Source organism: Mesoplodon bidens, assembly GCF_964165515.1.
Source record: "Mesoplodon bidens genome assembly, chromosome: 3".
Classification (NCBI taxonomy): domain Eukaryota; kingdom Metazoa; phylum Chordata; class Mammalia; order Artiodactyla; family Ziphiidae; genus Mesoplodon; species Mesoplodon bidens.
The window spans coordinates 166,058,375-166,303,234 of record NC_138178.1 but is presented as its reverse complement, the minus strand read 5'-3'; the positions used below and the strand labels follow the sequence as shown (position 1 = coordinate 166,303,234).

At 38.1% G+C, this 244,860-nt stretch overlaps 2 protein-coding genes across 3 annotated transcripts; both read left to right on the top strand.

Annotated features, from left to right (window-relative positions):
• Nucleotides 1–8,518: 8,518 nt before the first annotated feature.
• CATSPERB (cation channel sperm associated auxiliary subunit beta) lies at nt 8,519–138,985 on the top strand. Its single transcript, XM_081230317.1, has 27 exons — nt 8,519–8,724; nt 9,046–9,124; nt 20,043–20,131; nt 22,237–22,377; nt 26,797–26,857; nt 36,946–37,041; nt 49,887–50,036; nt 55,950–56,045; nt 56,185–56,303; nt 57,617–57,649; nt 62,587–62,653; nt 62,951–62,997; nt 63,405–63,557; nt 64,924–65,076; nt 73,086–73,230; nt 89,473–89,627; nt 91,786–91,940; nt 105,018–105,208; nt 109,497–109,835; nt 116,731–116,870; nt 119,017–119,214; nt 119,948–120,058; nt 123,561–123,671; nt 130,283–130,418; nt 132,903–133,003; nt 133,706–133,780; nt 138,737–138,985. Exons 1-27 carry the CDS (start codon nt 8,653–8,655, stop codon nt 138,896–138,898), a joined length of 3,375 nt encoding a protein of 1,124 aa, XP_081086443.1. The 5' UTR covers nt 8,519–8,652; the 3' UTR covers nt 138,899–138,985.
• A 39,007-nt stretch (nt 138,986–177,992) lies between these two features.
• Nucleotides 177,993–216,024, top strand: PPP4R3A (protein phosphatase 4 regulatory subunit 3A). Of its 2 annotated transcripts, none has more exons than XM_081228389.1 (15): nt 177,993–178,142; nt 190,201–190,256; nt 193,324–193,422; nt 197,364–197,981; nt 201,167–201,244; nt 201,326–201,442; nt 201,889–202,005; nt 204,073–204,204; nt 204,306–204,408; nt 205,713–205,871; nt 211,022–211,191; nt 212,068–212,210; nt 212,888–213,078; nt 213,517–213,743; nt 214,776–216,024. In XM_081228389.1, exons 1-15 carry the CDS (start codon nt 178,001–178,003, stop codon nt 214,884–214,886), a joined length of 2,463 nt encoding a protein of 820 aa, XP_081084515.1. In that variant the 5' UTR covers nt 177,993–178,000; the 3' UTR covers nt 214,887–216,024. The 2 variants fall into 2 exon arrangements, with proteins under 2 accessions (XP_081084515.1, XP_081084514.1); XM_081228388.1 differs by having other exon boundaries at nt 201,889–202,044.
• The last annotated feature ends 28,836 nt before the right edge of the window (nt 216,025–244,860 follow it).

The following is a 244,860-nucleotide window of genomic DNA, read 5'->3' as shown; positions in this document are numbered from 1 at the left end:
CTGTTCCATTGATCCATCTGTCTGTTTTTGTGCGAGTACCACACCATTTTGATTACTATAGCTTTGTAGTGTGGTTTAAAATCAGGGAGCATGATATCTCCAGCTTTGTTCTTCTTTCTCAATATCGTTTTGACTATTTGAGGTCTTTTGTGTTTCTATACAAATTTTAGAATTATTTGTTCTAATTCTGTGGAAAATGCCATTGGTTCTATCTAGGTTTCTTAATTCAAAAGCATCCTCTTCTGTTACTAAAGGGAAGTTGAATTTTTAAGTAGATGGAAACTTTTGGGGGCGGGGTCAGTGTGTTTCCTGATTTTGTGGTTCTCTTTTGTCTCTGTAAGATCTTTAATTTCCATTGTTTGCTTTCTTTTTCCTCTTCACCATCAAACATCTGAGAAATTCCTCCCCATTCAGAGGCTACCTCTTCTTCTGAATGGTGCCTTCCTAAACTGCAAGGAGATTTTCAAGCGAGTGTTCTAACCTACCAGTTCTCAAACCTTTTCTCCATATTTCTTTTCTCAGGTAGAACTCTATTAGAGAGGATTTCACCTGTATCCTACCACTGCTATACTCCTGTGAACCTCTGTTCTTTTCCACACAATCTCTACCGTACTTTGCTCTGGTGTGGACTCTGGATTTGATCCTGCTGGGTTTAGATGTTTATTTTTCTACTTTTATGTAAATTGAAATTCTTAATAATCTCTTTGCAATGGTTGCTCTAGGGTTGTTTTATTAATTCTCCTCTTTATTTATGTGATTTTTTTTGGTGAATATGTGGAGAAATACAGTTTTGAGTAGCCACAATGTATCTTCCATAAAATTTATATATATATATTTATTTTTAAGACTGGCCTAGCTTCCAAATTATGGTTTCTAAATACCATTTCCCAGTAAAAGGAATCAGAATTCCATACAGAAATGACTGATTCCATGTTTGGGACAGAAATGTATAAAGTGAGCCTGGAATATTTTGTCCTAGAAGAAGGGAAGAAAGCAAGCAATCAAAGACTCAAGTAGAGCCATGTCAAAAGGACTCAGGAGCCAACTTTAAGAAGACCATACCTGCCAAAAATTGGACACTTTGAGCATCAATAAGGATAGTAACTGTAACAGATAGAAACACTGAAATATATTTAAACAGAAAACTATGAGTTCATAATGATACTTAAAAACAAATCTCGGGGCTTCCCTGGTGGCGCAGGGGTTGAGAGTCCGCCTGCCGATGCAGGGGACACGGGTTCATGCCCCGGTCCGGGAAGATCCCACATGCCGCGGAGCAGCTGGGCCCGTGAGCCATGGCCACTGAGCCTGCACGTCCAGAGCCTGTGCTCCGCAACAGGAGAGGCCACAACAGTGAGAGGTCCGTGTACGGAAAAAAAAAAACAAAAACAAAAAACAAATCTTATTGGTTGCTTCTATGAGGATGCTAGAAAATCAATTCTAGGAAACTAATGCTAGGGAATCAAAACTGGTAAGTGAAGGAAAAGAATGAAGCATTTATTTTGTCTTTCCTTAGGAAATATACCTCTGGGTAACCAAATAGTTGGTGAAGGAAATTTTATCTTTATAGAAGTATTCCAGTGAAAGAATAAAGAATGAATGATAAAATATCACCATCTTGCAACCTCCAATGAATTTAACAGATCTAGGGAATAAATGATTGCTGGTGTATCATGGAAAAAGAAAACCAGTCATTATGTACCTCCTGTTAGAGGTACTCAACACCACCTGTGAAGTGTCCCTGCCAAAAAAATTAACCTGAATCTGATCAAGCATTTAAATCTACTTAACAATTTACAGGACAAATGAGATAAACTTACAGTGTAAAAGATACCACAATGATGCAATCAGCAAAATCCAGAGGAAAACAGTAAAACAAACTACTTCTTCAACTAATAAGTTGCAAGGAAAAAGAGAGAGAAAATGGGGGTAAAAAGGAGAGTTATCTGTGGATTTAAAAACTTCAAAAATATACCAACCAATTGCCGAGATGAACCCTATTGGATCTTGATTCTTACAAACTATAAAAAATTTAAGAATGGTATACTGAAGAAATGAAAACAGTCACTGGGTGGATATCCAGGAATCATTATTATTTTAAGGCATGATATGGTATTGTGGTTTTTTATTTTTTATTAATTTATTTATTTTTGGCTGCATTGGGTCTTCGTTGCTGCGCACGGGCTTTCTCTAGTTGCATTGAGCAGGGGCTACTCTTCACTGCGATGCATGGCCTTTTCATTGCGATGGCCTCTCGTTGCAGAGCATGGGATCTAGGCACACGGGCTTCAGTAGTTGTAGCACACGGGCTCAGTAGTTATGGTTCATGGGCTCTAGAGTGCAGCCTCAGTAGTTGTGGCGCACAGGCTTAGTTGCTCCGCGGCATGTGGGATCTTCCCAGACCAGGGCTTGAACCCATGTCCCCTGCACTGGCAGGCAGATTCTTAACCACTGCACCACCAGAGAGGTCCAGTATTGTGGTTTTGTTTTATTTTAATAATGTTATTTTTGGACTTCCCTGGTGGTCCAGTGGTAAAGTATCCACCTTACAATGCTGGGGACATGGGTTTGATCCCTGGTCAGGGAACTAAGATCCCACATGCCATGGGGCAACTAAGCCCGTGTGCCACAACTACTGAGCTTGCACGCCTCAACTGGAGAGCCTCTGTGCCTCTAACTACAGAGCCCACGCACTCTGGAACCTGCGCGCCACAACTACAGAACCCACATGTCCTGGAGCCTGCGTGCCACAAGTAGAGAAGAGAAAATCAGCACGCCACAACTAGAGAGAAGCCTGCATGCTGCAATGAAAGATCCCACACGCGTCACTGAAGATCCCGTGTGCCGCAGCTAAGACCTGACACAGCCATAAATGAATGAATAAATAAATAAATAATAAATTTAAAATGTCATTTTCTCTTAGATGTATATACTGAAATATGTATAAATGTCTAGGATATCTTCAAGATTATCCTGAAGGATGATGAATGGGTGTGTGTACTGATGAAACAAGACTGAAGCTCGATGATGGATGCAAAGAGGCTGATTGTACAGTCTTTCTTTTTCTTTTGTTTAGAATCTTTTTCTAATGTTGGAATATTCCATAATAATTTTTTAAAAACTGGTAGTAATGTTAATCTGGGGTGATCAAAATGTCCTTGTTATTTTATTCTTTGAACCTTTTGAGTCTTTAAATTTTTTCTTTAACATCTTTATTGGAGTATAATTGCTTTACAATGTTGTGTTAGTTTCTGCTGTATAACAAAGTGAATCAGCTATATGTATACATATATCCCCATATCCCCTCCCTCTTGCATCTCCCTCCCACCCTCCCTATCCCACCCATCTTGGTGGTCACAAAAAGCAAAACAAAAGTATGTCTCTGGATGGGGGTAGACTTTGAAACTATAAGGCAACAGAAACAAAGGAAAATACTGATAAATTTGATTGCATCAGATTTGAATTACTATGCATCAAAGCCCATTGTAAACAAAATTAAGTGACTAACTGGGTTTAATATTCATTGTAAATATTGCAAGAAATTATTTTACCATTTCACAAGCAAAACACTAAAATTCCAACAGAAAATGGTCAAGAATATGTCCAGATAATTTATAGAAGACAAAATGGCTAACAAGCATATCTTAAATATTAAATTGCACCAATATTTAAAAAAGTAAAACAATGAGATACTTTTTTGCCTATCAAACTATTACAGATTATATCTAATTCTCAACACTGCATTTTTTTTAACCGTATGTCCCACAGGCATTTTTTTTTCTTTTAATTAATTAATTTATTTTTGGCTGTGTTGGGTCTTCGTTGCTGTGCAAAGGCTTTCTGTAGTTGCAGTGAGTGGGGGGCTACTCTTCATTGGGGTGTGAGGGCTTCTCATTGTGGTGGCTTCTCTTGTTGTGGAGCACAGGCTCTAGGGCACGTGGGCTTCAGTAGTTGCAGCTCACGGGCTCAGTAGTTGTGGCTTGCAGGCTCTAGAGTGCAGGCTCGGTAGTTGTGGCGCATGGGCTTAGTTGCTTTGAGGCATGTGGGATCTTCCCAGACCAGGGCTTGAACCCACGTCCCCTGCATTGGCAGGTGGATTCTTAACTGCTTCTCCACCAGGGAAGCCCCAAACACTGCATTTTCTGGAAAGCAATTTTCCAACATATATCAAGAATCTTGAATATATTTATATCCTAAAGGAATATTTTTAAATGCAGGGAAAGATTTTTGTTCAGGATTATTCAGTTATACTATTCATAACAGGAAAACACTGGAAACAACTGAATGACTTATGTTTAAATAAATTGTAGTTATTTTAGATATATAATTGTAAATATTTTTTAAAGTTGAATTACATGAAAAAATGGTCAGAATAACAATGACTGAAAGCTATATACTGAAGCTATATACAGAAGGATCCTACATGAAACACATAAATATGTAGGGAACAGATTGTAGAAATAGATTAAAGTGTTAATAGTGGTTATATCTGATTGTTGGTTTATGGGTAATTAATTTCTCTATACCTGTTTGTATTTTTTAGGTTTTGCACAATGAGAACTTTTATAGTCAGAGAAAAATTACAGAAAAAGTCCAAGTCATCCTTCCAATGAGCCCCTTTCCTTGTCCCCAAATTTCCTAACTAGATGCCCCGTGCCTGTCTTGTTTTCCAGGGAGAAGAACATTTTCATTCCACTGTTACAGATAAAAGCTCTGCTATGGGAGCTTTCCTTCAAATCAAAGTGTAATTCAACAATAACTGACTGAAAGCAGATCCTTACCCTTAATAGGGGAGGAACTGAGTCTTTATTGGGAGAGATATTTTGTTGAGTTTTGCACATTGTTGCAGGTTGAGGAGTAACTTTTTTCTTTCAGTTAAAGTCACCAGAAAAGGTGAGAGAAAGTTTTCCTTACATGGGCTCTTTAGGAATAGATAAAGCAGATTCTACATGGCCATGTGAAGGGACTTCTGAAGGAAAACATGAATGTAAAGCAGGTTTTATTATCATCATTTAAAAAATTATTAGCCTCTGTGACCTTCATGACTAGTTAGGGTGCTAAGTAAGAAAGGTTCAGTCTCAGCCCACTGGTCAACGGCAGCCTGAGTGGGTATAATCAACCCCACCAAGGACATTTACACAAGAATGAACCTGAAGAACAGATTGGCATATCGTTTGGTCTTAACTGATTCCCATGCCCAAGTAGCTCATTCCTATCTTTTTGCTTTGTGTATTTACTTTTCTTGCTTACCCTATCAATAAGGTCTTTATTCTTTTAAGTCCCACTCTTCCTTCAGGACACTGATGTGAACACAGAAAATGATCTTTGGTGCTCTTTGAAGAGGCAGTTAATTGGAAATTCCAACTGCCTGTCCTTTAGATTTTTCTAAGCATGCTTCCGTACTTGGTAGCAGCTGATTGGCTGTTACCAAAGTTAAGTGGACTACTAAACCAGTAAACTGTGAAAACTCAGCTCCCAGTTTTGGGTCTTCTTTCTCAGCCTGTATGGAAGAAAGCTTGGGAAAATATAAAAAAGAAAAGTGCAACTAGTTGGACATCCCACTAAGAAGGATTTACAGTAAGAAATAAGGGCCCTACTATAGTATGAATTTTCAGTGTAATCACTCTTCCATGATAATAGAGTAACTACAAATGAACCGGTAGGTTCCTCCTTTGGGACAATTCCCAATATTTATTTGATGCCAGAGAATAGAAAATACCCAGATATATGACCTATATCTGACCGTTACATGAAACTCATAAGCATGAAATGGGAATAATTAGTGGGGATAATTTGACTGTTAAGGATGCGTAGGAGAGTGTGATGAAGATAAAGAAGTTGCTTCAATGTATAAAGATATGGATTCAGAGCTAATATTTATCAAGTGCTTAGTTTGTGTAAAGTAGCTAGCTGTTAGATGTTTTAGTATATTATTCGTCTAATTCTCATAATAGCCCTGTGAAGTGTTATCCCTATTTTACTGAATAGAAAGTAAACTTGAAGAAGTTAAGTAACTTTCCAAAGATCAAACATCTCAGTGGGCAGAGCTGATCTTAGGCCAAAGTCTGTGCCTTTTCTCTAACCATGAGATAATTGTTGAAAGAAGGTAGTACCAAATTGAGAAAGTCATAATATTGAAGAAGGAGTATAATGAGACTAATGTATGTATGAAGCAGAATTATGGTGAACAAATTTAGCAGTTTTGGTGATAGGTCAAGTCTACTCAAGAATGTAGTGTGGAATAAGTTTTTAAATTTTCATTTTGTGGCATCTTTTTATGCTGACTAGATCAATTCAATCAGGAGACCGTGGTTCTAAGCCCAACTCTGTAACTAGCTAGTAATGGACTTTGGACATGTTACTTAATGTCTCATATGTCAACTCTAAAGTAAAGTACATTTCATCTCTAAATTAAAAAAAAACTTATATATATAATTATATATATAGGCTATAAATATGAATTTATATATATGGGCTGAATTATTAGAGTAAGGGAATGTGCAGCTAGCACAAAGGCATGGAGAGTTCAAAGATCACTCCTTGGCTGTCTTGCCCGTAAATATGCTCTCTGGGGTTTCCTTTCCTTAATGAAAGCATTTAAAAGCCTTTCAAATTGAGTTTTTAGTTCTTGACTCAAAGACAGATACAGTCAAATCCACTTAAATGAAATTAGAGATCTTCTTATATTTACTTGAGAGAACTGAATTGGAACAACTTTGAAGATAGCTTATTAAGAGGTCATCCAAACTGGGGTCCTGGAATATAATACATTTCACACATATTTCAGGGATGAGGAAAGCTTATGGGTTCTAATAATGCTGTTATGTCATTTAATTTAAATGTTTAGCAAAATAATACAAGATTTTCCTGGTAAGGGCACTATTTTCAAAGTTTGTCTCTGGTAACTTCTCCATTTAATGTTAAATTCATTCTTATACCAAAAATAATATTGAGCATAGCACTGTGCAGATGTAATTTTGATGGACCATTTATTTCCTCTTACCTTGTGAAAACAAGTTGTTTTCTTAGATGACTAAAAAATGCACTTAAAAAACAATTCTCCCCTAACCATGTGATAAGGGTGAGGAATTCAAAATCCAACAAATGTTGAGCTTTCTACTGTCAGTTAAATGTATTGAATCAAGCAAATCAATTTTGAGAGAAGAAAAACATCAGTTAAATTTAATTTACTCAGCAGTTGTCAGGAACCCAAAAGGATCTGGATTTTACTCTTCCTGTAGCTGGCGAGTCAGTCTTACTGTTTCTTGGGTGCTGGCAAAAGATACAGACTCCTGGGTCAGAGATGTAGGACTTTATCACCCACAGCAAAAGCATTAGTCACTGTCAACATCATGCTCACTCCAGTTCCCCATGTCCCCTTCCTCCCTCCCTCCTCCCACCCTAGTCCCATGGAGTCTCATGCTGTATTAGTTTACTAGGGCTAACAAGGTACTACACACTGAGTGTCTCACAGCTCTGGAGTTTAGAAATCTGAGATTATCCCGAACCTGGATTTGGGTCGGTTTCCCTGATGTGCAGCAAAGCGTCTGACACCGGGTTGTGGTGAAGGAAAGTAAGTTTATTGCAGGGTGCCAAGAAAGGAGAATATGCAGCTAGTACTCAAAAGACCTGAACTCCCTGATGGCTTTCAGGGAAGGGTTTTTAAAGGCACCATTAGGGATGTGGGTTGCAGGGTGCCTGATCAGTTCGTGGACATTCTTCTGATTGATTAGCAGTGAGGTAACAGGGTGATGTTTCCAGAGTCAATATCATCAACTTTCTGTTCCCAGTTGGTCTGGGGTCTACGCACTTGTGGTCAGCTGTTTCCATCTGGTGGGAGTCTAGTTTCTGTAAAAACAACTTAGGAATGTGCTTCAGACATTATTATCTATGTCCTTCATGGACGAACTAAAGGTCCTGTGACTCTGCTATATGGCTGATCTTTTGTTTAAATTGTTACCAGTTTACTTTCCTGGCCCAACAGTTATTCTTTATTATTATATGTTCACATTTTCCTAATCATTAACTCTTTAGCCAGCCCTTTGAGACTCGGGAGAAACCTGAAGACGTCAGGAGAAACCTCTTTTACTTCAAGAGATGCGGGGCACAGAGAGTCCTGAACGAAGTGAGAGGGTACCAAAGGGTCCTGCTCAGTTTCAACATCAAGATGTTAGCAGAGCTAGTTCCCTCTGAGAGCCATGAGGGAAGGATCTGTTCCAGGCCTTTCTCCTTGGCTTATAAACGGCTGCCTTCTCCCTGTGTCTTCATATCATCTTCTACCTGTACAAGAGTGTGTCCAAATTTTGCCTTCTTATAAAGACACCAATTATACTGGATTAGGGCCTACCCTAATGATTTAATTTTAACTTAATTACTTCTGTAAAGACCCTATCTCCAAATATGACCACATTCTGATATACTGGGGGTTAGGACTTCAGCATATGAATTTGGGAGGGGGGAACAATTCAGCCCATGACGGATGCTTGCTAACACACATAGTGGTGTGCATTACAGGAGAAGAACACGGAGTTGGGAGATTCACCATGGAAACAAGCCTGTGCTTGTCCAGAGTATGTTACCTTATGCCTCAAGGTTGCTTGCTGCAAACACAACTCTGAGAAAAGGGCCTTGCATTCCTGGCACACAACAAGGATGTGCAGGGATGCTCAGGACTCACATGGATTGTCTTTCCCAAGAGCAATGCTGTCACAGTCTAAGATCAAGGTACAACTGTACCATCCTGAGTCTTTATCAAGTCAGGTTGTGTTTTACACAGATGTAGAATTGATCATGCCTTTCTAACAGTTGCAGAAAACCCTGAGCCACAGCTCTTTAGTTTGCAATAATTATATTTATAAATATCTTTGATACCAGTTAAGAAGTAAGTGTAGAGCTTAGTCAATTGTCTGCTTTTGTCACATAATGAGAAATATTTTTAATTCAAAGAAGAGATGATTTCTTTACTATGCCATTGTTTATAGCAAAAGGAACTAAAAAATATCTTCAGAGTAATTGAATGGAAATAATTCTTTTTTCTTCCAACAGATGGAATTGTCACTTTTATATGTTATGATTTTACTTTTGAACATTTTTTATTTTTCATCAGGAATAACATATAATAAAGGTAAGTTTCAGACTCTTTTTACTCTCTAAAATAGAGAATATCTTCTCAAGACTTCCCCTTTATATCCCTTCCTCACTAACAGTTAAAATATTTTTCTTTTAGTACTTCTTCTTTACCTTATATTCCAGTTTTTCCCAGGTATCATCTATTGTACTCTGGTCCAGAGGTTTCTAATAATATCATTGTGTACATCGGGACTTTTCTTTTGTTATAGTATTTCATTACTTATAAGTCATAGAATATTTAAATTTTAAGGAACATTTTATATTTGCAAAACTTGAATTATTTGGATAGATCTTTTTGATTTTTCCTCCATGAATGGTTGCATGTAGGATGAATTGTAAACTGAATTATAGGCTAATAGACTGAGAATTTTCTGAAATTAATACATGGATTAAATTGCCCAATAGGACTTTCATGGTGTAAAACTTTGCAAAAGGAATAAGACAAATCCACCTCCATTTGTGCAGATTGTATAGGCTCTGTAGTATCCTGAACTGGATCTACCAGAACATAGTCGATGGTCAAAAAATTGTTGACTGAGTGGATGGAGAGACTCAGGCTCTCTTCTACACATGGGTGTGTTGCAGAATTGGGTGAGTTCTAGGATGAACCAGTTCTAGTTCCTATATTCCACTAGAGAATATATTACACAAGTATGGACATAACCTAAGATTGGATAGTCACCGGCAAACTTATGAGATTTCAGAGAAGGGAGAATGTACTTCCAACTGGGGCAGGGGATGGAGTGAGTCAGAGAAAACACAGTATGAAAGATATCAATCCGTATTTGTCCCCCAAATGTCTGTACATGCATGGGGAAGAGCATCCTACAAAGACAACATCAGGTAAGTGATGAATAAAGTCGTAGAGGTAGGCAACCACAGAACGTGATGGGAGCAGTAAATAGTTCATTCTGACTTGAATGAAAGAATAGAAGAAGTAAAATATTTTGGAAAGATAGGAAACTGTCTTATATTATAGAGGTACTTGAATGCCAAGCTAAGGAATTTGGGCTTTAGTCAATATTCATTGGAAAGTCATTTAAGATGACTGGGTAGAGGAATAACATCTCAAAGCTACAGTTTAGGAAGATTAATATGGCAGCAATATGTAAAGTAGATTGGTGGAGGGTAAGTTGGGAGGCAGAGAGAACAGACAGAAGACCATGACGGTAGTTTACACCAGACCTTCAGTCATGAAGTCAGTTTTTTGGTCATGCATTGCATCAGTTGAAAAAAAGAAAATGTGTAAGCTTGGTTCTCCAATATTCTCTATTTATTCTTAAATTATGTACTTGTACTACTGTACTAATATATTGTGTACCTTGTAAACCTACACAAAACCCAGAAATTAAAAAGGGATAAAAAAGGATGAAATAATCTTTTAAAATTATTATAAGGTATACTGATCAACATCATAAAATTCTTTGAAATTTTAAGATTTTTGGTGAGAAAATGTGATGTAAATATACTTTTTAAAATCTTGGAGTCAAAGTTTATAGAGATTTGAAGATCTGGCTCTAATTCAATTTATTTTGGTATTTGACTTTAATTAGCTATTATATTAAAAATATATCTCGCAAATTTTTGTATATCTAAATGGGATAAATGCATGTTGGCTTACTGAATAAAATATGATACTCATTTTTCAATCCCATCTATCAACTTTGTAAAGGTTTTTATTGAAAAAATTTTAGTAAGCTTCCAGCTTTCTGTATGTCAATCAACTTTTTTCCATTTTAAGCAAATAGTTCCAAACTTCATTGAAATTCATTTGAAATATTTAAATCAAGTAAAAAAATTTCCATTTTCGGGGCTTCCCTGGTGGCACAGTGGTTGAGAGTCCGCCTGCCGATGCAGGGGACACGGGTTCATGCCCCAGTCCGGGAGGATCCCACATGCCACGGAGCGGCTGGGCCCATGAGCCATGGCCGCTGAGCCTGCGTGTCCGGAGCCTATGCTCCACAACAGGAGAGGCCACAACAGTGAGAGGCCCGCATACTGCGAAAAAAAAAAATTTTCCATTTTCAAGTTTCTAAAGTATTGCAGATATGACAGTTATTATAGATGATATATTTATGAGATATCCAGTAACAAAATCACATACTAATGTAAACATTTCCAGCTGCCTATATTCAAAATGCTTTCTCCACAGCATGCATTTTTTAAGGTATTTAATTTAATGTTCATTGTTCAAATGAACCTTCAGTTTGGAAGGCCAGACTGAGTCCTGATTTACTTTTTGAAACTGTCTCTCAGCATATTCCTGACAGCCATTTGTCATTTCAGAAAGATGAATGGAAATCAAAAGAGCTGGAGTAGAAATTCTCATATCAGAAAAAATAGACTTTAAAATAAAGACTATTACAAGAGACAAAGAAGGACACTACATAATGATCAAGAGATCAATCCAAGAAGAAGATATAACAATTGTAAATATTTATGGACCCAGCATAGGAGCACCTCAATACATAAGGCAAATGCTAACAGGCATAAAAGGGGAAATTGACAGTAACACAATAATAGTAGGGGCCTATAACACCCCACTTTCACCAATGGACAGATCAACCAAAATGAAAATGAATAAGGAAACACAAACTTTAAATGATACATTAAACAAGGTGGACTAAAAACAAACAAACAAAACAAACAAACAAAAAAACCCAAGATGGACTTAATTGATATTTATAGGACAATCCATCCAAAAACAACAGAATACACTTACTTCTGAAGTGCTCATGGAACATTCTCCAGGATAGATCATATATTGGGTGACAAATCAAGCCTTGGTAAATTTAAGAAAAATGAAATCATATCAAGTATCTTTCCCGACCACAATGCTATGAGACTAGATATCAATTACAGGAAAACATCTGTAAAAAATACAGACACATGGAGGCTAAACAATATGCTACCAAATAATCAAGAGATCACTGAAGAAATCAAAGAAGAAATCAAAAGATACCTAGAAACAAATGACAATGAAAACACGACGGCCCAAAACCTATGGGATGAAGCAAAAAAGCACTTCTAAGAGGGAAGTTTAGAGCAATACAATCCTACCTCAAGAAACAAGAAACATCTAAAGTAAACAAACTAACCTTATACCTAAAGCAATTAGAGAAAGAATAACAAAAAACCCCCAAAGTTAGTAGAAGGAAAGAAGTCATAAAGATCAGATCAGAAATAAATGAAAAAGAAATGAAGGAAATGATAGCAAAGATCAGTAAACTAAAAGCTGGTTCTTTGAGAAGATAAACAAAATTGATAATCCATTAGCCAGACTCATCAAGAAAAAAAGGGAGAAGACTCAAATCAACAGAATTAGAAATGACAAAGGAGAAGTAACAACTGACACTGCAGAAATACAAAGGATCATTAGAGATTACTACAAGCAACTGTTTGCTAATAAAATGGACAACCTGGAAGAAATGGACAAATTCTCAGAAAAGCACAACCTTCTGAGAATGAACCAGGAAGAAACAGAAAATATGAACAGACCAATCACAAGCACTGAAATTGAAACTGTGATTAAAAATCTTCCAACAAACAAAAGCCCAGGACCAGATGGATTCACAGGTGAATTCTATCAAACATTTAGAGAAGAGCTAACACCTATACTTCTCAAACTCTTCCAAAATATAGCAGAGGGAGGAACACTCCCAAATTCATTCTACGAGGCCACCATCACCCTGATACCAAAACCAGACAGAGATGTTACAAAAAAAGAAAACGATAGGCCAATATCACGGATGAACATAGATGCAAAACTCTTCAACAAAATACTAGCAAACAGAATCCAACAGCACATTAAAAGAATCATACACCATGATCAAGTGGGGTTTATCCCAGGAATGCAAGGATTCTTCAATATATGCAAATTAATCAATGTGATGCACCATATTAACAAACTGAAGGATCAAAACCGTATGATCATCTCAATAGATGCAGAAAAAGCTTTTGACAAAAGTCAACTCCCATTTATGATAAAAAAAATCTCCAGAAAGTAGGAATAGAGGGAACTTACCTCAATATAATAAAGGCCATAAATGACAAACACACAGCCAACATCGTTCTCAATGGTGAAAAACTGAAACTATTTCCTCTAAGATCAGGCACAGGACAAGGTTGCCAACTCTCACCACTATTATTCAACATAGTTTTGGAAGATTTAGCCACAGCAATCAGAGAAGAAAAAGAAATAGAAGGAATCCAAATCAGAAAAGAAGAAGTAAAAATGTCACTGTTTGCAGATGACATGATACTACACATAGAGAATCCCAAAGATGCCACCAGAAAACTATTAGAGCTAATCAATGAATTTGGTAAAGTAGCAGGATGCAAAATTAATGCACAGAAATCTCTTGCATTCCTATACACTACTAATGAAAAATCTGAAAGAGAAATTAAGGAAACACTCCCATTTACCATTGCAACAAAAAGAATAAAATATCTAGGAATAAACCTACCTAAGGAGACAAAAGACCTGTATGCAGAAAATTATAAGACACTGATGAAAGAAATTAAAGATGATACAAACAGATGGAGAGATATACCATGTTCTTGGATTGGAAGAATCAACATTGTGGAAATGACTGTACTACCCAAAGTAATCTACAGATTCAATGCAATCCCTGTCAAACTACCAATGGCATTTTTCACAAAACTAGAACAAAAAATTTCACAATTTGTATGGAAACACAAAAGACCCCAAATAGCCAAATCAATCCTGAGAAAGAAAGATGGAGCTGGAGGATTCATGCTCCCTGACTTCAGACTATACTACAAAGCTACAGTAATCAAGACAGTATGGTACTGGCACAAAAACAGATACATAGATCAATGGAACAGGATAGAAAGCCCAGAGATACACCCATGCACTTATGGTCACCTTATTTTTGATAAAGGAGGCAAGTATATACAATAGAGAAAAGACAGCCTCTTCAATAAGTGGTGCTGGGAAAACTGGACAGCTACATGTAAAAGAATGAAGTTAGAATACTCCCTAACACCACACACAAAAATAAACTCAAAACTGATTAAAGACCTAAATGTAAGCCCAGACAGTATAAAACTCTTAGAAGAAAACATAGGCAGAACACTCTATGACATAAATCACAGCAAGATCCTTTTTGACCCATCTCCTAGAGAAATGGAAATAAAAACAAAAATAAACAAATGGGACCTAATGAAACTTAAAAGTTTTGGCACAGCAAAGGAAACCGTAAACAAGACCAAAGGACAACCCTCAGAATGGGAGAAAATATTTGCAAATGAAGCAACTGACAAAGGATTAATCTCCAAAATATACAAGCAGCTCATGCAGCTCAATATCCAGAAAACAAACAACCCAATCCAAAAATGGGCAGAAGACCTAAATCGACACTTTTCCAAAGAAGATATGCAGATTGCCAACAAACACATGAAAGGATGTTCAACATCACTAATCATTAGAGAAATACAAATCAAAACTACAATGAGGTATCCCCTCACACCAGTCAGAAGGGCCATCATCAAAAACTCTACAAACAATAAATGCTGGAGTGGGTATGGAGAAAAGGGAACCCTCTTGCACTGTTGGTTGGAACGTAAATTGATACAGCCACTATGGAGAACAGTATGGAGGTTCCTTAAAAAACTAAAAAGAGAAATACCACATGATGTAGCAATCCCACTACTGGGCATATACCCTGAGAAAACCTTAATTCAAGAAGAGTCATGTACCACAATGTTCACTGCAGCTCTATTTACAGTAGCCAGGACATGGAAGCAGCCTAAGTGTCCATTGACAGATGAATGGATAAAGAAGATGTGGCACATATATACAATGGAATATTACTGTCAATGGAATATAGTCTGTCATACAGTGGAGTGAAGGAAGTCAGAAAGAGAAACACAGATACCGTATGCTAACACATATATATGGAATCTAAAAAAAAAAAAAAGTTCTGAAGAACCTAGGGGCAGGACAGGAATAAAGATACAGACGTAGAGGATGTACTTGAGGACATGGGGAGGGGGAAGGGCAAGCTGAGATGAAGTGAGAGAGTGGCATTGACATATATACACTACCAAATGTAAAATAGATAGCTAGTGGGAAGCAGCCGCATAGCACAGGGAGATCAGCTTGGTGCTTTGTGACCAACTAGAGGGCTGGGATAGGGAGGGTGCAAGGGAGATGCAAGAGGGAGGGGATACAGGCATATATGTATAGGTATAGCTGATTCACTTTGTTATACAGCAGCAACTAATGCAACAATGTAAGGCAATTATACTCCAATAAAGATGTTAAAAAAGAAAAGGCAGAAAATTTAAAGCACTTAAAAAAAAGTAATATAGGGCTTCCCTGGTGGCGCAGTGGTTGAGAGTCCACCTGCCGATGCAGGGGACATGGGTTTGTGTCCTGGTCTGGAAGATCCCTCATGCCGCAGAGCAACTAGGCCCGTGAGCCATGGCCACTGAGCCTGTGCGTCCGGAGCCTGTGCTCCGCAACAGGAGAGGCCACAACAGTGAGAGGCCCTCGTACCACAAAAAAAAAAAAAAAAAAAAAAGTAATATAAAAACATCCCTAACTCATCTTTAGACAGTTTTTTAAAAAGTACTTTGCCATTGTTTACCACAAAAACCCATGTTTGTTACAAAAGACGTTTGTAGTCACCCTTCATCTAGCCTTACCTCTGATGTCCTTCAGTACGTTTGCAGCATCTGGCTTCAACTTCATTGTGCCAAAGAAAACCAGTGCTGGACAATATTTAAAGCTGTAAAACTACAATTTATTCAGGGACTACTGCAATTGAGGAAAAAAGATCTCAGTATAGAACTAGTCTCAATTCCAAATACAACATAGGCAAGTGGGAACTTATAGCCGAGGAGCAGGTTCATTGTGGGGGAAATTGTGTCTTTGGATGGAAAATTACTAAGAGGAGACATCAAGAGTAGGGAGGATTCTTGCTCAGCTAACCAAACAGTATTCTTGCTGAGGGCAGGCCAGCATGACCATGTGGGTGGATGGTAGGGGATGAGGAATTTGAGTAGATATTGGGAGTGGTTAGATATCAAGGATGGGGGGGTTTCCCTTGGTGGTGCAGTGGTTAAGAATCTGCCTGCCAATGCAGGGGACACGGGTTCAAGCCCTGGTCTGGGAAGATCCCACATGCTGCGGAGCAGCTAAGCCTGTGCTCCACAACTACTGAGCCTGTGCTCTAGAGCCTGTGAGCCACAACTACTGAAGCCTGCAACAAGAGAAGCCACCACAATGAGAAGCTTGCACACGGCAACGAGGAGTAGCCCCTGCTCACCGCAACTAGAGAAAGCCCGTGTGCAGCAACAAAAGACCCAATGCAGCCACAATAAATAAATAAATATATAAATAAATAAATTTTAAACAAAGGATGGGGGCGTTTCTCTCTAAGGTGACTTAGCAGGATTCTTGTGAAAATAGCTATGCAGGTCTAGCAAGGGATAGGGCCTATCCTCTTCATCAAATCAGGTCCTGCCTTTTTCCAAGAAGGAGTCTGAATTTATACCCCAGATTAGAGGAATACATATGACATTGATGAGTGGTCCCATCACAGCCTCTTTCCTCAAACTCAAGATAAGGAGAAGGGATAGAGGATTCTGGGAAGATGGCAGAGTGAGAAGCACAAGAACTCTGCCTCCCCAACTGGACAACAACTGCACTGGCCGAATCTGTCTGATATAACTTTTTTGGAACTCTGGAGTCTGCTGAAGGCTTACAACTTCTAGGGGAAGGCTTGGACAGTAAGCTGCAGTTAATTTCAGTCATTGTCAACTCTTATCACAGTAGAAACTACCCATCCCCCACCCTCAGCCTCATGGCATGCAGCTGTGCATGTGTTCCTGGAGCAGTCACACACAGCTTGCAGAAGCTAGGGTGGGCAAAAAGGACCCTGTCTTCCAAGTATTGAGGATCTGTACTCTGATTGCTGCTTCTGATCACAGAGGTGCAGACAAAGAGGCAGGCAGCCATTGTTGTTGTACCTCCCCTCATTGTTGCAAACTCCTCTCCCTCAGCTGAACAGATTTTCAAGGGACTTAAAGGGCCAGTGCCCTTTTTTACCCCCTTTTTCATTTTTAATTTTTTTCCTCTTTGGGAGCCAGACATTAAAGACTATCAAACAAAAACAAAAACAAAAAAATCTGCATTTAAGGGGATAAATTACAAAATGACAACACATGCCCAGGGAAAAATGACACAGGCTCATAAAAGACCTAAGAAGACCTTAAATTTACACCTGCAGTTGATCCTTGATACAGAGACAGCCTACAACAATTTTTTAAAAACCCGGAAGACAAAAACAGTAACAAAAAAAAGCAAATCCTGGGGAATGAGGAGAATCTAATTTCCAGAGTTACCACACTATTAGATTCAACTGTCCAGTTTTCAACAGAAAATTATAAGACATACAAAGAAACAGGAAAGTATGGCCCATTAAAGGAAAAAAATAAATCACCAGAAATTATCCTGAAAAAAGATTGGATGGCAGATCTACTAGACAAAGACTTTAAAACAACCATGTTAAAGTTGCTCCCAAAACCAAAGAAGATGTGGAGAAGGTCAAGAAAACAATGTATGAGCAAAATGGAAGTATCAATAGAGAAATAGAAAACCTGAAACGAAACCAAGAAGAAATGCAGGGGCTGAAAAGTACAATAACTGAAATGAAAAACTCACTAGAGGGATTCAAAGGCAGATTTAAGCAGGCAGAAGAAAAAAGTCAGCAACTTGAAGATAAGACAATTGTAATTATCAAGTCTCAGGAACAGAAAGAAAAAAGGTTGAAGAAAAGTGTAGAGTGTAAGAGACCTCTGGGAAACCATCAAGTGGACCAACACACACACTGTGGGAGTAATAACAGAAGAGAGAGAGAAAGGTCAGGGAGACTATTTGAAGAAATAATGGCTAAAAACTTCCTAAATTTGATGAAAGGCATAAATATGTTTAATATATATATATATCCATGAAGCTAAGCAAACTCCAAGTCAGATGAACTGACAGAGACCTACACCAAGACACATTATAATCAAACTTTCAGAAGCCAAAGATAAAGAGAGAATCTTGAAAGCAGCAAGAGAGAGGTGAATAACCACACACAAAGAATCCTCAATTAGATAATAAGCAAATTTCTCATCAGAAACTTTGGAGTCCAGAAGGCAGTAGACTGATATATTCAAATTGATAAAAGAGGGCTTCCCTGGTGGTGCAGTGGTTGAGAGTCCGCCTGCCAATGCAGGGGACATGGGTTCGTGCCCCGGTCCGGGAAGATCCCACATGCCGCGGAGCGGCTGGGCCCATGAGCCATGGCCGCTGAGCCTGCGCGTCCGGAGCCTGCGCTCCGCAATGGGAGAGGCCACAACAGTGAGAGGCCCGCGTACCGCAAAAAAAAAAAAGAAAAAAAATTGCTAAAAGAAAAACCAGTCAGCCAAGAATCCTATATCTGGGAAAACTATCCTCAAGAGTGAGGAAGAAATTAAGGCATTCCCAGATAAACAAAAGCTGAGGGAGTTTGTTACCACTGGATTTGCCATGTAAAAAATGCTCAAGGGAGTCCTGCAAGGGGAAATGAAAGGACACTAGACAGTTACTTGAAGCCATAGGGAGAAATAAAGGTAAATATGTGGGTAATTATATTGTAACAATGGACTGTAACTCCACTTTTTATATTCTACATGATTTAAGAGACTAATACATCTAAAGAAAAAAATTATTAGTGCAAAAGTTACTATCATTGTAATTTTGGTTTGTAACTCCAAATCTTGTTTTCTACATAAATTAAGAGACCAATGCATTCAAAAGAATTATTAGTTCATGTTTTGGGGGCACACAATATTTAAAGGTATAATTTTATGATATCAACAACTGAAAGGGGTGGGGATGGAGCTTTAAAGGAGCAGAGTTTTTCTATGTTACTGGAGTTAAGCTGCTATAAATTCAAATTAGGGTAGTATATCATTAGGATGTTAAATGTAATCCCCATGGTAATCACAAAGGACATAGCTATAAAATATACATGAAAGGAATTTACATGTTTCACTACAAAAAGAAAATCAACTAAATACAAAAGAAGGCAGTAGTGCAGGAATGAAGGACAAAAATGTTATAAGGTATATAGAAAACTAATAGCAAAATGATAGAAGCAAGTCTCTCCTTATCAGTAATCACTTTAACTACAAATGGATTAAATTTCCCAATCAAAACTGGGAGACTGGCAGAATGGGTAAAAACACATGATCAAAACAAAAACAAAAACAAATAATCACACATGATCCAACTCTGTGCTGTCTATGAGAGACTCTGTTTTATTTTATTTTATTTGGCCATGCCACAGCATGCTGGATCTTAGTTCCCTGACCAGGGAGCAAACCCATGCCCCCTGCAGTGGAAGCGCAGAGTCCTAACCACTGGACTGCCAGGGAATTCCCAGAGAGACTCACTTTAGAACAAGATAAGAAGGAGGGATCTTCCTCCCAACAGTCCCACCCTTTGGGGAGAGGAGTCACCTTCATATCAGTAGCTCTCTATCAAAACATAAATTCACTCTCCAATCTCCAACTTCTATCCCTTTTATATGTTCACCAAGGTTGAGGAGTTTAAGAGTGAAGAACTGGTTTTTGGCCACCTCTGAAAATTTGTATCATAGCCTAGCACATGTTACATTTTATTTTAGTGCTCAGTCAAACCTTTCTTTTTAGTGTCCTGATATTGTATCTTTAAAATGAAAAAATAAAGTGGAAGATTTAAACTTTATCTAGAGTGATATGAATTTAAAATATACAATTATAATTCTTATACTTTAAAAAATATTTTCTGTTTAAAAAATATGGTTCTTTTAATGTAAATTCTTCATTAGTGACCTAAAAAAAAATACATATATATATATGTTTGTATTATTTAGGTGATACGGAGAAACGCTTTGCTTGTGCTAGCGAAGGGTTCCCCCAAAAGAATGAAATAATCAAGTTGTATCTTTCCTCTGATGACTTGGTAAGGTCCACTAATAGCATATGCTACAACCCCTCATATTCCTTTTAAGTGCATAGGTGAAACCAGTAGCACTGTACTCTTTTCAAATACCTTCTACTATTTTCAGACTTGGGGAGGTGAAATTTGATATAAATAATCCTTTCTATCCTTTCTATTTCATTCCACTTGGATCAAGTGAAATATTTCATTTAGCCATTGAACACCCTGGGTGGTTTGCTTTTTTTTATGGTTCTGATCTGTCCATCTGAAGTTTGACAGATGTAGCCTGTTAGCGAAAGAACGTTACCTCACAAGACCTTGGGAAAGAATCTTTCCCTTTTATAACAAGTACCACATTGCAGGTTTCATTTTGGGTAGGGGATTATTTGACTCCTTTGATTCAAATAATGACAAACTTTTAAAAAACACAACAAAATAAGATGTACTGTTAAGATAGTCATGCAGCAAATGCTAACAAAAACATAAATTAATAAAAATTGCACAGATTGTCTAAAAATCTATGATAAATATAACAAAATGAAGAACAACACCCCATGAGGACAAATACATTTATCCTAAAGTCTGTTTTGACTTACTTCCCGGTTCCTTCTTAATATGTTAAATGTATATTTAGTTTTTTATTTACAACTATTGTGAAGTGCAAGCCCTTTGAGTCACACGTGTCTTTCCTACTTGTGATTAAATATTATGGAAAAGGAATGGGCTCTAGAGGAAGAGAGACCTACAGAGCTGGGGTCAAATTTTGGTTCTGCCATATATGGTATGTGTGCCCTAGGACAGGTTACCTAACCTCTCTGATCCTCAGTTTTGTCCTTTTGAAAGGGAAGTATAATATACTTTTTGGATAGTTGTGATGCGGTAGTTCTAGAAGAAGTATTAGTAGAAATAATAGCTAGCATTTATAAAGTATTTGTCAGGCATTTTTCAAAATGTTTTATGTTCATTATGACATTTAATCTTCTGTAAGATAAGTACTGTAGGGGAGTACTGAACCTCCCCTCTTAGGTTCAGTGGCTGGAGCCTGTACAACAAACTGACAAAAGACAGATTAAGCAGGAGATAAAAATGAAGTTTGGGAATTCCCTGGCAGTCCAGTGGTTAGGACTCGGCGCTTTCACTGCCGTGACCCAGGTTGAGTCCCTGGTCTGAGAACTAAGATCCTGCAAGCCTCATGGCACAGCCAAAATAAAACCCCTAAAAAACAAAAGCAACCAACCAACAAAACAAAAAAAAGCAGAGTTTATTTACACATGCAATGCACATACCCATGGGAGAACTCAACGATGAGAAACTCAAAGGGATCCTTAGAATTGGGAGCTTATATAATATCTTAACAAAGTGCAATAAATTGTGGAGAAGTTTAAGACAAAGGAAAAGGGTTTGGGTTTATCTTCCTGCTAAGCCCCATTAGAAAATAAGTTCCATTAGGTCAGGGATTTTTGCCTGTTTGGTTCAATTCTGTTTCACCAGCACCTATAACACTGCCTGATTCATGCTAAGGGGTCAGTAAATATCTTTGGAATGAATATGTTTCCCCATTTTATAGATAGGGAAACTGAAATTCAGATAGGTAACTTGCCCAGAGTGATCTTAACGACTAGGAGAACTAAGTGAAATGAAGCTCTTCTTATCCATATTGGTTTTCAGGGAAATCCACCATTTGTGATTGCTACCTTTTCATATACCTTCTCAAAACTGGGAAATATTCAATAAAAATGCAGTAAAATGAGTTTTGCTTTACACATTTGCTGTTTTATTTAGACACAAAATAATGATTTTAATAAATTAGGAATTTCTACATGTGATAGCATGTGACTTTGAGTCTATGTTTGTTAAACATAATAACCCTATGACCATTTCTATGAAAGAAAAGATTATTATAGGATGAATTGAAACCTATGATGACACTAGCATAATAGGCTGATGGGTTCTGAAAGTGTACTTTTCAAAATAGATTTTTTTCCAAGTTAAAGACTGTAATTACTAGAGATAGCAATCTTCAGCAGCATCTACTTTTCATAGATTTCTCCTCACTTTCAAATTAATGTAAAATATGCTTCTCTCCATCAAATTGTCACTACTTGTTTTTTTTCTCTTTCCTAAAGAAAATCCAGTGTTTTTTCCAATCTGAAATTGAGCTTACTTCAAAGGAATTTCTAAGCGTGTTCACATCAGGAGGACTTGCTCCAAGCGTGGGAATCATAAATAGTACATATACGGGCATCTTTCACTTTAATTTAACTTTGGTAATTACATTTTATTTTATTCTGTGTATGTTATTAACAAGAAGAATACTCTTCCTTTTAGCATGTGTTTTTAAAAAAAGCTAGTCCAGTAATATGACATCTGTATGTGGTTTAAACCCAATAATACATTGTTATACTTTTTACTTTAAAGTCATTTTTTAAAGAAATTAAGAGAAGAAAAGAAAAAGATTCATGTGGTTTTTTTTTTTTTTACTTTTTATTCACATAGTTACTATTTCCACTGCTCCTCATTATTTCTGTAGGCATAACTTGCCATCCAGTGTCATATTTCTTCAGCATAAAGAACTTTTAGCATTTCTTACAGTGCAGGTCTGCTGGCAATTAATTCTCGGGAAGATTTTTCCCCTTGAAAATGTCTTTATTTCACCTTTTTGTGTGTGTGGGGGTAACAACTTCATTAAGATATAATTTACATACCATACAATTTGTCTATTTAAAGTGTACAATTAAATGGTTTTTAGTATATTCATAGAGTGCAACCATCACTACTATCTAATTTTAGAACACTTTCATCACTTCCAAAAGACAACCCATACCCATTGACAATCACTCCACATTCTACCTTCTACTCCCCGGTCTTAAGCAACCACTAATCTACTTTCTGTCTCTGTAGATTTGCTTATTCTGAACATTTCATGTAAATGAAGTCATATAATATGCAGTCTTTTGTGACTGGCTTCTTTCAGTTAGAATAATGTTTTTAAGGTTCATCCATGTGATAGCATGTATCAGTACTTCATTTCTTTTTATTGCCAAATAATATCCCACTGTTTTGGTACCATATTTTGTTTATCCGTTCATCAGTTGATGAACATTTGGGTTTTTTCCACTTTCTGGCTATTATGAATAATGCTGCTACGAACTTTTGTGTACAGTTTTTGTGTGGAAATTTTGATTTTTTATTTCTCTTCTGTATATAACTAGAAAATGGAATTGCTAGGTCATAGGGTAACTCATTATTTAACTTTTTGAGGAACTGCCAGACTGTTTTCCACAGTGGTTGGACTCTTTTACATACCCATCATCAGTGTATTTGGGTTCAAATTTCCACATTCTCACCAACACTTGTTATTTTCTGTTTTTTGTTTTGTTTTGTTTTGTTTTGTTATAGCCAGCCCACTGGGTGTGAAGTGATACCTCATTACATTTTGATTTGCATTTCCCTGATGATTAATGATGTTGAGCATCTTTTCGTTGCTCAACAGTGTTTATTGGCCATTTGAATATCTTCTTTGTGAAGATATCTATATAGATTATTAACTGGGTTGTCTTTTTATTGTTGAGTTGTAAAAGTTCTTTATACATTCTCAATATTGTCAAGTCCCTTATCAGACAAATGACTTGCAAATATTTTCTTCCATTCTATGGGTTGATTTTTTATTTTCATGATACTGTCTTTTGATGCACAAAAATGTTTTTGATGAAGTCTTAGGTATCTATTTTTTCTTTTGTTGCTTATTCTTTTGGTGTCATAAATAGGAAACCATTGCCTAATCCAGAGTAATGGAGATTTACCCCTATGTTTTCTTCTGAGAGGTTCATAGTTTTACCTTTTACCTTTAGGTCTTTGATATATTTTGAGTTGAATTTTGTGTGTGGTGTGGGGTAGGGGGGGTCCACATTCATTATTTTGTATGTGGATATCTAGCTATCCTAGCACCATCTGTTGAAAATACTATTACTGTTTCCCTACTGAATTGTTTTGGCACTTTTGCTGAAAATCAATCAACTCTAAATGTGAGGGTTTATTTCTGGATTCTCAAATCTATTGCTTTGATCTATACATCTACCCTTATTCCAGTACCATGTTGTTTTGTTACTGCTGCTTTGTAGTAAGTTTTGAAATTGAGAAGGATGTATCCTCCAACTTTGTTCTTCTTTTACAAGATTGTTTTTGCTAGTCTCCACATAAATTTCACTAGTTTCCATATGAATTTTAGGATAAACTTGTCAATTTTACAAAAAAGCCAGCTGCAATTCTAATAGGGATTGTGTTGCATCTGTAGATCAGTTTTGGGAGTATCACCATTTTAATAATCTTCCAATCCATGAATATGGGTTGTCTTTCCATTTATTTACATTTTCTTGAATTTCTTTCAACAATTTTTTGTAGTTTTCAGAGTATAAGTTTTGCACTTCTTTATTTTATTTTATTTTATTTTATTTTTGTGGTACGTGGGCCTCTCACTGTTGTGGCCTCTCCCATTACAGAGCACAGGCTCCAGACACACAGGCTCAGTGGCCATGGCTCACGGGCCTAGCCGCTCCGCGGCATGTGGGATCCTCTCAGACCGGGGCACAAACCCGTGTCCCCTGCATCGGCAGGCGGACTCTCAACCATTGCGCCACCAGGGAAGCCCTGCACTTCCTTTGGTAAATTTATTTCTAATATTTTATTCTTTTTGATGCTGTTGTAAAGAGAATTGCTTTCTTATTCTCATTTCCAGAGTGTTCTTTGCAAGTGTATACAAAATACAATTAATTTTTGTATATTTATCTTATATTCTGAACTTGCTGAACTCATTTATAAATTCTAGTAGTTTTTTAGTGGTCACCTTAATTTTTGAATGATTATTTTGTCAGATATAGAATTGCTGGGTGACTTCATTTGCTTTCAGCATTTTAAATATGTCATTCTGCATTTTGAATATGTCACCTGATACCATTGTTTCTGAATGAGAAGTCAGCTATTAATTTTATTATTGTCCCCTGTATGTAATGTGTTATTTTTCTCTGGGTGCTTTTAAGATGTTCTCTTTGTATTTACCCTGACTGGTTCTCTTGGCTACTTGGATTGAATTTGGAAACTCTTCAGCCATTATTTCTCCAAAGAAATGTTCTACCCCTTTCTCTGTCTCTTTGCCTGCCTGGGACTCCAATTATGCACATTTTGAAACACGTTTTATTGACCCACAGATCTCTACAGCTCCATTTATTTTTCTTTAATCATTTTCCGCCTTTTTCAAATTGAATAATTTCAATTGTTATATATCTAAGTTCACTTATTCATTCTTTCTTTTTTTAAATAAATTTATTTATTTTATTTATTTATTTTTGGCTGCATTGGGTCTTTGTTGCTGTGTGCGGGCTTTCTCTGGTTGCAGCAAGCAGGGGCTACTCTTCGTTGCGGTGCATGGGCTTCTCACTGTGGTGGCTTCTCTTGTTGCAGAGCATGGGCTCTAGGCACGCAGGCTTCAGTAGTTGTGGCATCCAGGCTCAGTAGTTGTGGCGCATGGGCTCTAGAGCACAGGCTCCGTAGCTGTGGTGCACAGGCTTAGTTGCTCCACGGCATGTGGGATCTTCCCGAACCAGGGCTTGAACCTGTGTCCCCTGCATTGGCAGGCAGATTCTTAACCACTGTGCCACTAGGGAAGCCCTAAGTTCACTTATTCTTTCTTTTGCCATCTCCAATCTATTGAACTCATCTAGTAAATATTTTATTTCAGTTATACTTTTCAGCCTCACTATTTCCATTTGGTTTTATTGTTGTATTTTTCATTTCGGTGCTGGATTTCCTATCCATTCCCTCATTAACACATTTTCCTTAAATCTGTTTACATATTTGTAATAGCTGCCTTGAAGTCTTCATCTGTATCTGAACTCATTCTGAGTCAGTTTATGGTTTATCTTCTTTTCCCGGAATATCAGTTACATGTTCTTGTTTCTTTCCATGTCTTGTCATTTTGGGGAGAAAAGTGGACATTGAAGATAATAAACTGTAACAACTCTGGATTCTGCTATTTTCTTATAAGAATTTGCTGAGGTTTTTGTCGATGGTGGTCTAAAAGGCTATTAATTGCCCTGGCACAAATTGCAAAATGTCTTACCTATGGTTTCAGCAGCTGATATCTCTGCTCAGTTCTACTAACTTCCACTGCTGACTTTTTTTTTTTTTCACATGGCCTTCTGAGGATCTCCCCTGCACTTGTGTTGCCCAAGGATATGGAAAGAGTTTATATTTAACTCTTAGATCATTATTTTTAAAGTTCCCTTGTGCCTGCGATTTTCCTCTTACATTCCTAAATTTTCTGTCAGCAGCAGGTTCTGTCCTCTGACACATCAAGCCAGTAATGCTTCAGCTTTGTGCTGTCTGAGCTTGGCTGTATGATATTCCATTTTGTGGCTATATTCTTACATATAACTGATGAATACTTTAGTTATTTCCAATCTTGTACTATCACAAACAATGATGAAAAATATCCTTGAACACATTTCATTTCACACATATGTGAGTATAATTCAGGATAAATTCCCAAGAGTGAAATTGCTGGGCAAAGGACATATACATTGGATGTCTTTGTTTAATTTTAGTTTTTAAAATATAGGGTAGAATATGCCAAAATAAGTGTTGCTATTAACATTGTAAAACACTGTTTTCTGATGTCTTCTTTGTTCAAGGTCAGTGATCGAGTTTATTGGTTGATTGATATTCCCAGAGAAAACATTACAAAAAATACAGGTAAGAATTATCTGAATTCACTATTTTATACATGGGTCTGGATTGCCAAATTTACCAAATAAAAACCATTTATTATGTTAAAAAATTATGTTATTTCATGTTAATGTCTCCTGTGGTATTTGGGACATATATACTTACTAAAAACTAGTGATTCATCTGAAATTCAAATTTAACTGGGCTTCCTGTATTTTACCTGGCAGTTATATTTTAGATAGATGGCTCTGACATACATAGCATTTATACTATTCTTTAGTTAAAGTAAACTCATTTTCTAGAACTTGAAATTCATAGTATTGAGAAAGTCAGGTACCAATTAATTTTAATGAAATGGAATCATTAATTTTAAAATGTAATATGTAGTGTATTAGTTTACCATTGGGTCTACTATTAAATGCTATGTGGCAGCCTAGTTTATATACTACTGTAAATACCAAGAAGGAAAGAGCAGGAAAGTCAAATTCCAGAAGGAGTGAGTATTGTGCTAGTGGACTGAGCTAGTAGATCTTCAGGCATGAGATACAGACCCATAGTTTAAAAATGATAAAGGGTATATTATTCTAATATGGTAGGTGCAAGAAATAGAAACCATCCTGACCACACTAAAGGAAAAAGACTAAATTTCTTTTTGTTGTAGAACCCAAAGACAAAAATGAAGCCAGATTATAAGAAGGAATTAGAAGTAAGAAATGGAGACCCATCAAGAACCCAGGGAATATTTTCACCCTGTTTCTCTTTTTTTTTTTTTTTGCTGTACGCGGGCCTCTCACTGCTGTGGCCTTTCCCATTGCGGAGCACAGGCTCCGGACACACAGGCTCCGCGGCCATGGCTCGCGGGCCCAGCCGCTCCGCGGCATGTGGGATCTTCCGGGATAGGGGCACGAACCCGTGTCCCCTGCATCGGCAGGCGGACTCTCAACCACTGCGCCACCAGGGAAGCCCCACCCTGTTTCTCTTATCTGTATTTTCTGTACATCTATATTTATTTTTCCTTTTATGCAGACTAGTTTCCTAAAGCTGCCTCACTGCTGTCAAAGTTTTATATATATTTCCTAGGGGCCAGCCCAATTCCAGATTCCCAGGAAAGTATCTTCAATTGGCCTAGAATTGATCCTGCACCCACTTGTGTGCCAACCAAATGTAGCAGATGATGAGGAACTGGGACAGTGAGATGGTGGGATCATACAGGCAAACCCCTCTAAGTATGGGAAAGTTAAAGGACGAACCAAATTGTGTGTCCTACAGAGTAAACGGCAGGGGGAAAGCAAGAATAAGGCAGAATGGATAGAAAAGACTCTATATAAGGAAGCATCAAAGATAAAACTGCAAAAGAAGCCCCAGTATTATAACAGCTAACATGGATTATATCACTATTTTTATCCTTTATTTATCTCAATTTTTTCAAATTAATCTATCAGAACTTTTTGTGATTTTTGCTCAAGGAATTCATCCTGAAAATTGTACTCCTTTAAAAAAAAGGGGGGGAGTACAGTCTAATGATGGATTGTTCTAGCTGCTTGCCTAATATTGACATTAGTTTGACAATCGAGGAAGTGAAGATCACTTGTTATTTTCACTTCTTCTATTTATAAAATTTAGTTTCAGAAATTCATTGATTCTAAGATCACCCAGGCAAGAACAAAGGTGATCTGAAAACTTAAATATTTTATGGCAAGAGACCAAATGATCTCTGCCTATCTTGACACAACTTCTGGATTGAGTAAAAAGAAATATATTTGAGCTTATAATGTAATAGAAAGGAATGGTCTAATGTTAGTAATATGCTAGAAATCATGAAAGAAAATCTTCAGGGGGAAGGAGACCATATTTGCTCATTCACTTTTTACTCCTTAATCATATCTTATTTGCTGCCATGCCATGAATTTGAGTGTTATGTATCTGTAAAATCTTGGGAAGGGTAGTTTACATAACATCAAGAGCAAAGGTAGCAAAATAATCATCATAGTAGTAGTAGAACTTGCCGGTAGCATTTACTGAATTCTTATATTTTCAGCACGACTCTAAACACTTTACCTAACTAAATTCATTTATTACTCCATATGTGTTAGTTAATATTGTTAGCTCCATTTTCGAATGATTTAACTGAGGCCGATGGAGCCATATGGAGATTTGGTGATAGCTAGAAAGTGGTGAAGGCAGTTTGAAGTTTGAACTGCCTAGAACTGTTGAAGGTAAAAAGAGTCCCTCCTTAATTTATACTTCACAATTTGTTCTTTTTTCATTTTAAAATAAGGTATAATTTACATTCAGTAAAATATACCCTTTTTAGTGCCTAGCTCTATAAGTTTTCACAGATGTATACAATTGTGTAATCATGAATCGAGATTTAGAACAATTCCATCATCCAATAAAATTACCCCACCAGTAGTCAACTCTCTGTCTCCTGAGCCCCAGGAACCACGGATCTGTTTTCTGTTCCTATTGTTTTGTTTATTCCAGAGCCATATAAATGGAATCATCAAATATGTAGTCTTTTGAGTCTGGCTACTTTCACTTAGTGTAATTCATTTGAGATTCACTATGTTGTAGTTTTTTCTGTTTTCTTACTCGGTAAGAAAATTACTGGGTAAGAAAGTACATCCATACATCCACTGTATGGATGTACCATAGTTTATTTTGTTGCAGGACGTTTGGATTTTTTCAGTTTTTGGTAATTATGAATAAAGCTGATATAGGCATTCTCATACAGATTCTTGTGGTGAACACACATTTTTGTTGCATTTGGCTAATACCGGATAGTAGGATTACTGTGTCATATGGTAAGTGTAAGTTTAACTGTATTAGAAATTATCAAACTGTTTTCCAAAGTAGCAGTATCATTTTGCATTCTCACCACCAGGTTATCTGCATCCACGCCAGCACTTAGTATATATAAGTGTGTGTGTATGTTTGTATATATGTATACATATACATGTATACATATATGTATATTTATACAATATGTATATATGTATACTTATATATAAATATATTTAAATATGTATAAATATGTATGTATTTAATTTAGCCATTCTAATAGGTGTAGAGTGATATTTAATTATGGTTTTAATTTGCATTTCCCTAATAACTAATGACAATGAACAACCTTTTTTGTGCTTATTTGCCATTTGGTGAATTATCTATTCAAATCTTTTGCAAGTTCATTGTACGTTCTGGATACAACTCCTTTATCAGATATATGATTTATAAATATTTTCTCCCAGTCTATGGCTTGTATTTTTAATCTCTTAAGAATGTCCTTTGTAGATTAGAGTTTTTAATTTTGACGAAGTCTAATTTATCAGTTTTTTATTTTATGGATTGTACTTTTGGCATCATACCTAAGAAATCTTTGCCTAACCACAAAAAATTCTCCTATATTTACTTCTAGAAGTTTATGGTTCTAAGTTTTGTATTTAAGCCTATGACGGAATTTAAGTTAGCTTTTGTACATTATATGGACTGAGGGTAATTTGGGGGAAATATGGATATCTAATTATTCCACCACCTTTGTTGTAAAAGCTATTTTGTGTCCACTGAGTTGCTATTTCTAGGCTCTCTATCCTTTACCAATGTCACACTTGATTACTTTAGCTTTATAAATAATAAGCTTATAATGAGTAATATTAACCCTTCAACTTTGATCTTCTTTTTCTTTTGTTCTTTTAGTTCTTTTGTCTCTCCATGTAAATTTTACAATCCATTTGCTTAGTTCTACAAAAAATTCTGCTGTGATTTTTTTTATCTCAATTAGAATTGCATTGAATCTATAGATTAGTTTAGGGGGAACTGACATCTTAACAACATTGAGTCTTCCAATCCATGGACACTGTATATCTCTCCATTTATTTACATCTCCTCTGATTTATTTCATCAGGGTTTTGTCGTTTTCAGCATAGAGATCTTGCATATACTTTAAGAAATTTATATCTAAGTATTTCATGGGTTTGGTGTTACTTTAAATGGTTATTTTTAATATTTTAATTTCCAGTTGTTCATTAATAATATGTAAATATGTAATTGATTTTTGTAGATTGACCTTATATCTTGCAACTTTGTTAAATTCACTTATTAGTTCTAGTAGTCTTTTGTATATTCTTTGGTATTTTCTACATGGGTAAACATCCATCTAGAAATAGAGATAATTTTATATATTTCTTCCATTCTAATATTCATTTTATTTATTTATATATGTATTTACTTACATACTTACTTGTTTATCTTTGCCTTATTGTGCTGGTGGGATCTCCAGTACAATGTTGAATAGGAATGGTGAGAGAGGACATCTCTGCCTTGTTTCCAACTTTAGGGAGAGAATATTCAGCCTTTCCTCATTAAGTATGATGTTATCTGTAAGTATTTTGCAGATGCCCTTTATCAGGTTAAGGAAGTTCCCTTCTATTCCTAGTTTGCTGAGTTCAAGAGTTGGTGTTGAATTCTGTTAAATGCTCTTTCTGATTATAAGGATTATAAGGATTTTCTTCTTTCATCCCATGATATGAAGAATTCCATTGATTCGTTTTTGAATTCTCAACCAGCCTTGCAAATCCTAGGATAAACAACTCTTAGTTACAATGCATTATCCTTTTTGTGTATTGCTGGACTCATTTGGCTAGTGGGTTCTTGGGGTTATCAGTCTGGAGTTTTATTTTCTTGTAATACCTTTATCTCGTTTCGGTATCTGGTAATGCTGTCTTTATCAAATGAGTTGCTTAGCTGCTGCTGCTGATGAACGCTTTAAGCTGAAAACCAAGGGCGCACAGGGCTTTGGGCAGGAGTTGAGGGAGCCCAGCACAGGTGATACCAGACTTGAGTTCATACTGAGCTTAAGAAACTTTAGAATCTTCATCGCCCTGGGGAACCTTCCATGAGCCCCACAGGATCCTGCTGTTGGCTCTTGAGCCCCAGATATGGAACCCGGAAGACACGCGCTCAGACACCAAGTCTCCATTCCTCTGTTCCCTATGAGTTCAAGAGTGTTTTTGATGGGAAAGCCAAGCCAGTGACCTTATCAGAAAACCCAGGCTCGTCGTGGGTGGGAAAACATTTGCCAAGATGCACATGGTTTTCCAGCCACATCACTGTTTTCCTTTCAAAGGTATTTCCACTTTGATTTCTGAACTGAAATGCTGTCTATAAGGAGTATCAGGAGGGCTTGTGTAGGGGGCTGATAACACTGCATTCTCCATAGACAAAAAAGGACTTATCTAGATCGTTTTTATCGTATTGGAATCCGTCTTCCAACAAGCTTTTACTAGAAAGTTGTTTCTATTTCTTGATTTTCTTTTAAATAATCATCTTTTGGTCTGAAGTACACAGATTTTTAAAAATCGTTTTTATCCAGGAATCTGAGCAGAAAATTTAGCTTCGGAGTTTCATGGTAGCCTCTTTATTGGACAGTGTTTATAAGTAAGGAGCAAGCTCATTGTTTCTGGGTCTGACAGCAGTGTTGGGACCAGCAAGGTGCCCTTTGTCTACATTCCTCCCTGGTGGGATCTGGCTCTGCTTGCCAGGTGGGGTCGTCTCCAGGACTTTAAGAGTGAAGTATTGCTGATTCCCACGGAAAACAGTTGGCAGATGCAGACAGGCGTGTTATGAGAAATTTTGCCTTGCCTTGAAGCCCTCTGTTAAATAAAGGAAATTTTGGGGCTATTAGCTGTACAATTGCTAGAATGAAAGTGACTTATGTGGTGATATTGGGACTGAGTTCTAAAAGCTTGGGTTTCTGGGTCTGTTTTTTAAGTGGGTGAATTCAAGGTGGAAAAACAATGAGCCTCATTCTAGGAAATACGGCGTTTTGCACAGAAGCTTCTTTCAAAGGGAGTCCTGGTTTAACTGCCAAAATGAAACGAAGGTGGGCGCTGCCCAGAATCTCAAAGGTGTTTGATTGCTTGTGGTTTTTGAAATCCTGACTGGTAGGTAAACCTGGTCAGAGGACAAAGTAAGTATGTAGGCTTTTAGATCTAAATTGCATTGAAATAAAGCTCATTTCTAAAAAGGGAAATACATAAATAAATATGAGTTGAGAAGAGTTCCCTCCTATATTATGGAAGAACTTTTGTAGAATTGGTATCATTTTTTTCACTAAATATTTGGTGGGATTCACCAGTGGAGTTTTCTTTGTGGGAAGGATTTTAACTACAAATTCAATTTCCTTAATAGACATGGGAATATTCAAGTTTTCTGTTTTTTTCTGAAGTGAGTTTCAGCAGTTTGTATCTTTCAAGGAACTTGTCCATTTCATCTAAATTGTTGAATTTGTAACTTAGGTGTTTTTGTGATATTCTTTTATTAATCTTAAAGGGTCTATAGTGATGTGCCCTATTTCATCTTATTGATATTTGCATCTTTATTTCCTTCTTGATTCATCTGGCGGAAGTTCATCAACATTATTGATCCTTTCAAAGAAGCACCTTTAGATTTCATTGATTGTGATTATTGTTTTTCTGTTCTTCATTTCATTGATTTCACTGTTTCATCCTTCTACTTCCTTTGGGATTCATTTGCTCCTTTTTTTCTAGTTTCTTATGTTGGGGACCTTTAGATCAGGGAGTGGCAAACTACAGTTTGCAGACCAAATTCGGTCTGCTGCCTGTTTTTGTAAATAAGTTTTATTGGAACACAGCTGTGCTCATTTATTTATGTTTTCTATAGCTGCTGTTGTCTACCATGGCAGAGTTGAAGTGTTGAGACAGAGACCATATGGCCCACAAAACCCCAAATATTTACTATTTGACACTTTATAAGGCCAGTACTATCTTTTAATCCCTGCTTCAGATAATTGATTTGAGATCTTTCTTTTTTAATATAAATATTTTACTACTATATATTTCTCTTTAGCTCTGCTTTATCTGCATCTCATAAATTTTTATGTTTTCATTTTCTTTCAAAATATTTTCTAATTCCCCATGCCACTTTCTCTTTGACCTGTGGTTATTTAGAAATGTGTTGTAAAATGTCCATATATCTAGGGATTTTCCAGATATCTTTCTGTTACTGATTTTTCTAGATTAATTCTATTATGTTCTGAGAACATATTTTATATGATCATTTGTTAAGATGGTTTTTATGGCCTATTTGGTGGATCTTCCCTGTGCACTTGAAAAACACTTACTTTGCTGTTTTTCACTGGAGTGCTCTATAAGTGTTGATTGGGTCAGTTGGTTGATAGTGTTATTCAGCTTTTCTATATCCTCACTCATTACTCAGTTACTTAGAGAGGAGTGTTGAAATATCCAACTATAATTGTTGATTTGTTTATTTCTCCTTTTACTTTTATTAGGTTTTTGTTTGTTTGTTTGTTTGTTTTGGCCATGCTGCACGGCTTGTGAGATCTCATTTCCCCGACCAGGTATTGAACCTGGGCCACTGCAGTGAAAGCCCGGAATTCTAACCGCTAGACTGCCAGGGAAATCCCCAGTTTTTTCAGCTTTTGATTCATGTATTTGGAAGCTCTGTTAGGCGTGTGCACATTTAGGGCTGTCATACCTTTTCAGTGAATTGATCCCTTTATCATATGTATTTTTCCTCTTTATTCTTGATATTACCTTGATCTGAAGTCTCCTTTTTCAGATACTGATATAGCCATTACACTTTTCTTTTAATTAGTGTTTGCATAAGATATATTTTTTCTTTCTTTTACCTTTTTTTCCCCAAGACAACTTTTAGAACACATTAAGCAACAGAATAGAAGTACACAAGTGAAATTTAAAGTAAAATCAGTACATCAATGAGTGCGATCTAACACAAAAGTACAGATGCCTCACAATGGTGGAGGAAGGCATAAATCTAAACCAGAGATTGGAGGAGAGATGCATATAAGGGAGGAAGGACCTTGGCATACTGACTTATCAAGGTAGATTCAACTGATGTCTTTAACTTCCAAATACCTTGGGCCCTAATTGGTAGTCTGAGATAAGCATGATGCTTGGTCACAAAGAGCAACAGTAGGTATCTGCTGTGTCTGGAAAGGGGAAGAAGTTCAGAATCCTGAAGAGACTGTGGACACTCAACTCTGTAATAATGAGGTGGAGGGTATGAGGCTACAAGAACCATAGGGAGACTACGCTCTTCTATGTCAGGCACTAACCACACTGCAGCAAGGTACAATGAAAAATTACTCAAGTTACTAGTTTAATGGAAGAACAGGAGTAGCTGTAGGAAGGACTCCATGGAAAATGTCCAGCTGATATAGAGAAAATAAACATTCGATCAGTGGAATAACTATGGTGCTATTTTTCAGAATAGGTACCATCACCTTAGTCACTGATCTAATGGATGTGTCTTCTTAACCCAAAGTAACAAAGGTTTTAACAGCCAGATATTCCTCTTTTCTGTAACTCTTGGTGCAGTTCTATTGTTGTTCTCACTGAGTTGTTAAATAGCATATGAAACAGATATGAGGTCACATAAACTACCTGAATAGGTTTGCCTGGAGCTTTGGTATTGACCTCTTCAACTTCCAGCTCTGGGTCTACCACTTGACACAGTTCACACAGTCTCTTGGCTGCTTCATATACATCTTTCACTGTATGAGCCACATTACAGGTAGGATTAATATTTCCTGTGTGTTTAGGATGAGCAGGATTAGTATCACCACCAAACAGAAGTGTGTGCCAGTTAATATGCATGTGGAAAGAGATACAGTTGGTATCAAACCAATCCAGAAAATATTGGCTATTACTGCTGATGAAACCCATACTTTCCTTATATTCGATCACTCCATGTACCATTATAGGAACCACATTGTTGTTTCTATTTGTGATTTTTATCAAGACTTGTAGAAAGTTATACAAGACCTGTGGATTCTCAGGGCTCTTATTTTCATGTTTCAGAAGTTCAAGAAAGCTATGCCTATACCAACTTTGAATCAGTCACACTGAAGTCCAGTTGTTACCCATCAGAAGATTGACTTCTCTCATTGTATTGGCCAGTTGTGCAGGAAGCTCCTTTTTGTAGAAACATATAGGATATTTTCTCACACCATTATCTTTCCCCCAATCCAGGAATTGCTTAATAAAGAGCAGTGACAGCACGAAGCATAAATAGCACTTGATCTACTTGTTTAGCTGTTTAAGCAGCCACTAGAAGAGCCATATCCCCTCCAGGGTGGTGCATAGATCCACCTAGAGGCCTGGATGGACATGAGGGCTTGTGCAGCTGAGCTCTTCGGGTCAGGCATCTTCTTCGTGAGCACACCCTGGTTTCAGCTTCGACTTATGGGTACAACTGCTGCAGCACCCAGGCTGAGTTCATCACCTTGGCTTCCCCAGGCCAACCCATTCTTTAACTTTTAACTCAGTTATGCTTTTGTATTTAAAGTGGGTTTCTGAGAGTTAGCATATCTTTCAGTCTTGATTTTCACATCTAATCTGGAAATCTGTCTTTTAATTTGTATTTTTAGGCCACTTACATTTAATGCAATTTTTAGTATGGTTGTACTGAAATCTAGCATTAGGGTTTTTTCTATTCTATCTCTTCTGATTTACTTTTCTTTTTCTTTCTTCATCCATATTAATTATTTTTTATGATTCTGTTTTGTCTCAACTATTGGTTCATTATTCTTTAAAGAAATTTTTTGGTGTTTGCCCTAGGGTTTATACTATTTATTTTATTTTATTTTATTTTATTTATTTTTGGCCATGCCACGCAGTTTGTGGGATCTTAGTTCCCTGACCAGGGATTGAACCTGTGCCCTGGGCAGTGAAAGCGCAGAGTCCTAACCACTGGACCACCAGGGAATTCCTGATATACTAAATATTTTAATTAATCATGGTCTACTTTCAAAAAATATTATACCACTTCACCTGAAGTGTCACAATTTGCTTCTTACCAAGCTACAAGAGCTCTAGAGAAAAATTATGATCTAAAATACTATTGTCTGGGTTCATTGCTGTGTTGGTAAGATCACTTCATAATTCTTTTTTCCTTATATTATCATCAAAATGTTTGCTGGGAAAACATATATAAATGCAATCAAAATGATTAGGAAATAAAAGGTAATTGTGGTTGGTAATGTTCATATAGTCTTAAATTTCACCAACATGACATAGAAAAAAATAGCTGATTGTTTGCCTTTTGTTTTCAAACAGATATTGCAGCTGTAGAAGAATGGTTAGTAAGGATCACTTTGCAACATGGATTAAATATTTATACTACTGAAGGAACACTATTGGATAGTGTTCGAGGTAAATGCCAGTAGATAAAAGTGAAGTGAAAATTTGTAATATTCTTTCAAGAAACCTTGTAAGCTATGATATGCCAGACTCTGTGCTAAGTGCTAGAGACAGATAAATAAGTGATGATCATGACTCTTGAAGGGCTTACAATCTGATGAGGCAAAGAATTAAATACACATGGGTAATTGTTAATAGAGCTCTGTAAAGAGTGCTACAGAAATAAGGAAATACATGTTTTCTATAGCCATATTGGGGGGTCATCATAAACAATGGCCTTATAGAGTTAGTTTTTGCATCTTCTATAAAGATGTTATAGAAGATATTGTTTATTGCATCACAGTCTACTTTATGAGGACCATCAAGCAAAAAGTTTTGCTCAGTCTTAGTAAGAACATTTGTATTTCTTCATAAAAAAATTGGTTGTTTTAAGGTTATGGGCACCGAGGAATATAACTGACTAGGCTTTTCTTTTTCAATTGTCTGATCTATAGCCCAATTTTGGGGTCAGCCATAGTATATAGAAAAAAACCTCCATCGTGGAGGTTGTATTTATTCTCATTTTCCTCAACTTCCCTTATTACTTTTATTCTTTTGCACCCACTTTGATATGGTGCTATCTAGAAGCCAGAGTAAAAATAAATATTTCATCTTATGGAAAGAAACACCTGGGTAGCTTTAAGAAAATAATGATGATCCAGGGCCAAAATGGTGAAGTAGGACGACCTGAGCTCACCTCCTTCCATAGGCACACCAAAATTACAACTATTTACAGAGCAACTATCTATGAAAATGACCAGAAGACTAGCAAGAAAGATTTCCCACAGCTAAGCAAATAAAGAAGGAACCAAAATATGATGAGTGGGAGGGGTAGAGACTGTACAGTCTCTCTTGGCTGTATAGTCAAGACCAAAATCCCCAGGTTGGCAACCCACAAATGAGAGGATAATCACACTTGCAGAGGTCCTCCCTTAGGAGCAAGGGGTCCAAACCTCACATTAGGCGCCCTAGACCAGGGGTCCTGCACTGGGAAGACAAGCCCCCAGAACATCTGGCTTTGATAGCTAGTGGGGCTTGTGTGTGGGAGAGCCAGAGAGCTGTGAGAAACAGAGACTGCTCTGAAAGGGCACACACCAAATCTCACATTCTCTGAGTCTCAGTGCAGAGGCAGTAATTTGAAAAGAGTCTGGGTCAGACTCACTTAAGAGATCATCAACTTAAAATAATCATGTATATTATCATGTAAATAATCATGTACATAGGTTGTTATATATGAACCTCATGGAACCCACAAACCAAAAACCTATGATGGATAAACAAAAAAGAGAAATGAATCCAAACATAATACTAAAGATAGTCATCAGGCACAAGGGAAGAGAGCAAAAGAAGAAGAGAGGAAGAGAAAAAAGAAAAAAAACAAAACTAGAAAACAATGAACAAAATGGTAATAAGTATATACGTATCAATAATTTTGCTTTAAATGCAAATGGACTAAATGCTCCAATAAAAACACAGTGGCTGAATGGATTAAAAAAAACAACACGAGAATTCACATTGTTAAAATGACCATACTGCCCAAAGCAATCTACAGATTCAATGCAATCACTGTCAAAATACTAATGGTGTGGGGGAACTTCAAGACAGAGGAGGAGTAAGATATGGAGATCACCTTCCTCCCTACAAATACATCAAAAATACATCTACATGTGGAACAACTCCTACAGAACATCTACTGAACACTGGCAGAAGACCTCAGACTTCCCAAAAGGCAATAAATTCCCCATGTACCTGAGTAGGGCAGAAAAAAAAAGGAAAAACAGAGACAAAAGAATAAGAATGACACTTGCACCTCTGGGAGGGAACTGTGAAGGAGGAAAAGTTTCCACACACTAGGAAGCCCCTTCACTGGCAGAGACAGGGGATGGGCAGTGGGGAAGCTTCGGAGCCATGGAGGAGAGTACAGCAACAGGGGTGCAGAGGGCAAAGCAGAGAGATTCCCGCACAGAGGCTTGGTGCTGACCAGCACTCACCAGCCCGAGAGGCTTGTCTGCTCACCCGCTGGGGCAGGTAGGGGCTGAGAGCTGAGGCTCGGGCTTCGGAGGTCAGATCCCAGGGAGAGGACTGGGGCTGGCTGAGTGAACACAGCTTGAAGGGGGTTAGTGTGCCACAACTAGCTGACGGGGAGTCTGGGAAAAACTCTGGACCTGTCCAAGAGACAAGAGACCATTGTTTCAGGGTGCATGAGGAGAGGGGATTCAGAGCACCGCCTAAACGAGCTCCAGAGACGGGCACGAGCTGTGACTATCAGTGCAGACACCAGAGACGGGCATGAGATGCTAAGGCTGCTGCTGCAGCCACCAAGAAGCCTGTGTACAAGCACATGTCACTATCCATACCTCCCTTCCCAGGAGCCTGTGCAGCCCGCCACTGCCAGGGTCCCATGTTCCAGGGACAACTTCCCTGGGAGAACGCACGGCACGCCTCAGGCTGTTACAATGTCATGCCAGCCTCTCCCACCACAGAGTCGCCCCACGTTCCATACCTCTCCCTCCCCCAAGCCTGAGTGGGCCGAGCCCCCTAATCAGCTGCTATTTTAACCCTGTCCTATCTGGGTGGGGAACAGATGCCCTCAGACGACCTACAGGCAGAGGTGGGGCCAAATCCAAAGCTGAACCCTGGGAGCTGTGCGAACAAAGAAGACAAAAGGAAATTTCTCCCAGCAGCCACAGGAGCAGCAGATTAAATCTCCACAACTTCATATACCCTGCATCTGTGGAATGCCTGAATAGACAACGAATCATCCCAAAATTGAGGCAGTGGACTTTAGGAGAAACTGTAGACTTGGGGTTTGCTTTCTTCATCTAATTTGTTTCTGGCTTTATGTTTAAATTAGTTTAGTATTTAGAGCTTATTATCATTGGTAGATTTGTGCATTGATTTGGTTGCTCTCTTCCTTTTATATGTATATATATATATATTTTTTTTTTTTTTTTCCTTTTTCTCTTTTTCTGAGTGTGGATGTGTATGCTTCTTTGTGTGACTTTTGTCCGTATGGCTTTGCTTTTACCATTTCTCCGAGGGTTCTCTGTTTTTTGTTGTTGTTGTTGTGTTGTTGTTTGTTTGTTTTTTATAGTTTTTAGCACTTGTTATCACTGGTGGATTAGTTTTTTGGTTTGGTTGCTCTCTTCTTTCTTTCTTTTTTTAATTACTTTTTAATTTTTTTATTTTTAACAATATTTTTTATCCTAATAACTTCATTTTATTTTTCTTTCTTTCTGTCTGTCTCTTTTTTTTCTACCTTTTCTTCTGAGCCATGTGGCTGACAGGGTCTTGGTCCTCCGGCTGAGTGTCAGGCCTGAGCCTCTTAGGTGGGAGAGCCGAGTTCAGGACATTGGTACACCAGAGACCTTGCAGCCCCACAATATCAAACAGCTAAAGCTCTCCCAGAGATTTCCATCTCAATGCTAAGATCCAGCTCTACTCAATAACCAGCAAGCTACAGTGCTGGACACCCTATGGCAAACAACTAGCAACACAGGAACACAACTTCACCCATTAGCATAGAGGCTGCCTAAAATCATAATAAGTTCACAGACACCCCAAATCACATCACTGGACTTGGTCCTGCCCACCAGAAAGACAAGATCCAACCTCATCCACCAGAATACAGGCATCAGTCCCCTCCATGAGAAAGCCTATACAACCACTGAACCAACCTTACCCACCGGGGGCAGACACCAAAAACAACAGGAACTACAAACCTGCAGCCTGCGAAAAGGAGACCCCAAATACAGTAAGTTAAGCAAAATGAGAAGACAGAGAAAGACACAGCAAATGAAGGAGCAAGGTAAAAACCCACCAGACCAAACAAATGAAGAGGAAATAGTCTACCTGGAAAAGAATTCAGAGCAATGATAGTAAAGGTGATCCAAATTCTTGGAAATAGAATGGAGAAAATACAAGACATGTTTAACAAGGACCTAGAAGAACTAAAGAGCAAACAAACTATGAACAGCAGAATAAATGAAATTTAAAATTCTCTAGAAGGAATCAATAGCAGAATAACTGAGACAGAAGAATGGATAAGTGACCTGGAAGATAAAATAGTGGAAATAACTACCACAGAGCAGTATAAAGAAAAAAGAATGAAACGAATTGAGGACAGTCTCAGAGACCTCTAGGACAACATTAAATGTGCCAACATTTGAATTATAGGGGTCCCAGAAGAAGAGAAAAAAAAGGGACTGAGAAAATATTTGAAGAGATTATAGTTGAGAACTTCCCTAATATGGGAAAGGAAATAGTCAATCAAGTCCAGGAGGCACAGAGAATCCCATATAGGATAAATCCAAGGAGAAACACTCCAAGACACATATTAATCAAACTATCGAAAATTAAATACAAAGAAAAAATATTAAAAGCAGCAAGGGAAAACCAACAAATAACATACAAGAGAATCCCCATAACGTTAACAGCTGATCTTTCAGCAGAAATGCTGCAAGTCAAAAGGGAGTGGCAGGACATATTTAAAGTGATGAAAGGGAAAAACCTACAACTAAGATTACTCTACCCAGCAAGGTACTCCTTCAGATTAGATAGAGAAATTAAAACCTTTACAGACAAGCAAAAGCTAAGAATTCAGCATCACCAAACCAGCTTTACAACACATGCTAAAGGAACTTCTCTAGGCAGGAAACACAAGAAAAGGAAAAGACCTACAATGACAAACCCAAAACGATTAAGAAAATGGTAATAAGAATATACATATCGATAACTACCTTAAATGTAAATGGATTAAATGCTCCAACCAAAAGATATAGACTGGCTGAATGCATACAAAAACAAGATGCATATATATGCTGTCTACAAGAGACCCACTTCAGACCTAGGGACACATACAGACTGAAAGTGAGGGGATGGAAAAAGATATTCCATGCAAATGGAAATCAAAAGAAAAACAGAGTAGCAATTCTCTTATCAGACAAAATAGACTTTAAAACAAAGACTATTACAAGAGACAAAGAAGGACACTACATAATGATCAAGAGATCAATCCAAGAAAAAGATATAACAATTGTCAATATTTATGCACCCAACATAGGAGCACCTCAATAAATAAGGCAAATGCTGACAGCCATAAAAGGGGAAATGACAGGAACACAATCATAGAAGGGGACATTAACACCCCACTTTCACCAATGGACAGATCATCCAAAATGAAAATAAATAAGGAAACACAAGCTTTGAATTATACATTAAAAAAGATGGACTTAATTGATATTTGTAGGACATTCTATCCAAAAACAATAGAATACACTTTCTTCTCAAGTGCTCATGGAACATTCTCCAGGATGGATCATATCTTGGGTCAAAAATCAAGCCTTGGTAAATTTAAGAAAATTGAAATCATATCAAATATCTTTTCTGACCACAACACTATGAGAATAGATATCAATTACAGGAAAAAATCTGTAAAAAATACAAACATGTGTAGGCTAAACAGTACACTACTAAATAACCAAGAGATCACTGAAGAAATCAAGGAGGAAATAAAAAAATACCTAGAAACAAATGACAATGACAACCGAAAACCTATGGGAGGCAGCAAAAGCAGTTCTAAGAGGGAAGTTTATAGCAATACAATCCTACCTCAAGAAACAGGGAAAATCTTAAATAAGCAACCTAACCTTACATCTAAAGCAATTAGAGAAAGAACAAAAAAAAAAAAACCCCAAAGTTAGCAAGAGGAAAGAAATCATAAAGATCAGATCAGAAATAAATGAAAAAGAAATGAAGGAAATGATAGCAAAGATCAGTAAAACTAAAATCTGGTTCTTTGAGAAGTTAAACAAAATTCATAAACCATTAGCCAGACTCATCAAGAAAAAACAGAAGACTGAAATCAACAGAATTAGAAATGAAAAAGGAGAAGTAACAACTGACACTGCAGAAATACAAAGGATCATGAGAGATTACTACAAGCAACTGTTTGCTAATAAAATGGACAACCTGGAAGAAATGGACAAATTCTCAGAAAACCACAACCTTCTGAGTCTGAACCTGGAAGAAATAGAAAATATGAACAGACCAATCACAAGCACTGAAATTGAAACTGTGATTAAAAATCTTCCAATAAACAAAAACCCAGGACCAGATGTATTCACAGGTGAATTCTATCAAACATTTACAGAAGAGGTAACACCCATCCTTCTCAAACTCTTCCAAAATATAGCAGAGGAAGGAACACTCCCAAACTCATTCTACGAGGCCACCATCACCCTGATACCAAAACCAGACAAAGATATCACAAAAAAAGAAAACTACAGGCCAATATCACTGATGAACATAGATGCAAAAATCCTCAACAAAATGCTAGCAAACAGAATCCAACAACACATTAAAAGGATCATACACCATGATCAAGTGGGGTTTATCCCCGGAATGCAAGGATTCTTCAGTATATGCAAATCAATCAATGTGATATACCATATTAACAAACTGAAGGATAAAAACCATATGACTATCTCAATAGGTGCAGAAAAAGCTTTTGACAAAATTCAACACCCATTTATGATAAAAGCCCTCCAGAATGTAAGCATAGAGGGAACTTATCTCAACATAATAAAGGCCGTATATGACAAACCCACAGCCAACATTGTTCTCAATGGTGAACAACTGAAACCATTTCCACTAAGATCAGGAATAAGACAAGGTTGCCTACTCTCACCACTCTTATTCAACATAGTTTTGGAAGTTTTAGCCACAGCAATCAGAGAAGAAAAAGAAATAAAAGGCATCCAGATCGGAAAAGAAGAAGCAAAACTGTCACTGTTTGCAGATGACATGATACTATACATGGAGAATCCTAAAGATGCTACCAGAAAACTACTAGAGCTAATCAGTGATTTTCGTAGAGTAGCAGGATACAAAATTAATGCACAGAAATCTCTTGCATTCCTATACACTAATGATGAAAAATCTGTAAGAGAAATTAAGGAAACACTCCCATTTACCACTGCAACAAAAAGAATAAAATATCTAGGAATAAACCTACCTAGGGAGAAAAAAAGACCTGTATGCAGAAAACTATAAGACACTGATGAAAGAAATTAAAGATGATACAAACAGATGGAGAGATATACCATGTTCTTGGATTGGAAGAATCTACACTGTGAAAATGACTATACTACCCAAAGTAATCTACAGATTCAATGCAATCCCTATCAAACTACCAATGGCATTTTCCACAGAACTAGAACAAAAATTTGCACAATTTGTATGGAAACACAAAAGACTCCGAATAGCCGAAGCAACCTTGAGAAAGAAAGACAGAGCTGGAGGATTGTGGCTCCCTGACTTCAGACTATACTACAAAGCTACAGTAATCAAGACAGTATGGTACTGGCATGAAACAGAAATATAGATCAATGGAACAAGATAGAAAGCCCAGAGATAAACCCACCCACCTAAAGTCACCTTATTTTTGATAAAGGAGGCAAGAGTATACAATGGAGAAAAGCCAGTTTCTTCAATAAGTGGTGCTGGGAAAATTGTACAGCTACATGTAAAACAATGAAATTAGAACACTCCCTAACACCATGCACAAAAATAAACTCAAAATTGATTAAAGACCTAAATGTAAGGCCAGACACTATAAAACTCTTCAAGGAAAACATAGGCAGAACACTATGACATAAATCACAGCAAGGTCCTTTTTGACCCACCTCCTAGAGGTATGGAAATAAAAACAAAAATAAACAAATGGGACCTAATGAAACTTAAAATCTTTTGCACAGCAAAGGAAACCATAAACAAGATGAAAAGACAACCCTCAGAATGGGGGAACATATTTGCAAACGAAGCAATGACTAAAGGATTAAACTCCAAAATATACAAGCAGCTAATACAGCTCAATATAAAAAAAAAAAACCCACACAACCCAATCCAAAAATGGGCAGAAGACCTAAATCGACATTTCTCTAGCAAAGATATACAGATTGCCAACAAACACATGAAAGGATGCTCAATATCACTAATCATTAGAGAAATGAAAACTACAGTGAGGTATCACCTCACACCAGTCAGAATGGCCATCATCAAAAAATCTACAAATGATAAATGCTGGAGAGGATGTGGAGAAAAGGGAACCCTCTTGCACTGTTGGTAGGAATGTAAATTGACACAGCCACTATGGAGAACAGTATGGAGGTTCCTTAAAAAACTAAAAACAGAATTACCATATGACCCAGCAATCCCACTCCTGGGTATATACCCTGAGAAAACTATAATTCAAAAAGAGCCATGTCCCACAATGTTCATTGCAGCTCTATTTACAATAGCCAGGACATGGAAGCAGCCTAAGTGTCCATCGACAGAGGAATGGATAAAGAAGATGTGGCACATATATACAATGGAATATTACTCAGCCATAAAAAGAAATGAAATTGAGTTATTTATAGTGAGGTGGTGGACCTAGAATCTGTCATACAGAGTTAAGTAAGTCAGAAAGAGTAAATCAAATACCATATGCTAACACATATATATGGAATCTAAAAAAAAATAGAAAGAAAGAAATGATTCTGAAGAACCTAGGGGCAGGACAAGAATAAAGACACCCATGTAGAGAATGGACTTGAGGACATGGGGAGGGGGAAGGGTAACCTGGGATAAAGTGAGAAGAATGGCATGGACATATATACACTACCAAATGTAAAATAGATAGCTAGTGGGAAGCAGCTGCATTCACAGGGAGAACAGCTTGGTGTTTTGTGACCACCTAGAGAGGTGGGATGGGGAGTGTGGGAGGGAGATGCAAGAGGGAGGAGATATTGGGATATATGTATATGTATAGCTGATTCACTTTGTTTTACAGCAGAAACTAACACACCATTGTAAAGCAATTATACTCCAATAAAGATGTTTAAAAAAAATACTAATGGCATTTTTCACAGAAGTAGAACAAGTAATTTCAAAATATATATGGAAACACAAAAGACCCTGAATAGCCCAAACAATCTTTTTTTTTTAACATCTTTATTGGAGTATAATTGCTTTACAATGTTGTGTTAGTTTCTGCTGTATCACAAAGTGAATCAGCTATATGTATACATATTTCCCCATTAAAACAATCTTGAGAACAATGCTAGAGGTATCACGCTCCTTGATTTTAAATTGTTGTACTGTAAAGTTATAGTAACTAAAACTGTGGTACTGGCTCAAAAATCAGACACATAGATCAATGGAACAGAATCAAGAGTCCAGAAATGAATCCATACTTATGCGTTCAATGCATCTACTGTACAAAAAAGGAGACAAGAATGTACAGTGGGGGAGAAGACAGCTTCTTCAATAATTAGTTTTGGGAAAATTGGAAAGCTACAGGCAAAAGAATCAAACTGGACTAATTTCTCACACCTTATACAAAAATACCTGAAAATGGATGAAAGACGTAAATGTAAGACCTGAAACCATAAAACTCCTAGAGGAAAACGTAGGCAGTACAGTCTTTGACATAAGTTGTAGCAGTATTTTTTTGGATCTTTCTCCTCACACAAGGGAAACCAAAGCCAAGAACAAATGGGACCGCATCAGCTATTGTGAAAGGCTTTTGCACAGCGAAGGAAATTATCAACAAAACCAAAAGCCTACTGAATGGGAGAAGATATTTGCAAATGATATATCTGATAAGGCGTTGACATCAAAAATATGCAAAGAACTCATACAGCTCAACATAAAAAAAAATGAAAAACCTGATTTTAAAAATGGGCAGAAAAACTGAATAGAGATTTTTTTCCAAAGAAGACATGCAGATGGCCAACAGGCACATGAAAAGATGCTCAACCTCACTGATCATCAGGGAAGTGCAACTCAGAACTACAGTGAGCTATCACCTCACACCTGTCCGAATGACTGTTATGGTCGAGTCAAGACGTAACAAGTGTTGGCAAGGCTGTGGAGAAAAGGGACCCTTGTGCACTGTTGATGGGAATGTAAATCGGGTGCGGCCACCGTGGAGAATGAAAAATTCTCAAAGGTTGCAGCTGCAGAGAGGAGGCCAGTGTCGTCGGGGCACAGTAAATGACAAAGTGGTGTGGGGTGAGTGTAGAGAGACTGGCAGAGACCACGGTAAAGTGTGTGGATTTTATTCTAATTATAATGAAAAGCCACTGGAATATTTTAAGCAGGACAGTGATAAATTCCGACTTCTGCTCTGTGAAAAAGATCACTTTGGCTGCTGTGTAGAGAACTGACTGACTGTCGAGGGAGGAGGATAAGAATGGAATAAAGGAAGTTGGTTGGCAGCTGTCACCACAGTCCACGCAGGAGATGGTCTGGGGTACTTGGGCTGTGGGACAAGTAGTGGAGATGGTGAGAAGTCAGAGTCTTCAGGATACAGTTTGGAAGTAGAGCTGATATGACCTCTGGGTGGACTGGGGATGAAGGACACAGATATTAAGGATGAATCCTAGATTTCTTACTTGAGCAATCAAGTGGATTGTGGTATCATTTTCTGAGATGCTGAAGGTGTGAGGAGAAAACATTGGGAAGTGGCAATCAAACATTAAGGTTAGAGTTACAGTTAGGAACCTTTCTTCATTACCTATCTCAAATGAGATGTTGAAAAATATTGTCCCTACTTCCTCATCTCTGATCCAGAGTCCAGACTACTCCACTAAAATTGCTCTTAATACAATCACCAGTCACTTTCACATTGGTCACTTTTCTGTCTCCTTTGTAGCTTCCCAGCAGTCAAGACTTTTGATCACTCCCTCATTCTTAAAACGTTTAAAATAGACCACATGGGTAAAGAGGCATTTTCGATTCAGTGCAATCATGTCCCAGATACAAGCTCAAATCTCCCTGTCCTTTAAGATCTGGTCATTAATTGAACACATATGCTATACCCTGGAAAGTCAACTGCCTTCCCCCAGATTTCTTTGAATTTCAGAGTGAATTAGTTTGGTTATAAATTGTGTCTCTTCTTCTTCTTGGCTATCGCCGTGCTACACTGTGTCAACCCAGATGGAAACTTAACTCCTTTTCTTGCTTTGCACAAAGTGAAGCATATATCACCTAAAGTCTTTGGTTTTGTAGCAGACTTTATTGAAAATTTGATGAGGAGATGGAGGAGAGTCACGATGCAGAAATGTAAACAACTACAGAGTGATTGTGTCTCTATTCTTGAAAGTCCTTTGACTATTTTTGAAATTCGGACAACAGTACTCTGTCAAACTGTCCTTGCTTACTTTTTGTATTCTCTTTTCTCATTTTTTCAGAAAAAAAAATCCTCCCATTTCTCATGCTTTAAAATTTCACTTTATCCAGCTCCAACCCTTTGTATATCTAAGAGTAGATTGCTGCGTTAAAGGGTTGGAGATGTCCTACCTCTGATTGGTTTTTCCTGTTTGTCCCTCTCTAACTCCTTTGTATCTTCCAGAAATCCTTCTAAGTGTCTTGGCCACTGATGACAACTTTCCCTGTTCCCTATTGCTTTTCTAGATTTATTCTTATTTATATATATATATATATATATATATATATATATATATCTCCTGCTCTCTATGGGATTGGGAAAGTGAACAGAAAGTAAATGTGTGGCCTCTCAAAGCAGAAGTTATTCTCTATGCTATAAATGTGCAAACCCTGTGATCCAGCAACTCCATTTCTAGGGATAGATCCTGTGGCCAATTGTATTTTCCAAAGATGTTCAAAGCAGTATCTCCCACCTCACCTGCTCTTCTGCAGTATGACCTTGCCAGGCCCCCTTCAAGGAAATTAGACTTCATTCCTCCTACTCAGGAAAATAAGAATCGACAACCTATTTTTAACTGATGAAAAGTGAGGTAATACACCCATTTTTTGAAACAATGGAACAGTTCCTTTACATAGTGCCTTCAAAACCCATAAAAGAAAGCAGTTATGAATTATCAGAGAAATGCAAATCAAAACTACAATGAGGTACCACCTCATGTGGGTCAGAATGGCCATCATTAAAAAGTCTATGAATAACAAATGCTGGTGAGGGTGTGGAGAAAAGGGAACCCTCCTACACTGTTGGTGGGAATGTAAGTTGGTGCAGCCACTGTGGAAAACAGTATGGGAGTTCCTCAGAAAACTAAAAATAGAACTACCATATGATTCAGCAGTCCCACTCCTGGGCATATATCCAGACAAAACCATAATTCAAAAAGGTACATGCACCCCTGTGTTCACAGAAGCACTATTCACAATAGCCAAGACATGGAAACAACCTAAATGTCTGTTGACAGATGTACGGATAAAGAAGATGTGGTACATATGTACAATGGAATATCACTCAGTCATAAAAAAGAATGAAATAATGCCATTTACAGCAACATGGATGCAACTAGAGATTATTGTACTAAGTGAAGTAAGTCCGACAGAGAAAGACAAATATCATATGATATCACATATGTGGAACCTAAAGTATGACACAAATGAACCTACCTAAGAAACAGAATCATGGACATAGAGAATAGACTGCTGGTTGCCAAGGGGGAGCAGGGTGGGAGAGGGACGGATTGGGAGTTTGGGATTAGCAGATGCAAACTGATATATCTAGAATGAATAAACAACAAGGTCCTACTGTATAGCACAGAGAAATATATTCAAAAGCCTGTGATAAACCATAGTGGAAAAGAATATGAAAAAGAATGTATGTATATGTATAACTTAGTCACTTTGCTGTACAGCAGTAATTAAGACAACATTGTAAATCAACTATATTTCAATTTATAAAATTAAAAAAAAAACTTTTTAAAGACAAAAAGAAAACAGTAGTGGTCTATTTTCAAGAGTGCTGCTACAACTTAAACACCAAAACTTGATTTCCACAGAACCTATTCTTCAGTGGAAACTTGGGACTATAATGACAAAAAACGACATTAGTGAATTATATCCACATGTGGTAGATCTCAAAACGACAAAGTGCCCATGTGCCAATGACGTAGTGTTACTTGGCTTCATTATGAACACAACAGTTGATGGTAAGTTTGCGGCTTTATTCAAATTTGGAGGTGGTGTTTTGTATTTTATTACAGTGATGTTTAACTGGCAGTACAAGTTAAACACATAGGCGTAATGGAGTGAAAATGTCTCCTAAAAACACCTAAGAACTTACTTTTCATCACTTTCCCTTGTCTACTTGCTAGTGTGGTAAACTTTTTTCTCTGTGACTTTTGCCATGTTACTAGTGACTTTAGTGTCTCTCCAAATTTCCTTGATACTCTGCCCTCTGTTAATATGTTCCTCCCTCCCAGAGATTATTCATTGCATTTCTAATCCATCTTCTATGCCTGCCATATGTGAATAGGTAAAGTTGTTCTAAGGTATCACACTATTTTATTTGTTACATATGTGTTTTTCAGTTACTGTTGTAATATTTAATAGCATCCTTACACATTTCAATTACTAATCATCTTGTTCTAGTTTGTTTTTCTTAGGTCATTGATGACCTCCTAGTCCCCAAATCTAATAAATATGAGGGAAAAAAAGAATTAAAAGATAAGAAACAAAATTTTATTACTCATAGATTATATGTGTGTCTATATAAAAATCCAAAAGAATCAACAAACTATCAGAACAAATATGGGAGTGCTATGGAATTGAGGAACATATTAACAATATATAAAAACCACTCCACCAAAGAGTAATTAAAGATTATAATTTTAAAAGTCCTATTCAGAAAGTAATAAACCCCAATAGGGACCTAGAAATAAACAAAAAACGACTTGCAAGGCCTGTTGTATAGAAATTATAAAACTTTAATGAAGGCTATAAAAAAAGACTAAAAAAGATATTTTATGTTCATGAACAGGAACTTCTGGTATAGTAAATATGTTAATTCTCTCCAAGTTTATCAATCAGTTTGATGCAAGTCCAAGAAAAATTGCAGCAGTATTTTGTGTGTGTGGAAATTGATAAGCCAATCCCAAAATTAAGGTGGGAGAATAAAGCAACATGAATAACAAACATAATTTTAAAGAAGAATAAAAAGCACAATAGGTTACCTACCATGACTTATTATAAAGTAATAGATTCAAGCAGTATGCACTGGTATAGGAATAGACAGATAGCCTTGCCCCAGATTTCTTTGAATTCCTAATGTCTTGCAGTCTTTTAGATACCTCTAGCTTGGAGTGCCTGATTGTGCTGAATTAGTTTAGAGAGCCTGTGTCTCTTTTTCCTCTCTCAACCAGATGGAACCTCCTTTTCTACCTTTGTTCCATGGATGCCAGGCTAGGGCCCCCTCCTCCTCTCTGTCCAAACCTGCCTTACTTTTGTGAGTCACAGGAAAAGAGCCAGTCTCTGCATCCTGCCACACCCCTGAGAGTCATAGGAGAGAAGGGGCAGTCTCAACTCCTTGGGGTCTCACTCACCCGATCACTTCAACGTCTCAAGAAAAGAAACAGTTTGGAAACCTGTTTTTAGATGAAACTACATTTTCCCCCAGCTGGCCCCCACTGTGCTGAAGCAGAAAATAAGTTCCCACAGTATCAAGCCTAACTAGCAGTTTCTTTGTGAGGCCCTGGTTTGTCCACCCACCGGGTTTCATCCCACATGGAGTTAATGGTGGGAACAGGTATCCAGGAGCCCCATGTGTTCCAGTTTCGACTAATTACCCACATTTCTCCTCTATGACACTCCTAATGCCATCATGCCTCTCACCCCAGTTCTATGTCACCACCAGAAGCCTAAGCCTCCAGGTCACTTATGGTTACTCTATCCCACATACTGTTCTGGACTTCCTTTAAATTCACCCAAACTTCTGTCCCTCTCCATCTACCCAAATCCATTCATTGGAATTTGTGGTCTGTCATCAGCAAATTCCCCTGTACTACTAATCTTTTCTCAGAATGGTCCCTTAACTTTCTTGCTGTAAAGAATAATCTGGCCACTCCAAGTTAACATTCTTTCCCCTGAGGCCCTCTCACATGTCACATGCCTGAGTCTCAAGGGTCATTGTCCTTGTTCCTTAAGGGCTACTTATTAATAATTACTCCTGTCTTCTCATTCAGAATGCCCAGCTCCTTTGAACTCAGACTTTACTCCCTCTAGCTCTTCTTGGTTGGCAGCCTATGATGACCTTCCCATCACTCACACTCATGGATGAGTTTAGTGTCTGGACCCCTGCCTTCCTCTCCACCTTATTTTTGTCACTATGTTTGGTGATTTCACCACCCATATGGACCCATGCTTTCAAGGCCTCCTCTCCTCCGATGATCTTTCCCCCATCTTACTTCTGTGGTCATTTTCTTGACCTTGTTGTCTGATGTTGTTACTGTCTCCAAAATCTTCACTACAACCATCTCACGCTCTGCCCACTACCTTCTATTCTTTCAGTCTACCCTAGTGCTCACACGCTGACATTTCTTTGATTTCATGGAGACTTCGGTATGTCGTTTCTACCACTTTTTTCACTCCTCAACATCCTTAACTTTTTCACCATAATTTTCATAGTCTCTCCTTATAAATACTTCTGTAACTTCTTTGCCCTTCTCTTTCTTCCTTGCCTGCACAATCCCAACTCTCCTTAAAACCACCTCTATGCCACTGGAATAGCAGAATATTACTAGAAAAAAGTTGCACACCAGTCTCACTTTAAATTTCCACGAAGTGGTCTCACTATAAATTCATGATCACAAGTCCCAAGTGGGTACTCAGCACTGCCCAGAAATCTTATCTCTCTTCCCTGGTATGTTTATTTTCCCACTCTGCAAAATGACCTTGTGACACCTCTTCCCACTCCTCAAACACTCTACTTCACCTCCTTTCCTTCTCCGGTCTCAACTGTGCCTTTAATACTTGATGTAGAAGACTAAGACTGATCGCAAGGCACTCCATCATCGCTCCTGTGCGCGTCTGCCACCCTACTTGCCTTTCTACTTGCGTGCTTTGCCTTCTTGCCTGTTGCATCATGAGAAGTGTCTCTGCTGCTACCAAAGGCCACTCCTCACCCCTCGTGTCCTGCATCCCATTCTCCCCAGTCATCTGGAGAACCTTGCTCCTGCATCTGTCCCGCAGTTCTCACCTTTCTCTCCCGTATCGTCATGCTTTCCCTCTTTACTGGATTAGAGGCATTAGCATACAAACATACCTTAAAATCCCCCATCTTAGCCAAAATCTTCATTTATCTCACTTTACCACTATCCCTCATCCCTCTGTTCTCCTTCAGACAAAGTGTATGGGCAGAATTTATTGTAGGTGGTGCTACATTTTCCACCTCCCATTTTATCTTCATTTCACTGCATATTGGATTGTTGCCATCACTGTTCTGAAACAATTCTTCCCAAGATCGCCCGTGATCTCCATGTTGCTGATTCCAACAGCCAATTCTTTATCCTCATTCTACTTTCCCTCCCAGCAGAATCTGACACAGTTAACCACTTTATTTCTCCTCAAAACACTTTATTCTCTTGGGTTCTTGACACCACCTTCAGTTACATTTATCTTACCTCATTGATCACTCCTTAGTTTTCTAAGCCTGCTCTTTTGTTGTGACCCCTAAAGTGCCGATGAAATGGGGCTTTGTCCTCGACTCTCCTTCCTTATGTAACCAGATTCTCTCTGGGAAACTTAATCCAGTCCTCTGGTAATAATGCCACCTTCAGGCTAATGATCCCTGAATTTGTATTTCTGGTGCTGACCACTTCCTTGAAACTAAATTCCTATATTCAGTTGTCTGTTTTACAATTCCTCTTGATGCATCTCAGCTATAATAAGTCTAAGCCAGAGCTCTTGATTCATCTCCCTCTAAAATCTGTTCTCCTCCAGTATTCTTCATCCCAATTCATATCCAATTACTCAAAAATAAAATCTAGCATACACTCTTGACTGTTCTTACTCTGATGGCATTCCAGGACGATGCCACATCCAGTGTCTATCCTCAGTGTGACCACTTCTCTCCTCTGCTAAAATCTTTGTCAAGTCAGCACTGGTTTTCCACGAGACTAATTCACAGCCTCTTAAGTGGTCTCCCTGTTTCTAAACCCGGTACAACTTACCCTCCGTACAGCCACCACAGTGATCTCAAGTGTAAAACAAATCACATCATTTTCCTGCTTCAGACATTCCAGTGGCTTCCCTTTGCCCATTAGAATAAAATCCAAAATCTTTGCAAAATCTACATCAGCTTCTGTAACCCTGGGATGCAATTGTGGCCAGTGTGTCATAGAGAGTGGCCTATAACTTAATTTCAGGCTAAAATATCAACCAGAATAAAGCATTTATTTTACTGCTTACTTCTCCATTAAATATTTCTAGACTTTGCAGGAATCCAGTCATGTGATATGCTGGATACCTGTAATCATCCCCACTTAGAATATAGTGTAGTGTTATCTGCAGAACTAGATTTCATGCTTAGAAAGGCACAAGCTTGTCTTTAGCTTCCCTCTTTCTGGAAAAAGTGGATGATGATAACATTTCCTTCTACATCTTTCCCTACACAGAAAAGAGCTGGGAGTTAAAACACACACTTCACAATACGAGTGATCCTACATTCATCTTTTGGAAACGAAGCATGTGCATTGGATTATCAACTCTCTTCAGGCTCCCTCTACCCTCCACCGCCCCCATAGTTATGCCTGTTGACTAGACTTCAGATTAATGTTCTGCATTTAAAACACAAAAGACTCGGGACTTCCCTGGCAGTCCTGTGGTTAAGACTCCACGCTTCTACTGTAGGGAACGTGGGTTCGATCCCTGGTGGGGGAACTAAGATCCCACGTGCTGTGTGGGCGGCAGAGCCAAATAAATAAATAAATAAAACCAAAGAACAAATATTAAAAAAAAAACAACTAGATAAGAATTTAAAAAATAAATAAAACACAAAAGACTCTAAGCATTCCTAGCTATGGCCAAGGAAAGGTGAGATCAAGGAGCAAAGAGCTTTCAGTATTTCCAACATACTCAGTCTCCTTTTAATAAGTTCTCATAGGTTTTAATAGGTTTAATATTCTCATATTAACAGTTTTTTTTCTATTTTTAAAATCACAAATATTAAAGTAAATCACTTTATAAGTAAATCAAACATAGTTTCTTCCCTCTTGGGGTTCACATTTTAATTCTCTTCTTTGGAGTTTTTGTACTGTTGACTATAATTATATTCTTGAAATAGGAACATATTTTTGCTTAGAAGGATATTGTCAGGGAGGAAAAGCTCTTCCTGTACCCTCTTAGGTTATGATTGGGGGCCTACAAATTAACCAAGACATTAGCAGGAGAAAAGACATGCAATTTTTATTAATATTTATATTCACAAGAGTTCACAGAAAAGAAATCCAAAGAAGTGGTTAAACTTGGGGACTTATGTACCATCTTAACAAAGGAAAGGGGTCTAGGCCTCAAGGGACAAGAAACTGTGGAGAAGTGACAAGGAAATATGTGGGTGGACTAATGGGAGTTACCAGTTATTTTAGTAAAGTCTGTTTATGCAAACTCATCATGGTGTCAACTCCCTGTCTCTGGTGATAAGATTGCTCTCTCTTCTCTTCCTGATACAGAGTGAGGTGGTTAGAAAATGCCCTGCTTTAGGCAGGCAAGGGGAAGCACAGAACTCTTCCTGCATCAGTTGATTCTCAGTTGCCTCCAGCTCAAAATAATCTTTATGCCAAAGTGCCATATTCTGGGGGTGGCATATTCTGATCCCCTTCAATACAAAACAAAATCCTTAATAATTAGATGGTTGGTTAAACTCATGTGGTGTAACCCAAGTTACTTTATCTTCCAGTGCTGGGGGGAGTGAGATTCAAACTGAGGGAGGGGAGTTGAGGCAGGGGTGGAGAGTGGGCTGGAAGGTGGGGCAGATGCAGGCTCTGCCCACTAAAGACCTAGCACCTTAGGAGTTGGTTACTCACTTTACAAAGTTGTGTTGCCTTAATTTCCCTTTTCTCTCATGGTAGGTGTTTACATAGGCCTCAGCTTTTCTGGATTTTGGAATTATGATGATACCACGTGGTATAACCTGACAGACATGGTCTATTCCCAAGTTGGAGAAGGTAATTCCTCTAACAGTGCCTGCATCCTCAGCATTTCCTTTACATCAACACTTGATGGATATTTATGAAATGTCTTTGCTTTGCTGAGGACGTCACGTTTTCCTTACTTTTTAACCCATGGTATGATTTCTTCCTTTAGAACACACAGAGCTTTCCATGGTGGATATGGTTTTAACAAATCATTTTTTAGTTATCCTCACCTCTTTGGGTCTTTTTATAAGTGGAGATCTTCGGTATCCATCCTCCTCTGTCTTAATGGTAGGTGAATTGCTCTGTAACTAATAACCTTAAATATCTTCTGTGACATAAAGTAGAAATAGTGGATACTTGAGTTATGTGTGGTGTATCTTAGAACTAAAATGCTTCTTCCTTTTAAAAAACGTAAAAGTGTAATATAGTGACTTTTTCCTTTGCCTTATAGTGTTGAATACATCATCTGGAAATGGTGCTAGCTTTATTGCTATACAAATTTATGAGACGTTTCAAATAATTCATATAGAAAATACCCTATATACTTATAAATAGTCATGTATGTTCCCAAAATTCTTTAAGGTACATAAAGCCAGATATAGTATTACAAAATAACATAAAATTATGTCCTTCTGATGAGTTTTTTCTTTTTATTCTTAAATGGCTATATCAAAGCTTCGACACCATGTTTTTTGTTTTAAAGTGCTTCCTCAGCTTCTGCTTTGTCACTTCCATCTGCTCCAAAATAAAACATTGAAAAGAGACATTAATAAATAAATAAATAAAGTAATTAAAAGTAAGTTTTGGGATTGAGAGAAGGGAAATCAGTTCTTAAATATGTTAATAAATAGCTCTCAAAATTACCTCAACAGAAATAAGAACAGTAATAAAGACTTAGGAACAGTAGGAGAAAAGATTGGGGAAGTGTAGAAGGTATGATTGTATTGGTTAAGAAGTAGTTATTTCTTATACATGGTAATTATTACCTTTTTTCAGGTATACGAATATTCACAACCTTCCTTCTTCCTCATTATCTCTAAGAAAGTATCATTTGTTGCTCAGACAACTAATAGACCTGGCCTTTTATGTGCTTATCATGTGGTTGCTAAAGAAGAGAGTTGAAACAGCCAGGAGCAGTGACCTGAGGTCAAAGCACAGAGAGTTAGGTGTGGGCTGTACATCCTGAGGGCCTGGTCTAGGAGCTGCACTGGGCTGGGCAGAAGACAGAGTGGCCATGGAGAAAATAGTGGGATAAGGATGTGCCTTCCTAAACCCCAGTCGGTGGCCGACCTAGTTTCTTCCTATACACTTCTTAACTCCTCCATTTAAATCATTAAAAGTTGGGGTTTTGATCTCAAATCCTTTCTGGAATTAAGTTAAAGTATAAATAAATTAATCAAATGGTGGAACAAGGCAAAGACTGAGGGGGAAATCTCCAAGATACCCTGCAAACTACTTAAGAAGCTGGTTTTAGTGTTTGATACTCCTAACTGCTGGGATGTAAAAAACATCATCTCCTTTAGTATAATTTAAATTGCTGTTTTGTTATGCCTTCTGATTTACAAGCAAAGATTAAAATTCCTTTTTTTTCTTTCTTCTAGTTTTCAAGGGCAGACTTTTGTGGTTTCGAAAGGGTAAGAAGCTTTCAATTTCCAAGGGTTGGTTAAAAGATATGTGTTTCTTTGGTGACCTAAGAGATGAGGTGCAAGACAGGAATTCATAATATAGATTATTATTGCTGATACTATAATATTATTTACAGTTTGAACTAAAAACATGTATTTCCAGTAATCATTAAGCAATGATATCCCCTTCTGTTTCAAAGGAGGAAATGCCCCCTCTTTGTCTCTGAGGTGGTCCCCACCCCATCTTTATATGTTCTGTCCAGGATTGCTGTGGTTGTTCAGTGCATTCTGCACAAGGACACCCAGTTGAAAAGATAGTGAGAGCCGAAATATGGCTAACACTTGACTCCCCAACCCCCGTGTAGGTCTGTGCCTACCTTGTCTTTTTCTTTTTTATAAATTTATTTATTTTATTTATTTATCTTTGGCTGCACTGAGTCTTCGTTGCTGCGCGTGGGCTTTCTCTAGTTGCAGTGAGTGGGGGCTACTCTTTGTTGCGGTGAGCACGGGCTTCTCACGCGGTGGCTTCTCTTGTTGTGGAGCACAGGCTCTAGGCACGTGGACTTCAGTAGTTGTGGCACACGGGCTTAGTTGCTCCGCAGCCGCATGTGGGATCTTCCTGCACCAGGGCTCAGAACCCGTGTCCCCTGCCTTGGCAGGCGGTTTCTTAACCACTGCGCCACCAGGGAAGTCCCAGGACACTCTTTCTAATTTGATACAAGTACCATGTAAACTCTGATTCTACAGCTCTGATTATAGATTTTGTTCCATCAGTTATCTCCCCTCTCTGTTACGAGGTCAAGTTCTGAGATTCAACTAAGTCATTCCCATCAACATCTAAGCATGCTTTAGTTTGGAAAGCACAACAAAATGATGAGCATTTCTAGCCTTTTGCCACGTTTCCTCCCCATTCTGTCCTCATACAGGCCTGTGGGCACACACTCACCTGTGCATACACACGCACACTCACTCACACTGTCTAAAGCAAAGGGGCACTTATTTCTCAGGAAACAAAAGGAACTGACTTCTTGCTGTACTGATTGGAAGAAAAGTGAAGCTGAGAACTGGGAAGGCCAGGTAGGCAAAAGTGATTTACATCAGAAAAAGCAAGGGGGAAAACTGTCAAGAGAGAATTCCAAACCTAGCTAAACTATATCATTCAAGAATGAGGGTGAAGAAAAGAAATTGTCACGGATAAGGCATCAGGAGAGCTTACTATCCAGAGACTCCCGTGAAGGAGTGGGAGACAGACCTAGAAATGTAAGCTGTAAGTGAGACAGGAACCTTGTTTGTGCTTTTTACCAGACCTAAGCCTGCCCTTCTTTTTTTTTTATAGCTGCAAATATTCCATTGTGTGAACTTAACCAGAGTTTACTTATCCTGTCTCCTATTGATGGATACTTGGGTAGTTTTCTAATCTTTTGCTTTTGCATTACAAACAATGCTGCCATTAATAATTTGTACCAAGCAAGTTTGTACATGTCTGGGTATATCAGTACAATACATTCCTGGAACTTGGATTCACACATCAAGGAGTAAATGCTTGTGCAATATTAAAAGATAATCACAAGTTGCCCTTCATAGAGGTTTTTACCGTTTACAAGGATATTAAAATAAATCCTCCTGAGCTAAAATATTTCAGCAAAACTCAGGGGTTTCTGGTAGTGATGAGGGAGAGGGGAACTACAAGTGTCCTAAAGATAGTGAGGTCGTGGGGCAGGGGAAAGAAAGGGGGAAAGTGAACTTGTTCTTAAAAGTATAGGAATTTACCTTTGGAAAAGACGTCTTCTAAAATGATTGAAGGAAGGATAGTAAGAATGGGGTGTATGTTGCTGTCCAGCCAGGAATTTGAAGGAGTTAATACGTGGTGATTTATTCATTCACTTATTCATCTATTCAACAGATGTTTGTTGAGCCAGGCTTATTTAAACAAAGAAGATTCCATAGTGAACAAGACAGATAAAGTCCTGACTCTCCTGTAGCTTCCCATTCTCCTGAGGGAGCTAGACCATGAACAAGTACACAAATATATGCAGAATATGATTGTAGAGAGTAACAAGGGTTTATTGAAATTAAAGCAGGGAAGAACAATAGAGAGTGAAGGGAAGATAATATTGTATTTAAGCATGGTGATTATAGCAGGCCTCTCCAAGGAGGTGAAATTTAAGCAGAAACTCAAATGATCTGAAGAAATGATTTCGACAAAATATGTCCAGACAGAGGTGCAAAGGCCCTAAATTGGGAACTTGGCGTGAGGCAAAATCTGTTATACATCTGTACTCAATGTATACTGAGTGCAATATGTAGTCTCAAACCTCTCAATACCAATTGCTGTCACTTGTCACCCTATTTTATCTGTTGAGCCCTCTGACTAACCTCACCAGACTTTAGGTTTCATGTCAAGAACTATCCTATTTACTATTGTATGCTATTATTAGGCTGCCTTGTAGATAGGCTGTCTCAATAAATATTTTCAGAATCCATGAGTAAAAAAATGTAGATGGACAGGAGTCCAGTCTTGGATGAGCTTAGTAGCCATGCAGCATGGAACTTTGAGCAGTCATATACCTCTCTGGGCCTCAACTTCTTCATTTTAAAATGGGCATGACAATATCTACCTCTTAGAGATGAAGTGATTAAATAACATTACATAAGAAAAACCTCAGCCCGGTTCACGAATCAAAATAGCAACTTAAAAAAAAAAAAAAAAAAAAAGCTGGAGTTTCTCCCCAGACAGATAGTCAGAAACTTCTGAAGGCAAATGACAGAAACCAAACTAAAACTGATTTTAGCAAAGGAGAGGAAGTTGTTGGCTCATGTGAACAGGGAATTCAAGGAGTGAATTAATCCAGCTTCCAGACATGACTGGATTTAGTGCCTAACAGATGTCCGTCCAACCCTGTCTTCTCAGCATTTGAGTCTGCTTTCCTCTACATTAGCTTCATTCTCAGTGGGTTTTCTCCAGTTGTCAGTAAGAATAGCCACCAGGTTTATGTGCCATCAGTTCAGCACTCCCCACAGGAATAAAGTATCTCTTCCCCGGTGGTTCCAGCAAGCCTCAGGGCCGACTCATTAACCTGACTTGGATCGTGTGTTCATTCCTGACCCATCTTTGTGACTCTAAATCAGGCCTGGGGCATGAGCTCATCCTTGGAATGAAGTCAGCCTGATCAGATTAAATTATCCCCAAGGATATTCACTGGACTATTACGAGTTTTATTCCAGGTAGGAAAAAAAAAAAAAAAAAAAAGAAGGGATCTAAAGAGTAAAAAAGGAATCAGGGCCCGATAAAGATTCTATACTAATTGTCCAGATATAATCATAATAATTATGGCACCCTGAAAAACTGAAGATTTATATGAGAACTCAAAAGGCTCATTTGATATAAAACCGTAGGTTGAAATTCAAATAAATTATTGTCCACTCCATTTTAAAAGGCTTTTTTGTTTGTTCAGAGGTTTTATCAATATATAACTCACATAGCATAAAATTCACCCACTTAAAGTGTACAATTCAATGGCCTTTAGTATATTCACAGAGTTGTGCAAGCATCACCACAATCTATTCTAGGACATTTTAAAGGCTTTTAATGCACAGATTATGCAGATTTTATTACTGGTCTTTAAAAATGTAAGAAGGTCTTCCTTTTGTCTCAATAATATGAGAGTCAGAATCTTCCTATGTTGACTAAAAAAAAAAAATACACAGGGCTTCCCTGGTGGAGCAGTGGTTGGGAGTCCGCCTGCCGATGCAGGGGACACGGGTTCGTGCCCTGGTCCGGGAAGATCCCACATGCCGTGGAGCGGCTGGGCCCGTGAGCCACGGCCGCTGAGCCTGCGCGTCCGGAGCCTGTGCTCCGCAGCGGAAGAGGCCACAACGGTGAGAGGCCCGCGTACCGCAAAAACAAACAAACAAAAACACAACCTAGAAGTTGAGTTATGTTTTACTCAGTGGACTAAACTGAGGACATAAGCCTGGGACACAGACTCTCAGATAGCTCTGAGAGACTGCTCCTAAGAACTAAGGGAGGCGGAGGATATTTAGGAGTTTTTGCAACAAAGACCAGGTAGTCGGAACATCAAAAGATTACTGTTAATCAAAGAAAACCAGATATCTCAAGTTAAGGAATTTAGTCCTTTTTCTATGTACGGGAAGATGCAAGAGTCTGGGCTCCTTGAAATCATTCCTTTGATGTGCACCTCAGCTATCTGGGGCCAGTATCCTGTGCTTTGTCATCCTGACTCTCCTCAGGGTGCATCCGTCGGGGGTGGCTGCAGTGACTGAGAGCTTGGCAGTGGGCAGCTCGTTTGTCTCCGTCCTGAGGTTCCTCAGGGCTCACCATCCCGAGTGGCTGCAACATCCTTTGTTTACTGATATGGCAGGCAACATTTTTTCAATGACACCTATTCAATGACAACATTTTTTCAATGACACCGTCTCAAATTCTTGCATATAATTCATATCCAACATATATAATCTCACCTTCTTGGAAGCTTCTCCCGTATGACCAATTTTTCAAAACCTGTATTTTTGTGGCTTTTTTTCTTATTGCTTCTTGCTGCTGTCAGGCCTCTGGGAAGTCTCCTTAAACCTAGCTGCAGCTGAAGAGAATAAAAGATAAGCATGTGGCCCATTTTAACTGTAATGAAAGATCAACAGCTCCTGAGAGCCTTGGAAAGACAGCTCATAGATAGTAGCATCTTCCATTAACATATGCCAATCATGCGAAATTTCTTTTTATTCCTTTTTTGTGTGTTGTTCAAAAAGCATATTCTTGTTTCTTATCCTCATTGTACGAACTTTTATTTTGCTGGCACACAGTTTTTCTTTTTTTATTTGCCTCACATTCCTGAACTATTGAACTTTTAAAATTTCTTATAAGTTTTTCTATTTTTACATCTTAAGGCTACATATTGCCTAAATGACATTTTTGTTTATTTATGTAGGTTGACTACATCAAAGGAAAACTGTGGTATAATGAAAGATGTTTTGCTAACAGAGAACATTTTGAAGGTAAATTTTAGTTAAAGAACTATTAATAAGCTATTTTCAACATAGCTAGCATATATAGATTAGATAAAATGAAATAAAATAAAAATATAATTAAATATAAAGATAGGTTTGTTTTGTATAAGTTAATGGCCTAAAACTGGGGGAAAAATTAGTTTAAGTCTGACACAATAGGCATGCCCTGTTGTAAGTGCAAGAAAATTGTATTGTAAATGATACAATTAAATTGTATCATTTAATTAGTGATACGTTTAAAAATACAGATGCTACTTATAATTTCTGTACCTTTATGTTTTATAGTTGATTATGTTACTATCACCTTTGAGAGAAACAGGACCCTAAGTGAGGTATGGTATTAAATATTTTAAAAAGTAAGAAATGTTATTGTGCATGATTTCATAGGTTGTTATTAATCTAAAAAATGGCAATTCTATAGACTCAAAAGCCTAACAATCACTCTTTGCTCCCAGTGACGCCTGTACTTAGATTTAATGGTAATTACCTAATTATGTTAAATCTAGACCCTCACAGTGGTTCTAGAAAAACAATTCATGCCAGAAAGGGATGCTTTGCAGTGTTTTCTGGATTCATATCCCCCAGAAGAGAAGCACAGGCATGAAAGATATATCACTATTATTTATGGCCAGTCATGACAACACAATTAGTGTTGTTCATTAGTTTACTTGCCTGCAAGAACTAATTAGGACTTTTATAGTTCAAGAATGGCATTAACTTTTCCTTTCTCTTTTTGTAGGCAAGCTCTTGTTTTTATAGTAAAGAACCATTTCTTGAATGGTTACGTTGCTTATCCCCCATTTCAAAAGGAATGAAAACTATTCTTTCAACTGTGGTAACATTTCTTGTTGACCAAGAGCAAAGTTCTGGAGTCTACCTCTTCCATAACCAGGTAGGCCTTATAGCCCAGAGGTGATTGCTCTTGACACCACAGTAGTGAAAATTTACCTTTGCAAAACTTATTTCCAAGTTCTTTTTATCTTTGACAATAGAAGGTGATAAAATTGGCTACAGTGAAATTATTTATGGCTAACAATATAGTTTGATACTTTATAGATGTCTTGTCTCTTATTTGTCATTCAGTTTGATGAAAATGGAAAATACAGAGCCTTTTGTGTAGTAATGCTTCTTTGCTTATTCTTCAGGAGAATGTAAGCTGAGTTTGGTCTATATAAATTTAAGTGTCTGTAAAATGATTAGTTTAAATGAACAAAAAGTGGAACTAGCCCTACCTACACTCATGATTTTAGGGGAGAAAAAAGATAATTTTCCTCTACCCTCTTATGTTCAGTTTTTGGGGCCCTGCAAATTAAACTGACAAAAGACAGATTAACAGGAGAAAAGAAAACAATTTATTTATGCATGCAGTGTACCTACATGCGAGTGAAAGTCAGTGATGAATAATTCAAAAGGTAGTTAAAATTTGGAGGTTATTTGCCATCTTAATAGTTTAAGGGGTTGAGTGAGAAAGGTACTTAAGGGAAAACAAATGAAAAGATATGGTTTATAGGAGAACAAACAGGAGATAAGGAAGTTTGTGATGTTTGTACAGGTATGCGTGGTCTTTCCGTCTCCTTCAGGGCCATAAAACTCCCCTGGAGAAGGGATTTGGGGTAGGTTCACATTCTGCCTTCTGGGAGTAGAGCTGCTCTGAAGAGGAATTAATGGCAGCCTTTTATCCCAGAAGTTGCTGCTTTTAGTCAGATAAGGGAAGGATTTTGTCTGCATCTCTTGAATCTCAAATATCTTCAGCTTAAAATAATCTTTATACCAAAGTGGCATGCCTTGGGGGTGCATATCCTGATCCCCTTCAAAATCATGATCTGACAGAATTGGAGTGTGGCCTAGGCATCCACACTTTTAAAAAGTAGTTTGACATTATAGTTATGAGCATGAGCCTTGGAGTCTGTTGAGTCCAGTAATGATTCTACAATAAATCCCCCCATGACATTTATTATTTAATAATAATAATTAAATTATTAATTAAATTATTATTATTAAATAATAAATGGGCAAATTATTTAATCTTCTTTACTTCATGTTCAACATCTATAAAATGGACATATATGGTGGGGGGAGGCAGAGTAAAGAGATACCAATAGTTGCTAATCCTTCCAATTCTATGCTGTGTTAATGGTTTTGTCCCTATCTTAATCCAAATCCAAGTAACAGGAAACTCTAAAAATTGTAACATAGACTAGTACTATTGGTGGGAAAAGTTCTTATGATTTGCTCCTGCTTTGTTTATCTATTTCTAGAAAAATACCACTGTCTCTGTGAGGATCCTAAAAAACAACAAACCAAGATTAATACAAAAATTTCCACTTTTCTTATTTCCTTCATCATTCTCTTCTCCTGTTGGAATGACATTCCACCCACGAAGCCATTTTCTGTATGCTTATGGTAATCAGGTGTGTATGAAACTTCACACTCTAGTATAGATGTAAATCATTCACTTGCTCTATGTTGAGTGGTTATACATCAAGTAAAGAACAGAGTTGCTCTGATGGTCAGGGAGGTGGAAAGCCTGATGAAGGGAGAATGAGAGGAGAGGAATTAGTGACAGTGAATACAAACAAATCTTTTGCAAAGTTTTGCTGAAAAGTGGAGCAGGGAATTGTGGCAGTGTTTGAAGAAAGAAAGGTCAAAAGAAGAGTTTTTTGTTTTTTGTTTTTTTTTTAATGTTGAGCCTTCTTTTAATTTATTTATTTTTTTTATTTTTGGCTGTGTTGGGTCTTTGTTTCCGTGCAAGGGCTTTCTCTAGTTGTGGCAAGCGGGGGCCACTCTTCATCATGGTGTGTGGGCCTCTCACTGTCGCGGCCTCTCTTGTTGCGGAGCACAGGCTCCAGACACGCAGGCTCAGCGGCCATGGCTCATGGGCCCAGCCGCTCCACGGCATGTGGGATCTTCCCAGACCAGGGCTCGAACCCGTGTCCCCTGCATTAGCAGGCAGATTCTCAACCACTGCACCACCAGGGAAGCCCAAAAGAAGAGTTTTTTTAAAGATAGGAGGAATTACGTTGTGTGCTTATGGGACTTATTTGGTAGAGAGGAAAAGCTGACGATGCAGGAAAGAGAGAAAAGAAATTGCTGGAGTGACATTTCTAAAGAGGTGAGAGGAGATGAGGTCTATGAACTAGTGGAGAGACTGGCCTTAGGAGTACAGACAGTTGTTCTATAGTAACAGGAGGAAGGAAGGGTTTTCGGGTTCAGAAGTTGGTAGGTAGGTCGGTAGCTATGGTAATGGAAGGTATGGGAACTTATCTTCTATTTTCTCAACAAAAATCAAAGTTATTGTTTACTAGTGAGGATGGAGGAGGAATGTTGAAGGGTTGAGGAAAGAGAGAACAGAGTGAAATAGCTGCCTAGGAAGATGGGAGAATGAATTGACTAAGGTAATCCAGTATGACTGCTTGAGCTTTGTGCTCATGAATTCAATATGTGACCAGTTCAGCATTATCAAATGTTCTTTTCCACATTCAACTGTGGAAAAGGCAGGGGGTTGTATTAGCCACAATACAACAGTTTCTTGGAGTTCTACCAAGAAACTATTAAGAAGTGAAAAAGTATACAGAGGGGAATGCAATAAGACAAACAAAAAAAATTAAGAAATCAAAGGCATGAATTTTAAAAAGTAGCAAACAAAATCTATTTACTTGCAGAAGATCTGATTGTCTATATAGAAAATCTAAAAGATACATACAAATTACTAAAACAAGATGGGAGTTAAAGTTAAACTAGGCAGGAGGTAAAGTCAATTTCATTTCTGCACACGATCAACAATAAATTTGAAAACACAATTTTTAAGACACTATTTACAATAGCAGAAACAAAGCAAAACAAAACAGAAATCCACAAACAAAAACTATAAAGTACCTAAGAACAAATCTAAGGAAAGATTTCTAAGACCTATATGTAGAAAATTATAAACTTCACTGAAGGACATTTAAAACTTTATAAAGAAATGAACATAAACATGCTTGTGGACAAGAAAACTTGACTTATAATACCAATTCTTCCTTAAATTAATCTGTAGATCTAATACAACTCTAATCAAAACCCCAAGATGTGTTGTGGAGTTTAAGTTGACTCTAAAATATATATGGTATATGTCAATTATACCTCAATTAAAAATTTTTTAAGTAAAGCAAAAAGAAAAAAAATAATTGTACATGGAAAAACAAAAGACCAAGGGTAACCAAGACACTTCTGAAGAAGAATAAGAAGGAAGGACTTGTATTACCAGATATTAACACTATTTTAAAAGTTGTAATAATTTTGGTAATGCAGTTTGGGGCCAGGAATAGACAAATTGACCAATGGGATAAAATAGCCCACAAGTAGACCCATGCAAATCTGGAATATTGATAGATGCCAAAGTGACATCACAGGGGGAAATAAGAGACTGCTCAAAATGGGATGGGAAGTTTGGTTATACATATGGAAACTGTTGAAATATATCCCCACATTGCAACATACATCAAGCTCAAGTCCTGACAGATTACTAATTTAAATATCAAAACTTTTAGAGGGAAAAAAATGAATATCTTTCTGAACTCAGTGTGGGAAAACACTTTAAAACAAGACTTAAAAAAACAATAACCATAAAAGAAAAAGAGAACTTCACCTTCATTAAAAAGAAGAACTCTGGATCAGCAAGATGGCAGACTAAGAAGCTTCAGGCCATTGCTCTTCCACAGAGACACTGAGTTAGCAACAATATACAGATCAGAGTACCTTTACAAGAACTTTAGAGACCAGTTGAGAAGCTACAGAACCCAGACCAACATAAAACCAAAAAAGGATTCTAACAAAAGGGTGGGAAAATTTGCAGTGTTTGCCCATCTGTCGTACCCCCATTCAATCTAGCATGGCACAACCAGGAAGAAACCTCCCACACCAGGGGTCCTCCCTTGGAATAGAGACAGAAGAGTGGGCCTTGTGTCCAACATTCTGGCTTGTCTGGGGGCTGCTCAAGGGACTGGTTTCTGTCTTGCCTAACTCAGAACACTGATACAACATGCAGCATTGTTTGGGAACTGCTGAAAAGGGGGAGTAATATTGACAAGATGGCAGGCTAGGAAGTTTCAGACCCTCACTTTCCCCCAGAACCACAAAGATAGCAATATACAAACCAGCATACCTTTGCAAGAACTCTACAGGCCTGTTGAGAAGCTACAGCACCGAAACCAAGCTAAAACCAAGAAGGGATTCCAGCAAAAGGGATAGAAAAACTTGCAACATTTTGCACATACATCCATGCCTCTCCTCCTATTTGACTTAGGGCAGCACAACTTGAAGGAAACTTCCCACACCAAGGATCCTCCCTCAGGACAGAAACAAAAGAGCTAACAGTGCCTCCAATGTTCTGGCCAGACCAGGGGCTGCCTGACAGACTGGAATCTGTCTCACTTGACTCAAAGCACTGATGGAACTGGCAGCCTTGTTTGGAAACTGCTGAAAACAGATATGATCACTACAGCACATTAAAATTGCAGTTCTGCAGGCAGATGCCGCCAGCGGCAGCAAGAGCTTATGGGCTTCTGAGAAGAAGCAGGGATAAGCAGTTTAGGGAATTTGAGACAGCTAAAAGCACAGAACAAGCCAGAGAAGACACATCCTCAGAAAGGATTTCAGAGGTCCTAGAATCTCTAACTGGGTAGATTGGTAAAGGTCTGCATAAAACCAGTCCATAAAAACTGGAAATGTGGTTGCTTTATCTGGTGCCCAAGTCTCAAAACAACAACAGCAACATCAGAAGGCATACAAAGAAACAGGCATACATGATCCAATCAAAGGAACAAAATAAAACTCCAGAAAATGACCGTAAAGAAATGCAGATCTATGAGATGCCTGACAAAGAATTGAAAACTACTGTCATAAAGGTGCTCAATGAGTCACACAAGAACACAGATAACTAAGAGAAATCAGGAAAATAATGCATGGACAAAATGAGAATATCAAAAAGAGATAGAAATCATTTTAAAAGGTCAAACAGAAATTCCGGAACTGAAAAATACAATAACTGAACTGAAAAACTCACTAGACAAGTTTAACAGCAGACTAGATCAAGCAGAAGAAAGAATCAGCAAATTGAAGAGAGATTATTTGAAATCATCAAGTCAGAGGAGCAAAAAGAAAAAAGAATGAAGAAAAGTGAAGAGAACCTCAGGAATTTACAGATACTCTCAAATGGGCCTACATATGCAATTATGGGAGTCCCAGAAGGTGAAGAGAGAGAGAGAAAGGGACACAGAGCTTATTTAAAGAAATAATGGTCAAACACTTCTCAAATTTGAGGGGGAAAATGGACATACACATTAAAGAAATTCCAATCAGAATAAGTCCAAAGAGACCAACACTGAGACACATTATAATCAAACTGTCAGAAGTCAAAGACAGAATCTTGTAAGCAGCAAGAGAAAAGTGACTTTGTCACATACAAGGGAACTTTCATAAAATTATCAGTGGATTTCTCAGCAGAAGCAGTGCAAGCCAGAAGGGAGTGGGATGATATATTCAAAGTGCTGAAAGGGAAAAAAAAAAAACTGTCAATGAAGAATACTGTAGGGCTTCCCTGGTGGTGCAGTGGTTGAGAGTCCGCCTGCCGATGCAGGGGACACGGGTTCATGCCCCAGTCCGGGAGGATCCCACATGCCATGGAGCAGCTGGTCCCATGAGCCATGGCCACTGAGCCTGTGCGTCCGGAGTCTGTGCTCCGCAACGGGAGAGGCCACAACAGTGAGAGGCCCGCGTACTGAAGGAGTTCATTACAACTATATTTGCTCTGCCAAAAAAATGCTGAAAAGAGTCCTGCAAGACAAAACTAAAGGATGCTAGATAGCAACATGAAGTCACATGAAAATAAAAAGTTTTGCAATAATATAAAAACATGGACAAATACAGTAACTTGTATTAATGTTATTTTGGTGCGTAAGTTCACTTTTAATTCTTGTATAGGATTTACATGAGAAAAATATTTTTAAAACTATAAATATGTTAACAAGTATATAATATAAAAGCATGTAATTTATGACATCAATAACGTAAAGTGTGGGGGTGGAGCTGTATAGGAGGTGATTTTGTATGCAGTTGAAGTTAAGTTGTTATCAGATTAAAAATAGAATGTAATACTTTATGTAATTGCAGTGGTAACTACAAAGAAAAATGTATATGTGGAATATATACACAAGAACACAAGAAGGAAATCAAAGCATGTCACTACAAAAAAAAAAACACACAAAGGAAGACAGTAAGAGAGGAAAGGAGGGACAAAAAGCTACAAGACATACGAAACAATAAACAAAATGGTAATAGTAAATCCTTCCCTGTCAGTAATTATTTACATTTAAATACACTAAGTACCCCAATCAAAAGACATAAATTAGCTGAATGGATTAAAAAAAAAACAAACAGGATGCAATTATATTCTGTCTACAAGAGACTCACTTTAGATCTGAGGACGTAGGCTGAAAACAAAAAGATTGAAAAAATATTTCATGCAAATGGCATCCAAAAGATGGCTATACTATTTTATAAGCATACAAAATAGACTTCAAGTCAGAAATCATTGCAAGAGACAAAGACATTATATAAGAATAAAAGGTCAATTCACCAAGAAGATATAACCATTATAAATATTTATGCATGAAACATCAGAGCAAACTTTGAAATATAAATATGAAGCAAACTTTGAAAGAATGAAGGGAGAAATAGATAGCAACATAATCATAAGAGACTTCATACTCCACTTTCAATAATGGATAAAACAACCAAACAGAAGATAAATAAGGAAACAGAAGACATGAACAACACTGTAGACCAATTGCACCTAACCGATGTAATCAGAATACTGCACCCAGCAACTGCAGAATAACTTCTTCTCAAATACACACAGAACGTTCTCTAGGATAGATCATATGTGAGGCCACAAAACAAGTCTCAACACACTTAAAAAGATTGAAATTATACAAAGTATATTTTCCAATCACAGTGGAATGAAACTAGAAGTCAATAGAAGGAAAACTGGAAAATCCACAAGTATGTGGAAATTAACACATTCTTAAACAACCAGTGAGTCAAAGAGGTAGTCATAAGGGAAATCAGAAAATACCTTGAGAAAGTTAAAATGAAAACAAGACATATTGCAGCACTATTTACAATAGCTAAGATGTGGAAGCAACCTAAATTTCCATCAACAGATAAATGAGTGAATAAAGGAGATGTGGTGTATATATACACAATAGAATACTACTCAGCCATAAAAAATAATGAAATAATGCCATTTACAGTAACATGGATGGACCTAGAGATTATCATACTAGGTGAAGTAAGCCAGACAGAGAAAGATAAATATCATATAATATTGCTTACATGTGGAATCTGAAAAAAAAAAAAAGGATACAAGTGAACTTATTTCAAAAACAGAAAGAGACTCACAGACATAGAAAACAAACTTATGGTTACCAAAGGGGAAAAGGGGGTGGGGAGAGGGATAAATTAAGATGTTGGAATTAACACATATACACTACTATATATAAAACAGATAAACAAGGACTTACTGTCTAGCACATGGAACTATACCCAGTGTTTTGTAATAACCTATAAGGAAAGAGAATCTGAAGAATATATATATATATATATATATATATATATATATATATAACTGAATCATTGTGCTGTACACCTGAAACTAACATGATATTGTAAATCAACTATACTTCAATATAAAAATAAAAAATAATCTGTGAAAAAAAACTTATGGGATGCAGCAATAGCAGTACTAAAGGGAAGTTTATAGCTATAAACACATATTAAAAAGAAAAATCTCAAATTAACCACCTAATTTTACGACTTAAGGAACTAGAAAAAGAAGACCCACCAAACCAAAGCTAGCAGATGGAAGGAAATAATAAAGACTAGAAAAGAGATAAATGTAATCGAGAATAGAAAAACAATAGGAAAAAAAGCAATGAAATTAAGAGCTGCTTTATTGACAAGCCTTAGCTAGATTAACTAAGAAAAAGAAGACAACTAAAATTGAAAGAGGGGACATTACAATTAATGCCACAGAAATAAGGAGGATATGAGAATATTATGAACAGTTGTATGCTAACAAACTGGATAAGCTAGAAGAAATGGGTAAATTCCTAGAAACATACAACCTACTAATTCTTAAATTGTGAAGGCATAGGAAATCTGAACAGACCAATAACTAGTTAGGAGATTGAATCAGTAATCAAACCTCCCAACAAAGAAAAGCCCAAGAAGGGATGGCTTCATTGGTGAGTTGTTCCAAATATTATATTTAAAGAAGAATTAACACTAATCCTCCTCAAACTCATACCAAAAAAAAATGAAGAGGAAGGAACACTTGCAAGGTCATTCTATGATGCCACCATTATCCTGATACCAAAGCCAGACAAGGATACTACAAGAAAGGAAAACTAGAGACCAAATCCCTAGAAAACACTGATGCAAAAATTCTCAACAAAATACTAGGAAACTGAATTCAACAGCACATTAAAAGGATTATACATACCATGACCATTGTGATTTGTTCCTAGAACACAGACATGGTTCAACATATGAAACTGATCAATGTAATACACCACATTAACAGAATGAAAGAAAAAAAATCACAGCATCATCTCAATTGATACAAAAGAACATTTGACAAAATTCAACATACTTTCAAGATAAAAATACTTAACAGACTAGAAATAGAAGAAAACTGCCTAAGCATAATGAAAACCATATATGAGAAACCCACAGTGAGCATTATGCTCAATGGTGAAAGACTTAAAGCTTTTCCTCTAAGATCAGGAACAAGGCAAGGAAGCCCACTCTCAACACTTGTATTCAATATAGTACTGGAAGTTCTAACCAGAGCTATTAGACAAGAAAAAGAAATTTAAAAGTATCTGTATATAAAAGGAAGAAGTAAGATTATCTCTATGCACAGATGCTATGATCTTGTATGTAGAAAACTCTGAAGATTCTACAAAACAAATGAAACAAAAACAAAAAAACCTGATTAGAACTAACAAAGGAATTCAGCACAGAAGTCTCATTTTAATATGGATAAGCACTCTCCTCCATATCCAAATACATCCAACACTTCATCCTTTTATGAACAAGGAGGACCAGTTGGGAGATGGTGGAATAACTTTGTTCTTTGGTACATTCACAATGCATACTGTTTAAAACTGAAGACTGCCATGTACACTTTTGCACAAACTCTAGGAAGGAAATAGACGGTTTAACAAGTAGGTAAGGAGTCAGTCTGTACGTCTGTGTGTGTGTGATGGATGTGGGAGTATGGTCATGGTGCATGACTTTTCTTATGTAGGAAGAGTAGGTAACTGATGACTGTTACATGGCAGCTCTTTAGTGAGGTATTATCTTTTTATTCCCTTAGGTATGGCTTTCAATTGATGGTGGCAACACCTTTGAATTAATAGCTGACTTTCATGATGATATCATAAAGAATACTTATCATAGTTTTTATACTTCAGATATTACTTTTGTTTCCCGAAGTGGAAAGGTTTACTTGACAAAGGCAGGTGAGGAATTCACTTTTATTGGTATAAGCACTACCTGTGAGCCAGGGATTAGATTTATTTTAAAATCTGCCATATTAATGAACTAATCCTAAGGTCACAGACCTATTAGGGGTGATGGATTTTAAAAAAATTTTTACTGTAATAAAAATAAACATAACAAAATTTACCATCTTAACCATTTTTAAGTGTATAGTTCAGTGGTATTAAATACATGCAAGTATTCTGCAAGCACCTCCAACATCCATCTCCATAACTCTTTTCATCTTGAAACTCTATACCCTTTAAAAAATAAATCCCCACTCCCCACTCCCCTCTTCCCCACAGCCTCTCACAGCTGCCATTCTACTTTCTGTCTCTATGATTTTGACTACGTTGGTACCTCATATAAGTGGAATCATACAGTGTTTGTCCTTTTGAGACTAGATTATTTCACTTAGCATAATGTTCTCAAGGGTCATCCATGTAATAGCATATGTCAGAGTTTTCTTCATCACTAAGGCTGAATAGTATTCAGTTGTATGGTATATATGACATTTTGCTTGTCCATTCACACATCAGTGGACGATTTTGTTGCTTCCATGTTATAGCTATTGTGAATAGTGTTGCTATGAACATGGCTATACAGATATATCTTTGAGACCTGCTTTTATTTCTTTTGGGTATATACTCAGAAGTGAGATCACTGGATCATATGATAATTCTATTTTTAATTTTTTGAGGAACTTCAATACTGTTTACACAGCACTGTACCATTTTACATTCTGACCCCCAGTGCAAAGGAGTTCCAGTTTCTCCACATCATTGCCAACCCTTGTTATTTTCTGGTCTTTTGATAGTAATCATCCTAATGGATGTGAAGTGGTTTTTCATTATAGTTTTGATCGCATTTCCCTAATTATTAGTGATGTTGAGCATCTTTTTATGTCCTTATTGGCCATTTTTTAATCTTTGGAGAAATGTCTTTTGAAGTCCTTTACCTGTTTGTTAATCAGATTGCTTGTTTTTATTGTTGAGTTTTAGGAGTTTTCTATTTATTCTGCATATTAATCCCTTGTCAGATAAATGATTTGCAAATATTTTCTCCCATTCTGTGGGTTACCCTTAACTAATTTGGTTATTTTTAAGTAGTTTTTTGATGCTATTATAAATGGAATTGTTTTCCTAATTTTGTCTTCTAATTATTCATGTTAGTGTACAGAAATGCAACTGATTTTTGAGTGATGATTTTATATCCTGCTACTTTGCTGAATTCCATTATTAGTTCTTATAGGTTTTTTTTTTTTTTTGTAGAAGCTTTAGGGATTTTTACATATAAGATCACATCATCTGTGAACAGAGATGATTTTACTACTTCCTTTTCAATTCTGATGCTTTTAACTTCTTTCTCTTGCCTAATAGCTCTGGCTAGAACTTCCAGTACTATATTGAATAGAAGTGGTGAGAGTGGGCTTCCTTGCCTTGTTCCTGATCTTAGAGGAAAAGCTTTAAGTCTTTCACCCTTGAGTATAATGTTCACTGTGGATTTCTCATATATGGTTTTCATTATGTTTAGGTAGTTTTCTTCTTTTTTTAATAATTTTTATTGGAGTATAGTTGCTTTACAATATTGTATTAGTTTACACTGTACAGCAAAGTGAATCAGCTATACATATACATATATCCCCTCTTTTTTGGATTTCCTTCTCATTTAGGTCACCATAGAGCACTGAGTAGAGTTCCCTGTGCTATACAGTAGGTTCTCATTAGTTACCTATTTTATACATAGTATCAATAGTGTATATATCTCAATCCCAATCTCCCAATTCATCCCACTCACCCCTCCCCCCAAAGTTTTTTTCTATTTCTAGTCTGTTAAGTGTTTTATCATGAAAGTATGTTGAATTTTGTCAAATGCTCTTTTGTATCAGTTAAGATGATGTTGTGGGTTTTTTTCTTTCATCCTGTTAATGTGGTATACTACATTGATCAGTTTTCATATGTTGTTTGCATTCAATGTTCCTTGCATTACAGGAATAAACCCTACTTAGTCATGGTGAATAATCCTTTTAATGGGCTGCTGAATTCTGTGTGCTAGTATTTTGTTGAGGATTTTTGCATCATTACTCATCAGGGATATTGGCCTACAGTTTTCTTTTTTCTTTTTTGATAGTGTTTTTGTTTGGCTTTGGTATCAGGATAACACTGGCTTCATGGAATGAGTTGGGAAATGTTCCTCTTTTTCAATTTTTTGGAAAAGTTTGAGAAGGATCAGTATTAGCTCTTCTTTAAATGTTTTGTTGAATTCACCTGTGAAGCCGTCAGGTCCAGGGCTTTTCTTTGTTGAGAGATTTTTTATTACTAATTCAATCTCCTTACTAGTTTTAGGTCTATTCAGATTTTCTATTTCTTCACAATTTACTTAGTCTTGTAGGGTTTTTTTTTTCTAGGAATTTTTCCATTTTATTTTGCTCATCCAATTTGCTGGTGTACAGTTGTTTATAATACTCTCTTATAATCCTTTCTACTTCTGTAGAAGTAGCAGTAATGTTCTCACTTTCACTTCTGATTTTAGTAATTTGAGTCATCTTTCTTTTTTTCTCAGTTCATCTAGGTAAAGGTTTATTGATCTTTTCAAAGAATCAACTTTTGATTTTATTGATTTTCTTTCTTATTTTTTGACTCTCTGTTCCATTTATCTCTGCTCTAATCTTTATTATTTCCTTTTCCCTTGCTAGCTTTTGGTTTACTTTGTTCTTCTTTTTCTAGTTCCTTAAGTTTTAAAGTTAAATTTCTTGATTTTTGTTTTAACAATTTTAATTGAGGTATAATTGACATATAACATTATATTAGTTTTAGGTATACAACATAATGATTTTATATTTGTAGACATTGCAAAATGATTACCACAATAAGTCTAGTTAACATCCATCACCATACATAGTTACAGATTTTTTTTCTTGTCATGAGAACTTTAAGATCTACTCTCTGAGCAACTTTCACATACGTAATACAGTATTATTAACTATAGTAACCATGCTGTACATTACAGGTATATGTAATTTTATTGTGCTTAGCTTTATTGCACTTTGCAGATACTGCTTTTTTTTTAAACGAATTGAAAGTTTGTAGCAACCATCCATTTTCAGATGATGGTTAGCATTTTTCAGTGATAAAGTATTTTTAAATTAAGGTATATACATTGTTTTAAAGGCATAATACTATTACACCCTTAATAGACTACAGTCTAGTGTAAATGTAACTTTTATATACACTGGGAAACCAAAAAATTCATGTGAATTGCTTTATTGCAATATTTGCTTTATTGTGTTGGCCTAGAAACAAACTTGCAGTATCTCCTAGGTATTCCTGTACATCTCCATGACTTACTTATTTTATAGTTGGAAGTTTGTACTTTTTGGCTCCCTTCACTCATTCCTTCCTTTTTTTTTTTTTTTTTTTTTTGCGGTATGTGGGCCTCTCACTGTTGTGCCTCTCCCGTTGCGGAGCACAGGCTCTGGACACGCAGGCTCAGCGGCCATGGCTCACGGGCCCAGCCGCTCCACGGCATGTGGGATCCTCCTGTACCGGGCCATGAACCTGTGCCCCCTGCATCAGCAGGCGGACTCTCAACCACTGCGCCACCAGGGAAGCCCTCTTCCTTATTTTTAATGTAAATATTTAGAGTAATAAATCTCCCCTTATCACCACTTTCACTTCATCCCATAAGTTTTGGTATACTGTATTTTCATTTTCATTTGTCTGTAGGTATTTTACAATTTCCCTTGTGATTTCTTCTTTGGAAGGTTGCTAGTTTAAGTGAGTGTTGTTTAGTTTCCACAATTTTGTGAATTTCCAGTTTTCTTTGTTATTAATTTTTAACTTCATCTCCTTGTGATCAGAGGAGATACTTTGTGTGATATTTATCTTTTTAAGTCTATTGAAACTTAATTTGTGGCATAACATATAGTCTGTCCTGGAAATTGTTCCATATGCCCTTGAGAAGTGTATGTACTGTTGTTGGGTGGAATGTTCTGTGTATGTCTATTAGATTCAGTTGGTTTACTGTACTGTTTAAGTACTTGATGTCCTTACCTATCTTCTGTCCGGTGTTCTGTCCATAATTGTGAGTGGGGTATTGAAGTCTCCAACTACTGTTGTTTCAGCTGTTGATGTCACAAAATTACATCCTTATACATTGTGTGCCTCCAAACATAAATTAGTAATTCTTTTAAATGCATCAGTCTCCTAAATTATGTAGAAAATGAGATTTGGAGTTACAAACCCAAGTTAACAGTAAGTAATACTAGCTTTTACATTAATCATTTTTTTCTTTAAATGTATTAGTCTCTTAAATCATATAGAAAACACAAGTACAGTTACAAACCATTATTCACTTTGCTTCAATGATTTTTCTTTCTGTTCCTCAGACTCGCTAATTTTCATTGTCCTATTTTCAAATTAACTGATTCTTTCTTCTACCTTTCAATCCCTCTAGCAAATTTTTAATTTCGGTTATTGTGCTTTTTCAGCTGTAGAATTTCCTTTTGGTTCTTTTAGTTTTTCTATCTCTTTATTGATATTTCCATTTTGTTCATATTATTTCCATTTTGTTCATATATTATTTTCTTGACTTTTTCCACATCTTCCTTTAGTTTTTTGAATATCTTTAAGATGGAACCTTTCTGTTGATTTAATTTTTTCCTTTGAATGGGCTGTATTTTCTGTTTCTTTGTATGCCTTGTGATTTTTTTGTTGAATACTGGACATTTGAATCTAATAATATAGTAGATCTGGAAATCAGATTCTCCCCCTTCCCCAGGGTTTGTTTTTTTGTTGTTAATGTTTTTTGTTTTTGTTTTTTTTTATTGTTGTGGACACTCTCTGTGCCAAGGATTAGCCTGAGATGTAAACTCAAGATCTTCTTAGGTCTTTCCTGAGCCTGTACCTTTCCCCAAGTGTATGTGGTCAGTTTCTAAATTTTCCTTGTGTATGCAGTTGCTTTTGAATGTCCTAGTCTTTCTCCCCAGCTTTACTGAGATATAACTGACATAATATTGTGTAAGTTTAAGATGTACAGTGTAATGATTTGATATATGTATATATTGCAAAATGATTATCACCATAAGGTTAGTTAACACCAAGTTACATTCCCACCAACAGTGTTCTCTTTTCTCCACATCTTCACCAACACTTGTTACCTCTTGTCTTTTTGATAATACCTCAAATGTCCTCGTCTTTAATGTCTGGTTCCCAAAAGGGAAAAAAAGAGACAAATGATGGGGTAGTTAAGGGGGAAGGGCCCAGACCTTTAAATTCCTTGGAAGTCATTTCAGCCAGTGGGGAGTGGACTTGCAACACTGAAAGAGGTGCAACAAGAATGGCCACCCTCCTTTTTGTCTGCACCTCTGTGATAAGAAGCTGCAATCAGCAAACAGAGCACAGATCCACAGTATTTGGAGGACAAGGTCCTTTTTGCCCACACTGGCTCCTGCAAGCTGTGTGCAACTGCCCCAGGAACACATTCATAACTGCCTGCCCTGAGGCTAGAGGTGGAGGATGAGTAGCTTCTACTGTGCTAAGGGCTGAAATTAACCACAATTTACTACCAGAGTCTTCCTCTGGAAGTTGCAAGCCTTCAGTAGACTCCAGAGTTCCCAAACAATTACATCAGATAGATTCTTGCAGTGCAATTGTCCAAGTGGGGAGAGAGATTCCTAGTGCATCCCATTCTACCATCTTCCCAGAATCCTCTGGCAGGGGGTGGGGTGGTGATGATGGATTTTTAGGATCTACAAAAATAGGATCCTATGAACAACCCTAAAGCAGGGGGACTCTGAAACATCATGCTTTATTCTCATTTACAATTTCAGTGATTTTTTTTACTCTCCCCAAAGACAAATAATAATAGCTCCCACCCACTGAGCTACTATAGTTGTTCTCAGCATGTTACAAATATCATGTCATTTAATATTCACAACAATCAAGTTGAAATAGGTAATGTTAAATTACTTTTACAGTTTAAATTGATATGATTAAACTCACACAGCTTGGACTTCCCTGGTGGTGCAGTGATTAAGAATCTGCTTGCCAATTCAGGGGACATGGGTTCGAGCCCTGGTCCGGGAAGATCCCACATGCCAAGGAGCAACTAAGCCTGTGTGCCACAACTACTGAGCCTGCACTCTAGAGCCCACGAGCCACAACTACTGAAGCCCATGTGCCTAGAGCCCGTGCTCTGCAACGGGAAACCACCACAGTGAGAAGCCCGCGCACTGTGACGAAGAGTAGCCCCCGCTCACCACAACTAGAGAAAGCCCATGCACAGCAATGAAGACTCAATGCAGCCATAAATAAATAAATAAATAAATTTATTTTTAAAAAAAATAGGGCTTCCCTGGTGGCGCAGTGGTTGAGAGTCTGCCTGCCAATGCAGGGGACGTGGGTTTGTGCCCAAGTTCGGGAAGATCCCACATGCCGCAGAGCGGCTGGGCCCGTGAGCCATGGCCGCTGAGCCTGCGCGTCCGTAGCCTGTGCTCCGCAACAGGGGAGGCCACAACAGTGAGAGGCCCGCGTATCGCAAAAAAAAATAATAATAATAAAATAAAATAAAAAAATAAAGTCACACAGCTTGTAAGAGGTGGAGTTGGGTAAATGATATATGGCTCTCCATTTACTTGGTTTGGTAATTTTGTCATTGATGTCAAATTTTGTCATTGATGTCATTGATCAAGCCTACATAGCTCCTCTCAGTTTGCACAGTTGAAAGGAAAAATTCATATTGATTGACCTTATTGACAGATGCCTACCCCCTTCCAACACAGTTAAATTTTGTTAACCTGTCTTGGAGCCTAGAATGATAAAGGGACATGGCTCTCAATTTATTTCTCTATCTCTATAATCTGCCTTTTCATGTTGTCATTCAGTTATTGAGGCTTTGAGATCTTGTCTTATTGAATCTATTAATTCATTAAAGTCTTTTGATGCAAAATACAGAGGAAATTTTACCTTATCTTGAGATATGCTTTGTCTGACTGGATTCTTTGTATCACTTATATGCTATCAGTGCCTTCCTATTCTGCCTTTTCCTTTCCCCTTCCCTCCCCTATTCTACCTTCTTCTTTACCCCTTTCCACCCTCACATCTTCTCCTCCTTCTGTTCCTCCTCCTCCTCTTTTTCTCTGGTTCATCACTAAAGTGTGCAGCACTGGTAGATCTTCAATTTGTTCTGATGCAATGTGGGTAAATTATTCTTGAGACTGTTTGCCTCACCTCATCTAGGTAGCACTTGATTCATTCTCTCAACTCAGTAAAGGACCTTGGAAGGAGGTGAACCTGACTTCACTTAAGAGGGCTGGTTTTTCCCTTTACTCTTCCTTTGGAAACCATCTCATCCACTGTCAACCTCTGTCTCCTTAGGAGGATATTACTGAGAGTCCTCAGGATTTTGTTGATTTACCTTCCTTCTCTCTATATTGCTTTAAAGGGTTAGACATAGAATAGTGTGACCTGTTACATCAGAAGTTTCTCTTCCTTTCCTTAGCTCATACTTTTCTACCTTTTGGCATAATACGTTTTTTTTTTTTTTCCTTGATTCCTGCTGGTGGTTTTGTTTACTCCAATTTATTTATTTGTTAAAATATACACAACACAGACTTTAACATTTTAATTTCTTTTAGGGGTATGGCTCAGTAGCATTAGGTATATTCACATTGTTGTGCAACCATCATCACCATCCATCTCCCTCCAGAATGTTTCCATCTTTCTAAACTTAAACTCCATAGCCATTAAACAATAACTCCCCATTCTCTCTTCCCTCCAGCCCCAGGCAACTACTTTCTGTCTCTCTGAATCTGACCACTCTAGATACCCCATATAAGTAGAGTCATACAGTATTTGTCCTTTTGTGACTGACTTATTGATTTAATATAATGTCTTCAAGTTTCATCCATGTTGTAGCATATATCAGTACTTCATTCCTTTTTATGGATGAATAATATTTTATGGTATGGATTTGGCACATTTTGTCTATCCATTCATCAGAATATTTGGGTTGATGGACATTTGATGTTTTTTACACTTTTTTGGCTATTGTGAATAATACTGTTATGAACATCTGTGCACACGTTTTGTGTAGACATATGCTTTCAGTTCTTTTGGGTATATACTTCGGATTCTCATTGCTAGGTCATATGGTAACTCTATGTTTAACGTTTTGAAGAACTGTCAAACTATGGTTGTACCATTTTACATTCCCACCAGCAATGTATGAGGATTATTTCTCTACATCCTCACCAACACTTACTATTATCTGTCTTTTTAAAATTTTAGTTACTGTAGTGGATGGGAAATTGTATCTCATGGTTTTGATTTGCATTTCTCTAATGACTAATGATATTAAGAATCTTTCCGTGTGTTTATTGGTCACTAATATATCTTCTTTGGAGAAATACTTATTCAAATCCTTTGCCAATTTAAAATTGAGTTAATTGATTTTATTAATGAGTTATAAAAGTACTTTATATATTCTGAATGTTAAGTCCCTTAAGAGATATATGATTTGCATGTATTTTCTCTCATTCTATGGGTTTTTTACATTCCTGATGGTGTTTTTTGTGGCACAAACATTTTAAATTTTAATCAAGTCCAACCTCTTTTTCCTTTTGTTGTTTGTGATTTTGCTGTCTTATCTAAGAAACCATTGCCTAATTCATGAGCATGAAGCTTTACTCTTAATGTTTTCTTCAGAGAGGTTTATATTTTTCATACATTTTAGGGTTATTTTTTCAGGTGTTGATGAGATAATAAAACTACCAATTGTAAAAAAAAATGCTGAAATTCAATAACTTAATAGGCAAGGAAGATCTACCTTCAATACTAGTCTCCTACTAGCCATCCATTTTACATTTGGTAGTGTATATATGTCAATGCTATTTTCTCACTTCATCCCAGCTTCCTCTTCCCCTAATAGGAAGCTACTGCATAGCACAGGGAGATCAGCTTGATGCTTTGTGATGACCTAGAGAGGTGGGATGGGGAGGGTGGGAGGGAGGCTCACAAGGGAGGGGATATGGGGATGTTTGTATACATATAGCTGATTCACTTTGTGGTACAGCAGAAACTAGCACAACATTGGAAAGCAATTATATGCCAATAAAGGTTAAAAAAAAAAAAAAGAAATACAGTCTCCCCGAAGGTAGATCTCCCAATGTTCAAGTACACTTTTATAGATCATTGGGTAAGTTTGGAGACTGGGGTAAACTTGGAGATACCTGATTAGGTATAACCAGAGTAGGAAATATACTAATTGTCTCCAAGACAAGAATGAGTCTGGGGGTTTTTGTTTGTTTCTTTGTTTTTAACATTGCCAGCATTCTTGACTGTCCAAGCTTAAAACCAGGTTCTTCTGGTCTTGTAAGTCTATGATATGATTCTAAACAACAAGCTCTCTAAAGGTTTCTGATATGACTTCATAAAGCATGGTTTCTAAGGCCTTGATCCTGTGTCCTTGATGCTCGCCAGCAGGAACAGTTTTACCATCATAATATCTCCTCAATGGTCCTTCCTTATTCAAGGATAAGGAGAGAGCACAAAATTCTGATTCTAGTCCCTCAGGTCTTCCCCACAATGTTTATTTATTCTTGTTTCTGTCAATAAAATTTTGTTCAATTTATGTTGGTATCAAGGTTAATCTTGTGGTTAATTTGTCTGAATCATTTGTTGAGACAGAAGGTGTGCAGTAGTAGCATTTAGAATTCTGACAATCAGGCATCCTGTGACTGTGCAATAAACAAAAGTAACTATCAGTATCATTGGGAGGGGTTGGAAAGCAGAGCAAGCTATGGAACATTCCCAGTACTCTGGAAAGGTCCCACATGCCCTTTCTTGTCAGTATACCGCTAAGGGTAGCCATTATCCTGACTTCTAATACCATAGATTAGTTTTGCCTGGTTGTGAACTTCATATAAATAGAATTATGTGGTATATATATACATATATATATATATATATATATATATATATATATATATATATATATATATATATATATATATATATATATATATTATTTTTTTTTTTTCCGGTACACGGGCCTCTCACTGTTGGGGCCTCTCCTGTTGCGGAGCACAGGCTCCGGACGCACAGGTTCAGTGGCCATGGCTCACGGGCCCAGCCACTCCACGGCATGTGGGATCTTCCCGGACGGGGGCACGAACCCATGTCCCCTGCATCGGCAGGAGGACTCTCAACCACTGCGCCACCAGGGAAGCCCCTGTGGTATATATTTTATGTCTGACTTTTTCCAGTCAATATTATGACTTTGAGATTCCTCCATATTGTCACAAGTATTAGTAATTTGCTCTTTTTCATTGCTGCGTGGTCCTCCGTGGTCTGAATATACAACAATTTATTTATCCATTCCACTGCTGGTAGGTATTTGAGTTGCTTCCATTTGGAGCCTATTATGAATAAAGCAGTTATGAACATTCTTGTATAAGTCTTTTGCTAGACAGAGCTTTCATTTCTGTTGGGTATAAATATCAGAATGGAATTACTACATCATAAAGTATATGTTTGTTTAGCTTTTTGTGAGAAAAAATATTAAATGCTGCCAACATTTTTCCAATGTTATTTTATCAATTTACTGTCCCACCAGCAATATGAAAGAATTCCAGTTGCTCCCTCTTCTGGCAAACACTTAGTATTGTCTTTTAAATAGTAAGCCATTATGGTGAGTATGTAATGGTATCTCACTGAAGATTTAGTTTCCATGAATAATAATGTTGAGCACATTTTCACATGTTCACTGGCCAATCTTTTTTTTTTTAATTTTATTTATTTTTTGTCTGCGTTGGTTCTTCATTGCTGCACGTGGGCTTTCTCTAGTTGTGGCGAGCGGGGACTACTCTTCGTTGCGGTGTGCGGGTTTCTCATTGCGGTGGCTTCTTTTTGTTGTGGAGCATGGGCTCTAGGCACGGGGGCTTCAGTAGTTGCAGCACGCAAGCTTCAGTAGTTGCAGTGCTCAGGCTCTAGGGCGTGCAGTCTTCAGTAGTTGTGGCACGTGGGCTCAGTAGTTGTGGCTCACGGGCTCTAGAGTGCAGGCTCAGTAGCTGTGGCGCACAGGCTTAGGTGCTTCGTGGCATGTGGGATCTTCCCGGACCAGGGATCGAACCCGTGTCCCCTGCATTGGCAGGCGGATTCTTAACCACTACGCCACCAGGGAAGTCCCTCACTGGCCAATCTTTGTATCTTTTTTTGTAAATTGTCTCTTCAAGTCTTTTTAATCAAGTTTTATCAGATTGCCTTTTTTCTTATTGATTTCTATGAGTTTTTAATGTATTATGGATATGAGTCCTTTTTTAGAAATATAATTTGCAAACATCTTTTCCCAATTAGTGGCTTGTAATTTTTATTCTTTTCCATGGTGTCTCTGGATGAACAAAATTATTAATTAAAAAAAAATAATTTTATTTATTTATTTATGGCTGCATTGGGTCTCCGTGGCTAAATAGGCTTTTCTCTAGTTGCATCAAGTGGGGGCTACTCTTCGTTGTGGTGCATAGGCTTCTCATTTCAGTGGCTTCTCTTGTTGCGAAGCACGGACTCTAGGCGTGCGGGCTTCAGTAGTTGTGTCATACGGGCTCAGTAGTTGTGGCTCACAGGCTCTAGAGTGTAGGCTCAGTAGTTGCAGCACATGGGCCAAGCTGCTCCACGGCACGTGGGATCTTCCCGGACCAGGACTCAAACCCGCGTCCCCTGCACCAGCAGGCAGACTGCCAACCACCGTGCCATCAGGGAAGTCCAAAATTATTAATTTTTAAAAGATCAGTTTCTCAGCCTTTTCTTTATAGTTAGTGCTTCTTGCTTCGTATATCCTGTTTAAGAAATCTTTGTCTATGCCAAACTTATGAAGATATTCTCCTGTTTTCTTCTAGGAGATTAATTATTTTAGATTGCTTATATAGGTCTGTTTAAAATTTCTAATTTTGTATTTGGTGAGGTAAGGTTCCTTCTCCCCCATACAGCTGTCAGGTTCTCTACGCTGGCCTTGAGCTGGATATTCAGGGTCATAAGTTGGTTGTTTTGTTGTTGTTATTGTTGTTGCTTTTGGTAAGCTTTCTAATACATCCAATAAGTCATACTAAAAACCATGACTGTTATTGTAATCAAGCACAGCCACCCCATTTGATCACCTAAAGTCTTGCTCTCCACAGACCTACTCCATCCAATATAATTTGAGTAATTGTGTTGCCCTTGCTTGGTATGGATTGCCAGTTCACAATATCTGCCAGGCATAAGAAGTCATCTTTGCATTCCTTAAATGTATAAGCTACTCAGTCCCAGAATCCCACTTTGATACTGTTTCTAGGGACATGTCTGGTAAAAAAAAAAAAAAAGTACTGTATCAGTAATAATCCTGGCAAGAACCTAATTCCACTCAAGTGTTTCACCTGAAGAGCCTTTATAAGGGAATTATTTGCAGAATGGTGGACAGAGTTAAAGGAACCAATAATAATATTAAAATATCCAGAGACTAGCAATGGAAGAAAGCCATTACAGTCCCTTTAGTTAAAGGGGTAATGCAAATAAATGGTTGATAGATAGATTGATATATAGACAGACAGACTTCTCTTTCCTTCCCTTGTTCTTATCTCCTGCTAGTGCCTTTCACTGGCCAAACCCATTTAGAATCCAGCTGGAAACAGAGTGGAAGTATTGAAATACATAGGGGTGAGCCTTTTAGTGCACCGAATATGGAAGAGGAAGTCTGAGAATGGATCCAGGGGAATGGGCAAATAGAGAATAAACACATATTATGAAACAGAAGTCAAAATAGACTAAGCAAAATTACTTTGAAAATAGTAAAAATATTTAATACCTCAGAAAACTAAACTAAATTGGCAATATAAATTACTAAAAATTATAGATATAAACTATAGAAACATGTCCACATATAGAATGAATAAATAATTAGAATCTCGGATGACAAATATAGATGCTAAAGATTGAGAAATTGCAAGTGGTAGGGATTTTCAGTGATGAACAAAGGCGGTGGCTCTGTATTTCTCTTCCTGGCACATTGTAGCCCTCTGATATGAATGAATGGATGAATAAATACTGAAAATAGGAAGAATAAAGGAAACCAAAATTGATAAAACATTAATTTTTTTAACTAAAAGCAAAACCAATAATAAAAGCAAAAACACTTCTGAATTATTTGAAATAGAAAAGGTAAAGCCAGGAACTTCCCTGGTGGCACAGTGGTTAAGAGTCCGCCTGCCAATGCAGGGAACACAGGTTTGAGTCCTGGTCTGGGAAGATCCCACATGCCGCTGAGCAACTAAGCCCGTGTGCCACAACTACTGAGCCTGTGCTCTAGAGGCCGTGCGCCACAACTACTGAAGTCCGCATGCTCTAGGGCCCATGAGCCACAACTACTGAGCCCATGCTCTGCAACAAGAGAAGCCACCACAGTGAGAAGCCCGCACATCACAATGAAGAATAGCCTCCACTCACCGCAACTAGAGAAAGCCTGCGCACAACAATGAAGATCAAATGCAGCCAAGAAAAAAAATTTTTTAAGCACACCAAAAGATCAAGCCAGCCTTGGATTTTTCTGCTACAACAATGAATATCACACATTCTTTTAAAGAACTTTCAGAGAAAAATATTACCTAAGAACCAACTCAACTAGTTGTTCACATGCAAAACCAACAGAAGAATGTTGTAAACATATTTCATCAAATGTGAGCTTCATTGAGTGTAAGATACACTTTGTTCTATTAACACAAAGAAAGGAAAAACTCTTCCAATTAAACTTTAACACAGTGTTTTAACAGTGATCGTGGATGATGCATGGATTGTGCTGACATTTCCCCAGCGTTCTGTGTGATAAGACAATAATTTCATGTGTATCTCCATAGTAAAACATAATGTAATTTCATCTACTTGTAGATTTCTTTTTTCTTAGGTCTTATAAAATATTTGGTGATTGTTCTACAAGAAAATGTGGCAGTGTGGTAATTCTTTAGCGACTTTTGCTTTATTGATAAATCTATGCCCTGCTTTGTTTTTCTCTCTTGCTGAACCCATAATAATTTTGTTTCAATACCAGATTATAATGTAGTATTTTAAGGCATTTTAAGCAGCATTAAAACTCAACATGTATTATACCAGTGATTCAGGAAAGTGATGACAGTATAAAGAGCGGAGACAAAGTATAATACACACATGTGTAGCCAATTGACCATTATGGCGTGAGTGCCACCTAGTGGACAATGATTATAAGACAGGTCAATTATAAAATATCTCCACTTCCAAGATGTTAAAATGTGAAGAAAAAAATAAGTGTATCTTATGTTTATAGATGAAATATTACATATTGAACCTTAACAATTGTAATGGTTAATTTTATGTGTCAGCTTGACTGGGACAAGGGGTGCCCAGATTAAACATTATTTCTGTGTGTGGCTGTGAGGGTGTATCTGGATGAGATTAACATTTGAATCCATAGACTGTCCTCCTCAGTATGGGTGGGCATCATCCAGTCTCTTGAGGGCCTAAGTAGAACAAAAAGGTGGAGGCAAGAGGAATTCACTCCTTTTGCTTCTTGCCCGCCAGTTTGAGCTTGGACATCATCGGTCTCCTGCCCTCCCACCCCACAAACCCAGTTCTCAGGCCTTTGGGCTTCAACTGGGAGTTACACCATCAGCTCCCCTGGTGCTTGGGCCTTTGGTTCTCTACCTTACAGACAGTAGATCATAGAACTTCTCAGCCTCCATAATTGCATGAGCTAATTCCTCGTTCTAAATTTCACAATAAATAAATATATATATTGGCTTGTCCAGGGTGATTGTGGTGAGAAGTGGCTGGGTTCTAATATATATTTTGAGGCTAAAGTCAGTAGGATTTGCTGATGGATTAGACACAGGGTGTGAGAGGAAGAGAGGAATTAAGAATGGCTGTATGGTTTTTGGACTGAGCGGCAGGAATAACACAGTTGCCCTTACTGGAAATGAGGAAGGCTGAGGATGGAGGAGGTTTATGTGAGGATTGGGAGTTCAGTTTGGGATGAGTTCCATGTGAGATGCTTGGCTGACATGCATTTGGAGATGTCATTAGGCAGTTAGATAAGTCTGGAGTTCAGGGAAGAGAATGAGATGGGAGGTTTAAATTTGGGACTCATCCACATAAAAATGGATTTAAAATCCTGAAAGCAGAAATAGAGACACAGACATAGAGAACAAATGTATGGATACCAAGGGGGGAAGGGGAGGTGGGATGAATTGGGACATTGGGATTGACATATATATACTACTACACATAAAACAGATAACTAATGAGAACCTCCTGTAGAGCACAGGGAACTCTACTCAGTGCTCTGCGGCGACCTAAATGGGAAGGAAATCCAGAAAAGAGGGCATATATGTATATGTAGAGCTGATTCACTTTGCTGTACAGCAGAAACTAACACAACGTTGTAAAGCAACTATACTCCAATAAAAATTAATTTTAAAAAATAAAGTAAAATCCTGGAACTGGATGAGATCTCCAGAGATAATGGTAGAAGATATCTAAGAACTGAGTCCTGGGGCACTCCAGTGTTTAGGGGTCAGGACAGGAGAAACTAAAGAGGATTAGGGAGCTTGGTGGGGGGAGGGGTGTGGAAATCATCCTTTCTCATCCTGAAACCTCAGCGTTCACTCTGTCTCCATCCTCCATCCAGGAGAGGGGACACTTTCTTTGTCTGGGTCAGTGTTTGGTTCAGTGAATGTTGCTGCATCACCAGAAGACTGCCAGTTCCTCTCAACGTGTTGCCCTAAGACACAAGAGAAATGCAAAACACCAAGTTTGGTTCCACATATTAATCCTAGTATAGCTAATGACCCAGTGGTCTCTACTGATAATTCCCCCTTGCCTCCCCAAGGGTTATTTTCTCACTGCCTTCTACCTACTCAGGAGTCTGATTTTGGTGTTAGGAAGAGAACCCACTGCCGGAGGAGCTAACCTCTTTTCCTCTCTACTTCTAGACACCCCCTCACTCTGTCCTTCACCTACTTCAGCGAACAGGTTCTGTAATGAAATGGAGCTTGAAAAAGACTTTCCAGGGACTTACCAAAGACTAACATGAACTTCGCTAATTCTGGAGTCTCAGAGCCCTTCTCCCACCTCTTAGTTTAAATAGAGTTTTTATAAGGTATAGTTTTTAAAGTTCTCTAGTTGTATCGTATCAATATCAAGAGATGTCTGTTTCTTTCCTAACAGGGTTAGGAAGATATAGTAAAGTTGGATCTATTTCTGATAAAATTTTCACATTATACTATGACCACATGGGATTCATCCATAAACTGACTCCGGATCATTTTGAAGCTGGTGGGTCACTTGCTGCCTTTGGAAATTCTAAAGGTATTTTTGGACAGGTCAGTAAAATAATGCATTGAAGCAGTTTGTCTTGTTTTAAGTGGAAATGGGAAAGTGTTTTCCTTACAAACTCTTATTAATGCTCTTTGCTCTATTTAACTAAAGGAAAAACCTCCATATATCAGGGAACATCTCCAAAATCTTTCAAGTCACGTACAGAGCTATCTAGATTTATATCCACCCAGAATATTTTCATATAAATGTCTTCACAGCAAACCACCAGATATTCTAAGCTAGATCCAACGCAGATCCATGGTGGGTTTGACTCTCTGCCTCTCAAGGTTGACCTTGAAGAAACATGAGTTCTGTTTTTTCCCAATATTTGACCTTTCTTCTTTCATATTAACCCTGCCCCCCTTGTTTCTTCCTTTTCTAAAGCTAACAGAGAAAGGTGTTATATGTCTCACAGAAGATACTTCATGCAGATTTTTCTAATAATTTTAATGTATAATGTGCCACTTATGAAGGTATATATGCCTAAGAACTCATCACGGGGCATATAATCATGAACTAATAATTAATAATGAATTTTCATCAATGTATCAGCAAAGAATCAAACAGATTTTTTGACCGGGACTTAATAAAACCTGCCCTTTGGCTTAAAGGAAACAGAATAAAGGAGGACTCAAGGATGACTCTAGTTTTAACTGCGGTTCAGAACATGGTGTTTTAACTTCCCTGTCTGTCTGAGATATTTGTAGAGAGTAAAGTGGAACTTTCTAGTGACAGTAAGATGCCATCACGCTACTCCTTGTGTATTTATTTGCCCATCTGTTGTGTGGCTCTGCATAGAAATAAATCAAACCACGCGAGTGGGAGGGTAGCACTAACCATAAAAGCAGTTACCTCAATTTTCACTAACTTCACAATTTGTAGACAATGTCTTAGTTCTCTTATGTGAAAGTTTAAATTATTAAATCAAAAGCCAGTGGGGGGTTTTATACTCAGGGCGAGTGAGTTCAAGGAACTTACACTCAATATTACGACCTCCCTCTCCCCAAACAAACTATACATGTATTGTCTCTGGATACAAATGATCCCTAGACCTTATTTGGCTCCGACTAGGTGCCAGGCACTGTCATGAACACTTAATCTTTATAACAATTATTTACCCTCATTTTACCCATAAGGAAAGTGCAGTGCAGGGAGGCTAAATAATTCACCCCAAATTACACACCTCACTGGTTAGTCCCTGGAATCAGACATCGAATCAGGCAGCAAGCTCTCAGTCATTCTGCTGCCTTTCCCTGGACGTGCACATTGTTTTCATGGGATGTTCTTGCCCCTCCCAGGCTAGAATGTCATGCAGAACTCTTAAAGCATTGTCAGTAATTTTCAAGACTCCTTAAGCCATCTGTTCAGTCCCACATGTATTCTCCTGGCATCTGTTTCCCACCCTCTCTTCTCCGTGGGTTTCCAACTTTTAGAGGCCAGAGGAAAAGGCATGACAGAAAATGGGTCTGGAAGGCACTACTTGATGGTGGCATCCCAACCAGTCTGTAGCATCTACCACCCCTCCTCCTGTCATAGCAACAAGGGCGACTCCAGCATCCCCTTGGGGGCTGGTCCCTACCTGTCTTCTCACCCCTGAAAGTTCCCAAATCTGGACAAGATCAGGATCAGAGAAGGGTGTGTTGGAAAGAAGACCTACGGGTCAGAAATCTGGTCCAAAGGTGCCCGTGTTGACAGTGAGGGGAAGCCTTGTGAACCACCAGTGTTGGGGACTCAGCGGCAGCTGTGCAGGGTCACCAGTGTGTGTGAGATTGCGGGGGAGGGGGGCAGCTCTCAAGTGACGAGAGGTTCTTCCCTGCCCCTCGCTTACAGAAAACTCCAAATAGGAACTGAATTCTAGAATCTGCGCCTCCAGACTCCTCCCCCCCACACAAGACAAGACATTCACATCTCCCACTGCAGCCTTCTACATAGGAATCTTAAACTGAACTTTACTTCTCAGAATTTCTTCTCCTCCTCAACAGAAAAGTGTGTTTTCCCTTGCACATGCATGGATATTCAGACAGAATGTGTTGAAATATTCCTCCTATTGATAAGCAAAGCAGTATTGTTTTGAGGTGAACTGGAAGCAAATCTTATTTTCATTTTGTCATAATGGAAATATAAAGTCATTTAAATTCAATACTTTCTTTTTTGGTGTTCCAGGCTCCTGACATGGGCTTTGAGACTGCCCTTGCTCCACAGTATATCACCTTAAATGAAATGATCTTTTATGCATATGTGCCTGAGAATGAACCGAAGGAAAGTATATACACCAAGAAATTCAATGACATTCACCTTGGAAAATTGATACACTCCAGGTAGGTACTGATTATCTTCACATTTTACTTAGATTGCACACCAGTATTGATATTCTAAATTTTGAGCCTATCTTTTGGAGTAATTTTCCTAGTCAAGGAGAGTAAGTCTTTTTTGGACACCTCGCAAGGCCAAATACATTTACTTATAGACTCTAAGGTGCCTTGCACAATGCCCCAGTTTGAGAAACATGGGGCCAGTTATATCAGCACCATCTGGCCAAGCTAAAGAAATGTGTGTTTGTCATCCTGAGTATCAAAAATGTCTGGGCTACACTGGATACTGCTTATCCTCTGAGTTCACCCCCATGGCAGTTGTCATATGTCCTAAAGACAAGCACATCTAACGTAGAGGAGGCCATTCTGCACGAAATACTGCATGGCAAGGTATGCAGAGTTCTGAGGAACGCTTACTTCAAAGATGTTGGCAAGAGCCAGGGACCCTGAAAGCTGCCTTTAAGGCCTAAAATCTTTCTTTGAAAAACAATATAAATTCTATAACCCCTCACTCCCACATCTAACAACCAGAAAAGAAACAGTTTCAGATTACCAGAAACTCACCTATCTCCAAAGTGGTGAGCCCTTTTCCACCAGGTTGAAATCTGTCTATTATACATGCTTTGGGCTGTCAATTAGGATCTTGTCCCATAGCCAACAACTCCAGCTCTACGGGACAGCTCACTCAGAGGTAGAGATGGGGACAAGAATCAAACATAATATAGCAAATGCTGGCATTAGGGTTTTCTTCCACAAAGATTGTAGAACCTTCAGCCTCTGAGAAAAGTATCTGTGATCACCTAGAACTATTTGTTTTTGATGGCTTTTGGATGTGTGATATTCCAGATCAGTTAGTGCACGTTTACATAGGTATGTCCTTGTAAAAAACATAGAGAATCACTCTTTAAAATTAACATATGATTAACATCATCTCAACGTTAATATCAATTTCTTATATCCTAATTATTTTTAAAAGCATATGATGATTCTCTAAAGGATCAGAATATTTGAAAACCAGCATAGCATGTTCTGTGATCAAGTTCAATAACTGTGCTCCACTTGCACAGAAACTAGAGAATGAGTATCTCCAAGGAAGGAAATGGGAGCAAAGAGCCAGGATCAGGGAACTGGAAGCAAGTGGGACTTCAAGCAGGAAGGTCAAGGATGTGGGAGCCAGAAGTTATGAGGTCAGCTGTGGGCCAAAGGCAGATATCTAGATAGTCAGGAGGTGAAGCAGGATGAACCCTTCATTCTTCTCTTCCACAAATAGTTATTTAACAAGGCACTCTGGAAGGTGCTGTGATGGAGTGTGAGGAAGATGTTCAAACCCATGTACTCCTGGAACTTGTATTCTAGCACAGGACATAGACAGTTGTGCAATTACTGTTGATGTAAGTCTGCAACGGAGGAGCATGGAGCATTGAGAGAGTGAGTTCCTGGGGGGTTGAGCCCTTATTTGGAGGATCTCGGAAGGTTTCCCAGAGGCAGTGATGCTTATGATGAGATCAGGAAAATGAGGATGAAGGAAGGGGATCGGGTGGGGGGAAGGTTCCAGCCTGAGGGCACAGCGTGGAAAAGGCCCCCAGGCCAAAAGGAGCATGATGTGCGCTTGAGAAACCCAAGAAAAACCAGAGTGACTTCAGTGCTGTGAACCAAGGAGAAAAGTCATTCGAGACCAGGTCAGGTGGGGCCTTCTGAGTCCCAGTAGGGAATGTGGATGTTATTCTAAGGGAGGGGGAAGCACTGAAGGTTTCAAGTTAGGTGAATAACCAGATCAATTATGTGTAATTTGTTTACTGAATCAGCTGGATATCAACTTTTTTTTCCTCCTGTCTCTTCAGACCACCTCTGTGGACCTATTTCCTTTCTGCCTCTAGATGAAGTATCAGCAAGTCCCATAGCTTTTTCCTTGGAGAGTAAATAAATATTTCCTTAGCTTAAGAAAGTCTAAGTCAGTCAATTACCACATGACTCCGTTCCTGCCCAGTGTTTTAAGAAACTTCAAACCCTCATCCAATTTAAATTTGTTTTCTGGCCCCTGTTTTAGCCAGACCCAGCCTGGGGAGCCTGGAATGTGGGGAGGTGGAGAATTTCCTCATTCTTATTATTTTTAGATTCATATCCCCCCTCCCTCATAGCTGATGGTTTCCAGCCCCTTCCGGAGCTTGGGTGAGAAAATGGAGGTGAGATAAAGGGACAAGAGGTCTGCTGATGGGGGTGACACTTCTACTTGGAGACAACTGCCCCCATCACCTCTGGGCCTCTGGAAGTCTTCCACTCTTTTGGGGCCCCTGCACCCTTCCAGCTGTGCTTCTGTGTAGGTTTCCTTTGCTTTGCTGCCTCTTCCCTGCCCCAACACTCTGCCTCCTCAGAAATAAGCATTACCTTGAATTTTGTGTAAACATTTAAAGAAATGTTTCTCTATAGCTTTAACATATATGTGTATCAGAATATGTTGTTTAGGGCTTCCCTGGTGGTGCAGTGGTTGAGAGTCCGCCTGCCAATGCAGGGGACACGGGTTCGTGCCCTGGTCTGGGAAGATCCCACATGCCGTGGAACGGCTGGGGCCGTGAGCCATGGCCGCTGAGCCTGCGTGTCCAGAGCCTGTGCTCCACAACCAGAAAGGCCGCAACAGTGAGAGGCCCACGTACCACAAAAAAAAAAGTATATATATAGTTTAGTTTTGCCAGATGTATTACTTAGCAATGTATACCTTTTCCTGTGACTTGCCTTTTTCATACAACCTTATGCTTTCTAAATTACCCCATATGCTTTAAAAATGATTTGGTATTGATGTATGTGTCTGTATTCACTCATATGTATATACCACAATCTATTTAGCTATTCTCCTATTTTGTCTTGTAGTTTTTAACTTTTGCTTTGTATTTTTAAGTTTTTAATCTGTCTAGAATTGTTGTTGAGTGTAGTATGAAGTGGGAATCTGATTTCTTTCTTTTTTTATATATATAGATAACCAATTGTGCAAACAAGACCCATCTTTCCCCCTGATCTGCAGTGTCACCCCTGTGATATATCCTAGTTCCACATGTACATCAATCTGTCTCAGTCTCTCTTCTCCTTCATTGCTGTATTTGCCCTTCCCTAGATCACAATGACAAAATTTCTCTAACCAGGTAACTCCTATGAATAGCACCCCCTCTTGGATTTTCTTGGCCTTTGTTCTTGCATTTAAATGTTAGATTCAGCTTGTCAAGTTCCACTAAGAAAAAAAAGCACAACAACCTGTTAATAAAAATTACCTCTTGCAGCCAAATTCTGCCTTGTACCTGCAGTTAGATCTTAGGTGGAGATTCCTGATTCTTCTTGCAGCAGGATAACTCTATTTGTTCTCCTAGAATTTTAGGCCCAAGACAGCTCCCTGACTCTGCATAAGGATAGAGAGTTATTATTTTAGCTTCCCTTATCCATCATGTGTCTTTGCCTGTGCCCCAGTGATGGGTGGCTTTGCTTCCTCTCTCTCAGTAGCTTCAAGCTTCTGCTGTGTGGGGGGTAAGAGGGAGGGAGGGAGCCAGGCCTTCAGTGCCAGCACCCTCCAAGCACTTCCCCCCAGCATGGATCACCTCTTTTGAGGCCTGTGTGCAACTGTTGAATGCCCAACCTCCTGTAGCTTAAGGCTTTTGCTTCTCATGAAAGAAGGTTCAGGGAAGCGAGTGATGCTTGCTCCCATCCTCTCCACCCACTCCCCACAGTGATGTCTCCCGCACTCCCTTGATGCCTGCACCACCAGCAGGGACTGTCTGGTCTATTCCCTGCCCCAGGCTTTCTCCTGAGCATCCAGGGAAACCCATGGGAAGGAGCTTGCGAGTGAGTGCAGACTCCGTTTTGAAAGGTGCCCCAGCATTTCCCAGCACATACTTGGCCTTTGACAGTTTTTTACAATTTTATCTATTGCTTACTTGATTCTTTTGTGGCCAGCACTGTTTCTCCCTCTCATGCTCTTCCATAAGTGAGACTGTTCCTGTGTTCAGATTCTCCTCGGAATGGCTTATTCCCTTGGATTTCAGGTTAGTTGGTTATCTTGTGACTTTAGTTATCTGATGGCTTAAAGAAAATGATGACAGTGATTTATCTGTTTTGTTTCTTGTTGGGTTGCTTCTTTCTGCGTTGAAAGCAAAAGCAGATGTCTTGTAATTGACTTTTGTGTAACAATCTTTTTTTTTTAATTATTTTGTTTATTTATTTTTGGCTGCATTGGGTCTTCATTGCTGCGCACGGGCTTTCTCTGATTGTGGTGAGCAGGGGTATTCTTCATTGTGGTGTGCGTGCTTCTCATTGTGGTGACTTCTCTTGTTGCAGAGCACGGGCTTTAGGCATGCGGGCTTCAGTAGTTGCAGCACGCGGGCTCAGTAGTTGTAGCTCACGGGCTCTAGAGCACAGGCTCAGTAGGTGTGGCGCATGGGCTTAGTTGCTCCGCGGCATGTGGTATCTTCCTGGACCAGGACTCAAACCCGTGTCCCCTGCCTTGGCAAGCGGATTCTCAACCACTGTGTCTCCAGGGAAGCCCTTGTGCAGCAATCTTAAATGTTTCAAATTTGCTCCATTCTTTTGATGATTCCAGTACTTTTTCTATATATTCTTTTGGATTTTCTGAGTAGAGGTAAATATTTTTCTAAGCAGATAATCACATCACCGGCAAATAATTTGTTTCTTTAACATTTCTTAGCATATTATACATTTTTTTTCTGTCACAGTATCTAGGAGCTCATTAAATAGAAATGAAGATAGTGGGTGTCAGTCCATACAGGCTGCTATAATCAAATATCAAAGACTGGGTGGCTTATAAACAACAGAAATGTATTTCTCATAGTTCTGAAGACTGGAAGTCTAAGATTAGGGTACCAACATGGTTGGGTTCTGTGCAGGCTCTCTTCTGGTTGTAGACTGCCAACTACTTGCCCCGTCCTCGCATAGTTGAAAGGGGCAGGGGATTGCTCTGGAACCCCTTTTATATGGGTAGTAAACTGATTCACAAAGCCTTCACCCTCATGACCTAAATCACCTCCCAAAAGCCTCACCTCTGAATACCATCACTTTGGGCTTTAGGTTTTCAACACAGGAATTTTAGAGGGATACAGACACTCAGACCATAAGAGTGGGCTTCCTTGTTCCTGCCTTTTAAAAGAATGTTTTAAACATTTCACCATCACGGATTATCCTTTCCATAAATTTTTAAAACTCTTTTTCATTTATAGACAGTTATCTTTTTTTTCCGTTTAAGAGGTGTTTTATTTTTGTTTTTAAATGTTTCTTCTATATCTATTGAGCTTATGTATAGATTTTTTTCCTTTAACTTTTTACTTAGTGTTGTAAATTATATTATGGATTTAATGCTGAACCAGACTTGAAGTCATGGAATAAACCTATCTTTGTCATTGTGTATTATCTATGTTTATACACTTTGTACATTGTTGAGTACAATGTTAGTATTTATTTGTTAGATTAATCTTGTTAATTGTGATTTTTCAATCTTCTGTATCCTTACTGATTTTTTTCTGTGTGACCTATCAGTTATTGAGTTATGTTAAAATTTTCTGATGTGATATTGAATTTGTCAGTTTCTTTTGTAGTTCTGTCAATTTTGCCTTATATATTTTGAGGCTGTTATTAGATACATATAAGTTTAGAATTGTTACATCTTCTTGATGAGTTGAACATTTTATTGGTATTTAATTATTATTTTTATATTTATAATGCTTTTTTGCATTATAGTACTTTGGTTGTAGTAAAATATACATAACATAAAATTTACCATTTTAACCATTTTTAAGAGCGCAGTTCTGTGACATTAAGTATATTCACACGGTTGTGCAACCATTGCCACTATCCATCTCCAGAACTATCTCATCTTCCCCAGCTGAAACTCTGTACCCACTAAACAGTTCATTCCCCATTCCCCTCTCCCCACAGCCTCTGGCAACCTCTGTTCTACTTTCTGTCTCCGTGAATTTGACTATGAACAATTGTGGATAGACCTAGATCAGTTACATAGGTGGAATCATACAGTATATATCTTTTGAGACTAGCTTATTTCAATTAGCATACTGTCCTTAAAGTTCATCTGTGTTATAGCATGTGACAGAATTTCCTTCATTTTTAAGACAATAATATTCTGTTGTATGCATATGCCACATTTTGCTTATCCATTCCTCTATTGATGGGCATGGTTTGCTTCCACTTTTTGGCTATACTGAATAACGTCGCTATGAACATGGGTGTACAGCTGTCTCTCCGAGACCATACTTTCAGTTATTTTGGGTATACCAAGAAGTGGAATTGCTATATCATATGGTAATTCTCTGTTTAATATTTTGAGGAAACTCCATACCATTTTCCACAGCAGCGGCACCATTTTGTATTCCCACCAACAATGTACAAGCGTTCTAATTTCTCCACATATTTGCCAACATTTGTTATTCTCTATTTTCTTATTTTATAATAGCCGTTCTAATGATATCTTGTGGTTTTGATTTCCATTTCTCTAATTATTAGTGATGTTGAGCATCTTTTAATGTGCTTATTGGCCATCTGTATATCTTCTTTGTAGAAATGTCTAATTAAGTCCTTTGCTCACTTTTTAATCAGATTATCTTTTTGTTGTTACCATGGTTTTTGTTTTATTTTTGTTGTTTTTAATCTGTTATTCATATAGTTGCACTAGCCTTCTTTGGGTAATATTTGTCTAGTATATGAATTTGATCCTTTTACTGCCACCTTCCTTATGTATCTCTCATAAAAAACATACATAGGTTTTGTGGGCTTTTTGTAGCCAATCTCTGTCTTTTAATGGGAGAGTTATAGAAAAACCCGAATGAACTTCTTGGCCAACCCAATGTATTTGAATTTATTCGTACCATCTTCTTTTGTGCTATTTGTCCTACCTTTTTTATGTTTCCTTTTTTGTTCTCTTTGTTTACCTCACTTTAAGGTTCTTTTTTTCCCCTCCTCCATTTTATTTTCTTTTACTGGATTGGGACTTTCATACTCCTTTCTTTTTTTTAGTGTTATCTAAGATTTTCACATGTGTGTTAACTTAAAGTCTAAAATGTGTTGACATTTTTCTCCCTTTCCCACCACATATGTAACTTTAAACTCTGGGTGTCTGATTTGTCTCCACTCCTTATATTTCTCAGGATAAGTCCAACTCTGTTCCCTATGTCCCTCAAACCTCAGAAGGCATATTTCAAGTTATAAATTGGTCCCCTGGAAGCCCTTCTTGACATACCATGAGGAGAGGCCCTTTCTTCTTCTCCATGTAGGGGAGAATGGAGATGAGAGATGAAATGCACAGCACACCATTATTCCTGCCTTCTTTAAACTCATAAACTCCCATTTATCCCAAATGGCCTAGCTTTTGTTTAGAATACCACTCTGCTGAGATGGGGAGAAGGAAGTAGAGGGTAACAACAGTGGATGCACTGAGATCAGTTAGAAGGATTTTGCAATAATATAGGCTCAAATTTTTCGTGTTTCAGTCTAAGATATTGATAGTAGAAATGGAGAGGAATGGATTGATTTGAGAGATATTTGGGAGGTAGACTCAACAGGGCAATGGATTCGGAGTAATTTCCATTCCTTTACTCTATTGCCTGGCTCTTTGCTTTATAAAACACATCTATGCTTGTTTTCTATGTGCCACATCCAGCCACATCTTATCTTATTATTGTGAGGGAATCTGAGGTTCTCATATTGTGCTTAAGAAGACAGGTACTTGTGGTAGAGGGACTGTTGGGTGAGGAATCATGCAGTGTGGAAATGATAAACAGTAGACTTGGAATTCAAAAGAGAATTTGAGGAATAAGAGGAACTAAGGTTAGATGATGGAAACAGATAAACAACAAGAACCTACTTATAGCACAGCAAACTATATTCAATATCTTGTAATAACCTATGATGGAAAAGAAAAGAATCTGAATATATATATATATATATATATATATATATATATATATATATATAACTGAATTACTTTGCTGTACCCCTGAAATTAACACAACATTGTAAATTAACTATACTTCAATTTTTAAAAATGGTTTAAAGAAAGATTCAGTGATGGAACACAAGGGATTCAGAACATTAGCAAGGAATTTGGATTTTGGGGGCACTACCTACGAGATGTTGGATACTGAATCAAAATCCTTTCCACAGTAGGAATTGATTATATACCCACAGATAAAAAAACTGTATCTGCTTGATAATGGGAAGTATAGTCGTTCCACAAATGGTGAAGTATTGAGAAGGACTTCTCTCATTTCATAACAAGGTCAATTGTTTTTAAGAATCTCCTGGGCTTCCCTGGTGGCGCAGTGGTTGAGAGTCCGCCTGCCGATGCAGGGGACACGGGTTCGTGCCCCGGTCTGGGAAGATCCCACATGCCGCAGAGCGGCTGGGCCCGTGAGCCATGGCTGCTGAGCCTGCGCGTCCGGAGCCTGTGCTCTGCAAGGGGAGAGGCCACAACAGTGAGAGGCCCGCCTACCGAAAAAAAAAAAAAAAAAAAAAAAAAAGAATCTCCACAAAATCCTAAAAGTGATAACTTAATGTCATAATTCTACTAAATTGCTCAGAAAGAAAACATCATCAACATTTACACAAAGTTTTTGGTAAAGCTATTTGTTAATTCCATGAATATTATTGAGTGACTATTTCACATCAAGTGAAATATAGTGGTGATATAGTGGTGAATAAGATAGACAAGGTCCTTGCCCGCATGGAGGTGACATTCTAATGAAGAGAGACAGATGATAAACAGGTAAGCAAAAAACAAAATAGTTTTAGATCTAATACATGCTATGAAGAAAGTAAACATGGTGACAGAGGGAGTGAGAAGGATAAGCAAACAGCTGAGAACAAAGAGCGAAGAGCTTTCCAGGCAAAAGAAATTGCAAGTGTAAATGCAGTGAGGCAAGAAAATACGTGGGTGTATTTAATAAACAGGAAGGAGGCTGGTGTGGATGGTGCAGAGTAAGATGGTGTGGTGCAAGGTGAGCGAGGGGGTAGGTAAGTGCCAGATCATATAAGGCATCGTAGGCTGCATGAGGAGCTTACGTGTTATTCTTGGTGCCAGGGGAAGCCATTGGAGAGTTTTACGTAGGAGAGTGAAATTATTTTTATTTTCGAATAGATCACTCTGCTGTGAAAAGTATAGGACAGAATGAGAAGTCAAAGTTTCCAGGCCCCTTGGAAAGCTATTGAGGTAATCAGGTGAGAAATGAAGGCAGTTGAAGCAGGTGTGCTTGAGAAAAGACAGGATTTGATGACAGATTGCCTGGTGTGGGTATTAGCAAGAGAGCAATCAAGAACTGTTTAGGTTTTTGGTTTGCAGCTAGGTAGATCATGCTGTCATTTTATGAGATGAGGAATGCAGAGTTAGTCAGGGTGAGTATCAGTTCCATATTAGAAATACTAATTTTGAAATGCCTGTTAGGTACCCAAGTGAAGATGTGAAGTTGGCAGTTGCATGGAGGTACTAATGCATAGCACACAAAGTCAGAGCAGGAGCTCTTCATTTGGCAGTTGTTCCTGTATAAATGGAAGTCTGTAGAGAAGAAGAGGCCTTGGGCACTCCAGGAAGAGATATTAGGCAGAAGAGGAGGCCCCAGCCAAGAAAATGAAGATGGAACAGCCAGTGAGATAGAAGAAAAACCAGGGAAATATGGGGTCCTATAAGCCAAGGGAGGTGGGTGTTTTGGAAAGTATGGAGTGGACCACTGTGACCCATGTGGCTGAGAGACTGAATAAAATAAGAACAGAGAAGTGAAGTGACCTTTGGATGTGGCAACATTCCAGGCTGTAGTAACCTTGATTAAAGCAGCTTCATTGGCATGGGGTGAGGGCAGTGGGCTGGGGAAACAGCATGGGTACTGGAATGGGAGCTTAGCATTACAGGCAGTTAAGTTCGATGGTGATTGTCTTTTTGCAGCATTTTCCCCCCTCAACAGATATTCCTCTCCACCTCAGGAACTCCCTGACTCCTAAGTTTAAGCCCATCCTTCATTGCCCAAACCCCATTCCCTCCTTTAAAAGCTAACTTCTTACCTCTCCTGGAAGACTGGAGCTTGATTACCCCCAAAAGCCATCCTAGACACTTGAGTACAAGAGGCTCATTTACCTCTCCAGTGGTGGGAGAAGTGGGAAGACAGGTTCAGTAATAGCCTGGCTATTGGTCAATGATTTCAGATACAAAGAGGTTAATTTTTTTAAATTATGGTAATAAACTTTATTTTTTAAGAGCAGTTTTAGGATCACAGCAAAACTGATCAGAAAGAAGAGTTCCCATATACCCCCTCTCCATACATACCTCCCTCACTATTGATGTCCTACACCATAGTGTAGGACACTATACTATAATATAATGTAGGTACATTTGTTACAAATCATGAACCTGTATTGACACATCATCAGTCACCTGAAGCCCATAGTTTACATTAGGGTTCACTCTTGGTGTTGTACATTCTATGGCTTTTGACAATTATGTAATGACACGTATCCACCTTATACTATTAGTATGATACGGAATACTTTCACTGCCCTAAAAGTCCTCTCTGCTCTGCCTATTCATCCATCCATCCCCACTAACCCCTGACATCTATACTGTCTCCATAGTTTTGCCTTTTTCAGAATGTCATATAGTTGGAATCACACAGTGTGTAGCTTTTCAGATTGGCTTCTTTCACTTAGTAATATGCATTTCAGCTTCCTTCATATCTTTTCATGACTTGATAACTCCTTTCTGTTTACCACTGAATGACATTCCATTGTCTGGGTGTACCACAGTTTTTTTTATCCATTCACCTACTGAAGGACATCTTGGTTGCTTCCAAGTTTGGGCAATTTTGAATAATGGTGCCATAAATATCCTTGTTCAGGTTTTGTGTTTAACTCATTTGAATAGATACAAAGGAATTTGATTTCTGGATCATATGGTAAGTGGCTTTCAAAGTGGCTGTACCATTTTGCATTCCCACCAGCAATAAATGAGAGTTCCTGTTGCCCTACATCCTCACCAATATTTGGTGTTGTCAATATTTTGGACTTTTGCCATTCTAATAAGCATATAGTAGTATCTCGTTGTTGTTTTAATTTGCATTTCCCGATGATATATGATGCATATAAGCATCTTTTCATATGTGTATTTGCCATCTGCATGTTTTCTTCAGTGAGGTGTCTATTTAGACCTTTTGCCCACTTTTTAACTGGGCTGTTTCTTTTCTTACTGTTGAGTTTTTTTTTTTTTTTTTTTTTGCGGCCATGGCTCACGGGCCCAGCCGCTCCGCGGCATATGGGATCCTCCCGGACCGGGGCACGAACCCGTATCCCCTGCATCGGCAGGCGGACTCTCAACCACTGCGCCACCAGGGAGGCCCCTGTTGAGTTTTAAGAGTTGTTTGTATTGTAGGGGACTGGCATATGGCAATCCAAAATATACCACTTTGGCATAAAGATTATTTTTAGCCTAAGGCAATTAAGAAGAAGCAGACATACGAAAAAATCCCTTGCCCTCCACCTCTCTACCAAGAAAGGCAGGATGATTCCTAATCACCAGAGACAACTGGAGACTCTTACCAGTTCAGAGACACTGAGAGGAATCTGCATAACAAGCATTACTAAAAACAACCCTTATCTTCCAATAGTTTCTCCCATATATTTACTTTTTCACTGTTTGCCACCCCTAAAAGCCTTAGCCCCTTTTTCTTTATCTTGTCACTTCTCCACAAATTTATTGTTCTTTATTAAGATGCTAGACAAGCTCCAGGTTCTAACCACCGCTTTGAGTTACTCATCACTGAGGTGTCTCCCCTGTGTAAGCATGACACACATTAATAAAGTGTTCATTTTTTATTGTTAATCTGGCTTTCATCAGTTTAATTTCTAGGGTCTCGGGCACAGAACCTAGGAGGGTGGAGGAAAAAGAGGTTTTATTCCTCCCCTACAGTTTATTTGGGATAACAGTCCTTTGTCAGATATGTTTTTCACAACTATTTTCTCCCAGTCTATGGCTTGTCTTCTAATTCTCTTGACAGTGTCTTTCACAGAGCAGAAGTTTTTAATTTAATAAAGTATGGCTTGTCAATTTTTTTCTTTCATGGATTGTGTCCTTAGTGCTGTATCTAAAAAGTCATCGCCATACCCAAGTTCATCTAGGTTTTCTCCTATGTTCTCTTCTAGGAGTTTTAGAGTTTTGCATTTTATGTTTAAGTCTGTAATTTATTTTGAGTTAAATTGTTTGTGAAGGGTGTAAGGTCTCTGTGTAGATTTATTTTTTGCACATGGATATCTTAGCTTAACATTTTAAAAATAGATGGTTTTTCTTGATTATAAAGCACATGCTCACTGTAGAAATTTCCTAAAAGACAGGCAAATACAAAGAAGACAACTGAAATCATGACTGTTAACACCTTGATGAATTACTGATTAGTCCTTTTCAACATGCATTTCAACATTCTTCACTATGCTTCTTTCATTTTGACATTATAATGTGACTGACCACTTTCCTTAGATAATTAAAAACTCTTTGTAAGTAGCATTTTAATAGATGTATTTTGCCTAGGTAGATCAGGTATTATCATTTACTTAATTTTCCTATTGTTGGCATTTTTATTTCTAGCTTTTATCATAATGCTGTGATGAACATCTTTGTATGGAAAGCTTTTCTCCCCCTCCTCCTCTGTGTTTCAAGTTCTTTCCTTAGGATAGAGCCCTATCAGTAGATTTATGGAATCAGAGGGTGAAACAAATAATGTTAGCACTCTTAATGCATAATGTCAAATTGCTTTCTAGGAATCTCGTACCAGTTTACAATCCCATTAGTGCCTATCTCCTCTAAATTCTTACCACTATTAAACACTGTCTTTTAAAAACCTTTCCTAATTTGATAGGTGAAAAATCATATCCCATTGCTGTAATCGACATTTCATTGATTACTAATGAGGTTGAACAAATGTTACTCAAATATTCATTTGTTAGCCATTTGTGGTAAATTTTATTTATAAATTATATGGTTATGAACTTGCTAATTTAAGCCACTGTTTTACCCAAGTTGCATGATGTTTGTTGGTTTGTTTTTAGGAAAACTGGAACAGCTTACATAAAAAAGATATTGCAACATAACACTCCTGAAGGATTTTTGTCATCAGTTATTGCAGAAATTATAGACCCTTTTGGAGTAGAGGAAGTGCATGAAAGCTCTTGTTTGTCTAGTTCCCTTTCCATTAATCAAGCTGGAAATTTCTCCTATAAGCTTAGTCTTCAATTACAAAGTAAGTGTAGTAATATATCTCTCTGATGGCTGGGGAAAATGAGAAATTATCTTTTGGGAAAAGTGTTCATGCTCTTTTATAGAACAATAGATTTCAAATTTTAGTCCAATTGGTAATCTACAGAAGTCTACATATACTTAGATTCCTGGAGGAATTCTTTATTTATAATACAATGAAACCTAGCTATCACTTCATTGATATTTCATCAATAGTAACACCTATCATTTATTTCTATAATATGATGTTATTTTGTCTTTAACAGTGCTCAGAAACAGTGAGAAAAGTCAAGAAGTCCAGACTTTACTCTACATAATGAAATAATTTTGAATCACTGTCATGTAACATATTTCTATTTCAAGGGATTATATGATAGATACATAGCAAAAGTTAGTATAGTTTATTATAAGGATTTGGGTTTTACTCTGAGTAAATGGCAAGCCTTTGGAGTGTTTTGAGCAGAAAGTAACATGATTGAACTAGCTGCTCTGTTGAGAACAGACTGGGCATGTGACAGAGAGAGGGCAAGAAGGAAAGCAGAGAAATCAGTTAAGAGCCTATTGCAATAATCAGGTGAGAGATCATATTAAATGTAAGATATCTGTTACTCATCCAAGTGGAGAAATAAGGTAGATATATAGAAAGACAAGTCTGGAGTTCAGGAAAGACCTCTGGGCTGGAGAAATACATTTGAGCAGTCAGAAGGAGAAGAGAGAGAAAGGAGCAGAAAAATTATTTGAACACATAATGGCTGGAAACTTCTATAACCTGGGGAAAGAAACAGACATCCAGATCCAGGAAGCCTATAGGGTTCCAAATAAGATGAACCCAGGGAGACCCAAGACACATTATAATTAAAGTGTCAAAAGTTAAAGACGGGGCCTCCCTGGTGGCGCAGTGGTTGAGAGTCCGCCTGCCGATGCAGGGGATACGGGTTCGTGCCCCGGTCCGGGAGGATCCCATATGCCGCAGAGCGGCTGGGCCCGTGAGCCATGGCCGCTGGGCCTGCGCATCCAGAGCCTGTGCTCCGCAACGGGAGAGGCCACAACAGTGAGAGGCCCGCATACCACACACCAAAAAAAAAAAAAAAAAAGTTAAAGACAAGAAGAGAATCTTAAAAGTGGCAAGAGAAAAATAACTCGTTACCTACAGTAGAACCCCCCCATAAGACTATCAGCAGATTTTTCAACCGAAACTTTGCACATCAGAAGGGAATGACATGATATAGTCAAAGTGCTGAAAGAAAAAAATTGCCAACCAAGTATATCTATCTACCAGCAACGTTTTCATGGAGAATTGAAGGAGAGATAAAGAGTTTTCCAGACAAGCAAAAACCAAACGAGTCCATCATCCTGGACTGGCTTTACATGAAATGATACAGGAATTTCTTTAAGGTGAAACAAAAGAGAGCTAATCAGTAATAGGAAAATGTGTGAAAGTATAAATTTCGCTGGTAAAGGCAAATATATAGTAAAATTTAGAATAATCTTATGTTGTAATGGTAGTTAATCACTTGTAAAGCTAGTATGAAAGTTAAAGACAAAGATAGTAAAAAAACTAACTACAATGATTAGTTAATGGATACACAAGATAAAAATATGTGAATTTTGATATCAAAAACATAAATTGGGAGGGTAGAAATGTAGAGCCCTAGAATGCATTCAAACTTAAGTTGTTATCAACTTAAAATAGACTATTATAAATATAAGTTGCTTTATGTAAGCCCAGTGGTAACCACAAAGCAAAAGCCTATAGTAGATACACAAAACAAACAGGAATCTAAGCCACTACAGATAACCACAGAAAATCATCAAATCACAAAGAAAGAGAGCAAAAGAAGAAAGGAACAGAGAAAGTATAAAACACCTAGGAAACAATTAACAAACTGCCAATAAATACATACCTATCCACCTTAATACATAAGGTGGTATGTATTCGGCCTTAACATGTTAACATATACATTCTTTGGTGCAGGTATGTATTTATCCACCAGTAAATACATACCTTCGCCTTCCCTGGTGGTGCAGTGGATAAGACTCTGTGCTTCTGATGCAGGGGGCCCAGGTTCGATCCCTGGTCAGGGAACTAGATCCCACATGCATGCTGCAACTACGAGTTCACATGCCACAAGAAAGGAGCCCCCATGCCACACCTAAGGAGCTGGTGAGCCACAACTAAGGAACCCTGGAGCTGCAACTAAGACTCAGTGCAACCAAATAAATAAATATTAAAAAAAAAGACAGGCAATAAAAATTGTTGGGGAGGATGTGTAGAAAAGGGAATCCTTGTGCACTGTTGGTGGGAATGTAAATTGGTACAGTCACTATAGAAGACAACATAAAGTTTCCTCAAAAACTTAAAAATAGAACTACCATATGATCAAGCAATTCCACATCTGAGTATTTATCCACAGAAAATGAACATGCTAACTTGAAAAGATATATACTCCCCCTTGTTCATTGCAGCATTATTTACAGTAGCCAAGATATAGAAGCAACCTGTGTCCATTGATAGGTGAATGGATAAAGAAAATTGGATGTGTTTATACATATATACATATATACAGTAAAATATTATTCAACCATAAAAAAGGAGGAAATCTTGCCATTTGCAACAACATGGATGAATTTTGAGGGCATTATTTTGAGATAAGTCAGACAGGGAAAGACAAATACTGTATGACATCACTTATATGTGAAATCTAAAAACAAGCAAACAACAAATAAATAAACTCAGAATAGATTGGTAGTTGCCAGAGGTGGGGGTTCGGTGAAGGGATCAAAAGATATAAACTTGTAATTATAAAATAAATAAGTCATAGGAATGTAATGTAAAACATGGTGACTATAGCTAACACTGCATTGTATATTTAAAAGTTGTTAAGAGAGTAGATCTTAAAAGTTTTCCTCACAAGAAGAAAAGTTGTAACTATGTGTGGTGATGGATGTTAGCTAGATTTCTGTGGTTATTATTTTGCAATATATACAAATATCAAACTGTATTGTACACCTGAAACTAATGTTATATATCAGTTATATCTCAAAAAAGGGGGGGGATCAAGTGGTCAGCATATATGATAGTTAATGCTATGAGATCAGATGAGATCCCTGGGAAAGCTAGTGTAGGTATAGAAACGAAAAAGTCTGAGGTCCAACAGTTAGTGGTCAGAGAACAGGAAGACCAGATGGTCTGCTAGGAGAAGAACTAAGAGAGAGCATGTCTCAGAAACCAAGTGAAGAAGGTACTTCAAGAAAGAGGGAATGATGCTGCGCTACATGCTGCCAAGAGGTGAGGTAAGATGAGGAGAGAAAACTGCCCAATGGATCTGTGTCAAGTCATTGGTAACCTTGATAAAAGCTGTTGTTGGGTGGAGTCATGTAGACAAAAGTCTGATTGGGTTAGGTTTATAAACTTCTGAGAGGCGAGGAATTGAAGATAGTGAATAAAGGCAGCCCTTTCAGGGAATTTTACAATGAAGGGGAGGAGAGAAATGATGTGGTAGTTGGAGGGAATGTAGGAAAGGATTTTTGTTGGTTTGTTGAAATGGGAAAAATTAGAGCGTGTGTGCATAATAAAGGGAATTATGAGATTCTCTTCTGACTACTTCACTTATTTTTTCAGAACGAGGTGAGTATCATTGTTGACATGTTTCAAAAACATTTAAAAATGATGACTTCCCTCTCCTTCAAAAAGCTATCTTTTGGCTTCCCTCATATCCTCTCTGATGGATTTTCTCCAATCATTTCTTCTTTGTCTACTTTGTGGAGTTTTTTTTTTCCTTCCCATTTTTACATAATGGTGTTCCTTATGGTCCTGCCCTCAAGCCTCTTTTCTTCTAAATCTTCATGCTCTTCTTAAGCAATCAATTATTCATTTATTCAACAAATATTTATTGAGCATCTGCTATGTAATAGGCAGACCTTTAGGCCCTAGGGAAAACACTAGCTACATTATCCTTCTCTTATAAAATCACAATAAAGACTCTGGGTTATTAAGACTTTTACCATTTCTATGGTAAAGAAATCAGATTTCTTATAATTACTTAGCCCTATGTGGATTTTTTTCTGCTGAGAAATTTATAGAACTACTTTCACAGTAAAAACTGTGCTTGGCATATTTGCAATACACTTTCTACAAAATAATTTGAATTATAACCTGGAATCTGGCAAATGTGTCCTCTAGTTAAGACCATAATTTAAAAACTCAACTAGTGTATTCCTCAGTTATGTCCACCAGTATTACTTGGAGAATATTGGCTGTTTTATTTTATACCAAATTATTCCTGTTTTAGCTTCAGGTGTTGCTTCCTCATTTCAAGATTCGGATATAGAAAAGACTGTGGTGATTCCCGGTTACAGCAGCTTCCTGATTACAAGGATTTTAGATAATGAGAATGCTTTAGCTATCGCTACCATGCCTGAAACAGTACCCCACAATATGACCTTTCTAAAAGGCTCCTGGTTCTTATACAACTTTGGACAAAGGGATGGACGAACATGGAACATACATTCAAAACCATGTAATTACTGGTTTCAACAACATGATGATTCACTATCCCTCAATGTCCTGAAATACATTGATCTGGGGAAATCTCATACTTTAAAAGTTAAAGTCATACCTAATACAAAAGGTAAGTTTATTTTTATTGGGAAGTATCAAATGGAGATGTTATTGCTTTTCTTGAATGTAAAATATACTCTTTGATATTTCCTTTATCTTTGGTTTCTGTAGTAGGTGGCATTCTACCAATAACAGTATTAGCTCTAATTATTGAGCACTTATGCAAAGCTCTGTATTAAATGATTTTTTATTCATTTAAAAATTTAATGTTTATAACAACCCTAAAAGACTAGATTATAATCCTTATTTTATAAATGAGCTTAAATTACCAGCCCAAATGTACACAGGATTTTAGTTTAGATTTTTGCTGCCCTCTGAAAAGAAAACATTATAATTACCTTGGTGTTGTTATAATCATTTCAAGTGTTTATTTTAAGCCAAAAAAAAAGGCTTTTAAATAGAATTCTATACTTTTCTCCATTTTCAAGGTGTTTATTTATTACAAAACTAATATAAAACTTACTAAAAATGATTGGGAAATGGCATACTGGAAAGAAATAAAATGAAAAATTTTAGTAAATTACTGAGCTAGAAATTGAGGGAAAAATATGGAAGGAAGGGGAGGGAAAAAAGAAAATCCTGTCACCAGAAATGAAAAGGGAACTCAAAGTCGAAAAAATTAGCTAATATGTGGATCCTGGAAGGTTTTGAGGCTCAGACATAGGCCATATAGGCAGTGGGATGAATTTAATGCCCAAACATTTGTAGAAGATGTAGACCTTTAGACATTTCTACCCTGTGGTAGGAAGTTGGAAATGAGAACATTAAGTAAAGCTGGAACTATCAAATCGTGAAGGGTGAAGAGAGGATAAGGAAAACGCTACCCAACAACTCAAAGAAAGAGGTAGGGAGATTGTCATCTCCACGGAATTCAAAGAATTTCTTGTAAAAAACCCAAACTCCAAGACTGTGTAACACCTAGACACTACCCACCAAATACAAGAATCCCAAGCTGAGACATCATTACAATGCCTGGGTCACAGCATAAGGAAGCCCAAAGCCCTCTGTAGGAATACTTTCATAAACAAGGTAACATGGAATTCCACAGAAAAATCAATCTTCATGAACATAAATTGAGGAAAAGAATTTTAAAACCATGTAAGGGGGCTTCCCTGGTGGCGCAGTGGTTGAGAGTCCGCCTGCCGATGCAGGGGACACGGGTTCGTGCCCCGGTCTGGGAAGATGCCACATGCTGCAGAGCGGCTAGGCCCGTGAGCCATGGCCGCTGAGCCTGCGCGTCCGGAGCCTGTGCTCCACAACGGGAGAGGCCACAACAGTGAGAGGCCCGCATACCGCAAAAAAAAAAAAAAAAAAAACCGTGTAAGGAAATGACCCAACATAAGAGAAACTCAACAAGCATAGGAAACAAAGTTTTAATCTTGAGTTAATGGAAAAATCAGAAAGACACTATAAAAACAATTGTAAAATATAAAATATGTTAAACTCTTAAAAAGATAAAGCATATGAACTATAATGAAAGGACAAAACACTATTTAAAAAAACAAGCTTATTTGAAAAACATAACCAAGTGCAATTTATAAAAATGAAAATTATAGGCTTTGAAAAAAATTGGAGACATGTATTTCTATTTCCGTCAGTATTGTGGACTAAATATTCTGAAAAAACTTCTTTCTGAAACCCTTAGAATCCTTTCTCTTTGATTATATAACTAATTGTCCATATTTCCTTCAAGTAATTTTAGGGTTTTAATTTTTATGGCCTTAACTTTCCATCTAATTATTTAATTTATCTACACTTTGTTTTGGTGTATTACAGGTGGTTAGGTAGTTGTTCCAACATCACTTATTGAATAATGTATTTTTTCTTCACTGATTTTTAAAAACAATGCAATTTACCTATTATTTTAACCATTTCTGGGTTTTAAAAAATCTGTTCCTTTGTTATTTCTCTGTATTCCAGCACAAATCCCAAATGTTCTAACTATTTTAGCTTTAATTGTATTTAACAACTAATTTATTATATTTTAAACTTGTTCAGTTTGAAGAAACAAATAATAATCAGCAAATCAACTCAGTTGCCTCTTTGAAGAAAAACCTAGTCCATGCTATTCAAGATGTCGTCCCTGGATCAGCTTCATTGGCATTACTTGGGTGCTTGTTAGAAATGCACAGTCTTTGCTGGTTGCAAACAAATTTTAGGGTTTTCTTTTGTATTTCTGCGAAAAATGCCAATGGAATTTTGATAGGAATTACAATCAATTTGTAGATTGCTTTAGGTGGTATGGACATTTTAATAATATTAATTCTTCCAATTCATGAACATGAGATGTCTTTCAGCTTATTTGTGTCATCTTCAGTTTCTTTCACTGGTGTCATAGTGTACATGTTTTTCACCTCCTTGATTAAATTTATTCCTAATATTTTGTTCTTTTTGATGGTGCTATAAATGGAGTCATTTTCTTAATTTCTCTTTCAGCTAGTTCATTGCTAGTGTATAGAAACACAACTGATTTTTGTGCATTGATTTTTTATCCTGCAACTTTGCTGAACCTTTTTATTCTAACAGTGTTTTGGTAGAGCCTTTAGGGTTTTCTAAATATAATATTCTGTCATCTGCAAACAGACACAGTTTTACTTCTTCCCTTCTGATTTGGTTGCCTTTTTTCTTTCTTAATTGCTCTGGGTAAGTCTTCCAGTACTGTGTTGAATAGAAGTGGTGAGGGGGAACATCCTTGTCTTGTTCTTCATCTTAGAGGAAAAGCTTTAAGCTTGAGTATGATAAGTATGAGTATGATGTTAGCTATGGACTTGTCGCATATGGCCTATACTGTGTTGAAGTACATTCCTTCTAAACCTAATTTGTTGGGAGTTTTATTCATGACTGGATGTTGAATTTTGTCAAATGCTTTTTCTATATCTGTTGAGATAATAATTTTTATCTTTCATTCTGTTAATGTAGTGTATTCACATTAAAGACCCTGAGTAGCCAAAGCAATGTTGACAAAGAACATAGCTGGAGGAACCACACTTCTTAATTTCAAACTCTATTACAAAGCTATGTTAACCAAAACATTATGGTAATGGCATAAAAATAGACACATAAACCAATGGAACAGAATAGAGATCCCAGAAATAAACCCATGCATACACAGTCAACTAAGTTTTGACAGGGGAGCCAATGGGGAAAGAATAGTCTCTTCGATAAATGGTGTTGGGAAAACTGGACAGCCATGTGCAAAAGAATAAAACTGGACCCCTATCTTACACCACTCACAAAAATTAATTCAAAAATGGATTAAAGACTTAAATGTAAGACTTGAAACCATAAAAACCCCCCCCAAAAAAAATGAAGGAAAAGCCCCCTTGACATTGGTCTTGGCAATGATTTTTTTTTGGATGTGACACCACAAGCAAAGGAAATAAAAGCAAAAGTAAACAAATGGGACTATATCAAACTAAAAAACATTTGCACAGCAAAGGAAACAAAAAACAAAATGAAAAGGAATTTTCAATAAGTGGTGCTGGGAAAACTGGATAGCTACATGTAAAAGAATGAAATTAGAACACTCCCTAACACCATACACAAAAATAAACTCAAAATGGATTAAAGACCTAAATGTAAGGCCAGACACTATAAAACTCTTAGAGGAAAACATAGGCAGAACACTCTATGACATAAATCACAGCAAGATCCTTTTTGACCCACCTCCTAGAGAAATGGAAATAAAAACAAAAATAAACACATGGGACCTAATGAAACTTTAAAGCTTTTGCACAGCAAAGGAAACCATAAACAAGACGAAAAGACAACCCTCAGAATGGAAGAAAATATTTGCAAATGAAGCAAATGGCAAAGGATTAATCTCCAAAATTTACAAGCAGCTCATGCACCTCAATATCAAAAAAAAAAAAAAAAACCCAATCCAAAAATGGGCAGAAGACCTAAACAGACATTTCTCCAAAGAAGATATACAGATTGACAACAAATACATGAAAGAATGCTCAACATCATTAATCATTAGAGAAATGCAAATCAAAACTACAATGCGATATCATCTCACATCAGTCAGAATGGCCATCATCAAAAAATCTACAAACAGGGGTGCTTCCCTGGTGGCGCAGTGGTTGAGAATCTGCCTGCTAATGCAGGGGACACGGGTTCGAGCCCTGGGCTGGGAGGATCCCACATGCCGCGGAGCGACTAGGCCCGTGAGCCACAACTACTGAGCCTGCGCGTCTGGAGCCTGTGCTCCACAACAAGAGAGGCTGTGATAGTGAGAGGCCCATGCACTGCGATGAAGAGTGGCCCCCACTTGCCACAACTAGAGAAAGCCCTCGCACAGAAACGAAGACCCAACACAGCAAAAATAAATTAATTAATAAAAAAAATCTACAAACAATAAATGCTGGAGAGGGTGTGGAGAAAAGGGAACCCTCATACACTGTTGGTGGGAATGTAAATTGATATAGCCACTATGGAGAACAGTATGGAGGTTCCTTAAAAAACTAAAAATAGAATTACCATATGACCCAGCAATCCCACTACTAGGCATATACCCTGAGAAAACCATATCCAAAAAGAGTCATGTACCACAATGTTCATTGCAGCTCTATTTACAGTAGCCAGGACATGGAAGCAAACTAAGTGTCCATCGACAGATGAATGGATAAAGGAGACGTGGCACATATATACAATGGAATATTACTCAGCCATAAAAGGAAACGAAATTGAGTTATTTGTAGTGAGGTGGTTGGACCTAGAGTCTGTCATACAAAGTGAAGTAAGTCAGGAAGAGAAAAACAAATACCATATGCTAACACATATATATGGAATCTAAAAAAAAGAAAAAAAAAGTCATGAAGAACCTAGGGGCAAGACGGGAATAAAGACGCAGACCTACTAGAAAATGGACTTCAGGACACAGGGAGGGGGAAGGGTAAGCTGGGACAAAGTGAGAGAGTGGTAGTATATATATGGACATATAAACACTACCAAATGTAAAATAGATAGCTAGTGGGAAGCAGTTGCATAGCACAGGGAGATCAGCTCGGTGCTTTGTGACCACCTAGAGGGGTGGGATAGGGAGGGTGGGAGGGAGTGAGATACAAGAGGGAAGAGATATGGGATATATGTATATGTATAACTGATTCACTTTGTTATAAAGCAGAAATTAACACACCATTGTAAAGCAATTATACTCCAATAAAAACGTTAAAAAAAAAGAAAAGGCAACATATAGAGTGGGAGAAAATATTTGCAAACCATATATCTGATAAGGGGTTAGTATCTATAATATAAAAGGAACTTATACAGCTCAATAGCAAACAAATAATCCAATTAAAAATGTGTAAAGGACCTGAATAGATATTTTTCCAAAGATATGCAAATGGCTAACAGGTATATGGAAAGGTGTTCAATATCACTAATCATCAGGGAAATGCAAATCAAAACTATAATGAGATATCACCTCACACCTGTTAGAATGGCTGTTATCAAAAACACAAGAGATAGTTCTGGTGAGGATGTGGAGTAAAGGGAACCCTTGTGCACTCTTGGTAGGAATATAAATTTGTTCAGTCACTATGAAAAATAGTGTGGAAATTTCTCAAAAAAGTTAAAAATAGAGCTACCATATGGTCTAGCAATCCCACTTCTGGGTATATATTGAAAGGAAACAAAGTCAGTATCTTGAAGAGGTATCTGTACTCCCACTTTCATTGCAGCATTACTTACAATAGCCCAGGTATGGAAACAATGTAAGGGTCCATCAACAGATGAATGGATAAAGAAATGTGGTACATATGCACAAAGAAATATTATACAGCCATAAAAAAGAAGGATGAACAACATGGATGAACCTGGAAGACATTATGCTGAGTGAAATAAGCCAGAGAAAGACAAGTAGTGTGTGATCTCACTCATATTTGGGATCTTTAAAAAAAAAAAGTCTAACTCATAGAAATAGAGTGCCAGTTGCCAGGGGCTGGGGGATGGAGAAAATGGGCAGATGTTGGTCAAAGAGTACAAACTTCCAGTTATAAAATAAATGTCTTGGGGATATAATACATAGCATGATAACTATAGTTAATAATACTGTACTGTATAGTTGAAATTTGCTAAGAGAGTAGATCTTAAGTGTTCCCACTACACACACACACACACACACACACAATGTGAGGTGGTGGCTGTATTAACTTAATTGTGGTAATCATTTCACAATGTATAAGTACAACAAATCTCCACATTATACACTTTAAAAGTATACAATTTTATTTGTCAGTATACCTCAATAAAGGTATGAAGGGAACAGGATGTGGAATCTCAGCCCCCTCCTCAGAACTGTTAAGTCAGAATTGGCATTCTAACAAAATCCCCAGTTACAGTTTAGGAAGCACTGGCCAGATCACTTTGGTTTAAGGGAAACTGCTAGAGCTGAGACTTGAGGCAACTTATTTACTATTCAGCTCTGATTTACTAATTAGTAAAGATGGCAATTAGATTACATGGTCCTTCACATCTCTCTTTCCATTAAATTTCTCAGTATGGAGAGGTTGCAAACAGGGGCCCTGAAGGCAGGAAATGGCCTAATGACATATTGTGTTAAATGCCTAGGGTTTTTCTCTTGGCAGCAACTGATTGACAGCCCTTTAAATTGAGCGTGTATTCTCAGTTTCTCTACTGAGTTAGCCAACTCAGTGTGACCAAGACTATCCAAGTGACTGCCTTCGAGAATCTGGCTGAGGAATGAGGGGTGGAGGGGAGCAATATTTCTGTGAAAAAAATTAGGAGAAAATATTTGCAAAGTTAAGTTTTTCTAAGAACTATTAAAGTTAACTCTGTATAAATAGATTCTGTAGATGTTCTAGAATTCTGATCAGCCAGTCATTATGAAATTACTTAAAATTTTCATGATTTCATGTTCACTCTTGGCTTTGTTTCCAAAGGTGTTCAAACACTTGAAATCCCACTGCTGAAAGTAGTCGTTGGAAACCCAAATTTGTTGGAAGTTAAAGTTGAAGGCTATTTTGATGACGCTGATAGTTATCTAATGGAAATTTCTGCAGCCAGCAAAACTTTACGTCAAGTAAGTTTTTCTTTAATTATTAAAAAAATCTATGGATTATAGAAAATTTAGAATATAAGCTAAGCAAAAGAAGGAAAAAATATGCATAATCCTATGTATCAAGGATGACTAAACACTTTTAACATTTTGGGAATTACAAAAAGGCTGTATGTGATAGAGATTAAAAAAGTAAGCTCTGAAAAAGACTACCTGAGTTAGTTTTTACTGCTGGTACTGTTTTTGTGAGCTTAGGAAAGTTACTTTACTCTAAGTTTCCTCATCTATAAAATGGAAGTGATACTAATAATACCTACCTCATAGGATTGTTTTGAGAATTAAGTGTGATAATTCAGGTAGGCCATCTAAAACAATGTCTGGCACATAGAAAATGCTCAATCACTATGGATTTACAGTATTTTCCTTTTTCCCCCCTGAAGCTGGGAGAACATTGTATATACAGTTTTAAAAATGTGCTCCTTCCACTTAATTATATAGTTTAATCCTTTTGTGCCAATAAATATTTTCCTGCAAATTCTACAATCTGTTTATCATGAAAATTTTCAGATATAGACAAAAGAAGAATTTCCATATACCCATTTCTCAAATTAAACAATAGTCAAGGTTTTGATACTTCTGTTTTATCATCTCTATTTAATTTTTTTTGGTTTGTATTCTGACATACTTTTAAATGAATAGCAGACATCATGTCATTTCACTCCTATATGCTTCCATACATATCTCCAAAAAATATCTGTATTATCACTTACATAACAAAAATGCCATTATCATCCCTGAAATTTTTTAAATGAATTTTTTTTTGGTATCCTATAAAACCCAGTCCATAATCAAATTCCCTCAATTTTCTCAAAAAAAAAAGTTTAGGGTTGGTTTGTTTGAATTTGGATGCAAATAAAAGTCACACAGTATGTGTTTATTTATTAATCTCTTAAGTTTCTTTTAGTTTAAGGTAGGTATGACTCCGTTTTCTTCCCCTGCCATTGAATTGTAGCAATCGAGTCAGTTATGTTGTAGAATCTCCAGTATTCTAGATTTTTCTGTTTACTTCCTTATTTCTTATTGAACTTGTGCCACCTCACCCCATCCCAAATTTCCTTTAATATTAGAACCCTGCTTAGATTCTGGTTCAATGTGTTTTAGCAAAAATTCACTAAAAATAGATTATTTTTAATGGCTTACAGAGAACAGATGGGGGGCAAAACTACTAGAGTCCACTATATCAGTAAAATTATTAGTATTTCTACATTTTTTAATTTCAAGAAGTACTTAAAAATTTCAAACAGAATTTATCAAATTTTGTTGAATGTTAAATATCATGCAAGGTTCAGATATGGTTTTTGTACATAAATTTCTACTAAAACCATATCTTTGTGAAATACAGTGATTGCTAAGTGAGTATCTTCTTTTCAAAATGTATACCAATGGAAGTTATTTTACTCATATTATCCAAACAAATGTCACTGCTCATCAATGAATGAGGGAAGCCTTGCCATTCTAAGTTGGATTTACATCCAACTACATCCAATAATAGTGTTTACTTAATAATAAACACTTGATCCTTGCTCATTTCCAAATGTCACCCACAGGCAATTAGATTGGAATGTATTTCTTCCTGGAAAAGAATATGTCTTCTGTTATGATCAAACTTATGATTCTATTTCTGTTTTCTATTATCATTCTTTTTCTATTTCTTTTCATTTTCATTTTCTGTATTCTTTACTTGGGTACTGTGCTAGTTTGCCAGGGCTGCCATAACAAAATACTATGGACTGAGTGGCTTAAACAACAGAAATTTATTTTCTCACAGTTCCAGAGGCTAGAAACCAAGATCAAGGCATTGGCAGGGTTGGTTTCTTCCAAGGCCTCTCTCCTTGGTCTGCAGATGGCTGTCTTCTCCCTATGTCTTCACATGGTCTTTCCTCTATGTGTGTCTGTTTTCAAATTTCCTGTTGTTATATGACACTCATCATATTGGATTAGAGCCTACCCTAATGATCTCATCTTAACTTAATTGCCTCTTTAAAGGCCTTATCTCCAAATACAATCACATTCTGAGATACTGGAGGTTAGGACTTCAACATATGGGGTAGACACAGTTCAGCCGATAACAGTTACTTTAAATAACCTTCATTTATTTGGATATTTCCAGGGTTCAACTTCACTGGCGTTTATTGTCTGGGGAGCATCGACTGAGTGTCTTGTTACAACATTCGTGCCAACTTTGAAAAGCAGCTGTAGTTATCTCAAGTCTATGCATCACATTCCTAGTGAAATTATCCCATTGAAAGACTGGATCAGTGGAGTTCACATGGACAGTCAGGGTTTTAATATGATCAAAGTTTTGCCAGTAAGAAACCTAAGCAGATTGTTTGAAGGGTACCAGTGATAGATTACTTTTGTATGATCAGCTGGCCATTTGGTCTTAGCATTTCTTTCCTGAAATGCTCAAAACACCCCAGTTATTTTTCAATCCTCATGTCATTTTGAGGATATGATGACTAAAATGTGAAAACTTTCTGAAATAATGATTTTTCTTGGGAACTTAGTCTTATCATTATTAATATCACGTTTTATGCTATATTATGGCAGCATAATCTTGGGCTTTAACAATATATACAGCTATTTGCCCTTAAGTTGACTCATTCTCATCCTGAGCTGATATATCTTACAGGTCCCATTTCAATGTAATAACAATTTTAATTTTTGCCTTGTCAGACTCTGTGACTCTTTTAAAAATATCTTTGTTAACTTATTACTTATAATTTTCTTTGTGACAAAACAATAACCAAACTTGAAGAATTATTTACTAAATATATCACTAAGCCTCTTTGTAAGGTGTTTAAACTTTATTTCATTGACTTTATTACAGCTACTTTAGGTTCTAAAACTTTTTTCACTTATTTACAAGGTCCAATTACCATGGGTTGAGGGAGTGCTGGGGAAAGAGAAATTTACTTAAATACCAGGAGCTGAAAGTGAAATATTTGTTTTAAATGCTTTTCTGGAAAATCAAGATTTTTAAATGAAAGACTTAGTAAATAATAATGAACTTTACACTAACTTTGTTTAATCATTTTCAGATAAACTACAAGCCTCCCTCTAATATGGGAATAGCTATTCCACTTACAGATAATTTTTATCATGCAGATCCTAGTAAACCCATACCGAGAAATCTATTTCACAAGTCAAAGGTAAATATTTTTTCTGCAGATATACTAGTATTCATTTGAATTCAAGAAATCATTCAGTAAAATTACAGATGGACAGACCTATCTGTGGAGATTAAATGAGAAGGTGCATTAAGCATAATCTGCTCTGATAACATCACTACTTCTTCTCCTCCTCCCCCTCCCTCTCCCACTCCCCCTCCAGCTCCTCCCCCTCCCCTTCCCTCTCCTCATCCCTCATTACTACTACTACTACGACGACGACGACTACGACTACTACTGCTATCCCTGTTCCTCCTACTACTACTCTAGCCTTTCCTTCTCTTACTGCTACTCCTGGATGCAGTTTTGGAACCAAGAAGTCTAAATGGACTCTTTCCCCTTGACCTCTCCCTAGCTCCCATTTGAATTTCAAAGAGCATAGGTAGAGTGAGAACATCGTTTTTTAAATGAAAGGGGCCTCAAACCCATCTCACAGCTCTGTGAAAGGAATGATGTCCAAAAGGAGAGAAGAGTGTTTACTCCAACATAGACTCATTTGAACTCCTGTTGAGGATCCGCCTAGAAAATAACCAAACCCCAGCAGCGCTCTGCCTCTCTGGAGTCAGGGTGGGCAAGGTAGAACAGAAACAACTAGGCTCAAAAGAAGAATACATCAGGACTTCCCTGGTGGTCCAGTGGGTAAGACTCCGAGCTCCCAATTCCGGGGGTCTGGGTTTGATCCCTGATCAGGGGAACTAGGTCCTGCATGCAGGCCGCAACTAAGAAGCCCGCATGCATATGTAACTAAAGATCCTGTGTGCTGCAATAAAGACCTGGTGCAGCCAAAATAAATAAATAAATAAAATACTTTTTTTAAAAACAGAAAAGTACATCATGGGGTGGCTTCCCAAGGAAACCTCACAGATACCTGTAATATCTCTCTTGAGAAAAACGCACCTAACTGCATATACATATGGACAAGCAGGCATTCATATCTATTCATGAACATACACACACACACAAAGACAGAAAATGGTTGTTTCTTTTGTTCAAAATTCTTCATCATCTTCCCATCTCATTCAGAGTAAAAGCCAAATTCTTACAATGGTTTATAAGGTCCTCTGTGGTTCAGCCTTAGCTTCACATCTGACCTGATTTCCCGCAGGTCACTCTGTTCTGCACACATTGGCCTCCTTGCTGTTCTTCAAGTATACCAGACATATTTCCATCTCAGGGTCTTTAAGTTTCAAAAATTTCCTCTGTCTGGAATGTACTTCTGCCAGATATCACATAGCGCATTCCATCACCATCTTCAGATTTTTGCTTAAATGTCACCATCATGGTGAGACCTTCCTTGGCCACTCTCTTTAGAATTGTAACCTCCACCTCCACTGATGCCCACTCCTGTCCCCCTTCCCTGCCTTATTTTTCTTCACTGCACTTTTACAATTTTACATATTTTACCCATTTATTTATTGTATTTCATTAAAAGGTAAGCTACATAAAGCAGGGTTATTGTTGGGTATTTTTAAATCTATTTTATTCTCTATAATATCTTTAGTACCCAGAAAAGCGCCCAACATAGGGAGTGCTGAAAAATTGTTCAACAAATGAATAATACTCATATGATTACACACACACACACACACACACACACAGAGGTTGACTTCTTGTTGAATCTTGGATTTCAGGGTAAGCAGCTCTGCTCCAGGCAATGAGCAACTCAAATACTGTTGCGGTTTCTTCCAAAGATAAAGTCTGATATGTCACTAGACACAAGCCTCATCTATTGAAATATGAGTGTAATATATTTACATGGAAAGCCTTCGTTTGGATTGTTTTTTCTTCTGGATTTTCTTGGGAGTTGAATAGGAAATGTATCTAATTTACACATAAGTAAATAACAGGTTTGGGGGGGCACCTTTTATACATTCAACAAATGTTAATTTCAGCATTTCCAGAGTTATCAGACACTGTACAGATATTCTCTGGGGAGACAACAGTGAACAAGATAAACATGACATCTTCATGGATCTTTAATGGGGGAGAATAAGCTTTAAAAGTTCTACGAATTAAACAGCATCATCAAGTGGAGCAGACTACTCAAAATTTATGTAATTCTGCCTCTGATCACCTCAAAATATAACAGCTGGGAAAAAAGTACATCTGAACCAACACTGTGACTTCTTGTTATGCTGACATCATCCCCTTACTAGACAATCATGTGTGATGTCATTCCAGATACAGAGTTGGCAGTTAACCCTCCAAGGATAAGCAGACAACAGTAAAACACCAAATATTTGAAGAAAACTTCCACAATAAAAAAGAAGCATAAATCTAAACAACTAAAAAACTCATGCCTTGGAAAACAGTATCATAAATACAAGCAAACTTTAGAATAAGCAAAATAATTATTTCAGAACAGTTTAGGTCATATTGCAACCATGAAAAAAAATTGGAGACAGACATCACACACACAAAAAAGATGTCAGAAATTTAAAATGTAATCGTGAAACAGCTCAAAAGATTGGAAGAGCTGAATTAACCTAACTAAGCAGCAAATTAGTTCTGAAATTAGATAGTGGTGATGACTGAATAATATTGTGAGTATACTAAAATCCACTGCATTGTACACTTGAAAATGGTAAATGTTATCTCCACAAAAAGAAGAAAAAAAGAAGCAATGAGGACGAGAATGATAATCTTAAAAGAAGTAGAAGGAAGAATAACGTTTTTAGAAATAGAGTTGAGGGCTTCCCTGGTGGCGCAGTGGTTGAGAGTCCGCCTGCCGATGCAGGGGATACGGGTTCGTGCCCGGGCCGGGAAGATCCCATATGCCGCGGAACGGCTGGGCCCGTGAGCCATGGCCGCTGAGCCTGCGCGTCTGGAGCCTGTGCTCCGCAACGGGAGAGGCCACAACAGTGAGAGGCCCGCGTACCGCAAAAAAAAAAAAAAAAAAAAAAAGAAATAGAGTTGATTATCAAAATCAAAAGCCATTTCTTTGAAAAAATGAATAAATCAATAAAAAATGAATAAAAATGAATAAACCAATAAACCAAGCAAGAGTGATCAAATGAAAAAATGAATGACAAATGGATGGTTATAGTGGAGATTTTAAACAGCCTTAGTGACTGCTATGAGGAGAGATAAGTACAAAATAGTAGATTTGGAGAGTATCCATAGTTGGCAGCCCATCATATCAAGTCTGTTCTTTTAGGTCTCAGTTTCCATGCCAGCGATGGAGGTGGGCATCTTAATTACTGCATTCAGAAAGACACAGGCTTTCTGGGTCCCATGCATGTTGACTATCAACTGCCCTGAGGTAAACTGGCAAGCAGCTGAGTGATACTTGGGTTCATTCCACGCAAAGAGACAAAATTCAGAAAGACTGTGCTTTTACCTTATTATTAATGGATTTTTAAACTTTTTAACTTCTCAGGGATTTTATTCATTCAGGTAACAAATAGTTATTGCACATTTACTCAGTTTGCATAAATCCTGCCACCAAAAACAGCAAGTCAACCTATTTTAATTCTATTTGCAGAAATCTGGTAAATTCAAACAGTGTGCAAATGTGTCTACTCGGGAGGAATGTAATTGCACAAATGATCAGAAGTTTTCACATGCTGTTGCTTTCTCAGATTGCAGAGAAAAGGTAAGATAATCTTTAATTTCCTGAAGACAGAGTATTTTCATATTAATAAGACCTTGAAATGCACATTTTGGTTAAACATGAAAACTAAGGCATAGAAATACTGTTTTATTATGACATAGAATTAAATATGACATAGAGCTAAAAATATTTGAATTTAAATGTCCCCAGACACAGTAATTAACCTCATCTGTAGAATAGAATAATATCTGCATTGCCTTGTTCATTTCACAGGTTCTCATAAAGATACACACACATACATGCTTCTATCTATGTGAAAACAATGTATAACCTGTCAAACGTTACACTAGGTTATGGTGAATATTGATTCATTTAAAAAAGTATTGACTATCAAACATGTATCAGGTTCTGAGAATATAAAACTTAAAGCTCAAGGTACTAGTGACAAAATAGAAAACAGTATAATATGTTGGTTAAGAGAATGGGTTCTGTGTTAAATACTTCTTTCTGTTAGGCTCCAAACATTCAGACATGTGTCAAGTTGATGTTGGTGTCTGCATTAGCTGACTTACCTGTGCACTTGGTATAACTTTCAAGTAGATCTATTTCAAAGGCCTTGTTGGACTGTATATGGCATTATTTTAAATGATTTTATACAAGGATAAAATCGCTTGTGATAATATTGGGCATAGAGTCAGCAGTCAATAAACTATGAGGGTTGCTATTGTATACCTCCACAACTCCACCCTTGTTGAATTCCAGTATTTCTTGAGAATTTACTGTCTACCATGTACTGCTCTAAGGCTTCTCCATAACTTGTCTCATTACATTTGAGGCACAGAGAAGCCTGGTAATTTGCCAAAGACCACATCATTAATATGTGATGGAGCTAGATTTGAACTCCAGAGCCTGAGTTTAATGAGTGTGGTTGAAAGATCATGACTGGGAGGGCAGCCAGCAGATGCAAGAAGAACTACAATCCTGCAGCCTGTGGAACAAAAACCACATTCACAGAGAGATGGACAAGATGAAAATACAGAGGGCTACGTACCAGATGAAGGAACGAGTTAAAACCTAGAAAAACAACTCAATGAAGTGGAGATAGGCAACCTTCCAGAAAAAGAATTCAGAATAATGATAGTGAAGATGATCCAGGACCTCAGAAAAAGAATGGAGGCAAAGATCAAGAAGATGCAAGAAATGTTTAACAAAGACCTAGAAGAATTAATGAACAAACAAACAGAGATGAACAATACAATAACTGAAATGAAAAATACACTAGAAGGAATCAATAGCAGAATAACTGAGGAAGAAGAACGGATAAGTGACCTGGAAGACAGAATGGTGGAATTCACTGCCATGGAACAGAGTAAAGAAAAATGAATGAAAAGAAATGAAGACAGCCTAAGAAACCTCTAGGACAACATTAAACCCAACAATATTCGCATTACAGGGGTCCCAGAAGGTGAAAAGAGAAAGGACCCGAGAAAATATTTGAAGAGATTATAGTAGAAAAATTCCCTAACATGGGAAAGGAAATAGCCACCCAAGTCCAGGAAGTGCAGTGAGTCCCATACAGGATAAACCCAAGGAAAAACACGCCGAGACATATAGTAATCAAATTGGCAAAAATTAAAGGCAAAGATAAATTATCGAAAGCAGCAAGGGAAAAACGACAAATAACATACAAGGGAACTCCCATAAGGTTAACAGCTGATGCTCAGCAGAAACTCTACAAGCCAGAAGGGAGTGGCATGATATACTTAAAGTGATGAAAGGGAAGAACCTACAACCAAGATTACTCTACCTGGCAAGGATCTCATTCAGATTTGATGGAGAAATCAAAAGCTTTACAGACAAGCAAAAGCTAAGAGAATTCAGCACCACCAAACCAGCTCCACAACAAATGCTGAAGGAACTTCTCTAAGTGGGAAACACAAGAGAAGAAAAGGACCTACAAAAACAAACCCAAAACAATTAAGAAAATGGTCATAGGAACATACATATTGATAATTACCTTAAACATGAATGGATTAAATGCTCCAACCAAAAGACACAGGATTGCTGAATGGATACAAAAATAAGACCCATCTATATGCTGTCTACAAGAGATCCACTTCAGACCTAGGGACACATACAGACTGAAAGTGAGGGGATGGAAAAAGATATTCCATGCAAATGGAAATCAAAAGAAAGCTGGAGTAGCAATTCTCATATCAGATAAAACAGACTTTAAAATGAAGAATGTTATAAGAGACAAGGAAGGACACTACATAATGATCAAGGGATCAATCCAAGAAGAAGACATAACAATTATAAATATGTATGTACCCAACATAGGAGCACCTCAGTACATAAGGCAACTGCTAACAGCTTTAAAAGAGGAAATCAACAGTAACACAATAATGGTGAGGGATTTTAACACCTCACCTACACCAATGGACAGATCATCCAAACAGAAAATTACTAAGGAAACACAAGCTTTAAATGACACAATAGACCAGATACATTTAATCAATATTTATAGGACATTTCATTCCAAAACAGCAGGTTACACTTTCTTCTCAAGTGCACATGGAACATTCTCCAGGACAGATCACATCTTGGGTCACAAATCAAGGCTCAATAAATTTAAGAAAATTGAAGTCATATCAAGCATCTTTTCTGACCACAACGCTATGAGGTTAGAAATCAATTACAGGGAAAAAAATGGAAAATACACAAACACATGGAGGCTAAACAATACGATACTAAATAACCAAGAGATCACTGAATAAATCAAAGAGGAAATCAAAAAATACCTAGAGACAAATGACAATGAAAACATGACATTCCAAAACCTATGGGATGCGGCAAAAGCAGTTCTAAGAGGGAAGTTTATAGCTCCACAAGCCTACCTCAAGAAACAAGAAAAATCTCAAATAAACAATCTAACCTTACACCTAAAGGAACTAGAGAAAGAAGAACAAACAAAACCCAAAGTTAGCAGAAGGAAAGAAATCATAAAGATCAGAGCAGAAATAAATGAAATAGAAACAAAGAAAACAATAGCAAAGATCAATAAAACTAAAAGCTGTTTCTTTGAGAAGATAAACAAAATTGATAAACCATTAGCCAGACTCATCAACAAAAAGAGGGAGAGGACTCAAATCAATACAATTAGAAATGAAAAAGGAGAAGTTACAACAGGCACTGCAGAAATACAAAGCACCCTAAGAGACTACTACAAGCAACTCTATGCCAATAAAACGGACAACCTGGAAGAAATGGACAAATTCTTAGAAAGGTATAATCTTCCAAGACTGAACCAGGAAGAAACAGAAAATATGAACAGACCAGTCACAAGTAATGAAATTGAAACTGTGATTAAAAATCTTCCAACAGGGCTTCCCTGGTGGCGCAGTGGTTGAAAGTACGCCTGCCGATGCAGGGGACACGGGTTCGTGCCCCCGTCTGGGAAGATCCCACATGCCGCGGAGTGGCTAGGTCCGTGAGCCATGGCCGCTGAGCCTGCGCATCCGGAGCCTGTGCTCCACAACGGGAGAGGCCACAACAGTGAGAGGCCCACGTACCGCAAAAAAAAAAAAAAAAAAAAAATCTTCCAACAAACAAAAGTCCAGGACCAGATGGCTTCACAGGTGAATTCTATCAAACATTTAGAGAAGAGCTAACACCCATCCTTCTCAAACTCTTCCAAAAGTTAGCAGAGGAAGGAACACTCCCAAACTCATACTATGAGGCCACCATCACCCTGATACCAAAACCAGACAAAGATACTACAAAAAAAGAAAATTACAGACCAATATCACTGATGAATATAGATGCAAATATCCTCAACAAAATACTAGCAAACAGAATCCAACAACACATTGAAAGGATCATACACCGTGATCAAGTGGGATTTATCCCAGGGATGCAAGGATTCTACAATATACACAAATCAATCAATGTGATACACCATATCAACAAATTGAAGAATAAAACCCATATGATCATCTCAATAGATGCACAAAAAGCTTTTGACAAAATTCAACACCCATTTATGATAAAAAAAAAACTCTTCAGAAAATAGGCATAGAGGAAACGTACCTCAACATAATAAAGGCCATGTATGATAAACCCACAGCAAACATCATTCTCAATGGTGAAAAACCGCAAGCATTTCCTCTAAGATCAGGAACAAGAAAAGGATGTCCACTCTCACCACTATTATTCAACATAGTTTTAGAAGTCCTAGCCATGGCAATCAGAGAAGAAAAAGAAATAAAAGGAATACAAATTGGAAAAGAAGAAGTAAAACTGTCACTGTTTGCAGATGACATGATACTATACATAGAGAATCCTAACGATGCCACCAGAAAACTACCAGAGCTAATCAATGAATTTGGTAAAGTTGCAGGATACAGAATTAATGCACAGAAATCTCTTGCATTCCTATATACTAATGATGAAAAATCTGAAAGAGAAATTAAGGAAACACTCCCATTTACCACTGCAACAAAAAGAATAAAATACTTAGGAATAAACCTACCTGGGGATACAAAAGACCTGTATGCAGAAAACTGTAAGACACTGAAGAAAGAAATTAAAGATGATACCAACAGATGGAGAGGTATACCATGTTCTTGGATTGGAAGAATCAATACTGTGAAAATGACTATACTACCCAAAGCAATCTACAGATTCAATGCAATCCCTATCAAATTACCAATGGAACGAGAACAAACAATCTTAAAATTTGTATTTTTTTACAGAACTAGAACAAAAAACCTTAAAATTTGTACGGAGACACAAAAGACCCCGAATAGCCAAAGCAGTCTTGAAGGAAAAAAGCAGAGCTGGAGGAATCAGACTCCCTGACTTCAGACTATACTACAAAGCTACAGTAATCAAGACAATATGGTACTGGCACAAAAACAGAAATATAGATAAATGGAACAAGATTGAAAGCCCGGAGATAAACCCACGCACCTATTGTCAACTAATCTATGACAAAGGAGGCAAGGATATACAATGGAGAAAAGACCGCCTCTTCAATAAGTGGTGCTGGGAAAACTGGACAGCTACATGTAAAAGAATGAAATTAGAACACTCCCTGACACCATACACAAAAATAAACTCAAAATGGATTAAAGACCTTAATGTAAGACCAGACACTATAAAACTCTTAGAGGAAAACATAGGAAGAACACTCTTTGACATAAATCACAGCAAGATCTTTTTTGATTCACCTCCTAGAGTAATGGAAATAAAAACAAAAATAAACAAATGGATCAAATAAAAGTTAAAAGCTTTTGCACAGCAAAGGAAACCATAAACAAGACGAAAAGACAACCCTCAGAATCCAAGAAAATATTTGCAAATGAATCAACGGACAAAGGGTTAATCTCCAAAATATATAAACAGCTCATGCAGCTCAATATTAAAAAAACAAAGAACCCAGTCCAAAAATGGGCAGAAGACCTAAATAGACATTTCTCCAAGGAAGACATACAGATGGCCAAGAAGCACATGAAAAGCTGCTCAACGTCACTAATTATTAGAGAAATGCAAATCAAAACTACAATGAGGTATCACCTCACAACAGTTAGAATGGGCATCATCAGAACATCTACAAACAACAAATGCTGGAGAGGGTGGGGAGAAAAGGGAACCCTCTTGCACTGTTGGTGGGAATGTAAATTGATAGAGCCACTTTGGAGAACAGTATGGAGATTCCTTAAAAAACTAAAAATAGAATTACCAGATTGACCCAGCAATCCCACTACTGGGCATATACCCAGAGAAAACCATAATTTAAAAAGACACATGCACCCCAATGTTCATTGCAGCACTATTTACAATAGCCAGGACATGGAAGCAACCTAAATACCCGTCGACAGATGAATCGATAAAGAAGGTGTGGTACATATATACAATGGAATAATACTCAGCCATAAAAAGGAACGAAAGTGGGTCATTTGTAGAGATGTGGGTGGATCTAGAGACTGTCATACAGAGGGAAATAAGTCAGAAAGAAAAATGAATATCGTATATTGACGCATATATGTGGAACCTAGAAGAATGGTACAGATGAACCGGTTTGCAGGGCAGAAACTGAGACACAAATGTAGAGAACAAACGTATGGACACCAAGTGGGGAAAGTGGCGAGGGGTGGTGGTGATGGTGGGATGAATTGGGAGATTGGGATTGACATGTATACACTGATGTGTATAAAATCGATGACTAATAAGAACCTGCTGTATAAAAAATAAATAAAATAAAATAAAATTCAAAGAAAAAAGATGATGATTAGCAGGGAGAGGGCCGTTAAGGGATTTGGGCAAGACCCAATTCATGCAGTATCTTAGGGTATATGGGTTGGCCAAAAAAGTGTGGATACCATAATAGCAAATTCCTTTGAAAGAAGGCCGACAGAAAGGCAGGAGTTTTGTTACCACAGTCTTTGTGCACTACTTTTAGAGTTCACAGCAATTCTACTATAAGACAGATTTTTTTTTTTAATGCTCTGAGAAGGCAGAAACCCTCAGAAGCACATTTCATATAGAATAGACAAATTCTTGGGAATACATCTATTCTTTCTTTACCAGGAAATGAAGAGTTAGTATTGAATTTTCCAAATTTACATTCATTCTTGGTATTTGCATTTTAGGTTCCTCGTTTTAAGTTTCCAGTTACACAATATCCAATTTCTTTGAAAATTTACAGTGAGGATGGACATATCCCAGTGGAAACTCCATACCTGGTTACTGTGACTGAAGTGAATAACAGGGAAAACTGGAACCTAAGTAAGGTTTGCTTTCTTCTACAATTATTACAGCTATGCATACTGTTGTTATTATGTAGAGAAGTGGTTTACAAAACTGTTTACACAAAAGATAGTTGAGAGTTCTTTGGAAAAGAAGTCGAATCAGTTGTCATGTTGCTGTTCATGCTGCTTCTATTATCTCACACTTTTTTTTTTTGAAGTATAGGTGATTTACAATATCATGTTAGTTTCAGGTGTACAGCACAGTGATTCAGTTATACATATATATATATATTATTTTTCAGATTCTTTTCCCTTATAAGTTGTTAAAAAATATTGAGTAGAGTTCCCTGTGCTATACAGTAGGCCCTTGTTGGATATCTATTTTATATATAGTACTCTGTATATGTTAATCCCCACCTTCTAATCTATCCCCTCTCTACCTGCTTCCCCTTTGGTAACCATAAGTTTGTTTTCTATGTCTGTGTGTCTCACACTTATTTCATCATCACTTCCAGTGACCTGGACTCAGAGCCATTATGTAGATTAGCAGCAAAAATGATTGCATTTGTGCTACACGTTGGTCTGGTGTCTCCTTTCATTGCTTTTGCAGTGTTATGGAGGAAGATATAAAACATGTTGCCAGATTATCTATAGGATCTATCTTCTAATTATATGAGAAAAGTTTCTTAAATATTTTATGGTAAAATAACTGAAAGGATGCAGAAGTATTTCTAAATAAGTAAAATGAAATCTACCACAATTCAATTTTACCTCAAATATATACTTTTTTGTTGCACATTTGTGTTTGTTCACGAATGCGTACTTTTAAGGAGATCAATAGGTAGAAAGATTGATAGATCAATACATAGAGTTAAATGAAATTTCCAAATGTTATGAAACATCCAGACATTTGGTATTCAGTGAGAGTCTTACTCTGCCCAACATATGCACTTTTGAATTGAAAAATTGAGCAAAGAGAATTAGTAAATATTTTGCTTTAACTAATATCCTCATTTTCTATGGTGTGCTGGAGCCTGCTCTTTTTGAGCACTGATTGTTAAATATTCAAGCATATGGCATACTGGTTGTTAAACCATTCGTTGCTTAAAATTAGCCATGATGATATTCACATCCTGTATGGAGAAAAGAGAACCCTCTTACACTGTTGATGGGAATGAAAATTGGTGCAGCCACTGTGGAGAACAATATGGAGGTTCCTTAAAAACCTAAAAATAGAATTACCATATGACCCAGCAATCCCACTCCTGGGCATGTAGCCCAACAAAACTATAATTCAAAAAGATACATGCACCACTATTTTCATAGCAGTACTATTTGCAATAGCCAAGACATGGAAGCAAGCTAAATGTCCATGGACGGATGAATGGTTAAAGAAGATGTGACATATATATATATATATATATATATATACACACACACACACATACACACACACATACCTATATACATACACACACACAATGGAATATTACTCAGCTATAAAAAAGAATGCAATAATGCCATTTGCAGCAATGTGGATGGACCTAGAGATTATCATACTAAGCGAAGTAAGAAAAGGACAAATATCATATGATATCACTTATGTGTGGAATCTAGAATATGACACAAATGAACTTATTTACAAAACAGAAACAGACTCACAGACATAGAAAACAAATTTATGGTCACCAAAGGGGAAAGGAGGTGGGAGAGGGATAATTTAGGAGTTTGAGATTAGCAGATACACACTACTGTATACAAACTAACTAAATAAATAACAAGTCCTACTGTATAGCACAGGGAACTATACTCAATATCCTATAATAACTTAGAATATGAAAAATTATTTATATATATAAATATATATATATAACTGAATTACTTTGCTATATACCAGAAACTAATATAACATTGTAAATCAACTATACTTCAATTAAAAAAATTTTTTTTAATTAAAAAAAATTCACACCATGAAAATTGCCAAATGCTACAGTCAGAGCTTTTTTTTACCCCTTTAGATCCCATGTACCTTTACACCACTGCGATTTCTAACCCCCACACTACATGTCTGGTTTAAGAAAGAATTACAAGAAGATAGGAGTAACTGATCACTTCTTTCAGAAAAGATTTAAGTGATCTTATTGTGAAACTTTTCTGCTACCTTACTGGAAATCATTTACCAACTGCTAAGGTAGTCCTGAAATTATCTCATTGCCAAATACCCAAAATATCTGCAGGTCAGGATAGTCATAAGCATAGGGCAGGAAAGAAAGGTCAGCCTGAATTAAGGTGGTAAGAGGTCATCCTTCTTGACGATGCCCCTGAGAAGATGCAGTGTCAGATGCTAGGCCTAATTTCCCCTAAATATATTCTCCACAGAGTCAAACAGAACTAAAATTATGTATAATTTAGCCACGTTATGGAGTGGAATCTTTCATTGTACCTTACTGTGTTTAAGAAGATTTACACAGAATGAGAAAATAGCATACATGTGCTTAATATATACTTTGTGTAATTTTAGAACACACTGTGCCAGAAAATGTAAAAAAAATGAAAGACTACTTAGAATCGATTCTTCATGCTCCAGTGTATAATCCTTTAGGCCTCAACCTAAGTATAAAGGTAAGTTGACAGCATTTTTATTTTTCCTGTTTTGAGCTTAGATAAAACCTGTATGTCTTTGGTTTTGGTTTTAAAGGATAGGTATCCATGAATGGTGGAAATAGCATCGCTATTTGGAGTTTATTTTTCCTCCATTTCCCTTGATGCTATTATAATATTTCTAAAGATATCAGAATGTTGAATTTAACATTAACTTACCATGTTTTGACCTAAAATGCAAGACTAATAGATTATCAAGGTGGAGCAGAAAAGGTGTTTCCAAAAGTTAGGGGGAAATGGGCTCAGTATTCTTCACCTGGACATGTACAGACACATGTCTTCTGGGTTCAGCTGCCCCTAAGAACACATCAAGTTGACATAATCTAGGTGATTGTTGTGAAAGCCAATAAAAGTTAGGGGACATCTCAAAACCATGAATATGTGGATTAGCCCAAAGTACTCATCAAGGCCATGTTAGATTTTATGTTTCTGTTCCTTCATTCAAAAAGAAAAAACTGTCAGCTATCGAATCCCTCTGTTTCTAACTCTTGTCCTTCTCCCTCCATTTTTATTTTGATACATGAGGTATATGCCCAAGTACCTTAGAAAAGAGGTTGGAATTTTTCTATGCAGAGTCTGTAGGGAAAGTGGCCCCAGTGTATATTTTTACTTAAAGGAACGTACATGTCAATGTTGCTAATGCCTGGTGTGTTTCTTCCACAGGGCTCTGAGCTCTTTCACTTCAGAGTGTCTGTTGTTCCAGGGGTCTCTTTTTGTAACTTAGGTGAAGAATTTCAGGTATAGTGATGGCACAGGTATCCAGTGGTATCCAAGGGAGTGATGGCTGGGGACGTAATATGACAGGCATCCATCCAGGAGACACTTAAGAGGAAAAAATGGCAGAATTTCTATGATAGACAAAGCCTGGAGATGGGGGATCCTGGAGACTGGTGGTGACATTATCAGCAGTGATGAAGTTAGGGTCCTTGATAGGTTTCAGGACCAATTAATGCTGGGAAAATTTTAATAAGTGCCTGTATTTGTTTTTGTTCCCTCTCCACCTTCCATATTTAGCTTGGTTTTCTGACACCGCGCCCCCCAACTCCCCACAGAGACCTATGTCTGTAACGCTTTAGTTTCCAGTATTATCCTCCCTTTGGTTATTTGCATTGTAATGGTAGAGTCTTAAATACTCCCAAAGCCGTCAAGATCCAAAAGAATTGGAAACCAAAGTCAGTCTCTCCAAATCACCCTATGATGTTCAATGACTCATTTCTGTTTATTCACGTAATGATATCTGCTGCCTGTGGTGGGTGGGAAGGAATAAGGATTTGATTCAATTGATTAATGGCTCATTCATTGTCAAATACTGGTACCACATTATCAAAAACAAAATCTCTTACTCTCTCTTTTTTCCTTTTTCTATCCTGGCCCTGCCTCAGTAGTGAATCTGCACAACTGCGGTGATGGGTGCCATGGCAGCAGTGCAGACATCTAAGACCCTTAGAGAAAATCCATCCCACTAGATCTAGGAAAAGAAGCACCTGTCATATGAGGAGCATGAGAGAAAATCCCCATTATTTTCCTCTCTTTTCTCTCATCTCTTTGTCCCAAGGTCAGCCCCAGTTTCATGGAACAGCACAGCAGTACAGAAGGCTAAAACTCTAATGAATCCCAGCTTTCTTCCCAGAGGACTAAGGAAAAGGGCCTCTAGGAGTAGAGAGTGGGGGGGAAATCCCTAAGAGAAGAGAGCTGGAGGAGGAGATTCCTAATTCTGTAAATGTACTAGCGCAAGTACCAAGCAGCACACGAGTACAACACACCCAAAGAAGCTTAGCAAAGGCTTCAAAATAAAACGACAATATAAACACCCACTTAAGATCCCCTAAGTGGCAAAGGAGACAGGAAGACATAATGGCATAGCTAAGGCTTTTTTTAAAAAACTGAGCAGACATTGGAGCCATACCCAAAGACAGTAAGGCATTACTTGTGATCTGAATGCAACCAGTGTGATTGACTGCTGAAACAAACAAAAAATTCAACATTTTCCAGAGAATTTTTAACAGGACCCAAAGTCTCTAAACATAATATCTTAAATATCCAGGATACAATCCAAAGTTACTCAGTATACCAAGAATTAAGAAAATATAAGCAATTCAGGGAAAGAAAAGACAATCAGCAAATGACAGCAAATGGAGTTATCAAGACAGATATTTTAAACCAGCTATTATAACCATGCTCTAGGTAAAGGCAAGCACTTCTGAAATGAATGGAAAGGGAAAGGAAGAAATTCTCAGCAGAGAAATAGAAGCTATTAAAAAAAAAAACCCAATGGAAATTTTAGAACTGAAAAGTACAAATATTTAAAATTATAAAATCACTGGATGGACTCAATAGCAGAATGGGTATTGCAGAGAAAAGAATCAGTGAATTTGAAAATAAATCAGTAAAAATTCAACCTGAAGAAAAAAAGATTTTAAAAACAATAGCCTCAAGGATCTATGCGACAATATCAGAAGGTCTAAGACTTATGTCACCAGAGTCCATGAAGGAGAGGAAAAAAGAGATTAGTACAGGGAAAAAATAAAGAAAAAAAAGCTGAAGAAATTAAGGCTGAAAATGTCCTAAATTTGGTGAACACAAAATTGACAAATTCAAGAAGCTTAATGAATCCCAAACAAGATGAACTTAAAAAAATCATGCCTAAACACTACACCTGAATGCCTAAATCATAATCAAACTACTAAAAATCAAAGACAAAGAAAAATCTTGAAAGCAGCCAGAGAAAAACACTACATGTAAGTGAACAGCAATTTGAATGACTGCTGATTTCTCATCAGAAACCACAGAAGAAGAAAGTTGTACAACATCCTTAATGTACTGGGGACAGTTGTAGTGTAGGGAAGAAGGACTGTCAACCCAGAACTCTATAGCTAGTGAAAATATCCTTGAGGAATGAGGGGAAAATAAAGGTCAATTTCAGATGAAGGAAAAATAAGATAATCCACTGTAGGCAGAACTTCTCTGAAAAAATGCCTAAGGAAGTTCTTCAGGCTAAAAAGAAGTGTCAACAGAGAGAAACAAAGCTTCAGGAATGAAGGAAGAACCACAAAAATGAATAAAAGAAAAATAGGAAGTGATTGCATAGTTAATAAAGGAAGAGAATCATTAAGAAACAATAGAAAAAGACAAAGGTTCCTGAAATCTACTTTTGCAAGTATCCTGAAACAATGGAATGCAAAGCATGATCTTGGATTTTCTCTCATCCTAAAGGACATTATTGGAATCATTGATAAAATTTGAGTAAAATCTGGAGATTAGATAATAGCGTTGTCTCAGAGTTAATATCCTGGTTTTGATAATTGCACTCTGGTTAAGTGAATTCTTTGCATTAAAGAAGCACAAATTGAAGTATTTTGATGATTAAAAAAGACATAGTGTCTAGAACATACTCTTTTATGATTCTGGGGTTCAACTTTTCTTTAGACATGACATGGAAGATTTAGATAATCATAGAAGATTGCGAGGGAAACATTTAAAGAAAAAACTGTTTTCAAGAACTTTAGAGATAGCAGTTTAGCTGGAGAATACAGGATTCACAGGTGATAGAGGTTTCTACTCTTAGAAGTACAATAGACGACTTAAGCAAGTGAAATTTTTATATTTTCTGATAAGGTGACTGAAATTTTGTTTTAGGCAGAAATGGGTAAGGAAGGCATTCTGGGTGGAAAGAATAACAGCAGCAAAGACACAGATACAGGAAGTCATAAAGCAATCTCTCCAATAGTAGATCCATTTGGCTGGAATGCAAGGTTATATATAAGAAAGTGGGTAGGTTAGGGTCCCATTGTGGGAGACCTTGAATGTCCGGATGAGAACTTTGGAACATTCCTGTCAACAATGAGAAACTATTAAACATTTTGAAAAGGGGTGTTCAGGGATGAGCACACGATCTACACCTGCCCAGTCAGAGTGAATCACAGGACTTTTGCTCAAACTGCTGGGACATGGACTTGATCTTTCTTAACAACATTGAACAAGGAAGTTTGCAGCCCCAGGAGCTACTGTCAGCCATAAGGACTGTTGGGACTACGGAGGGAGTTATCCAACACTGAGGAAGCAGAACAGAGAAAAAGATAGATTGTGATTGCGATGGGTGGTTTCCTCTGGCTCTTCCTCACTTTAGCATAGAAAAGAAAATTCCGTTTTGAGATTACATGTAGCGCACCATTGTCTCTCTCATTTACCACAAACAGACTAGATCATTCTTACAAAGCTAATGATCCAACCTCCTCTGATGGGCCACCTTTAAAAGAAAGATTTTTGGTATCTTGTAGCACCATATTGAAAAACACAAGTAGCATATCATACCCAATATGTAATATTTGTCTGTCAAATCCCCAATAATTCCAGTAGCATTGGGCACATTGTCTGAGCCTCCAAGTACAATAGGACATGGTTAAACCAGCTGGTGCATTACCATGAAGATAATTATCTTCCCAGATTGGAAAGCACAGTTTCTCACTGCTCTCCACACCACTTGGCCAGATCCACCTTCTAAATTCTGTTGCTTACAATACTCCATTTCTGGTACCAGTTCTATATAGTCAAGATTCTTCTCATCACAAATGAAGCAATCTCTCTTTGTTTAAAAAAAAATTTTATAGACAGACTGGTGTTTTACAAGATTAATCTGGCAATGTTATTATGTCAACATGGATTGACAGCATAGAAAGCTGTTAGGGGAGCTTCTTTATACAAAGTGAGGTATTAGAACTCACAATAGTGGTAACAAAAGTAGAATAGAAAGAATGAATGTGAGAGAAATTATAAAAGGATTCATAGCTTATGGGATTGTTTCTTAAAAAACAGATACATCCTTAGGCCACTGGGAGGATGGAGATACCTTTAACTTGATCTATACCCTAAAGCAGCTTTTTAATCCTTTATCTTGTCCTGGCATTTTCCCACATTCCTGCCATCCTGTTTTCATTCATCTCTACTTTCTTCTACCTCCAAAGATGATCTTCCTTCCTACTTCACTGGGAAAACATAAGCTTGAACCACCTTATTCTCCATATGCCCCCACTTCTACTTGTAACGTCTATGGCACCCATCTTTGCCTCTAGTCTCAGAGAAAAAGATGACTCTATGCCTCTGTCAACGATCCTGTCTCCCCTCTAGGAACTTGTTTTTATTAATTAGCCATTCAGGCAGAGGAAACATTTTGAATATACAGAAATTTCCCAATGTCAGCACTTGTACAGAGGATTTCTAAAGAGAAGATAGTTTGGAAGAGCCCATGCTTATTCCCTCTACCTTGAATGTACCTTCTCCTCCTTCTCTTATTCTTCAAGATCCAGCTCAGGAAGTACATTACCTGATAACTCTAAGCAGTTAGGCACTTCTAACCATGTTCCCGCAGCACTTTGCCTGTTCCTCTGTAACTAAACACAGAATGTTTTCCTGCTGTGTAAGTGTTCTATCTGCCCACCTCTGCCACTAAAGACATAGGATAAAGGAATAGGATATAAATCGAATTCCTATTCCCTATGTATCATGTGGAAATTCACCACCTGTCAAATTGTCAAGAGACTGTTTGTAAGCTTTGTGGAAGATAAATATCTATATCAGTCTGGACAGAATGTTGCTAACTGAGTAACAATGTCTCCACCACTGTGGGAATCATGTCCAGTTCAGGGTTTTGAATTACTGGGTTCAGAAAGCTTAAAGACTTTGCTTTTTCTGTTGCAGATTTATGTTGACGAAGCCCCTCTGCCATTTCCAGGACACACACTTATTGCTCTTGCAGCAGCTGTACTGCTAGGAGGATTAATTTTTATAGCATTTTTGTTCCAAATACGTAACATCCACCCATGGGATACATGCAAAAACTTGATTAGGACAAACATGTGAATTCAACAAATATTGCTGCTAATTAGCTGGTTCATCGATTGAAAATCTGAATAGAGAACAAATGGTAATCCTAATTTTCTCTTTATTTCCTAGTTTCATTAGACAACTCCTAGAAAAAAATGTATTTAAATGTTAATGTAAAAACTAGGTAAAATACTATAGAATTACCATTTTTACTCAAATTGCTATTTGTCAACATGTTTACCATTCCATTCTCTTATTTTGAATACATGGAAAATTTCTTATATCAACACTTATAATAGAGGATTTTCCTTGAGATCTTTAGAAAAATACAAAATGATAAGCATCTCTGTGTGAAATGGATTTTCTGTATTTTTCAGCTTTTGTTGACTGGAGCCCACTCTGGGCCTTGCCCTTTTCAGATTGGAATATGAGTAGAATGCAATCCTGCCAGGGAAAGATAGGTGATAAAGGAGGCTCCTGTCCATGTGTGCTTTCAGAGCCTCATGGAAAGTAAAGATAAACCATTTGGGTTTCTTGAGGCAACTTCAAAACCAGATTGTAACACCTAAAGAGAATGAATTGTGACCCCATTGTGGGGTTGGACGAACACGGGGTCTGGGTGAGGTACTTACTTACAAAACTACATGCAACAGGTAGAGTTCCAAAAGATTCACCTCTGTGTACTCTCAGAGCACCTGTCCCCAGATAGTCAGAAGACAGCCAATACATTTGGAGATCAGAGAGTGACACTCTCCTGGAAACGCTCAGGAGGAGCCGCAGACTGCTCTTGACAACATAGGGAGAGGCTAGGCATCCAGTCCAGGAGAGCCCAGCTGTGAGAACTGTAAACCGTGGCCATACCTGTGTATCATGAAAGTTCTTTTGAGAGGATAGTGGGAAAGGTAGATCCAACAGTTAGACTCCGGAGCCAGACGTCCCAGGTTTGCCACTTCCTAGATGTGTGACCTAAGCAAATTATTTAATTTCTGTGTGCCTAAGTGTTTTCACCTGTAAAATGGGGATAATATTAATACCTACCTAATAGGGCTGTTGTGAGGGTCAAATGAATTAATACATGCAAAGTAATCAGAACAGTGCCTGGCTCTGTGAATACTCTAAGTGTTAGCTGTTGTTGTTAGATTGCAAGTAATAGAAAGCCATTCTGTCTAATTATCATAAAAAGGGAAATTTATTGGAAGGATACTACAAAAAGCCAGAAAACCAAAGCAAAATCTGGACAATCAGTTCTTGTCCATGGGGAGGAATGAGAACCATTCTGGAGACCTAGGAAAACAGGAGTTTGTTAACACCTCAGAACATCACTTGGGCCAGGGCTCTAGAGATAAAACATGGCACAGAAGTTAAAAGTGTAAGCTCCAGAGTCTAACAACCTGTGTTTCTTCTTTTAATAAACTTTTTTTTTAGAATAGTTTAAGATTTACCGAAAAGTTGTGGAGGTGGTACAGAGGGTTCTCATATAACCCACACTCATTTGACCCTAGTATTAATGTCTTACAGCCTGGTGTTTATCTAGCTCCATCACCTACTAGCTGTGTGATCTTGGGAAAGTTATTTAACCTGAGATTCTGTACTGTGGTCTATACACGTCATCTTTTGGCTATTTGAGCATGTAGATGCATGCCGTGTACACATCTGTCTTCCTGTGTGTTCAAAGATGCCCCTGCTAAGATAATTCATTCTACATGTAACCACAAATTCATTCACCTCTTCCCCCCCAAAACACTATCCAAAGTCATATCTAATGATGGGGTCCAGAAGTAATGTCATAGAGCCACTGTTCTTGGGAGTCCAGAATCTCTAGGTGCTATCAATTTCTCTTAATTTCTGTTGAAAAGGAGGAAATGGTGATGATTATTATACTTTAGCAAAACTCAAGAAATGTGAATTATTTATGACTCTGTAACTAACGCTAAAGCTGGCATTAGATTTCTCTCTCCACCACACATGCCATGTGCTGCCCTGCCTCTGAACAGCACCTCACCTGATTAGGATCCTTTGCCCAGAAGAATGAAATGTCTTCATTTGTGAAGGATCCGAGCCTTTGGTAAACCTGCCCTTTGGTAATCAGATATCTATTACTCTGTAAGTTAGTTTCCATTGATCTTTATCCGGGGGTATCCTTGGTAGTAGAAATTTGTGGCCTTGGATCCACCCAATTGATCTTGGTCCTCAGTGTGTTATAGCATCTCTATTTTTCCTCAGTAAGGTTGATTATCCTCTGTTGTGCCTGTTTTCCTAATACACCAGGAACCAAAAATGGCTACATGGCTGTCTTGGTTTCCAATTCAGTGGGATCATTATTGCTTTCACTGGTATTTCTACACTGGTTACATAGGCCACTTGATTATCAGAGCTCAAAGTTTAGAACACAAAAAAGCAAAATTTTTGGGAGGTTTATTAAATGAAATCTAAAAATAACCATTCACTCTCCACCCCTTATTTCCCAGATTAATGTGTTCTAGCTAGCAAACATCCCTGTATACTGGGGATCTCCAACATGGAACATATATTTCATCCAGCCAAAGAAATCGCAGTGTCCAAGAGACCACTGTGCATGAACGTACAGTAGGCTTCCTTATATCATAAGACCACCTGTTTCTGGATGACAGAGTAACAGTAATGCAATGAATCCCCAAAACATCCACCCGTTTGCCTCACATCTTTTTGTGAAGTGAGTTGAGGATAGGGCCAGAGGCAAATTGTGAGGGATTAAACTGTTTAGAGTCCCAACATGCTGAAAAGATTATTGTGTCTCCCTATGGGTAATTAAAATTTTAAATGTTTGATTATAACACAGCACTTAAATATACGTGGAAATTAGAATAGCTTCTTTCCAGATTTTCTGATTGGAAAATTCTGAATAGGGCTTCCCTGGTGATGCAGTGGTTAAGAATCCGCCTGCCAATGCAGGGGACACAGGTTCGAGCCCTGGTTTGGGAAGATCCCACATGCCACGGAGCAACTAAGCCCGTGCGCCACAACTACTGAGCCTGCGCTCTAGAGTCCGCAAGCCACAACTACTGAGCCCGCATGCCACAACTACTGAAGCCTGCATGCCTCAAGCCCATGCTCTGCAACAAGAGAAACCACCGCACTGAGAAGCCCACGCACCGCAACGAAGACCCAACGCAGCCAAAAAAAAAAGATTCTAGTTCCCTAAGCTCAGGGTTCCTTTCAGGTAATACAACTCACCATATGTACACTTGTCATCTGGCCTGCTTTGTGTTACCCTGGGGCTCAGGGTGCTGCAAAGATGCTAATACTCTGGCTACTGCTGTTGTTGAAAGTAATAAACAGTTCTTTGTTTTGTTTCAGGTGTCTTCTGTCCTCACCCAGCATTCCCAGAACTACCTCATTAGTTAGCAAGTAGGATAAAAATCTCAGATCCTTCACAGTTCTTGGCACAAACAAGGCTTAAATTTGTTCACAGATCTGCTGGGTCATGAGAGAAGAGTAACCAATTTGCACTGCAGCCTGAATTGGGCTAGGTCCCACTCAAAGCTGTCCTTTTTTTTTTTTTTTTTTTTTTTTTTTTTTTTGCGGTACGCAGGCCTCTCACTGTCGTGGCCTCTCCCGTTGTGGGGCACAGGCTCCGGACGCACAGGCCCAGCGGCCATGGCTCAGGGCCCAGCTGCTCCGCGGCATGTGGGATCTTCCCGGACCAGGGCACGAACCCGTGTCCCCTGCATCGGCAGGTGGACTCTCAACCACTGCGCCACCAGGGAAGCCCCAAAGCTGTCCATTTTTGAACCCAAATTATTAGAGCAGGAATTCTAAATGGTATGCGGTATGTATGGCCTCACATTTCCAGGTATTGTTTGTCTTTGTGGTAGGGAATGCGTGGTGCTCTGGCCTATTCTTTACTTTGGAATGGGAGATCCTCATAGGCTCCAGAATACTGAATTAATCCAAACTTTGTTACAGCATATTCTTATCAACTTTGATCTTCTATTTCATCGCACATGAATCTTACCAAGATGTCTTAGGAAGTTGTTTCTTTATGCTCTTCAGGTCCTTGCAACATAATGTCCTATCGCATAATGAGCTGATCACCTTGCTCCCCACTGGACTGGGACACAGAGCCAGAGTGGCAGAATAGTAACAGTGTACCGCTACCCAGCCAGGGGAAGACCTGTGCTTGACATGGAGCAATATACCAGGGCCCTCAATGGTTGTCTCTGTACCAGGATCACTGTGCCCTCTCTGCTGTCACTATAATGAGCACACAGGGTGTAGTCATCTTAGGCACCTCTCATTTCTGTCAGTATCAGGGATCCAGTTTCCAACTGTGTGATCTTGAGAAAGTTATTTAATTTCTCTGTGTCTCAGTTTCTTTGCCAATATAATAGTTGTTACTTGCCTCATTTGATTGCTTGGGAATTGAAGGAGTTAATATATGTAAAGTGCTTAGAATAGAGCCTTGCCCCTAGAAAGTGCTGTGGAAGTGTTAGCTCTTATACAGGGAAGGTCAGGGAGCACATCTTAAAAGATTCAGATGCTTCTCTTATCGACCTGCCCCTAATGACAGTAAAGGGGAGAGAGGCTTCTGGGTGCCGTCAGTCTTTGAACTCTTCTCTCTCTGCTGGGTCTCTCTTTCTGGCCTTTCAGTGTCACCTAGCGTGGTGCAGGTATTGGGCCGGATTTGCATTAATCAGTCCAGTCCCTTAGAACCCCAGTCAGCAGGCTTAGCTAGCATATCAAATACAGTATCACTATGACAATGAATTGAGAATAATCACGTATTACATTCTTCAATCTTTGGTCAAACATTTCAAAAGTCCTCATCCATAAAAATTTCCTTGGAGGTTTAACAATGAAATGAGCACATTCTATAATTGGCAATTCTATGGTGTAAATCTTTTCTATTCTGATTATGCTTAGCACTCTCCTGCTTGAGTCAGAATCCACCCTTTGACAATAGGAAGGATTTTAAGATTCCATCTACAAAGGGAGGCACATCAGGAAGTGGCAAAGATTTCACTGAAGGAAGAATTTAGATGGTACTTGGTTAGCCGAGCATATTAATCAGTTTTTACAGCAGTATCAACCCTCAAATCTCAACTCTCACTGGCTTGAGACAATAAGCATTTGTTTCTTGCTCACCAGTCTCTGGATTGGCTGTGCTGGTTCTGCACCCGCTAGATCTGCCCCACATGTTTGTCATTCTGGAACACAGGCTAAAGAGCAGGGCCCACCAGGGCAGCTCTTCTGATGACACAGGTCCAGACACAAGAGACCCAGCCAAACCATCTGAACTATCTGAAGCCCATGAGGGATGTACATCATGTCTGCTCATATTCCATTATGAGATCAAATCACATGGCCAAGCCCAACACCAGCAGGACAGGGTTGGTTACTACTCTCATTCTAGATGTCAAATATTAAGATCTCACTCTTACCTCATTGCTTTGATTATCTATTGCTATGTAACCAACTCCACAATTTAGTGACTAAAAACAACAACCATTTTATTTGTTCAAGATGGTAGCCTGGGCTGGACTTAGCTGGGTGATTCTGCTGGTCTTGCCAGTGGTCCCTCTTGCACATCATTCAGCTGGCATGTTGGCTGGGGGCTGGGCTCAGCTGGGCACCTGATTTCTGAGCTGCTTTCTCTCTCCATGTAGTCTCAGGGCCTCTCCCTTTTCCACATGGCCTCTCTATGTAGCTTCTCTACCAGGGTAGCAGGACCTCTTACATGGCAGCTCAGGGCTCCTAAAAATACAAAAGGGGAAGCTGCCACACTTGGACCTAGTACTGGTACAACACCATCCACATCCTTTTGGCTAAAGCAAGTCACCAGCCTAGCCCAGATTTAAGGGAGGAGGACTGTGCATGATCATGAATATTGAGAGATGAGGTTCATTGAAGGCCACCAATGCAGCAGACTTATCAGAAAGCACCCTCCTCCAAAGGAGGAAGTTGAGGCTCCTTTGTATGCTGGGGCTGGAACGTCCATGATGGCTTCCTAACTCACATGTCTGGCTCCTCAGCTGGGCTGGCTGGAGCAGCTGGGGTCTGGCCAGGAGGCATCTGTCTCTCTTACTCACAGACTTGTAGTATCATGGTAATTGGACTTCTTACATGGCAGTCGGCTTCCCCCAGAACACAAAGGTGAGAACTGTCAGATTTTCTTTAATACTAGGACTTCAAAATCTCAGAATATCAATTCTGCTTCATTCTATTGGTCAAGGTGGTCCCAGGGCCAGCTCAGATTCAAAGGCAGGAGAAATAAACTCCACCTCTTTTCAGTGGCAAGGCGACATGACAAAAGAACCTAAGGGTTGAGAGAGATCATTGTAGTCATCTGTGGAATTGTAATCTGCCACTTTGATGTTCATTAAAGAAATCTACTTGGGCTGTGAACTCAACTGGCAACCTACTTCAGAAATCCTCAAAATCACTTCTAAACTGGGTTTTCATTGTCTCAACTTTTGGCCACAGCCATGAGAGCTTCATTCAGAAGCGGGTCACAAGACAGTTCTGAGGAAGACTATTTTGTCTATATCAATATTATTGGGATTTGAGTCTCTCAGCACCACTAGAAGCAAACATCCTAACCTAAGTTCCAACATTCCTCTTTCAGTGGTCAACTAATATCCATCCCCTCCTCCTGCCCAGCCCCATCTCATGTCACGCTCAGGGGCTCCATGACCCTGCAGTAACCCAGGCAGCTCCAGGCCACAGCAGCAGGAGTTCCTGACTGACCATCTGACGTGCTACCATCGTGTGACTAAGCTCCCCGCAAATACACACACCTACACCTTCCATCTCGGGTCTCTGATTCAGGTTAAATGTCCTCAGCAGGAACCTGACTGGCTGAAGGTGTCTAAATCAGATGGTTATCCCCAGATCAATCAGCCATGGCCAGGGACAGGGTCATGCACGATTCCCAGAAAACGAAAAATCCTTGATTAGCTTGGCAGTCCCTCCAATCGGTGAGGAACAAAAACTTGGATGCAGCCTATGGAGAACAGAGAGGATGACTGAGCATGGTGAGTGTCAATGACTGAAACAAGGGGGCACTGGGCAAATTGCAGTGCAATTCAGATGGAAAGGAAGGGAAAAGAGCTGGGATTGGTGGGTGACTGGACAAGGCTGGAAGGGTCAGCAAACAGTCCTTCCACCTCCAAACAAGCAAACAAGTGTGCTCCAACCCTATCAGCCCCCTCCATGCCTTTGGTGGTAGATGCCAGCCAGTGTCATTAAAATCTCTGCCTGCCTTGGAGTTGCGAGCCCTCCCTACCACCCCCAGCTCTCCCCACAGAGCCTCCTGCCAGCCTCCTCCTTCTTCATCCACGATCATTTGACCCATCATTCAAGGCCCAGGTGAAATATCTCCTCTACTTAGAAATTCTCTCCCAGCTTTCTTTGGTAATGAGTTTTTCTTTCCTTTGAGTAGCAGAACACTGTGCACATTTCTGGGTCATCACGCCTATTAACCTGGTTCCGCATTTACATACTTTATCCTCTGCACTAGGTGTGGTGCTCATTTTCTGTCACATTTCTTTTTAATGCCTGTCCAGTATAGTGACTAATACATGGTCAGCGTTCAATAAGTGACTGAAGAGTAAAACCACTTTATTATCAAACTCAAGTATGAACAGGAGAACATAAAGACGATACAAGAGCATCTTTCTATGCGAGAAGTTCAGATAAAGTAGCACTATACCTACATCCCACAGGCACAAAGTAGGCACTCAAATATTTGTTGAAAAATGAATAAACAGATGAATACAAAGAGAAGATTCAAAGGGAGAGGCTTTGAAGATCATACATGATCTGTATAAAATCATAAGGGAATGTTTCTTTTTAGTCTTTTTGATTTTAAGAGTAGTAACTGGGAAATTTAGAAAACAAAAGTATGTGGAAGAAAACTTAAAATTATACCACTTAAAATTTTGGTATGTTTTCTTAGTCTTTTATGTTGTGTGTGTGTGTGTGTGTGTGTGTGTGTGTGTAAAAGTGTACATTAAGCATACCCAGTATAGAAAGTAATTGGTGCCTAAATGGAAGGTAACATGAAGTAGAGCTTACTGCCTAATGACTCAGATCAGGGGGAGTGGAGCTGCCCTGCCTTAGAAGCCCCACTTCCTAGAGGAGCAATATCACTTGTGACAACTTTATAGGCATATCTTCCAGGTGACTAGAGTCACCACACTGAGGGAAGCCCAAGGATATCAGGTATTTATAGTTCTCACAGCCTGGAGGCAGCTTACCAGTCAGGAATCATTTTTACCATAAGCAACACTGTCTAATAACACAGTTGACACATCTTGTTGATCAGGTTACCAAGGAAACAGAGTTAGAAAGTTAACAGGAGTTCAAATGCTCATGCAGAAGGTTTTTGTTAACCTCACGAAAAAATTTTGTTAGCCCTTTACCCATTGGTTCAAATCTAGTTCTGCCACAAACTAGCTACATGTTTTGAGCAATCGCTTTCTGGGTCTCTAGCCCATCGTCTATAAAATGAGGGCATTTTACTACAGTTTCCATCCTTTTATTCTGAAGCATATCACGGTATAGTGAAAGCAGTACTATGTTAGAAGTAGAAAATATAGGTTCTAATCCCTTTAACTAGCTCTCCTACTTATTAGTTATCTGACCTGGGGATAATATTACCTGGTAGTACTCACAGTGTTAGGATAAGGATACAAGTTTAGAATACATACGGTAATGCTTTGAAAACTACATAACATTATAAAATGTAAATGACAAGGACTAACATTTACTGTACAACCACTTATGTTACAGACACAAGTAAGATGTTTTCCAAAAACTATCTGTTAGCTTGAATCTTTACTAGAATAAAGTTAACTATTTTTCCTAAGGTCCTCAGCCTGTATTTTGCAGAGCTAAAATTCACAAAAGATTGCCTTGTTCTAAAGGCCCATGTCTTTTCACTCTGTCAGTTTTAGTAACATAATCTATAATTCTGAAACTATAATTGTAAAGGTTACTTTTTGTTAACTTGAATTAGACATATTAATAGCAATAACTGTCTTTTGTTTATATGTGCTTTAAAATCTCTCCCTTATTTAAGGATAAATATGGTGTACTCTTCTCTCTAGTTATTTAACTTTTCCTACCCTCCAAAAAAGTATTTTTTAAAAATATACCTCTTGAAATTGGCTTCTTGTTTTGTTTTGTTTTGATTTATTTATTATTTGGTTGCACCGGGTCTTAGTTGTGGCAGGCGAGCTCCTTAGTTGCGGCACATGGGCTCCTTAGTCATGGCATGTGAACTCTTAGTTGTGGCATGCACGTGGGATCTAATTCCCTGACCAAATATCGAACCCGGATCCCCTGCAATGGGAGCACAGAGTCTTATCCACTACGTCACCAGGGAAGTCCCTATTGTTATTTCTTAAGACAAGATACTATTACAGAGGACAAAGACAAGCTTATAGCACTGTTTACATCAAGAGGACTTGCTCCCAGTTTGAGAATCGTGAATAGTATTTATTTTGATGTCTTCTATTTTTATTTCACTTTGGTAATTATTTTCAAAAGTCTAATGCTCTGATAATTTATCCTTACCTATGAATGTATTCTCTCAAATGTAGTATAAGGACACCTTTAATGGGCAATTTTTAAAGAATTAAACTAGTGCTTAAAAAGAGAACTACACTGATTCAATTCGATAAACATTTATTGAGTGCTTAATATGGGTTTCATACTGAGTGAAATGCTTGGGATGTACCTATAAATAAACCATGATTTCTTTTCTTCAGGAGCTCACAATCTAGTGCAGAACTAGGAGCACGCAAAAGTAATTTTTTTTAAACATCTTTGTTGGAGTATAATTGCTTTACAGTGGTGTGTTAGTTTCTGATGTATAACAGAGTGAATCAGCTATATGCATACGTATATCCCCATATTCCCTCCCTCTTGCGTCTCCCTCCCACCCTCCTTATCCCACCCCTCTAGGTGGTCACAAAGCACTGAGCTGATCTCCCTGTGCTATGCGGCTGCTTCCCACTAGCTATCTATTTTACATTTGGTAGTGTATATATGTCCATGCAACTCTCTCACTTCGTCCCAGCTTACCCTTCCCCCTCCCCGTATCCTCAAGTCCATTCTCTATGTCTATGTCTTTATTCCTGTCCTGCCCCTAGGTTCATCAGAAGCATTTTTTTTTAGATTCCATATATATGTGTTAGCATACGGTATTTGTTTTTCTCTTTCTGACTTACTTCACACTGTATGACAGTCTCTAGGCTGATCCACCTCACTACAAATAATTCAATTTTGTTTCTTTTTATGGCTGAGTAATATTCCATTGTATATATGTGCCGCATCTTCTTTATCCATTCATCTGTCGATGGACAATTAGGTTGCTTCCATGTCCTGGCTATTGTTAATAGTGCTGCAATGAATATTGTGGTACATGACTCTTTTTGAATTATGGTTTTCTCAGGGTATATGCCAGTAGTGGGATTGCTGGGTCATATGGTAGTTGTATTTTTAGTTTTTTAAGGAACCTCCATACTGTTCTCCATAGTGGCTATATCAATTTACATTCCCACCAACAGCACAAGAGTGTTCCCTTTTCTCCACACCCTCTCCAGCGTTTATTGTTGGTGGCCATTATTTGATGGTGGCCATTCTGATCCATGTGAGGTGATACCTTGTTGTAGTTTTGATTTGCATTTAATGATTGCATCTAATGATTAGTGATGTTGAGCATCTTTTCATGTGTTTGTTGACAATCTGTATCTCTTCTTTGGAGAAATGTCTATTTAGGTCTTCTACCCATTTTTGGATGGGGTTGTTTGTTTTTTTGTTATTGAGCTGCATGAGCTACTTGTATATTTTGGAGATTAATCCTTTGTCAGTTGCTTCGTTTGTAAATATTTTCTCCCATTCTGAGGGTTGTCTTTTCGTCTTGTTTATGGTTTCCTTTGCTGTGCAAAAGCTTTAAAGTTTCATTAGGTCCCATGTGTTTATTTTTGTTTTTATTTCCATTTCTCTAGGAGGTGGGTCAAAAAGGATCTTGCTGTGATTTATGTCATAGAGTGTTCTGCCTATGTTTTCCTCTAAGAGTTTTATAGTGTCTGGCCTTACATTTAGGTCTTTAATCCATTTTGAGTTTATTTTTTGTATGGTGTTAGGAAGTGTTCTAATTTCATTCTTTTACATGTAGCTGTCCAGTTTTCCCAGCACCACTTATTGAAGAGGCTGTCTTTTCTCCATTGTTTACTCTTGCCTCCTTCATCAAAGATAAGGTGACCATAGGTGCGTGGGTTTATCTCTGGGCTTTCTATCCTGTTCCATTGATCTATATTTCTGTTTCTGTGCCAGTACAATACTGTCTTGATTACTGTAGCTTTGTAGTATAGTCTGAAGTCAGGGAGCCTGATTCCTCCAGCTCTGTTTTTCTTTCTCAAGATTGCTTTGGCTATTCAGGGTCTTTGTGTTTCCATACAAATTGTGCAATTTTTTGTTCTAGTTCTGTGAAAAATGCAATTGGTAATTTAATAGGGATTGCATTGAATCTGTAGATTACTTTGGATAGTATAGTCATTTTCACAATGTTGAATCTTCCAATCCAAGAACATAGTATATCTCTCCATCTGTTTATATCACCTTTAATTTCTTTCATCAGTGTCATATAGTTTTCTGCATCCAGGTCTTTACTCTACTTAGGTAGGTTTATTCCTAGGTATTTTATTCTTTTTGTTGCAGTGGTAAATGGGAGCGTTTCCTTAATATCTCTTTAAGATATTTCATCATTAGTGTATAGGAATGCCAGAGATTTCTGTGCATTAATTTTGTATCCTGCCACTCTAACAAATTCATTGATTAGCTGCAGTAATTTTCTGGTAACATCTTTAGGATTCTCTATGTATAGTATCATGTCATCTGCAGACAGTGACAGTTTTACTTCTTCTTTTCTGATTTGGATTCCTCTTATTTCTTTTTCATCTCTGACTGCTGTGGCTAAAACTTCCATAACTCTGTTGAGTAATAGTGGTGAGAGTGGGCAACGTTGTCTTGTTCCTAATCTTAGAGGAAATGGTTTCAGTTTTTCACCATTGAGAACAATGTTGGCTGTGGGTTTGTCATATATGGCCTTTGTTATGTTGAGGTAGGTTCCCTCTATGCCCACTTTCTGGAGAGTTTTTATCATAAATGGGTGTTGAATTTTGTCAAAAGCTTTTTCTACATCTATTGCGATTATCATATGGTTTTTATCCTTCAGTTTGTTAATATGGTGTATCACATTGATTGATTTGCATATTTTGAAGAATCCCTGCATTCCTGGGATAAACCCCACTTAATCATGGTGTATGATCTTTTAATGTGCTGTTGGATTCTGTTTGCTAGTATTTTGTTGAGGAGTTTTGCATCTATGTTCATCAGTGATATTGGCCTGTACTTTTCTTTCTTTGTGACATCTTTGTCTGGTTTGGGTATCACAGTGATGGTGGCCTCGTAGAATGAGTTTGGGAGTGTTCCTTTTTCTGCTATATTTTGGAAGAGTTTGAGAAGGATAGGTGTTAGTTCTTCTCTAAATGTTTTATAGAATTTGCCTGTGAAGCCATCTGGGCCTTGGCTTTTGTTTGTTGGAAGATTTTTAATCACAGTTTCAATTTCAGTGCTTGTGATTGGTCTGTTCATATTTTCTATTTATTCCTGATTCAGTCTTGTCAGGTTGTGCATTTCTAAGTATTTGTCCATTTCTTCCAGGTTTTCCATTTTATTGGCATATAATTGCTTGTAGTAATCTCTCATGATCCTTTGTATTTCTGCAGTGTCAGTTGTTACTTCTCCTCTTTCATTTCTAATTCTGTTGATTTGAGTCTTCTCCCTTTTTTTCTTGATGAGTCTGGCTAATGGTTTATCAATTCTGTTTATCTTCTCAAAGAACCAGCTTTTAGTTTTATTGATCTTTGCTATTGTTTCCTTCATTTCTTTTTCATTTATTTCCGATCTGATGTTTATGATTTCTTTCCTGCTACTAACTTTGGGGTTTTTTTGTTCTTCTTTCTCTAATTGCTTTAGGTGTATGGTTAGGTTGTTTATTTGAGATGTTTCTTGTTTCTTGAGGTAGGATTGTATTGCTATAAACTTCCCTCTTAGAACTGCTTTTGCTGTATCCCATAGGTTTGGGGTTGTTGTGTTTTCATTGTCATTTGTTTCTAAGTATTTTTTAATTTCCTCTTTGATTTCTTCAGTGGTCTCTTGGTTATTTAGTAGCGTATTGTTTAGGCTCCATGTGTTTGTATATTTTACATTTTTTTTCCTGTAATTGATATATAGTCTCATAGCGTTGTGGGCAGAAAAGATACTTGATATAATTTCAATTTTCTTAAATTTACCAAGGTTTGATTTGTGACCCAAGATATGATCTATCCTGGAGAATGTTCCATGAGCACTTGAGAAGAAAGTGTATTTTGTTGTTTTTGGATGGAATGTCCTATAAATATCAATTAACTCCATCTTGTTTAATGTGTCATTTAAAGCTTGTGTTTCCTTATTTATTTTCTTTCTAGATGATCTGTTCATTGGTGAAAGTATGATGTTAAAGTCCCCTACTATTATTGTGTTTCTGTCGATTTCCCCTTTTATGGCTGTTAGCATTTGCCTTATGTATTGAGGTGCTCCTATATTGGGTGCATAAATATTTACAATTGTTATATCTTCTTCTTAGATTGATCCCTTGATCATTATGTAGTGTTCTTCTTTGTCTCTTGTAATAGTCTTTATTTTAAAGTCTATTTTGTCTAATATGAGAATTGCTACTCCAGCTTTCTTTTGGTTTCCATTTGCATGGAATATCTTTTTCCATCCCCTCACTTTCAGTCTGTCTGTGTCCCTAGGTCTGAGGTGTGTCTATTGTAGGCAGCATATGTACAGGTCTTGTTTTTGTATCCATTCAGCCAGTCTATGTCTTTTGGTTGGAGCATTTAATCCATTTACATTTAAGGTAATTATCGATATGTATGTTCCTATTACCATTTTCTTGTTTTGGGTTTGTTTTTGTAGGTCTTTTCCTTCTCTTGTGTTTCCTGCCTAGAGAAGTTCCTTTAGAATTTGTTGTAAAGCTGGTTTGGTGGTGCTGAATTCTCTTAGCTTTTGCTTACCTTTAAAGGTTTTAATTTCTCCATTGAATCTGAATGAGATCCTTGCATAGTAGATAATCTTGGTTGTAGCTTTTTTCCCTTTCATCACTTTAAATATGTCCTGCCACTCCCTCTGGCTTGCAGCGTTTCTGGTGAAAAATCATTTCCAACAGCTGCTTCTTGGTATTTTTTTCATGCCTTCATATATTACCAATACTTTTTAGAAATAGGGGAAAATGGTGAAAATGAGCCTCCTTGTAATATTTCTGAATTGAAAAAGAATACCTGGAGCACAGGTCACAAACTCTAGTGCCCTGTAAGGCCAGGCATGTCATTTAACCCAGTCAAGTGTTCTGGAAGCGCCCCCTTGTGGAGGCTGCACTATAGTATTGCGATTTTCAGTGCTTGCAACTACGGTAATTCAAAATTTTTGAATACAGTGTGTGGGACAGATACAGTAGTAGGGCTACCAGTTTATGGCCTCTGCTCTAGAATTTTGCCACTGAGTATAATGTTGACTTTTTAAAAACATAGTGTTACATTATCTTGCCAGGGTAACGTTAATAGTTGTCCTTCGTCACAGCAGGGACGAAGTGACCGCCGATGTGTTGTATGTACCATTTATTCAAGTGTTAGTTGGAAATCTGAATGTGCTTGAAATAAAAATCAAAAATTATTGGGATGATACACACAGCTACACAGTGGAAATAATAGCTTCTAGTAAATACCAAGCAGGCAACGTGCCTGCTTGGTTCACAGTTCAGTATGTTAAAAAAAAATTATTATTAATCACTTTAGAAGGAAAAAATAGCCTTGGTAAAGTTTTTATTAGTTTAGTTTAATTCTTAGTTTCAGTTAAATTTTCCAATGTCTTTAGCAAAAGAAAGCAAATTAGATAGATATATAGATGATAGATAGATAATAGATAAATTAAGTAATGAAAGAATTAAGGAACTTCAAAAGTGATATAAATCACATAACCTAGGGAAATTTTTCTTCTTTTTAAGTCTGTTGAATGTTTGGGACTTAATTTTCTTGCAGTTATACTAAACACACACACACACAAACTTTCAAAAACTGTTCTGCTGGCTTACATATATAAAACTAACTATATAAAATGTAGTTATCTGTCTCCTTGGCAACAAGGCACTTACTGATCTGCTAAGAACAGTCAGAAACTTAAGGACCTGCAGGAGCCAGGTATTAATAAGGAAGCAGGAAAAGTAAAACTTGATGGGCACGGTACACATAGTAGCTGACTGGAGCTGGGATGTCCTCTCCAAAGCTAGTTTCTGCTGTGTATCACCAACCCATTGTCCTGTGGGAATGTAAGCAATGTGGTCAGATTTCCCAATCCCTCAAGAGAAGTCAGAAATCAATATTTTTATGCAAGTTTTCCCAATTTTTAAACTATTCAGGCAAACTTAATAGGTCAGTGAACTGGATTTGACCCTCAGATTAGCAGTTTGCAACCTCTAATCAGAGGACAAAAAGTTTCTCCTGGTAAGGGACCTAAGAAGTTAAGCATGCAGAAATCAGAAGCATGTGGATTACTAGAACGCTAACTGATACTAGTGGTCCAATGCTATGAAATCCCTTTTCCTTTAGAACCATAAAGATAGTCCCAATTTCAAATGTCTTCTAAAAATGCAGCTCTCTGCCAAGCAGTCTCACATGTAGTTTATCAAATGAGCCAACATTCATTTAGTGCTTGTTATATTATTTAATGTTTTAAAATTCAAGAAGTGAATGCCATTATGAATTTTCAAAAAGCTGACTCCCTAATTCCAAAAGAGAACGCTGAACTTCCTGGGTCAGGAATTGGCGGAGGGGTGACTGCTCTAATGAGAACCATCTCCACCTTCTGGCTCAGATGCGAAATGCAACAGAAAACACTACATGGAGCCACTTCGGTGCCAAAGCACTCAAGGACTGAAGGCTTTTTGAAATGACTATAAAATTGGAATTTTAGTATGTATACATTTCGACTAACTGCGTACATAAAATGTTCTTAGGTTCATATGTAGGGGACTTACTGTATGTGTATCCTTAGAACTCTATCCCTACTGTGGAAAAGAGGAAACTCTATAATTCATGTCCCACGTGGTTCTAATGTTAGTTTGGTAAACACCCAAAAGAAGCAAGAAGAAAACATAAAGGATGGATGCTTGCAGTCTGTAATATGGGAGGGTACTCAATGTATTCTGAATGCATATCCAGTTCTCCCTAGACCAATCACTGCTAACATTTCAGAGTTAATATGCCCAGTTTCCATGCAGCCTTAGATATTTTTGTATGGAAGACAAACACACATGTAACCACTCTCTTTTTTAGGTAACTGGATGTGAGAGGAGGATATGACTGTCATGATTTAAGTAAGAGACACTAAGGGAAGGTGGAAGAATGAAAAAAGTATAAAGACTAACTTGGACACTCCAAATTTGACCTGGAGCAATGTTCAAATTTATTTCTTAGCAATTATTATTCATCTTAACAAGATTTTATCACAATAATAGCTATATTTAATTTTGTTTTGCATCATAGCACCTGTAGTGGGCTCAGTGGTGGCCCTTAAAAAGATAATCCATGTCCTAATCCCTGGAACCTGTGAATATGACCTTATGTGGGGGGGGGAAGCCTTTGCAGATGTAATTAAGTTAATGATTTAGGGATGGGGAGATTATCCTAGATTACGTGAATGAGCCCTAATGCCATCACAAGTGTTTTTATAAGAGAAAGGCAGAGGAAGATTTTATAGACACACAGAAGACTCAGAAGAGGAGGAAGCCATGTGACCATGAGGGAGATTGGAGTGAGGTGGCCACAAGCCAGGGACACCTGCAGCCACTAGAAGCTAGAAAAGGCGAGGGACAGATTCTCTCCAGTGGAGCCTCTGGAGGGAGCACCACCCTGCTGACACCTTGATTCCAGACTTCTGGCCTCCAGAACTGTAAGAGATGAGTTTCTGTGGTTCTAAGCCACACAGTTTATGGTAATTTGTTCTTAGCAGCTCTAGGAAACTAATACATTACCTTAGTTACACTACTTTCTGATGTGTTTCTAGAACTTCAACTGCTTTTAAATTTTCTAGTCTTCCATTGTTGCTTATATTTATTTGTTCTACTAATAGAAACTTAAAAGAGCACTCAAGAGAGGACTATTATGTTTTGGACCCAAAGATGTTTTAATCTATGAGGAGAAATCATAATGCTTCCTGATCTTATCAAATGAAGTTTTAATTGTGGATTTTTTTCTTCAGATCCCATTCTTTAACTTTAGAACTTTGTAGCTATTAAGAACTTTATATAACTGATAAAAGAACATACCATATGTCATCCTGTCATTGAAGGCTAATTTATATGGTGAAAACAACAAAAAGTGTGGGTAAAACATTTTTTAAAGTCTTAATACCATGAAAAAATGATAACACAGTAAGAAATTATGAGGCCAAAAATGAAGAGAAACCATTTGTCCAGAATAGAAGGACAGAATCAAGCCCAGGACATCAGCAGGGAGTCTAATAAGACAGGAAGAACCAGAAGTACAACAGCCCTCACAGAATTATGGCCAGTTTTCAAATCACCTGTCTTGACAAGGCTTAAACTTGCTTTAAAGTGATTCTGAATTAGTAGTAACCCAGGAATCTGGCAGAGGCAAATGCAACTCTTCTCTGAAGTAAAGCACCTCAGTTCTAGGCCTTAACATATTTCTACAAATAATTTTTCAAATACAATGTCCAAACTGTAGCCAAAGAATAACAAGAACCCTCCCCCCAACATCAGACTCTATAAGCGAAAGGAAGCAGAAATAACAAACCAAACCAGACCCACAGCATCTTCAGGCATTGAATTTAACAGGTACATACTATAAAACAGCTGTGCAAAATAAGTTTAAATAAATGAGAAACAAGTGTGATGATATAGCTAGGAAAAGAAAGGGTTAGTTAACTGGATCATAGGTTGTTATAACTAAGCAATCCAGTTAGAAAGAAAATAATGTCAGTCTAGATTAGAAAGACAAAAAGATAGAAAATACAGAAGATATGGTAGACTTAGAAGAAGCAGTATGAAAATCTAAAATACAATCAGATGGAGTCCCCCAAGGGGAGGATAAGAGGGCACAGGGCAATACTTGAAGAAAGGATGGTTGATGTTGTCAAGCAAATGATGAAAAAGAGGAGTTCTGACTCAAGAAGCTCAACACGTCCCAAGCAATACAAATAAAAGTGAAATAAATAGCAAAACTAAAGAAAACCAAAAAATAAAGTGTTAAAAAGTGGCCAGAGAAAATGAAATATATTATCCTCAAAAAGGCAACCATTAGTAGCAATCAGAAATTATCTGATTTCTTCAGCAGAACAACAGAAGGCAGAAGACAATGGAAAAATATCTTTAATATATTTAAAAGAAAATAACCATCAACCTAGAATTCTACAGCAACCAAAAATATCTATCAGGGATCAGGAACAAAAATTTTTTTCAGACAAAAACTAAGAGAGTTTGCCAAGAGCAGTCTCACTATAGGAAATTATAAAAAGGTGCCTTTTAGGCAAAAAGAAAATGATCCCAGATGGAAAGTCCAAGTTGGGAGAAAAAAATAAGGGTAAAAAGCTAACACATAGATGGGTAACTCCAAATGTATTAAATAATAAAAAGAATGTCTTGTAGGGTTGTGAATAGATATACTATGCAAACGTTAGCAGTAAGAAAGCTGGTATGCTGTATTAATATCAGATGAAATTGACCTTAAGGCAAGAATCAATACTAAATTAATGACAGTCACTTTACAGTAATAAAAGGTCAATTGACCAGGAAGCTATAGCCAGTTAAAATGCATAAGTCCTTAATAAGATGACCTCAAAAAAAGTGAAAGCTGAGAAATAGAGGAATCCACCAGCATAATGGGAGATTTTTAAGTCTCAGAAATTAAAAGAACAGCAGACAAAAATCTGTAAGGATATATTATTTGAATGGCAAAATGAGCAAAGTTGACCTAATGGTCATATATAAAATACCGACCATAACTATTACCATATTACAAATACTTCTAAAGCACATACAGATAAGTTATGAAAATTGACCATATACTGGCTATAAAGCATTCTCAGCAAATTTAAAAGGATTGTAATTAATCAGGCTCTGTTTCCTCACCACACTGCAGTTAAATTAGAAATCAATTACGAAACAACAACATAAAAGTTAATCCCTGTGTGGGAGTCAAAAAAGAAATCATAGTGATCTTATAAGATGTTTTTAACACAGTGATAATGAAAATACTTCATATCACCCCTGGTTGGGGATGCAGCTAAAGCAGTATTTAGAGGAAAACATTTCATCTTAAAAGTGTATACTGGCCTTTGAAAAGGACAAAGTCTACAAATAAATGAAATAAGCATTCATCTCTTGAAGTTAGAGAGAGAACAACAATGTAAACTCAAATAAAATGGAAGGAATGAAAAAACTAAAAAATAAACAAATAAATAAGCCAGGAAGTAAGCATGCAGTAAACAGAAAAAAAAAAAAAAAAACAACCACACACAGAGGAAAAACTCTGCTATCTTGGAGGATGCAAACTTAGGTGGTAAAACTATAAACATAAGCCAGAAAGTTAGTACCATAAAAAGTCAAAACAGAGGTTACTTTTAGGGGAAGGAGTAATTTTGAATGGGACGAGGCAGGCAGAGGGCTTCTGAGATGCTGGCCAACTATATAGGGTGGTTACACAGTTGTTTGCTTCATAATAATACTATTATTAAAATTTTTATTTTGAGAACACTATGGATTTACATGTAGTTATTATAAATAATACAGAGGGATCCCAAGTACTTTTTACCCAGTTTCCTCTAAGGAAACAACTTGTAAAACTATATATAGTGCAATACCACAGTCGGGATATTGACATGGATACAGTTAAGATACAGAACATTTCCATCGCCACAAGGATGCCTCCTGTTGCTTTTATAACCACACCCACTTCCTTCCAGCTCCACACATGCCCACCTCCTCACCCCCTGGAAACCATTAATCTGTTTTCCATTTCAATCATTTTATCATTTCACGAATGTTATGTGAATGGAACCATAGGGTATGCATCCTTTGGCTTTTTTCACTCAGCATAATTCTCTGGATATTTATCCAGGTTGTTGTGTGTATCCGTAGTTCATTCCTCTTTATTGTTGCATAGTATTCCATGGTATACCATGGAAGTTTCTAATTTTTCTAGGAAGTTTCTAAGTTTGAAGTCCAATTTATCAATTTTTCTCCTATGTCTTTTGCTAGAAGTTTTATAGTTCTACATCTTACATTTAAGTCCCTGATCCATTTTGAGTTAATTTTTAAATAAGGTATGACTTGGTTTTTAGACAGATTTGAGGTTTTTTTTAAAAACTATCATTTGTTTAACCATTTACCCACAAAAGTTCATCAGGGTTGTTTGAAGTTTTTAACTATTACAAAGAAACTTCTATAAATATTTGTGTACAGGTTTTGTGTGAACATAGGTTTTCAATTCTGTGGGATAAATGCCCAGGAGTGCAATTGTTGGGTCATATTTCATTTTAGTTTTTTAAGAAAATGGCAAACTATTTTCACTAGTAATATATGAGTGATCCTATTTCTCTGCATCCTCACTAGCATTTGGTGTTGTCACTATTTTTTAATCTTAGTAATTGTTGGGTGCACATGATATCTCATTGTGGGTTTAATTTGCATTTCCCTAATGGCTAATGGTGTCGAACATCTTTTCGCGTATTTGCCAGCTGTATATCCTCTTTGGTGAATGTCTGTTCATATATTTGGTCATTTTCTAAGTGGATTGTGTGTGTGTTGTACTGTTGAGTTTTGAGTATTCTTTGTATATTCTAGAAAAAAATCTTCTGTCAGATAACATGGTATGCAAATAAATCCTCCCAGTCTGTTGCTTATCTTTTCATTCTGTTAACAGGATCTGTCACAGAAGAAGTTCTAATTTTGATAAAGTCTGATTTGTCCATTTTTCCTCTTATAAGCTGTGATTTCAGAGTTGAGTCCAAGAATTCTTTCCCTTCTCCTAGGTCCCAAATAATTTCTCCTATGTTTTTTTGCTAAAAGCTGCATAGTTTTACATTTTAAAGTACAGGATCCATTTTGAGTTAGTTTTTAATAAGGTGTGAAACTTGGAGAGAGGTTCTTTTCTCCCCTCATGGATGTTCTAAATCTCCAGCACTATTTGTTGAAGTGGCTTTCTTGCTTTTTGTATAACATCAGTTGAGCTTATTTGTGTGCATCTGTTTCTGGGTTTTCTATTCTGTTTCATTGATCTTTATGTTTATTTCTGCATCAATATCACACATCTTGATTACTATGGCTATATGTAGTAGGCTGAATGGTGGCTCCTCTCAAAATATGGCCACATCCTAATCCCCAGAACCAATGAATATCACTTTATATGGCAAAAGGGTGAATATTATCTTACATGCCAAAAGTTGTGATTAAGTTAAGGATCTTGAGAGGAAGTTTCCAGTGAACCCCTAGTTTCTTGGGTTGAAGATTTCTTTTTGAGGAGATTTTAATTACAATTTAATAGGGCTTAATAATCATAGAGCTAGCATTCCAATGATCTCTTTCATATTGGGTGACTTTCTACTTTTTCACTTGTACAAGTATGTTTGTAATTGCTAGTTCAGGCATTTTTATGATGGTTACTCTATAATCTTTCTCAGATAATTCTAACATCTCTATCACCTTGGTGTTAGCATCTGTTGAATGTATTTTTTCATTCAATTTGAGCTCTACCTGGTTCTTGGGATGACAATGACTTTTCAATTTAATTTGGGACATTTTGGTTAACATGTTATGAGACTCTGGATATTCTTTAGGCCTTCCTTTTGGCTGCTTTTTTCTGACTCCACTCCGGGAGAAGGAAGGAGTGGTGCCTTGTTACTACTTTACTGGAGGTAAAAGTCCAGTTTCCCACTTGGCCTCCTCTGACATCCAAGCTGGGGTACTCCTCATTACTGATGGGTGGAGATGGGAGTTCCAGCCTCCCTACAGGCCTCCACTCATACCTTCCTTCCTGAGAGTGATAGGAGTACTTGAAATCTATTCCTTCCCCTCTATACTCACCAGAACTGCTTTAATTCTATAATTTGCCATTTCTTGTCTGGTCTGGGACAGTTACTTTATAAATAGGACCCCCCCCCCACTTTGGTATCCCCTCTCTCTGATCCTTCCTCCACAATACTTCCAGAGTGATCTTTAGAAAACACAAATATTCCTCTACTTAGAATTCTTTCATAAATCCCTGTACCCTCCAGAATAAAATCCAAAACAAATAGAGGCCTTCAGGATTTGGGTCCAACTGAGTTTTCCGGCACCATCTCAGTCCACTATATACCTCTGTACTCCATCGCAACAAACCATTTTTCCTGGGATGTGGGCCCTGACAGAACTGAGGCCATGAGGCAATAAGAAAACAAGGGAAAAAATAACACATTCACTTTTTCCTCGCCTCTCCTCCCCCTCAACAGTCTCTTGCCATTCCTCCTACGGACTAAATCCAACAAGAAGCAAGAAGCCAGAGGGCAAGAGAGCCTGGTAAAACACTCCATGGAGATCGGTCCCCAGGCCACAGAGCAGGGAAGGGAAGGGTAAAGAATGGATGTGGCTGGGAGGAGCAGCCAGATGCAGAGTAACCAGCACCCTGAACTTCAAGTCAATCTAAGTTTTAGAGCAGCTATGAGCCAAAAGTCTCAAACTGCCAAATGCCATTCTTATCCCTCAAGATCATAAAATTTTCTAACGGAGTTCATCAGTGTGTAAATACCAGCATCCCAGGTCTCAATTCAAATGTAAGGGCATTATACAAAATTTCCTTTTCACTGTATGGGTAGCATCATTATTTTGCTCTCTATGCTTTCAAAATTCTTCATATCTCAAAAAAGAATTAAATAATTATACCCATAATCATAATCTGGTTAATATAATACAGTTGGTTAAATACATACCCAACTATTCTCACTGACCAAAACATCTTCTCATGCCGCTTACAATAGCCATTTCCTAGGATGTAGAATGTTTTTTATTATTTTCAGGGAAAACATTATTCTTCAGCAGAATCATTTAAATCCACCCAATGGACTTTTAAACAAATAGATAATCTTGTCATTATATGTGGTTAAATGCTGCTAGAATCCATAAGTAGAACAACTTGTACTATATATTTGGATACTAAGTAAATATTAAAAATGAATTTTTAAAATGAACTTTAATATTTTAAGAGTGAAGATTAAGCACTTACACTGTCAATAAACTTGAAAGCAATATTTCTTAGACGAATCACAATTGAATAACAGGGGATTCCACCAAATAGACATTTAGTAAATAACTTCACGGGTAATTTCAGATGTTAATGGCTTTAAAAAAATCATTCACCAACCTGAGTTAGCTCTAGCCTGCTCTTTTTTTTTTTTTTTTTCTTTTTTTTCTGTACGCGGGCCTCTCACTGTTGTGGCCTCTCCCATTGCGGAGCACAGGCTCTGGACACGCAGGCTCAGCGGCCATGGCTCACGGGCCCAGCTGCTCCGTGGCATGTGGGATCTTCCCGGACCGGGGCACAAACCCGTGTCCCCTGAATCAGCAGGCGGACTCTCAACCACTGCGCCACCTGGGAAGCCCTAGTCTGCTCTTTTTAAGTTTTTCATTTAGTTAGAATTGTTATTATATGTGTACCTCCATATAGTTCAAATAATTCCACAAATATTATGATAAGTAACAGTTCCTTGTAGACAACATTCTCCCCATTTCTTTTCCCTTAGAGGCAACCGCATAAAATTCTTTTAGCTGTTTGAATATTTACCCCCTGTATTTCTAAAAAACCTGCTTTTATTGCCACTTTTGTATTTTTTTTGACTGACTGCACCCGCAGCTTTTGGGATCTTAGTTCCCTGACCAGGAATTGAACCCAGGCCCTCAGTAGGGAAAACACCGAGTCCTAACCATGGGACCACCAGGGAATTCCCTATTGCCACATTTAAAAAAGTTATAATCTATTAACTTTCCACCATGGAAAAGGGGGTTTAGCTTTCTCATGAGCCCCACCATGACCACCATACATTAACACTCACTCTTCCCACCCCCCCACTATAGTTTTATCAAAATTTAGTCAGATCATTATTCACTGTTTACATTACTTGAACAAGGTAAACCACTTTCACAATTAAGCCATGTTTCTTTTCCTTCTCTGAAAATCTTTTTGTTTTTATTGCTTTTAGTTTTCTTTAAGATTTTTTAAAAATTAATTTATTTAATTTATTTTTTATTTTTGGCTGCATTGGGTCTTTGTTGCTGCACACGGGCTTTCTCTAGTTGTGGCGAGCGGGGGCTGCTCTTCATTGTGGTGCGCGGGCTTCTCATTGTGGTGGCTTCTTTTGTTGCGGAGCATGGGCTGTAGGTGCGCAGGCTTCAGTAGTTGTAGCACATGGGCTCAGTAGTTGTGGCTCGTGGGCTCTACTGAGCGCAGGCTCAGTAGTTGTGGCACACCGGCTTAGTTGCTCCGCTGCCTGTGGGATCTTCCTGGACCAGGGCTCGAACCCATGTCCCCTGCATTGGTAGGCGGATTCTTAACTACTGCACCACCAGGGAAGCCCCTGCTTTTAGTTTTCGATGCACTTTTCACTATTTTATCCCCATAACCTCCTTTTGCTGGATCTTCTGTTTCCTGGCTCCCATATATTCTGCTTTATTAGTTTAATACCTCTTTTTGGTGGGGCACATCTTCCAGTAGCTTCCAGAGAAAAAATATATGGGTGGCCAATTTTCTGAGATCTTGCATGTCTGCAAGTGTCTTTATTTACTTTCCACTTGATTGGCTAGGTATAGTATTCTATATTAGAAACCATTTTTCCTCAAAATTTTGAAAGCATTGCTCTATTGTTCCCTAGTTTGCTGTATTGCAGTTGAGAAGTCTAATGCTATTATTTTTCCTGATTCTTTTGTGTGGGAAGATTTAAATATCTTTCTGTTGTCCCTAGGGTTCTGATATTTTGTAATGATGTGCTTTGGTTTTGCTCTATACGCATGTTATGGGTCAGACACCATGGTGGGCCTTTCAGTCTGGACACTCATGTCTGTCAATTCTGGGAAATCTTTTTGAATCAATAATCTTAATAATTATTTTCCTTCCATTTTGTCTGTTCTCTCTGTAACTCCTAATATTCACGCTTTGTTCTTTCTGGAAGCTCCTGATTTTCTTATCTTTTCTTCCTATACATGTTCTTTTGATCTACTTTCAGGAGATATTCTTAACTTTTCTTTCCCACTCATCTATTGAATTTTTCATTTTTGTTATTATACTTTGTTCTCTGAATGTTCCTTTTTTTTGGGGGGGGTACACGGGTCTCTCACTGTTGTGGCCTCTCCCGCTGCACAGCACAGGCTCCGGATGCGCAGGCCCAGCGGCCATGGCCCACGGGCCCAGCCGCTCTGTGGCATGTGGGATCCTCCCGGACCGGGGCGCGAACCCGCATCCCCTGCATTGGCAGGCGGACTCTCAACCACTGTGCCACCAGGGAAGCCCTGAATGTTCCTTTTTAAAAGCACCCCATTTTTGTTTCATAGGTGCCACATCCTCTATCTCTGAGGATATTAATAGGTTTTTAGAAATTTCCTGTTCTAAGAATAGTTCCTGTTTCCTCCAAGTTGCTTTTCCCTGCTTGCTTGTTGCTTCAGCATCCGTATGCCATGTTATGAGCTTTTCTCTTGTGGGCCTAAGATCTCTACTCATATTTAAGAGTAAGAAACTAAAAAGCTGTTTGGAAATTATGCGAATGGGTTGGGTTTGTCAACTGTGGATGCACTGTGGAATGACCTGGCTAGACCATTTTGTTGAGAAACCCAGTAATTTAGCATCTTTAAAATTTTTTCCTTTATGATCAGATTGCGCAGAGAAGTCTGCCACCTCTTGCCTAGAAAGGGGGAAAGTCTTCTCAGGGGTCCCATGATTCAATATGAAAACTTCCACTTATTAACTATGTTTTCAGATTAGTCCCCCCTCCCCATACTCTCAAACTCATCTCTCTCTTATTCCAGGCACTACTGTGGTGACCAGAGCTGCTTGGGCACTCATCTCATTCCCACAGATGCAACTTAACAGCCTCACCATAGCCCTGTATCATATGCTTCTCACCTCCCTCCCAGGGCCTCTCTGATGCTATAATGTGGGGATGTCATGATGACCTGCTCTATGTCCATGCAGGCAAAACCCAAAAGTGTAGGGGAATTAACACTCCATGGGGTAAAGTTTTGACTGAGGGACACGGGAACTAATGAATAAATGCTTTCCATCTCTCCCCTCAGACTAATGGCCCTGTAGGATCAAGCAATCATCCACACACAGCAGTGGCCATGTTGGCTAACACCTCCGCATATTGGCTTCTCCTCCTTTTCTGCCTTGTACGCCTCTTCATTGCTTTTCTCCATGAGATCACACTTCCCAACAAAATACTCATTCCCAAGTCTTTGTCTCAGACTCTGCTTTCTGAGATACCTTAGCTAAGACACCTCAGCTTCAACTATGCTTCAACTCTCCCCTTTCCCACACTGATCTTGCTAGCCCAGGCTCTCAGTTTTAATCAGTCCTGCACAGAGCCTGAGAAAGTAACACTGACTCTTAACTGCCATTCAGAGAAAACACAGTGTTCTCGTTTAGTCATTGATCAAAGGAAAGTCCTATTCTCATTCTTTATCATATTTACTCCCTTCATTTTTTCCTTTGATCCAACTTCAAATAGAAATATAATAATAATACCTGTATAAATAAAAGTTAAGTTTAACTAAACAGAAATTTTGAGACCACCTAAGGGGGGAAAAAGATACCACAGAATTTCAGTATAGTATAAAATATCTATACAGTCCCTATAATGTTGGTTTAATCAGATCTGATCCATATTTCCCAAATCAAATCTCGGAACCAGAGTCAGACGTTTGAGGTATAGACTGTGCTCAAAAATCCATTTCATACAGTCATTGCATCTACTTAAGTAAAGAGTTCTTCCATAAGAGATAAGGAGCATATCAGAAGAAAGTTTTTTAAAAATGCAAAACTATTTCAATCCCATCTATTCTATCCTTGGAAAATATACTACTACCCCCATCTCTTTGAGCTTAGAATCAATTACCCAAGCAAATACATGTCCTAGTTACTATTGCTATGTAGCAAATTACCTCAAAACTTAGTTGTGCTTCCAGAGAGAAAAAAATACAAAGCATTAGGAATCAAAATGGCTCCGGACTTTGCAACAGTTGCACCAGAAACAAGAAGACAATGGTGAAACACTCAAAATTCTGAAAGAAAATTACCACCAACTTGGAATTCGATACTGAACTAAACCTTCAAGTAATATTGAGTCAGACATACAGAAGTTTCAAAAAAGATTCCCTTCCCATGAACTTCTTTCAAGAAGCTACCAAAGAATGTGGTCTACCAAAACCAGAGGGTAAAACAAGAAAGAGAGGGCATGCATACAGGAGGACTAGAGCTAGACCATAGTCTACTTACGAGCAGAAAATGACTGTGCTCATGTCAGGCATCAGTACCTGGCCCCTGCTCAGCCCCACCAGATGCCCCCCAAATGGAAATCTTTCATTTCACGGACTCGTTCACAGCCTTGCTCCCTGAATTCCCCAAAAGGGCCCTTGTGAATTTTCAGGAAACCTGAATCCATTTACTGCCCGCAGACTATGATGACCTTAGTCTGCTCAGGCTGCTGTAACAAAATGCTATAGACTGGGTGGCTTCAACAACAAACATTTATTGCTCACAGTTCAGGAGGCTGAGAAGTCCAAGATCAAGGTGCCAACAGATCCCTGTCTGGTGAGAGCCTACTTCCTGGTTTGCAGATGTCTGGCTGTGTCCTCACATGACAGAGAACAGAGAGAGAAAGCAAGCTCTCTCTTGTCTCTTCTTATAATGGCACTAATCCCACCACGAAGGCCTCACTTTAACTACCTAATTACCTCCCAAAGGCCCCACCTCCAAATACTGTCACACTGTGGAGGTCAGGGCTTCAACATATGAATTTGGGGGAAACACATTTAGTCCATAGCAACGACTGAGTCTAACGGTGGCACTTTTGTCCTCTTTCTTTGCACAGCTAAATTTGTGCTTCTTACTCAGTTTTCAAATCTAAACAGCATATCGCTTAGAAATCCATACATTGGAGGTAAAACTAAAAAGAAAAGCAAAGGAACAAGTGATCCTCCTGAGGGAAGATGGAGGGGGAAGGTGACACAGAGTACTTCTGAGATCATTTTAGATGGTGGTACAGTTTTTCATTTTTATTATTACTCAGTAAACTGTATATTATGTTTATACACTTTTCTGTATGTATGATTATCTCATAATTTAAATAATATAGAATTTAGACTCATCTGATAAAGCTCTTATCTCTTGTACCTCGGATGTCATTAAATTTAGGGACAGAAAGAACAAAACGTGGCAAAATGCAGTCCAAATCTGGAACCTGGCTCTTAGCCACATTAATGAGCGTTGGTAGTACAAATAAACCAGAACAGAAAGAGTTGACCACACTGCATCTAGATAAAGGGGCAAATGATTGCTTTATATTCCTTTAATTTAAATTGCTTTCATATTTTGTAAATGACACAAATACCTATTAAGTTTTCTCCTGCAATCCCTTTCCTATCCTCTTATTGTCATATGACCTAGAAACCTTGATCATCCATAACTCATCTCCACGTCAGTATTCAGTTAGTGTCTAACTCCTATTGATTGTACATCTAAAATAGCCCTTGTAACTACCCTTCTCTTTCCATTACTCTGCCCTGGTGCTGATGTAGACCCTCATGAGAAACTCTGATTGTTATTATATAATCTGCAAGCAGGCCTCCCAGACTCCAGTTTTTACCTTCTTCAATCTGTCTTCAACAGTGCCACCAGAATTCAGCTTCTAAACTGTAGACTTTTTTTTATTGTGGTAAAATATATGTATCATAAAATTTTACTATTTTAATCATTTTTAAGTGTACAGTTCAGTGGCATTAAGTATATTAATTGTTGTGCAACCATCACCACCATCCATCTCCAGAAATTCTTCATCATCACAAACTGAAACTCTGTACCCAATAAACAATAACTCCCCATTCCCACCTTCCCCAGCCCCTAGTAACCACTACTCTACTTTCCATCTCTATGAATTTGACTATTCTGGGTACCTCATACAAGTGGAATCATACAATATTCGTCCTTTTGTGTTTGGTTTCTTTCACCTAGTATGATGTCCTCAAGGTTCATCTATGTTGTAGCACGTGACAAAATTTCTTTCCTTTTTAAGGCTGAATAGTAGTCCATTGTATGTGTACACCACATTTTGTTTATCCATTTATCTGTCAATAGACTTTTGGGTTGTTTCTACCTTTTGGCTATTGTGAATAATGCTGCAACAAACAAGGATGTATAAATAGTTGTTCAAGTCCCTGCTTTCAATTCTCTTGGGTATATACCTAAAGTAGAATTGCTGGATCATATGGTAAATTCTTTGTTTAATTTTTTGAAGGACATGCCATTCTGTTTTCCATAGCAGCTGCATCATTTCATAGTTCCACCAGCAATGCACAAAGGAGTTCCAATTTCTTCACATCCTGGCCAACAATAGCCCTCCTAACGTGCTTGAAGTGGTATCTGATTGTGGTTTTGATTTCCAGTTCCCTAATGATTAGTGATGTTAAGCATCTTTTCATGTGCTTATTGGCCATTTACATATCTTCCTTGGAGAAATATCTGTTCAAACCCTTGCCCATTTTTTTAATAGTGTGTTTTTTGTTATTGTCATTGAGTTGTAGGAGTTCTTTACATATTTTGGATATTAATCCCTTATCAGATATGATTTGCAAATACTTTGTTTCATTCTATGGGTTGCCTTTTTCTCTCTTGATAGTATCCTTTGCACAAAAGTTTTAAATTTTTATTAAGTCTGTTGTATCTATTTTTTCTTTTGTTGCCTATGCTTTTGATGTCCAAGAAATCATTGTCAAATCCAATGTCATGTCCTAAGTTCTTTCCTAGGAGTTTCATAGTTTTAGCTCTTATGTTTAGTCTTTGATCTATTTTGAGGTAATTTTTGCATATGGTGTAAGGTAAGGGTCCAACTTCATTCTTTTTACATGTAGATATCTTTTTACATGTCCAACTTCATTCTTCTTCATTGGTTGAAAAGACTGTCTCCCACCCTGCCATCCCCCCCCCATTGAATGGTCTTGGCATCCTTGTTGAAAATCACTTGATCATATATGCAAGAGCTTATTTCTGGGCTCTCTATTCTATTCCATTGGTCTGGATGTCTGTCTTATGCCAGTACTACACTGTTTTGATTACTGTAGCTTTGTAGTTAGTTTTGAAATAAGGAAGTGTGGGTCTTCCTACTTTATTCTTTCTTAAGACTATTTTGGCTATTCAGGGTCCCTTCAGCTTCCCTATGAATTTTAGGATGGATATTTCAATTTCTGCAACAACAAAAAAGGCATTAGAATTTTGATAGGGATTGCATTGGACCTGTAGATTGCTTTGGGTAGTATTGTCATCTTAACAATATTAAGTCTTTCAACCAATGAACATGAGATATCTTTCCATTTATTTTGTATTTTAAAATTTCTTTCAGTAATATTTTGTAGTTTTCAGTGTACAAGTCTTTCTCCTCCTTGGCTAAGTTTATTCCTATTTTATTCTTTTCGATACTACTGTAAATGTAGTTGTTTTTTCAAAGTGTAGATTTTTATCCTGTCACTTTTCTGACCCGGAAACTTTTCATGTCTCTCCATTCATCTTCAGAATGACATCCAAACAAATATCCAAATGACATTTCAGGCTTTCACAATCTTGGCCCAAACTCCCTTTTCTGCCTAATTCCCTACTTTCCCTCAGTTTGGGCTCCCCAGCCATGCTGATCTGCTTACAGTTTCCTGAATTTCCACACATGTTCATATCTCCTTGCTGTAAATATTTTTTCTCTTAATCCTGCAGCCTCAGATGCTATTTTTCCCATTCTTTTGACATCAAACTCTTCAAATCTCATCCCAATGCTGCATCTTCCACAAAACTTTTCTCTGACCCCTGCAATCATCAATTTTACCACAACTTCTGTGTTCATTCAGCATGACCTTTGCCTTAGTTTAACACTTATTTTCTTGTAGCTAATCTGTGCTCAGTTACTAGGTGACCTTCCTAATTAGACAGTTTAGCATACAGTTCAACAAATATCTACTGAACATTAACCAAATTCCAGGCAATGTACTTGACATTGAGTATACATAAGAATGAGAGAAAGTCCTGCCTTCAAAGAGCTTCACAAGCTAGTAGAAGAATCAGGCATGTTAATAAACCAGTAGTGCACAGGTGATAGTTTAAGTATTGAAAAGACACAGAGTGTTATAAAAGAGAGGATGGCTAAGGCTGTCTGGGATGGAAGCTGTCAGAGGAGGTCTAACAGAGTAGGTGATACCTATACAGGATTTAAAAGGAAGCAAGATGGAAAGAACATTCTAGACAGAGGCACAAGGCTTAAGACACAGAACAAAAACTAACATTTAGGGAACTAGAAGCAGTCAACATCCCTGGAGTGGTATTAAAATTCAAGGGGCAAGTAACAGATCATGAAGGGAGATGCTGACTGTTTCATCCTTTGAACTTTTAGGCAAAATAGTAACCTGCTGAAGGGTTTCCAGCATATCCATATCAGTGGTCCCCAACCTTTTTGGCACCAAGGACCGGTTTTGTGGAAGACAGGTTTTCCACGGGCGGGGGTGGGGAGGGGGGATGGTTCAGGCGGTAATGCCAGCGATGGGGAGCGATGGGGAGCGGCAGATGAACTTTCGCTCACTCACCCGCCGCTCACCTCCTGCTGTGCAGCCCGGTTCTATACCGGTCTGCGGCCCAGGGGTTGGGGACCCCTGTTATATATCGCTGTATATAGGGATACGTATATCAAACATGTAATTCTGGTAGCAGGGCATTCCCTGGACTGGAGTGAAGGGGGAAGCTTTGAAATTAAAAAGTACCCAGGACTTCCCTGGTGGCCCAGTAGTTAAGAATCCGCCTGCCAATGCAGGGGACATGAGTTCGAGCCCTGGTCCGGGAAGATCCCACATGCCGCGGAGCAACGAAGTCCGTGCACCACAACTACTGAGCCTGCACTCTAGAGCCCGTGTGCCGCAACTACTGAAGCCCGCGCACCTAGAGCTCTTGCTCCACAACAAGAGAAGCCACCACAATGAGAAGCCCGTGCACCACAATGAAGAGTAGCCCCCGCTTGCTGCAACTAGATAAAGCCTGCGTGCAGCAATGAAGACCCAACACAGCCAATAAATAAATAAATATAAAATTTTAAAAATAAAAGTAAAAAGTACTCAAATATTTAAGCTACCCACCTGTTCACTTTAATATACATCATTAGTAAAATAATGACTTCTATTTATCCTGCTTATATTATTATTCATTGGGGCACACACATAACTATTTCTAGGACTAGACTGATACATTTATTAACTGAACATGAATAAAGCTCTTGGTTGGTTAATAAAAATTAAGCAACATCACAGATTTTTGCTCCTTTTATTACAGATCTATGTCAATGAAGTACCAATTGGGTTTCCAGCAGGAAAGCTTATCTTGCTACAACAGCTGTACTTCTGGGAGGGCTTGTCTTTATCAAATTTTTGATGGAAAGGAATAATAAACACAAATGGAATTCATGTTAAAAGCTTTTCAAGAGAGAGGACAAACTACCTTCCTCTTTCTTTCAAGATTTTTTGGTGAGGGGAGGGGAGGTGGATAGAATCCTGAACAATGAAAAGAACGGGGAACAAATCATAGTAATCCCAATTGTGATTTCCATTCCCTAGAAGTATCTTAAATGATTCCCAAGCATGCTAATTGAATGATAGACGTAGAGAATTTTGTTTTCAATTTAACTTGTTCTTTGTTAATAAATTTAACACTTGTTTTGCTTGTTGTTAACCCATGAAGAGTTGCTATTCAGCATTTTGTAAGGTAGTTTTTATATTTAAAGAAATGAATTGTGGGTGGTAGTGAGCTCTCAGCTGGTCAAAGTCTGTTGTTGCTACAGAGTTTATCTAAAATTACCTTCACTTTCTGATTTGTTCATGATTACATTATGTTGAGGGTAGGATGAGAGAAACTGTAATTTTTTTCAGAAGTATTATATAGCAACTTAAATATTTATCTAACTTATGAAAATAGTTTAGAACAAAAATGGATGACTGATGGAACATTTTTCTGCTGAGTGTTTTTTCTGATTATTTATATTACATGGTGCTATGTAATAAAATGCTCATGAATGCCATGAAAATGCTTATGTATGCTCATATGACCATCTGCATTTATGGGGAGAATTTTTTTAAAATTTATTGAAGTATAGTTGATTTATATATTGTATTAATTTCTACTGTACAGCAAAATGATTCAGTTATATATATATTATTTTTTGTATTCCTTTCCATTATGGTTTAGTACAGGATATTGAATATAGTTCCCTTGTGTTATACAGTAGGACCTTGTTCTTTATCCATTCTATATGTAATAGTTTGCATCTGCTAATCCCAGACTCACAGTCCATCCCTCCCCCACCCCCCCTTGGTGAACACAAGTCTGTTCTCTATATGAGTTGGTTTCTGTTTCATAGGTAAGTTCATTTGTGTCATATTTTAGATTACACATATAAATATCATATGGTTATTTGTCTTTCTCTTTCTTGTCTTTATTGTCTTTTCTCTTCATTTAGTATGATAATATCTAGGTCCATCCAAGTTGCTGCAAATGACATTATTTCATTCTTTTTTATGGCTGAGTAGTATTCCACTATATATATCTCTCTATCTATATCTATCTATCTATCTATATATATACACATACATACATACCACATCTTCTTATTGCCTTTATGGGGAGAATTTAATAATTTCTATTATTCTTACCATCATTGCTCCACACTTATGGAAATTGAAAGCTAGAAGTATTCTTAAAGATCTTCTCATCGGAATTAGAAAACTGAGGCCCAAGGAGGTTAAGTGTCTTATCCTAGGCCACCAGTTTATTGGCTGAACCACAATTAGGGTTCAACAATTCCAGCACTGGTGCTGTGCCCTTCCCCCCATACAGATACCATTATCTTCATGGCCTAACATGGGGGTCATCTATAGGGATGGAGCATTCTGGAGTTGGGCAGTGCATAATCCAGCATCTTTGTCCCTGATCTCTCCAGGGTTTTTAGTTTAAAGGAGGTAACACTATAAAACGAATGACTGTGACATGGATAAAGGTAAGTAACATAGAGTAGGTATAAATATTGTCCAATGAATAGACTCCACTGCATATTTTATAAGTTTATGTTATGTATGTAGGTGAAGGTACAGGATTCAGGGGAAAAGCTTTATATTTAGAGCACGGGAGGAGTCAGTATCTTATTTAATCCTTACAACAACCTTAGAAGTTATTATTATTCCTATTTTACAGGTGAAGAAAAGGAGGTAGAGAGGTTTAGAAACTTGCAAATATCACATTGCTACTAACAGGCAGGACCTGGACTCACAATCCAACACCCACATCCTTGACCACTATGATAACGTATCTCAACCTTTTGTGATTTGCAACCTCCCATTAGGAATTTTCTTAAATTGTATCACCATTTGCACATGGCATATGATTAAGTGATTATAAATTAAGGTATTTATTACTGTGATGGTTAGTTTTGCGTCAATTTGGCTAGGCTATGGTACCCAGTTATTCAGTCAAACACTAATCTAGGTGTTGCTGTGAGGGTATTTTTTTTTTTTTTAATTTTTATTTATTCATTTATTTATTTATTCACCTATTTATGGCTGTGTTGACTCTTCGTTTCTGTGCAAGGGCTTTCTCTAGTTGCGGCAAGCGGGGGCCACTCCTCATCGCGGTGCGTGGGCCTCTCACTATTGAGGCCTCTCGTTGCGGAGCACAAGCTCCAGACGCACAGGCTCAGTATTTGTGGCTCACGGGGCCAGTCGCTCCGCGGCATGTGGGATCCTCCCAGACCAGGGCTCGAACCCGTGTCCCCTGCACCGGCAGGCAGACTCTCAACCACTGCGCCACCAGGGAAGCCCGAGGGTATTTTGTAGAGTGATTAACGTCTACAATTTGTTGACTTTAAGTAAAAGAGATTATCCTCAGTAATCTGAGTGAGCCTCATCCAAATCAGTGGAAAGGCCTTAACACCAAACCTGAGGGTTCCCTGAGGAAGAAATTCCGTGGATTGCAGTGTCAGCTCCTGCCCAGAGTTTCCAGCCTGCTGCTGACCTGCCCTACGTACCTCCAGACTTGCCTAGCCAGATCCCACTACGGTATAAACAAATTCCTCGAAATCTCTTTCTCCCTGTAGATGTATCCTACTGGTTGTTTCTCTGGTAGAACCCTAATACAACTCAACTGTTATTTAAGATTATATTAAAAAGTTCATTTAAACATAATTATTAATATTAGTTGTATATATAATTTAAAATCTTTTGCCATTTAATAAACCCCGCTATTTAATTTACCTTAAAAAGATATTATAAAATAAAGTATGTTTTTTTTTCCCCACAAATCACTTCATGTTTGGTTTGGGGATCGAATAAGTAATAACATGTGAATACACTTAAAGATGTCTGTGTCAAAAGTAGACATAATTGCTGTCATGCCCATATGCTTGAAATTATTGCATCTTACTTTTTAGAAAAAAACAATTGCTGTTTTTATAATTTTCCAGTTTTTTTTTGTAAATGATGAAAGCCTCAGGCTGTTCTTTGCAAGCACTTCTTTGTATTTGACGTGGTAGGGGAGGAAGGTTCCAACTTCTGTCTGAATAAATGGGTATAATTCAAAATGCTGTACATTGCAGGTTTGGTGAGATTTCTGATAATATTAAGCATGTGAACCTGCCAAAATGGTAGCCAGTAGCCACATGTGGGTACTGCTGCCAAAAACTCAGCCTCTGTGCACTGGTGCCGAATCAAATCTCAGAGACAGAGTTTTGGGTGAAGTAGAAAAGGATAGCTTTGTTGTTTTGCCAGGCAAAAGGGGACACAGTAGGCTCCTGCCCTCCAAAACTGTGTGTCCCAACCCGGGAGGATGTGGTGAGGAGTTTTATAGCAATGGTTCAAAGGTGGGGTTGCTGATAAGATTAGGGTGTGTGCAGGAACTGCACTCCTTTCATCTGGTCTCAGGTAATCTCTTGATGAGCTTTTCTGGTTCCTTTAATCTGGCCTCAGGTGGTCTTCTGTGGAATGAAGAATCCTGACATCTTCCATTTGTTAGGGGTTTTAGATCTATAAGGAGCTTAAAGATATTGTTATGTGCATCCCTTGAAGAACCAGGATCCTGCCCCAAGGCTGCACTATTGTTTCTTGGCTGTTCTTCCCTTGCCCCTGTATCCCCTCCCTTCCCTGATTAGCAACTGTTTGAATCTGCCCTTTGGGACTCGGAAGATCATAGAAGCTGGGGTCTGTTCCTTACACAGAAAGGCTTCTGTGCCCAGGAGCCCCATAGGGTCCTGCTCGGTTTCAGTACTAAGGCCTGGAAATGTGGCTAGTGGGACTGAGGAACTGAATTTTAAACCTTACTTAATTTTAATTAAAGTTTTAAAATACTCGATTTATTTTTGGAAAAAAGATAAGTATATTTCAAGTAACTTTAGTATGTGAATCTACTTTTTCAACTGTAAACTTAGTGAAGCCTAAATACACATCAGGTATTTCCAATGAAAATTCAGCATCCAAATAGAAATTTACACTAAAGGTAAAATACACATCACAGTTTGAACTTAGTATGAGAAAAAAGTAATTCAAAATATCTCATTCATTTTATATTGAAGATATCGCATTACACTGTTGACTGAAGTAAAGAGGCAAAATGTAAAAGTTGTGAGTTAAGTTCTGTTCTGGGACCTTACTGAGGGCTATAGCTTAGGAGACAGCCTCTCGGATAGCTCTGAGGAACTGCTCCATAGAGGTCAGGGAGGAGCCAGGAATACATACGACCTTTTTTGCTGTGAAAAACATTTGTAGTCAAGCATGAAATGGTTACTGCTAATCACAAAGAACAGACATCTCAATGATTTTAGTGCTTTTCTACGTTTGGGAAGATGTTAGAATCTCGGGGTCACTGAAATTTTTCCTTAGCTATGTTTATTTTTCCAGGGGCCAGTGTATCCAAAGCACAGAATGGTTCCTGTTTTTCTCCTTCCTGAATTCCCCTCAGGGTGCACTGTCCGTGAGCCACTGCAGTGGCTAATGGCTGGAATCTTGTGGAAGTGGAACGGCAGGCAACATTTTTTTCTTAACACAACAAAATACATTATAAAAACAAATTTCAGCAGTTTCTTCAAACATTTTAAAGAAGCGGCTACCATAAATGTAAAATTACATACGCGGTTCACATTTTATTTCCAGTGGCCAGCAATGACCTAGACGGCGTGGCAAAGAGTAAAAGCCCCCCAAATGGTGGCTATCATTTGTGTGATAGGAATGGGAACTTGTGACGATTAACAGTGCTTAACAGTGAACACTGAGAATTACTCATCCTGATTATACAGTACCCCGTTTGTTTTTGTAAGCCCCTCAAGTCCTTTTTGCAACATGAAGAGCTAGAAAATAATTCTGGAGGAACAGAGGTAGCAGCTATTTTAAGGAGAGGTTTTAGACTCGTCACTACAGCCTTGGTCCCACGCCCAGAAATAGAAAACTGTGCCAAGTTTCTAGACTCCCATCTCGGTGCGTGCCCTATGGCAGCTCCCAGGACCTGCGGCCAAACCTACGGTCTGAGTCTGCGAGGCTCCGGCGCCACCGACCTCCGCGCTCCGGGTGCCCAGTTCAGCCCCAAAGGCGGCTCGAACAGCGCCCTCGCGGAGGCGGGCGCGCCGCGGGAAAGCCCCAGGCCGAAGCCGCCCGACGCCTGCAGGGAGCGGCGGCTGGACAGCGAGCCACCCGGGTAGGCGGCGGGCAGACCCAGAGCCGGAGACGCCAAGCGCCCGGCGGGCAGAGAGCAGCTCAGGGCTCAGCAGCCGGAGGCGGGCTCCACCCCCGCTTCGAATCCTGAACGGGGCTGATGACGAACACAGCGAGCGACGGACGTACACACGCCCCGCGCTCGCACGACAGTACCGTGCAGGGAGCGCGAGGGAGCCTCGGTCCGTCACCGGCGCGACCAGCGTTCCGCCTCCTCCACTCCCTGCGCTCCCGCCACCTCGGCAACCCGACGCCCGCCTACCCCCACTCCGTCCGCGGCCTCCGCCGCTGCGAGGCTCGCGGCTTCCCTCCTGTCTCTTTAAATGGTGGGGCCAACGGGCCGCCCCTGCAGCTGCTACCGGGGTGGCCCCGCGCGCCGCTATTGAGGGGCGAACCAAGATGGCGGCGGCTTTGGCTCTGTGAGGAAGACGGAAGAGGCGGCGGCAGCGGCGGAGGGAAAGGGACTCCCAGTAGCCAAGAGCGCTCGTGCGCCAGGGGGCTTTCGGAGTCTCCCGCGTAGTGGTGGCAGCTGCAGCAGGACCAGGCGCCGGTCGGCTTGGGACATTTGAAGCAGGGGAGCGGAGCGCAGTCCCCGGCTACGGTGGCAGGGCCAGGTATAAGGAAGGAAAACATGGCGGCGGCGGCCTGAGGAGGAGGCGGCGGCGGCGGCGCGGGAAGCAGCTTCACGGAGCTCATGGCGGAGGCGGGAGCAGGGCAGTGAACGGCGCCGCGAGTTCCTAGCGCGGCGGGGCGGGAGGCTGCGAAGCGCTGCGCGGCCCCCTCGGGGCGGCCGGGCTCGCCGGGCCTGGACAATAGCGCCGAGGAGCCGGAGGCGAGGAAAGGCGAGGGCCAGAGCTTGGGCCCAGCGGCGGGCCATGCGGGCGGCAGCGCGGCCCCGGGGCGGCCAGAGGCGGCAGTGAGGCCGGGGAGCCCTCCCCTCGTGGGCGTCCTCTCGCCTCGGCTCCCGCCTTCCCCGGACCCCCTTCCCGGGCGACTCCGGCGGGGTTTTGCCCCGGCCCCCGGGCGGCACGATGACCGACACCCGGCGGCGGGTGAAGGTTTACACGCTCAACGAGGACCGGCAGTGGGACGACCGGGGCACCGGGCATGTGTCGTCCGGCTACGTGGAGCGGCTGAAGGGCATGTCCCTGCTTGTCAGGGCCGAGAGCGACGGTGAGTGAACCCCTCGCGGCGGGACCCTCGCCTCGCCCCGCCCGCGCCCCTGGGCCAACTGCCCGGTCCTGTGGGGCTAGCGGCCCTCTGCCTGAGACGACGGAGGGGACGGAGGCGGCGGTTCGGGCCGCGGCGGCCGCCGCCTCGGGGGAAGACGGGCCCCCGGCCCCCCTATCCTCCCGGAGCTGCTCTCGCTCCATGTGTTTCTTTCTCTGAGGGCCCCGTCGCACTTGTGCGGGCACGGGCGGAGCCAGGCGCGTCTGAGCGGTGCCGCCGGGGCGTGTGCAGAGGTCGGGGGCCTGGGAGCGGGAGCCCGGACCTTGCCGTTCCTTTGCACAAGAGTGACCTTGAGAAAGCTACTGATCAAACCGATCCCCTGCCTTCGTTCACGCGTCTGTAAAGCAGGCATGAAACTTTTCTCGGAGCTAAGAAAGTTGTTAGCTGTTTCACTTTTTGGAGCATAAACATTTTGTTGTGCTTTTCTTCTTTTTTTTAAAAAAAAGTATCATTGCTGCATCTTTCCGATCCTGTTGCAGGTTGGCAACCCTGGTTCTGGACCTGGCAACTCTGCACTCGGCAGAGGAAAGTGCTTCTTTGCCGTGGGAAGAGAGATTTGTGTTCCCGCAGCGTTAGTTGTCTTTTTCATTAGAAATGCAGAACTTTGTGTGTAGTTTCACTGGGTAAACGCCCTGCAAGTTTGGAATCATTTTACCCGAGCATTTTATCCGATTGCTTAACTATTTATTCATAATTTGGTTCAGCTAACAGGTGGGGAGAAGTTGGCAGAAACCTTTAAAACCTTTCGAATCTGCCCTAGTGATGCATGTGTTTCACATATTTTGAAACAGCCCTTCAAGGTTCAAAGACCAAGCTGATTGAAGATAATAAGTGTTTCACAGTTTTAAAGACTTAACTCAGTTTAGGGATTGCCACTTCCTCCGGTGGCGTACCGTGAATTTCCCTTAAAGAAAATGTTCACATCAGGTAAAACTTTTTTCAAAATAGTTCTTTCTGAATTTGAAAATCTGCCTTGTAACGATAGCCTATAATTTTATGGTAGCTAACTGTCTGAGTTTATTACGGTTGTAGGTCTGTATCTAAATTATTACAAACTCATTTCAAGGACCTTTAATTGGACTTCCTACCCAGAACTCCAATTCCACGGAAAACAAATAAGACTCACCATTCTGTAACTGAAGACCGTAGGGACATTGCTTTTCAATTTGAATTGAAAGAAAAATGGTAACTTGGAGTATATTGCCCACAGATTACTTTATAAGCCTCCCTAAAATAACTTAAAACTGGAGAAAAATTATTTTTCCTTGGAGGCATTTAAAGGGTTTTGAACACATTGGGTAAATTTTTCTGAGGCCTATATTATTTGTCTCTTAAAATACAAGTTTGAATGTGAAGTGTTAGTGTACTTTTCTGTATGACTACCATGTAGTAACCAACTGTTCTAACTTCTATGTTTTTGCTTGTTTGGAAAACTTTTTACATAGTGAGTTGGAAAGTATAGGCTTTATAGGTTCAGTTAATCGTGTGTAGATTTGAGATGAATTCTTTGAAACCTCATAATAATTTGAAATAAGACATACCTTCACTTCATGTGTTTAATAGGACTCATTATACAAAGTCCTTTGTTTAAAGTATTTTTAAGCATTAAGTCAATGTCATATTGTCATAGGGAATCATACTCTTCTAACACAATAATATAGGAATCTGGGTTTTTTCCATTTTTATCTAATAGGGAAAGAGCTGAAATAAACTGTGCCCTTGTTAAATTTATAAGTTGTTAGGAAAACTAAATCTAAAGAGTAGGCTTAGAAAATTCCAGGATACTTGTGAAATACTTTGTAAATAATCTTTAATTTGATGATTTATGGGTTTTTTTTTTTCCTAACAGGGAAACTCCAAATAGGAATAATAGTCAAAATTTATTGAGTGTCTACTGTGTGCCAGAGATTCTTCATTTGTATCCTCTGGTGTCCTCTTGGTGTAGGTACTGTTATTAGCCATATTTATAGATCAGGAAACTGAGGCTCAAAGAAGCTAAATAACTTAAGATCACATAGCTAGGTTAAAAAGCAAGGAAGATCAGTGTTCGAACTGAGGTGGGGGAGAGGTGTCAGGGATTGAATAAGACTTCTAGTCTATGACTTGAAACTAGTATTATCAATTACTTAATTAACATCATTAACTGTTAATAGTGTGTTTTAAACCCCCATGTTATTGTCTGCTTGTATTTGCTGCTTTATACTTAGATTCAAGGTTCATTTCAAAGAAAATGAAAACAATTTTTAGCCTAAAGATATTTAAAATTATAGTTTATCTCCAGGCCACATGTGGGAGTTTTGTATTGGCTGCTAGCTTGGATTATCCATTATTGTGTGCTTCCCTCATTTTCCATCACAGGATAATTGAGAATTTTCTTTTTATTGTGATGAGCAAAATGGAAAGTTGTTTCTGGTTTTCCATAAAATGAGTCATTTATCTTGTTAGAGGAACATATACACTTATCTGAAAATCAGGAAGGAAATTTCTGAGTGGAAGTATTTGTGTCTTACCTGTTACAGGGCTCATCTGTGTGGGTTAGTATGCCCTTCCCCTCTGGAGCTGAGTGCTTGGCAAATCTCTAGCTCTCCTAGCCTTGGAGGAGAGATGTCCCACTAAGTTACTGAGCCCATTTTCTGGATTGCATCCTTATTCAGTAGGTTTCTACTGGCAGATATGTTGTAGGAACATATCCTTTTTTAAAAACGAAGGTAGGTTACCTCATTACCTCATAGCCATGTACCGGCAAAGTTCCATCCTCCAATAAAGATTACTTAGTATTGTTTTTTTTCTTCTCCCAGTTAATGCTGTACCTGTTAGGTTGCTGAAGTGAGGGTAATGATGTCATCCTTTACTTACTCTCTCGCTTTATGTTCAAATCATTCTACTTCTTTTCTCCATTATTATTTTTACCACCTCCACCTGCCAATTTTAGAATTGATAAAGTAAAGAAATTGGAATTTCTCCACACACTGAAGGATGTCTTTGAACATAAAATCATATCTATACTCTTTATTCTGGATTACTTTGCCAATCATCAAGAATAGTGTTCTTGGGGCTTCCCTGGTGGCGCAGTGGTTGAGAGTCCGCCTGCCGATGCAGGGGACACGGGTTCGTGCCCCGGTCCGGGAGGATCCCACATGCCGCGGAGCAGCTGGGCCCGTGAGCCATGGCCGCTGGGCCTGCGCGTCCGGAGCCTGTGCTCCACAACGGGAGAGGCCACAACAGTGAGAGGCCCGCGTACCGCAAAAAAAAAAAAAAAAAAAAGAAAAAAGATTTCATTTTCACTGTTGTTTGAGGCATGAAGAAATGAGACATGGGGAAATGTTTTGTTCAAGGTAGTGCTGCTAGCTAATGGTAAAAACTGGAATCCTGTGCTTCTTCCTCTTGATAGAACTTGGTTGTAGGTAGATCTGCCTCTACTACTATAAATAGAAAAGGAGGTCAACAGTTTGGGTAGGAGAGTCTGTTTTGTTTTGTTTTGGCTGCGGTGGTGAGAAATGAACAGAGATAGCATCAGCATTTTTTATGTTATTCTTATAAATCAGTAAGTAGTATATAATCTTGCATATAGTAAGCACTCCAGATTTAGCTACCAAGAAGAACCCAGTGTCAGTACTGGGAGAAATATTTCACTTTGAAAAGTTGATTTAAATGTGCTTTTTTTTCTCTTGTGTAGACCTACTTCGTGGAAAATTAATAGGCTTAGGATAACCAAACCCTTATTTTTCATCTGTTGCATGTGATAACTTTTGAAAGTTTGAGGGCCATTGGCTACATTGGGTACAACTGATGGGGTTGGAGTGTAGTGAAGGCTTGACACAGGGGTGGGACCTTTTAACATAATGCTACCAAGTTTTTTTTTCCCCAGGCCTTCATTTTAGGTTTTAAATGCCATGTGTAATCTGTGGTCCACAAAATTGGGAGGGAGGGACCTGGAACACAGACCTGCTATAGGTTTGAAACATACACTAGTCTCCTATCATCATAAGATTTTGGACTTCCGTTAATTCATTTTGATGGTGTTTTCTTCCTACTAAGGAAACATAGTACCTAAGCTCTTGCCCTTAGCTTTGACGGTTGATAATGTCAATATACTGGAAAAGCCAGTATATTGCCAGTAAGGTTGAACTGCTTACTTAAGAGCAGCAGACCTGGGCTTCCTTGGTGGCGCAGTGGTTGAGAGTCTGCCTGCCGATGCAGGGGACACGGGTTTGTGCCCCGGTCCGGGAGGATCCCACATGCCATGGAGCGGCTGGGCCCGTGAGCCATGGCCGCTGGGCCTGCGCGTCCGGAGCCTGTGCTCCGCAACAGGAGAGGCCACAGAGGTGAGAGGCCCGCGTACTGCAAAAAAAAAAAAAAAAAAAAAAAAAAAAAAAAAAAAGGCAGCAGACCTAGAAGCTCTTCATTCTGAAATCCTTAAGTATTTATCCAAATCTGAACTAAGGTCAGGATCTAAGTTTCTTAACCCCAAACCAGATACTCCCATATTATCCGAATCTGATTGATTGGTATTGAAAATAAAGCCATAAAATTATATAAAGAAGAATATATAATTTCTCCAGTGAAGGGAATTGATATCTTCTGAACAAGTGAATTTTCCAGCTAAGTTAAACTGTGTAACATGATTAAAAAATCTCAACAATTTTCATGGAATATTTCCTAAATACTATATATTAGAAGGTTTTCTTAGGCAGTCTAATGAGCCTGTGTTGGTTAGCCTTTTATTTGTAATGTGTTTCTGGATCATTGTTATCAGTACTAATTTTTCTACTATTCAAGCTTATAGTGATGCCAGGGCAATGATATGCTGATCATGCTGTTAAAAAAAAAAGTATTGAGTGCTGGTTATGTGTTAGGTTCTGGGGTAGGCAGTTTAATATAAAATTCCAGTTAATATTCAAAAGCAACCCTAAGAGGTATTATTTTTTTCTAACCATAAGTCTTGGTGCATTGATTCTTTGATTGGATAGTTCTGGGGTCTTTTTTTTCCTGTACCCAGCCAGAAATCTAGACTTTTTTTTTTTTCCAATGTAAAATCTTTCCATTGTAAAAGATTTTCATGAATTTAGTGTATGAGTATGTTTGTTAGAACTAGGAATCAAACAAGCTGTGTGCTGGCTGGATCTATACTACAGGCACTAGTTTTAAGTTCTCTGACTCTTCAGGTGAGACTTCATTCTGCACGTACTAACTACTCTCCCCCTATCCCTGGAGGTGTTTGTTTTGTTTTGATAGGGATGTATTGGGGGTTTGCAGCAGCATATTAGAAAAGTTCAAGAGGAACCAAGATGTGAAGTAGGGAGGGAATGTTTTTAGTGACCTAATTGTTTATACTCATAATAGTACTGTTTGTTTTATTGTCACTTTTTCTTGCTATCAATCTATGACAGCTTTACCTGTAGTTGTCTTGGTGATGTTATGAGTGGCGTTTCCCCTTCTTTACCATTGTCCCCCCATTTCCTGAGTGTACAGATCTCCTTTTTATCAGTATATTTGGGGCCTCTATTTGTGTCAGGATATACAGATCTCATCTAAAACTAGCATAGTATTCCACTGTATATATTGAATTCACACAGTACAGTGTTGGTGGCATGGAGTAACATTTCTCAAATTTTTTTCCCTCAGGATACCTTTATAGTACTAAAATTGAGGATCCCTAATAGCTTTTGTTTATGTTTAAATAAAAAATATCTATCGATATTTACCATATTAGAAATTAAGATAAGACTTTAAAAATCTTTTCTAAAGCAAGAATTCAGTGACAAGAATGTCACTGTTTTACATTTTTACAAATCTCTTTATAATGTCTGGTTCAGTTTTTTTAAAAGTGTTCTTTTCTGCTTCTGCATTCAATCTGTTGCACTATCAGTGTAGACACTGTGAGAAAAATAAGAATGAAAATGGCAAATAATCTCTTAGTAATATTATGAAAATAGTTCTGATTTTTCTAGGCCTCTTGAGATCCCCACACTCTCCAGCTGGCTCATACATTGTTTCTAGGTTTTTTTTGCCTTTACAAACACTGCTAATGACATCTGTATTCATATACTTGGCACCTGTATGAGGGTGTAGGATAATTTCCTAGGATTGTTGGACCAAAGAGTAGTATGTGTTTAGAAGCTTTGTAGGTAAAGACAAATGACCCTCCAGAAAGGTTGTGCTGATGTTCAGTTTTGGTAATAGTAAATGAGAATTAAGGACCCTCTTTATTTTTTGAAGAAGTATATGTGCAAATATGGCCTTGCACGCCTGTCAGAATCGTGGGGATGGACTCTGACAAGCATTTGCTGTGCAGGAGTATTCTTTAGTTCACCTGAGCGTGGCTGATTTTGTTAGTGGTCTGAATGATAGATTCTGCCGTGACAAACTTAATTACATGTATTGATGCATTCCCCTTAGCTACATCAATCTCTCGATTTTTGTGTTTCCATATTTCCTTCCCAGTCATTCAGGTGGGAAGTGGGAAGGCCTTTCTCAAGTCTTGATATTGGGGTTTGCTATATAGGCTTGTCTTTCTCTTGTCTGTGTGAGTGTCTTTCTCAGATGTGTGAGGAGATGGTGTCATGGTGGGGGGCGGGGGGGAGAATGAATTCCTCTTGGAGGATAAAGGCATCTATTTCATTGGATAGGATGAATGTGTTTCTCAAATAAATTGGGGTGGGGGGCTGTTTTACATATGTGTTTCAGTTACTAAGATATACTGGATCTACCCATTATCAAAAGCATTGTGTTCCTCTTAATGAGAACTTTTAACTCCCTTGATGTCATTTAAGGTCTCCTATTAAGGAACATTTTCCTCATTTCTCCCCTTGTTATCTCTGCTACCATGATAAATGCCTCACACCTACAGTTGAACTCTACATCCGCTTCCATACCCACTTATTATTGGGATGGAACCACTGTACCCAGTACTGTAGCTATTGATAACAAATAAACTTGCTGGGGGGAAGGATTGTGTAAATGCATATTAGCACTCAGCCGGATATTTTTCAGTTGATTGGATAAGTGCTTATAACTTTATTCAGTAGGAACTAGGAGATGGGAGTGGGGAACCTAATAGATGGACTAGGAATAAAACTAGAAATGTGTCTTTTCATTATTATCTTACTTAGCCCCCCAGTTAAAAGGCTGTTTCCCATATTCCAGCCTCTACAGCCTACTGACGTCTTAGGGAACGTGGTATTTGGGGACCAGAGCTGGACTTCCTAAAGTTATATCTTAGACTAAAACCATTGGATATGGCTGAAATGGTTTCAGGAGAGATGCTTCCCCCTGACATCTTGAATGGCCCAGGAAAAAGAAAAACTTACCAGAAGCTTCTAGTATGTGCTTATTCTTGTTTTAGCCAGCACTTTGGGAGGGAACACTTCATACTTTGAATTTGTGATTGATTTTTCCTTTCTAGTCATCCTAACACTGTAACACTACCGAGAGAGTTTTGAAACAAATGCAAAAAAAAAAAAAAGGCAAAAAAACTTGTACTCAAAAAATAATAGTTGGTGTTGGTGTTTTGTTTTAGCAGTTGCCAAGTCAGGTGTGAGGGTGTTTTTGGGTTTTTTTAAAAAAATATTTATTTTTGGCTGTGTTGGGTCTTCGTTGCGGTGTGCGTGCTTCTCATTGCCGTGACTTCTCTTGTTGCAGAGCACGGGCTCTAGAGCGCAGGCTCAGTAGTTGTGGCCCATGGGCTTAGTAGCTCCGCGGCATGTGGGATCTTCCCGGGCCAGGAGTTGAACCTTTGTCCCCTGCATTGGCAGGCAGATACTTAACCACTGCACCGCCAGGGAAGTCCCAGGTGTGTGTTTCTTGAAATCACCACTTGAAGTGATAGCTCCAGCCCCTATGCCGTGTGTCATTTTACCCCGTCTCGAAGTATACTACATCCAAAAGGTGCACAAAGCATGCGTATTCCGCTTGATGAAGTTTTCACAAAAAAACCAGCACAAAGAAACCCCGTAACCAGCACTCCGGAAGCCTGCTTCATGTCTCTGTCTTCAGTCACTATCTCTCCCCTTCCCCTCAACAACCTAACTTCTAACACCATAGATTAATTTTTGCCACTTTTTGAACTTCATGTAAATGGTCTTATGGTATATACTTCTGTCTGAGGCTTCTTTCATTCATGTTTGTAAGGTTCATATACATTTTTGCATTTACATATATTTGGTTCATACATTAACATTACTGTACGATATTCCATTGTATGAATATTTACACTTTAGCTTTTTTTTTTAACAGAATTCACATGCCATCTCATTTAAAGTGTATAGTTCAGTATTGTCTAGTATATTCACAGGGTTATGCAACCATCACCACAATGAGAGACCATTTTGTCCTCTGAAAGAAATCATGTACCCATTAGCAATCACTACCCATTTGTTGCCCCTTCTTCGCAGTCCTAAACAGCCACTAATCTACAGATCCTCTAAATTTGCAAATTCTGGGCCATTCATATAAATGCAGTCCTAAAACATGTGGTCCTTTGTAACTGGCTTCTATAACTTATGTTTTCAAGGTTCAGTTACAGCATGGATCAGAACTTCATATCTTTGTATAGCCGAATAGTATTTCATTTATTTACCCATTCATTAGTTTTTGGACATTTGGATTGTTTCCACTTTTTTGCTATTATGAATAATGCTGCTCTGAATGTATGTGTACACAAATTTGTGTGGGCAAATGTTTTCGTTTCTCTTGTATGTATCTAGGAGTGGAATTGCCCGTAACTCTCTCTTTTTGAGGAACTGCCAAATTTTTCCAAAGTGGATGTCTTTTTATATACCTACAAGAAAAATGTCTGAGGGTTCCAATTTCTCCACATGGTTGCCAGCTCTTGTCATTGTCTGTCTTTGATTGTAGGCTTCCTAGCTGGTGTAAAATGGTTATCTTTTTGTGGTTTTGATTCGCATTTCCCTAATGACTAAAGACGGTGAGCTTCTTTTCATGTTTATTGTCCATTTGTATATCTTTTTTGGAGAAATATCTATTCGGATCCATTGCCCATTTTTAAATTGGGTTATCTTTTTATTATTGAGTTGTAAGAGTTGTGGATGCAAGTCCCTTATCAGATATATGATTTCCAAATAATTCTGCCCATTCTGTGGGTTCTTTTCACATTCTTAATGGTATTGTTTGTAGCATAGAAGTTTTTAATTTGGATTATGTCCAATTAGCATCATTTATCAATGATGTGTGATTTTTTTCCTTTGTGCTTTTGGGCAGTTTGACTTTTAAGGTGGCATTACTTACTCAGTTTGGTTCTATGACATTAGATCTCTTGCATCTTCTGAAATATGTTATAATAAAGTAATCCATTTGTTTCACTCTATTATTTATGTAGCTTTCTGCGGATGGATTGTTTTTGAGGACATGATACATTTCAAAGTAGGGTTTTTGGAATGTATTTTCTCATAGAAACCCGTGTTTTGAATATGATTATATGCCATGACTCATCTTTTAAAAGTTTGATCCATAATGTACTTGACATACTTTGTGATTTCATTGGGAAATAATAGGGTGCAATTTTTTTTCTAGTAATTAAGCAACAAACAGTGAAAGAATATTTACAGAGATAGTTGGAAATTTTAATACTTTTAAGGGACTCTAGACATTGAGTTTGTTTGCTTGCTGCTTTTTCTTCTTATAAATATATCACTAGACAGCTCTTAGTAATTACCAAAATAAAAATTCGATGATTGTGCATAAAGAAAATTAAGGGGCACTGGAAAATTTATTTTGATTATTGTGGCAAAAGTTGGAAAAATGGGAAGAAGAGTAATCAGGCTTGCTCCAGAATGTGAGAATATTTGTCTGAACCTCAGTGAGCCAAAATAGTAAAAAGAAAAGAGCCTAAAGAAATGGGGTGTTGGGAGTACAGGTGGAGAAAATAGGGAGACTGTTTAGTTACCTTAAGTACAGAAAGGGTAAGAGATAGATTTTGGGTTAAGCATTTCACCTGTGCTGTACACTGGAAAGATTCAAGTAAAGTGGGAAGCTTTCTTGTGCACAAGGTGTTTGCAAATTAAGTCACTGCAACTTGGCAAATGCTGGTATTTTACTATATATATTCAGTATCACTGAGCATCATTACCAGCACATGGTAGTGAATGGTCAGTAAATTACTAACACGGGGCAGTATCATAAACTTAGTAAACAAATTTTAACATAAAGGCAAAACTAGTCAAATTTGGAAATGTTAAGAGTGCCCTTTTCTCAAGTGTCTAGCCACTATTTGGAATGGAAAAAGCAACTGTTAAATGTAATATGAGAAGAGTTGAAAGCTTTGGATGAGAGACAGCTGCAGAGAAAATGCTTTTTCTCAAGTATTTTGGGTCAGAACTTGACTTTAAACTGGAATTGGTTGAGGAGGGGAGAGGTATACATTTAGTCTTAAAATTTGCTCTTTGTGGAGACATACAGATGGCCAACAGGCACATGAAAAGATGCTCAACATTGCTAATTATTAGAGAAATGCAAATAAAAACTACAATGAGGTACCACCTCGCAGCAGTCAGAATGGCCATGATTAAAAAGTCTACAAATAACAAATGCTGGAGAGGGTGTGGAGAAAAGGGAACCCTCCTGCACTGGTGGTGGGAATGTAAATTGGTGCAGGCGCTATGGAAGACAGTATGGAGTTTCCTCAAAAAACTAAAAACAGAATTGCCATATGATCCTGCAATCCCACTCCTGGGCATATAGCTAGAGAAAACTAACTTGAAAGGATACATGCACCCCAGTGTGCATAGCAGCACTGTTTACAGTAGCCAGGACATGGAAACAACCTGTCCATCGACAGGTGAATGGATAAAGAAGATGTGGTACCTGTATACAATGGAATACTACTAAAAAAGAATACTACTGAATACTACTAAAAAAATACTAAAAAAGAGTGAAACAATGCCATTTGCAGCAACATGGATTGACTAGAGATTATCATACTAAGTGAAGTAAGTCCGACAGAAAGACAAATACCATATGATATCACTTATATGTGGAATCTAAAATATGACACAAATGAACTTATCTGTGAAACAAACAGACTAACAGATGTAGAGAACAGACTTGTGGTTGCCAAGGGGGAGACGGGCTAGGGGAGGGAATGAGGGAATGGATTGGGAGTTTGGGGTTAGCAGGTGCAAACTATTACAGAATGGATAAACAACAAGGTCCTGCTGTATAGTACAGGGAACTATATTCAGTATCCTGTGATTAAACCATAATGGAAAAGAATACGAAAAATGTGTGTGTGTATATATATGTATAACCGAATCACTTGGTTGTACAGTAAAAATTAACACAACATTGTAAATCAACTATACTTAAATAAAATACTTTTTTTTTTTTAAATTTTGCTCTTTGTCACAAAGTAGTAGTTATTTTCTAATACCTTGAGTCTTATGATACTGCCGGGGAAAAACAGAAATGTGCAAATTCGCTTATTAGAAGTAAATTGATAATTTGAAGATGGAGAAGTGTGATTCCTGTATTAAGCAGAAATATAAGACTCTGAAGGTGAATCATAATTTGGGGATGTACTTGGGCAATGGATCATATCCTTGATGTTTTCAGACTTCTACCAATGAATTCTTATTTTCATTCTTGAGAGAGACCAGATTTTATTTATAATGCTTATTTGCATGTTTTAAGTTATTTCTCTAAAAAATACTGTATATAAGAGATTTAATCCCAGATCATCTGGCTTCACACTGTGCTGTTTCACTACCTTCTGCTGCCCAGGAGTTGTTAAGATTTCTCTTACCATCTAGTGCTCACTCTTGATGATCGCGTCTGTTTTGTTAAAAGTAAACATGTATAAAGCAAGCATTTCTTAGGTTACAGGCTATTACATTTAAATTTGTATGTTTTAAAATAATATTTCCTCAACTGAACTTGTATGTGCATCAATCCTTCAGAAAAGGAAATGTGTGTGTATGTAAGGGAATACAATTTTGCTGCTTTACAGTTACATAATGGAATGTGTTTTTTTTTTCCTCTTTCCTAGGTTCTCTACTTTTAGAGTCCAAAATAAATCCTAATACTGCATACCAGAAACAACAGGTAAAATTTTGAAGATGTCCTTTATCTTGCATATTATCCTCTTGATTTGGTGATTAAATGAAAATTTGCCATCTGATTCCTTACAATGAAAATTTTGGAGTAGATTATAAGATGCTTTGCCAGTCTAATTCTAAAATCCAGTTCTCCCAATCTCTGTATGTATAAAGCAATCATTTTAAATTAAAAAAAGAAAAACTTGCTTCAAGTTAAGCTAAGTTCTAGATATTTGGCTAACTGAACCTATTCTCAAATTTAAAACCTAAAACGACACAGTTTTCTTGTTTCTACCTAAAGAGAATTTAAAAAGTGACCACTGATGGAATAATCAGCTACTAACACAACTAAATAGTAGAAACTCCTTCCTTCACTGTTGTAAATGCTAGTGCAGGAGGAACATTCATATCTCTATACAGCAACTCAGTATAAGTACGAATCTGATTTCTTATATAGCCTGACTGGGACCTTATAATGATGTAACAGTTTTTTAAGAACTTTCAGTTTGAGTACAAATTGTACTCTTGTACCCTTCTGATGCAAGAGATATCTGAAAGTAAATCTCTCACTTAATACCTACAAGCACTGTCATCAAAATTGGTATTTAATCAGAATATACCCGTGTAGATAACACTGAGTGCTTTACAAAGCCAATGAAATCAGTATCAGTTCCCTCATTGCCCTGAAGGTGCATATACAAAATAACTTAAAGTAAAATATACTACCAACACATTTATATTTATATTACTTTATAAATATATAACTTTATAAATAAATTATACAGTGCTTTGCTTCATCATTGACCATTAAAATACTACTAGAGGGAAGTTAGTTTTATTTTGCACATAAGATGATGCCTAAAGATTGTGGCTTGCTTGAGGTCACACAGATAGTACATAGGAAATCGGATATTTACTCCTAAATTTATTTAATGGTGATTTATTTGTCCAACAGGTATTGGTACAATACGAAATATTTTCTTGATGGTTCAGTGGTCTGTTAAATACACTTTGTTGCATTTGGTGTTCTTAAGAAAACTCTCAGGTTAGATTGCAATGGCTGGAGACTAGAGTATTACTTGGTTTTGATATTCTATACATAAATTCACGTTTTGAGTTTTCAGTCAGCTGAAGAGTAAAAGCACATCCTAAGAAAAAGAAAAGATCAAGTCTGTTTTGAGGATGAATGAACAAATCTATATGTCTTAACCTGTAGGCTGTTGGATGATAAGCAAGCAGGATGATTTGGTGAAAATTAGGCTCTTCAAGGAAAACAGAAGAGTAATTCCTAAAAATTTTCAAACTTATGAATTTGTCAAATGGATAATTAAGAACGTATTTCTAGCTGTGCCCTGATTTAAGCCTCCAAATGATTCTGAATATACATTGTAACAGAGTAGTTGCTTACAATTGTCTTAAACTTATCTTATTACTAATGTGATAGTGGTTTTAGACTTCTTCCAATAGATCTTACCTTATTACTGGTTTTCAAAACAGTATGATCCCATTTATTTAAAGATGAAACTGAGGCCAACTGACTAATTTCTGACATGTTGATCTTACAGTGTTAATGTAAATTATTTTGAGCTGGAACAGCTACCCAGTCTCTGGAACAGATTGCTTGCTTGGGATCTCTGATCTCTTGAAGTTCTTGAAGATAATAAAAAGGGGTCTTTGAGCTCTTTTTTAAAATTCTGAGTAAGACTTGCAGATGTATCCTCTTAGTAATGCTGCACAGCCTAATCAGAGGATTGTTTATTTACTTCTGGCTGGCATCACTTTAGTTCAGTAAGAGACTATTGGTCTCATGATAGACAGTTAAATAATTGACTGAACAGAGTAAATATGCAATTTAGCAGACAAATTTTTAAACATGGGATCCATTTGTGTACAATAAGCGGTGTCCTTATGAGGTACTGAAAAGTATTAGAAATGACATAGATCTTTTAAGATACCTTAAAATATAGTCATGTTTCCTCCTCAGTGCAGGAACTTTTATCATTTCAGTAGATGCTCAGCCAGCCTTGGCTTGGCTCCTTTCAGTTACTTATTAGATTAAATTATTTTTCTTTATATTGTGTTCACATCTAATTTCTACTCCTAATTCGTCTCTTTGGACTAGTTTGAAAAAGGCTACATGGTAGCTGTTAACATTAGGCTTCGTTTTCAAATGTAACTCTCCCTAGTGCCATTCAGAAATTCTTAATATGATTCATAGATCCCTCTAGAAGAAGGCTCTTTTTTGAAATGGTTAATTGCTATGGAACAGTGTATGTGTTTATTTATAGTCAGTAATTTCAAAAAGATACCTTAGACCCTATAAATATTATACCATGCATATTGTAGAGTACAGACTCTTTGTACCACAGGAAATATAAAGTGGTCTCGGTATTATAATTGTAGTGTCTTGCTGAGATTACGTCTTAGTAAAAACTGTTGAACTGTTTATTAAACTTACTATCATTAAAAAACCAAAAATTGGTATGAAATGAATAAAAGGGTGGTAGGTGGTAGGAACGTCTTGCTTCTTGAACTTTGGTAAAAGTTAAAAAACCTCTGTCCAGGTAAATGCTCACATATTACAAATTTAGCCAATAATTTCAAGGGCATCATGGGCCTCAAGTGCCCCAGGTAAAGAACACCCGATACTGAAAGTTAGAGAGGAGGAGGAGCTATGTTTATTTTATTAATCTCATCCTCCTAACACGCCCTTGTTATTGAATACTCAGGACTTCCTCTTTGAGCGTTTTGACTAGAGCATAAAATGTAACTTAATGTGCAAGCAAAGGATTGACATAATGTTTAGTTTGTATCTTTTGATATATTTAGATTATGTGCTCAATTTGTAGTGCTTTTCATATATTGGTTCAGCTTCTCCTTAAGGAGAACGTTGTTTTCATTTCATAGGTTGGATAAAGTGAAGTGCAAAAAGGCATTGGAAATTACTGACATCAATGCTACAAAAAGTAAAAATGAGTACTGTTCTCAATTCCCTGTTGCTTTGTTCATTTGCCTTATATTTGAAGTAGTTTGTGATAATATATGTTAATCATTCAGACTTCTTTTCTCTCAAGGACACTTTGATTGTGTGGTCTGAAGCAGAAAATTATGACTTGGCCCTTAGCTTTCAAGAAAAAGCTGGATGTGATGAAATTTGGGAGAAAATATGTCAGGTAATTTTAAAAATCAGAAAATCAACATGTTTTCCTTTTAAGCATTTTGCTTTTTGCTGTGCTTTATGGTAATGCCCCCAATTTTAAATAGAGACACATTTCATATACATCTTCTAAATTCACTGCTGTCTGTGAAAAGCTTGATTTATAGGAAAGTACAGTTTATTGACATTAATCTACCCAGCCCAGGCCTTTTCTGAACTCCAGAGTTGTATATCCAGCTGCCTTTGAGAGCTCCTCCATGAGTGCTAACTAGCATCTCAAATTTAATAGTCTAAGACTGAACGGAATCTCACTGAGATTTGTTCATTCTCCTAGCTATCTCTCTCATCTCAGTAAATGCCACCCAGTTGCTGAAGCCAGAAACGTGTTTATCCGTCCTTCACCTTCTATATCCATTCAGTCCCTCAATTGTAAGTCTTAAATGCATTCACTTATCTTCATTTTCATTGCTATTAGTTTACTAAGCCACCATCATTGCTTGCCTGGTTTATTGCTTTCATCCCAAATCTGTACCACAGCTGGAGTGATCTTTTTAAAAATGCAAGTCTGATCGTGTTACCCCTTGTTCAGTAACTTCTTATGCCACTTGACTATCTCTTCAACGTCATCATGCATGTTCTCAATTGATTCTGGAATTCCCTAGTGGTTCTAGTACCTCAGTCTAGTGATAAAATCTCCACAGTCTTTTGAGTATGGTCACTTTTTATGCGCTCTGATGGCTAAAGCCACTGGTTCTTGTTATGGACTTATTTAGACCATTATATCCTAAGGACACTTTCTCTATCTTCATGTTTATTTTATCTGGAGAATAAATAACTTTCAGGAGATTCTTTAATTCATTGTTTCTCAAGGTATGGTCCTCAGACCATCAGGATGAGCATGACTTGGGATCTGATAGAAATGCAAATTCTGAGACCCCCATCCCAGATCTACTGAGTCAGAAACTATGAGTAGGTACCAGTAATTCTATTTTAACAAGCCCTCTAGGTCAGATTTTCTCTGTCAAGGGCAAGATGGTAAATATTTTAGGGTTTGTGGACCATACAGTTTAACAGCTATTCTGTTCTGCTGTTGTACTGTGAAAGTAGCCATAGATAACAAATAAATGGACATCGTTCTCTTCCAGTAAAATTTTATTTACAAAAACAAGTGGTGGGCCAGGTTTGGCTCCTTTGTCAACGCCTGCTTCAGGTGATTCTGATGCACCCTGAAGTTTAAGAGCCACTGCCTTAAGAGAAGCCACAGTGCTCCTGAGGCACAGTTTCTCCTTAACTTGCAGAATTTATTTCTGCTATATAATTCTCCTCATCTGTGTTTTTCATAAATTAACCTGCCTGTTAAGCTGTCCCTTTCCTTCTTTTAACATTTGAAAAACTAACATTTGTATTTATGCTTTCTTCATGTTTTCTTTGCTTTCTGTCTCATACAGTTGTTTTTACAGCATGTTCCTCTAGATTTTTGTCATGTGGAGTTCTTCCATAGAAAGAGAAGAGATTAATGAGCTCAGGGTGGTGCTGAAAGCACCCGTTATTAAGACAAATCTTGTTCTCTTTCACCTTTCTAAGATGAACAGTCCCACCCTGGACACAATCTTTTATTAGGTCAATATTTAACTCAGACCTGGACTCAGTCTGTTACTGTCATGCCTGGCTCTCCTTTAAAATTGTCGGAGCTTTATTATACTTCTCCTTAGTCTGTAACACCATAAATTTTTCCGTCATTTTCTCTTGGGGCACAGGTAATAGTACTTGTATACTTTTCTCTACAATAACTTTCCTGGGAATCACTGCCTACTTTGTTGTTCCTTTCTGATCTTCCCCTCCCAACTTTTACATAGTTTATGTTCTAGATGTCATTTCTCAATGACTCTTATGATCCTGACTGTACTTCTCAATTAATTTCTGGATCCTGGCTTATCTTAGGGAATTTACTATGTTTTGTTCTCTGAGATCTTATATGTTTCTCTGTTTCTTGAACTCATCATTTTTTGATCTAGAAACAACTAAAAAATCTCCACATTTTTAGTACTCTCCTTGATAGCAGTTATGTCTGGGTGCATCTCTTTTTCCTTTTTATATCTTTATGATCTTCACATTCTCATTTTCTTCATATCTGTCCAGATTGACTTCTGAGATTTATCCTTTCTCATAAGGAAAGCTCTCTCTTCTAGCTTAGTCGCCTTTCCTTTTTAAATTTTCATTCTTCTATTGCTTCTCTTCTGAAAGTAAGACTGAAACATATTTGTCAGATTATTACAGTTTCACCATGTTTCCCTGAGCAGATCAAATTCCTAAACACAGGTCTTTTCGATTACCTGTTCAGCCTTCGTATTTGCAAATTAACTCCAGAAGGTGGCATTTTTCATTATAATAAGGGCTCTCATCCCTTATCATTGGTTTTGTAAACAAACCCCTACCATTTTTCTATAGGTAGAGCCATACCTTGAATACTAGGAGTCTAAAGCTGTGATGAGATCTTACGTAATTTTAAAAAATCCAGGGCCAACTTGAGACTATGCCAGGTAAAAGCTGTGAATGTACCTAGCCTCCTTTTAGTGGTGCTGCCCACTGGGTTAAGGTCAAGACGGTATTGCCTTGCAGCATTTTTCTAGACTTAGTCCAGGACTTCTTCCCTTCTAGTATCCATCAACATCTCTTAACCATGCTAAGCAATTTAAGTTTGTTGGTCGTTTCATATAAGGCCTAATTTCTCCATCCCTTTGCCATCCAGCTTGGCCTTTTGGGCTGGTTTAGTGGCAGTGTCTCAAATTACAGGGCCAAGATAGCAAAACTCATTTCATTCCAAAATACGTCTTTGACCATTTGTAAAAATTTTCTTTTACCTTAAAATGTATTTAATTGTGAAGACTTATAACTTATCTTTTTATAATTAGAGCCCCTACACTGACATAAAGTTGGGGTTTATGACAAACTTTAGAGCTTCTAGGGGATTATGAGAGGTATAGGTTTGGGTGTGTAGAAAGGAGAACTTCCATGGTTTGGTTACTTTAAGCAGGTATTCCTAGGGGATAGCTCTACTACACATAGGTTGTGGTTACTTTTTATGTGGTTTTATTTTTGTGTGGGTGCACTTGTTTCCCACTCAGTTTTTCTTAATCATCATTTTGGGCTACCAACCAGCATTTTCATACCAAATCAGTGACCTACTTTGGTCCTAAGCCACTTGGTAAATGCTCTTGGCCCTTGGTTTCTAAATTAACTGATACTAAATCTTTTTCTTATTGCTTACAATTATATATATTTTCTATGGTCACAGCATTTGTTTGAATTTTACTTAAACTTTGAAGAGTTTGGTGGCTCTACCAGAGCACAGTGCTAGGAGTGTTTCTGAGATTTGCCCTGGTCTGTTGGAAAAGAGGGCCATGGATATAAAATGTGAGTGGATGTTTTATCATCAGGCCTCTATATATTATGCATCTGCAGGGCACTGTAAGTCACAGTCACAATTAGTTTAGTGGATCTTTAGAATGTTTCCGTTGCTGGTAAACCTTTTACTTACAAGAAAGCTTATTCCATTTCTGAACTTTGAACTTCCTTCCTTAAAATCGAAAGTGTATGTTATTTGTAGAAATGTGTTTAGAAAAGTAGGCAATTGTTTCGAGCTTTTTTTTTTAAACATCTTTATTGGAATATAAATTGCTTTACAATGGTGTGTTAGTTTCTGCTGTATCACAAAGTGAATCAGCTATACATATATCCCCATATTCCCTCCCTCTTGCATCTCGCTCCCACCCTACCTATCCCACCCCTCTAGGTGGTCACAAAGCACCGGTGTCAAGTTTGAAGACTTAAAGTTTGTCTAGTCTTAAACTTGAAAATTATCATTATAGTTTTCTTATAACATCTCTTGTATCTAAGAATATCATTTAGGTTTGCTTTGATTATACTTTGTCAGCTATCATAAATCTTGTTTACTAGGTTCAAGGAAAGGACCCATCAGTGGACATCACTCAGGACCTTGTAGATGAGTCTGAAGAGGAGCGTTTTGATGATATGTCATCGCCAGGTTTAGAGTTGCCATCTTGTGAATTAAGTCGCCTTGAGGAAATTGCAGAACTTGTGGCATCATCTTTACCTTCCCCCCTGCGTCGTGAAAAACTTGCACTAGCACTGGAAAATGAGGGTTACATTAAAAAGCTCTTAGAGCTTTTTCATGTGTGTGAGGATTTGGAAAATATCGAAGGACTGCACCACTTGTATGAAATTATCAAAGGCATCTTCCTCTTGAATCGAACTGCTCTTTTTGAAGTTATGTTCTCTGAGGAATGTATAATGGACGTCATTGGATGCTTAGAATATGATCCTGCTTTATCACAACCACGAAAACATAGGGAATTTCTAACAAAAACAGCCAAGTTTAAAGAAGTGATTCCCATATCAGATCCTGAGCTGAAACAAAAAATTCATCAGACATACAGAGTTCAGTATATACAAGACATGGTTCTACCCACCCCTTCAGTCTTTGAAGAAAATATGTTATCAACACTTCACTCTTTTATCTTTTTCAATAAGGTAGAAATTGTTGGTATGTTACAGGTGAGTTAGATCATTCATTTTTTTCCTACTTAAAAAGATACTGATTGCCTTCAGAAATAATTTTCTGTTCCTTTTAGGCACACAAATTGAATTTTTAATTTTTGTCTAAAGGTAGGTATTTTGGTGATATTACAAGAGATTATAATATATGATACTGTGGGACCAGAAGGTTGTGTTGGATTAGGGATGATAAATGTAATTTAAAAAAAAAAATCTAGCTTGAAGAAATTATAGGAAAAGGATCTTAATGAAACGCTTGAATGTGGAATTTTAGGGATGTTAATCTATCAGTTATGCATAGAACAGAATAGATTGGAAGAGGAAAGAAAAATAAAAGAGAAGCCAAGAAATATGTCATTAAATATAGAATACAAATTCTATAGCATTTATAGAACTCCCAGGTAATTATTTATTAGAGGTACAGCAGATGTTGGCAAGTTATAGCTGCATGTCTCCCTACCAAAAGGCATGCTTTTGTAATGGATGAGAGTGTGGGGAGGTTAGGCTTGAGTATGAGTTTCAGCTCTGCCTGTCACTTAATAGCTATGTGGCTTGGGCAACTTCCTTAATCTCTTAAAGCTTCAGCTTCCTGATCTTAAGGTTGGTGATATTAGTACTTACCCGATAAGGTCATCTGAAGATTAAATCAGATGCATGCCTATAAAGCATTGAATATGATACAAGACTCTTGAGTATTATTTTAAAGTATCTATTAATAATTGCCTATTAAACTCCAAATTTTCTTTTTATAGTATGCCCAGTCTCTCGGGTGTGGTGTGTTAGGGTGCTTGCATCAGAACTGCCTAGGATGCATCCTGGATTCTGCACATAACACACAATCCGAATGTCTGAGCTGGCCGGTAATCTGCATTTGTAACCCCCAAAGTCAGAGAATCTCAGTAATTTATCCCATGGTGCATGAATTAGTCTAGTCCAGTTGAAATATAAGTTTGCATAGTGCAAAGATTTGTGAGTTGCACACTTCCTGTGTGTTTTGTTTCTTTATGCCCAAGATGTTGTAACAATAACAGCTATGTGATATGATTTGAAAGCTATTGTAAGACCTTACCTCAGATCTACAAATAAAATAATTACTTGAAACCTGGATTTGAATTTTAAAAAAAGAGGCAAATAAATTCAGTAAGAGCTGCTTGGTAGCACATGTTATGAGTAAAACAGTAAATTTAATTTTTGTCTATTCCTTTTTAGAAAATTGCTGTATTTTCAGTGACCCTGGTTTTATCACCTTCATATATATATATATATATATATATATATATATATATATATGAATTTAGATAGAAAAGTCAATTTTACCAAAACTGCTTTCCTGAAGCTAGTGATAAGTCCAGTTCGCATTGATTAATTTGACACGTTTTCCATTCATTTAAGACAGACAGATAACATAGGCAATACAGTCTGGTAAGTACAACAGCATTCCTTGACATAGTGTATTGTGATTGATAATGGAAGAAGAAGGGTGTTCTGGTACCAATTTTCATTTGTTGTTTGCTAAGGAACTAGTTTTTGCTAGCTACCTAATAGATCCTCTGTTCTGGTCTAGTTCTGATTCCTGGTCTCCTTGGATAGTCCTAAGCACTACTGGTCCTTTTCTTTAGCTCCACATGGTTCTTATTTTGTTATATAGGGATTTGTCACTTCTTTGTTTTCTTGGTCTTCAGACCTGTAAAATGCCAGTTTTACTCATTAAGTATGAATAATTTCAAGTTGTTAAGTCTTTGTTTCCCTACAATATGCTCTGTAAAATGCAGGCTGCCAGTGCTGTAGGTCTTTCTGTTTCTCTTGATGCTGAGCATTTATATTGAAAGTGCTGCTATGAAGGAAGGTGAGTTTTACACATTTTCTGACAAGGAGTAATTAAAGCAGGTTCTTACCCACCTTGTACACAGTCATAACCCTTACTGTTGACTGATTCTCTGTAATACTGATGAACCTTCTTAATTCTCTGTACTTCGCAGCAGTTCAGAGAATCTTTTTTAATCATTTGATTTCCATTTGGTGGGATATATTATGTCTGAGATGGATCTTGATATTGGATGCCATTTGAGGTGTGGCCTATTTGTACACTGCAGAAAAAGTAAAGGTGGGAATAGCCAAACTAATTTAGTGTCACAGAAAATGTTTCTTGAGCACCTGCAGCAGTGAATAAGGGGTTTATAAACTAGTGGGAGATGCACACATACATACGTACGTACGCATACATATACATGTGTATATATACACACACACATACATACATACATTTAGACTTAGGCATGACTGTAGGGCATGTAGTGTTGAATTTATTTCTACTAGCTCAGGTTGTATGGAATTAAAATACAACAAAATCTTAACTAAAAATAGTGACAAAAAATTGAACAGGCAGTCAGGAAGGCTCTCCCACCTACCTGCTAACTGTGATTGGGCATTGGGTAAATTTCTTAATCTGTCTCAATGATAAAATAAGGAGGTAAGATAAGATAACATATGAGGTTATTTCCAAGTTCTATACTCTAACTTTTACATGCCCAGATGAGTATCCTATGAGAGATCTTTTGAATCATTTCCAAAATAATTTAATACATTTTAATTTAATATAGAATAATTTAATAATGTATTAAATGATTTTGTATGTCTGTAGGTGGATAGCTTCAAATAATGTTTCTTTAAAAGCTCTGAATTTAGCTTTTTACATAATTGAATCATTTCTGTTTTTAAAACATGAAGGAAGTTTTATCTTTATTTGAGTGGTTGTAGAGCCTTAACTTCTAAAGTTAAGATTATGAAACCCTATGAAAATCACGGATCTACAGACCATGTTTGTTTTTGTAAATAAAGTTTTATCTGAACAGAGCCATACTTGTTCATTGACATTGCCTATGGCTGCTTCCTACTATAACAGCAGAATTGAGTAGCTGTGGTGGAGTCCGCAAAGCCTAAAATGTTTATAATGTGGCCCTTAACTAGACTTAGGAAATAGAGCCTTGCCGAAATATAAAGGATAATCTTTGTATAAATCCCCAATCTATCCTTTAATAGTTTTTTCCTTCTCTTTTAAAAAACAGCATTGCTAATACCATCTTCCCCTTTTCCAGTTATTGCAATTTATATCTTCTGTATTAGCATCTTGAAAATATATTATACTCTTACTATTAGCATAATTAATTTATCCTTTGATTTCACAGGAAGATGAAAAATTTCTGACAGATTTGTTTGCACAGCTAACAGATGAAGCAACAGATGAGGAAAAAAGACAGGAATTGGTAAGAAATTTGATATTATGGAGGGCATGAAGCTAAAACAACACACCTTTTGTATTCACTTATACTTTTTCCTAATTTCAGGTTAACTTTTTAAAAGAATTTTGTGCGTTCTCCCAAACGCTACAACCTCAAAACAGAGATGCTTTTTTCAAGACTTTGTCAAACATGGGTATATTACCAGCTTTAGAAGTCATCCTTGTAAGTCTGTTTCTCCGACTTAATTACCATCATATTTTTAATCCACAAAATAGTATATTTCTTATGTAGCATGCAACTGTTTGATTATAGCCAATATTTAATATCAGTTGTGTATTACATAAAGTTAAAAAGCTATAAAATTCTAGTATTAAGAGAGTCCTTACAGAGAGTACTGAAAGGACACATACAGGAATCTTCCATATTTTTAATATCAATAATTTGTTAACTTTTCAGCCTATTAGTTGAAATGTTAAAGTAGAAAAAAAACAGGAATAAAAGAAAGTATAACTTTATTCATAGAACAAGAATTTTACATAAGCAGAGTTTCCTTGACCTCTCTTTTTTTATTCAAATGTTTTCTTATAATTTGTTAGGTTTTGGATTTATATAGCTCCAAGTTCCATATTTTTATTATTATAGGAGAAATAAGTGCTTTTTATCTGCAGGGCATGGATGATACACAGGTGCGAAGTGCTGCTACTGATATATTCTCATACTTGGTTGAATATAATCCATCCATGGTACGAGAGTTTGTCATGCAGGAGGCACAACAGAATGATGATGTAAGTAAGAAGTTAACAGAGCAAAAAATAACCAACAAGGTAAATATTACTTGCACTAACAGTAAGTATTTATACATGGGAAGCTATAACTGTATTTATTATTCATTTCTTAAAGATTTAAATAGTTGATGTTTGAGAAAAGTGTAGCCATAATATCATGGCTTATTCTTCCCCTAACTGGCTCCTGTCTCAGTTTATAAATTGTCTTACAGCAGTTGTTAATGCTCAACTTAAATTTCTTTAAAAATTTTTGAGATCGGGCTTCCCTGGTGGCGCAGTGGTTGAGAGTCCACCTGCCGATGCAGGGGACACAGGTTCGTGCCCCGGTCCGGGAGGATCCCACATGCCGCGGAGCGGCTGGGCCCGTGAGCCATGGCTGCTGAGCCTGCGTGTCCGGAGCCTGTGCTCCACAACGGGAGAGGCCACGACAGTGAGAAGCCCACGTACTGCAAAAAAAAAAAAAAAAAATGAGATTAAGTTTCTTAATTCAGAAGTTAATGTGCTATGTAGTGTTGTTTAAATCATTTAATCAATAAATTGTTCTTCTGTATGTGGAATTATGAATAAGTTCCCTAGGAAAACATTGGCTTTGCTAGGGATAGAGTCTCAAAATCATCAAGAATGATGAAGCACATTCCTTTGGAAAGTGTTTAGGGTGCTTTCTTTACTGCCTAACCATAGGGAACAAGCTGTTGTGTTGTGTACACACACACACACACACACACACTCTCACACTCACTCACTTCCCATCGATTTCAGAGTTGGTGAGAGAATGTATCCTGGTGATGTGAAAGGTTCTCCCAGAGTCTGTGTTACATGGCATATGTGGAAGCCGTAAATGTTTGTGCTCTGTTTTCTTTTCAGATAATTAAACCAATCACCCTGATTTTTTTATTTTCTCTTTCCCCCATAAAATCTTGGAAGTAAGTTTTTACTTAAGAATAAACTAAGGTATTCTGCCCTCAAACAGAGAGGGTAAAAAGACAACCTCTTAGAAAAAAATATATGTAGAACTCCAGCCTATCATATTTTTACAAAATGAGGAAATAGACTTTTTAAAGAGATCGTAATGTGTTGTGATGTCAAAATGAAGTGGAATGCCTAGTAACTTCTATATTTAACACTTGTTTACAAAATTGTAATGTCAGGGTAGGTGCAGGAAGTGCCAGTTTGAACTGTTGAATATTATGTTACATTTTGCTTTTATAAAACAGTCCTATCTTGAAAACCAAAATATATATATATATTAAAAATAAAGGCTATTCTTGTTGGCGCTGTAACCCACCAGTTGAACATACATTGATGTACTTCATTCATACGCAGTAGTCTTCTTGATTCCCAGTCTTGATTGTTATTTCCATGTGTGTCTGCATTTTCTCTGTCTATCCTACCATTGCATATATAGGCAAGAGCAGGGGTTTTTCTCACTGAATGCCTCTCAATTTTTCCTCTTCAGCCAGGAAAAGCAGTCATAGTAGAGCATCAGGAAAACTAAGTCAATTTTGTATGTCATTTGGAATATCTGTATTCGTTCTCCTGTGTGCTCTTTAACGTAATCTTGTTTCCCCCAATTTCAGACATTCAGGTACCAACTAATTTTTTCTTAAATTTATTTTACATGGAAACTTTGTATCATTTCCATAAGTGGAAAATAGGTGCAGTTATCATCTGCCATAAATGGAATCTATGAAAATGCAGTGAAAGAACAAGTTGTTATAAATTCTAGCTAAACATTCTTACTGTTAAGGCCCGTTAGCTTTCTTCAGAAGGAGCTTTTGTTATCCAGAGCGCAAGAGATCTGTTAGCACCAAAGTGAAACTGTGTTTTTATTTTAATCCCCTTGATTAAAGATAAATTCTCTTCGGTACTATTTGTGTAACGTGCCTATACCATACTTTTGGAAAACTGCTCTGTATCCATTAAAGAAGTCAGTCAAGCATTTCATTTTGTTCGCAGTTAACAAGATAGCCATAGCTAGGTATAATGCTGTGGCATGTCTCATAGTATATGCTTTTTCCATTCCCTCCTATAATAAGTGATCCTTACTCTGTGTATTTTTCTCACCAGGATATTTTGCTCATCAACCTCATTATAGAACATATGATTTGTGATACAGACCCTGAACTTGGAGGAGCAGTCCAGCTTATGGGCCTCCTTCGAACATTAGTTGACCCAGAAAACATGTTAGCTACTGCCAATGTAAGCCATGGGCATTTTTCTCTTTTTCATACTGGTATAATTTTTATTGCTGGTAGGAACCAATGCAGTTAAAGTTCATGGAAGTGTTTTCGATTCCTTAGAAAACAGAAAAGACTGAATTTCTGGGTTTCTTCTACAAGCACTGTATGCATGTCCTTACTGCTCCCTTACTGGCAAATACAACAGAAGACAAACCTAGCAAAGGTAAGATAATACAGGTTGGTAGTTAAGTTCTTTGTTCTTGAATTCTGAAACTCAAAAAGTTGGTGTTAACCTAGAGGTCTACTAATATATTTTCAAGAGAGGTAATTTCAAGGTAAAATTTCTTTTAAAAGTGCTATAGTCAGAGGTACTAGAACTGTGAAAGAAGATACTAGAGATAATTTTTTGCTTTCAGAATTTTAAAACAATTTTTTTTGTTAAAGCAATATTTGTATTTAGTTTGCATTTACATGTATGAAACAAATAGAAGGAAAAAGCTATTAGAAAATTCATTTTAAGTTATTTGTACTCCAGGTGTGTAGATACAGAGCAGAGCTTGTGCTTAGTATTAAGCAGTTTTTCTTTGCATTGAAGATTATTCCAAGGTAGGGTTATTTATTTCTGCATTTTATTCCTTTAGCTTTGTGTGTGTGTGTCTTTGATTTAGAAAATAGTTTTAGGGTCTTCATTGGGAAATTCCTTATTGAAGCTTTGAGAATAATAAGTAAGTTATTTTGTCATATGAATTATCAATATAGTATATTTAACGTATGACACCACTTAGAAAAAAAGTGTTAAATTTACCTTTTTTAATGACTCTAGAATCAAGTCTTGGAAATGTGATACTAATTTTTCCTGTCTTCTTTATTCATAGTAGGTAAAGCTTGAGGCTTCTTTCCAAACCCACATGTTCATTCAATTCATCATACATTTATTGAGAACCCATTGTGTGGAAGGCACTGTGCTATATATATATAACCTTTAGGGGTTAAATGGGGGAAATAAAAACAGTGAGTAAAATAGTTTTGGAGGCTTACTGCCTGGTGAGGAAGATAAGCCAGTAATTATAATTCAGCGTGGACTCATTATGTGTCGTAAAAGGAGGCACAAAGCACATGAATCAAAGGAGCAGAGAGAGTAGTTCCGTCGAAGCCAGATGATGTGTGGTAGGAGGACCTCCTGTGATATCTGTATATCCATTGAGGGACATAAGACATGGTAGAGCATTCTTGCCCTTTGGAATAAAACAGATCTAATAGATTTGTATCCCAGTTTGCCTTACTAATAACATTTCACACCTGGGTCTTGTGACACTAATTCTTCACAGAGTTATTTAAATTAAATGTGAAAAAATGGAAAGCACAGTTCTTAGCACATGGTAGGCATTAAATGTTAGTTCCCTTTTCCTTTAACATATTTGGGTTAATAGAAGGGATTTTACTTGATTGGAATTCGGATTCTTACATTTGGGGAGGAAAAGAATATAAGCCATTAAATATAATTGTGTTTTGTTTTGTTTCGTTTAGATGATTTTCAGACTGCCCAGTTGTTGGCACTTGTATTGGAATTGTTAACATTTTGTGTGGAGCACCATACCTACCACATAAAGAACTACATCATTAATAAGGACATTCTCCGGAGAGTGTTAGTTCTTATGGCCTCGAAGCATGCTTTCTTGGCATTATGTAAGTGTTGCTTCTGGTAGAATTACTTATTGTCTGTATATTAGTATTGTTATCTTTCGGTCTTACTGCCTGAGAAGAAAAGATCACTGATTTCAGGAGACCAAGGTTCTAATACTAAACTACACTGATAATGTACTTTTGCCATATTTTGAGCAGGTGATTTTCCTGACTCTTCTTTCTCAATATACAGTAAAGGCGTTAGAGTGTACCTACAAAATGTATTAAAGTATTATTAAAATGGCACCTTAAATCATTTTATTTGCCGTATTTATTTTTGACTTTATATATATAGCATGACAATCACAAATTGGACATTCTTGTGAGACCAGAGTCTCACACTGAGTCATGAAGAATACATTTCGTAATTTGGAAAATATAGCTAATAGAACTGAGTTTCCAAAATACATTTTTTCTAAGTTACAGAATGCCTGCACAAATGCCTGCAGATGGTCCGTTCATTAATTCCTCAAATACTTTTCCCCCAGCTTTACTGAGACATATTTGACATATTACATTTTGTTACCTCAGATATTTTAGAGAAGGGGTGACAAACCACAGCTGTGGCCAAATCCAGTCAGTCCATGGTCTGTTTTTGCATAACCTGCAAAGTGAAAAAGGTTTCTGTGTTTTTAAAGCATTGTTCAAAAAAAAGGCTACAGAGACCATATGTGGCCCACAAAGCCTAGAATATGTATTCTGTAGAACTTTATGGGAAAGGTTTGTCACCTCTCTTAGAACAACAGATAGTCTTTTAACAAGGCTGTTCTTAGTTATACATGTTTTTCAAAAGTTGACTTTCACTGTATTCTTAAGACCCTACTTTACAGAAGTAAAACATGTTTCTGAATTAGAAATAGGTTAACCCAGAATATTCTTGATCATGTAGCAGTCAGCCTTCTTTGGTAAGTTGGCACACCAGTTTTAGAGTACCCTAGAGGCTCAATAAGAGATGTCTGTTGGTAACTAACTCTTTTTGGCCTTTTGATTTTTATGGGTAGGTTTGGTTTTGTTGTTGTATAAAGGCATCATAATCATCCAGTAATTAGAAGCCTGAACATATACATCCATTTTTGCTGTCTTTTTTTTACTTCATTTTAAATCATTTAGCTTGGGAATTCCCTGGCCGTCCTCAGTCAGTGGTTAGGACTCTGCACTTCCACTGCCGAGGGCCTGGGTTCATTACCTGGTCGGGGAACTGAGATCCCACAAGCTGTGCAGTGCAGCCAAAAAAAATGTTTTGCTTAATTGACTTTTAAAATATCCTTAAATTATGAAAACATTGTTTATAAGGATATTTCTGACATTGATTTATTCTGTCAACATTTTATCTTTAAAATGGTATTCAAAATAGAAAGTTTAATGAATTTTTCTTAGAAGGAAACCTATTAGGGTGACAGTTGTTACAGTTGAATTAGTTTTTCAGTCTGGTGTACACACTGCAGTATGAACTGAGAATACATGTGGTCAGATGTTTTTCAGCCAAAAGGAATAGTGCATATAAAAGGGCTCTTAAACTCATATTCATTTTCCTTATAAACCTATCATAGCAAAAGTGATAGTCCCAAAGCAAGTTGAGAGGAAGTTAATAATGAACACTTCTTTGATTTGTTCTTTCATGTCAACATAGAAGGTTTTGTTTGAGTGTGGGAAAGGGAGTTTGAGCAGATGGGACAGAATGGGGAAACTGAATAAATTAAAAAATTAATCAGTTCTATTTCAATAAATTTAGCACCTACTACCATGTTTTATTGATTCTAAGATATGCATTTATCATCTCAAATCAAGGTGAGTCTTAAAATTAATGGCATGTCATTATGATTGGTAGCTTTTTTCCTTTGTTTTGTTTTCTTAGTAGTAGAAAGGAAGGTTTTTTGCGATCAGTGGCACCTTACATTTGGTGAAGTATGATGCATACCTAGTATTAGGAAAAAGATGATTAAGACCTGAAGTCAGTTGTCAAGTGGGAGTTCATTAGGAGGAGATAGTCTGTAAATACCAAAACAACATCAAAAGCACTATATCGAGGTGTGTTTGGATGTATAGTGGAAATGATTTATTCTCCCTGAATGAGGCAGATCAGGAAAATCTTGCAAAAAGAAGTAAAGTAAGTTGTGTCTTGATCATGGGAGAGTGTGAAATTCTTGGTTGAATACACAATTAAGATGAACAGATGTGAAAGTGTGGTGTGTTAGAGGTTTGGGCTACGTAGAACACATGAGTCTAGTGGGAGAGTGGCAGAAACGGGAAAGGCCTTTTCTTTAGTCCTTCATCTCATTTTGCTTACAGGATTGCAAAGAAAATTTCTCACAGTTCAATGAGAACTATGAAGAGAATCATGACAAATTAATGAGTTTATATTGTAGGAAATTAAGCATGCTAGCAAAAATCTTAGTTATGTTTTATTATTTTAATATTTTCCAAACTAAGTTAGGTTATCATTAATTAAACCTTACTCTTTCTCAAATGATTCTCAGTGTGGCTCTCTTCACAGGATTGAGAATGAGTAGCTTCTAAAAAAAGATGCCAGTCATTAGGAATGCACTCTTTAGGACTGGCTATACAGTAGGAGTTTTTATCAAGGATTTCTAAAAGAACTAAGCATAAATTTGCGGAGATTTAGTATCTATTCAATCTTAGGAAAGATTACATTAACATATTAAGTATAGTTTTTTTTTTTTAAGGGAGATTTTATAAGTAAATTTAGATGTCCACTTGTAAAGACAAAAGATTGGTTAAATGTACACAGTTTGGGGGCTTTGAATTTTTTGTATCTGCTGGTTCTTAATTATTATACTTGTATCATATTTAAAGACAACGTAATCAAGTCTGTGAGTGAGAACAGCAATCCTATTTAGTCTTTATAGGTTAGATAATGTATGTGTATATACACAGAGACACACACACAGTTTTATCAGTCTTGGCCTTTACCAGATTCTTGGATCTTAAATTGTAGCTTTTTAGTTCATACCTGTATGTTGTCTGGCTGTTTTTTAAAATGGAAATGTATAAGAAGAATGAAGTAAAGAAAAATTTTGTGGTAGATGCTTTTTTTCAGCTATCATCAGTTACATATGCAGCAAAAAGTTTCAGACTTACAAAAAATGTCATGTTGTGTAAGGTAAAGATTGATTATTTGTTTTAGAGATGATTGAAACTAAGCGTAAGAGATTCCTGGCATGTTAATAAAGGTTAGAGATGTGAGTGGAAGCAGAGTGCACTTTTCATTGAAAATCCTACATTTGTGCTAACTTGACCTATCGCAAAAGCTTTCTCTAATCTCCTTCAAGCAACTTGACTTCATTAGAACTCACTGGTAAATTTTTGAAAGTAACTTTATTCAACAGCAAGAATAGTGGTTGGATATTTTTCATGCAAGTTTCTTTTTGGGGAGAGGGTTGGGTGGAAGTGACACGATTCTTGATATAAATAAATGAGGGCAAATGAGGAGCAAAACCCAAAAAAGCCCATTAGAATTACCTTCTATCTACCTTAGCAGTTTCTGAACAAAACTGCTCTTGAGATGGCAGTGGTGCCAGCTGCATACTCTGGTCTTAGTGAGTTCTAGGAAGGGAGTTTTCTTTTCACTTACCTGGGAACTGCATGCAGACTACAGGGTTCAATTAGTGTGTGTTATGGTAGGACACAAGTCTTCACAAAACCTGCAAAGTTGGAGTAACAATTATTAAAATAACAGCACTTGCCTTAATTACTAAAAGCTTAAAATTTGGCCTATTAGCATGAGCTCTGAAGTATTGATTTTTATTCTAACAAGTGGAACTGCCTAAGTTCCTTTGTCAAGTAACATTAATAAAAAAAAAAACAAGCTCTCAAATCATTGTTATGGGGAAATAAACCCTTATTAGGCTTTGACGTATCACAGAGAAAGATGATGCTTATTGTTTAAAATGTCTTATTTCACCATGCTTATGTATTTGAAAATACTCAGTAGTTTAAAAAATTAAATGCAATTACTCTTCTATAAACTATTTTGAACTCCCTGCCCAGAGTGTCTCTTTAGTAAGAGACACTGTTAAATAAGTTGGATTGTTAAGGCAGTTTATAATCAACTGTACCTAATTGGGCATTCACTTGTGGACCTCTTTTCTGCCAACTAAAGAAAAATTGAGCTGCTTTACTCCTCTGCCTTCCTACCCAGAAACCGTGTCAGCATGGTTGCCTGGCTACCTGCTCATGAAGGACTTGATTAATAACAAATTGGCAATTTAACGAGCCACTTCCATGATCTCCAAAGAAACCAAAATACAAACACAATATTTAATCTTGCCAACCGAAGACGATGTGACTGCATGAAGTGAGTATGCTTTTTTGAACTGTTTACAGTAACTGGGGCATTAACTTACTGATAATCCCATTTAGGTAAGGAGGGCTTTCTTGAAGTCTAGCTGTCTGAGTATATTTGCATCTTGACGAATGGTGACTGAAGTAACTCCCCATACCTCAAGATGTAAATATACCTTTTAATCTGTAAGTTAAAGCCTAATTAATTGTAAAAAGGAAAACTAGGGGAAAAAAATAAAAAGCATACTCGCTGCAGTAAGCATAGAGGACCACATTTTAAAAACATCCTCTAAATTGATTCCTAAACTCTGGAAGGCAAATTTTGGGTCATGCAGATTTCTGTGGGTTTATGGCATTTCTACAAACACATCCCAAAACAAGTCAGTGTAAACACCATTAACCCTGATACAAAATAATAAGAGTGTCCAAAAGTAAGGAAGATCAAATTATAGAGTGGATTGCCCTAATAAAACAATGTTTTTTCTGTTGTTTTGAAGGTATATACAAAAGGATATATTTGGAGTTTTCTCATCTTAAGTAGTATGATAGGTTAATTCATTTATTAGCCCTATCTTAGCTCTAATTTCAGATGTAAAGTACATTTTGGTAATCAGTAACTCATTTCCAGAATTCTTAGGGCTCTCTAAGACTTGTGTTCTATGATGACATACACTGCTTTCAGAATACATTTTTCTGATAACCTTTTTGTAATCCTTATCTTCAGGTTCATACTTCTGGAAGCAGTAACTTATTGCTGCATGAAGAACTATGTTTATTTAACAGGTTTTTTTGTAATTCTAAAATATGAAGATATGGTATGTAATTTGAACAACAATGCCTCTGTGTTTCAGGTGCTCTTCGTTTTAAGAGAAAGATTATTGGATTAAAAGATGAGTTTTACAACCGCTATATAATGAAAAGTTTTTTGTTTGAACCAGTAGTCAAAGCATTTCTCAACAACGGATCCCGCTACAATCTGATGAACTCTGCCATAATAGAAATGTTTGAATTTATTAGAGTGGTAGGTTCTATACTTTTTAGTTAGAATTTTGGTTTTGTTTGAGAAAATCAAATATGCATTGTTGGTATTTTGGCTTATTTGAGATTATTATATTTGGAGAGAATTTTTGAAAGAAAACCAGTGTTACCAAAAGGTTATGAGAGATTCAATTTGAACTAACAAAAAACAAAATAATCTCTCTCAGCAGCTAGTTTCAAACTATCTCAGGATAGTTTGAAAACTGATTTAACACTGTCACGGTAGTCATTTTAAGAAAGTCAAATTATAGTTGACATAAGTATTCGGATGTGTTTTTTGTTTGTTTTTAACTTTGAGGTTTTTTGAATTTTTCTTGACATTCCTCCATATGTCTCCAAAGAGCAAACTTCATTCTTTAATGATATGGTCGGCGGGTAGTTCTCAGAAATTGGTGTGTCTCAGAATTATCTGTGGCATGCTTTTTTAAAATTTCGGTAAAATAAACATAACAAAATTTGCCCTTTTAACCATTTTTCAAAGTGTCCAGTTCACTGGCGTTAAGTGTATTCACATTGTTGTGCAGTCATCACTGCCATCCACCTCTAGCACTTTCCTGTAGTGTGATTTTGAATATATATGCCTAGGCACCACCCCAGACTTACTGAATGAGAATCATCCAGGGTAGGACCTGAGCATTTACTTTGGAAAGAGCCATGGATAATTCTGAGGTACACCAAAAGTCAGGGGCTATTGAAGTAGCCAGTATTTGTTAGGCCCATTTGCATTTGTTTGTCCCTAAGATTGGATAATAATTTTATGAAATTAAACCATTTTTGGTGCGTTTGTGAGTTCACTACAATTAAGCCTCGTAGTTTGCTAATTTTTCCTATCATTTTTTATTATAATTCTTTTTTATAGGAAGATATAAAATCATTAACTGCTCATGTAATTGAAAATTACTGGAAAGCACTGGAAGATGTAGATTATGTACAAACATTTAAAGGATTGAAACTGAGATTTGAACAACAAAGAGAAAGGCAAGATAATCCCAAACTTGACAGGTAGATTACCACATATTTGAACCTATTCATTCAGTGACAAGTTTATGATGGTAGATCTTTTTTTGCTTGTTTATTATTTAGCTTGGCAGCAGAGGGGGAAATAAGCAGATGGGGTTGTAGTTTTCTCTAATGGTCAATGTAAATGTTTGCCTGACGGTGTTAGGTGGGTATCAGTATGATTTGTAGACTTTTCTCAGGCATATATCAAGTTAGATAATGCAAAAGAAAAAAAGCAAAACACTGATACGGCAATAAGGCTACTTTTGTGTCCAAAGTAAAATCAGAATATTATTGTATTTGCTTTGCTTTAAGGTTACAAACTATTTTAATGCAATCGTGTACATTTTTTTCTAAATACCTGAGTTCACATACTTGTGGTATATTTTTAAATCCGTAAATTAAGACTTCGTTAATTCGTAGTGTTAGCAAGTTTAAAAACTGATCAGTAACAGTACAATTTTGATAATGGGAATTTTGATTCCACTACTTAACACTAGATATGGTGGAGTGTAGTTTTTTGTTATATGCTAGGTAAAATCTGGTTTTTTTTTTCCACCTCTGTGTGTATAAATGTGTATTATTCCATTTATCTATTAAGACTGTAATTTGGGATAATATTTGAAGACGAAAGTCTTTATATGAGTCTATTAATTCTACTTCCTTCTCTTTACTCATAGTATGCGTTCCATTTTGAGGAATCATAGATATCGAAGAGATGCCAGAACACTAGAAGATGAAGAGGAGATGTGGTTCAACACAGATGAAGATGACATGGAAGATGGAGAAGCTGTCGTGTCTCCATCTGACAAAACTAAGAATGATGATGACATTATGGATCCAATAAGCAAATTCATGGAGAGGAAGAAATGTATGTTGAAAAGATGGGCAAGGAAAAATTGAAGGCTTTCTCACTCTAGGTTTATCCTTTTTTTCTTGACAGAGTGATTAGTATCTACTTTGTGTCACAACAGATATTAAAAGACTTTTGCTTTATAGAGTGTGAATTTAATAGCTCTGTTGTGAAGATATAGACTAAATTTTCCTAATTTGTCTTGAGTGAGGTATTTCAGGAAGGGTAGGAACACTGACTGTAATACTGAAGGTCTCCTTCCTTCTCAGTAGTAAAGTCCTGTGGATAAGGATGGATGCTTAGTATTTTGCTAAGCTTTGTTCATAAACTGAATTTCAGTGTCGCTCTCTGGCAAAGGAGTAAGCTAGTTAATTGTGTTTTTTAGTGCCACCTCACTTGGAGGTTTTTAAAAAGATGAGTATGAGTGACAATTATTGACAGTATTCTCATTTTTAGTAAAAGAAAGTGAGGAAAAGGAGGTGCTTTTGAAAACGAATCTTTCTGGTCGGCAGAGCCCAAGTTTCAAGCTTTCCCTCTCTAGTGGAACAAAGACTACCCTCTCCAGCCAGTCACCTGCAACAAATCTGCCTGGTTCTCCAGGCTCACCTGGATCCCCAGGATCTCCAGGCTCTCCTGGATCCATCCCTAAGAATACATCTCAGACGGCAGCTATTACTACCAAGGTATGTTTTTGACGCCCAGACCTACCAAATTTAAGCTTTCCCAACAATAAAATTGTTGTGACTAGTAGTCCCTTTGGTTACTGTCTTTTGGAACTGATTTTAACATTTGTGAACTAGAGAATAATTCTCCCACCAGCATTTGAGAAATTTCTGAAAGTTTTTATGACCAATTCAGAAGTCTGAATATATTCTTATTCTGGTTGTTTGCATTTTAGAACCTTAAGTTCACATTTGTATGTGTCAAAACATTTACAGAAATTTTAAAGTTAAATTATTATTTACTTTTATCAGCTTTCCCAACTAATACCCAGATAAAGACTTCGTAGGAAGAAGATAATCTAAATATCTGGACACTCCTAACTTAATTTTGTCAAGCAAGGTTTATAAAAAAGAATTAACTGTCTACTATCACTAACATTTCCTTCAGGAAGGATCACAATTTTACCACCAAAAATGTAGGAAAGACATAATCTCAGAAAAAAACAGTTCTTTTGGCTGCCTTCTGTTTCCCTGGACTAGCAGTTAACAGACTGGCACTTGGGATTCATTGATCTACACCAGGACTAAAGTGAGCTACAGTGGTTTCTGGTGAAGGCACACAGCTGAAAGGCAGCCTGGATGGAATAACGAGGAAGGGACGGGGCAGAGGCACTTTCCTAACAGCCTCTGGTAGTCCGTCTGCCCTCGCTTCTAGTGTCTGTTTATTTTCTGTGCTTTTAATTGTGATGCTGTTTAGACTCTGTTAAAGAACATATTTTTAATGCATAAAGTCTTAAAACTTAAGTTTTGAATTTTAGATTCGGTAATTAGTGTTTATCTACTGGGTGTTTTGCAAGGATCATAACTGCTTCAAATTTTACCATGGAAAACTTGGGAAATAGGTAATGAATTTCAGCTGCATACAATCTCACCTCCCAGAAATAACCAGTTAGTATATTGGGGTGGGGGGTAGTATATCCTTTACCCAGACTTAAGAGACAGATGTATTTGAAAATGTAATGTTTTCTTAAAATAATCCTTATTTCCCAACAGGGAGGCCTCGTGGGTCTGGTAGATTATCCTGATGATGATGAGGATGATGATGAGGACGAAGACAAGGAAGACACGCTCCCTTTGTCAAAGAAAGCAAAGTTTGAGTCATAATGGCAACTGCCTGTGACCAGTACCTGTTGAGAAAACCGGTTCTCTACCCCTCCCCACTACAAAATCTATAACAAAGCAGCGGCATCTTGTGAATGACTGACACAGCTCAGCTCGCACACTTGACTTCTGCTCATCAAGTGCCAATTCAGTGGAGCAGGAGGAGGGGATAATTACACATTTAGGGGGAAGACTTACACCTTCGAGGTCTAAGCTTGGACCACACATTGCCCTTTTCTCAGGGAAGGAAATGGAAACGAAAAGCCAACAGGGCAGGGGTTTTGTAAGTGGAACTCGGGATTGACTGGTCAGTTGCTGCAATCAGAATATGCTTTCTCGGACCACGTTTGAGACTCAGAAGAATAGGCTCTTCTGCCCTGATTCTTCGCTAGTTAAGAATGCCAGCAGTTTCTTTGTATAAAGAGACCTGCCTTTAAAACCGTACATTCTGAACATTTTAGTCAGGCTACAGCAGGTTTGGAAAAACCTCTTTGGGGGAGGGGCGAATATGAAGTTTCCTCTTTTTTATCTGTTCCCTTTGCCCTTCAAACTGCAGATTTTTTTTTAAAGTGGGGATTTGTCCCTACTTGATTAAAGATTGAGTGGAATTCTAGATGTGGTCATTTGTGTCATAATTTTTTTTGTTCCATTTTGTTTTTGATTTTTTTTTCTGAGTGTATGCTTAGTTGTTGAGTATATATATTTGGGACCATTAAAAACTTTTTTGATGTAATATAACCTAACGTTGTGCTGGTACCTGTTTTACCATGTGTAATTTTTGTTCTCCATCACAGTTCTTAATTTGTTTAGAGTTTTATGAAAGATGGAATAGTTTTTATTGACAAAAGCAAAGTAATCTTACAACCTATGTGCATACAAAAAGCAATACTATTTTGTGACTAAATATTTTATATTAAAATTTACATCAGCAACTGTCTTGAGAATTCAGGGAAATAGAGTGGAATTTAAAATTTCAGCAGTTTTGTTAAACCTGGAAACATGAAATCAGTATTCCAAAGAGATTCTGAAATTTCATATCTTGGGAAAATGATGGTACATTAAATCAAAATTGAGGATGAATAATTTAAAAATAAAACGTATTTGACTTTTGAGTAATAAAAAAAGTGAAGAGTAAGAGAAATTGTATTAGTTGTATTTTTCTTTTTTCTTTTTTTTAATTACTCCCTTTGGAATACCAGTTGGAGTTGTAAGCGGTGGTTCCTAAATAAATACCTGGCAGAGGACCATCAGATACCACCTCATTAAAACAGTATGTTTAAATAGGTTCTTTTTATTGTCTTAGGTGTGCTAAAATTCTTCTAAGGATACAAAAATAAATATCTCAATTCCACATACCTTCACTTTTTTAAAGTGAAGATTTTAGAACTTACTGAAGAATGTATTTGCAAATGTGAATAAAAATTCATATCTAGGAAAAGGATACTATTTTAAGTATCATATACTTTAACTGGATAATCTAGCAAGCACTGTGTGCTTCTACCTTAGTTCCTCTTTTGCTTAGCCCCTCAGTACATTGTGATACCAAAAACAAGGTTATATGGAATAGTTGCACAGAAAACCAGAAAGCAACAACTTGCTACAGTCATGAAAAGTCTTATTGTTGGCTAATTTTTTTTTTTAATGAAACTTTGCGTGCATTATTAACTGTAAGAGTTTAAGTGTATTTCACTACAGTATAGAGCTACTTCTGGGTCACACGTTCTGGCAATTAATAATTTTAATCAACTTATCTTGCAAATAAAGAGAACAGAAACTTAATAGGATGTAAGTTAATTATATTATGTCTTCCTTTATTACCTAGAAAGTCCCATGTGAAATGTCTGTGCCTTAAACACACAGTTTAAACTGACCTTTCTGATTGACTCGTGGAACATGTATTTGTCTTGGTATTATGAGGGTTCTTGGGTAGTGGGAAGAACCGTCCCTTGTTTTTATGAATTGTGGTCCAGTATATTAAAAAAATACTAACTGTTGGCCTTCAACAACATTTAAGGGATGCCCTTTCATTGATGGACAGATGGGTTACTGAAGCGGAACTTCACACATGCTGCTACAATAGGAGAAAAGTCTAAACAGCTGCTTGTTTCATGGAGGAAGACTCTTAGCAATAAATTGCTAGAAACACAACACTTGAATTGACACAGTTCCGTCTGACTCAAGTCCACACTTTCAAGTATAAATACTATTTTGATAACCGATGTGAATATAATGATGTAAATACATATTTTAATGATACCTGTTGGTTCTTTTGCTCATTTTAAAATGAAAAATTTTACTTCTCAGAGTGATTACCTAGCAGTTTTTGAAAAAGATCTGTAATTGCTACAGAAAACACCCTGACATCCCATCTTGTCCAGAAATGCTACCCTGGCATTATTTTGGTAGAATGAAGCCTGATGGGTTTTCTCTGCCTGATTGTACTCAGAACCTGCATGTCATTTTCTCTGGAACACCAATGTGCAAGTCAATTTTGTGAATTTGGAAATGAGGGGGAGACATGGAGCAGGGGGAACATTCCTCTGTTTTTATTCTTAAGCAGTGGCGTTTGTAAAGCTTGCAAGATTAGAACAGCAAGGACTTTACACTGGAAGAGTTCTTCAAGTGGATAACTATGTTATCAACCTATTTCTAGTATTCACCATGAATAACTTTGTTTAAACAGCATGGTCAAAATCCCTTTGGGGGACAATTCAGGACCTTCGAAATTCTATACAAGGAAACTTTTTCTGCCATAACATCCGTTTTGAGCAAGAGAATTATAGACACATTTTTATGGGATGGATTATTGTCTACCATTATAGTGGGACATTGACACATGAGGAAATGGGGGCAATCATCAGTATTTGTACTCAGTGCTAAATCAGTCTGATTTTTCTCTTTGGCCTTAATGCTTCATCTTGGCTCTTTTGAAAGGAAACTATAGAGAGGCTCTCTTCAAATAGATTAAACGTCCTAACTGTTGGAGTCAGATGTCTTGGTGCTTAAAATAACTCTGGTTGGAGACACAACTTTCCTTGACCTTTCTGCTCTCCTAGGTAAATTCTTCCATGGACTCAAAGGGCATAGTGATTTCTTCAACATGATGTTAAATCGGCTTAGTTTCCATATATTCCCACCACGGTGTAAGTCAGTCACATCCTACCTGCAAATTAAGTGGACCCTTTCCATCTTTATATTACTTGACACTTAGGCAGCATTTGCTACTATCCATTGTCTTCTTGATACCTTATTCTCTTGGCTTCTCTAACATCATGTGCTTTAACATTACTGACCTTTCTACTGTTTGATAGTGCCCTACTTTACCTCTTAAATGCTGGGATTCACTAGGGTTCCATCTTGGGTACTCATCTTCCCAAATTCCAGCCAGCCACATGACTTATATGTCCCTGTTCCAATCGTTCTGTGCTCTAAAAGACTGCCTTAACCTGTCATGTGCCCCTCTGAATGCTCTTCTTGCCTTGCCTGCTGATGAACTCATATTTATCATCCGGAAGTGTTCCCCTGATACTCGGGGCTCCATCCTTGAAGGAAGGGGTTAATATCTTTTTCAACTTTGTACCCTTAGTATCTAGCATGATACCTAGCCCACAGATGGATCTCCACATGTTTACTGGATGAATAAAGGAAAGACTGAGTAATGTGCATGCAGTATAGAGACTGGGCAAGTCTTTTAGCTGATGCCCTTACACAGTCACGTTTGACTCATTCTTGACCATGAAATTCCCTCTGTGGATATAAAGGGAGGACTCAAGACCTCTGTCCTGTCCTTCACACCTTTGAGCCTTAGGTTAACAACACAAGGGGGTATTTTTGGTTCATACAATTAGGCTATCAAGTCATTTCAACAACTACTAAAATTCTACTTAAAACAGACCAGCTTTCCTGGTCTGTTCATCCTGGGCTCCAGCATCTCTAACTCTTTAACTCTCTTACTGGTCTGTTGGTCACAGTTTTCCACCTGTAAGTGTAGACCCTTGCCTTTTATTGCTAGATTTAGCCATAGCTGTAGATTTCACAAACCACTTATCTATTGGTCTGATGTTTATTTTATTAAATCTCATGCTCTTAAACTTTTATATCTTGGTCTTTTTCCTGGGGTGTGAGTTCCTAGAAGGCAGGCCCAGATTTAGATGATTAGGTATATAGGTAGATTGCTTGGGTAGATGATAGATTTTCTATGTAGAATCAATGGATACTTCACAAGAATGATAAAAGGGATGCATTTTCTTCATTTGCTGAAAGAGCATTTTAGATAAAGAGCCTGAAGAATGTGATCGCTCAGACTGTAGTACTGCATTCTGACATTAAATAACCCTATACAGGAATGTGTTTCTGCTGTTTTGCAGAAAAGAAGCAGATCAATTAATTTTACTTTAATGGTGGTGTAATTCACAAAGCAAAACCTGAATTGCTACCTCAGGTTCTCTCCTTCTAAAGTACTATTCTGGAAGGAGATGAGGAAATATTGACATGTTTTATTAACAACTTCCTAGAGGGTTCTCTGGCTCATAGGTGTCCCAACAAAACCAAGAGCCCAGAAAAAACTGTCTTAGAATTCTCAGGTAGCTTTCAAAAAGGGTCTGAATGTGATTTGAATTGTTATTAGAGAAAACCTTTTGCCCAAAGCCCTCCCAATTCAAGCGCTTCTTGGACCTACATTGGAAGACTAGAATGGGGGTGGCGGTTGGGGATGGAATGAACAAGAGGTTGAATGGGCACTCAAGAAACTCACAATATGTGCTCCACACATGTTGATTAATCAAATTGACACCAAGAACAAATTTCCTGGGAGAAAGTGGTGTAAAGCTGCAGAGACAAGGTGTAATTGCAACAGCATAGTCAGAATGGCCTGAGTTTGAATTCTTACTCTGCTACTGAGGAGACCTTAGACAAGTTCCTTAAGCCTTGGTTTCCCCATCTGTAATGGGAGTAACATTACAAGACAAGTGTGAGGACTGTAGAATGAATGTGTGTGTGTAGATAAAGCAACTATCCCAATGGTATATATTCAGTAGATGGTACCTATTTAATATATTAATGTAGTCCAAATCTGGAGGGAGATGGCTATGATGATTTTGTCTTTAAAACTTAAAACTATCCGTTTTCAGGAGTCAATTCAGTCTATACAGTGGGGGATTGATATCCAATATATTGGTTAAAAGTAGTACATTCAGGACTGGCAACATGACGAGCTTGGCAAATCTGCCCCACACAAAATAATTTAAAGACTGGGTAAAATTGTTGAAACCAACCATTTCAGGACTCTGGACATTAACCAAAGGTATATAACAAATTGAGAAGAGTTCATTCAAGAATCTTCTTTTTAAAAAGCGCGAGTCTGGCATTTTGGCCTGGGGTTGGTTACTCCCATGCCCATCTTCCACTATTCCCTCAGCTCAACCAGCTAGGTAGTTCTACCAATGCAGGACAGCTGTGAAAACAAGCAGTTTCATTACTGGAAGTGGCTGACTTGATTGGAGTGGAGGAAAAAAAATACATGCCCTCGGTTGTTCACAGAAACAGTAGCCTGACCAAGAAAAATAGAAGATTCAAATTACTAAAATCAGAAATGCAAGATATTTGGTTGGGACACTGTTACAGAAATGAAAAGGATTACAAAGGAATACTATGAATAACTATGCCAATAAATTAGATGAAACGGACAAATTCCTAGCAAGACATAAAATGAGAAATAGACAAAAATTTGAACAGACCAGTTATTAGTAAGGAGGTTGAATCAGTAATCAAGAACCTCCCAACAAACAGAAGTCCAGGACCAGATGGGTTCACTAGTGAATTCTACCAAACATTAAAAAAAAATTAATCCCATTCCTTCTCAAGCTTGTCCAAATTAGAAGAGGAGGGAACACTTCTGAATTCATTTTATGAGGCTAGCATTACCCTGATACCAAAACCAGACATGGATGCCACAAGAAAAGAAAATTATAGGCCATATCCCTGATAAACATAGATGCAAAAATCCTCAATAATACAATTAGCAAACTAAATCCAACAATACATTAAAAAGATCATATCCATGGTTAAATGGGATTTATTCCAGAGGTGCAAGGATGGTTCAACATCTGCAAATCAATGTGATAAGTCCCATTAATAAAATGAAGGATAAAAACCATATGATCATCTCAATAGATGAAGAAAAAGCATTTGACAAAATTCAACACCCATTTATGATAACTGTTAACCAAGTGAGTATAGAGGGAACGTACCTCATCATAATAAAGGCCATATATGACAAGCCCACAGCTAACCTCATACTAATGGTATAATAAAAAGCTGAAAGCTTTTCTTCTAAGATCAGGAACAGGACAAGGATGCTCTAACCATTTTTATTCAACATAGTATTGGAAGTCTTAGCCATAACAATTAGGCAAGAAAAAAGAAAGAAAAGGCATCCAAATTGGAAAGTAAGGTAGAACTGTCACTATTGGCAGATGATATTATATAGAGAAAACTAAAGAGTCCATCAGAAAGTAATTAGAACTGATAAACAAGTAAAGCTGCAGCAACAAAATCAATATACAGAAATTGATGGTGTTTCTAAATACAAATACATTATCGGAATGAGAAATTTGAAAAACAATTCCATTTACAATTGCATCACAAAGAACAAAATATCTAGGAATAAATTTAACCAAGGAGGTAAAAGACCTATACATGGGAAACTTTAAGACACTGATGAAAGAAACTGAAGACACAAATGAATGGAAAGATATTCCATGTTCATGGATTGGAATAAATAATATTGTTAAAATGTCCATACTTCCCAAAATAATCTACAGATTCACTGTAATCCCTACCAAAATTCCAATGGCTTGTCTCACAAATAGAAAAAACAATCCTAAAATTTGTATGGAACTACAAAGACCCTGAATAGCAAAAGCAATCTTGAGAAAGAAGAACAAAACTAAAGGCATCACATGTCCTGATTTCAAACTATATTACAAAGCTATAGTGATCAAAACAGTATGGTATTTGGCATAAAAACAGACACAGAGATAAATGACATAGTACAGAGAGCCCAGAAGTAAATCCACACATATACAGTCAATTAATTTATGACAAAGGAGTCAATATATAATGAATGGGGAAAGAATAGTCTCTTCAATAAATGGTGTTGGGAAAACTGGACAGCCACCAGCAAAAGAATGAAACTAGACCACTAACTTATACCATACACAAAAATAAACTCAAAATGGATTAAAGAATTAAATATAAGATCTGAAACCATAGAACTCCTAGAAGAAAACAGATATTAAGCTCCTTGACATCAGTCTTGGCAAAGATCTTTTTGGATTAAGCAACAAAAGTGAAAATAAACAAGTGGGACTACATCAAACTAAAAAGCTTCTGCACAGCAAAGGAAACCATCAATAAAATGAAAAGGAAATAAAACCAAATGGGAGAAAATATTTCCAAATCATGTGTCTGATAAAAGGTTAATCCAAAATATATTAAGAAGTCATACAACTCAATAGTAAAAACCAAATAATCCAATTAAAAAATGGGCAGAAGACCAAATAGACATCTTTCCAAAGAAGACATACAGATCACAACAGGCAGGTGAAAAGGTGGTCAACATCACTAATCATCAGAGAAATACAAATCACAACCACAGTGTGATTATCATGTTAGAATGGATATTACCAAAAGCACAAGAGATAACTAGTGTTGCCGAGGATGTGGAGAAAAGGGAACCCTTGTGCACTGTTGGTGGGAAGGTAAACTGGTGCGGCCACTGTGGAAGACCGTATAAAGGTTCCTCAAAAAATTAAAAATAGAACTACCATATGATCCAGCAATTCCACTTCTGGGTATTTATCCAAAAAAAACCAAACAGTAACTTGAAAAGATATATGCCCCTCCCCTCCATATTCACTGCAACATTACTTACAAATAACCAAGACATGGAAGCAACCTAAGTGTCCTTCAATGGGTGAATGGATAAAGAAAATGTGGCACATATATAAAATGGATATTATTATTCAGCCATAAAAAAAGAAGGAAATCTTGCATTTGCAACAACATGGATGGACCTTGAAGGCATTATGCTAAGTGAAATAAGGCAGACAGAGAAAGCCAAAGTATGATATCACTTATATGTGGAATTTTATAAAAACAAACCAAACCCATAGATACAGAGAACAGATGGGTGATTGTCAAAGGTGGGGGATGGAGGGTGGGCAAATAGTTGAAGGGGGTCAAAAGGTACGAACTTCCAGTTATAAAATAAATATCATGAGAATGTAATGTACAGCAGGATGACTATAGTTAATAATACTGTATTATATTTTAAGATCTACTCTCTTAGCAACTTCCAAAGTTCTTATCACAAGAAAAAAAAATTGTAACTGTGGGGTGATGGATATTCACTAGACTTATTGTGGTGATCATTTTGCAATATATACAAATATTGAATAATTATGTTTTACACCTGAAACTAATATGTCATATGTCAATTATATCAATAATAAAAAAGAACTAGACAATTTGAACAGATCTATATAATACATGAAGAGATTGGATTAGTGATCAAAAAGCTACCCATTAAAAAAAAAGCCATATGGCCCAAATGGTTTCAAAACTGAATTCTCTAATTTTTTACAAATTCTTCCAAAAAACAGAAGAGGACTCATTCTGTGAGGTCATTATTCCCTGATACCAAATCCAGACAAAGACATCACCAGAAAACTACAAAGCAGTATCTTACACATATGGTCATAAAAATTCTCAACAAAATACTAAGAAATGAATCTAGCAACAAATAAAAAGAATTAGACACCATGACTAAATGGGATTTATCCCAGGAATGTGTGGTTGTTTACCATCTGAAAAATCAATGTAATACACCATATCAAAAGAAAAAAATACAAAACTTACATGATCATCTTCACAGATGCAGAAGAAAGCATTTGACAAAAGTCAACCCTCTTTCATGTTAAAACACTCAACACTCTGGAAAGAGGGAACTTCCTCAACCTGATAAAGGACATCTACAAAAAACCTATGGCTAACATTATATTTAATGATGAAAGAATGTTTTCCACCTAAGATCAAAAACAAGACATGGATATCTGCTTTGTTACTTCTATTCAACATCGTACTGGAGGTTCTAGCCAGGGCAATTAGGCAAGAAAATAAAAGGTACCCATATTGGTAAGGAAAAAGTAAACCTATTTGTAGATGACACAATATTACATACAGAAAATACTAAGAAATACACTATAAAACTATTAGAACTAATCAATGGGTTCAACAGTCTTAGGATACAAAATCAATAAACAAAAATCAATAGTATTTCTATACATTTTCAAAGAATACAAAAATGAAACAAAGGAAACAATTCCATTTACAATAGCATGTGAAATTAGGAACAAATTTAACAAAAGAAAAGCAGAGTTTATAACCTGAAAACTATAAAACACTGTAGAAAGAAAGAAGATCTAAATAAATGGAGAAACCTCCTACACTTATGGATTGGAAGACAATACTGTTAAGATAGCAATGCTCTTCAAACTGATCTACAGATTCAATGCAATCCCTATCTGAATCCCCACCTGACTTCTTTGTACAAACTGAAAAGCTTGTAAAATGTATATGGAATTTCAGGGGACACAAAATAGCTAAAACAATCTTCAAAAAGAAAAAGTAGGAGGACACACACTTCCAAATTTCAAAATTTACTAGAAAGCAACAATAATCAAGAGAGTGTGGTACTGGGACTTCCCTGGTGGTGCAGTGCTTAAGAATCCTCCTGCCAATGCAGGGGACACAGGTTCGAGCCCTGGTCTGGGAAGATCCCACATGACGCGGAGCAACTAAGCCCGTGTGCCACAATTACTGAGCCTGTGCTCTAGAGCCCGCGAGCCACAACTACTGAGCCCTGTGCCACAACCACTGGAACTCACGGGCCTAGAGCCTGTGCTCCGCAACAAGAGAAGCTACCACAATGAGAAGCCCACGCAGTGCAAGAAAGAGGAGTCCCCGCTCGCCGCAACTAGAGAAAGCCCGTGCACAGCAACAAAGACCTAACACAGCCTAAATAAATAAATAAACAAACAAATAAATAAATAAATTTATTTTAAAAAAAAGAGAGTGTGGTACTAATATATAGAAATACAGATCAATGAAATAGAATTGAGAGTTCAGGAGTAAAACCACATCTCTATGGTCGACTGACTTTCAACAAGGATACTGTTATTGGCTGAGCTATGTTCCCCCAAAACCTATATGTCACAGTCTTAACCCCTAGTATCTCAGATTGTGTCTGTCTAGGTCTTTCAAAAGGTAACTAAATTAAAATGAGGCTTTAGGGTGAGTCTAAATCCAACATGACTGGTGTCCACACAAGAAGAGGTAACTAGGACACAGATGCACACAGAGGGAAAATAACAAGCTTTAAGCCAAGGAGAGAGGCCTCAGAAGAAACCACACCTGCTGACACCATGATCTTGGACCTAGCCTCCAGGACTGTGAGAAAGTGAATTTCTGGTGTTTAAGCCACCTAATCTATGATACTTCATTACCACAGGCAGACCTAGCTAATAAAGGTTTGGGTACTAAGAGTCATTCAAGAGAACAGAATCTTAAGGATAAAATTTCTAACTTGTTCTGAGATTTCTGGAATTGGTTCTCTAATCTGATTAGATTTAAAGGCACTAATGACTCTATTTCCAGAAGTAAAGAAAGCACAAATAGTCCATGGTGTGATGTGGCATGGAGATATTCAAAATATCACCAGTGGACCCTTCTAATCAAATACTTGTAAGAGGCAAGGTTCTGGGCAATCATGTATATGATACCATGGAACATTTTTGGTCAAACTAACAAGTGTAATGAGATTGGTTGGTTGTTCCTAATTTCACTGAACAAAGTAGAGAAAGAGAAGGATGAGCTCAGGGAGTCAAATTTCCAGTTCAAACCCCACATAAATGACTCAAATGCTTCTATGTCTGCCTGAAAGAGATCCTTTTCTCCTATAGCTGTAAAGCAAGCATCGCAGAAAATAAAACCCAGAACTTCATGCTGTGAGTGGCTGAATTACAATGCAGATTGAATTCTGAACCTCATAGGGTATATATACTGTTAAAGCTTGAGCATTGACTGGTGTTGTAGACTAGACTGTGTCCCCTCACAATTCACATGTTAAAGCCCTAACCCCCAGTGTGACTGTATTTGGAGCTAGGGAGGTAATTAACCTTAAATGAGGTCATAAGGGGAGGTCCTTAATCTGATAGGGCTGGTCTTTATCAGAAGAAACACTGAAGCTCTCTCTGCACTTGTGCAGACGAAAGGCCATGTGAGGCCACAGCAGAAGGTGGCCACCCGTTAAGCCAGGAAGACAGCCCTCACCAGAAATAAAATTTGCTGGCATCCTGATCTTGGACTTCTAGTCTCCAGAACTGTGAGAAAATACATTTCTGCTCTTTAAGCTACACAGTCTGTGGTATTTTGTTATGTGGGCCCGAGCAGACTAATACAATTGGGAAGCAATGTGGTCCTGAAAGTTGTGATAAAAGATATTTTCACATATTGAGGTCTGGGGAAGTCATTCTGGCTTATACATGAGTTAACTTGAATTTTATGCTAACTAAAACAGCCTGTTTGTGGCCTATCAAGCATACATTGTACATCTGCTTTAATTATTAAAGAAAAGGGCACACTGACCAGAAGTAAAGAATGTCCATGTTAAAAATAAAGATTAAATGCCTCCCTTCTTGGGATGCCCCTGCTGGTCCCCCATCCAGGATAAGACTCCCTTCCCAGGTGCCAAGGCCATACTGACTCGCTGTGTACGTGCTGATCCGTTTTTCTCTGAAACGTTGAAGGAATGTATCCCTGACTTGTCTGATGTTCTTTATTCTGACAAGACATAAAACTGTGCTGAAAACCATGCTTCTCTGGAGCAGTTCCTCACAGTTATTTGAGAGGCTGTCTTCCAGGCTATCGTCCTCAGTTTGGCTCAGATATAACTTGTTTCCCTTCCTATTATAGACAGTTTACTGATTATTTTCATCAACAGTTGGAATGGGGATATATGCAGAGACCCTGACGAATCTGGGAGCGGAGAGCCCCTTAGTTCCGGTGAGTCTTCTTTGCCAGCCTATCCAAGGAGATTCCCCTGCTTTGCCTGAGAAAGCTGTAATGGTCCCCCTTGCGGTAGCTGCCTTGCCAGACCCTGTGGCCTCACCTCAGTGCCCACACCCCACCTCCCCTTTGCTTCTACATCTATAACTAGACTCAAGTCCCTTCAGGCTCCTCAAGGTGGGGTAAAAAGTGTGACCTATGAGGAGGTGCACTATTCCAAAAAGGACCACATAAAATTTCCAACTAATACAGAAATCCGGGGAACGTGTGTGGGAATGGATATTAGAGTATGGGAAAATGGTGGAAGGAACAAGAAGGTGGGTCAAGCCGAATTTATTTATAGGGCGCCACGAGGCAGAGATTCTGTATTTAATGTTGTACTTTAGGGGGTTAGACAGGGTTCTAACAGTTTGGCTGGCTGAAACCCGAACCAAAAGGTGACTACAGGAAGCGAAGGTGAAATGCCAGACCTGCCTTGGGATACTATAGAGGGAAGGATCCGATGCCTTAGGGAGACAGGAATGTTAGGGACACTTGTCATTTGAGATCTACTAACCCATCCTGGGTGGATACGATACACCTCTCACTACACCCAAGGAATCTGTGAGCCGGGTCCCAGCCACCTGAAAGAGCTGCGTGATCCACCATTCTTTTCTGTACGCCAGGAATTTCAGCGGGAGCTGCTGCAATTAAACTGGGCAATCTCGGCACAACAGGGGTGACTGGATCTGGGGGGCAGGGGCCAACGCACAGCACGTGAAGGGAAATGACCACAGTGGACAGACCTTCGAGCAGTGCACCTAGCTGTCCATTTTGCTTGGGAGGAGAAATGGCCAGGTGTGTGATTATATACCAGTTCATGAGCTGTAACCAGGGGTGTGGCTGGATGGTCAGGGACTCAGAAGGAACGTGATTGGAGCACTGGTAACAAGGAAGTCTGGGAGGAGGTATGTGGGCAGACCTCTATGAATGGGCAAAAGCCACAAAGATATTTGTTTCCCCCGTGAACGCTCACCAAGAGTGACCTTGGCAGAGGGAGATTTTAATCAAGGGAACAGGAGGACCCATTCTGTGGATATCGGTCAGCTTCTTTCCCCAGCCAACCCTGTCATCACCCAGTGGGCTCATGAGCAAAGTGGCTATGGTGGCAGGGATGGAGGTTATGCACAGGCCCAGCAACATGGACTTCTACTCACCAAGGTCAACCTGGCTACAGCCACTGCTGAGTGTCCAATCTGCCAGCATAAGAGACCAGTACGGAGTCCCCGATACGGCACCATTCTCTGGAATGACCAGCCAGCTACCTACCTGGTAGTAGGTTAATTATACTGCACAGCTTCCACCATGGAAGGGGCAATGTTTTGTTCCTGCTGGAATGGACGTTTACTCTGGATACAGATTTCCCTTCCTGCACATAATGCATCTGCCAAAATTGCCAACTGTGGTCTTGTAGAATGCCTTGTCAACTACCATGGAACTTTACACAGCATTGCTTCTGATCAAGGAACTCACTTCACAGAAAATGAAGTAAATGCATGGGCTCGTGGTCATGGAACTCCGTGGCCTGACCATGTTCCCCACCATCCTGGAGCAGCTGGCTTGATCGAGGATGTTGGAATGGCCTTTGGAAGACTCAGTTAGAGCATCAGCTAGGTAGCAGTACCATGTAGGGATGGGGCAAGGTTCTCTAGCAAGCTATGTATGTTCTGAATCTGAATGCTTGCTGTTTTTCCAATAGCCAGGATTCAAGGCTCCAGCAATCAAGGGCTGGAAATGGGCATGGCACCACTATTACCCCTAGTGACCCACCAGCAAAATTTTGCTTCTTGTCCCTAAAGCCTCATGCTCTGCTAGCCTAGAGGTCTTAGTCCCGAAGGGAGGACGATTCCATTGAACTGGAAGTTAAGTCTCTGCCACTTGGCCACTTTGGGCTCCTCATGCCTCTGAATCAACAGGCAAAGAAGGGAGCTCTGTGCTGGCTGGGGTGATTGATCCTGATTACCTAGGAGAAATTGGACTATTTCTCCACAATGGACGTAAGGAAGAGCGTATCTGGAATAAAGGAGAACCCTTAGGGCATCTCTTCGTATTACCATGCCCTGTGATTAAAGTCAACGTAAAACTACTACCACACAGTTCAGGCAGGACTTCTAATGGCCCGGATCTTTCAGGAATGAAGGTTTGAGTCACCTCACCCAACTAATAAAGGTAAGGAGCCATGGCCATCTGAGGTACCTGCTGAGGACAAAGGGTATATGAAATGGGTAGTGGAGGAAGAAAGTTATAAATACCAGCTCTGACCATGTGACCAGTTACAAAAATGAGGCCTGTAATGGTCATGAATATTTACTTCTTCCTTATTTTTGTTACATGTGTGTCCATGTGTATGTTTCTGTGTATCTATATGTCACAACTCTCTCTGTTTTTTCCCCTTCCTCATTCCCTTATCACATAACATAAAATGTTCTCACTTTATATATTTAAGTGTTGTTAACTGCATCATAGTATTTAAGTTACAGGATTTCAAGGAGAAAAGTGAATATCACCCAAGGACTTTGCATTCTTTTCTGGGGAAAGAATTAGTACATTCTTGGTTGTATGCAGAGTATCTGTTACCATGTTAGATGGCAGCGTAACCTTGTTATTGTCTTTATTCAGAGATCAAGTATGGTTTAAGGAGATGTGTTTGGGTACCAAGTTGATAAGGGTTACACTTGAGATGGTTAATTGTATGTGTCAACTTAGGCCATGATATGCTGAGATTTCATTAAACATATGAATGTTGCTGTAAAAATATTTTTTAGGTGAGATTAATATTTAAATCAGTGGACTTTGAGTAAAGCAGATTACCCTCTACAATGTGGGTGGGCCTCATCCAATTAGTTGAAGCCCTTAAGAGAACACAGACTGAGGTCCCCCCAGGAAGAGGGAGTTCTGTCTCCAGATTGTCTTTGGACCCGAGCTGCAACATCAACTCTTCTTGGGGTCTCAAGCCTGCTAGCCTGCCCCAAACATTTGGACTTACCAGCTCCCAAACTGCATGAGCCAATTCCTTAAAATAAGTAACTCTTTCCCTCTCTCTCTCCCCACCATCTCTCTATATATATTATAGATAGACATAAGTACAGATACACACACATCTTATTGGTTTGCTTCTCTGAAGAACCTTGATTAATACAGATACCTAGATCACTCAATGGGGAAAGGAGAGTCTTTTCAACAAATGGTGCTGAAATGACAGATAGCCACATGCAAAAGAATGAAACTGTGCCTTACCTCATACAAAAATTAACTCATAATGGATCAAAGCCTTAAGTGTAAGAGCTAAAACCATGGAATTCTTACAAGAAAACATAGGGGTTGAACTTTTTGATCTTGGATTTGGCAATGGATTCTTAACTATGACACCAAAAACATGAGTAACAAAAGACAAAACAGATAAATTAGACTTGAAATTTAATCAGTGTTTAAAACTTTTGTATGTCAAAGGATACTCAAGAGGGTGAACAGACCACACACAGAATGGGAAAAAAATATTCAAGTCATATACCTGATAAGAGACTTGTATCTAGAATATATTAAGAACTCCTGCAACTCAAAAATGAAGACAAATGACCCAAATAAAAAAATGGCAAAGGATCTGAATAGACATTTCTCCAAGAGAGATATACAAATGGCCAATGCCATGAAAAGATGCTATACAGTATTAGCCATCAGGGAAATGCAAATCAAAACCAAAATGAGATGATACTTCACACCCACTAGGATGGCTAGAATGAAAAAGTCGGATAATAACAAGTGTTGGCAAGGATGTAGAGAAATCAGAACCCTCATACATAACTGGTGGGAATGTAAAATGATGCACTTTGGAAGACAGTCTGGAAGCTTCTAAAATTAATGAAAGACATGAACTAGCAATTCCACTCCTAGGTATATACCTTAGAGATCAAAAACATACATAAATGTTTCTAGGAATATTATTCATTAAGAGTCAAAAGGTGGGACACCTACGAAGATGGCGGAAGAGTAAGATGTGGAGATCACCTTCCTCCCCACAGGTACATCAGAAATACATCTACACGTGGAACAACTCCTACAGAACACCTACTGAACGCTGGCAGAAGACCTCAGACCTCCCAAAAGGCAAGAAACTCCCCACGTACCTGGGTAGGGCAAAAGAAAAAAGAATAAACAGAGACAAAAGGATAGGGACGGGACCTGCACCAGTGGGAGGGAGCCGTGAAGGAGGAAAGGTTTCCACACACTAGGAAGCCCCTTCGCAGGTGGAGACTGCAGGTGGCGGAGGGGGAAAGCTTCCGAGTAGCGGAGGAGAGCGCAGCAACAGGGGTGCGGAGGGCAAAGTGGAGAGATTCCCGCACAGAGGATTGGTGCTGACCTGCACTCACCAGCCTGAGAGGCTTGTCTGATCACCCGCCGGGGCGGGGGGTGGGGCGCTGGGAGCTGAGACTCGGGCTTTGGTCAGAGTGCAGGGAGAGGACTGGGGCTGGCGGTGTGAACACAGCCTGAAGGGGCTAATGCGCCACAGCTAGCCGGGAGGGAGTCCGGGAAAAAGTCTGGACCTGCCGAAGAGGCAAGAGACTTTTTCTTCCCTCTTTGTTTCCTGGTGCGCGAGGACAAGGCATTAAGAGCGCTGCTTAAAGGAGCTCCAGAGACGGGCGTGAGCTGTGGCTAACAGTGCGGACCCCAGAGACGGGCATGAGACACTAAGGCTGCTGCTGCCTCCACCAAGAAGCCTGTGTGCGAGCGCAGGTCACTGTCCATACCTCCCTTCCAGGGAGCCTGTGCAACTTGCCACCGCCAGTGTCCCGGGATGCAGGGACAACTTCCCCGGGAGAACGCATGGCGCGCCTCAGGCTGGTGCAATGTCACGCTGGCCTCTGCTGCCGCAGGCTCGCCCCGCACTCTGCACCCATCCCTCCCCCCAGCCTGAGTGAGCCACAGCCCCCGAATCAGTGGCTCCTTTAACCCCGTCCTGTCTGGGCGAAGAACAGACGCCCTCAGGAGACCTACACGCAGAGGTGGGGCCAAATCCAAAGCTGAGCCCCCGGAGCTGTGCGAACAAAGAAGAGAAAGGGAAATCTCTCTCAGCAGCCTCAGGAGCAGCGGATTAAAGCTCCACAATCAACTTGATGTACCCTGCATCTGTGGAATACTTGAATAGACAACGAATCATCCCAAATTGAGGAGGTGGACTTGGAGAGCAAGATTTACTATTTTTTCCCCTTTTCCTCTTTTTGTGAGTGTGTATGTGTATGCTTCTGTGTGAGATTTTGTCTGTACAGCTTTGGTTTCACCATTTGTCCTAGGGTTCTATCCGTCCGTTTTTTTTCTTTGTTTGTTTGTTTTTTACTTAAAAATATTTTTCTTAATAATTATTTTTCATTTTAATAACTTTATTTTATTTATTTATTTTTTGTGGTACACAGGCCTCTCACTGTTATGGCCTCTCCTGTTGCCGAGTACAGGCTCCGGATGCACAGGCTCAGTGGCCATGGCTCACGGGCCCAGCTGCTCCGCGGCATGTGGGATCTTCCTGGACCAGGGTGCGAAACCGTGTCCCCTGCATCAGCAGGCAGACTCTCAACCACTGCGCCACCAGGGAAGCCCAATTATTTTATTTTATTTTATCTTACTTTACTTTATTTTCTTTTATCTCCCTTCCTTCCTCTCTCTCTCTCTCTCTCTCTCTCTCTCTCTTTCTTTCTTTCTTTTTCTCCCTTTTATTCTGAGCTGTGTGGATGAAAGGCTCTTGGTGCTGCAGCCAGCAGTCACTGCTGTGCCTCTGAGGTGGGAGAGCCAACTTCAGGACACTGGTCCACAAGAGACCTCCCAGCTCCACGTAATATCAAACAGCAAAAATCTCCCAGAGATCTCCATCTCAACACCAACACCCAGCTTCACTCAACAACCAGCAAGCTACAGTGCTGGACACCCTATGCCAAACAACTAGCAAGACAGGAACACAACCCCACCCATTAGCAGAGAGGCTGCCTAAAATCATAAAAAGTCCACAGACACCCCAAGACACACCACCAGACGTGGACCTGCCCACCAGAAAGACAAGATCCAGCCTCATCCACCAGAACACAGGCACTAGTCCCCTCCATCAGGAAGCCTACACAACCCACTGAACCAACTTTAGCCACTGGGGACAGACACCAAAAACAATGGGAACTACGAACCTGCAGCCTGCAAAAAGGAGACCCCAAACACAGTAAGATAAGCAAAATGAGAAGACAGAGAAATATACAGCAGATGAAGGGGCAAGATAAAAACCCACCACACCTAACAAATGAAGAGGAAGTAGGCAGTCTACCTGAAAAAGAATTCAGAATAATGATAGTAAAGATTATCCAAAATCTTGGAAATAGAATAGACAAAATGCAAGAAACAGTTAACAAGGACCTAGAAGAACTAAAGATGAATCAAGCAACAATTAGAAACACAATAAATGAAATTAAAAATACTCTAGATGGGATCAATAGCAGAATAACTGAAGCAGAAGAAAGGATAAGTGACCTGGAAGATAAAATAGTAGAAATAACTACTGCAGAGCAGAATAAAGAAAAAAGAATGAAGAGAACTGAGGACAGCCTCAGAGACCTCTGGGACAACATTAAATGCACCAACATTCGAATTATAGGGGTTCCAAAAGAAGAAGAGAAAAAGAAAGGGACTGAGAAGATATTTGAAGAGATTATAGTTGAAAACTTCCCTAATATGGGAAAGGAAATAGTTAATCAAGTCTAGGAAGCACAGAGAGTCCCATACAGGATAAATCCAAGGAGAAACACGCTAAGGCACATATTAATCAAACTGTCAAAAATTAAATACAAAGAAAACATATTAAAAGCAGCAAGGGAAAAACAACAAATAACACACAAGGGAATCCCCATAAGGTTAACAGTTGATCTTTCAGCAGAAACTCTGCAAGCCAGAAGGGACTGGCAGGACATATTTAAAGTGATGAAGGAGAAAAACCTACAACCAAGATTACTCTACCCAGCAAGGATCTCATTCAGATTTGATGGAGAAATTAAAACCTTTACAGACAAGCAAAAGCTGAGAGAGTTCAGCACCACCAAATGAGCTTTACAACAAATGCTAAAGGATCTTCTCTAGGCAAGAAACAAAAGAGAGGGAAAAGACCTACAAAAACAAACCCAAAACAATTAAGAAAATGGGAATAGGAACATACGTATCAATAATTACCTTAAATGTAAATGGATTAAATGCCCCCACCAAAACACACAGACTGGCTGAATGGATATAAAAACAAGACCCATATATATGCGGTCTACAAGAGACCCACTTCAGACCTAGAGACACATACAGACTGAAAGTGAGGGGATGGAAAAAGATATTCCATGTAAATGGAAACCAAAAGAAAGCTGGAGTAGCAATTCTCATGTCAGACAAAATAGACTTTAAAATAAAGACTATTAGAAGAGACAAAGAAGGACACTAAATAATGATCAAGGGATCAATCCAAGAAGAAGATATAACAATTGTAAATATTTATGCACCCAACATAGGAGCACCTCAATACATAAGGCAAATACTAACAGCCATAAAAGGGGAAATCGACAGTAACACATTCATAGTAGGGGACTTTAACACCCCACTTTCACCAATGGACAGATCATCCAAAATGAAAATAAATAAGGAAACACAAGCTTTAAATGATACATTAAACAAGATGGACTTAATTGATATTTATAGGACATTCCATCCAAAAACAACAGAATACACTTTCGTGTCAAGTGCTCATGAAACATTCTCCAGGATAGATCATATCTTGGGTCACAAGTCAAGCCTTGGTAAATTTAAGAAAATTGAAATTGTATCAAGTATCTTTTCCGACCACAACGTTATGAGACTAGATATCAACTACAGGAAAAGATCTGTAAAAAATACAAACACATGGAGGCTAAACAATACACTACGTAATAACGAAGTGATCACTGAAGAAATCAAAGAGGAAATAAAAAAATACCTAGAAACAAATGACAATGGAGACACGATGACCCAAAACGTATGGGATGCAGCAAAAGCAGTTCTAAGAGGGAAATTTATAGCAATACAATCCTACCTTAAGAAACAGGAAACATCTCGAATAAACAACCTAACCTTGCACCTAAAGCAATTAGAGAAAGAAGAACAAAAAACCCCAAAAGTTAGCAGAAGGAAAGAAATCATAAAGATCAGATCAGAAATAAATGAAAAAGAAATGAAGGAAACGATAGCAAAGATCAACCAAACTAAAAGCTGGTTCTTTGAGAAGATAAACAAAATTGACAAACCATTAGCCAGACTCATCAAGAAAAGAAGGGAGAAGACTCAAATCAATAGAATTAGAAATGAAAAAGGAGAAGTAACAACTGACACTGCAGAAATACAAAAGATCATGAGAGATTACTATAAGCAACTCTATGCCAATAAAATGGACAACCTGGAAGAAATGGACAAATTCTTAGAAATGCACAACCTGCCAAGACTGAATCAGGAAGATATAGAAAATATGAACAGACCAATCACAATCACTGAAATTGAAACTGTGATTAAAAATCTTCCAACAGGGGCTTCCCTGGTGGTGTAGTGGTTGAGAGTCTGCCTGTGGATGCAGGGGACACGGGTTCATGCCCCAGTCTGGGAAGACCCCACATGCCGCGGAGGTGCTAGGCCCATGAGCCATGGCCGCTGAGCCTGCGCGTCTGGAGCCTGTGCTCCGTAACGGGAGTGGCCACAACAGTGAGAGGCCTGCGTAATGCAAAAAAAAAAAAAAAAAAAATCTTCCAACAAACAAAAGCCCAGGACCAGATGGCTTCACAGGTGAATTCTATCAAACATTTAGAGAAGAGCTAACACCTATCCTTCTCAAACTCTTCCAAAATAGAGCAGAGGGAGGAACACTCCCAAACTCATTCTACGAGGCCACCATCACCCTGATACCAAAACCAGACAAAGATGTCACAAAGAAAGAACACTACAGGCCAATATCACTGATGAACATAGATGCAAAAATCCTCAAGAAAATAATAGCATACAGAATCCAACAGCACATTAAAAGGATCATACACCATGATCAAGTGGGGTTTATTCCAGGAATGCAAGGATTCTTCAATATATGCAAATCAATCAACGTGATACACCATATTAACAAACTGAAGGAGAAAAACCATATGACCCTCTCAATAGATGCAGAGAAAGCTTTTGACAAAATTCAACACCCATTTATGATAAAAACCCTGCAGAAAGTAGGCATAGAGGGAACTTTCCTCAACATAATAAAGGCCATATATGACAAACCCACCGCCAACATCATCCTCAATGGTGAAAAACCGAAACCATTTCCACTAAGATCAGAAACAAGACAAGGTTGCCCACTCTCACCACTGTTATTCAACATAGTTTTGGAAGTTTTAGTCACAGCAGTCAGAGGAGAAAAAGAAATAAAAGGAATCCAAATCGGAAAAGAAGTAAAGTTGTCCCTGTTTGCAGATGACATGATACTATACATAGAGAATCCCAATGATGCTACCAGAAAACTACTAGAGGTAATCAATGAATTTGGTAAAGTAGCAGGAATCAAAATTAATGCACAGAAATCTCTGGCATTCCTATATACTAATGATGAAAAATCTGAAAGTGAAATTAAGAAAACACTCCCATTTACCATTGCAACAAAAAGAATAAAATATCTAGGAATAAACCTACCTAAGGAGACAAAAGACCTGTATGCAGAAAATTATAAGACACTGATGGAAGAAATTAAAGATGATACAAATAGATGGACAGATATACCATGTTCTTGGATTGGAAGAATCAACATTGTGAAAATGACTCTACTACCCAAAGCAATCTACAGATTCAATGCAATCCCTATCAAACTACCACTGGCATTTTCCACAGAACTAGAATAAAAAATTTCACAACTTGTATGGAAACACAAAAGACCCCGAATAGCCAAAGCAATCTTGAGAACAAAAAACGGAGCTGGAGGAATCAGGCTCCCAGACTTCAGACTATACTACAAAGCTACAGTAATCAAGACAGTATGGTACTGGCACAAAAACAGAAATATAGATCAATGGAACAGGATAGAAAGCCCAGAGATAAACCCACACACATATCATTACCTTATCTTTGATAAAGGAGGCAGGAATGTACAGTGGAGAAAGGACAGCCTCTTCAATAATTGGTGCTGGGAAAACTGGACAGGTACATGTAAAAGTATGAGATTAGAACACTCCCTAATACCATACACAAAAATAAGCTCAAAATGGATTAAAGACCTAAATGTAAGGCCAGAAACTATCAAACTCTTAGAGGAAAACATAGGCAGAACACTATGACATAAATCACAGCAAGATCCTTTTTGACCCACCTCCTAGAGAAATGGAAATAAAAACAAAAATAAACAAATGGGACCTAATGAAACTTTAAAGCTTTTGCACAGCAAAGGAAACCATAAACAAGACCAAAAGACAACCCTCAGAATGGGAGAAAATATTTGCAAATGAAGCAACTGACAAAGGATTAATCTCCAAAATTTACAAGCAGCTCATGCAGCTCAATAACAAAAAAAAACCCAACCCAATCCAAAAATGGGCAGAAGACCTAAATAGACATTTCTCCAAAGAAGATATACAGATTGCCAACAAACACATGAAAGAATGCTCAACATCATTAATCATTAGAGAGATGCAAATCAAAACTACAATGAGATATCATCTCACACCAGTCAGCATGGCCATCATCAAAAAATCTAGAAACAATAAATGCTGGAGAGGGTGTGGAGAAAAGGGAACACTCTTGCACTGCTGGTGGGAATGTGAATTGGTACAGCCACTATGGAGAACAGTATGGAGGTTCCTTAAAAAACTAAAAATAGAACTACCATATGACCCAGAAATCCCACTACTGGGCATATACCCTGAGAAAACCATAATTCAAAAAGAGTCATGTACCAAAATGTTCATTGCAGCTCTACTTACAATAGCCAGGAGATGGAAACAACCTATGTGTCCATCATCGGATGAATGGATAAAGAAGATGGGGCACATATATACAACGGAATATTACTCATCCATAAAAAGAAACGAAATTGAGCTATTTGTAATGAGGTGGATAAACCTAGAGTCTGTCATACAGAGTGAAGTAAGTCAGAAAGAGAAAGACAAATACTGTATGCTGACACATATATATGGAATCTAAGAAAAAAAAATGGCATGAAGAACCTAGGGGTAAGACAGGAATAGAGACACAGACCTAGTAGAGAATGGACTTGAGGATATGGGGAGGGGGAAGGGTAAGCTGTGACAAAGTGAGAGAGTGGCATGGACATATATACACTACCAAACGTAAAATAGATAGCTAGTGGGAAGCAGCCGCATAGCACAGGGAGATCAGCTCGGTGCTTTGTGGCCGCCTGGAGGGGTGGAATAGGGAGGGTGGGAGGGAGGGAGATGCAAGAGGGAAGGGATGTAGGAACAGATGTATATGTATGACTGATTCACTTTGTTATAAAGCAGAAACTAATAAAAAAAGAAATTGATAATAAACATATAAAGTATTCACAAAGTCTAAGGATTTTTTTTTGAAAAAGAGCTTACACAGTTACAAATGTCTGGTAAGGCTGGTCTTGAAAAAATGATAAAGGGAACCATGTAATCAATCTAAGGAATTAAAAAGGATAAACTATAACTGCTACATAAAATAAAAAGATAAGAAGTTATAAAAACTATGTGCTGGGCTTCCCTGGTGGCACAGTGGTTGAGAGTCCGCCTGCTGATGCAGGGGACACGGGTTCGTGCCCCGGTCCAGGAAGATCCCACATGCCGCGGAGCGGCTGGGCCTGTGAGCCATGGCCGCTGAGCCTGCGCGTCCAGAGCCTGTGCTCCACAATGGGAGAGGCCACAACAGTGAGAGGCCCGCGTACCACACACACACAAAAAAACCTATGTGCTAATAAATAAGAAAATTTAGTTAAAATAGAAAACCTATTGGAAAATATAGCTCACCAGTACTGATTCACAAATAAGTAGAAAACCCAAGATTATGATAATCTTTGAAATGTTTAATTGGTAGTTAAAGAAATCCTCCAGAAAAGAAAATGCCAGGATTAGATGGCTTCACTGTCAAGTTTTGTCAACTATTAAAGGAAGAAAACTTTCACTCTTATGTAAACGCTTTCAGAGAATTTAAATAAATGACAATCCCTAAAAAAAAAAAAGAATAGAAATCAATTAAATTGAGAACAGAAAAATAGACAAATTTTTTTCCTTTTGAAAAAAATCAAAGTTGATAAACATCTACCTAGAATTTTCAAGGGAGATAAAAGAGAAGTTACAAATAACAAACAGCAAAACTGAAAGCCAAAAGGAACGTCAATACAGACACTCTAGACATTAAAAGGAAATAAGAGAATAGTATGAACAGCTTTTTGCCCTAAACTTGACAATTTAGATGAAACAGAAAAATTCCTTAAAAGACACAAACTACCAAAATTTAATCAAGAAGAAATAGATAACTTGAATAGTTTATATCTATTATAGAAATTAAATTTGTAGTTTAAGACCTTCCAGCGATTAGAACTCCAGGCCAAGATGGCTTCACTGGCAAATTCTACCAAATATTTAGCAAGAATAATGCCAACTGTACACCTCTTGGAGGATACACAGAGGAGAGAACATGTTCTAATTCATTTTATGAGGTCAGCATTACTTGGCACCAAAATCAGACGAAGACATTACAGAAAAAGAAAACTCCAGATCAATATCCCTCATAAATACAGATGTGAAAATTCTTAACAAACTACTAGCAAATTGAATCTAAGAACACAAAAAAATAACCAATCATCATGGCCAACTAAGGTTTATCCCAGGAATGCAGGGCTGGTGAAGCATTTGAAAATCAATTAATGTAACCTACTATATTGATAAATGTGACTATGTAACAATATATAATTTTTTCATGGCAAAAACAAACACCATAAGCAAAGTCAAAAGATAAATGATAAACTGGCAGAAAATAGTACAACATATATCACAGATAAAGGGGCAAAAAAATCTTATACGAAGAACCTTCTTTTTTAATTAATTAACTTATTTATTTATGGCTGTGTCGGGTCTTCATCTCTGTGCGAGGGCCCTCTCTAGCTGCGGCAAGCGGGAGCCACTCCTCATCGCGGTGCGCGGGCCTCTCACCATCGCGGCCTCTCTCGTTGCGGAGCACAGGCTCCAGACACGCAGGCTCAGTAATTGTGGCCCACAGGCCCAGCCGCTCCGCGTCATGTGGGATCCTCCCAGACCAGGGCCTGAACCCGTGTCCCCTGCATTGGCAGGCAGACTCCCAACCACTGCGCCATCAGGGAAGCCCTATACGAAGAACCTTTTAAAAACAATTTTAGACATTCAATAATCTTATAGAAAAAATGGAAAAAAGATTTTTAAACAGGTAATTCACAAATAGAGATTCAAAGGCAGCCTATGAATATGATGTTCAAGTTCACTCACAGAGAAATGCAAATGCAAACTACACTGAGATTCCATTTCTTTCTGATGGGACTGCAAAGGCTCAAAAGCTTGACAACACCCTTTACTGGTGGCGTGGTGGTGCAAACAGGTACCTAGGTCTGAACACTTGATCATAAAACGGTGTTTTTAGACCCCGAGAGTTAGGACACCAGTCGGAGCCTGCAACAGGCTCTAAAAATGCTTTGTCCTGTTCTGCCTTGGCTGTATGAGCAGAGATTTTCAGGTAACTTTTCCAACAGCCAGGAGAAGTCGATTTCCTGTTGATTTTTTAAAAATCCCCTTAAACAAGTAAGCCTTTGTTGAAGATATGCTCACTCTCAAGTGTTGAACAACAGACACCAGTCTCACCTATAGACTGTTCCAGATGAATACATACTACAAGTCTGGAGTTTTGAAGAGAACCAGCCCAGCCTGGGGCTCAGAGAACTGCCCTCTTTGCTTCTTCCTGCCATCTCTCTCCTCACTCTGTGACCCTTGGGTAGGCCTGTACATTTCAAAGCTTGTTTCTCCTCCACTACCCACATACTTCTGATGCCAGACACAACTGAACATGTTTATACTGTGATGTGTCGTTTAATCCTGCATCTTTACAGTAAATCTACCTTTGCCAAGATGGAGGCTCATGCTAGAGGCCAGCTGGCAATGAAAGGGTGAATGGAAGCAGTGCGTTCTAGAGCCTTGCTTCTCCAACTTTCAAGTGCACAAGAATCAACCAGAGATCTTGTTAAAGTGCAGATTCTGATTCAAGTTGATCTTGAGAGGGTTCTAAGGTTTTGCACCCCTACTAAGCTCCCCGGTGACACTGACCAGGCCTTGCGAAGCCACAGGCTGTGCAAGGCGTTTGGGCCGGGCTCCCAGGGATGGCGGCATAACGCAGGCTTCCTCCCACCCCAACATTCAGGAATCACCAACTCTTCTCTCCACGTCTTCTGCTCTAGTTTGGACCCTAACCATCCTTCAGGTGGGTGACTGCAAAACTCCCCAGAGTTACCTGTCTTTTCCCCTCTTGGATCCATTCTTTGAGACTGCACAGAGATGATCTTCCTAAAATGCCAGCCTAACCAAGTCCCACCCTGCTTCAGCCCTTTAGGTGACTCTTTCTATTCCTTAAGATAATGTCTAAACTCCTTAACTGGGCGCCCCCAGGCCGCTCACAAGCTGGCCCCTGCCAGCCCTGCCAGCATCACCTCCCTTTACGTCTGTGCCACGTGGGGTTACCTGCAGTTCCCTCCACAAGCCCTGCACAAGGAGTGCCCACCGCTCTGCAAGACGAACTCTTGTTCACGCTTGAAAACTCTGGTCAGAGATCACGTTCTCAACAAAGCCAAGGGTTAACCACATTCTCCTTTATACTATTTCTATACCTCATACAGGCTTTCCAAGACGTTCTTTTAAAGTACTTGATTCACACGCTGCTCCCCCCTCCTATGCACCATAACGCTCCCAAGGTCGAGAACCACGTTTTAGTCTTCACTGTGTTTTCACTGAGCACAGAGTTCTGAGCGGGCACACAGCTTTGCGACCTGGCTCATGTCTTCCATGGAACCAGGATGAGAGAGCAAGGGACTCATGCTGGAGGCCTGACTCTCAGTCGCGAATCTGCCAACACCCCGCATGTTTAGGCAGATCACTTAACCTAACTCCTCCACTGAGATGCGATGATAAATGACGACGTAAGTGAGAATGCTTTGAAAGATATCAAGCGCTGTAATAATTTTACCAATTAAAACAGTCACTTTTCATTGGTCACCTTTGGTATGCTAAGCTCCCAACCCTCACAACATCTGTGTGAGGAAGGTAGTAGGAGCCCATTGTGCAGACAGGCAAACCAGTTAAGAAAAGTTAAGAAGCTCATTTAAACGGACACCACGAGGATGTGCAAGAGCCAGGACTCAAACCCAAATCTTTGTTGGCCCCAAATGCACACATTTTCTAGTCAGGTTTCATGTAAGGTTTTCTCAATACATAAAGGTGTATTGCCTCATTTAATAATCCAGCTTCATAACAAATGACAACTTTTATTCTTATTGGCCTAGATGCAGCTTTTAAAAACACTAAAGATTTAACTTGACCTGTGTTCATTTGTTGCTCCCTGTTGAGAAAAGTTTCATGTCTTTTTTTAAATATAAATTTATTTATTTATTTATTTTTGGCTATGTTGGGTCTTCGTTGCTGCACGCGGGCTTTCTCTAGTCGCGGTGAGCGGGGGCTACTCTTTGTTGCGGTGCACAGGCTTCTCGTCACAGTGGCTTCTCTTGTTGGGAGCACGGGCTCTAGGCACGTGGGCTTCAGTAGTTGTGGCACACGGGCTCAGTAGTTGTGTCTTGCGGGCTCTAGAGTGCAGGCTCAGTAGTTGTGGTGCACGGGCTTAGCTGCTCCGCGGCATGTGGGATCTTCCCGGACCAGGGCTCGAACCCGTGTCCCCTGCATTGGCAGGCGGCTTCTTAACCACTGAGCCACCAGGGAAGTCCCCATTATAAGTTATTTATATATATATACTGGGTGGGCCAAAAGGTTTGTTCATTTTTTCCCGTAAGATGGCTCTAGTAGTACTTAGTTGTCTTTAACTTCATTCAAAACAATTTTGCTAGATTGTATGTGACAGCTGTCATGTCAGGGTGCATCTAAAACAAGACTTATCAAAATTGGTGAATTTTTGTGTAGCCATTTTAATATTGAAGATGGAAGAAAAAAGCAACATTTTCAGCATACTATGCTTTATTATCTCAAGAAAGGTACAAACGTAACTGAAAGGCACAAAAAGATTTGTGCAGTGTATGGAGAAGGTGACTGATCGAATGTGTCAAAGTGGTTTGCAAAGTTTCATGCTGGAGATTTCTTGCTGGACAATGCTCCACGGTTGGGTAAACCAGTTGAAGTCGACAGCAATCAAATCGAAACAATAATTGAGAACAAGCAACATGATACCATGTGGGAGACAGCGGACATACTCAATATACCCAAATCAAGCACTGAAAATCATTTGCATCAACTTAGTTATGTGAATCAGTTTTTTTTTTTTTTTTGGTGCGGGCCTCTCACTGTTGTGGCCTCTCCCATTGTGGAACACAGGCTCCGGATGCGCAGGCCCAGCGGCCATGGCTCACAGGCCTAGCCGCTCCACAGCATGCGGGATCTTCCCGGACCGGGGCACGAACCCGTGTCCCCTGCGTCGGCAGGTGGACTCTCAACCACTGTGTCACCAGGGAAGCCCTGTGAATCATTTTGACTGGGTTCCACATAAGTTAAGCGAAAAAAACCTTCTTGACCATATTTCGTCATACGATTCTCTACTGAAGTGTAATGAAAACGTTCTGTTTGTAAAACAAATTGTGACGGGCGATGAGAAGTGGATACTGTACAATAATGTGGAACGGAAGAGATTGTGGGGTGAGCGAAATGAACCACCACCAACCACACCAAAGGCCAGTCTTCATCCAAAGAAGGTGATGTTGTGTATATGGTGGGATTGGAAGGGAGTCCTGTATCATTAGCTCCTTCCAGAAAACCAAATGATTAATTCCAACAAGTACTGCTCCCAATTAGACCAACTGAAAGGGGCACTCGACAAAAAGCGTCCAGAGTTAGTCAACAGAAAACACATAATCTGCCATCAGGATAACGCAAGACCACAAGTTTCTTTGATGACCAGGCAAAAACTATTACACCTTGGCTTCATCCGCCGTATTCACCAGACATTGCACCTTCAGATTTCCGTTTATTTCAGTCTTTACAAAATTCTCTTAATGGAAAAAATTTCAATTTCCTGGAAGACTGTAAAAGGCACCTGGAACAGTTATTTGCTCAAAAAGATAAAAAGTTTTGGGAAGATGGAATTATGAAGTTGCCTGAAAAATGGCAGAAGGTAGTGGAACAAAAGGGTGAATGCATTGTTCAATGAAGTTCTTGGTGAAGACGAAAAATGTCTTTTATTTTTACTTAAAAAACCAAAGGCACTTTTTGGCTCATCCAATATATATATACACTTTTCAGATTTTTTCCATTATAGGTTATTACAAGATACTGAATATAGTTCTCTGTGCTATACAGTAGGTCCTTGTTGTTTATCTGTTACATACACAGTAGTGTGTTTCAGTTAATTTCAAACTCCTAATTAATCCCTGCCCCCACTTGCCCCTTTGGTAACCATAAGTTTGTTTTCTATGTCTGTGAGTCGATTTCTGCTTTGTAAATAAGTTAATTTGTGTCATATTTTAGATTCCACATGAGTGATATATTTGTCTTTCTTTCTTACTTCACTTAGTATGACAATCTCTAGGTCCATACATGTT

What these genes read in the sequence shown, in the direction of transcription:
- CATSPERB (XM_081230317.1), top strand. Translation starts at nt 8,653, where the DNA reads ATGTGCAGGGATGCTCAGGACTCACATGGATTGTCTTTCCCAAGAGCA. An exon ending in CTATTCCCAAGTTGGAGAAG is followed by an intron (nt 56,046 to 56,184) that starts GTAATTCCTCTA and finishes TTCTTCCTTTAG; the next exon opens with AACACACAGAGCTTTCCATG. An exon ending in ACTTTTGTGGTTTCGAAAGG is followed by an intron (nt 57,650 to 62,586) that starts GTAAGAAGCTTT and finishes TTATTTATGTAG; the next exon opens with GTTGACTACATCAAAGGAAA.
- PPP4R3A (XM_081228388.1), top strand. Translation starts at nt 178,001, where the DNA reads ATGACCGACACCCGGCGGCGGGTGAAGGTTTACACGCTCAACGAGGAC. An exon ending in AGGAAAAAAGACAGGAATTG is followed by an intron (nt 201,245 to 201,325) that starts GTAAGAAATTTG and finishes TCCTAATTTCAG; the next exon opens with GTTAACTTTTTAAAAGAATT. An exon ending in AGAAGACAAACCTAGCAAAG is followed by an intron (nt 204,409 to 205,712) that starts GTAAGATAATAC and finishes TGTTTCGTTTAG; the next exon opens with ATGATTTTCAGACTGCCCAG.